The 288,358-nt window shown below is 39.3% G+C and overlaps 1 protein-coding gene across 2 annotated transcripts; it reads right to left on the bottom strand.

The window, feature by feature from the left end:
- Window positions 1-77,619: 77,619 nt before the first annotated feature.
- LOC126295244 (zinc finger protein 664-like) lies at window positions 77,620-257,347 on the bottom strand. Of its 2 annotated transcripts, XM_049987599.1 has the most exons (8): window positions 257,039-257,347; window positions 255,468-255,557; window positions 250,544-250,606; window positions 201,945-201,986; window positions 173,991-174,083; window positions 166,040-166,102; window positions 126,479-126,516; window positions 77,620-80,474 (listed from the first exon to the last, which is right to left on the bottom strand). In XM_049987599.1, exons 2-8 carry the CDS (start codon window positions 255,537-255,539, stop codon window positions 79,052-79,054), a joined length of 1,794 nt encoding a protein of 597 aa, XP_049843556.1. In that variant the 5' UTR covers window positions 255,540-255,557; window positions 257,039-257,347; the 3' UTR covers window positions 77,620-79,051. The 2 variants fall into 2 exon arrangements, with proteins under 2 accessions (XP_049843556.1, XP_049843557.1); XM_049987600.1 differs by lacking the exons at window positions 201,945-201,986; window positions 250,544-250,606; window positions 255,468-255,557; window positions 257,039-257,347 and having other exon boundaries at window positions 77,626-80,474; window positions 166,045-166,102; window positions 173,991-174,014.
- Between the last annotated feature and the right edge of the window lie 31,011 nt (window positions 257,348-288,358).

The following is a 288,358-nucleotide window of genomic DNA, read 5'->3' as shown; positions in this document are numbered from 1 at the left end:
AGCAAAGTTAAACTGTGAGAAAGGGAATAAGAAGGTGGTCCTAGAAACGCAAAGCCTGAGCATCACAAGTGTGGGAGTGTTTTTGTCGTAGTATGAAAAGGGGAGAAGGCCAAGCAAAGGGGAAAACTGTATGGAAATGGTGACAGAAAAGTCATTATCTCTTTTGAACCCTTCCACAGCCTCAGAAACGGGCGCGCTAGTTAAACCCTGAGGTCCAGTCCATTGTTATCGGCATACATTGGCCATACACTGACGTATAGACCATCCTAGTCCTCGATTTATTTATGATGCAACTATTTGTGCCATCCCCAGACTGTGAAGCAGTAACTGCCACCTGACTGCCTGAGCCTAAGGCTTGGAGACGACGTAGTCCTCTGTACTTGCTGGGGTCTGCTCTACAGGGTTTTTTTATACAACGCATGTATAGTCCATTGAAATGGTTTCAGTTCTCCATATTCCTGTTAACAGCGCGTAAACTCTTCTTGTGAGGTTATCTCATCCTATCTTTAACATTTCTGCAGTTGTGCCATACTCTCCTGGTGCCTCACTTTTGAGTGATTTGGTTTTATATCTCACATTTTTCGTAAAATCGGTGTGAGAACCTGGGATCGATAGGGCCCTACAGGTTTTAAAAAAGGCAGTTTTTCCAGTATCATGCAGTTTCCTTTCAGCTTGGAATGTTCGTTATAGGTTACTCTAGTATTTCCCAAATATCTTTTACACCCTTAGCATTTTTCTTGCAAGCAGTGTCAGTGGGAGCATGGGCATTTATCAAGCATATACTTCGTTGCTTGATTTCACTGTGATGACTAAGAGTCTTTCACATGGGGATGTAGTATCCTCTTGAAGGCATTTACAAATATTTTGATTTAATTTGTCATTTTCTGTGATAGTCCTATTACTGTTATCATCATCTTCCATGTATATCTATTATTGTCTGAATAAGTACCAGCGTTGAATAATTGCTCCTTTCATCAGTCCATGTAACCCTCATCTTCTATTACACTGAACTTCTTGCTTAATGTAAAGCAAAATTCATAACTCTCATTAAATTAATTTTCAAACTCTACATTTCTAAATTCCTCTCTGGAGACAGATTCTTTCTGGCTTTGTACACACTATGTCACAAAACTCACTTATAAAATCTTCATGTCAGATAGTACATAACAAACAAAAATTTGTGTTGTCAGTTACATTTGGCAGCTCTATCTTCCACTAACAACACATAATTCCAATCTTCTATTAGTTTTCAGACAAGAAGGGAGGGGCACACCCTCACAGTTGATTCCAAGGTAAAGCAGATTAGTTGCAGAACGAATTATGACATCACAGCACAGTGTAAACAGAAAACTGTCTTACTGAAGGAGTAATTCGATACAAAATAAAATAAAATTTTTAAAAACTGGTTAATACTCTGAACAGTTCGTGATATAGGTAAAGTGACCCATACTACAATAGGATTGTGCTCCTTTCAGTAGGATAAAAGAAAATTGAGTTGATTAGCTGGAAAAGAAACTAGGTATCTACGTATCTACACCACTGAGAAGTTTGTCAAAAAAAGAGAAAACTATAAACAATTTAAAAAAAAGAAAGCATGTGCTAATTTTCAAGGTTAATCCAATTTTAAAGACTGTGATGCAAAAAAAGACTATTCCATAATTAATGAGAAAGCTGCACGAATAAAATATCTGTCTGCAGCTCGTGGTCGTGCGGTAGCATTCTCGCTTCCCACGCCCGGGTTCCCGGGTTCGATTCCTGGCAGGGTCAAGGATTTTCTCTGCCTTGTGATGACTGGGTATTGTGTGATGTCCTTAGGTTAGTTAGGTTTAAGTAGTTCTAAGTTCTAGGGGACTGATGACCATAGATGTTAAGTCCTATAGTACTCAGAGCCATTTGAATCATTTGAATAAAATATCTCATTTAGTTAACACGATAGTTTGAGACTGAATGAGGAAACAATATGTTTAACACAGACTTTAGTCAATAAATTATGGAGATAAACTCTAATTCTAATAAATGTAGTCAGTCGGAAGTAGATTAAGACAATTTACCTCTTTGAAGAGCCTTGATGACTACTTCTGACTACTTTCATCCGTAACTGCTAGTAATTCTCACACTCATCCATTCATTTCCCCCACTAACGTTAGTCTCCACTTGTCCAGCAAGCCTGAAAGCATAAACAAAGATACCACACTGCACAGCTGCTGGATCTAGGTACCAAATTATATGAACCCCTATGGTAACAGGTTTTCAATTTAATAATAATTTCAATTTAGGAATAGTCCCCCATTCGGATCTCCAGGAGGGGACTGCCAAGGGGGAGGTGACCATGAGAAAAAGATTGAATAGTTAACAACAGGATAACGTTCTATGAGTCCAGGCATGAAATGTCGGAAGCTTGAATGCGGTAGGGAAGCTAGAAAATCTGAAAAGGGTAATGCAAAGACTCAATCTAGATATAGTAGGGGTCAGTGAAGTGAAACGGAAAGAAGACAAGGAGTTCTGGTCAGATGAGTATAGGCTAATATCAGCAGCAACAGAAAATAGTATAATGGGAAGGTAGGGCAGAGAGAGTTATTGTGAACAGTTCAGTGACACGGTTATTCTTATCAGAATCAACAGTAAACAAACACAGACAGCGATAGTTCAGATATAAACGCCAATGTTGAAAGCTGAAGATTAAGACATAGAGAAAGTAAATGAGGATATTCAGAGGGTAATACAACACACAATGGAGATGGAGGGTTGTAATGCAGTTGTAGGGGAAGGAGTAGAAGGAAAAGTTACAGGAGAATACGGACTTGGGTAAGAAATGAGAGAGAAGAAAGACTAACTGAGTTCGGCAATAGATTTCAAATTGGTTGGTTAGTTGGTTTAATAGGGGGAAAGGGACCAAAATGCGAGGTCATCGGTCCCCTGTTCCCAGCAGAACAATTACCCAAGGGAAAGAAGAAAACAAAGAAGGTGGAAGACACAATAACAGAAGTAAGGAAGAACCAGAAGAACGACAGAAGCACAACAAACACTACAGTGGACAAAACAGGACAAGAAAACCACAGTTAGATGAAAGAAACAGGGAGAAGAAACTAAAAACAAGAAAGCAGGTTACCATGGTTGGCTGACCATGAGAATAAAAGAGGAGAATGTAGCTACTCTGTAGTACATTAAAACCTCCACCCTAAAAGCCCTAGGTTGGACGACATAGAGGGACAAATAACATGCACTAAAACTCAGATCAAATGATAAAACACACGCTCACAAATAAAACGTAAAACTAAAGCGGCTAAAAGTGGGCAGTCCAGCAAGAAATGAACGATTGTCATTTGGGAGCCACAGTAACAGTGAGGTGGGTCCTTTAATGCTCAGCCGACAAACGACAACTGATTCCCTGTGAGAAGCCTGCAGGGAAGACTTCCACACATTCGCAGTCTCCTTAATTAAATGCATTTTGTTGGGCATACTGTTATGGCACTCCACCTCCCAAAGCCGAAAAACCTAGCGGTGTAAGACAGAACGCACGTCACTTTCAGAGATGCCTTTCTCCAGTAGTGGTTTCTGTGTAGCCTTGTTGGCCAGCCGGTCGGCAAGTTCGTTGCCTGGGATTCCGACATGTCCTGGGGTCCACACAAACACTACTGAAGGACTGGACCATTCAAGGGCAGAGATGGAACCCTGGATGTTCCCTACAAAAGGATGGCGAGGGTAGCACTGGTCGATAGCTTGTAAACTGCTCAGCGAGTCAGAACAGAGAAGAATCGTCTCACCAGAACAGGAAGGGATGTACCAAAGTGCACAAGATATGACCACAAGCTCTGCAGTGAATACACTGCAGCCAGCGGGCGAGGAATGCTGTTAAATATGGCTTCTGTGGACATAGGCGAAGCCAACATTAACATCAGCCATTGAGCCATCGGCATAAACAACTTCAGAGCCTTGGAACACGTCAAGAATCGAGAGGAAGTGACAGTGGAGATGGCGGGGTTAATAGAGTCCTTAGGGCCACGTAAAAGGTCCAGATGCAGCTTCGACCAAGGAGCACACCATGGAGGTGTACGTGAATGAACCTCATGTAGTGGTGGTAAAGGGAGGGACTCCAGTTCCGAGAGAAGGGATCGCATGCAAACCACAGTTGTCAGCCCTGACCTGGGCGACCAATGCAGGAGATGAACTGCCAAAGGTGGGAAAAGGAGTCGGTAATTCGGATGCTCAGAAGAACTACAAATGTGTGCAACATAGCTGGTGAGCAGTTGAGCACATCCCATCTGCAATAGAGGGACTTCGGCTTCCTCCAGGACACTGGTCACCAGACTTGTTCTAAAAGCTCCCATCACTAGGCGAATGACACAGTGGTGCACTGGGTCAAGTAAACGCAACGCTGAGGGCGCCTCCTACCTGTAAACCACACTCCCTTAGTCAAGGTAGGATTGAACAAGGACTCTGTAGAGCTGCAGCAGCGTAGGACGATCTGCTCCCAAGTTGCTCAGGCAGGCGAGAGCATTGAGGTGATGTCAGCATTCCCTCTTAAGCTGTCGAAGGTGAGGTAGCCAAGTCAATCGGGCGTCAAAAACGCGTTCTAAGAATCGATACGTCTCCACTACACTGTCTGGATCATCACTAAGATAAATTTCAGGTTCCAGATGAACAGTACAACGCTGACAGAAATGCATTACACATGACTTCGTGGCTGAAAATTGGAAGCTGTGGGCTACAGCCCATGACTGCGCCTTGTTAATGGCTCCCTGTAGGCGCCGCTCAGCAACAACAGTACCGGCGGAGCAGTACAAAATGCAGATATCACCCGCATACAGAGAAGGGGAGACTGATGGCCCTACAGCTGCTGCTAGGCCGTTAATGGCCACTAAAAATAAACATTCAATACAGATCCCTGTGGAATGCCATTCTCCTGAATACTGGGGGAACTTTGGGAGGCAGCAACTTGGACCTGGAAAGTACAGAGCGACAGGAAGTTTCGGATAAAAATTGAGAGGGAGGCCCCAGAGACTCCACTCATACAATGTGGCATGGATGTGATGCCGCCAGGTCGTGTCGTATGACTTACGTAAGTCAAAAAAGATGACAACCAAGTTTTGGCGTCTTGCAAAGGCTGTTTAGATGGCAGACTCGAGGGACACAAGATTATCAGTGGTAGAGAGACCCTGGCGTAAGCCACACTGAGATGGAGTCAGTGGGCCACGAGACTCGAGGACCCGATCCAACTGTCGACACACCATGCTCTCCAGCAGCTTACAGAAAATGTTGGTGAAGGTGTTGGGCCGATAGCTATCCACATCAAGCGGCTTTTTACCAGGTTTTAGCACCGAAATGATAGTGCTCTCCTGCCAGCCGGAGTGGCCGTGTGGTTCTGGGCACTACAGTCTGGAACCGAACGACCATTACAGTCGCAGGTTCGAATCTTGTCTCGGGCATGGATGTGTGTAATGTCCTTAGGTTAGTTAGGTTTAATTAGTTCTAAGATCTAGGCGACTGATGACCTCAGAAGTTAAGTCGCATAGTTCTCAGAGCCATTTGATAGTGCTCTCTCACTATTGCGATGGAAAGACGCCATCACGCCAGATCCAGTTGAAGATGACGAGCAGATATCGCTTGTAGTCAGATGACAGATGTTTAATCATATGACTGTGGATCTGATCTGGCCCAACATCCATGTGGGGCAATGTGCACCGGTACTGAGGAACTCCCACTCTGTAAATGGGGCGTTATAGGATTCACTGTGGTGTGTAGTGAACGAGAGGACTTTCCTGTCCATCCATCGTTTGAGGGTGTGAAAGGCTGTAGGGTAGTTCTCCAACACAGAGGCTCTACCATAGTTCTCAGCAAGGTGCTCGGTAATTGCGTTTGCGTCGGTAGCGAGCACGCCACTGATGTTAACGCCAGGGACACCTATTGGGGTCTGGTACCCAAAAAGACGTCTGATCTTCGTCTAGACTTGGGAATGTGATGTATGGCACCCAATGGTCGACACGTACCTCTCCCAACGCTCCTGTTTCCGTCGTTTTATAAGCAGACAATCGTGGGCACAGAGCCGCTTAAAGGCTATTAGGTGCTCTACGGAAGGGTGCCGCTTATGTCGCTGCACAGCCCACCGACGCTCCTTAATTGTCTCAGCGACTTCCAGCGACCACCAAGGAACTGTCTTTCGCAGGTGAATGAGTTTTCAGCTGCAGAAATTATCGTTGTAGTGACCTGCTCAATCGCAACATCGATGGCAGCACGTGGGGGAGATTCAATGGTGGCAGCAGAGGTGAAGGCTACCCAGTCTGCCTTATTTAAAGCCCATTGGGATAGGTGTCCATGGGCATGACGCTGGGGGAGTGACAGGAAGATGGGGAACTGGTCGCTACTACACAGGTCGACATGTGCTCTCCAGTGGATTGATGGGAGAAGTCTTGGGCTGCAAATTCATACATCAATGGCCGAGTTACTACCATGAGCCACACTGAAATGTGTGTTGGCCCCAGGATTTAAGAGGCATAGGTCGAGTTGGGACAGTAAATTTTCGACATCACTGCCATGGGCAGTAAGCAAATCCACAAGCTGTTATAGGTGTTAAAATCTCCCAAAAGTAGGAAAGGTTTAGGGAACTGATCAATCAGTGCAGCCAATACATTCATGGGTACCGCACCTTCTGGAGGGAGATATATGTTGCAGATAGTTATTTCCTGCCTCGTCCATATCCTGACAGCCCCAGCTTCAAGAGGAGTTTGAAGGGACACAGGTTTACTACATACTGAGTTCAGGTCATAAACACAAACTCCACCCGAGACTCTATTATATTCGCTACAGTTCTTGTAATATCCCTTATAGCTCTGAAGGGGAGGGGTCCACAATGCCGGAAAGCAGGTTTCCTGGAGGGCAATGCAGAAAGCAGGTGTAAAGCTTAACAGCTGCCATAGCTCAGCGAGGTAGTGGAACAAACCGCCGCAATTCCACTGTAGAATGACGTAATCATGAGACTGGGAAGGCATGAAACAATGAGGCAGTCTACGCCTCAGTGTCAGTTGCTGCCACTGGGATCTAGGTCCTCAGCAGACACCAGAATCTTCACCTCATCCTCAGATGCAGAGCTTTTAGGCAATGGTGGCGTCGGTGCCACCGCAATTCCTTTGATCTTGGGACTCTTCTGTCTGGATTTCTCTTGCTGATCCTTGGGTTTCTCTGGCTGGGAGGGCTTCACTGATTCAGTCTGCAGGACTGAGGATGATCATGAAGCCCTACAACCAGCTACTTTTAGACACTTCAGCCACTGCTGGGTGCCATCTTTCCCCTATCAGAAACCAGGGAAGGGAATGATCCAAGGTACCCCTTCATAGCGAGAGGAGCCGAAGAAGACTTATGCATCTCTGGCTGAGAAGTGGAGACTGGTGTCCTCGATTGTTGGGGGGACAATACTACTGAGGTAGGTGCTGCCGGAGCAACATGGAGGGAAGTGCCCCTCACCATCAAGGGATCAGGTGTAGTCTTGCGCCTCTGAGAGCCAACTAGAACTCATGGAACTGATGGGCTACAACTGTTCTCATAGCGGCAGCGTAAGAGGAGGTCATAGCTACAGGATGTAGGCACTCAAATTCCCACTTGGACTCAGTTTAGGTCAGTCGGTCCAGGGTTTTGTATTCCATGATTTTTCTTTCTCACTGTAAAATCCTGCACTCTGTTGAACAAGGGGAATGATGCTCTCCACAGCTGACACATGGTAGGTGTGGCACATGGAGTATTGGGATGGGATGGAAGTCCACAATCTCGACATGTGATCTTGGAAGTACAGTGGGAAGACATATGGCCAAACTTCCAGCACTTAAAGCACCACATTTTGGGAGGGATATATGGTTTGACATCACAGCAGTAGACCATCACCTTGACCTTCTCAGGCAATGTGTCACCCTCAAAGGGCAAGATGAAGGCACCAGTGGTAACATGATTATCCCTTGGACCCTGATGGACGCGCTGTACGAAATGAACTCTTCATCACTCTTAAGTTGGCGCGCAGCTCGTTGTCAGACTGCAAAAGAAGGTCCCTGTGGAATGTAATATCCTGGACCATATTTAAGCTCTTATGAGGCGTGATGGTAATGGAAACATTCCCCAGCTTGTCACAAGTGAGTAATGCCCATGACTGGGCAGAGGATGCCGTTTTTATCAATATTGACCCTGCCTACATTTTGGACAAGCCCTCCACCTCCCCAAACTTATCCTCTAAATGCTCTACAAAAACTGAGGCTTCATCAAGACAAAGGAATCCCTATCAGCTCCCACATATATGAGATACTGGGGCAAATAAGGTTTGCTGCCATCCTTAGCCTGGTGTTCCTCCCATGGTGTGGCCAGGGAGGGGTACGATTTGGGATCATACTCCCTTGAATTGTACAGAGACTTGGAATGCTTAGAGAGTGCTGGTGTTTGATCACCACCAAGTAATGCCGTAGTATGCTTCATCGCATGTCATCTGCCCTGATGTCACCGACTCTGACCAGGGGCCCTCCCCACAGGCGCCAACCAGCAGCAGGGAAGGCCACCTGGCAAGATGGCCACTCCCAGGAGCCCCGATACCCAAGGGTGACGGGCATCGACTCCTTGGCATACATGGGGAGTTAACAGTGCAGGCATCATCAGAGCGATCCCTGTGTAGTCAGGGGACTACAACAACAGGGTACATGGCGGTCCCACAACAACAGTTTGGCTATTGTGCTGGATATGAGGTGCAAAGAATTCCATGGTCATCGTCGGCGCCGAAAATGACAGTGCATAGTGGGTGGAGGAAAACGCACCCCAGAAGGTGTCCTCGCCCTAGAGATGGAGTATGAGTGGGACTGAAACGCCACAGCGCGAAAGTGGGCTAAAGATGTCATTGCACGATGGAGACGATGCACCATGTAAGGCGCCCTTCTGCAATTGGCTCACTCTTCGGAAAAATTTTGAAAAATGGAGGTCAAACCCTACAGGGGATCATCACATAAAGGTGTGAGACTTCTTTTAGTTATCTGTTACAAGAGGCAGGAATACCTTGGGCCTATTCTAACCTCCAGTCCCACAGGGGCGGGGGGGCTACATTTTAGCTAGTAATAGCGAATACTCTGTTTAAGACTCACAAGAGGAATAGGTATATCTGGAACAGGCCAGATGATATGGGAAGATTTCAGTTAGATTACATCATGGTCTGACAGATATTACGAAATCAGATTCTGGAGTGTAAAGTGTACCAAGGAGGAGAAGGCTGTAGATACAGCAATGAAGAATAGTCCAATAAGCAGCACAGTTGAAAAGGGATGGACATGTCTAAAATGGCAACCACAGAACCTGGAAAGAGAAACATACGTTCAAAGAAGGTAACTGCAAAGAAACCGTGACTAATGGAACAAATATTTCAGTTGATCGATGAAAAAATGGTTCAGACGGCTCTAAGCACTATGGGAATTAACATCTGAGGTCATCAGTTCCCTAGACATAGAAATACTGAAACCTAACTAACCTAAGGACATCACACACATCCATACCCGAGGCAGGATTCGAATCTGCGACCGTAGCAGCGCCTAGAACCGCTCGGCCACCACAGCCAGCTGATGAACGAAAGAAGTACGAAAATATTCAGAGAAAGTCAGGAATACAGTCGTTTAGGAATGAAATCAATAGGAAGTGTAAGGAAGCTAAGACGAAATGGCTGCATAAAAAATGTGAAGCAATCGAAAAAGAAAAGGCTGTCAGAAGGGCTGGCTCAGCATATAGAAAAGTCAAAACAATCTTCGGTGAAATTAAAAAAGTTACCTAGCACCATGGCAGAAAGACGATGGAGGTCATCAATCAAACTTTTTTCTTTCACAGTTGGTGAAGTCGTTGGTACAATCTGCAAATATCCTCCCATAGCAGTGTAGTAAAAATTGTTAGGGGTTCCATGGCCACTTTTTTATAGCTGCGTGTTGGCTCCTGTCTCGAGTTCTTCGTCTGAAGTTAGTTTGACTATTTTTCTGATGTTCTGCCAGCACGAATATCTGTCATTGTCAAAGCTTTACCCTCCATTGCTGGTGGTACATGGCACGCCTATGTCCAAGGGCTTTTCTGTGGTCTCTTGCTACCTGCAACAGTCGTTTGTTGGAGCATGGGAATCCAGGATCCATTCACCTTGAGGCATTCTTCTTTCTTGTTGACGCTGTTCTCATGTTTGTGTATATCTATAGCTTCTCTGAACAAGCAGATGTGATAATTCTTCACGACAGCCAGAACTTCCGTGTTGGCAAATTTTACTACATGGCCAGCCTCACACAGTGCGTGATCTGCCATGACCGATTTCTCAACCTGCCCCAACCAGCAATCCGCTTTATGTTCTGTGATCCTGGTGCTGATTGATCATCCAATCATTCCAACATATATTTCGCATGTGATGCTGTGCAGCATATTCCCGGCATTGCAAGTGGGTTGCTTTCCTCATTTGCCGATCTGACACACTCTTTCATCTTTTTTGCCAGTTTATGAATATTCTTTACTGTGTGTTTGAGCAATACAGGTCGATTCTGTCCATCACTCTGGGAAATTATGGCAGGAAGGCCATACCCGATATTTTTTTCTACCGTTTGTCACTTCGGCAATGTTTTACTCTGTTACATTTCTCATATAACTGGTGGAGTGCCCATCAGTTCTCGAACGGTTTCCACGTGTTGCATTGGCATCTGAGGTTCTGTGGCTCAAATATTCCTCTTACTCACGTTATGAGCATATTAATCATACTTCTTTTCTAGCTCAGTTGGTAATTTTTTGCAGGTATTGGTCTGTGTGTGTCGGTTTTCAATACATCCTCTGTCCCAGATTTCCACTATCCTTGATGATCAGTACATCTAGACAGCGTAGCTGTTTGTCCTTTCCTACTTCCATGCTAAATTTTATGTTTGAATGGAGACTATTCAAATGTATTACGAAGTCACCAAGCTGTCCGTCACCATGGCTCCAGGCAACGAACGTATAATCGACGTATCTGTACCAAACTTTAGGCTTACAAAACACCACGTCCAGTGCCTGTACTTCAAAATATTCCATGAGGCCGTTGGCCACCAATGAACTAAGAGGACTACACATGGTGACGCCTTCCCTCTGTTCACAGAAGTTGCCATCCCACACTAAATAGGTCAGGGCGAGACATGTATGAAAGAGCTTGGTGATGTCTTGTGGGAAAACGGAACCAATGTGCTCCAGAGACTCCCTCTTACTTGCGTGGTGGTTAACCCCTTTATGGAATATTTGAAACGCAGGCACTGGACTTTGCACTCTGTAAACATAAGGTGTGGTACAGATACGTCGATGATACGTTCACTGTGTGGAGCTGCAGTGAGGAACAGCTTGAAGGGTGAATTCCTGAGACACCAGAACAGCCTCCACATCAACATAGAATTTAGCGTGGAAGTAGAAAAGGACAAACAGCAACAGTTTATAGATATGCTGGTCACAAGGGATGGTGAAAATCTGGAATACAGCTTGTATTGAAAACCGACACACACGGACCGACACCTGCACAAACTGTCATACCACCACCTGAGCTAGATAGGAGGTATGACTAACACGCTCGTAAGGTGAGCAAGACGAATATGTGAGACACAGCACCGCAGACGCGAGATGCAACACCTGGAAAGTGGTCTGAGGAGCAATGGGTACTCCATCTGTTATAAAAGGAGTGTAACAGAGGCAAACACTCACCAAAGCGAGAAATTTTGGGAATGGACTTTCTGCCATACATTCCCAGAGCGATGAACAGAATCGGCCTATAATGCACAAACATGGCATAAAAACTATTTGTAAACAAAAAATATCAAGATATGCCTCAGACTGGCAAAGGAGGAAAGAGACCCACTTGCAATGTCGGGAATATACTGCATGCCACGCACATGCGGAACTTATGTTGGAATGATTGGACGATCAATCAACACCAGGATCACGGAACATAAGCGGCACTGCACGTTGGGGCAGGTCGAGAAATCGGCCGTGGCGAAGCACACGCTGTGTGAGGCCAGCGTCATACACTCCTGGAAATGGAAAAAAGAACACATTGACACCGGTGTGTCAGACCCACCATACTTGCTCCGGACACTGCGAGAGGGCTGTACAAGCAATGAGCACACGCACGGCACAGTGGACTCACCAGGAACCGCGGTGCTGGTCGTCGAATGGCGCTAGCTGCGCAGAATTTGTGCACCGCCGCCGTCAGTGTCAGCCAGTTTGCCGTGGCATACGGAGCTCCATCGCAGTCTTTAACACTGGTAGCATGCCGCGACAGCGTGGACGTGAACCATATGTGCACTTGACGGACTTTGAGCGAGGGCGTATAGTGGGCATGTGGGAGGCCGGGTGGACGTACCGCCGAATTGCTCAACACGTGGGGCGTGAGGTCTCCACAGTACATCGATGTTGTCGCCAGTGGTCGGCGGAAGGTGCACGTGCCCGTCGACCTGGGACCGGACCGCAGAGACGCACGGATGCACGCCAAGACCGTAGGATCCTACGCAGTGCTGTAGGGGACCGCACCACCACTTCCCAGCAAATTAGGGACACTGTTGCTCCTGGGGTATCGGCGAGGACCATTCGCAACCGTCTCCATGAAGCTGGGCTACGGTCCCGCACACCGTTAGGCCGTCTTCCGCTCACGCCCCAACATCGTGCAGCCCGCCTCCAGTGGTGTCGCGACAGGCGTGAATGGAGGGACGAATGGAGACGTGTCGTCTTTAGCGATGAGAGTCGCCTGTGGTTCTGTCAGTGTGATCATGTGATGTATCTGACCCCAGGAATGTGTCAATAAAGTTTCCCCTTCCTGGGACAATGAATTCATGGTATTCTTATTTCAATTTCCAGGAGTGTAGTAAAATTCGCAAAGACGGAAGTTCTGGCTGCTAGAGCTATCATATCAGCTTTTTTAAAAAGCTACAGAAATGCACTAACATGAGAATAGCTTCAACGAGAAAGAAGAATGCCTCAAGGTGAAAGATTCATGGTTTCCCGAGCTGCAGCGAACGACCGTTGCAGGCAGTAAGGGGAGAACCGCAATCGAAATGATCACAGAAGAGCCCTGGGATGTTGGCGTGCCACGTACATATAATCTTCAACGAGATTTTTTTTCACTCTGCAGCGGAGTGTGCGCTGATATGAAACTTCCTGGCAGATTAAAACTGTGTGCCCGACTGAGACTCGAACTCGGGACCTTTTGCCTTTTGCGATGAAGTGCTCTGTCAACTGAGCTACCCAAGTACGACTCACGCCCCGTCCTCAAAGCTTTACTTCTGCCAGTGCCTCGCCTCCTACCTTCCAAACTTTACAGAAGCTCTCCTGCGAACCTTGCAGAACTATCTCCGCAATGTCCTTTCTTTCAGGAGTGCTAGTTCTGCAAGGTTCGCAGGAGAGCTTCTGTAAAGTTTGGAAGGTAGGAGACGAGGTACTGGAAAAAGTAAAGCTGTGAGGACGGGCGTGAGTCATGCTTGGGTAGCTCAGTTGGTAGAGCACTTGCCTGCGATAGGCAAAGGTCCCGAGTTCCAGTCTCGGTCCGACACACAGTTTCAATCTGCTAGGAAGTTTCATATCAGCGCACACTCCACTGCAGAGTGAAAATCTCATTCTAGCTTTACTTCTGCCAGTACCTCGCCTCCTACCTTCCAGACTTTACAGAATCTCTCCTGAGAACCTTTCAGAACTAGCACTCCTGAAAGAAAGGATATTGCGGAGACATGGCTTAGCCACAGCCTGGGGGATGTTTCCAGAATGAGATTTTCACTCTGCAGCGGAGTATGCGCTGATATGAAACTTCCTGGCATGTTAAAACTGTGTGCCGGACCGAGACTCGAACTCGGGACCTTTGCCTTTCGCGGGCAAGTGCTCTACCAACTGAGCTACCCAAGCACGACTCACTCCCCGTCCTCACAGCTTTACTTCTGCCAGTACCTCGCCTCCTACCTTCCAAACTTTACAGAAGCTCTCCTGCGAAGCTTGCAGAACTGGCACTCCTGAAAGAAAGGATATTGCAGAGACATGGCTTAGCCACAGCCTGGGGGGTGTTTCCAGCAATTAAGTGCGAAGCTTTGACAATGCCAGACACTCGTACTGACAAAACGTTAGAAAAGTCATCAGACAAACGTCGGCCGAAGAACCCAAGACGGAACCCAGCCATGAAAGCCAAAGAATTTTGTAAGTACAAGATTTGTCGCCACACAGTGACACAAGTTCGAACAGAACAGTTTCTGTTGATTTAAAAGATGAGGAGGAGATGAAAGCACTCTTTCAGTTCAAGGAAATTCAGAAAGATGTTAAACATCGCAATGGGAAGCGTTGGTGCATTGTTGGAGTGAATGCCACTAGACAGTGGTTCAATGAACAGTACTCGATTTTAAGAAACATTAATGAGCAAAGAAAACAGGCACAAAGAATAACAACAATTTCAGTAATTAACTGACATTCACTGCCGCAATCACGATGAGCCAGTATCACCTTCAGTGAATGTGGACTCAGTGGTAACAGTAGGACTAAATTATGACGTTCATGCAGGAGGATGAAATACAAAATCATTTCATCTCAGTTCAAACATATATACTGTTTCCGGACAGATGATATAGCCTCCATCACAAAATTTGGATTGTGCCTTTCCGCAAAGGGTTCCACAGATCCTGATGCGCAGATTGGAAAATTGACTTTATTTGCGCACACTTGCGCTAAGAAGCAGCCCGTCCAAGTCATCGTTTTGCCGAAGTGTAAAACTCGTGAGGAACATAAAGAGACATTTATGCACGAATTCTGGGCGAAGGAAAACAGGAACGTGTCAAATTAGACGTTTTAATGATGGAACCTTACGGCGACTCACAATTTCTAAATCCGTTCAGTGAAATGGTTATTAATAATCTATTTTTGGACAATCTTTTGAGGCCAAGGAGCTGATAGGGATCTGCCAAACGAAACTGCCAAAGCAGTTACCACGTTGTGGTATGGACAATACAAACGCAGTCTTGTTGTTGCTTAGTGAACTTGGTTACAATTGGGAAACAAATGTCGGGTAAGCAGTGCAGTTTGTGCAAATGCACTATGGTCCATCACAACATGGGGTACCGAAAGGGAACTGGTGTGAATGGAACCTACTCCGCAAAAACAGTAACAAGTGGAACAGAAATCTTTAGTGCAATTCGTGGGCGCAAGCATATCAAATAGACGATAGACGAAATCACAGACGACGTGATAATGAACGAGGAGAGGGTACAGAAATTGTTGAAGATTGAGGTCCAGATGCGCGAAGGAATCTATAAGTAAATGAAAAAGGAAGAAACACGAGGAAAACTGATTAAGGACCGAGATTTCACCTCAAAAATGGACTTCAGCTGTCAGGTTGCCATAATTGTCGATTTTGAAGAGTTGAAGAGGAAATTGTGAGAATGTTGTAACGTACCAGCTTAAATTTGCACGAAAAATCTATGAAAATTGTTCAGATAAAGTGTCACTACCAATTTTTCAAATATTGTTAAATATTTCAATGTTTTCTAGTGATATTAAATTTCTTTCACAATCTGTTAAAAGTAAGTGGAGTAACTAAATTGTTTAAGGGAAGCAAAAGCATAATAACGAATGGTTTTTAAAATTATTATGACTGTGATAGCCGGCCGCGGTGGTCTCGCGGTTCTAGGCGCTCAGTCCAGGACCGCGAGACTGCTACGGTCACAGGTTCGAATCCTGCCTCGGGCATGGATGTGTGTGATGTCCTTAGGTTAGTTAGGTTTAAGTAGTTCTAAGTTCTAGGGGACTGATGACCACAGATGTTAAGTCCCATAGTGCTCAGAGCCATTTGAACCACTTGACTGTGATACTCATGGTTTATTTGAGTATATATAATACTTTTGATAAAGCAAATAAGAAAGTTGGGAATCCACTCAGGGTTTTCAAGCCATAGTTCTACAGATGACCTTGGCGCCAAGCGGCGTGGAAAAGATGGAACGAAACCAAAAGACAGAAGTCACAGGCAAGGGAACCTGATGTGTGTGTGGAACTGTGTCACATACAGCCACATCAAAATTTTGTGAGTGCTAAAACTGTACACGATCAAGTGAAAGTTGGTACGTAGGTGGTATTTTTGACATAAGGTCGTCTCCAGAAAATGCGGTTTTTGGAAAGCAAGAATATCCAACGTTAATGTAAGACGGAATTTTGAGCTGATGCAGCTTGTAGGAAAATGACTACCACAAAGATTGTGGTAGTAATAAATTCATTCTATCTTACTGGAGACGTGAAGGGTCTGGTCAGTTATCAACCTGGAGTCTTCAGCTACAGCACCAGATAAACAAGGCAAGACTTTTTATTAAATCTAAGTAGTTAGAAGTGTAACGAATGCTACAGTCATAAATCTTATATCTTATTACTGAAAGTTTCAGTTAGTTAAAAGTGTTTATTAAAGTCATTACCCTAAAGTTACAAACTAAATCCTAAATTCCTTATCACTATCCATTTAAATAATTTTGAATAATCTAAGCAGTCAAATATGCATGGCGAATCCACTTAATGCTTCAAATTTTGGGATTACTTTCACTTGATCTTCTGTTACCCAATTTTCAAACTATGTAAGTGTTAATTTTCAAGATGGTAGCCACTGAGCTATGTCAGAATCTCGCAGCTTGCATCCATCTAAATTCCAAAGAGAACATTTAAAATTTTCTTAACATAAATTCATTTCAGAAACAGTTAACCAACATCTAAGCTGGCTACCATTAATCTTTGCAGAATTAGTATATTTTTAGAGTGTTTGTCATGTGGTATGATTATAGCTGTCTACGATCCGTTCGCTACTGCAGTGAGAATAGAACTGTAGGGTAGGCAGTGAAATGTTTATTGAGTGTGATATCCTTTATTGCGTGTCGAAATTTTTGCAGATTGAGTACTGTTACCTTCGTCGTGCTTCAGAGAGTGACCTAAGATTAAAATAGTTGCCCAAAATTAACAATATTTTGTTAGGTTACACATGGTTATTCTGCAACTGAATATTGTTAGAACCACTACAATAGCAACAAGTATATAGTGTAGATTAAATGCCAATGCTCTACTAAGCGAAAATAAGGTACTCGTCTTTTGGGAATAGAGAGAGGGAGAGAGAAAGAGAAAGAGAGAGAGAGAGAGAGAGAGAGAGAGAGAGAGAAGAGGGGCAAGTAAGACTATTTTTTGTGATGATACGCGAGGCAGCAGTTGGGTTATGTGCTGCCTGGCTGTAAAATGATACAGCAGCTCGTTTTCTTGTAGCTCCGTAGATGTCAAAGCATGTAATAACATTATTCTGTACCATATTGAATATCAAAACAATAGCTAAAAATCGTTAGGTTCCACTACTGAAGCATTAGAAAGTTACATTGCATGCGATTCTTAGACTTCAATTAAAAATGAATTGTTCACATTGCAGTTGGTGGGTTCGGTTACAGGATGTCACTAAGTTCGACAACAGAATGGAGGATTTTGCATATCCAATATTTGATTAGACATTAGGGGAAGTAACTGTATCGTGACATTGAGATACAGGAAGTCAAGTCTCGGTATTTGATAAGGACACATATGACGTGTGCAACAAGAATAAGAAATGGCCTATGTTTAGAATGCAAGGGAGGAGATTGTGGGGTGCAATACAGGAAACATGTACAGAAGTAAAGAAGCGACTCGGAACCGATTTCATGTGCCTGTCGCATATCTTAATTATAATAAACCTGTCTCTAAACGTGATTCATGGAAGAGACTTTCTCAGGTTCTACAAGGTAGTCTTGTCCTTGGAACAGAGGTATGCACTAACTTAATCTGACAGGAAATAATTTTGATTACATTTCGAGAATAATTAGAATGATTTGTGAAAGGAAAATTTTGAAATGCTAGGTATCATTTTAACTAATGAGGAAACACATTACTACAAAATGCAGGAATTCGGATAAAGGAAATAGGTGAAAATGAAATAGAGACAGAAGGCAGGGAGACTGCTTATGCAGGCCGTTCGTCACTACAAAGCAAAGGCACTAAATAAGTGGGATCACAGGATGAAAATTTAAGAGTGTAAGAAGAAGAGAGTGAACCACCTGTGTCAGCTGAAGTACAAAAAAAAAGGGAAGTGACCAGGGAAGTGACCACGGAAGTGGTCACAGAAAACAATAAATTAGTGGATGAAGGGTCCGATAAGAATTTTGACGAATTGGAAAGACGTTTGTTTCGTCTAGCGAGTCAGGGGACGACGATATCAATTATAAGTACTTAGGTTGCAATACACTAGCTGCGCCTGGAAAAAACGTTTACATTATTTCTCCTCACAAGAAAGGTATGGTGTGGGATTCCAACTTACGGAAGATAACAACACTCCAGTAGAGATGAGAATCAATGCCCAAACAGAGAACCTAAATTAAACAAAGAAAGGATCGTGTCATGGAACCAAGAGGTCTGACGCTTCTGTTAGTGAAAACACCGCAAAATACAATATAAGTTATAAGGAGCGATGACAAGGACGACCCATGTGGCACGTGGTTCAACACAGACGATGGGAATAGTCATTAAGTATTGGATGTACATAAAGGTTACATTAGGCTACGAGTAATTAATTAAATAGGGGAAGATATTTTGTGCACTGGAAGTGCGATAGGAGAATTTGTGAACATTGAAAAATAGGGATGTGGACTTGTGTTTATGTGCAGAAAGTGAATAGCTGCTTTGATGTGATGAGACAACATGAGAAGCCAGAAAGCATTTTGTGCACTGGGAGTGCAGTAAGAGAGATCACGAGATGTGAATCATTCATATTTGGACAGGCAGGTGTATGCAGAAAATAAATAACTATTTGATATGAGATGCCAGAAAATAACTGAAGAGCGCAATGTGATGGAAACAGTTTCTGAACAATGAATGGTTACAGAAAATGAGGAGGATGTAATGAAAAAAAAAACGACTTATCAGCATTTTTCTATATATACTGTGGGTCATACTGAGTCAAGATGTTTATTGATGAGCATGCTACGGAAATTGAGACTTGAAGGACACGAAAATCTAAAGGTAGACAATACGTTTCCCACCTCAAGAAATTCCTTCAGTAAATGAACACGTTTATAGCTGTGGGCGAGTGTGAGAAGAGGAGAGCAATAATGGTGTGGACGACCTTCTGGTGAGGTTCAAGCCGATGAGACAGTATTGAAAGAATTTTAGTAATTACTGCACTGGGCGAGAAGTCGGGTGTATTTACTCCATAAGGGAGCCTTGCGTGTTGTTATTGATAAGTAAAACCAGTTGGATGATGCACAGGGCGATTATTACTGGCAGAGAGATAGGACTTAAAAGGTGATGGTGGTTAGTGTTTAACGTCCCGTCGACAACGAGGTCATTAGAGACGGAGCGCAAGCTCGGGTTAGGGAAGGATGGGGAAGGAAATCGGCCGTGCCCTTTCAAAGGAACCATCCCGGCATTTGCCTGAAACGATTTAGGGAAATTACGGAAAACCTAAATCAGGATGGCTGGAGACAGGATTGAACCGTCGTCCTCCCGAATGCGAGTCCAGTGTGCTAACCACTGCGCCACCTCGTTCGGTAGGACTTAAGGTTTGTTGCCAAAGGTGATAGAGTGCTGTTTGCAGGGAATGTGAAGACTGTCTGGTATGACACCATTCATTAAACCATTTTATAGCAGTAATACCGCCAACGGAGGTTAAGTATTGGTAGGAGTAAGAATAGAGTTAATGTGGAAACCAATGCAGATATGGCCAGAAAGCAAATGTAAAAAGTTTTTGTAATTTTAATGAGTGGATTTAATAAAATTTTTGCTTTTTTGAAATTATTAAATGTATGTTTTGTTCTTCGTTATTGAATGATCCGAAACTGCCTTATGAAAACATTTTTTGATTAAAAAGGAGAGGAAAAGAGAGATGAAGACCTACCATGAAACTCAGGGAGTTTAATCACTTACATTACCATCACAGTAGTTGATTGTAGGACTTGATAATAACTGTGGCAAAGTGTATTTAACAATACAACTACACGCCATTCACCACCAATTGCATGTTTACTAACTGTGACTATGTCTGCTAATGAACGATTTCTTTTTAAGTGGACATCACAAATATTGATTTTGCTTTTAAATTTTATTTGATTTTATCATCTGGTGGACGAGAATGAATATGTAATAAAAAATTTTCCAGGCATGCAACCCTAGTCATGTATGTATATAATATGCATAAATTCATAAAACGTTTAATAGGCAGAGGGTCCCCAGTACTTGAGTTTTATTTGAAGGCCTAAGAGCCTCAGTTCCGATTATACTGTAAATTTTTTAGGCCACAGAGCCATCATTTGAACTGTGTTACTAAAAAATTATTCAGAATTAAAAGTTTTGTGAGGCCACATAAGCCAGAACCATGCTGTACATATTTTGTAAACTGGTAGACAGTTCATAGGGCATATAGCGGCAGTAACGTGAGAGTTTTATCACCGAGGTACTTCTTAATTATTAGATTTTAGTAGTTTTAAGGTCACCAAGTCGTAATAAGTACTGTTGGGCTATAATGTTGAATATAATATTGTCTTTTCTCACATACTTATTCAAATGTAAAGTTCATTGTAGGCCACAGAGCTGTCAGCACCACTGTTGCATAATTTCTCGTTAGGATTACCTTTTATGGTGTAGGCATAGTCATCCTGTGCAATGGTTTCCTGTAATATTTCTGTACTATAATCTAATGTTCAGTGCTAAAACCATTCAATGACAATTACAATGTAAGAGTTGTGACGACTAAAAAGTAATTTGAGGATGTCACCCGCTGTAGCTGATCATATGAGGACATCTGGCCTTGACCGAGGACAGGAAGGGGCGCCCCCCCCCCCCCCTATGTGGCCCTGGGTGAGCACACAACCGCTGTCAGAAGCTGTGGCTTCCAACAGGCGAAACCAATTTTCTGTCATCGCCAAGCAAGTCTTCAGGTACAAGGGCAACAACAACAATCTGTTTTTCTCTGTTCCAAGGAAAAGACCCTCAACAAGACCTTGAGTATGACAAAAATATTTTACGTCATGCTGACCCACTTATTGCTAATGTTGGCTCCAGTATCCTGCAGATAGTGAGACGAGACGACAAAGGTCATTTAACCTATGTCAACATAATGAACTAACACATAGACTTTAAGTTGACGTGATGCATGAACGAATGTGAGTAGAAGTCTATTCCAAGAAATTTCTATGAACATTCAGGCATCACAATGTCATGCAACAAATGTGGTTATCATAACACTTTCAAAGATCAACGAACTCTCTTTATGTACTGGCATCATGAGTCATGCCAGACAGATACAAGCAGAACACTGCTGTTAACATCGAAATCATTTTACTGTATGTTTGTGAGGGAATGATCATTCTTATGTGACACTCGCCCCACCACTTGTAAGTCATGAAGACTTCTGAGATTTTTCATGTAAGCTACTGAACACTGGTCAGTCGTTTGAGCTAGTTGCTACACACTGTGAGAGAGGTGGAGATAGATTTATTACCATAAAGAACAGACTATGGATATAAGTTCTATGCTAGTGAGCACATTGACTCTAATCAATGTTTGTTATGTGCACAAGTAACAAACTTTGGAAAAAGATTCACACTGCACATCCATAAGAAGATTTGGCTGGAACTATGAACACTTTATAATTGTATACTCGTCATAAGTGTCAGATGCTGTACAGAAAATATTCATATGATGAACAGTGTTGTAGTGCAGAACAGTGATGTGACATTTGATTTGCATTTTCTGTCTTTCTGTCATGTACATTTCAGGGCCAATTCGTATCACAGACTGGGTTTATAATCATTGTAAAGAACTAGCTTGTGCACCAACATACATTACTATCTCAGTTTTAAAGCATCCCACCATCAATGCAATATATTACTCACAGCGAATGTTCTATTTTCATGATTACTGCACTATTCAGGTAATATTTTGTCATACCTAATTAGCAGTGTCATAATTTCTTAGTTTTAAATCATTACTTTTGAGTAGCTATAATCATTTATTCCACTTTTTCTTGATACTGCTTTTGAATCTTATCATAAATACTAATTTACTGATTGTTGTTGTCGTTGTCCTAAGTCCTGAGACTGGTTTGATGCAGCTCTCCATTCTACTCTATCCTGTGCAAGCTTCTTCATATCCCAGTACTTACTGCAACCTACATCCTTCTGAATCTGCTTAGTGTATTCATCTCTTGGTCTCCCTCTACGATTTTTACCCTCCACGCTGCCCTCCAATGCTAAATTTGTGATCCCTTGATGCCTCAAAACATGTCCTACCAACCGATCCCTTCTTCTAGTCAAGTGGTGCCACAATCTTCTCTTCTCCCCAATCCTATTCAATACCTCCTCATTAGTTACATGATCTATCCACCTTATCTTCAGCATTCTTCTGTAGCACCACATTTCGAAAGCTTCTATTCTCTTCTTGTCCAAACTAGTTATCGTCCATGTTTCACTTCCATACATGGCTACACTCCAAACAAATACTTTCAGAAACGACTTCCTGATACATAAATCTATATTCGACGTTAACAAATTTCTCTTCTTCAGAAACGCTTTCCTTGCCATTGCCAGTCTACATTTTATATCCTCTCTACTTCGACCATCATCAGTTATTTTACTTCCTAAATAGCAAAACAACTTTACTACTTTAAGTGTCTCATTTCCTAATCTAATTCCCTCAACATCACTCGATTTAATTTGACTACATTCCATCATCCTCGATTTGCTTTTGTTGATGTTCATCTTATATCCTCCTTTCAAGACGCTGTCCATTCCGTTCACCTGCTCTTCCAAGTCCTTTGCCGTCTCTGACAGAATAACAATGTCATCGGCGAATCTCAAAGTTTTTACTTCTTCTCCATGAATTTTAATACATACTCCAAATTTTTCTTTTGTTTCCTTTACTGCTTGCTCAATATACAGATTGAATAACATCGGGGAGATACTACAACCCTGTCTCACTCCCCTCCCCAACCACTGCTTCCCTTTCATGCCCCTCGACTCTTATAACTGCCATCTGGTTTCTGTACAAATTGTAAATAGCCTTTTGCTCCCTGTATTTTACCCCTGACACCTTCAGAATTTGAAAGAGAGTATTCCAGTCAATATTGTCAAAAGATTTCTCTAAGTCTACATATGCTATAAACTTAGGTTTGCCTTTTCTTAATCTTTCTTCTGAGATAAGTCGTAAGGTCGGTATCGCCTCACGTGTTCCAACATTTCTACGGAATCGAAACTGATCCTCCCCGAGGTCTGCATCTACCAGTTTTTCCATTCGTCTGTAAAGAATTCGCGTTAGTATTTTGCAACTGTGACTTATTAAACTGATAGTTCGGTAATTTTCACATCTGACAGCACCTGCTTTCTTTGGGATTGGAATTATTATATTCTTCTTGAAGTCTGAGGGTATTTCGCCTGTCTCATGCATCTTGCTCACCAGCTGGTAGAGTTCTGTCATGACTGGCTCTCCTAAGGCCATCAGTAGTTGTAATGGAATGTTGTCTACTCCCAGGGCCTTGTTTCGACTCAGGTCTTTCAGTGCTCTGTCAAACTCTTCACGCAGTATCTTATCTACCATTTCGTCTTCATCTACATCCTCTTCCATTTCCCTAATATTGTCCTCAAGTACATCGCCCTTGTATTAACCTTCCCTTATTTGCTTAGAATTGGTTTGCCATCTGAGCTCTTGATATTCATACACGTGATTCTCTTCTCTCCAAAGGTCTCTTTAATTTTCCTGTAGGCAGTATCTATTTTACCCCTAGTCAGATAAGCTTCTACATCCTTACATTTGTCCTCCAGCCATCCCTGCTTAGCCATTTTGCACTTCCTGTTGATGTCGTTTTTGAGACGTATGTATTCATTTTTGCCTGCTTCATTTACTGTATTTTTATATTTTCTCCTTTCATCAATTAAATTCAATATTTCTTCTGTTACCCAAGGATTTCTAGCAGCCCTCGTCTTTTTACCTACTTTATCCTCTGCTACCTTCACTACTTCATCCCTCACAGCTACCCATTCTTCTTCTACTGTGTTTCTTTCCCCCAGTCCTGTCAATTGTTCCCTTATGCTCTCGTTGAAACTCTGTACAACCTCTGGTTCTTTCAGCTTATCCAGATCCCATGTACTTAAATTCCCACCTTTTTGCAGTTTCTTCAGTTTTAACCTATAGGTCATAACCAATAGATTGTGGTCAGAGTCCACATCTGCCCCTGGAAATGTCCTACATTTTAAAACCTGATTCCTAAATCTCTGTCTTACCATTATGTAATCTGTCTGATACCTTTTAGTATCTCCAGGATTCTTCCATGTATACAACCTTCTTTTATGATTCTTGAACCAAGTGTTAGCTATGATTAAGTTATGCTCTGTGCAAAATTCTACCAGACAGCTTCCTCTTTCATTTCTTAGCCCCAATCCATAATCACCTACTATGTTTCCTTCTCTCCCTTTTCCTAGTGACGAATTCCAGTCACCCATGACTATTAAATTTTCGTCTCCCTTCACTACCTGAATAACTTATTTTTTCTCATCATACATTTCATCAATTTCTTCATCATCTGCAGAGCTAGTTGGCATATAAACTTGTACTACTGTAGTAGGGATTGGGCTTTGTGTCTATCTTGGCCACAATAATGCATTCACTATGCTGTTTGTAGTAGCTTACCCGCACTCCATTATTAAACCTACTCCTGCATTACCCCTATTTGATTTTGTATTTATAATCCTGTATTCACCTGACCAAAAGTCTTGTTCCTCCTGCCACCGAACTTCACTAATTCCCACTATATCTAACTTCAACCTATCCATTTCCCTTTTTAAATTTTCTAACCTACCTGCCCGATTAAGGGATCTGACATTCCACGCTCTGAACCGTAGAACACCAGTTTACTTTCTCCTGATAACAATGTCCTCCTGAGTAGTCCTCGCCTGGAGATCCAAATGGGGGACTATTTTACCTCCGGAATATTTTACCCAAAGGACGCCATCATCATTTAATCATACAGTAAAGCTGCATGTCCTCGGGAAAAATTACAGCTGTAGTTTACCCTTGCTTTCAGCCGTTCGCAGTACCAGCACAGCAAGGCCGTTTAGGTGAATGTTGCAAGGCCAGATCAGCCAATCATCCAGACTGTTGCCCCTGCAACTACTGAAAAGGCTGCTACCCCTCTTCAGGAACCATTAACTGATGTCTATGTTAAATTATTCACACAGCAGCCTAAGTGTTGGTGATGAACAATTATTGAGAGTACTTCCAGGTCTTAGTATTAATACCCATCAACGCAATTTTTATTTGTGCCATGTTTAATTGATGTGTATTTTCTGATTTGTACTTATATACAATCATACAGCAATACAAGCATCATAAGAATAATTTTACTTGTATTTTAATTGTTTTGAAAATGTGTTCTGAAATTGTTTATTATTGTCTTTATGTATGGTTTACTGTTCATCTGATTCCAATCTGTTATATTTCTGTTTAGCTGTATGACACTATGTACTTCTGATTTAATATAACATGGTGCATGTTTTCCATACAAGTCAGAATTTACATATATTCTGTAATAGACAATGGTTTAGATTTAGTGATTGAGATAGAGGTCATATATTGAAAATTGAATTGAGTATGCATTAACACTAATAACAGGCCATCTCTGTGAATGTGTGTGTGTGTGTGTGTGTGTGTGTGTGTGTGTGTGTGTCTGTGTGTGTGTGTGTGTGTGTGTGTGTGTGTGGTTGCGTGTGGGTGTGTGAAACTCTAATGGCTCTGACATCAAACAAGGACATTATAGAAACAATGTGTTATGAATGTGCAGTATAGTAGTAGCTGGTGTTCTTTCTTACAATGTGTTCCCAGAAATAAAGTTCCCGTTACACCCATATGTACGACTAGGTGAGATGGTCTGCAGATGAGTAAACTAGAGGAACGTTTGGACGTCTCACTTGGCAACATGTTGAACTATCAACCATGGCAAATCTCTTGTCAGATCATGAGAGTGCAAAACAAAAACAAAACTAGAACCCAAACATGTCTCTCGTGAAATTTTGCCACAGGCGAATCCTAGGACAATTTCATCTGCAACAATTTTATTTAGTGACAAAGGTGTGATGTTATATTCCTATTTTTTTTCTCTGAAACTGTTTGCTAACATTTTTCAGAGGATGATATGCAAATTCCCTTCTTCAAGTAGTCATCCAAATACACTGCTTTGTAATAGCAGATGTTTATCAGTATCGGCAAGGGCTGTTTTCATTTCACCTTTTTTCTTCCCTTCTGTTCTCTCTGTAGTATGGTGGAGGCTTCCAGAAGCTCAGAGCAAAACCAGTTAGCGAAAGATGCAGTCTCACTTAAGAGGACATTGCAGAGATGTAAACTTGTTCAAAAGTATAGTGGGGTTCAGGAGTCAGCCAGAATGACATTCATATGGTGGCCCCAACCTCTGCAACATGCGTAATACCTGAGTCACTTCCTCCGAAAAACACAGCATTCTGGAAGGAGGTCGTTTATGGACAGACAGAAAGTTTCTACACAGATGTTGCTTCTACGACTCTGCATGGGAAATGCCACTGAGTCCACAGCCACGCCAGCTAATGTCTTCTCTAAAATTTTCAGTATACAGAACTTCTGTTGGTTTACTATCTCCTTCTCAAGATTTCACTCGCTTTTGACGTGGGGTCTATGTGCTGAGTTTTTCATTAGTCAGTTTCAGCATCATGCCATGGAATGGGACAAGTCTCCAAGCTCCCTTTGCACGCCTGTGAGCGATTGGCTTAAAAATAACGATATAGGGAAGAGTACGAGACTGTTTGATTCAGTTGCATATTTTTCATTTATAAGACCTTTCAATCTTTCCACTGAATAAGGAACAAGTTTCCACTCTGGCGGAAAGATAGCAAAGTTACACAGTGTTAACTTAGTTCGTTACTTCATTTTAGGCTTTGGCAGAGCAAACACTTCACATTAGGCTTTTGCAGAATACGGACTTCATGTTAAGCTTTTGCAGAATTTAGGAAGAGGTAGAGAGTACTAAAGAGAAGACTGATGAGACGAATCTTGCTGCCAGTAGAAGGAGCACTAAATAGAAAGAGTGGACTGAAGTAATATACTCCAGCTGTTGATGCCACCATCTTCTTTATTTACTCCGCACGTGTTTGGTAAAGTTGGGCCAATGTCACACCCACCAATGCCACTCAGACGCAAAGTTTATTCAATCCCTTCAAGAGCCAAGTATGCAGTTTTAAAGTCATGCAGACAACTGATTGTTCCCAGTGTGCATTTTGCCAGTCTTATGGTGTTCACTCCTATCTCTCTGTGTGCTTTCTACATTTAACAACTTACGCAGTTACTGTCCACGATTGCAAATTATTAATGTAGCTGTACTTCATCTACTGTTTCAAGGTTATGCTTCATAGTTGTAATCCCTTGCCTAGCTGTCACTGATTCTTCTCCAGTGAGTTATTTTCATTTCTAAAAGGAATAAATCTAATTGTTATAGTGACCATTTGTTTCCATTCACAGCTATAAGATCCCTCTTCCCATTAATATACCTATGTGGGTGGAGTAGAACCAATTTGTTTCATGCTCATTTGGGCCATCACTATTAATTTTCATTTAAGTAAGACATATCCATTGTACAACCCTTTTTAAAATATTTTGCATTATCATTAGGTATGATTCCTCCCTCTGCTAGTCACCAGGGTTTCGTACTCTGCATCATAGGGGTATGCTGCAATGATAGCTGACACTCCACAGTATACAAGCTTATCATTTACATGTCACATTATAAAAAGATGGGTCATAAAATTTAAAACCACATTTTAATATTTACACTTCTTATTTTGGTGCCCAAATACATGTATGGCGAAGAACTAACAGACATAATGTACTAACTTGGCTTGAATAATGCTGTACATAGGATAATATGAAGATCATAGCATTTTAAGGTACGCAGAATTAGTCAATTTTGAAGTACACAAATAAGAAGAAAGCAAAGTGGCAAGATAGGGTTGTGATGTATCAAAAATTACTTTGCAAATGTTGTTAAAATGTTAAAGAACCATTCGTGACTATAGTGCAACTGTTCATTAGTACTGAAAGAGGGTTATGTGACAGATGCATACAAATCTTGATCTCTTCCAGAACATCCAATCCATGCTCTTTAGGTTCAACAGATAGGCTATTCATTCCTCTGTCAATCAGAAGCATGGAATGCTTTTCTTGTAACAGGTGACAGCCTAGGGCAGTATTATTTTTGTATGTATGTTCCCTGAATCTGGAAGCCAAATTTCAACTTGTCTGTCTCCTATAAATAGTCACAAAATTCATATCTAGTCCTATAATCCCGAGACTTTTGGTACCTGTCTTATCTCTCCCTCCATGGAATTATGCCAAAGCAAACCGAGATTTTTATGTACAAATAAGTGTTCTGAGTGCCCAAAAAGCAAATGGAGGTGTAAATAGCCTTTTCATTTGCTACTGTGGGCTGACAGTTTTGTTTGCTATAAACTTTATTCCATAAATCACATATTTTTTTCACAGTAACCATTAGCTAATCCAAGGTGAACGATTGTATCTATTTCTCTGTTAGTATTCTCTTAACTTAGGTCCAGGTTAGCTAGTCTGGTGAACACTGACAGGAAATAGGCATGTTTATGTGCAAGTGGGTGACATGAATCATCACTAATCATAATGTCAGAAGTTACAGGTTTGCAAAAAATATGGATAAGTTTTAACCTTCCCCTTGTAGTTTTTAAATCAACAAAAGTGAGGTAACTGTCTTTCTCTAAATTGAATTTTACTGTGTACTTGTTTCAAAGCATGCAATTTTTTCATATCCTGATCACTTCCATGATATAGAATGGAGACCTAAACATTTTCTCTATAAATTTTTCTCATCAGCTGAAATGCCCAAGTTTGTTAAAGAGATGAAATTTCCTAGACAAACCTTCCAAAGTACAGAAAACTAAATGTTGGTGAAATTTATGAGCTAGTTGAGGTCATATACCATACCTTGGCCTTTAATTCTTTCATTTTCAATAATATGATCTTTCACCAAAAATATTAGCGTTCCATTTGATGTAGTATTTTGAGTATCCTTTCATAAATGACATTGAGAATAGTTTCTTTGCAAATAATGAATCAATTAATAATTTCATTGCCATCCAACACAGATACATAGATGGCATTTTCATTCTCTATCATACAAGCGATCAGGATATAAAATATGTTGTGCATACTCTTATCCAAGTACATAGAAAAATTCAGATTACAGTTGAGTTAGCAAAAGATTTCCTTAATTTTCTCGATTTTAAAATTATAAGGGAACGGTAAAGGCTTATCTCACACATTTTTCACGAACCTACAGCTTCTGACATTATAATTAGAGAAAACTTATCTCACCCACTTGTTCATGGATGTATCTATTTTCACATAAAGCTGACATCTGTACAGATATCATTGGTGATCTTGCAGCTCTAGAAGAATGAAATTGTAATGAAGTCTACACCTTTAGCTACTTACAGTCGTTCATAAATATCAACAGGGACAGTTGAAAAATGTGTACCCTGACGAGGACTAGAAGCTGAAGACCTCCTGCTTACATGGCAGACGCTCCATCTGGCTGAGCCACCGATGACACAAACGATAGTACAACTGCAGGGACCTATCTCTGACATGCTCTCCGTGAGACCCATACTTTCCAACTTTCTGTCCACAGACTACATTTGTCCCTGCAGTCGCACTATCAGAGATATTCATCTGCCCCCATTGATATTTATCAACGACTGTAAGCAGATAAAGGTCTATATTTGTTTATAATTTCATGTATCTATTTTCTGTCAATGTTTAACAGACTGGCTAAGTTCCATCGAAGTTGTGAGAATACGAACAGAGAAATAGATACAATCGTGCAAATTTGGATAACTATTCTCTGGAAAATTTGTGTGTGACTTATCAGAGACAGTTTTTAGCAGATAAGAAAACCTGAACCTGCCCTAGAAAACGAAAGGGATAAATTGCCTCAATTTCTTTTTTGGGCTCATATTATGTGAAAATTGCACACACCTCAATAAAGGCTAAGATGCAAATAGGCTTCTGCTTCCAAAAATCCTCTGGTCGCTTTTCTATAATCCCATGGATGGGGGCGATGGGCAAGTAGCAATGTCTGAAGTGTATAAGAGTGGATGTGGATCTTGTGATTGTATCTAATCGACAGACCAGAAGGGATATTGTTACCAGATCCAGGGAACACACATACAAAATAAGACAGCCTTTGACTGACAATTGTTACAAGAAGCGCATTCCACAACTCTGACTGACAAAGGAATGAACAACATATTTGCGTTCGTCGCATATTTGCGTTTCTCGCATAATTGCGTCATCGTATATTTGCGTCTGTCGCACATTTGCGTCATTCGCACATTGGCGTCTGTCGCACTTTTGCGTCTGTCCCACATTTGCGACTGCCCCACATTTCCAACTGTCCCACATTTGCGGCTGTACCACATTGTCGACTGACCCATATTAGCGTTTTACTCATGAACCCATCCTACCAACCGATTCCTTCTTTTAGTCAAGCTGTGCCGCAAAATTCTTCTCTCCCATATTTGCTTTTCTCCTAATGTGCATTTCCCCCATATTTGCGCTTCACCCATATTTGCGTTTCTCCAATATTTGCGTTTTTCCCATATTTGCATTCTTCCCATATTTCCGTTCTTCCCATATTTTCAATTTTCCCATATTTGCGTTTTTTCCATATTTGCGTTTTTCAAATATTTTCGTTTCTCCCATATTTGCATTTTTCCAAAATTGCGTTTGTCCCATTTTGCGTCAGTCCCATTTTTGCGTCTGTCCCACATTTGCATCTGTTGCATATTTGCATCACTCCCATATTTGCCTTTGTCCAATATTTGCCTCGGTCCCATAAATGTGTTGGTCCCATATTTGCGTCAGTCCCATATCTACGTCGGTCTCATATTTGTTTCGGTTCCATTTCTGTGTTGGTCCCATATTTGTGTCGGTCCCATATTTTCGTGGGTCCCATATTTGCATCGGTCCCATATTTGCGTCGGTCCCATATTTGTGTCGAACCCATATTTGCGTTTTTCACACATTTGCGTTTTTCCAATATTTTCATTTTTCCCATATTTACGTTTTCCCCATAATTGCGATTTTCCCATATTTATGTTTATTGCCTTACTCATGAACTCATCCTACCAACCGATTCCTTCTTCTAGTCATGTTGTGCCGCAAAATTCTTTCCTCCCATAATTGCGATTTCCCCTTATTTGCGTTTTCCCCATATTTGTGTTTTTCCCATACTTGCGTTTTTTTCCATTTTTACGTTTGTCGCATATTTGTGTTTGTCGAATATTTGCGTTCATCGCATATTTGTGTTTCTTGCATATTTTTGTCTGTCGCATATTTGCGTCTGTCGCACATTTGCGTCTGTAGCACATTTGCGACTTTCCCAAATTTCCGACTGTCCCACATTGGCGAATGTCCCACATTGGCGACTGTCCCATATTAGCGTTTTACTCATGAACCCATCCTACCAACCGATTCCTTCTTTTAGTCAAGTTGTCCTGCAAAATTCTCTTCTCTCATATTCGCTTTTCTCCCAATGTGCGTTTCCCCCATATTTGTGTTTCTCCCATATTTGTGTTTCTCCCATATTTGCAGTTTTTCCCATATTTGCGTTTTTACCATATTTACGTCCTTCCCATATTTGCGTTTTTCCCATATTGGCGAATTTCTCATATTTGTGATTTTCCCATATTTGAGATTTTCTCATATTTGTCTATTTCCCATATTAGCGATTTTCCCGTATTTATGCTTTTCCCGTATTTGCGTTGGTCCCATATATGCGTCGGTCCCATATTTGCGTCGGTCCCATATTTACGTCGGTCCCATATTTGTGTCGGTTCCATTTTTGCGTCTGTCCCATATATGTGTCGGTCCCATATTTGAGTCAGTCCCGTATTTGCATAGCTCCCATATTTGCGTCAGTCCCATATTTGCATTGGTCCCATTTTTCTGTCGGTCCTATATTTGCGTCGAAGCCATATTTCCGATTTTCTCATATTTGAGTTTGACCCGTATTTGAGTTGTTCCCATATTTGGATTTTTCACACAATTGCGTTTTTCTCATATTTGTGTTTTTCCCATATTTGCGTTTTCGCCATATTTGTGTTTTTCTCATATTTGCGTTTATTGCCTTACTCATGAACCTATCCTACCAACCAATTCCTTTTTCTTGTCAAGTTGTGCGCAAAATTCTTTCCTCCCGTGATTGCGTTTTTCCCATATTTGCGTTTTCCCCTTATTTGCGTTTTTCCCATATTTGTGTTATTCTCATATTTGCGTTTTTTCCATATTTGCCATTTTCCAATATTTGCTTTTTGCCCACATTTCGTGTTTTTCCCATATTTGCATTCTTCCCATATTTGTCTTCTTTCCATATTTGCGATTATCCCATATTTGCGATTTCCCATATTTGCGATTTTCCCCTATTTGCAATATTCCCACATTTTCGATATTCCTGTATTTCCGATTTTCCTGTATTTGCTTTTGTCCCGTATTTGCGTCTGTCCTGTACTTGCGTCTGTCCCGTATTCACGTATGTCCCGTATTTGCATCTGTCCCGTATTTGCGACAGTCGCATATTTGCAACTGTCGTGTATTTGCGACTGTCACGTATTTGCTACTGTCATGTATTTGCGACTGTCCCATATTTGTGTTTTCGGTTTACTCATGAACCTGTCCTACCAACCGATTCATTCTTCTAGTCAAGTTTTGCCATAAAATTCTTTTCTCCCATATTTGCGTTTTTCCCATATTTGCGTTTTTCCCATATTTGCGATTTTCCCATATTTGAGTTTTACCCATATCTGCGTTTTTCCCATATTTGAGCTTTTACGCATATTTGTGTATGTCACATATTTGTGGATGTCCCACGTTTGCGTTTGTCCCATATTTGTGTTTTTCCTGAATTTGCGATTTTCCTGTATTTGCGACTTTCTAGTATTTGCGATTTTCCCATATTTGCGATTTTGCCATATATACATTTTTCCCATATTTGCGTCTCACCCGTATTAGCGTCTGTCCTGTATTTGCGACTGTCGCATACTTGCAACTGTCGTGTATTTGCAACTGTCCCAAATTTGCAGTTTCGTATTACTCATGAACTCATCCTACCAAACGATTCCTTCTTCTAGTTAACTTGTGCCTCTAAATTCTTTACTCACATATTTGCATTTCTCCCATATTTGCTTTTATCCCATATTTGCGTTTCTCCCATATTTGCCTTTTTCCCATATTTGCTTTTTTCCTATCATTGCGTTATTCCCATATTTGCGTTTTACTCATATTTTCATTTTTCCCATATTTGCGTTCTTCGCATATTTGCGTTTTTGCCATAGTCGCGTTTTTCCTGTGTTTGCATTTTTCCCATATTTGTGTTTTTCCCATATTTGCGTTTGTTGCATTGCACATGAACCCATCCTACCAGTCGAAACTTTCTTCTTGTCAAGTTCTGCCGCAAAGTTCTTTCCTCCTATATTTGTGTTGCTCCCATATTTGCGTTTTTCCCATAATTGTGATTTTTCCCATATTTGCGTTTTACCCATATTTGCGTTTTTCCCATATCTGCGTTCTTCGCCTGTTTGCGTTTTCCCCTTATTGCGTTTTTCCCATATTTGCGTCTTTCCCATAGTTGCATTATTCCCATATTTGCATTCTTCGCATATTTGCGTTTTTGCCATATTCGCGGTTTCCTGTGTTTGCATTTTCCCCTATTTGTGTGATTCCAATATTTGCGTTTATTACATTGCACATGAACCCGTCCTACCAGTCGAAACTTTCTTCTTGTCAAGTTCTGCCGCAAAGTTGTTTCCTCCTATATTTGCGTTTCTCCCATATTTGCGATTTTCTCATATTTGCGTTTTTCCCATATCTGCGTTTTTCGAAAATTGTGTCTGTCCCATTTTGCGTCTGTCCCATTTTTGCGTCTGTCCCATATTTCCATCTGTCGCATATTTGCGTCGGTCTCATATTTGCTTCCGTCCCATATTTGCATCGGTCCCATATATGCGTCGGTCCCATATTTGTGTTGGTTCCATATTTACATCGGTCCCATATTTGTGTCAGTTTCCATTTTTGCGTCGGTCCCATATTTGTGTCGGTCCCATATCTGTGTCGAACCCATATTTGCGATTTTCTCATATTTGAGTTTTACCCATATTTGCGTTTGTCCCATATTTGCGTTTTTCACACATTTGCGTTTTTCCCATATTTGCGTTTTTCCCACATTTGCCTGTTCCCCATATTTACGTTTTTCCCATATTTGCGTTTATTGCCTTACTCATGAACCCATTCTACCAACAGATTCCCTCTTCTAGTCAACTTGCGCTGGTATATTCTTTACTCCCATATTTGCAATTCTCTCATATTTGCTTTTCTCCCACACTTGCGTTTCTCCCATATTTGCCTTTTTCACATATTTGCATTTTTCCGATATGTGCGTTTTTCCCGTATTTGCGTTTTTTTCCATATTTGCATTTTTCCCATAATTCCATTTATTCCCATATTTGCGTCAGTCCCATATTTGCGTCGGTCCCATATGTGTATTGAACCCATATTTGCGATTTACTCATATTTGAGTTTTACCCACATTTGCGTTTTTCCCATATTTGCGTTTTTCCCATATTTGCGTTTTTGCAATATTTGAATGTTGCTGTACTTGCGATTTTTCCCATATTTGCGTTTTTACCATATTTGCACTTCTCCCATATTTGCGTTTTCCCCATATTTGCGTTTATCCCATATTTGCGTTTATTGCCTTACTCATGAATCCATCCTACCAACCGATTCCTTCTTCCAGTTAAGTTGTGCCATAAAATTCTTTCCTCCCATAATTGCGTTTTTCCCATATTTGCGTTTGTCCCATATTTGAGTTCTTCCCATATTTATGTTCTTCACATAATTGCGATTTTCGCATATTTTCGATTTTCCCATAATTGTAGTTGTCCCATATTTGTGTATTTCCCATATTTGTGATTTTCCCATATTTATGCTTTTCCCGTATTTGCGACTGACACGTATTAGCGTTTTCGATTTACTCATGAATCCATCCTACCAAGCGATACCATCTTCTACTCAAGTTGTCCCATAAAATTAATTTCTCCCATATTTTCGTTTTTCCCATATTTGCATTTTTTCCATATTTGCGATTATTCCATATTTTCGTTTTTCAAAAATTTGCGTTTATCACATATTTGCATTTTTCCAAAATTGCGGCTGCCCCATTTTGGGGTCATCTCATTTTTGCTTCTGTCCCATATTTGTGTCAGTCCCTCATATGCATTGATCCCATATTTGCGTCGGTCCCGTATTTACGTTGGTCCCATATTTGCGTTGGTTCCTTTTTTTGCGTCGGTCCCATATCTGTGTCGGTCCCATATTTGCATCGGTCCCATATTTTTTCCCACATTTGCGATTATCCCATATTTGCGTTTTTCCCATATTTGGTGTTTTTCCCGTTATTGCATTCTTCCCATATTTGTCTTCTTTCCATATTTGCAACCGATGGAGGTGGCGCAGTGGTTTGCACACTGGACTCGCATTCGGGAGGACGACGGTTCACTCCCGTGTCCAGCCATCCTGATTTAGGTTTTCCGCGATTTCCCTAAATTTAGGTTTTCCTAAAATTCTTTTCTCCCATATTTGCGTTTTTCCATATTTGCTTTTTTCCCATATTTGAGTTTTACTTATATTTCGTTTTTACTATATTTGAGATTTTACCCATATTTGAGTTTTTAAACATATTAGAGTTTTTTGCATATTTGTGTATGTCCGATATTTGTGGTTGTCCCATATTTGCGATTTTTTTGTATTTGCGATTTTCATGTTCTCGCGATTTTGCCATTTATGCGTTTTTCCCATATTTGCGTCTGCCCCGTATTAGCGTCTGTCCTGTATTTGCGATTGATGCATATTTGCAACTATCACGTATTTTGACTGTCCCATATTTGCGGTTTCCCATTGCTCATGAACCCATCCTACCAATCCATTCCTTCTTCTAGTGAAGAATTCTTTAATCCCATATTTGCTTTCCTCCCATATTTGCGTTTCATCCATATTTGCCTTTATCCCGTATTTGCATTTATCCGATATTTACGTTTTTCTCGTATTTTTCGTTTTTCCCATATTTGCTTTTTTCCCATAATTGCGTTATTCCCAATATTTGCGTTTTTCCCATATTTGCGATTTTCCCATATTTGCGTTCTTCCCATATTTGCATTCATCCCATATTTGCAATGTTCGCATATTTGCTATTTTCCCATATTTGCGATATTCCCATATTTGCGAATTTCCCATATTTGCGTTTTTCCTGTGTTTGTGCTTTTCCCATATTTGCGTCTGTCCCGTATTTGCGTCTGTCTCGTATTTGCTTCTGTCCTGTATTTGCGACTGTCGTGTATTTGCGACTGTCCCATATTTGCATTTTCGCATTACTCATGAACCCATAATACCAACCGATTCCATCTTCTAGTCAAATTGTGTCGTAGAAGTAAATTCTCTCATATTTGCGTTTTTCCCATACTCACATTTTTCGTATATTGGCGTTTTCTCCTAATTTGCGTTTTCAAATATTTGCGTTTCTCCCATATTTGCGATTTTCTAAATTGCGACTGTCCCATTTTGCGTCTGTCCCATTTTTGTGTCGGTCCCATATTTGCGTCGGTCCCATATGTGCATCGGTCTCATATTTGCGTCGGTCCCATATTTGCCTCTGTCCCATATTTGCGTCGGTCCCATATCTGCATCGGTCCCATATTTTCGTTGGTCACATATTTGCCTCAAACCCATATTTGCGATTTTCACATATTTGAGTTTTATCCATATTTGCGATTTTCCCATATTTGCGTTTTTGCCATATTTTCGTTTTTGCAGTATTTGAATTTTGCTGTACTTGCGATTTTCCCATATTTGCGTTTTTCCCACATTAGCGCTTTTCCCATATTTGCGTTTCTCCCGTACTGGCGTTTTCCCCATATTTGCTTTTATTGCCTCACTCATGAACCCATTCTACCAACGGATTCCTTCTTCTAGTCAAGTTGTGCCGCAAAATACTTTCCTCCCATAATTGCGTTTTCCCTATATTTGTGTTTGTCCCATATTAGCGTTTATCCCATATTTGCATTTTTCCCATATTTTCGTTCTTCCCATATTTGCGTTTATAGCATTACTCATGAACCCATCCTATCAACCGCTTCCTCCTTCTAGTAAAGTTGAGCCCAAAATTCTTTTCTGCCATATTTGCCTGTTTCCCATATTTGCGTTTTTGCCATATTTGTGTTTTTCCCATGTTTGAAGTTTGCTGTATTTGCGTTTTTCCCTTAATTGCGTTCTTCCCATATTTGCGTTTTACACATATTTGTGTCTTTCCCATATTTGCGTTTGTCCCATATTTTCGTTTGTTGCCTATTTGCATTTGTCAAATATTTTCGTTTGTCATATATTTGCGTTTGTCGCATATTTGCGTTCGTCGAATATTTGCGTTTGTCGTATATTTGCGTTTGTCGCATATTTGTGTTTGTCACACATTTGCCTCTGTTTGGGTTCTTCCCATATTTGCATTTTTCCCATGTTTGCGTTTTCTCTATGTTTGCGTTTTTTTACATATTTGCGTTCGTCGAATATTTGCGTTTGTCGTATATTTGCGTTTGTCGCATATTTGTGTTTGTCACACATTTGCCTGTGTTTGGGTTTTTCCCATATTTGCGTTTTTCCCATGTTTGCGTTTTCTCTATGTTTGCGTTTTCTCTATGTTTGCGTTTTTTTACATATTTGCGTTTTCCGATATTCGCGTTTTTCCGATATTTGCGTTATTCCAATATTTGCCTTTTTGCCATATTTGCATTTTTGCAATATTTGAATTTTGCTGTACTTGAGTTATTCCCATATTTCCGTTTTTCCCACATTAGCGTTTTTCGCATATTTGCATTTTTCCCATATTTGCGTTTTCCCCTTTTTTACGTTTTTCCCATATTTGCGTTTATTGCCTTACTCATGAACCCATCCTACCCACCGATTCTTTCTTCTAGTGAAGATGTGCCGCAAAGTTATTTTCTCCCATATTTACTTTTCTCCCATATTTGCTTTTTTCTCATATTTGAGTTTCTCCCATATTTGAGTTTCTCCCATATTTGCCTTTTTCCAATATTTTCGTTTTTCGAATATTTGAGTCTTTCCCCCATTTGCGTTTTTGCCGTATTTGCGTTTTTCTCATATTTGCGTTTTGCCATATTTGCGTTTTTCCCATATTTGCGTTTGTTGCATTCTACATGAACCCAGCCAACCAACCGAATCCTTCTTCTAGTCAGGTTCTGCAACAAAATTCTTTCCTCCTATATTTGCGTTTTTCCCATATTTGCGTATTTCCTGTAATTGCGTTTTTCCCATAAATGCGTTTTTCCCATATTTGCGTCTTTGCCATTTTTGTGTTTTGCAATATTTTAATTTTGCTGTATTAGCGTTTTTCCCATTTTTGCGTCTTTCCCATATTTGCGTTTTTCCATTATTTGCGTTTTCCGATACTTGCGTTTTTCACATGTTTGCTTTTTTCCCATAATTGCGTTTTTCCCATATTTGCGTTTTCCCGATATTTGCGTTTTTCCCATATTTGCTTTTTTACTGTATTTGCGTTTTTCCTATATTTATGTGTTTCCCATATTTTCGTTTTTGCAATATTTGAATTTTGCTGTATTTTCGTTTTTCTCATATTTCCGTTTTTCCCATATTTGCATTTTTCCTTTATTTGCGTTTTTCCCATATTTGCATGTTTCCCATATTTGAGATATTACCCATATTTAAGTTTTTAATCATGTTTGAATTTTTAGCCATATGTGTGTATCTCACATATTTGTAGTTGTCCCATATTTGCGTTTATTCCATATTTGCGTTTTTCACACATTTGCGTTTTTCCCATATTTTCGTTTTTCCCATATTTGTGTTTTCCCCATAATTGAGATTTTCCCATATTTACGTTTATTGACTTACTCATGACCCCATCCTACCAACCGATTCCTTCTTCTAGTCAAGTTGTGCCGCAAAATTTTTTCCCCCATAATTGCGTTTTTCCCTTTTTTGCGTTTGCTCCATATTTGTGTTTTTCCCATATTTGCGTTTTTCGCATATTAGCGTTTTTCTCACATTTGCGATTATCCCATATTTGCATTTTTCTCATATTTGGTGTTTTTCCCATATTTGCATTCTTCCCATATTTGTCTTCTTTCCATATATGCGATTAGCCCATATTTGGGATTTCCTGTATTTGCAATTTTCCCGTATTTGCGATATTCCCATATCTGCAATATTCCTGTATTTCCGACTTCCCCGTAATTGTGTTTTTCCCGTATTTGCGTCTGTCCCGTACTTGCGTCTGTCCCGTATTTGCGTAAGTCCCGTATTTGCATCTGTCCCATATTTGCGTCTTCCACGTATTTGCTACTGTCCCGTATTTGCGACTTTTCCATATATGTGTTTTTGCATTACTCATGAACCCATCCTACCAACCGATTCCTTCTTCTAGTCAAGTTCTGCCGCTAAATTCTTTACTCCCATATTTTTGCCTTTTTCTCGTATTTGCATTTTTCCGATATTTGCGTTTTTCTCGCATTTGCGTTTTTCCCATATTTGCTTTTTTCCCATATTTGCGTTATTCCCATATTTGCGTTTTTCCCATATTTGCGATTTTCCCATATTTTCGTTCTTCGCATATTTGCGTCTTTCGCATATTCACGTTTTACCTGTATTTGCTAATTTCGCATATTTGTGTTTTTCCCATATTTGCATTTATTGCATTGCACATGAACCCATCCTATCAGCCGAAACTTTCTTCTAATCAAGTTCTGCCGCAAAGTTATTTTTTCCTATATTTGCGTTTCTCCCACATTTGCGTTTTTCCCATAATTGCGATTTTTCCCATATTTGCATTTTTTAAATATTTGCATCTCTGCAATAATTGAATTTTGCTGTATTTGCGTTTTCTCATTCTATGTATTTCCCATATTTGCGTTTTTCCCATATTTGCGTTTTCCCCATAATTCAGATTTTCCTATATTTACGTTTATTGACTTACTCATGAACCCATCCTACCTACCGATTCCTTCTTCTAGTCTAGTTGTGCCGCAAAATTTTTTCACATATTTGCGTCTTTGCCATATTTGCGTTTGTCCCATATTTTCGTTTGTCACATATTTGCATTTGTCGAATATTTGCGTTTGTCGTTTATTTGCGTTTGTCGCATATTTGCGTTTGTCGAATATTTGCGTTTATCGTATATTTGCGTTTGTCGCATATTTGCATTTGTCACATATTTGCCTGTGTTCGGGTTTTTCCGATATTTGCGTTTTTCCGATATTTGCGTTTTTCCGATATTTGCGTTTTTCCAATATTTGCGTTTTTGCCATATTTGCATTTTTGCAATATTTGAATTTTGCTGTACTTGCGTTTTTCCCTTATTTGCGTTTATTGCCTTACTCATGAACCCATCCTACCAACCTATTCCTTCTTCTAGTAAAGTTGTGCCGCAAAATTCTTTCCTCCCATAACTGCGTTTTTCTCATATTTGTGTATGTCCCAAATTTGCGTTTTTCGCATTTTTCTTTTTCCCATATTTGCGGTTTTCCCATATTTGCGTTTATCGTATATTTCAGTTTGTCACATATTTGCGTTTGTTGCATATATGCCTCTTTTGCATATTTGCGTTTGTCGCACATTTGCGTCTGTCGCATATTGGCGTCTGTCGCACATTGGTGGCTGTCGCACATTTGCGTCTGTCCCACATTTGCGACTATCCCTCATTTGCGACTGTCCCACATTTACGACGGTCCCACATTTGCGACGGTCACACATTTGCGACTGTCCCACACTTGTGACTGTCCCATGTTAGCGTTTTAGTCATTAACCCATCATACCTACCGATTCCTTCTTCTAGTGAAGATGTGCTGCAAAGTTATTTTCTCCCATATTTGCTTTTTTCTCATATTTGAGTTCCTCCCATATTTGCCTTTTTCCAATATTTTCGTTTTTCGAATATTTGCGTCTTTCCCACATTTGTGTATTTCCCGTATTTGCGTTTTTCCCATATTTGCGTTTTTCCCATATTTGCGTTTTTTCCGTATTTGCGTTTATTGCATTCCACATGAACCAATCCTACCAACCGAATCCTTCTTCTAGTCAAGTTCTGCAACAAAATTCTTTCCTCCTATATTTGCGTTTTTCCCATATTTGCGTATTTCCCATAATTGCGTTTTTCCCATAAATGCGTTTTTCCCACATTTGCGTCTTTGCCGTTTTTGTGATTTGCAATAATTTAATTTTACTGTATTAGCTTTTTTCCCATTTTTGCTTTTTTCCCATATTTCCGACTGTCTCATATTTGCAACTTTCGCCTATTTGCGACTGTCGCATATATGTGACTGTTGCGTATTTGCGAAAGTCCCATATTTGCGTTCATAGCATTACACATGAACCCATCCTACCAACCGATTCCATCTTCTAGTCAAGTTGAGCCGCAAAATACTTTTCTCCCATATCTGCGTTTTTCCCATATTTGCGTTTCTCCCAAATTTGCATTTTTCCTATATTTGCGTTTGTCCCATATTTGCGTTATTCCCATACTTGTGTTTCTCCCATATTTGCGTTTTTTTCCATAATTAATGTCTTTCCCCTATTTGCGTTTTCCCCTAAATGCGTTTCTTCCATATTTTCCTTTTCCCAAATTTGCATTTTCTGATATTTGCATTGTTCCCGTTTTTAAGTTTTTCCAGTATTTCCATTTTTCCCGTATTTGCTTTTTTCCCATATTTGCGTTTTTCTCATATTTGCATTTTTTGCATTGCACATGAACCCATCCTAGCAACCAAATCTTTCTCCTACTCAAGTTCTGCCGCAAAATTCTTTCCTCCTATATTTGCGTTGTTCCCTTAATTGCGTTTTCCCCATATTTGAGTTTTTCCCATATTTGCGTTTTTCCCATATTTGCGTTTATTGCAATGCGTTTGAACCCTATCAGCCGAAACCTTCTTCTAGTCAAGTTCTGTCGCAAAATTCTTTCCTCCTATTTATACGTTTCTCCCATATTTCCGTTTTTCCCATGTTTGCGTCTTTGCCATATTTGCGATTTTGCAATATTTGAATTTTGCTGTATTTGCGTTTTCCCATTTTACGTTTTTCCCATATTTGCGTTTTTCCCATATTTTTGATTTTTCCATATTTGTGATTTTCCCATATTTGCAAATTCCAATTATTTGCGATTTTCCCATATTAGTGCTTTTCCCATATCTGCGTCTGTCCCGTATTTGCGTCTGTCTCGTATTTCCATCTGTCCCGTATTTGTGACTGTCACGTATTTGCGACTGTCCCATATTTGCATTTTCGCATTAATCATGAACACATTCTACCAACCGATTCCATCTTCTAGTCAAGTTTTGCTGTATAACTGATTTCTCCCATATGTGCGTTTTTCCCATATTCGCATTTTTCCCATATTGCCGTTTTTTCATATTTGCGTTTTTGAAATTTTTGCGTTTTTCACATAATAGCGGTTTTCCAAAATTGCGTCTGTCCCATTCTGCTTCTGTCCCATTTTTGCGTCTGTCCCATATTTGCGTCACTCCCATATTTACGTCGGTCCCATATTTGCAACGGTTCCATTTTTGTGTTGGTCCCATAATTGTGTCTGTCTCAAATTTGCATCGGTCTCATATCTGTGTCGAATCCATATGTCCATCGGTCCCATATTTGCGTCGGTCCAATATTTGCGCCGGTCCCATTTTGTGTGGAACCCATATTTGCGATTTTTTCGTATTTGAGTTTTACCCATATTTGCGACTTTCCCATATTTTCGTTTTTCAAATATTTGCGTTTTTCCCATATTTGCGTTTTTCCAAAATTGCGTCCATCCCATTTTGGGTCTGTCCCATATTTGCGTTTTTCCCATATTTGCATTTTTCCCATATTTGCGTGCTTCCCATATTTGCGTTCTTCCCATATTTGCGTTTTTCCCATATTTGCGTTCTTTCACATATTTTCGTTTTTCCCATATTTGCGTTTTACCCATATTTGCATTTATTGCCTTACTCATGAACCCAACCTACCAACCGATTCCATCTTCTAGTCAAGTTGTGCCGCAAAATTCTTTCTTCCCATATTTGCGTTTTCCCATTTTTGCGTTTTTCAAATTTTTGCGGTTTTCTTATTACTCATGAACCCATCCTACCAACCGCTTTCTTCTTCTAGTCATGTTGAGCCACAAAAATCTTTTCTGCCATATTTGCGTTTTTCCCATATTTGCGTTTTTGCCATATTTGTGTTTTTCCCACATTTTCGTTTTTCCCATAAATGCGACTGCTGCATATTTGCAACCGTCGCTTATTTTCGACTGTCACGTATTTGCGACTGTCGCGTATTTGCGTCTGTCCCATATTTGCGTTTTCGCATTACTCATGAACCCATCCTATCAACCAATTCCATCCTCTAGTCATGTTGAGCTGCAAAATACTTTCCTCACATATTTGCGTTTTTCCCATATTTGCATTCTTCCAATATTTGCGTTTTTCCGATATTTGCGCTTATTGCATTACTCATGAATCCATCCTACCAACTGAATACTTCTTCTAATCAAGGTGTGCCGCAAATTTCCTTTCTCCCATATTTGTGTCTTTCCCATAATTAGTGTCTTTCCCCTATTTCCGTTTTCCCATATTTGCGTTTCATCCATATTTTTCTTTTCCCGGTTTTGCATTTTCGATATTTTCAATGTTCTCGTATTTGCGTTTTTCCCGTATATGCGTTTTTCCCATATTTGTTTTTTACCATATTTGCGTTTTTCTCATATTTGCGTTTATTGCATTGCACATGAACCCATCCTACCAACCGAATACTTCTTCTAGTCAAGTTCTGCCGCAAAATTCTTTCCTCCTATATTTGCGTTTTTCCGATATTTGCCTTTTTCCCATATTTGCGTTTTCCCCATATTTGCGTTTTACCCATATTTGCGTTTATTGCTTTACGTCTGTCGCACATTGGCGTCTTGCAGTCATTTCCTTCTGTCCCACATTTGCTACTGTCCCACATTTGCGACTGTCCCACATTTCCCTTTTCCCGGATTTGCGTTTCTCTGATATTTGTGTTGCTCCCATATTTGCGTTTTTCCCGTATTGCGTTTTTCCCACATTTGCATTTTTCCTGTATTTGCATTTTCCCCATATTTGCGATTTTCTCATTACGCATTGACCCATTGTACCAACGGATTCTTTCTTTTACTCAAGTTGTGCCACTAATTAATCATCCACCATATTTGCCTTTGTCCCATATTTGCGTTTGTTGCACATTGGCATCTGTCACACATTGGCATCTGTCGCACAGTTGCTACTGTCCCACATATGCGACTGTCCCACATTTCCCATTTCCTGCGTTTGCGTTTTTGTGATATTTGCGTTGTTACCATATTTGCGTTTTTCCCGTATTATCGTTTTTCCCATATTAGCTTTTTTCCGTATTTGATTTTTTCCCATATTTGCGGTTTTCTAATATTTGCGTTTTTCCCCGTATTTGCGTTTTGTCCATATTTGTGTTTTTCCCACATTCAAGTTATGCGCCTATTTGCGTTTTTCGCATATTTGCGTCTGTCCCATATTTACGTCGGTCCCATATTTGTGTCTGTCCCATATTTGCGTCTGTCGCATATTTGCGTCTGTCCCACATTTGCGTCTGTCGTACATTGGCGTCTGTCACACATTTGCGTCTGTCCCTCATTTGCTACTGTCCCACATTTTTGACTGTCCCACATTTCCCTTTTCCCGGGTTTGCGTTTCTCCAATATTTGCATTGCTCCCATATTTGCGTTTTTCCTGCATTTGCGTGTTTCCCGTATTTGCGTTTTTCCTGTATTGCGTTTTTCCCACATTTGCATTTTCCCGTATTTGCATTTTTCCCGAATTTGCGATTTTCTCATTACTCATTGACCCATTGTACCAACGGATTCTTTCTTTTACTCAAGTTTTGCCACTAATTCCTCTTCCCCCAAATTTGCATTTGTCCCATATTTGCGTTTGTCGCACATTGGCATCTGTGGCACATTGGCATCTGTCGCACATTTGCTACTGTCCCACATATGCGACTGTCCACACTTCCCATTTCCCGTGTTTGCGTTTTTGCGATATTTGCGTTGTTCCCATATTTGCGTTTTTCCTGTATTATCGTTTTTCCCGTATTTGCTTTTTTCCGTATTTGATTTTTTCCCATATTTGCGTTTTTCTCATATTTGCGTTTTTTCCATATTTGTGTCTTTCCCACATTCAAGTTATGCGCCTATTTTCATTTTTCCCGTATTTGATATTTTCTCATTACTCATTGACACATTGTACCAACGGATTTTTTCTTTTACTTAAGTTGTGCCACTAATTCCTCTTCCCCCATATTTGCGTTTGTCCGATATTTGCATTGTTGAATGTTTGTGTTTTTCACATATTTGCGTCTGTCGCACATTTGCGTCTGTCGCAAATTGGCGTCTGTCGCACATTTGCACCTGTCCCACATTTGCTACTGTCCCACATTTCCCATTTTCCGTATTTGCGTTTTTGCGATATTTGCGTAGTACCCATATTTGCGTTTTTCCCGTATTATCGTTTTTCCCATATTTGCTTTTTTTCCGTATTTGATTTTTCCCATATTTGCGTTTTTCCCATATTTCCATATTTCCAATATTTCTGTTTTTACCATATTTGCGCTTTTCCCACATTTGCGTTTTCCCCACATTTGCGTTTTCCCCATATTTGCGTTTTCCCCATATTTGCGCTTTCCCCATATTTGCGTTCTACCCATATTTGCGTTCTACCCATATTTGCGTTCTACCCATATTTGTGTTCCACCCATATTTGCGTTTTTCCCATATTTGCGTTTTTTCCCATATTTGCGTTTTTTTCCCATATTTGCGTTTTTTCCCATATTTGCGTTTTTGTATATTTGCGTTTTCCTTATATTTGCATTTTCTCCATATTTGCATTTTCTCCATATTTGCGTTTACCCATATTTGCGTTTACCCATATTTGCGTTTACCCATATTTGCGTTTTTCTGATTACTCATGAACCCATGCTACCAACCATTTCTTTCTTCTACTCAAGGAGTGCGACAAAATTCTCTTCTACTCTATTTGGGTTTTCTAATATTTCCGTTTGTCCCATATTTGGGTTTTCCCTAATTTGCGTGCTACCAACCGATTCCTGCTCGTCAAGTTGTGTTGCAAAATTATGTTTTCTCATAGTTTGAAACGTCCCCTTAGAAAAATTATACAAGACTGTGCTTAAACTGACACACAATATCTTTTGCGCAACGCAATCTGACTTTCAAAAATCCGTACAAAAAAATGGCCCTGACTAACATTAACCTATACGTTTCACAAATCGCTTACCTCACAAAAATCTTACTTACTCGAACTACTGCAATACAGCGAGTGCCACTATTGCCAGCTAAATAAAAGATACAAACCACGGAAGGCACTAACTACTGATAGGAACAATTAGCAAATGAAAGATTTTAATAGAGAACAAACAATGTATTTACCTTAATATCATCAAAAGTCATAATATAGCAGTTCATGACATCCAGTCTTACAAATTTCAAAACTCCGCCATTTCTCTCCCCACATCCACCGCTGCTGGCGTCTCACCTCCAACTGCGCTGTTAACAGACAACTGCCCAATGTTACAATTGCGAGTATTACAACAATGCCAACCAGCCACAGACTGCACACAGCACAGCCAGTGATTTTCATACAGAGCGCTACGTGGCAGCGGCGTTACCAATATAAGAGCCTACTTACAAGTTGCGTTTTTCGCATATTTGCACTTTCCCCATATTTGCGTTTTTTCCGTGTTCGCGTTTTTCCAATATTTGCATTTTTCCCATATTTGCGTTTTCCCCATATTGCGTTTTTCCCATATTTGCGTTTTTCCAGATTTGCGTTTTTGACATATTTGTGTTTTTCCCATATATACGTTTTCCCATATTTGGATTTAGCACATTACTCATGAACCCATCCTGCCAACCGATTTCTTCTTCTAGTCAATTTGTGCCATAAAATTATTTTCTCCCATATTCGGCTTTTTCCTATATTTGCGTTTATCCCATATTTGCGTTTTTCCCATATTTGCGTGTTTTTCACATTTGCGTTTTTCCCACATTTGCGTTTTTCCTACATTCGCATTTTTCCCACATTCGCATTCTTCCCACATCTGCGTGTTTTCCATATTTGTGTTTCTTCCATATTTGCGTTTTCCCCACATTTGCGTTTTTCCCATGTTAGTGTTTTTCCCATATTTGCGTAAATCCCATATTTGTGTTTGTCACATATTTGCGTTTTTCCCATATTTGATTTTCGTTGTATTTGCGTTTGCCCCACATCTGCATATGTCCACAGCTAGACGATTATATCATGACGCTACTAATGAGTGACAATTTACAATGTTGCTTTTGCGGTGTATCTGTTTTATATCTGCACAGTTTTTCTGAATTCTTCTGGAAAGGAAAACATGTTTTAGTAGTAACTTTTGTGGTATAGCTACAAGGAGACAGCCTTTTCCGTAGCACAACAATACGTTACAGCACAGTACTTTCTTCATCACGGCAATAAGCGTAATAACTAAGATATCTATACGCACAGCATTTCACTTTTGTTTATCATGAGGTAAGTACATTGACTTCTGCAGAACTTAGCTTTCGGAGGACGATAACTACGACGCTTCCACAGAGATTATCTTACAACAAGATGCACAGTTTAGAGCTACTGTACACGTATTTGAGTGATTAATTTTGCACTTAAAACATTTATTTTTAAAGATATTTGAAGTACAATGATACAAAGGTTTTCTGTGATACATTTCATTTCATTGCTGTAATTTGTAACTTCCGAGGGTATAATTACATTAATCCTCGGGGGGGGGGGGGGGGGGGGGTTACACGCCTACTTTGTGTACCATGTGTCTGGCAAGCACAAGGAGCCCTAGCTAATATGGTATTTGCTTATACAACTTTACACATAGGTACCATATTTCTCTAACACATAAATTACACAGCTATCTGATCATTTGACTGGAAGAGACAAACATTTATTTTACTACATCAGTGACAGATGTTTACGTAATTACACAGTTGAATAGCTTCACATTTATAAAACTGTATTTTGTCTGTACTTTGTGAACTGTTCATATTTTTTTGGAACCATTGTGGTACTACGAGAGCTTTGAATGATGTATTTGGTATGGGATCATGATTTTTAAAGTACGTTTGTAGTAGATGACACTTTTGACATGAGCAGAGAATTTTTTTAAGTTTTGAAATTATTGGAGGAAGCTACGACGATTTTGAGCTTTGGCTGAGGTTTTATGATGTTATGATGACGATGTGTATTACGCTGTTGCGGTATGTTTATGATCAATAAGCTGATGCTATATGAGGAATTTGATTATGCTACGTATTTGTTATGATGAAATATTGAAGAAGTGTCGACGAATGTGTATATGTGTAATAAGGTAAGGAATAATGAGTAGTGGTTAGGAACTCTGGTTTGTGAAAAAAGGTTGTTGGAAACTTAGACTCGTACTTTAAGAGTTATGAAATGTATGTTAACGCGTGAATGTATTACAATGCCGACGGAAATTTTTCTGGACACTGTTATATTGATACGAAATCTAAAGGTAAACAATACGTTTCCCACCTAAAGAAATTCCTTCAGTAAATGAGCACGTTTATAGCTGTGGGCGAGTGTGACAAGAAGAGAGCAATAATGGTGTGGACGACTTTCTGGTGAGGTTTAAGCCGATGAGACAGTATTGAAAGAATTTTAGTAATTGCGGCACTGGGCGAGAAGTCGGGTGTATTTACTCCATAAGGGGGCCTTGCATGTTGTTATTTATATGTAAAACCAGTTGGATGACGCACAGGGCGATTATTACTGGCAGAGAGATAGGACTGAAGGTTTGTTGCCAAAGGTGATAGAGTGCTGTTTGCACGGAATGTGAAGACTGTCTGGTATGACACCATTTATTAGACAATTTTATAGCAACAATACCGCCAACGAAGGTTACGTATTGGTAAGAGTAAGAATAAAGTTAATGTGAAAACCAATGCAGATATGGCCAGGAAGTAAGTGTAAAAAGTTTTTGTAATTTTAATCAGTGGATTTACTAAAATTTATGCATTGTGAAATTATTAAATGTATGTTTTGTTCTTCGTTATTGAATGATCAGAAACTGCCTTATGAAAACATTTTTTCATTAAAAAGGAGAGGAAAAGAGAGGTGAAGACCTACCATGAAACCCAGGGAGTATAATCACTTACATTACCATCACAGTAGTTGATTGTAGGACTTGATAATAACTGTGGCAAAGTGTCTTTAACAATACAACTACACTTCATTCACCACCAATTGCATGTTTACTAACTGTGACTATGCCTGCTAATGAACGACTTCTTTTCAGTGGACATCATAAATATTGATTTTGCTTCTAAATTTTATTTCATTGTATCATCTGGTCGACGAGATTGAATATGTTATAATATTTTTCCAGGCATGCAACCCTAGTCATATATATATATATATATATATATATATATATATATATATATATATATATATATATATATCCATAAAACGTTTAATAGGCAGAGGGTCCCCAGTACTTAAGTTTTATTTGAAGGCCTAAGAGCCTCAGTTTCGATTATGCTTTAAATTTTTTAGGCCACAGAGACGTCATTTGAACTGTGTCACTAAAAAATTATTCAGAATTGAAAGTTTTGTGAGGCCACATAAGCTAGAACTATGCTGTAAATATTTTGTAAACTGGTAGACAGTTCATAGGGCATGTAGCGGCAGTAACGTGAGAGTTTTATCACCGAGGTACTTCTTAATTATTAGATTTTAGTAATTTTAAGGTCACCAAGTCGTAATAAGTACTGTTGGGCTATAATGTCGAATATAATATTGTCTTTTCTCATATACTTATTCAAATGTAAAGTTCATTGTAGGCCACAGAGCTGTCAGCACCACTGTTGCATAATTTCTCGTTAGGATTACCTTTTGTGGTGTAGGCATGATCGTCCTGTGCAATGGTTTCCTGTAATATTTCTGTACTATAATCTAATGTTCAGTGCTAAAACCATTAAATGACAATTACAATGTAAGAGTTGTGACAACTAAAAAGTGAATTGAGGATGTCACCCGCTGTAGCTGACCATATGAGGACATCTGGCTTTGACTGAGGACAGGAAGGGGCGCCCTCCCCCCTATGCGGCCCTTGGTGAGCGCACAACCACTGTCAGAAGCTGTGGCTTCCAACAGGCGAAACTAATTTTCTGTCATCGCCAAGCAAGTCTTCAGGTACAAGGGCAACAACAACAATCTGTTTTTCTCTGTTCTAAGGAAAAGACCCTCAACAAGACCTTGAGTATGACAAAAATATTTTGCGTCATGCTGACCCACTTATTGCTAATGTTGGCTCCAGTATACTGCAGATAGTGAGACGAGACGACAAAGGTCATTTAACCTGTGTCAACATAATGAACTAACAGATAGACTTTAAGTTGAAGCATGAACGAATGTGAGTCAAAGTCTATCCCAAGAAATTTCTATGAACATTTAGGCATCACAATGTCATGCAACAAATGTGGTTATCACAACACTTTCAAAGAACAACGAACTCTCTTTATGTACTGGCATCATGAGTCATGCCAGACAGATACAAGCAGAACACTGCTGTTAACATCGAAATCATTTTACTGTATGTTTGTGAGGGAATGATCATTCTTATGTGACACTCGCCCCACCACTTGTAAGTCATGAAGACTTCTGAGATTTTTCATGTAAGCTACTGAACACTGGTCAGTCGTTTGAGCTAGTTGCTACACACTGTGAGAGAGGTGGAGATAGATTTATTACCATAAAGAACAGACTATGGATATAAGTTCTATGCTAGTGAGCACATTGACTCTAATCAATGTTTGTTATGTGCACAAGTAACAAACTTTGGAAAAAGATTCACACTGCACATTTATAAGAAGATTTGGCTGGAACTATGAACACTTTATAATTGGATACTCGTCATAAGTGTCAGATGCTGTACAGAAAATATTCATATGATGACCAGTGTTGTAGTGCAGAACAGTGATGTGACTTTTGATTTGCATTTTCTGTCTTTCAGTCACGTACATTTCAGGGCCAATTCGTATCACAGACTGGCTTTATAACCATTGCAAAGAACTAGCTTGTGCGCCAACATACATTACTATCTTAGTTTTAAAGCATTCCATCATCAACACAATATATTACTTACAGCGAATGTTCTATTTTCATGTTTACTGCACTATTCAGGTAATATTTTGTCATACCTCATTAGCAGTGTCATAACTTCTTAGCTTTAAATCATTATTTTTGAGTAGCTATAATCATTTATGCCAATTTTTCTTGATACTAGTTTTGAATCTTATCATAAATACTCATTTACTGATGTCTACGTCAATTATTCACACAGCAGCCTAAGTGTTGCTGATGAACAATAATTGAGAGTAATTCCAGGTATTAGTATGCAATTTTTATCTGTGCCATGTTTGATTGATGTGTATTTTCTGATTTGTACTTATATACAACCATATAGCAATACAACCATCATATGAATAACTTTACTTATATTTTAATTGTTTTGAACATGTGTTCTGAAATTGTTTATTATTATCTTTATCTATGGTTTACTATTCATCTGATTCCAACCTGTTATATTTCTGTTTAGCTGTATGACACTATGTACTTCTGATTTGATATAACATGGCGCATTTTTTCCCGACAAGTAAGAATTTACATATATTCTGTAGTAGAAAATGATTTAGATTTAGTGATTGAGATTGAGGTCATTTACTGAAAATTGTATTGAGTATGCATAAACACTAATAACAGGCCATCTCTGTGAATGTGTGTGTGTGTGTGTGTGTGTGTGTGTGTGTGTGTGTGTGTGTGAAACTCTAATGGCTCTGCCATCAAACAAGGACATTATAGAAACAATCGGTTATGAATGTGCCATATAGTAGTAGATGGTGTTCCTTTCTTACAATGTGTTCCCAGAAATAAAGTTCCCATTACACTCATATGTATGACTAGTGAAGATGGTCTGCAGATGATTATACTTGAGGAACGTTTGGACGTCTCACTTGGCAACATGTTGAATTACCAACCATGGCAAATCTCTTGTCAGATCATGAGTGTGCAAAACAAAAACTAAACTAGAACCCAAACATGTCTCTAATGAAATTTTTCAACAGGCGAATCCTAGGACAATTTCATCTGCAACCATTTTATTTAGTGACGAGGGTGTGATGTTATATTCCTTTTTTTCCCTCTGAAACTGCTAACATTTTTCAGAGGTTGATATGAAAATTCCCTTCTTCAAGTAGTCATCCAAATACACTGCTTTGTAATGACAGATGTTTATCAGTATCGGCAAGGGCTGTTTTCATTTCACCTTTTTTCTTCCCTTCTGTTCTCTCTGTAGTATGGTGGAGGCTTCCAGAAGCTCAGAGCAAAACCAGTTAGCGAAAGATGCAGTCTCACTTAAGAGAACATTGCAGAGATGTAAACTTGTTCAAAAGTATAGTGGGGTTCAGGAGTCAGCCAGAATGACATTCATAGGGTGGCCCCAACCTCTGCAACATGCGTAATACCTGAGTCACTTCCTCCAAAAAACACAGCATTCTGGAAGGAGGTCGTTTATGGACAGACAGAAAGTTTCTACACAGATGTTGCTTCTACGACTCTGCATGGGAAATGCCACTGAGTCCACAGCCACGCCAGCTAATGTCTTCTCTAAAATTTTCAGAATACAGAACTTCTGTTGGTTTACTATCTCCTTCTCAAGATTTCACTCGATTTTGACGTGGGGCCTATGTGCTGAGTTTTTCATTAGTCAGTTTCAGCATCATGCCATGGAATGGGACAAGTCTCCAAGCTCCCTTTGCACGCCTATGAGCGATTGGCTTAAAAATAATGATATAGGGAAGAGTAGGAGACTGTTTGATTCAGTTGCATATTTTTCATTTATCAGAACTTTTAATCTCTGCACTGAATAAGCAACAAGTTTCCACTCTGGCGGAAAGATAGCAAAGTTACACAGTGTTCACTTAGTTCGTTACTTCATTTTAGGCTTTGGCAGAGCAAAAACTTCACTTTAGGCTTTCGCAGAGCAAGGACTTCATGTTAAGATTTTGTAGAATTTAGGAAGAGGTAGAGAGTTCTAAAGAGAAGACTGATGAGACGAGTCTTGCTGCCAGTAGAAGGAGCACTAAACAGAAAGAGTGGACTGAAGTACTCCAGCCGTTGATGCCACCATCTTCTTTATTTACTCCGCACATGTTTGGTAAAGTTGGGCCATTGTCACACCCACCAATGCCACTCAGACGCAAAGTTTGTTCAATCCCTTCAAGGGCCAAGTATGCAGTTTTAAAGTCATGCAGTCAACTGATTGTTCCCAGTGTGCAGTTTGCCAGTCTTATGGTGTTCACTCCTATTTCTCTGTGTGCTTTCTACATTTAACAACTTACACTGTCCACGACTGCAAATTATTAATGTAGCTGTACTTCATCTACTGTTTCAAGGTTATGCTTCATAGTTGTACTCCCTTGCCTAGCTGTCACTGATTCTTCTTCAGTGAGTAATTTTCATGTCTAAAAGGAATAAATCTAATTGTTATAGTGACCATTTGTTTCCATTCACAGCTATAAGATCCCTCTTCCCATTAATATACCTATGTGGGTGGAGTAGAACCAATTTGTTTCATGCTCATTTGGGCCATCACTATTAATTTTCGTTTAAGTAAGACATATCCATTGTACAACACTTTTTAAATTATTTTGCATTATCATTAGGTATGATTCCTCCCTCTGCTGGTCACCAGGGTTTGGTACTCTGCATCATAGGGGTATGCTGCAATGATAGCTGACACTCCACAGTATACAAGCTTATCATTTACATGTCACATTATAAAAAGATGGGTCATAAAATTTAAAACCACATTTTAATATTTACACTTCTTATTTTGGTGCCCAAATACATGTATGGCGAAGAACTAACAGACATAATGTACTAACTTGGCTTGAATAATGCTGTACATAGGATAATATGAAGATCATAGCATTTTAAGGTACGCAGAATTAGTCAATTTTGAAGTACACAAATAAGAAGAAAGCAAAGTGGCAAGATAGGGTTGTGATGTATCAAAAATTACGTTGCAAATATGTTGTTAAAATGTTAAAGAACCATTCGTGACTATAGTGCAACTGTTCATTAGTACTGAAAGAGGGTTATGTGACAGATGCATACAAATCTCGATCTCTTCCAGAACATCCAATTCATGCTCTTTAGGTTCAACAGATAGGCTATTCATTCCTCTGTCAATCAGAAGCATGGAATGCTCTTCTTGTAACAGGTGACAGCCTAGGGCAGTATTATTTTTGTATGTATGTTCCCTGAATCTGGAAGCCAAATTTCAACTTGTCTGTCTCCTATAAATAGTCACAAAATTCATATCTAGTCCTATAATCCCGAGACTTTTGGTACCTGTCTTATCTCTCCCTCCATGGAATTATGCCAAAGCAAACCGAGATTTTTATGTACAAATAAGTGTTCTGAGTGCCCAAAAAGCAAATGGAGGTGTAAATAGCCTTTTCATTTGCTACTGTGGGCTGACAGTTTTGTTTGCTATAAACTTTATTCCATAAACCACATAATTTTTTCAGAGTAACCATTAGCTAATCTAAGGTGCACGATTTTATCTATTTCTCTGTTAGTATTCTCACAACTTAGGTCCAGGTTAGCTAGTCTGGTGAACACTACAGGAAATAGGCATGTTTATGTGCAAGTGGGTGACATGAATCATCACTAATCATAATGTCAGAAGTTACAGGTTTGCAAGAAATATGGATAAGTTTTAACCCTCCCCTTGTAATTTTTAAATCAACAAAAGTGAGGTAACTGTCTTTCTCTAAACTGAATTTTACTGTGTACTTGTTTCAAAGCATGCAAATGTTTCATATCCTGAACACTTCCATGATATAGAATGGAGACCTAAACATTTTCTCTATAAATTTTTCTCATCAGCTGAAATGCCCAAGTTTGTTAGAGAGATGAAATTTCCTAGAAAAACCTTCCACAGTACAGAAAACTAAATATTGGTGAAATTTACGAGCTAGTTGAGGTCATATGCCATACCTTGGCCTTCCATTGTTTCATTTTCAATAATATGATCTATCGCCAAAAATATTAGCGTTCCATATGATGTAGTCTTTTGAGTATCCTTTCATAAATGACCTTCAGAATAATTTCTTTGCATATAATGAAGCAATTAATAATTTCATTTCCATCCAACACAGATACATAGATGACATTTTCATTCTCTATCATACAAGTGATCAGGATATAAAATATGTTGTGCATACTCTTATCCAAGTACATAGAAAAATTCAGATTACAGTTGAGTTAGCAAAAGATTTCCTTAATTTTCTCGATTTTAAAATTATAAGGGAACGGTAAAGGCTTATCTCACACATTTCTCACGAACCTACAACTTCTGACATTATAATTAGAGAAAACGTATCTCACTCACTTGTTCATGGATGTATCTATTTTCACATAAAGCTGGTATCTGTACAGATATTATTGGTGATCTTGCAGCTCCAGAAGAATGAAATTGTAATGAAATCTACACCTTTAGCTGCTTACAGGCGTTGATAAATATCAACAGGGACAGTTGAAAAATGTGTACCCTGACGAGGACTAGAACCAAAGACCTCCTGCTTACATGGCAGACGCTCTATCTGGCTGAGCCACCGAGGACACAAACGATGGTAAACTGCAGGGACTTATCTCTGACACGCTCTCCATGAGACCCACACTTTCCAACTTTCTGTCCACACACTACATTTGTCCCTGCAGTCGCACTATCAGAGATATTCATCTGTCCCCATTGATATTTATCAACGACTGTAAGCAGATAAAGGTCTAGATTTCTTTATAATTTCATGTATCTATTTTCTGTCAATGTTTAACAGACTAGCTAAGTTCCACCGAATTTGTGAGAATATGAACAGAGAAATAGATACAATCGTGCAAATTTGAATAGCTATACTCTGGAAAATGTGTGTGTGACTTATCAGAGACAGTTTTTAGCAGATAAGAAAACCTGAACCTGCACTAGAAAACGAAAGGGATAAATTGCCTCAATTTCTTTTTTGGGCTCATATTATGTAAAAATTGCACACACCTTAATAAAGGCTAAGATGCAAATAGGCTTCTGCTTCCAAAAATCCTCTGGTCGCTTTTCTGTAATTCCATGGATTGGGGCGATGGGCAAGTAGCAATGTCTGAAGTGTATAAGAGTGGATGTGGATCTTGTGATTGTATTTAATCGGCAGACCAGAAGAGATATTGTTACCAGATCCAGGGAACACACATACAAAATAACACAGCCTTTGGCTGACAATTGTTACAAGAAGGGCATTTCACGACTCTGACTGACAAAGGAATGAACATCACTCATGTTTACCTAGAGTGTGAATTGGACATTTTGGAAGAGATAGAGATTTATATGCACCAGTCACAGATCCTATTTGCAATACTAAACGAACAGTTGCACTGCAATCACCTATGGTTTTTTGCTATTTTTAACAACATGTTGGCCACATAATGTTTGATACACCATGGCCCCTATCTAGCCAACTTCATTTCATCTTTTTCTTCTATTTTAAAATTTACTAGTTATGGATTCTTATGTACACAATCTTTTGATTGTAAAATGTACTTTTATTCTACAGATTTTAATATACCGTATCTGTCAATCTATGCACTGTGCACATATTAAGGGATAAAAATAAGAGGTGTAAATATTAAACTTTGGTTTGATTTATTTCATGCCATTTCTTGTTATAAAGTCGCATGCAAATTGTTACCTTTGTACACCGAAGAGTCAATGAAACTAGTAGACCTGTCTAATACTGTGCAGAGCACACAGAAGTGCCACAGCACGATGTGGCATGGACTCAATTAATGTCTGAAGTAGTGCTGGACTGAATTGACACCATGAACCCTGCACAGCTGTCCATAAATCCGTAAGAGTATGAGGGGTTGGAGTTCTCTTCTGAACAGCATGTTGCAAGGCTCTCTAGATATGCTCAATAATGTACATGTCTGGGGAGTTTGGTGGCCAGCAGAAGTGTTGAAACTCAGATGAGTGTTCCTGGAGCCAAACCATAGCAATTCTGGAAATCTGGGGTGTTGCATTGTCCTGCTGGAATTGCCCAAGTTCGTCGGAATGTACAATCGACACGAATGGATGCAAGTAATCCCACAGGATGCTTACGCACGTGTCTCCTGTCAGAGTCATATCTAGACATATCATGGGTCCCATATCACTCCAACTGCATGTGCTCCACACCATTTCTGAGCCTCCACCAGCTCTAACAGTCCCCTGGTGACATGCAGGGCCCAATGATCTATGAGATTGTCTCTATAGCCATACAGGTCCATCTGCTCGATACAATTTGAAGTGATACTCGTCCAACCAGGCAAAATGTTTCAAGTCATCAACAGTCCAATGTTGGCATTGAGGGGTCCAGGTGAGATGTGCAGTCATCAAGGATACACGTGTAGTTGTTCCCGTTCATGCAGGATCTTTTTCTGGCTGCAGAGATCTCAGAGATTTGAGGTTTTACTGGATTACTGATACGCATGTCACACTAGTGAAATGGTCACATGGGACAATCCCCACTTCATTGTTACCTGAGAGATGCTGTGTCCTTTACTCGTGTGCCGACTATAGCACCATATTTAAACTTAAATCTTGATCACCTCTCATTATCGTGGCAGTAACCAACCTAACAATTGCACCAGACACTTTTGTCTTGTATAAGCATTGCCGAACACAGTGCTGTATTCTACCTGTTTACGTAGATCTGTATTTGCCTATACCAGTTTGTTTGGCGTTTCAGTGTATATATATATATATATATATATATATATATATATATATATATATGTGTGTGTGTGTGTGTGTGTGTGTGTGTGTGTGTTTTAAAAAAGCAAATTTAATTATGTAAAATAAAATGATTCATGTTTGTTGTATTGGCGCTCTTAACACTAGAATTACTGGACTTTGCCACACATCTAATAGTACCATGTGGGTCATTCTTGACCCACAGTTGGAAACTCTTTTATTTGTATCTGGGTCGCGTTTTCAGTGTTGGCCATGATGACAATGTGTTCATGAAAACTCTAAAGTATAATGAAGGGATAATTTGGTGTCTGTCAAGCATAAACTTTCTGCATTAAACTTTTTTATTTTAAATTTTGAATAAGTAATTATGCAATCCTTCATCAATCATCTGTAACATTATTTTTCTTCATGAAAAGATTCAAACAGGGCCAAAATAAACTGTTTACATAAGTACTGATAGTCTTTTGTACTTTTGCAGATGAATAAGGTAAGTACTGAGTATTTGTGAAACATTCCAAAACACAGCAGGCGACTAAAATGTTATGCAAGTTTTCTTGCTTATTGCAACCAAGAAAGTAAAACATAAGAACAAAGAACTTCAGCCCATAATTATAAGTATTTGCAATTACTTAGGAATAAAGGTTTGACATAATTGTCACAGCTGGGCTGGGCCCACAGTTCAGACAGTCGACAAGAGTTTTTTTTTTCACTTGGCAGATTTTGCACACATACTTGTATTTGAGGCACAAGTTTTATGTTTTATTCCCCTTTTGTTATTTGCAGGAAATCTGAATGTGACAGTGCCTTCAGATTACATATCGGTCAGTGCCAGTATCGAGTGCTGCATGTGGAGATTGGCTCCTCTCTGCAAAATTTAGAGGGCAGTAAACTTATCTGCTACTCTGAAGATAAAAGTCTCAGCATGAAATCATCTTAGAGTTAAGTAACTTAAAATATGTGTGAAGGTTGATCACAGCAAGGTCAAGAACATTGTATGTCTTACACAGGCCATTGGTTGTTGCAAGCTCAGACACTCTAGTGTCTATCCATTTGGTCAACAGACTTATGGTCTGTATTCTCATTCATCTGATATCTGGCATGCACGTTACTAAGAATAACGACTTTTTTCTTCCTCTCTCCTTGGTATACCGAGAGGGGATTGTCGCCAGACTAGTAGAAGTGTGCTGCATACCATCTCCACTTCTTACTGCAAACTTGTTCCTTTTTGTTTCAGCTTATCCGCCAGTTCACAGAGGGGAGTAAGCTGTCAGTCGTGATATGACCGCAGATACGGAATATCTGTGTAAGCTTCAGACTAAGACCATTGCTTGGATAATATAAGGCATGGTAAGGGGATCCATTCCTGATGTTGTGCTTGTCATCATCACAAAAACCCAGTATTTTATCCCATACACATCAGATTTACTAGCAATGTACTGTACGAATGAGCACCTGCTCCTGCAAAATGCAGTTGTTCTTTGACAGTTATGTTCTCATCTGGCTTGTAGTAGGCAATGCAATTGGCAATGAATAGATTCCATATTTTCAAAGCAGGGCAAAGTTTATCATATCCGTTTCCTTACGCTGTCTTCATGATCACATAGAATCAAGCCAAAGATGACTGCATATTTCTGCAACTCTGTTCCTTGGCACGGTATTTTGAAAGAATGGAGGTCCCCACTTTCTGCTCCATAAGTCTTTGTAAGAAATAGCACAAGTACAATATGCTCCACGACCACAGAGTATTCCAGTGAAAGAATCCAGTTCTTCCACGCTTATTACTGATAACTGTTCTGTGAGCCTTTTCTTCAGTGTAATTTATCACTTTCAGGATCAGGTGGTTGACATATAGCAGACATATTGTTTGGCATGTCTCGTCCGCCCAGTATCTTCCGCAACATTCTGAGTGCTGAGCCTACCTGTTTTGTCCACTTGGTGCCACTGGAACTCTCCACTTTCTCCCAGGGAGTGGATGCCACACACTGCTTCCTCTTCCTCTTCCATGATGAACTGCCTCACCATATCAGGTACCCAATGTTCTGTGACCATGTCCGCCTCTCACCACTCCATCACCTGGACTGACCGCTGCACCTTCGTCGTCTTGTGAGTCAGCCAGAACACCTGGATCATCGTCACTTTCAGCTACAAATTGAATTGCATGTCAAAATTCTTTGTAACTGGTGAGAGATGGTGAATGATGCAAAAGATTGGACATGGTGCTGTTTGACTTAACGCATTTACATTAAATGACCAGTGATTTGCGTTCGTGTTTTGAATAAAGATTTATGTATTTCATATATTTTTCACGTAATTTGGGAAACCACTTTTCGAAATAATTGATTCAGAACGTTTTATAATAAGTGCTGCAGTGAACTTGATCTCTCTACATAACTTTCTTTTAGAGTAAAAAACGAAACTGTGTAAATGGGTTGAGAATGCCTTTTCTCGATAGGAGTAATTGATGCATATTCTATTTTTAAACTTCAAGGTTTCAGGGCTCACTTAGCTATTGTCTGGTTGAGCAGATATTTTACATGATCTGTTTTGTTGATTGACACAGGATCAGGGATGTAACCACCAAGATTTTAGCTTTCAGATAATTAACTACAGTCAGCCCTCTTGTTGAGCTAGTTTTAGTTATGCACGATACTCATAGCTGTGGAGTGCATACCATAATGAAAACAAATGGAAGGGGGTCATACATCACGATTTGGCTATATAAAAATTGAGAAGTCATCACTACTCACAAAATACATAACACAGTTATTGCTGTCAGGGCTATTACTTTACTTGCTACTGTCTTGTCTGAAAAGAAGTTATACAGGAAAGTATTTTTCTGTCTACCTGAAGTATGTTACACACGTTCATATAAATTCACTGTCAGAAATACAAAAGATAACTAGGCAGGTAAGAACCATTTACAGGAATCTACAGCAAGGAAAGAAATGAAAATCAAGTTGGTGAGGGGTTAAACAGTTTACTTCTGCTTACGAGTTGTCATGCTTTGTGGCTTCTCAGGTGCTTCTGATGAGATTATCAGTTTCCGGCCACCAGGGTTATCTGTGTGATGTTGACCAATTTAAACATACAGCAGCTTTTCTGCCCCACACCTCAGTAGCTTTTCATAGTTCTGGCAGCTACATAGTTTTCAGTTGCTTTATTTTTTGTAATATCGTTTTACTGTCTTTCACTTTGTTTCATATCTTACCATTCATCAGGATTGGCATAACAATGCGTTTATCATCAACTATTCTACTGGGAAAGAGATTGTAAAGATATGAAGGGTGAAAGTGAGAATGACTTATTCAATGTCAACATAAGTAATAATTAGTCCACAAATTCTGCAAGGAACACTATTAAGCACTTTTTGTCAGTAAGTGTAACATTACAGTCTTATAGCTTAAGTAGGAAATATAATAGGTAATTCATTCCACTAGAAGGGACAGTTGAACGCTTGGAGTGAAACCGCATTTAGAGAGAAATTTGATTATAGTTGGCTTCATCATGCATTTGATGATTCTTCTTTGGGATGCTAGTGTCAACCAAGGAATGTCATCCTTCATGTTGTTATTGACAGAATGTACTGTTCTAACAAAGAAACAGACTGGAGGTTTGAAGTGCTTTGATGTCTACTTCACATGTGAAAACAGAAAAACAATAAATGTGTCTGGTACACAAAAATAATAAATGTTTATCTGTTTAAGATATTGAAGTACACATCTATTATCATACACCTTGATTTACATTGCCTTGAATATTCGACTGTACAACTACACACAAACTGTACTTTTCACATGTTGCTATAAACTATTTAGGCCCATAAACAACTTGCCTTTTGCGGCTGTCTGTTTATTAAACGCACTGGAATGACAAATATTTCGTAATTTTACATCTGATTTCTAAAGTTACATAAAGCAAAAGAAATATTATGAAGTATGGGACACAAAATAATATCGTCCATTTCCAATAGCAAAAAGGTATCAGACATTTTAGAAACACATTTCCAAATATCCTAACAGAATTAAAGCTATTCTGCAAATGTACTAGTTACATGCTTAAACCTACTTACAGACTGCAGAGCGCAGATGGCCATGTCTATTCTAAAACCACTCTGAAGAGTGGTTATCAGCGTTCAGTTCAGTGACTGGTGGAGGTGGTGACAGGCTGGTAGGTCTCAGTGACATAAAGATGACAAAGAAATATTAACTACAGATACATGTCACTTCATTAGCAATGTGTGACAGAAAGGCCCCCTTCTGGTGATCCTCGCTGGTGAAGCCTCACAGGCACCTGTTTCTGCCCTTCAGAATGAGCCAGTGGAAAGTGTGAAGTCGTACACTCTAGACAGTGCAGACAATGTGCATGAGGAGTACATTGACGATAATATGCGTTTAACAAGTGAAAGTGATATTGAAACAGGTGTCAAGCCATGCAGATCATCATTCTTATGAGACAGAGAGCCACAAATCCTGTCTCCAGTGAAATGTAGCAAAGAACAATCATCGTCCAAGAGACATATACTAAACATAATAACGATCATGGAAGATGATCATCTGTAGGACAGGAAAAATAATTAATAATTATGAGCAGACTTCGAGTATGTTCTCAGCAATGTGACCATATAGCGCATAAGAAAAACTATGATCATTCAAGGTAGGAGAAGGTGCACTCGTTACACGAACTGGTTTCTGTGCATTTCAGGGATGCTCAGTACAATTTACAGGATGTATGTCACACACATTAAATTCTGCATGACATCAATGATTTCAAGGCAGGTAATAGATGATTGCATAACTTCAAACAGTGCTACAGAATTGGATGACGTAAGGTAACGGAATTTCAAACAAGGTATCAGCTTGGTTATTTACGGCAAAAAGCAGAAATGGTCTGGAAATTTGTAGGTAAGATAAACATACTTATTCCATCATTCAGTAAGGAATTTATTTTTAACTCTGACCAAAACGGATTTGAAGAGAAAATACAGGTGAAAGTAATCCTGGAAATCACAGGTACCAACAGAATTGTGTCAACATAAACTAACATCTATAGCTTAATGCATTCATATACAATTATGACAATCATTAATGTGGATGGTAAATTGGCTGGAAGGTTATTTATATCGATGTGAGAAATTGGATATGCTCTGCCCCCTACAATTCTTTCTTGTTTGTGTGATCTTGAAAAGGCGGCAGGGAACAATTAGCATGTGAAAACCACAACTATGGTATAATCACTGCTTTTGGTTAACAGCTGGTCAAAATAAATTTCGTTTGCTTGACTCTTGGTCTGCATATAAAAACCATGATCCTTTACAGCAAAATATACCTCCTAGAAAGAGTTCAACATTGTAGTTAATATCACCTAAAAGCACTGGAGAAATTTGGCCTCTGGACGATTGTTTTTTCTGTGCCTGTAAAACATATTGCTATAGGTATATAGGCCACCTTCAATGGCGACAATCTAGTAGGGGCGTGTACTTTTCAGTTATATGCAGCCACCACAAAAGATGAATACATGCCGAATTCATGTGGTGGGAGCCCATGCAATAGTTAAGCATTCTCCTAATCATCCGATGAACTGACTCCTCATTCTATTGAGGATGGAGTGAATAATTACTTAACTATTTAACTTTTAATAACCAACACAATTCCCCATTTGGCCTGATAGGAATGTAGTTCTCTGGTCCATTACTATTGTCTCTGGCACTTCAAACTTTGGTACCCATATATTAACCTACGTCTTCATGACTGTGACTGCCTGCTGGTTTGGCATTGGCATCATCTCAGTATAATGAGAAAAATTATCTAAGATGGTTAGTACAAAACAATTTCCTGCTGAAGTCTGACCAAATGGTCCTAACACATTCACCCCAAATAAAACTAAATGGTTCCACAGCTTTCAACAACCTCTGCAATAAGATTTGTTTCTGACCCAAATCCGAACATTGTAGACACTGCACATGATGCCTCATGTAGTGATTGACATTTTTCCTTCCTCTCTATCAGTACTTCTCTGCCACCCTCTGATTCGTCACTCTACATCATCCATGGCCAGATGTAATGAGATCATGCATTTCTCTCAGTACCTCTTCCCTAACTTCACTGGTACAACCACTCATGGTCCTTATTTCATCTCCCTATACAATATCCCATCACGTTTGGTGAGCTACTGCTGCTGCTTACCATACTGCTTACACTCTCTGTCAGTGCTCTGTGCTGTTCGGTACTTCACCAAGTCTTGACCTGTAATGATGCTACATATCTGCTTATAGCATCTGTATTAACTCCATTGTTTATAGATTACTTCATACTCAAATTCACTGAGTTTTAATGCCCATCTCATCAGTCTACTGGAGAGATCCTTCAAACATAGCAACCAATTCAAAGGAGCATGGTCAAATACTGTCATCAACTTCCTTCCACACAATACCACTGGAAGTAGTTTACTCTGAATAGCTGGCTAAGCATCTCTCTCTCCATTGTAGAATAATTCCTCTCAGCTACATTAAAATGTTTTGACACAGAAGAAATAGGATGTCCTCTCTATTGTCCTCATGGCTCAAGAAAAATCTGGGAACACTATCATTGGGCTCGACACTAATATTTCTCTTAACTTGGCAAATACTTTCAGACACTCCTCAACTATGTAAACTTGACCCTTTCTTTAATAACTGTATAAGTGGACATCCTAAATTTGTAAAGCCTTTCACCAGTTCTCCATAATAATTTGTCAGGCCCAGAAAAGACTCTTTCCTTGTTCCTTATACTGTAAAATCTTGCACCACTCTTATCAATCTTGGATTAGTAGTCATGCCTACCTTAATAATTACATGGCCCAAGAAATTTATGTTTTCAAATGCAAAATGATGTTTTTCAGTATTTACAATTAAATGAGCCGCATATTATCTCTTGAAGACTTCCCTTAAACTCTGCCTATGCTCCTGCATATCCTTTTTGAAAACAATTACATCATCCAGACATACTAATCACTCATGAGACTTCAGTCCTTTTAATACTCAGTGTAAGAAATGCTGTAATGTTGCTGGTGCATTGTTTAAACCAAAAGGCCTTCTTCTATACTGACAAAGTTCTCAAGGCGCTGAAAACGCAGTCTTAACTCTATACTTTGGAGTCACATCTAACTCATGGTGCCCACTCTTTACAAATTCATTGTTACAAACTACTGAACCTGCCCAACGTTATTAACCATCTCTGTCATGTCTGGAATTGGGTAAGCATCTGTTTATGTCTTACAGTTCAAATGATGGTAGTCGCAACAGAATCAATACTACCTCAAACCATATGTAGACTTCTTTGGTGCAATTACAATTCGAACTCCTCTTCCTTCTCCCTCCCACCCCCACCCCCCTCCACACACTCACAAACACACACAGGGCTACTACTCTCCTGCATTATGCCACTGACCAACTGTTGACTGATGAACTCTTCCAAAATAGGCTGCAGAGACCATGGTATTCTGTATGGGCTCTGATACATTGGCACTTCATTCTCTACTGGAATCATGTGTTGAATCACAGCTGTAGGCCATGATAGTTGTGAAAAGAACAAGTCCCCAAATTCTAACAACAGTTTCTCCATCTGTGTCCCCTATCTTGCACTCAAATGTTTCACCTTTCACGAAATGCAGTCTTAGTGGCACCCTTTGTCTTTACATAGCTTAGATCTCATGTGCAGCATCTTCCTGCTCTGGAATTTCTAACATTGTCACCAATGTTTCCTTTAGCAACTTAACTTCCTCATCTCAAAAATTATATCCATTGATGGTTATTGTCTTGCCACCATCCCTTTCCTCTATGTGTACAATACTTTGTCTTACTAAGCTACATGCTGCATCCAAAACCTCACTATCCTCCACTCACTCTCCTAAACACAACATACCAACTGGTAAGTCAAGCTCCACATTAACCCACATCAATTATCCGATGGCATCCGACAAACAGCCATGTTAATTAAGCCTTTGTGTTCTTGTGCACAGTTTAAATGTATTATCTTATACAACAGATGCTCCTTGCAACACATAAAACTTGATATCTTCCATAGTTGTAACGTTCTCTCACTAAACTGTACGACACATCATCAAAGATTAATTGTGGCATGATACTGATACAAAAATCTAACACTCGGATCACGCTATATCCCTCATTTACATGAGACACTCCTTCTACACATTGCTGAAGTCCGTTGCCTCTGCTTCACATAGGATGGCGCCTCTGCACGTAGAGGTGAAGCATTAGGGAGGCGTCGAGGGGATGAGGTCTGCCCATGCACTGTGGCAGGGAGTGGGAAAACGAAGTCCATGTTGACGAACTGCATTGATGCGGACAACAGTCATGTTCATTTGTTTCGGTACATCGTATTATATGTTCAAATCTATGAGGGAATAATACATTTTAAAACGAGTTCTATCATTCGTCTAGATGAGACAAATATTACTTGTGAATCTTAAGGCAGTTTCCACTGCTCTACAGCACTTGTCTGTGTGACGTCGGAATGCGAGAACAGTGGATACAGCTTTGTGAAGACGCCAAGAACAACTTTTCTCAAAACGACGATTGTCTAACGATAAGATCATCGAAATTATTTGTAATAATTGCCATTTTTTGCGATTTGGACTATATTATAAGTAAAAACGTAATAAATTACAAAATAACTCAGACCAAAATCACTATAGTTGTTTGACAGCTGTGTCTACTCCTTATAATTTTTTAAACGTGTATAATGCGCCATGTGGTTTTGTTTCACTGCTGTTCAATGTAAATCACCAGTATGTTATCATATTTTTCGGTATCAACAGGTGTTATGAGTTTAAACTAACTCTTTCGACATTGGAGTGAGACAACGCATTTATGATCAATTGGACACGCTAACAATTAACCATCTTTTGTGAATAAGTCAACAGAATGCTGACCGATAACGTCGAAAACCACCGATATCTCGACAGGTAACCCTCCCTTTCCTTTTAACACATTTTCCAATTCGTGCCATGAAAATGACAGGATTTGACGTATCAAAATACTGGAGTTTTTGATGAATTTATGCTGCCGCATTCTCGCAAGTAATACAACAGGCTGGGAAAAGCTTAACTTCTCCTTGGGAAATGTGTTGAACATTATAGTCTGAATGCTTCACAGGCTAGATATTCCTATCAACAAAAGCTAGGAAGTTCTCATGTATAGTGTATGCACTTGACATGTTGACAAAAACGTTTTTGAACCATGTGTCATTAAAACCAAGAAAGATCATTACTTTGTTTCAAAGTCTACATCATAATAGCATCTGCTATCTGAGTCCATGTCTGAACCATGTGATTGTAAATTTAGGATGTTACGTTTACGGGTTTAGTCCAGCTTCACCTCCCTGTGGACGTCATATTTTGGAAACTTTTCAGAGTGACACACACAGTGTACCTGCACTGATGGGGGATGCTATCTATTTGCTTCATACACAAGCCTTTCAGTGTCTATTAACGTGGCAGTGTCTGTGAACGTCATATTTTGGAAACTTTTCAGAGTGACACACTCAGTGTACCTGCACTGATCGGGGATGCTGTCTATTGCTTCATACACAAGCTTTTCAGTATCTGTTAACTTGAATTTTTTTTCTCCACACAGCTTGTAATCGGTGCGCAAATTAATTCTGTCACATTATACTGACACTAATGGATGGATATATGTAAAACTGTGTGACCACATTCACATGCAAGAAAGTCAAGTTTGTACATTCTGTCAGGTGACCTTTATAAATTAACAGCTGCACGAGTTTAGCACAGGGCTGGTTGATATCGTCCAGAATATTATTTTTCAGCCAGAGCACAGTATCCCCTTTTCTTGTGCTCGTACCTGGCCATTTCTCTGTAACTGTTGAACGATAATTGGCACAGTAATCACAATGACCGACTTTGAAGCCAGTATGGCAAGAATTGTTCAGTGAATCACGACTTGAAAGTTACAGCTTTGATTTCCGAAACTTTAAAACCGCCAGTACCATCAATAATTTTGCAGCAGGTACTCATGGAATGATTCTGATTCACCCACGTTTCATCAAGACAATACACTGCAGAACTACCTTCTCCACCAGTTTCATGCATCGTTATAACGAATATGCTTCATGCTACTTCTATGTCACTTCTTTCAATTAAAAACAGTTCTTAATATGTTTGAAACCAACGTATTTTAATTTTTTTACAGTAATGAAGCGCTACATTTGAAGCCAATTTGCTCAGGTATAAATGTAACACGTTTTTCTTCTGTTGGGTATTCCCTTTTTATATACATTTCAAGCACGGAGCACAATAAAACATCTTTGTCAAAACCATCCATCTGTGTTACAGGTTTCTTGCGATTTCAATCATTTTCAGGTGTCACGAAAACAAATTTTCCTGAGGTATCTACAACTTTGACACTTCTGTTTACTATTGTGTTCAGTTCCCTCGCCGACCAGTGCTTCTGCAGCTCATTCTTGAGTCTTCAAAATGTAAAAAATCGACGTATCTCTTTTAGATTCACATTTGAAGAAGTTATAGATGATGGACATAAACTACCTCGACTGCCTGTGAATCATCTACATCTATATAATTACTCTGTAATTCACAATTAAATGCCTGGCAGAGCGTTCATAGAACCACCTTCAAGCTATTTGTCTACTGTGTTCCTCTTGAACAGGGTGCATGAAACATGAACGCTTTTAACTTTGCTTGCGAGCTCTAATTTTATTATGGTGAATATTCTTCCCTATGTAGGTGGGCACAAACAAAGTATTTTTACACTGACGAGAAAGTTGGAGACTGAAATTTCATGAGAAAATCCTGACATAACGAAAAATTCCTTTTTTATGACTGGCGCCCCAATTTGCGTATTATCTGTGGCAGTCTCTCCCCTATTTCGCGAAAATACAAAACTAGCTGCCTTCTTTGAACTTTTTCGATCAATTCTACCTGCCGTGGATCCCAGAACTGACAGCAATACTCCAGAAGAGGGCGGAGAAACATAGTGTAAGTAGTCTCTTTAGTAGACCCGTTGCATTTTCTAAGTGTTCTACTATTAAACCGCGGTCTTTTGTTTGCTTCCCACACAACTTTATCGATGTGATAGTTGTATTTTAAGTTTTTCGTAATTGAAATCCCTAAGTATTTCGTTGAATTTACAGCCAACTTGCACTCGATATGCGTACTGGGTGGAGTCACTCCAGACATGGAATGAGTTCTCCCAGATGCCACGAAGAGCACAGGGTGCAGCCAACTACAGGTGGTGGCTCACATTGGTATCAAGATGTGTGTCACTTTGTATCGAAAGAGATTCTCTTTGGTTTCGAGCACCTAACAGAAGTGGGAAAGGCTGACAGTCTTGCTTGCACGATAAAAGCAGAGCTGACCACTTGCAACATAGTCAAAGGGACTGGTTTTTGACCTATGGTACAGAGCCAAGTGGAGGGTCTGAATCAGAGGCTCAGACAGTTCTGCGACCATGTAGGCTGCAGATTCCTCGACTTGCGCCACAAGGTGGTTGGGTCTCAGGTTCCGCTGCATAGGTCAGAAGTTCATTACATACAAGAAGTGGCTACATGGGTAGTAGAGGCTGTGTGACCTGGACTGGGCGGTTAGAGGGTTAGAAGGTTTCGGGAAAACACGAAAAGATCTTCAGTCACAAAGAGTGCAGACCGAGCACAGGAAGAATGTAGATACAGGAGCCATTGGTATAACAGTTGAAAACTGTCGTAGATGTGTTGGGAAAGTACCAGAGCTCCAAGCGCCAGTAGAAAGCACTGATGCTCAAATCGTCATAGGCACTGAAGCCAGAAGCCAGAGATAAGTTCAGCCGAAATTTTTGCGAAGAACTTAACTGTGTTCCGAAAGGATAGGCTAAACGCAGTTGAAGGTAGCGTGTTTGTTGTTGTAAGAAATAATTTATCTTGTCGCAAAATTGAAGTATATAGTGCCTGTGAGTTAGTATAGGCAGATCATTGTTGGCAACTGGAATAAAATAATAATTCGATTATTTTACCAACCTCCCAATTCAGATGATACAATTGCTGAGAGGTTCAAAGAAAACTTGAGTTTTGTTTTAAATACGTACACGAGTCATACAGTTATAGTAGGTGTTGACTTTAATTTACCCTTGATATGTTGGGGAATATACATATTTAATTCTGCAAGTATGCATAAAACATCATTCGAAATTGTGCTAAACGCATTCTCTGAAAATTATTTCGAGCATTTAATTCATGAACCCATGCAAATAGTAAACGGTTGTGAAAACACGCTTGATCTCTTAGCAACAAATACCCCTGAGTTAATAACGAGCATCAAAATGAATACAGCGATTAGTGAACACAGGGTTGACATAGTGAGACTGAATATTGCAACCCCCAAATCCTACAAATATAAACGAAAAATATATCTATTCAAAGAAGCAGATACAAATTCACTTGACGCCTTACTGAGAGACCATCTCCACTCCTCCCAAATTAACATTATAAGTGTAGACCAGATTTCCATTGAATTCAAAGAAATAGTATTGGCAGCAATTGAGAGATTTATACCAAATAAATTAGCAACGACGGATGTGAATCTCCTTGGAACACTAAATGGGTCTGAACACAGTTTCAGAGACAATGAAAAAACATGCCAAATTTAAACAAACGCAAAATCTTCAAGATTAGCGATATTTTACAGAAGCTCGAAATTTAGCGTGGACTTCAATGCGAGATGCTTATAAGTTTTCCAGAAACCTGGGGGAAAATCCAAAGATATTGTGGTCATATGCGACGTATGCTGGCGGAAAGACACAATCAATGCCTTCTCTGCACGATAGCAATGGAGATACTATCGAAGACAATGCTGCTAAAGCAGAGTTACTAAACACAGCCTTCCGAAATGCCTTCACAAAAGGAGACGAAGTAAATATTCCAGAATTTGAATCAAGAACAGCTGTCAAAGTGAGTAACGTAGAAGCAGATATCCTTGGAGGAGTAACTTAAATTACTTAATTAAAGTCTTCTGGTCCAGAATGTATACCAATTAGGTTCCCTTAGGATTATGCTGATTTAAAAGCTCCGTACCTAACAATCACATACAACAATTCACTTGACGAAAGATCCATACACAAAGCCTGGAAAGTTGCACAGGTCATACAAATATTCAAGAAAGGTAGTAGAAGTAATCCAATACAGTACAGGCCCTTACAATTAACGTCGACATGGAGCAGGATTTTTGAACATATATTATGTTAGAAACATGAAATACCTCCAAGAAAACGGTCTACTTACACACTCAACATCATTCTTGTGAAACACAACTGGACCTTTACTTGCACTAACTGCTGAGTGCTATTCACAAGGGATTTCAAATTGATTCCGTATTTCTGGAAGGCTTTTTACACTGTACCACACAACCGGATTGTACTGAGATTGCGTGCTTATGGAATATCATCTCAGTTATGTGAATGCATTTGTGATTTCCTGCCACAGAGGTCACTGTTTGTAGTTACTGACAAAAGTCATCGAGATAGAAGTGACTTCTGGCGCTCCCCAAGATAGTGTTATAGGCGCTTTGGTGTTCCTTACTGATGTAAATGATTTGGGTACAATCTGTGCAGCCGTGTTAGGTTGTTTGCAGCTGATGCTGTCGTTTATCAACTAGTAAAGTTATCAGAAGATCAAAACAAATTGCAAATCTATTTAGAAAAGATATCTGTATGGTGCGAAAATTGGCAATCGGCCCTAACAACGAAAAATGTGAGGTCATCCACATGATTGTTAAAAGGGATCTGTTAAACTTTAGTTACATGATAAAAAAGTCAAATTTACGGGCCGTAAATTGAATTAAATACCTAGGAATTACAGTTACCTGTATCTCAAATTGGAAGGAACACAAAGAAAATGTAGTGGCGAAAACTAACCAAAGACTGCGTTTTATTGGCAGGACACTTAGAAAATGCAACAGATCTACTAAGGAGAGTGCCTACACTATAATTGTCTGTCCTCTTTTAGAATACTGCTACACAGAGTCGGGTCCTTACCAGATAGGACTGATGGAGTACATCGAAAAAAGAAGGGCAATACGTCTTGTATTATCGCGAAATAAGCGAGACAGTGTCTCTGAAATTATATAGGATATGGAATGGACATCATTAAAACAAAGGAGTTTTTTTGTTGTGGAGGACTCTTTTTCACGAAATTCCATACACTAACCTTCTCCTCCGAATGTAAAAATATTTTGTTGACGCTGAACTTAATAGGGAGAAACGATCACCATGATAAAATAAAGGGAATCAGACCACACACTGAAAGATATAGGTGTTTGTTCTTTCCGCACACTATACGAGATTGGAATAAAAGAGAATTGTTAAGGTTGTTCAATGAACCATCTGCTACGCACTTAAATGTGATTTTCAGAGTATCCATGTAGATGTACAACCCTTAAGATAGTGTTTTTTATTCTGTAAACCGAATTTAGTGGATTTCTTTCATACTCGTGGATGATTTCAGACTTTTCATTATTTAGTGTCTATTGTTACTTTTTTCACCACACAGATATCTTGGCTAAGTAGTTTTCTAATTTTTTAAAATATCTGATGACTTTATAAGACGGTAAATCATAGCATCATCTGCAAACAGTGTAAGATGGCTTCTCAGATTCTCTCCTAAGTCGTTTATTAGATCAGACAGAGAGGAGCGCCTGTAACACTTCCTTGCAAACGCCAGATATCACGTGTAGCACCTCTGTTTTACTCCATGATTTTCCGTCGATTATTACATAGAGTGATCTTTCTGACAGGAAACCACAAAACCAGGTGCATGACTACGACTCCATAGGCATACAATTTAATTAAGGTTACATGTGAGGAACTTCATGTTTATTGCAATCACATACATTTTCATTTGGAGATCACACTAAAACATTTCCAGGTACACACTCAAAGCTATACTGCTACAAGAAAGTAACATCAACATCTGAGTGAATAGTTCGGTCGCTCTGTGAGTGAAACAGCAGTCGCAAAATACGACAACAGCGTAGCATGTGGGAGAGAGATCCTCACAGTGCAGTTTGTAACTCACAGCTATCTGCTCGAAAAGAGAATGAATCTTATTGGCTACTAGCAGTAGGGGACGCACAGAATGGCTAAAAATGGGGCCGCCTTCCTACATGACATGAGCTATAGCTGAAAATTCACCATTTGAAAATTCACCATTATCAACCTCAGTGGCCATTTATCACTATCACCCACCCACACAAATTATAAGACAGTGGATTTCATTCTCTCTTACCCACAGTACCTCTCGAGATCACACATATGTGCATCTCTGTGCCCACTCATTACCCTCTATTACACCCACTATGGTACATTCCGCCCCACTTTCATATTCACAGCCATTGGTTTTACTGTACCCTTCTTTTGGCAGGTATGGGATTCCAATGTAAGTTCAGTGGGTGCTTGTTACCACTCTCACTAAACTGCTGCTAGTTCAGTCCACCCCTTATGTTATGTGGCTGGCGCAACTGCCTTAGCACAAGCCCCATCTCCCCACAATTAAAACATATTTATTGTACACATCCCAACAACCTCTTGCTCCTATCACAGCTGCAGTCTACTCCAAGATTCGTAGGCAGTCCAGTTTGTACCATCCCAGACATTTCTGGTGTAGTACTCTCACAAAACCATGAGTTGCCCTTTGCTCAGCTTCCTTGTTTGCCTTCTCACTTCTAGCCAACTCATGTGTACACATTAAGCTTTCCAGTTCTATCAAAACAATTTCCTATGGCTTCATTATGCGTCCTGGAAATATGACTCCATTGTTTGCAGAGAAATGGTACACTATTTTGCTTCCTATACCTCTGTACCAATCCCTTCCTGAGTTACTCGAAAGTTTCTATCGTGTCCAGTGCTTCTGGGCATGACAGAAAGTATTCTGCTTCGCCTGACAGGTGCACTCTTCTTATTAACAACTGCTTGTGCTATCAGCTGAATGCATGGTTTCCTCAACAAATGGCAACACACCCCCAGACAACCTACTGGAAAAGGAAGTAACAAGTAACAAGTGACTCCTAGACTCTGTGATTTCAACAACCTGCACTCTTCATCCCCCTCTGCTAGCTTATAACTCATGAATGTTTTCTCTGTCCTTAATTGCACCAGCTGATTAACTAACGATTGTATAGATTCCTCACCAGTGAATGTTGTGTTTCCGATTTCGCCATTGCATCATCCTTGGGCACTTTTACTGACACAGCCGCACCAACAGTAACACAGATATAGTACTCCTCAGCTACCCAGATTACTACACTCATTTGTTCCATCTAGAGCCTGCAAGATAAGTGATTGGTATCGACAGTGCAGGCAGGCTGATGGTGATGTTGCCAAACGTGGCTTATGGCACTCCATGTCCAGTCACTACTATTCATGTTCTCTCACAGCTGAACAAAAGTGTTGACAATGTGTTGGTCATATTTGTACATATTGATTTATTTATAGTTGCTATCTGCCACATATGAGCTCAAAAAATTGTATAGAGCTAATTAGTATCCCGTATACTAAACTATCAAAGTTACTTGTAGTAGCTTCACAATACAAATGAAAACTAGTTTCACAAATCATTGAACATTCCCATCTTTTGTTTCCATTGTTAAATATTAGCCTTATTAATTAGTTCTACTGTGAGTGACTCAACAATTTTTCATTATTGTTAACAGTTAACAAAGAGCCTTGCCACAGTGGTAACACCCATTCCTGTCAGATCAACAAAGTTGAGCACTGTCATGTCAGACTTGGTTAGCACTTGGATGGTTGACCCTCCAAGTCCAACAAGTATCATTGGCAAGTGGGGTGCACTCAGCCCTTGTGAGGCCAACTGAGGAGCTATTTGATTGAGTAGTAGTGGCTGTGGTCATGAAAGCTGACAAAAGCTGGATATTAACTGTTATAGTCCGAAGAAAGAACTCACAATATGACGACAGATAGATGCCATGCCCCCTCACTACATACTTGGGAGTGTTGTACTTTAAAGGGAAAATATCATTCATATGACTGTCAGAATCTGATTTAGTCTTCTTCAGCACTGCCTGAACCACACTGCTCTCTTCAAGATGGCTAAGTACATTTCCGGTGCATTCTTCCACACCTTCAGTTTGGGGTTTCACTCTGATGACAGTGATGTTCACAATTTTCGTCGATCTTTCCCTTGTCACTTGACTGACAGTTGCTACAAGGAGATTTTCCAACTCAAAGATGTTGAATTTTTTTATTGTTGGCGACAACATAATGTCTCATTTGCACCCATATCCTGTGAAAGGCAGTGAATGAGAGCACTGAAGAGGAAGCTGAAGAACTTCATACGCCATCCCATTTAACAATCTCATCAGTTATGTATGTTGGAAATTGTGGTTTCCTTTGTGTCATAATTTCGAGCACTTCATCCTTCCTTTAATCTCCTCTGAAATCCAATATTCGACGTATCAGCCACAGTATAATAGTGTTTTTTGCTGTCAAAGTTGGTTTCTTACCATAAGCCATGGAATGATATGGGCATTACCCATAACAATCAATGCGGACTTCTAAGATTTGTTATAAGCAATTTCTTCAATTATTTTTGAAAAATTACACCGTTAATATCGTCATTGTAATCACGTCTATTTTCGAACGAAACATTAATAGGTAGTCTAGCACAAAATATTCCAATGTACCTGCATGTAAAATAATAATTTCCCATCGTTTTCGAACAGGAACTCTCATAGGCCTTCAGGCAATCCATCACACCAGCCTCCATGTAATGATTGGCTGGCATTAATCCAAGTTTAATCTATCCCACTATATTTTCGAATAGCACACCCATTATCCCCTGCAGAAATACACACTACAAAGCAACAATCTATGTCCTTTCCATTAATATTTTGTGTCTATAAGAGACAGAATGATTGAATCCTGTATTTTTCAGCACTCTACACAATGAAAATTTGCTTCCTTTAAAGATAGTTTTTCTGAAGTGACATGATTAATTTAGATGGAGTGGGATATTCTGTTTTATTATAATTGACAAAATCATCTTTCTCAAAATTGTCCAAAGCTTCCATTTGTTTCTTTCTTGGGTGCTTCTTCTGTGGTGTGTGCGCTTGTGCCACTCTCATCACAAACTATACTGTACAGTTCTCTATCATTACAACAGTGTTCTTGTTTATTTTCAATGCTGTTGTAGTCCTCTTAACAACCTGACCCACAGGAAATAGGGACTCACCTTTTCCTGTCCTTTTCTTAAGTATTCCTCACTGAACACAGAAATCCACAAGCCTGATTGTACAGAACTCTTCCTCTGTTTCCATTTGCATGTTGGGCTGTCGCAACTCCCTGAACTTGATGTTGTTTAAAATGAAACAGAAGCAAACACACACGAAAAACAACGAAACGAAATGAACTGTGAATTAAACTATCTACAGAAATGACGAAACAACAGCATTAGTTGCACATACGACACTCACTGGTACCTTTCAAACAAGTGCAAATAATGGTTGCAGAGTGGCAATGGGCTCATGCAACTTGCTCCAGTGGAATTCATCATCTGATGACTACCTATGCTTGCAAGGCAATAAAATGACGCTGCTGCGCTGCTGGCAGTATTACAAACTCATCTTCCCATCTATAATTATGAGCCAACTGGACTCCCTACACTGCCTAGCTGTATGTCCAGACCCTACACTGCCTAGCTGCGACACCTGAAACAAACAGCTGCCACAGATCCAGTATAAAGGGCTAAATTACCAAGTAAATTGCACTGCATGCAACACACCATCTCTAAGCATTGATCTATAAATAACTCTTAAGCTAAGGGATATCTACCAGATTTTCCAGCCTTGCAAAGAAAAACAGTTATCATGAACCTTAACTCTTGCCCCTTGATTATCACCAGAACATAATGAATAGTCTCAATATAATGAAGATACCACAGGCTGTGGTTTGAATGTCATGCTGCAGTGGATGGTACACCTTCCACTATTCACTGATGGTGATGACAGCTGTCCTGGCTTTGCTCTGTAGAGTGCATGCATGTCCAAAGGAACTTCCCTTCATAATTCAGACTATCACAAGCACTACAATATTGCATTTATAGGCAGACTTTCAAGTAAAATATATCCCATTTATAAGAATATACATAATGACAGTACAAGCACAGGATTTAGATGCATGGTTGATGAAGTGTGGTAGTTCATGTCTGGATGTGAATTGTGCTCAAATAGCCGAATGGTAACTGCTAATGATAAATGGTAAATTCAGTTTCAAGTCGTGGTCTGGCACAAATTTTCATTGTCGTCATTCCATTATACAGATGATGGTAGTCCATATTTGCAGTTCTGAAGTGCAATTTTCAGCACTCTGTACACAGACATGCCCCAGTCTGGTGAAAGCTTGCATGTGGCTGCTTGTACTCTAAGATGCTGGTGTCAAGCTGAGTGTGGACAGCCTACAATGGGCTATGGTCTTGGCATCTGTGGCACACTCCATGTTTTACTGCACCTGCATTTTGCAGTTGTGAACACCTGAACTCAGGTGAGGTTTGCATCCACCACAGGGTTAAGGGAAGATTATCATGCAACCCACTGCACTCTGGCACATGTTAGACAGCAGGTTTGCAGGACTGTGGCATCAAGACATGCAAGGAGACGCAGTGCAGGCCTGATCCAGTCTCAAATCACTGGCTGTAGCTATCAGTGACGAGTTGTCTCATCGTCTAGCATCATGGTGGTGTTGCTGGACTCTGAAGCATTCCCTGTCAAAGCCCTATTAATATCTCTCTGCAGCACATTTGCTGCACTAAAACAGCACACACAGTCATGCAGCAGGCAACAAGAGTCTTGCCCTGGTATTATGGCACTGGCCGATCCACTACAGTTCTCACTGCTGCGCACTGAAGTTTTCTGCTGAATATGGCTAGCCTGTCATGCAATTCTTCTATGTAAATGTTAGTCTGACCCATGTGTCACCACATCGATTTTACTGACTAGCAGCTACTACTACAATACTCCATGGTGACCTCTTCATTGTTGTTATACTAAAACTAGAGAGTGATACAATATATGCACATGCATATGTATTACATAAATAATATACTTCTAACATGTGGGTAATGTGCACTCAGCCATCGATTAAGCACTCAGTCTCACAAATTATTTATGTGAAGCTAGCAAATAAATCTCATGACATCCAAACAATGATGTTGAAAAGCTTTTGATGTAGTTCATAATGAATGCCAATATGAGATTTTTAGAAAAATGCCTCCAATCATAACATATGATAGTTGCCAATAGAAGTGAAACTGTTCTACTTGGAAGCAAAATATGGCACACTAGCAATATTCAAGGTGTACTTTGCTCAAACGTAATTCACAGGGGACATTAAGAATTATGCAATAGAGAAATTAACATATGTAAAAATTATTTCTTCCATGAAGGCTTTCTTATATGGGGCTACTTTCTGTCAGATTTAACACACGGCACATTTTGATAACTCTGGTTACAAATTTTCTTTTTCAATTTGTGGTATATATTTCCACACATGAGATTATACTTGCACATCTATTACAACTTCTTCCATACACTGTGATCCAAGACTTGCAGATAGTAAAATGTATTTTGTAACAACGAGTTGTATGATCCACCAACACAAATCAGAGACACACTGCCAAACGATTAACTAGTCTCACCAAAGGATTTGCTCTCATAATTACAGTGTTTAATTTTCTCATATATATGCTCATATAGAAGCCTAGTAACATCTGTGAGAAATCTAACACTATAGCTAATAACCATACTTCTGTCTTCTGCGTCCAGCACACATTACTGAACATCTAGTAAGGTAGTTCATGGTGGCCAGTAATATAAATTAGGAGATTTTTCTCCTGAATGAACGAAAGTGTTTTGAGTTAATCGATTATCATCTCTATGACTGGATTCGTGTAGGTAGACCAATATGTGTTGCAGCATGAGTCTTGAGACCACTAGACTGAGTATATGATTTCCCGCAGACATCACATTTGTAGGGTCTCTCACCAGAGTGTATAAGTGCATGTGCCTTTAGATTACCAGCCTGTGTAAAAGATTTCCCACAGACAACACATTTGTGTGGTCTCTTACCAGTATGTATTAGTGAGTGCATCTTAAGATTATTGGAGCGAGTAAATGCTTTACCGCAAACGTCACATTTGTGTAATATACGGCCACTATGTATTAATGTATGTGCCTTCAGACTACCAGAATCCGCAAAGCATTTCCCACAAACGTTACATTTATGCGGTCTCTCGCCAGTATGTGTTAATGTATGTCTCTTGAGATGCCGTGACAGAGTAAAAGCTTTCCCACACGTGGAACATTTGTGTATCCTCTCGCCAGTATGTATTATAGAATGAGTTTTAAGATGACCAGACTGACTGAAGGATTCACCACATACGTCACATTTGTATGGTCTTTCTCCAGTGTGTATTAAGATATGTTTCTTGAGTGTACCAGACTCTGTGAATGATTTTCCGCAGACTAGACATTTGTGTGGTTTTTCGCCAGTATGTGTTAAAACATGCCTCCTAAGATGACCTGAGTCTGTATACGATTTCCCACACACGTCACATCTATGTGGTCTCTCGCCAGTATGCAGAAACGAGTGCAGCTTGAGGTGATACGCCATAGTGAACGATTTTCCGCACACGCCACATTCGTGGGGTCTCTCACCAGTATGTAGAAATGCATGTCTTCTTAGATCGCCAGCCTGAGAGAAGGCTTTCCCACATACCTCACACTTGTGTCGTCTTACGCTAGCACATACATTTGAGTAACTCTTCAGACCACCAGAATGACTAAATGATTCCACACAAACACCAGATCTGTCTGGTCTGAGACTATCAGCAGTAATAAAGGATCTGTTAGAATTATCACACTCGATAGCACTCTTGCCAGAACACATTATTTTGCAGGGGTGGAAACTAGCACATTCATTAGAAAGTGTAGTACAGTGATTATATTCTCCTTGACTAATTTCTCTCTGCGCCATTGAATGCTCGCTAAGGCTCTCATGGGTGAGAAATACATCACCACACCTCATACAGATATGTGCAGGCGGCTGAACATCATCAATGTGAATGAACACATGCATTATGAGATTGTATTTTGATGAAAAAGTTTCGTTGCATGAACTGCATGTGAAGTCTTGAATTTCTTTTTCCTTTAAGCAGTTACTACTTCTATTGGATAATGCACTGTTCTGCAAAATTGATGATTTCTCTGCAGCGAAGTCCACCTTATCACCAGTCATTCCCTGCAGATGCGTTTCTTCAAATGCAATGCTACCAGTCTCAGCAGTCGTCTTAATCATCCTGAAACATGATGAGAAGGGTAGTAAATATAAAATTTGCTAGACTCAGAGAAATATAATTCCATCACCCAACAAATTATTAATTACAATGGGAAAAATCTTTGAAAAATATGTATACAAACATTCACATGCTCTTATTGTTTATAGGCTCAGTATATTTCGTTTGTAGCCTGATCCTCCACAGTTATTTCAAAGCTTGTGCTGTTTAGAACTGCATTGCATTTCGGCTCGTTATACAAAAGCTGCTTTATGAAAATCTCAATGAAAGTAAGGCAAGCTAACTGTAATATGTGTTATAACATTCTGTACATGAATTGCATTTCTATGTTGTGCAGGAGTTAGTGGCAGCGAGTCCATGCTATACAGTCATGTATTTAGTGTTTTATGTTGAAATTGGCACAATATGCCCATGGGTAGAGTATGTACTAATTCAAAGTATAATTGTTCTACTATTCAGTACTAGTCTTATGGTGTTCTTTGAGTGTTACTCATAATATCCCACTGCACTCAATTACTGTGCTACAGTCTAACATGTATGGTTTGTGTCATTAAATGATGGTATGTTGCTCCATTGATACTTTGGTCACATCTTAGTTTTGTTGCTCATGATAACTGAGAAACATTGACTTGTGGTAATTTTGTAAAAATTATTTGAGACATTAAAATTGGGATGTTTAACCATGTGCTGCTGAATGCAATTTAATATATCCATACAAAACAATGACAGTGCAAGGGAATAGATGAGGGGAATGGCCTTCAAGCCTTCCCAGATGTGCTTACATGATTTCAAGGTATCTGGAGATAATGCCTCGGAAGTTGGACAGCACTGATCAGCTCAAAACAAGAAAGACTGGAGGAAACCGTAATCAAAGCTTTGAATGAACTGTAGCAGAATTTAAGAAGCAAGTTCAAATTCGAGAAAAGTGGAAATGAAACATAACCAAGCAGTACTCACACAGATTCATGTGAGCCCTATTTTTTGGGACATATTTATAAAATCCCTTCCCAAATACTGGCAACTTGTCAACAGCTGACAAGCATTGTGGTTTACACAAACAATGAGCTGGTTTTTGTTGGAGCAGTTTCCAGAGCACAGATAGGAAACAATATGGTGCAGTGCCAGTGCTTTTGCGACAAGCTGCATGTGGGAGTCAATCGAAAACTTGCATACACTTGAAAGGAAAACTGTATAATACATACACAATGACTATCACACTAAACCACATGTAATAAAAAACCCGGAAATAATTTGTGCAAGATTGCCAGTATTGCCACAGTTTAGTAAATAACACAATCTGACACAGTGAGACAGTAACATGTTGATATCCTGACGACTTTAGTCTCACTTGGAGCCAGTGTCTGGGCACATAAACAAAGACAAAGAGAGCCAGTAACAATCTTAGGAAGAATACAGAGGGGAATACCCCTCTGACTCAGAGGTGCATACAGAAAAACGCCAATGGAGTTTCTACTGCTAATTCTATGAATATGCCATATAGATCTGCAGATTCTAAGGCTGAAAAGAGGACATACTGAAAACATGGAGTGAATAACTAAAGATATTCGAGCCAGTAAATGTGCAGTACAGATATGTGTAAACAAGTATTATCAGTTACACTGAAGGGCCAAAGAAACTGGTACACCTGCCTAATATGTAAACGCTGCCTCAAGCTAGCAGAAGTGGTGCAATACAATGTGGCATGGACTTGACTAACGTCCGAAATAGCGCTGGAGGGAACTAACACCATGAATTCTGCATGACTGTCTACAAAACCACACGAGTATGAGGTGATGGAGATCTCTTCTGTACAACACATTGCAAGGCATCCCAGGTATGCTCAGTAGTGTTCATGTCTGGGGAGTTTGGTGGGCAGTGGACGTGTTTAAACTCAGAAGAGTGTTCTAGGAGCCACTCTGTAGATATTCTGGATGTTTGGTGTATTGCATTGTCCTGTTGCAATTGCCCACATCTGCCTGAATGCACAACGGACATGAACGGATTCAGGTGATCAGACATAATGCTTCCGTATGTGTCACCTGTAATAGTCACAGCTAGACATCAGGGGATCCATATCACTCCAACTGCACACAGTCCACACTATTACAGAGCCTCCACCAGCTTGAACATTCCCCTGCTGACACTCAGGGTCCATTGGTTCATGAGGCTGTCTCCATATCTGTAAATGTCCATTCGCTTGATACAATTTGAAACGAGACTTGTCTCACTAGGTAACATCCAGTCGTCAAAAGCCTAATGTCGGTATTGACAGGCCCAGGCGAGGCAAGGCGAAAAGCTTTTGTATCATGTAGTCATCGAGGATACACCATAGGGGCATTTGGCTACGAAAGCCCATATTGACGTTTCGTTGAATGATTTACATGCTGACACTTTTGGGGGCCCAGCATTGAAATCTGCAGCAGTTTGCAGAAGGATTGCACTTCTGTCACGCTGAATGATTCTCTTCAGTCGATGTTGGTCTCGTTCTTTCAGGATAATTCAATGGCTGCAGTGATGTCAAAGATTTGATGTATTAATAGATTCCTGATATCCACAATACATTTCTGAAATGGTAACATGGGAAAATCCCCACTTCATTGCTACCTCGGATATGCTGAGCCCCATTGCTCATGCACTGACTATAACACCACTTTCAAACTCAATTAAATCTTCATAACCTGCCACTGTAGCAGCAGTCTGCAATATATCAACTCTACCAGACCCTTCTTGTCTTATACAGGCATTGCTGACTGCAGTGTCATATTCTGCCTGTTTGAATATCTCTGTATTTGAATAAGCATGTGTATACCTGTTTCTTTGGTGCATCAGTGTACATACACAAATGAGAGTGTTGGTTATAGGTTTTGTTGATTTCTGCCAAATATTAAAGAGTGACATAGACTGAATCACTTCCTTCCTTTAAATGGTTCTGTCCATTTTCCCATAACCCTTTAACTATACAGGTTCAAGTGCAAAGAAATTTAAAACTGTGTGTTGTTAGACTGTAGCAGTGTTTCATCATTCTTCCTTGTGGGAGCTCAGATCACTACTCTGAATGACACAGATTTGAATAAAATTCCGCAATCCAGAGAGGAATATGACACATACCAGTATTTTTCAGAATTCACTCTTAAAAAGAACTATATGTATATATCACTCAACTGGTCACAACCTAACAATCCAAGAACAACAACATGCAACAACACAGGGAGTTCGAATGCTTGCCACAGCAAGGGCTAAACAAATCTTGCGAGAGCAGCTATAATACAGCTCTCTCATATCAGGGCTGCCACAAGTTTCCCCAAGTGAAATTCCCTGATATATCCCTGATGTCCAGGCAAGTTTTAGCATTTTCCCCTGGCAAATTTTGTGATCTCAAGAGTAAGTAAAGACATAAGTTGACAAAAATGTAAGGATTTCTATATTATTAAACGTGTGAGCAACAATCTTAAGTACTAACAAGGACATTTTTTGTAAAGGACTGTTTTTAGATGGACGTGTAGCGCCAAATGGTATACATGTATGATTAAGACCACTGATGTTCAATAAAACGAAACACATTTGGTGACAGACATATGCATTTCGTTGGAACTGTAATACAGATTTGAAATGCCTTCACTGATTTCAAAAATAACCTCAGAAAAAAATAGGCTCTTTGAAAGAAGTGTAGAAGACTAGGAAGAGTTGTGTAAAACACCACTATAGGTGACTGTCAATAAAATGTCAGTTCTACTATGTTCATTATTGTCAGTTATTACCCATTGTGTTATGTCTATTATTTTACAGGTATTGTCTGGTTTTTCTTTCAAGAAACACACAAGTACATAGCATACAAACTGCCAGCGACTAACACATTTTTTTCTTCTTATCGTACTCACTTTCTAATATATAAACTGCTTTTGAAGTGCCAAAACGTAATAGAATAAATAAAATGTCTATAAAACGCCACACTGTACAACATACATGTGGTGAGACAGTTACAATTCCTGAAATCCATGATTTCCTGCTGAGGAACGCTGGAGTCCTGAGTCCAAGGATAAACCACAAAAATCCACAGCATTATGCCCCACACAAACAGATCTAGCCTGCGGGCAGATCAGTGAGACTGTATTTGACAGACGGTGGTTGATAGATGAGAGATACAAAAATGACGGGCTTCAGATTGGCAGAGCCAATCCAGTAGACATACCCACAGAAATGGCTAACGTTTTGGCCCATCATGGAACTCCACACAAGTGCCCAGATATTCACATTTCACAGACACCATGTTGATGAAATGAGACTGTGGTAATCAGCAACAGATAACTTGTTCAAATACTCTGAGAATCAATATTAATGAGAATAAGTAGCAACTCACTGTGAAGATGATTGCAGAGCCTTAAACAGGCACATAGAAAAGACGATCACACTCTCACAACTAAATTTATGGCCATAGCCTTTGTTGGCAAGTAAGAGCACACACACATTCACACAACCACTCAGACACAACTCATGCACACATGACCTCTGTCCATGACTGTTGCATCAACAGTCTCTGAGAATCATATCCAAACAAACGACTTCTCACATCCCCTGCCTCTCATCAACAGCTACTAAGCTAGTGGCATGAAGTGGTGGCAGCACTGACTGCAAGCTGAAGGGAGTGGTATAAAGAGAATAAGCACAAAGAATGAGGGAGTAGGGAAGCAGCGCACATACTTAGCTGCACCCAGCCTGTGATGATGCATGACATCTCAGTAAACAAACGATTTCGCCTACCAACACAAAAATTTGATTTTCGCAGTATATTTTCAAATTTTCCTCATAATTCACTGACACATTTGAAATACCCTGATTTCTAGAACTTGTGACAATCCCGTATAAGTAGATCATTAAGAGAAAAGCAAAAGATGGTCTTTCTGCCCCTCTCAGCTACCAACCACTGACAATTGTGGTGGTCTATTAAGAGATAATTTTGAAAGTTCTGCATCAATGTCCGAGACACAGTGACATGGCCCCAAGTGGAGATAATCTGCGTTGAGTGTGGGTGGAGTTTCTTTGTTTTGTGCCAGATGTATGTATTATCATATGATTGCCTGACAGTGCAATACAACTGTACACCACAAATCAACTCCAGTGGCTAGAAACTGCATGTCATCAGGTCGGTGGCTGAAACTGAGAAGTATAATAACAACAGCATATCTTTTCACAACCCTCATGTACACAACATCTAGTCAACTACAGACATTTGACGCAACAGCACTAGAAAATAAATGGTTAATAATTAATTATCAGTTAACATATGACACATGTAGACTTGGAGTGGTGCACAGCCAACATTGACAAATTCAGTGTAATTAGATGTCTGTATTCAATATGACACCCTCTTTCCTGAGGTGAAGTTAAATAGGCTTTGTTCTTTTTTACTTTCAGGGTGCAGCACTTGCTTACAGTTGTATAAAGTCTCTTTTTTTCAGTTCCATAGTGAAACTACTCTATGCTATTGTGAGAGAGTGATTTAAGCAGTAAAGATACTGGCACTGGCCGTTTTAAGAGATAGAACATGAACCGTACAGTGACAATAAATCATCTAATATAACAAGAAAAAGGGAAAATTCGAAATTCACATATCTAAGTAGATTTAAAATAAATGGTTATAGCTCCATCATCAGTTGCATTGAAAAGTATCTTCTTTATGTCTTGATGGTTATTTGTTTCGGACACCTCAGCCCATTTTCAAACCATCCAGTCCTGAGACTGGTTTGATGCAGCTCTCCATGCAACTCTATCCTGTGCAAGCTTCTTCATCTCCCAGTACCTACTGTAACCTACATCCTTCTGAATCTGCTTAGTGTAGTCATCTCTTGGTCTCCCTCTACGATTTTTACCCTCCACGCTGCCCTCCAATACTAAATTGGTGATCCCGTGATGCCTCAGAACATGTCCTACCAACCGATCTCTTCTTCTGGTCAAGTTGTGCCACAAACTTCTCTTCTCCCCAATCCTATTCAATACTTCCTCATTAGTTATGTGATCTACCCATCTAATCTTCAGCATTCTTCTGTAGCACCACATATCGAAACCTTCTATTCTCTTCTTGTCCAAACTATTTATTGTCCATGGTTCACTTCCATACATGGCTACACTCCATACAGATACTTTCAGAAATGACTTCCTGACACTTAAATCTATACTCGATGTTAACAAATTTCTCTTCCTCAGAAACGCTTTCCTTGCCATTGCCAGTCTACATTTCATATCCTCTCTACTTTGACCATCATCAGTTATTTTGCTCCCCAAATAGCAAAACTTCTTTACTACTTTAAGAGTCTCATTTCCTAATGTAATTCCCTCAGCACCACCCGACTTAACTCGACTACATTCCATTATCCTCGTTTTGCTTTTGTTGATGTTCATCTTATATCCTCCTTTCAAGACACTATCCATACAGTTCAACTGCTCTTCCAAGTCCTTTGCTGTCTCTGACAGAATTACGATGCCATCGGCGAACCTCAACATTTTTATTTCTTCTCCATGGATTTTAATGCCTATTCCAAATTTTTCTTTTGTTTCCTTCACTGCTTGCTCAATATACAGATTGAATAACATTGGGGAGAGACTACAATCCATTCTCACTACCTTCCCAACCACTGCTTCCCTTTCATGTCCCTAGACTCTTATAACTGTCATCTGGTTTCTGCACAAATTGTAAATAGCCTTTCGCTGCCTGTATTTTACCCCTGCCACCTTCTGAATTTGAGAGTATTCCAATCAACATTGTCAAAAGCTTTCTCTAAGTCTACAAATGGTAGAAACGTAGGTTTGCCTTTCCTTAATCTTTCTAGTAAGATAAGTCGTAAGGTCAGTATTGCCTCACGTGTTCCAGTATTTCTACGGAACCCAAACTGATCTTCCCCGAGGTCGGCTTCTACTAGTTTTTCCATTTGTCTGTAAAGAATGGGCGTTACTATTTTGCAGCTGTGGGTTATTAAACTGATAGTTCGGTAATTTTCACATTTGTCAACACCTGCGTTCTTTGGTATTGGAATTATTATATTCTTCTTGAAGTCTGAGGGTATTTCGCCTGTCTCATACATCCTGCTCACCAGATGGTAGAGTTTTGTCAGGACTGACTCTCCCAAGGCCATCAGAAGTTCCAATGGAATGTTGTGTACTCTGGGAGCCTTGTTTCGACTCAGGTCTTTCACTGCTCTGTCTAACTCTTCACGCAGTATCATATCTCCCATTCCATCTTCATCTACATCCTCTTCCATTGCCATAATATTGTCCTCAAGTACATCGCCCTTGTATAGACCCTCTATATACTCCTTCCACCTTTCTGCTTTCCCTTCTTTGCTTAGAACTGGGTTTCCATCTGAGTTCTTGATGTTCATATAAGTGGTTCTCGTATCTCCAAAGGTCTCTCTAATTTTCCTGTAGGCCGTATCTACCTTACCCCTAGTGAGATAAGCGTCTACATCCTTATATTTGTCCTCCAGCGATCCCTGATTAGCCATTGTGCACTTCCTGTCGATCTCATTTTTGAGACGCCTGTATTCCTTTTTGCCTGCTTCATTTACTGCATTTTTATATTTCCTCCTTTCATTAATTAAATTCAGTATTTCTTCTGTTACCCAAGGATTTCTACTAGCCCTCGTCTTTTTACCTACTCGATCCTCTGCTGCCTTCACTACATCTCTCAAAGCTACCCATTCTTCTTCCACCGTATTTCTTTCCCCCACTCCTGTCAATTGCTCCCTTATGCTCTCCCTGAAACTCTGTACAACCTCTGGTTCTTTTAGTTTATCCAGGTCCCATCTCCTTAAATTACCACCTTTTTGCAGTTTCTTTAGTTTTAATCTACAGGTCGTAACCAATAGATTGTGGTCAGAGTCCGCATCTGCCCCTGGAAATGTCTTACAATTTAAAACCTGGTTCCTAAATCTCTGTCTTACCATTAAATAATCTATCTGAAACCTGTATCTCCAGGCTTCTTCCATGTATACAACCTTCTTTTGTGATTCTTGAACCAAGTGTTAGGTATGATTAAATTGTGCTCTGTGCAAAATTCTACCAGGCGGCTTCCTCTTTCATTTCTTTGCCCCAGTCCATATTCACCTACTACGATTCCTTCTCTCCCTTTTCCTACTACCGAATTCCAGTGACCATGTCTATTAAACTTTCGTCACCCTTCACTATCTGAATAATTTCTTTTATTTGATCATACATTTCTTCAATTTCTTCGTCATCTGCAGAGCTAGTTGGCATATAAACTTGTACTACTTTAGTAGGTGTGGGCTTCGTATCTATCTTGGCCACAATCATGCGTTCACTATGCTGTTTAAGCCATGACTCATCGCCCATGACGATCCTATCGAGAAATGTCGTTTCTTTGGGACCTGTCTGGGTCACAATTTGTTGAACAGCAGTAATAAATACCTGTGATAGCCTATGTACGAGACGTATCCAGAAAGTAAGTTTCCCGATTTTGTTTTCTTTAGAATAGATGTATTAGCGTCACAAATGCTCATGAGTAACAGATCTATGACGTGACAAGCAAATGCTGTCTGTACATCTCCCACCTGGTGTCAATGCAGCGCCAGCAGTGCCCAGAAATTGCGTCTTTTATTCGTTCTCCCACCGCCTGTGATGTTCAGTCAGTGATAAGGATCCTTAATGCACAAAACATAGCACCGGTCGAAATTCATCGTCAGGTCTATGGGAAAAACATCATGAGGAAACATATGGAGCCTTGATGATGTTGGCTTTATGCCAAAGGCCGTCATAGTGTCCAAGATGAAAAGCAGAGTGGGCTAATGTCCCTCATCAATTATTACCTAGATGAGCTAATTCAGCAGGGCATCCTGCAGAATCGTCGCTACACTATATGGAGCTCAGCAACTATTTTCGCTGACATTGCGATCCTTGTTAGAAAAAATTGTCAGTAAGCACCTGATGTTCAACAAATTGTGACCCAGACAGGTGCCAAAGAAATGACATTCGAGCACAAAACGAAATGTTCTGGAGCAGCACTGACATTTCTGCAGTGATATTATGATGGTGGTGACGAGTTTCTCGATAGGATCATCATGGGCGATGAGTCATGGATTTCCCACTTGACCCCAAAACCAAGCAGCAGTCAATGCATTGGCAAGACGATGGAACTCTGGTCAATATGTATCTGTGCAGAAAGAGATATGCACTGTGTTGCGGACCAGGAAGGTCATTCTGCTCACTGACTTCCTGCCCAGAGGTGAAACAGGAAATGCTGACTATTACTGGGAGACAATGTGGAAATTGTGACATGCCATTCAGAACAGGACGCATGGAATGCTTACTGCAGGTGTTTTGCTGATCCATGACAATACTCGTTCCCATATGGCTTGATGCACAGCAACTGTTTTGCAGAAGTTTGGTTGGGAGCTGTTTGATCATCTAGCATACATTCCTGGTCTTGCTCCCTGCGAATTTCATCTTTTCTTGCACCTCAAGAAATTCCTGTCCTCTGGCCAGCATTTTGACAATGAAGAGTTGATAATGACTGTCACATGTTGGTTCCATTCACAGGCGGCAAATTTCTACAACAGAAGAATATAAAATTGGTCCCACTACGTGAAAACTGTCAATTCTTTTGGTGACTAAATCAAAAATAGCTAATATTTCTGTACCTGTTGCCAATACAGTTTTCCATGTAACTATATTGTCTTTGGTTTAAAAGAAAAGGGAAACTTAGTTTCTGGTCGGGCCTCGCACAAAAACTGCCCCTGCACTGATGAACAAAGCGCCACTATGGCCGCCTAAACAACAGCAAATACACCACACATTTACTGTAGTTGAGCCAGCCATAGTGCCACTTTGATCATCACTGCAAGGGGCATTTTTGTACATAGGCTATTACCTGTAGTTGTTAAAGTTACAGATGATTTGAAAATGGACACACTTGTCCAAAACTAGTCACCGTCAAGAAACAGAACAGATACTTCTCAATGCAACTTATGACGAAGCTACTACCATTTGTTTCAATTATAAGACATGTTGTGGACTAGTTTTCACTTGCAGCATTATGCAAGTTCTTAACTGAGTACATATGTTAATTACGTAAGGTGAGTCAGGTATGACTTTACAATATTGGAACAATATAGAAATTGAGCGAGATAACACAGAATCTGTAGATGTGCCAGTTAGTAGCAAACAACCTCGAGTGATTCACATAGTCCATCAATACCCTACTGCGCCACCAGGTGCGTCAGCGTAGTGCATAGTTGTGTCGACTACTTTCGCTAGTGTGGAGTGTGCTCACTGTGGGTTTTGGTTTCATGAAAGTAACTCTGCAACAACTTGCCGGCGTAAATTTCGCACCAAATACGCCAAAGAGCCTCCAAAAGTAGGCCTAAAATTTACTCTTGCCACAAAACTATGTTGAAACGGGTTGTTTATTGTGGTATGATAAATAATGTTAATGATTATGTCGAACAGTTTAGGGAGAGCTTTGCCTCCAGTCCACAAAAATGAATGCGACATGCATCTTGTGTGACTGTCATTCCACAAAAGACTGTTTGGCGAGTACTGCCTACACACACTTGAAACCATACAGATTCACAATAGCACAGCACATTAGTGATATAGATAAGGTTGCTCGTCAGGAATTCTGTGTTGAAAATGCAATGGACAGAGGACGATAAGAAATTCCTGAATACAATAATCTTCAGCGATTAGTCAACATTTCAGATCAGTGGTATTGTGCAAACGTACAACTGCAGAATATGGGGCAATGAAACTCCACATGCAAACGCAGAGCACATCCCTGATACCCCTATAGTTAATGTGTTCTGTGCCCTTACCCAACAGAAAGCGTATGCTGCATCACGTCAGAGAAGTTCGAGATTTTCTCGATAATCGATTCACAGGTCGTTGCATTGGTTGTGAAGGGGCAATCCCATAGCCACTTAGATTTCCAGACTTGAGACCACTGGATATCTTTGGGGTTTCATTAAGGACCTTGTGTATGTTCCCCTCCTACAAAGTAAATTAGCCAACCTGAAAAATCGAATCTACGCTGCCTTTGCAAAAGTTACTCGCAAACGTACTGCAATGAATGTGGAAAGAAATTGATTGTTGGTGGGATGTCTGCTGCATCACAAATGGTAGTGACATCGAATCAAAATGACACTTGACACTTCTATGTGAAACTTGAAATTGTTTGCTACAAAATGACATACCTAATAATTCTGTAATTTATATCAGCACATTTCTATATCATTCCAAAGTCGTAAAGTCCTTTTTGACTCACCGTGTACAAGGTTCAGAAAATAGATTAAGAAACACAACTAAAGCTAGCCCAATTTTAAATACTTGTTGGGTTTTACAATAGATTTCGTTATGCAACTACACTTTAACTTTATTCAGATACTTTCACCTCCAGTCGGAATATTGCTTTGATGCAGTTCTCCATGCTACTCTATCTTGTGCAAACTTCTTTATCTTCGACTAACTACTGCCACCTACATTCATTTAAATGTGTTGCTGTATTCATCTCTTGGTCTCCCTCTACTATTTTTACCCCAGACACTTGCCTCCAATATTAAATTGATGATACCTTGCTGTCTCATAATGTGTGCTACCAACTGATCATCTCTTTTACTCCCATTGTGTCATAAATTCCTTTTCCCCCTAATTTTATTCAGCACTAACTCATTACTTAGGTGATCTATTCATCGAATCTTCAACATCCTACTGTTGCATATCATGGCAACACACTAAACAAATACCTTCAAAAAGACTTCCTAACAGTTAAATCTATATTCGATGTTAACACATTTCTCTTCTTCAGAAATATTTTGCTTCCCATTGCCAGTTTACATTCTATATCCTCTCCGGCCATCGTCAGTTATTGGTTATTTTGCTGCTCAAATGGCAAAATTCATCTACTACTTTAAGTGCCTCAGAATCCCTCAGCATCACCTTATTAATTTCGTCTACATTCCGTTATCCTTGTTTTCTTTCGTTAATGTTCATCTTATCCCTCATTTCAAGGAACTGTCCATTCCGTTCAGATGTTGTCCCAAGCCTTCTGCTGTCTCTAACAGTTACAATGTCGTCATCAAACATCAAAGTTTTTAATTCTTCTCCCTAAACCACGCTCTTCCAAACTGTGCCCCTGGGGTGCTAGCGCTCGCAATCGCCAGAGACGAGCACCCCAGGTGGATTCGTATGTTGTTGCAGCGGCCAAGCCGTGTCACTTAGCTGATCATGTGGTTTGCCCGCTGCGCCTCGCCATGCCACTGCACGCGCTCTTCGTACGGAAGACAGTCCACTGTGCCAGCAGCTGTCAAAAGCATTGATACGACACAAAACCATTAGTCAACGACGTAAGGCTACAGTGGATCTAGATGGATGATCAACAGCACCAGACAAAAAAAGTGGCGAGTCCGCACTATTTAAACCCAAATGGGTAATTAATTTCTTTTGTACTGCTGTCGAAAATCGTGCCAAGTCCCGAATGAGATTTTCACTCTGCAGCGGAGTGTGCGCTGAAATGAAACTTCCTGGCAGATTAAAACTGTGTGCCCGACCGAGACTCGAACTCGGGACCTTTGCCTTTCGTGGGCAAGTGCTCTACTATCTGAGCTACCGAAGCACGACTCACGCCCGGTACTCACAGCTTTACTTCTGCCAGTATCTCGTGTCCTACCTTCCAAACTTTACAGAAGCTCTCCTGCGAACCTTGCAGGACAAGCACTCCTGAAAGAAAGGATATTGCGGAGACATGGCTTAGCCACAGCCTGGGGGATGTTTCCAGAATGAGATTTTCACTCTGCAGCGGAGTGTGCGCTGAAATTAAACTTCCTGGCAGATTAAAACTGTGTGCCCGACCGAGACTCGAACTCGAGACCTTTGCCTTTCGCGGGCAAATGCTCTACCATCTGAGCTACCGAAGCACGACTCACGCCCAGTACTCACAGCTTTACTTCTGCCAGTATCTCGTCTCCTACCTTCCAAACTTTACAGAAGCACTCGCAGGAGCTACCGAAGCAGGAGCTTCTGTAAAGTTTGTAAGGTAGGAGACGAGATACTGGCAGAAGTAAAGCTGTGAGTACCGGGCGTGAGTCGTGCTTCGGTAGCTCAGATGGTAGAGCACTTGCCCGCGAAAGGCAAAGGTCCCGAGTTCGAGTCTCGGTCGGGCACACAGTTTTAATCTGCCAGGAAGTTTGATCATGCCAAATGTTTGTCATCGGAACCTCACGTATTTAAAAAAGAGTACTAAATTGAACAGCACTGTCATACCTGTCACAAAGATCTGTTCGAAAACTTGTGGCAAGAGGAATGCCAGTTAAAAGTTTGAAGAACTGAAAGATAATTTCAAGCAGCACTACAGTGAAGCACGCGTTTCCTATCGTATGACTCTTCATTATTTATGAAGATGATAAGTAAAACTATATTTTATAATCTGATATGTCAGTTAGCAACTTGCCAGTTATCAACTGTCAGATTGTCAGCAACACGGAACATTTCTTTTCGATTAATTTTTATATTTGGATTGCATTAAATCACGTCACACAGACATAAGAAAAAGTTTCACGCGCGTTATTTTTTGCCACTTGTTGAAAAGCCGCCACGAACGCTATCTCGGACATCAAAGTGTCATTAATAATCATTCTTTGTTTTAGTGTATTTGTTTTGATGCATGCGAAAACATATGTTGTTGTTTGATCTATGTTTTCAATTAATTAAAACGCAAATATTCCAATAGATAAAAACTTATTTTGCGACCAGATATCGCTGTACTTGCTGGCGTCTATGACCGCTTTTCAGAGGAACTGGGGGAAAACGCACCTAAAACCAATCCTTTTTTTGTTAATCTTTTATGTAGATTTCAATGAATGAAACAATTAATTGTTAAAAAAATAATAAATGTTTTAAAAACAGGATTGTACACAATTAATTGTAAGGTTTTTTTGCAATGGTAGGAACAGGAAACAGATGGACAAAGTTTGTGAGCAATTTACAAATGCTCGCTGAGAATTGCGAACATGGGGAAACTCTTTGCTGCTGCGAATCTCATTAGGGAATGCCTGGTCGACTCGGCGGCTTGTATTTGTCCAGCAGACCCACGGAAAACTTTGAAAAAATAGCTCTTTCTCCTCAGACTGTTGCTCGCCGAGTCGAAGATATGGCCTCAGATATGGAGCAACAATTAATGGAACGAGCGGCAAACTTCGTTTCATTTCCTATCCCTCCTGACGAGTCAACAGATACTGCGGACGTATCTCAGCTCGTCATATTCATTCAGGGTGTCGGCGACAGTCTGCATGTCACCGAAGAATTTCTCGACCTTAAACCATTAAAAGACACAGCCAAAAGTTTGGATATTTTTCTAGCCATGGGTTTAAATTGAGAACGCCTGACCAGTGTAACAATGGATGGAGTCCCTGCGGTACAAGGAATACGCACTGAATTCCTGAGTTATGTCAGGTCAAAAATGTCTGAAGTCGGCTGTTCCTTATTCGCGGCAGTCCATTGTCTGATACACCAGGAGGCACTTTGTGAGAAGACTGTCAATAAAAAAGAAGTTATGGACACAGTTGTTCGAACAGTTAATTATCTTTGCTCGCATCTCAAACATCGCCAATTTAAAGAATTTCTGGCTAATCTCGAAGCAGAATATAAAGGGAACCCCTACCACTCCTAAGTAAGAGGGAAGGTGCTTCATCGGTTTTCCGCCTTGAGGGACGAAATCAATACCTTCTTGGAAATAGCAGGATGTCCAGAAGGATTACTTGTGATCCTAATTGGGTGGCGAGTTAGGCTTTTTTCAGTGATTTAACTGGTCATTTAAATACTTCGAACATTTCACTCCAAGGCGAAAGTCACTCTGTTGTTGATTTAGTGCAGATTGAAGCATTTAAAAAAAACTTATTTTGTGGGAAAAGCAGTTGCACGAAGAGAATTGTGGACACTTACCTACATTAGACAGCATTAAAGAAGATGTGGATTTTTTAGATTATGTTCAAGACATTTGCGAATTACAAGAAGAGTTTGAACAGATTTTTGGAGATAAGTGAGTTTCAACCAGCCTTAGATATATTTGTTCGCCCATTTTCCCGTTGGGCAGAGGTCGTGACATATTTGTTTCAACTAGAGCTGATTGAACAGCAGTGCGGTATCTGCCTGAAGGACCACTTTCTTATGTGTAAAACTTTGGTTGACTTTTACTCCTGTTTTCACGACAGAAGTATCCTCTTCTGCACAAGCATGCGGACAAAGTTCTCTCAATGTTTGGTTCCACGTATATTTGTGAGCGCTTTCTCTCCCTTTTAAAGCTTGCTACAACTAAGAACGGTTCATTTAGCAATAAAAATTTGACTAATTCTTTGAGGTTAGCAGTCTCCCGCAATACTGTACCAAGTGTAGACAAAATCACTTCCTCGAAAAAGAAAAACGTGTAAAATGTTGTTTTCTTTAACAATGTTGACTGTAAGGATTAAATCTCCTTATAATCTTAATTTTTTTAATAAGTCTTCAAACTTCGCCAATTAAAATACAAAAAACTGTTACACGAAGTACAACAAAAAATATTTACTTCTAACTACTAACAGTAAGAATGAGGCCCTACCTCCCTTACGTAAAATTATCACTGAAATAGTATATTTATGACACTAGTTCATTTAAGAAATTGATACATCTTTCAGAAGACGCCTACTGTACCTGTGACAAGTGTGCATGTGCAATACTATAGAATCAGTCTGTGGGTCAGAAAAGTACTAAGTTGGTCATCGATTCTTGTTTTGGATATTTTTTTCTAAAGCTCTGCGTAGTTATTCTTACACAAGAAAACTACTTGTTACCTAAACAGTAGATAGTTCGCTTGTTTTAGCGCCCGTTGACCACTTTTACAGAGCTGCGCTTCCTCTGTAATTTGGTTACGTTGGATTTGACCGCGGGATGGTCCAGCACAGAGCAGTGCTGTACAGTCTTGCTAGCTCCAGAGCAATCTCTCTAGCTCCTAAGTCGACACTAGCGACACACGGTCACGTATGGGGTGCTGAACTACACTTCATTGGATGTGCATGCTCTGAGCATTGATTCCTTCCCCCCCCCCCCCCCCCCTCCCAATTTTCTTAGGTTTCCTTTACTGTTTAGTCAATTTACAGACCGACTAGCATCAAGGACAGGCTTCAACCTTGTCTCAATCCCTTTTCAACCACTCCTTCCCTTTCATGTCCCTTGGGTCTTGGGAACTGCCATCTGGTTTCTGTAGAAGTTGTAAATAGCCTTTTCTCCATGTATTCTACCCATGTTACCTTCAGAATTCCCAAGACAGCATTCCAGGATAATCGTTAGTTAAACGTAGGTTTGGCATTCCTTGACCAAACTTCTACGAGAAGTTGTGAGATCAGTATTTCCTCACATCTTGCTGTATTTCTCCAGAAAGCAAACTGATCGGAGGCGTGTAAACATTGGACGATTGAACAATGGGTAAACATTGTGTGGAGTGACAAATCACGGTACACAATGCAGTGATCCAGTGGCAGCATGTGCATAAGGTGGATGCCCAGTGAACATAATCTGCCACCATGTGTAGTGCCAACAGCAAAATTCAGAGGCGGTGGTGTTATGGTGTGATAGTTTTTTTTTTTTTCATGGAGGGGGCTTGTGCCCCTTGTTTTGCATGGCACTATCACTGCACAGGCCTACATTAATGTTTTAAGCAGCTTCTTGCTTCCCACTGTTGAAGAGCAATTCGGGGATGGCGATTGCATCTTTCAACATGATCGAGCAGTTGTTCATAATGCACGGTCTGTGGCAGAGTGGTTACATGATAATAACATCCCTGTTATGGACTGGTCAGCACATAGCCCTCAACTGAATCCTATAGAATGCCTTTGGGATGTTTTGGAACACCAACTTCATGGCAGGCCTCACTGACCGACATTGATACCTCTGCTCGGTGTAGTACTCCATGAAGAATGGGCTGCCATTCCCAAAGATACCTTCCAGTACCTGACTGAACGTATGCCTGTGAGAGTGGAAGCTGTCACAAGGGTAAGGGTGGGCCAACACCATATTGAATTCCAGCATTACTGATGGAGGGCGCCATGAACTTTTAAGTCTTTTTCAGGCCGGAATCTGGATACTTTTGATCACATAGTGTAGGTTAGAGAACTTAAAAAGAGAAATATACAGGTTGAAGTTAGATACTGTGGGATTAGTGAACTGCTGTGGCAAGAAGAGCAGAACTGTGGGTCAAGTAAGCACATGCTTACAAATGCAGAATCAAATAGGATAGTCCAGAAATAGATCTAATAATGAATGATAATGACAGCAATGCAAATAAGCTCCTATGATCATTATAATGAAAGCAGCATCATAAACACAATAAGACACAAATTCAGCATCCACAGCAACAGTACAAGTTTAAATGCTAAATAGCTCTGTAGAAGATAACAAGACTGAAAAACAATGAGAAAAAGAAATTATCTGGGTAGTTAAGTGAGAGGAAAACTGAATTATGATATAAGAGTAGGATTCAATACTACGAAAATAAAGCAAAGGGGAAATAGGATAATATGGACTGGGGGAAAGAAGTGAAAGAGGAATCTACCTGATAGAATTTCACACAGAGCATAATTTAATCGTTGTTAACACTTGAGTTAAAAATCATGTAAGAAAGCTGCAATGTGGAAGAGCTTTGGAGACACTGCAAGGTTTCAGATTATACAATGCCAATACAGAACTTTAAACTGCAGGACATCTACAAGGGATTGCAAAGAGGTAGGCTATGGGATGGGGGTAAGAATTAACTGAAAGGAAGCACTGGGCTACATTTGACTAAAACAGTGAAAGAAGAATGGGTAACTTAGGGAAATGAAATAGTGAAGGCAACTTATGAGCAAATATGTCTAACTGAAACCCTTGGATGGCACAGGAGATAATGAATTTAACTTACAAAAAGAGAAAATATAAAAATTCAGCGACAAAGTAGGGGAAAAGCATTAGGAGTGTCTAAAAATTAGATTAACAGAAAGTGTGAATTGGATGCACATGAATAGCTCGAGGACAAATGCAAGGCTGTAGAAGTTTATATAACTAGGGGAGAGATATATACTGCCTACAGAAAAATTACAGAGCTATTTGGAGAAAAATTACTCAATTGTACAAATACCAAGAATTCAGACAGAAAGGCGTTCCAAAACAAATAATGGAAACCTGAGATATGGAAGGAATATATAGAGGTAGTTTGTGTGGAAAACTAACTTGAAGAAAATGTTATAAAAAGATAACAGAATGCAGATGAAGATGTGATGGGAGATGCAATACTGATCAAAACAAGGCTGGAGCAGATATATTCCATCAGAATTACTGAGGATCAACTCACGAGAAACCTATTCCACTTGGTCAGCAAGATGGATGAAACACACAATATGCCCTCAGACTTCAACAAGAATACAATAATTCCAATTTCAAAGAAAGTAGGTGCTTCTAGGTGTAAATATTACTGAATTATCAGTTATACAGACTGGCTACAATATGGATAGAATTTCTAAATAAGAGGAATTTTTTAATGTTGACAAAAAGTTAAGTGTTGTGCAATCTTTCCTGAATGTATTTGTTTGGAGTGTAGCTTCATATCAGAGTTAATTGTTGACAATAAGCAGTTCAGGCATGAAGAAATTAGAAGATTTTAAAATGTGGTGCTATAGAAGAATGATGAAGATAGGAGGGGTAGATTCTGTAACTAGTGATGAGGTACTGAATCATATTGGGGAGAAATGAAATTTATTACACGAATGGCTAAAACAAGAGATCAGTTGATAGGACACATTCTCAGGCATCAAGAAATTGTCATTTTGTATTGGAGGGAAATGTGGGGGTAAAAATAGTAGACTGAGGCAAAGGGATGAAAATAATAAACATGTTAATATGTATGTAGCTTGCAGCAGTTATTCAAAGAAGAAGAGGCTTGCAAAGTATAAACTAGAATAGACAACTGTGTCATAGAATAATAAGAACTGCTACTACTACTACTACTACTACTACTACTACTACTGCTACTATTACTACACACCTTTACTTCCCGTCTGAAGCATTTATCATTACACTAACCTGACTAGTGGTGGTACTTTAGCTGTTAAATCCCTTCCACTCTGGGTGTCTTCAAATAAATAATTGAAAAGCACATTGTATCCACAAATAGCAGAGGACAAATAGTCTACACACCAGAGCTCAGAATCCCTCACCAAATCTAATTCAATCAACCTGAGACTGATGCCTCAAATGCTCCTAACTACCAGTAATACTTATTAGCAAGTGTTTTGCTTCAATACTCATTCTTATTATTCCACCTAAAGCTCACTATGATACCACTTGTTTACAGACATCCTATTAGCCCTATGAACCAGGCAGTAGATCAAATACATTCATTTTCACAAAGACACTATACATTCTATTACAACATCTTAGAAGACTATGGAAGCAAGCACTAATCTTCCTGTAAAAAGAATATGTGTTATTGACTGCAGATCTCTTGTCCAAAGTCAACTGTAAAACTTGAATCTGGACCTTCAGCTATGCTATGATATTTATGCTAGTGACTTCTTATATGTACACCCAATGATTTAATAGCTGAAGACAGATCTCTGATCACTGAAAACCATAAGTGGTTACCAGTGTAGCTGGGAAGTGGGAAAGAGCAGGCAATGAATTTAAGTCCACTGAAAAAGAATCTGATCAGAATGTGGAACATGTTTGACATATTAAACAAGTAAGGGTACCACCTGACTTGTCTGCAAAAAAATAAATAAATAAATAAATAAATAAAATAAAATAAAATAAAAGGATGAAAACCTGACAAAAGCCTCATTTTATCAGCTATGTATTGCCTCAGTAATAGTTAGGAAATCTGAACAATCTGCAATAAATCAAATAGTGCAGCTTCATCTACATCTACATCTACATCCGTACTCCGCAAGCCACCTGACGGTGTGTGGCGGAGGGTACCCTGAGTACCTCTATCGGTTCTCCCTTCTATTCCAGTCTCGTATTGTACGTGGAAAGAAGGACTGTCGGTATGCTTCTGTGTGGGCTCTAATCTCTCTGATTTTATCCTCATGGTCTCTTCGCGAGATATACGTAGGAGGGAGCAATATACTGCTTGACTCTTCGGTGAAGGTATGTTCTCGAAACTTCAACAAAAGCCCGTACCGAGCTACTGAGCGTCTCTCCTGCAGAGTCTTCCACTGGAGTTTATCTATCATCTCCGTAACGCTTTCGCAATTACTAAATGATCCTGTAACGAAGCGCGCTGCTCTCCGTTGGATCTTCTCTATCTCTTCTATCAACCCTACCTGGTGCGGATCCCACACTGCTGAGCAGTATTCAAGCATTGGGCGAACAAGCGTACTGTAACCTACTTCCTTTGTTGTCGGATTGCATTTCCTTAGGATTCTTCCAATGAATCTCAGTCTGGCATCTGCTTTACCGACGATCAACTTTATATGATCATTCCATTTTAAATCACTCCTAATGCGTACTCCCAGATAGTTTATGGAATTAACTGCTTCCAGTTGCTGACCTGCTATTTTGTAGCTAAATGATAAGGGACCTATCTTTCTATGTATTCGCATCACATTACACTTCGCTACATTGAGATTCAATTGCCATTCCGTGCACCATGCGTCAATTCGCTGCAGATCCTCCTGCATTTCAGTACAATTTTCCATTGTTGCAACCTCTCGATACACCACAGCATCATCTGCAAAAAGCCTCAGTGAACTTCCGATGTCATCCACCAGGTCATTTATGTATATTGTGAATAGCAACGGTCCTATGACACTCCCCTGCGGCACACCTGAAATCACTCTTACTTCGGAAGACTTCTCTCCATTGAGAATGACGTGCTGCGTTCTGTTATCTAGGAACTCCTCAATCCAATCACACAATTGATCTGATAGTCCGTATGCTCTTACTTTGTTCATTAAACGACTATGGGGAACTGTGTCAAACGCCTTGCGGAAGTCAAGAAACACGGCATCTACCTGTGAACCCGTGTCTAAGGCCCTCTGAGTCTCGTGGACGAATAGCGCGAGCTGGGTTTCACACGATCGTCTTTTTCGAAACCCATGCTGATTCCTACAGAGTAGATTTCTAGTCTCCAGAAAAGACATTATACTCGAACATAATACGTGTTCCAAAATTCTACAACTGATCGACGTTAGAGATATAGGTCTATAGTTCTGCACATCTGTTCGACGTCCCTTCTTGAGAACGGGGATGACCTGTGCCCTTTTCCAATCCTTTGGAACGCTTCGCTCTTCTAGAGACCTACGGTACACCGCTGCAAGAAGGGGGGCAAGTTCCTTCGCGTACTCTGTGTAAAATCGAACTGGTATCCCATCAGGACCAGCGGCCTTTCCTCTTTTGAGCGATTTGAATTGTTTCTCTATCCCTCTGTCGTCTACTTCGATATCTACCATTTTGTCAACTGTGCGACAATCTAGAGAAGGAAGCACAGTGCAGTCTTCCTCTGTGAAACAGCTTTGGAAGAAGACATTTAGTAATTCGGCCTTTAGTCTGTCATCCTCTGTTTCAGTACCATTTTGGTCACAGAGTGTCTGGACATTTTGTTTTGATCCACCTACCGCTTTGACATAGGACCAAAATTTCTTAGGATTTTCTGCCAAGTCAGTACATAGAACGTTACTTTCGAATTCATTGAAAGCCTCTCGCATAGCCCTCCTCACACTACATTTCGCTTCGCGTAATTTTTGTTTGTCTGCAAGGCTTTGGCTATGTTTATGTTTGCTGTGAAGTTCCCTTTGCTTCCACAGCAGTTTTCTAACTCGGTTGTTGTACCACGGTGGCTCTTTTCCATCTCTTACGATCTTGCTTGGCACATACTCATCTAACGCATATTGTACCATGGTTTTGAACTTTGTCCACTGATCCTCAACACTATCTGCACTTGAGACAAAACTTTTGTGTTGAGCCGTCAGGTACTCTGTAATCTGCTTTTTGTCACTTTTGCTAAACAGAAAAATCTTCCTACCTTTTTTAATATTTCTATTTACGGCTGAAATCATCGACGCAGTAACCGCTTTATGATCGCTGATTCCCTGTTCTGCATTAACTGATTCAAATAGTTCGGGTCTGTTTGTCACCAGAAGGTCTAATATATTATCGCCACGAGTCGGTTTTCTGTTTAACTGCTCAAGGTAGTTTTCAGATAAAGCACTTAAAAATATTTCACTGGATTCTTTGTCCCTGCCACCCGTTATGAACGTTTGAGTCTCCCAGTCTATATCCGGCAAATTAAAATCTCCACCCAGAACTATAACATGGTGGGGAAATCTACTCGAAATATTTTCCAAATTATTCTTCAGGTGCTGAGCCACAACAGCTGCTGAGCCCGGGGGCCTATAGAGACATCCAATTACCATGTCTGAGCCTGCTTTAACCGTGACCTTCACCCAAATCATTTCACAATTCGAATCTCCGTCAATTTCCTTCGATACTATTGCACTTCTTATCGCTATAAACACGCCTCCCCCTTCACTGTCCAGCCTATCTCTGCGGTATACATACCAATCAGAGTTTAGGATTTCATTACTGTTTACGTCTGGTTTCAGCCAACTTTCTGTTCCTAGTACTATATGGGCGTTGTGACCGTTTATTAATGAGAGCAGTTCTGGGACCTTTCTATAGACGCTTCTGCAGTTTACTATTAGCACATTAATATTGTTATTCCTTGTTGCATTTTGCCTACTCCTGCCTTGCCGCGTCTCAGGAGGCGTCTTGTCGGGCCTAGGGAGGGAATTCTCTAACCTAAAAAAACCCCATGTGCACTCCACACGTACTCCGCTACCCTCGTAGCCGCTTCCGGCGTGTAGTGCACGCCTGACCTATTCAGGGGGACCCTACATTTCTCCACCCGATAGCGGAAGTGGAAGACAAGAAGCATGAAAAACAAACACATTTTAAAAGCTCTGTCTCAAAATTTCTTGGAAGACACAGCTTGGAAAATCACCCATAATAGTTCCATGTTACTTTTGCTGGTGACATACAGACCTGATGCATTTCAGGACGATGACATAGACTCTTAGATCAACAAACATCATATTTATTTGACAACTGATATCATCAACCTACAAGACCTAGAAGGATTTATACATTCAATAAAATGGGCATATAAGCAATCGTGTAGTTTTCCAAAACTAAACTAGGTCACTTTGTCAATTGCATGACAGAAAAACAGTGGCTTCAGTCAAGTTAATGATTACTCAAGCTCTAAAATAATATGATAATATGTAACTATCTGAGTAGTCAAACATGGAGACAATTTCTTCTCTTTTGATGTAAAGATGGTATCACGGAGTTTCTTAAGTCACAGTATACACTGTATATTAAATACAAAGAACACTAAAACAATATACAGGGATAATACCAAAAGTGAGGTCTCCAGAATTAGTGCAACTGCTGGTCACACTATTGCATTTGCAACATTTTCTCACCTGCCTCAACTATACATATATATAAGCTATCACTATGCCTGGATCTTGTACATGAAAGATATTCAATCTAGCAAAGTTAATTCTGAACCAATTCCTAAACTATGCAGATTCATACTTGGATGACAAAAGCAATTGCAACTGATATGGAAGTTTTACTGTCAGTCACAGTAGTGATTTGAATTAATGACAGACAGAAATGAAAGAGTGTTAATTACTGATGAGACAGTCTCAGGGGATGAAGAATTCTACATCATGGTCAGATGACCACCCGATGTTCTAATTTCTCCAAGCACTGTTTGTAACATTTTAACTGAAAGTTTTGGCATTAGGCAAACAAAAAGAACAAGTTTTAGGACTTAACTGTCACAAGGAACAAGATCTCGGTATTTCAGTTCAACCCTGAAATCAAACACCAGTCACAGCTCTGGCAGCATTCCTTTCTGCCCAAATTACAAGCACTGAAACAACATCTCACAGTGCAGTCAGGGTACCTCTGTTTTCAAGAGAGAAGAGGGTATTTTTGTTAAATTTCATGGCCATATTTAGTTGGGTGATTCAGGACCGGAGACAAGAAACACAGAGTTCAGGCCTTCTCTCTGGTACAATTTGCCTGCTCTCCTGTCAAACTATCACTATCCTGCAATAATTTCAATGACACATAATGATCTACACAGTCTTCGTCATGGATTGGAGACCACTGAATGCCATTCACTCAATTTATAATTTCAGACAATTTCTCTGGAAGACATTACAGTGCTGAAAATGATACGACAGATGAGATTCAGGTCCCACATTTCCTGAATGACAAATCGGCACATTCGGGTAATTTGGGTACCCAGAATTACTTCCACCAACCACAAAACTGCACTGGTTGAAATGATGATAATTTGTAGAAACAGATAAATATTCAAACTATAACACGATGAATTAAATAATCAAATTAAATGTTTCTTTCCATTAGGAATTGGAAAAGTACCTCCAAGTTCACCCCATAGAATCAAATCTTCATAAAAACATGTGTTCCATACCAGAATATAAATGAAATATTAGGAAAGTATAGAAAAATTTAATCAGAGAACTACTTTCAAGATGCTATTAACCCTTAACTACTATCGACCGTCTCTAAGACCACTACTAATTTTTGTGTCGAGATATTTCTCACACCCCTGCAAAGCCAAATGGTCTCTTCCATGATTAGATTAGATTAGATTAATACTTGTTCCATAGATCATGAATACGACACTTTGTAATGATGTGGAACATGTCAGGTTAATGAAAGATGTCTGTACAAGATATTACATTACACAAAATATTGCATGACACTAATCCTTAAGTTAGTTTCTTCCCCTCCCTTAATTTATATCTAAAAATTCAGCCAATGAGTAGAAGGACTTGTCATCTAGAAATTCTTTTAATTTATTTTTAAATGTTGGTTGACTATCTGTCAGGCTTTTGATGCTGTTTGGTAGTTGACCAAAGACTTTTGTGGCAGCCTAATTTACCCCCTTCTGTGCCAAAGTCAGATTTAACCCTGCATAATGAAGATCATCCTTTCTCCTGTTGTTATAGCTATGCACACTGCTATTACTTTTGAACTGGGCTGGATTATTAACAACAAATTTCACAAGTGAATATATATACTGTGAAGTTACTGTGAGGATCCCTAGATCCTTAAATAGATGTCTGCAAGATGACCGTGGGTGGGCTCCAGCAATTATTTTGATTACACATTTTTGAGCAATGAATACTTTTCTACTCAATGATGAATTACCCCAGAATATGATACCATACAAAAGCAGTGAATGAAAGTAGGCATAGTAAGCTAATTTACTGAGATTCTTATCACCAAAATTTGGAATAACCCTAATAGCATACATAGCCGAACTCAGATGTTTCAGCAGACCATCAATGTGTTGCTTCCAGTTTAACCTCTCATCAATGGACACACCTAAAAATTTTGAAAATTCTACCTTAGCTACAGACTTCTGTTCAAAGTCTATATTTATTACTGGAGTTGTGCCATTTGCTGTACGGAACTGTATATACTGTGTTTTATCAAAATTTAAAGAGAGTCCGTTTGCTGAGAACCACTTAATAATTTTGTGAAAAACATCATTTACAATTACATCACTTAGTTCTTCGTTTTTGGATGTTATTACTATACTTGTATCATCAGCAAAAAGAACTAACTTTGCATCTTCATCAATATGGAATGGTAAGTCATTAATGTATATCAAGAACAGTAAAGGACGTAAGACTGAACCCTGTGGGACCCCGTGCTTGATAGCCCCCCAGTTTGAGGAATCAGCTGTTGTATTAACATTACATGAACCACTTATTTCAACTTTCTGCATTCTTACAGTTAAGTATGAATTAAACCATTTGTGCACTGCCCCCCTCAAACCATAATGATTTAGCTTATCTAAAAGAATTCCATGATTAGCTTATCTAAAAGAATTCCATGATTTACACAGTCAAAGGCCTTTGACAGATCACAAAAAATACCAATGGGTGATGTCCGGTTATTCAGAGCATTTAATATTTGATCAGTGAAAGCGTATATAGCATTTTCTGTTGAAAAGCCTTTCTGAAAACCAAACTGACATTTTGTCAGTACTTTATTTTTATATATATGGGAGGCTACTCTTGAATACATGACTTTCTCAAAAAATTTTGATAGAGCCGTCAGAAGAGAGATTGGGCGATAGTTGTTGACATCCGACGTATCCCCCTTTTTATGCAATGGTTTTACAATGGCACATTTCAGTCTATCGGGGAAAACACCCTGCTCCAAATAGGTATTATATACGTGGCTGAGAATCCTACTTATCTGTGGGGAACAAGCTTTAAGTATCGTGCTGGAAATGCCATCAATTCCGTAAGAGCTTTTACTTTTCAGTGAGTTTATTATTTTACTGATTTCAGAGGGAGAGGTTCGAGGAAATGCAGTTGTTTCAAACTGCACAGGTATGGCCTCTTCTATTAGAAGCCTTGCCTTTTCTAGTGAAGATCTAGATCCTACTTTCTCCACAACATTTAAAAAATGATTATTGAAAATTTTCCAATTTCAGATTCTTTGTAAGTACACTTGTCATTCACTTTATGGCACTAAAGTCTTCCTGTGCTCTTGGTTGCCCTGTTTCCCTTTCAGTAATATTCCAAATTGCTTTAATTTTATTATCAGAGTTACTGATCTCAGACATGATACACATGCTTCTGGATTTTTTAATAACTTTTCTTATTACCGCACAATAGTTTTTATAATATTGAACCATTTCGGGGTCAGTACTCCCTCTTGCTGTTAGATACAGTTCTCTTTTACGGTTGCAAGATATTCTTATTCCTTTAGTTAGCCAAGTTTTTTTATATGTTTTCTTGGAATTATGTTTCACTGTTTTCTTGGGAAAACAATTTTCAAATACCCTTAAAAATGTATCGTGAAGTAAGTTATATTTCAAGTTTGCATCGGGTTCCATATACACTTCATCCCAGTCTAGCTCCTTTAGTCTTTCCCTAAAGTTTGCAGTATTCATATTGTTAGCTGAACGGACTGCTTTGAAATTCTGATTTGATATACTGCATGGAGCTATGCCATGTACTGTAACTAGCTGTGCACCATGATCTGAAAGACCATTCTCAACAGGATAAGCATTTATGTCCTTAAACTTATCTTGGTCTATAAAAAAAGTTATCTATCAATGTCCTGCTGTTCTTTGTTATCCGAGTAGGAAAATCAATGACGGAACTCAAATTGAAGAAATGAGTAATACTACAAGGTCATTCTTCCTATCACACTCTTTCAGGGAATCAACATTGAAATCCCCACAAATGATAATTTGCTTCCCCCTGTCTGACAGATAGCACAACAAAGCATCCAAGTTTTCTAGGATTAGCTGGAAATTCCCTGGGGGGGGGGACCTATACACTGTTACAATTATGAAAGTGCCATCATTTAGCTTTAGTTCAGTGGCACATGCTTCCATATGTTGCTCTACATAAAATTTTTTTTAGTTTCTAAATGTTTTGCGCTGTGGAAGCTTTTGACATATATGGCAACTCTTCCTCTCATCATATTATCTCTACCTCCCTATTGGGTGTGGAGATACACGTGCCAGCATTCTTGCATTGTTGCTGCTCTTAGTTTCGTAATTATTAGCCTTGAGAGGTCTCACAGACATACCATAGTGTTTGCATGCCGTGTTTTTATTGCATGCTACTGTTTCTCCATGGCGGGGAAAGCTGGGCCTTCTGTGCAACGTGTGTTATGTGAGACATGTCTTCACTTGCAAGATGAGCCTCAGACACTGAAATCAAAAACCGTGCACCTTTTGCCCTCCTTGTCTGAAGAGGAAAACAAGGTATACATGTCAACAGCATGGTGTTTCGATTTGTTTGGAGGGTTCCAGGAAGGTCTGCGTGAAGTGTTTGAAGGTGGAAATTGACTAAAGTATAATTCAGTGGCACATGAGAACAAGTATTTAGTTTTTACATGTAATTTTAGAAGTAAAATGGTGGCAAAGTTTCTCCATTCATATACTTATGGACTGAAATATTCGCTCTACATTGCAAAGTGAGTCGTAAACTGAAAGCTGACTTCGCACACAATTTATCATAAGACATGTCGGTTTTTTCCACCTAGTGATATTGCCAATTTGTAATATAATCCCTCTGATGAAAATCTGTGTGTGAGTAGAGAGCTAACTACTTGCTGTTATTTTTGTAGCTCATAAAATAAAAATATACTCCAGGTTTATCTTTGTTTTATTTGTAGAAATGTTTAAAATACCACAGTGTTTAAGAAAATCCAATTTCTACAAAAGCCACCGCTAAGAAGTGTAATGAATGACTGGAAGTCAAGAAACTATATATATTCAGCAAAATTCCGGTTTGATACACAAAATAGAAAAATGTGGTCTGTAAGACTCCTCCATAGTAATTGTGTTCCTGTGAATGACCATAGTAGTTAAGGGTTATGTTATAGTCACATGTTAAGGAGGCCAATTACAAAAATATCGATATCCAGAGCTAAGTAGATAAAACACTTTTGAAACTGTTACAAATTTACGAATACTGATCATAACAAACTATTACTGAAGTATCTGCTTACTGATCTTGACCTACTTGTGGCAGCAAGATGGGTGTGCAGAACACAACAGTAGTAACAGTCCTATGGGACTTAACTGCTAAGGTCATCAGACCCTAAGCTTACACACTACTTAACCTAAATTATCCCAAGGACACACACACACACACACACACACACACACACACACACACACACACACACACACACACACACACACACACACACACAAACACACACACACACACACACACACACACACACACAACACACACACACACACACACACACACACACACACACACACACACACACACACACACACACACACACACACACACACACTCTGAGGGAGGACTCGAACCTCCGCCGGGACTAGCTGCTCAGTCCATGACTGCAGCGCGTTAGACCACTCAGCTAATCCTGCGCAGCTGCATGGCAAAGCTATATTTACTAGCACAGGAATGTGAAAACAGCCATCAGAGTATGGTGTTGGCAGCAAGAAATGTTGGTATCAACATTTGCAACAATTAATTAAAGCCAAAAAGTTTTGCAATGCAATTCAAGTCAAGCAACTAGTAAAGCAATGGCTAAATTCAAATCACTGTTGTTGCGAGAGTGGATTAGGTGGCCGGGAATCTTTTTTTTGTACAATGAACATTATTACCATGTTGTTTAGAACTACAATTCATTAACTTTGCTGAAAATTGGAGCAAAAAGATTAAGTGTAGTGTATGGACTATGTTTCACTATCACAAATGCTCAGAAGAAATTATAATTGTTGACATTCAAAGGTTGACGTAAACAAGTTTTATATAAGCTCATGTTGCAACTGGCTTACTGTGATGTGACATCTGCTGTAAAAACAAAACATTTAATCTGCAGAGGCAGGAACATTCCGTAAGCTTAAGTCATGAAGTGATACCATAAATCAAGAAAGAAGATTACAGTGGCCAACCTCTGGACGTAAAGTTGAGGTACCACAACACAGCCAGCAGGAGAGCGTGAGCACAATGACATCTGTAAATGTCCCAAGTTACCACCTGTGTAGTTAGAATACCTGCTGTTATGGTCTTCAGTCCTGAGACTGGTTTCATGCAGCTCTCCATGCTACTCTTCCCTGTGCAAGCTTATTCACCTCCCAGTACCTACTGCAACCTACATCCCTCTGAATCTGCTAAGAGTATTGATCTCTTGGTCTCCCTTTACAATTTTTACCCTCCACGCTGCCCTCCAGTACTGAATTGGCGATCTCTTGATGCCTCTGAACATGTCCTACCAACCGATCCCTTCTTCTGGTCAAGTTGTGCCACAAACTTCTCTTCTCCCCAATCCTATTCAATACTTCCTCATCAGTTATGTGATCTACCCATCTAATCTTCAGCATTTTTCTGTAGCACCACATTTCGAAAGCTTCTATTCTCTTCTTGTCCAAACTATTTATCGTCCATGGTTCACTTCCATACATGGCTACACTCCATACAAATACTTTCAGAAATGACTTCCTGACACTTAAATCTATACTCGATGTTAACAAATTTCTCTTCCTCAGAAACGCTTTCCTTGCCATTGCCAGTCTACATTTCATATCCTCTCTACTTTGACCATCATCAGTTATTTTGCTCCCCAAATAGCAAAACTTCTTTACTACTTTAAGAGTCTCATTTCCTAATCTAATTCCCTCAGCATCACCCGACTTAATTCGACTACATTCCATTATACTCGTTTTGATTTTGTTGATGTTCATCTTATATACTCCTTTCAAGATGCTATCTATTCCATTCAACTGCTCTTCCAAGTCATTTGCTGCCTCTGACAGAGTTACAATGTCATTGGCGAACCTAAAAGTTTTCATTTCTTCTCCATGGATTTTAATATGTACTTCAAATTTTTCTTTTGTTTCCTTTACTGCTTGCTCAATATACAGATTGAATAACATCGGGGAGAGGCTACAACCCTCTCTTACTGCCTTCCAAACAACTGCTTCCCTTTCATGTCCCTCGACTCTTATAACTGCCATCTGGTTTCTGTACAAATTGTAAATAGCCTTTCGCTCCCTGTATTTTACCCCTGCCACCTTTAGCATTTGAAAGAGAGTATTCCAATCAACATTGTCAAAAGCTTTCTCTAAGTCTACAAATAGTAGAAACGTAGGGTTGCCTTTCCTTAATCTTTCTAGTAAGATAAGTCGTAAGGTCAGAATTGCCTCACGTGTTCCAGTATTTCTACGGAATCCGAACTGATCTTCCCCGAGGTCGGCTTCTACTAGTTTTTCCATTTGTCTGTAAAGAATGGGCGTTACTATTTTGCAGCTGTGACTTATTAAACTGATAGTTTGGTAATTTTCACATTTGTCAACACCTGCTTTCTTTGGGATTGGAATTATTATATTCTTCTTGAAGTCTGATGGTATTTCGCCTGTTTCATACATAACGCTCACCAGATGGTAGAGTTTTGTCAGGACTGGCTCTCCCAAGGCCCTCAGTAGTTCCAATGGAATGTTGTCTACTCCGGGGACCTTGTTTCGACTCAGGTCTTTCACGCTCTGTTAAACTCTTCATGTAGTATCGTATCTCCCATTTCATCTTCATCTACATCCTCTTCCATTTCTATAATATTGTCCTCAAGTGCATCGCCCTTGTGTAGACCCTCTATATACTCCTTCCACCTTTATGCTTTCCCTTCTTTGCTTAGAACTGGGTTTCCATCTGAGCTCTTGATGTTCATAAAAGTGGTTCTCTTATCTCCAAAGGTCTCTCTAATTTTCCTATAGGCAATATCTATCTTACCCCTAGTGAGATAAGCCTCTACATCCTTACATTTGTCCTCTAACCATCCCTGCTTAGCATTTTTGCACTTCCTGTCGATCTCATTTTTGAGATGTTCGTTATTCCTTTTTGCCTGCTTCATTTACTGAATTTTTATATTTTCTCCTTAGAATACCTACAACAGGTGAAATACGTGTTATCTTACTTATGAGTGAATTCCATCTGTTGATAAATCAGAGAGGATTCTGTTGTTATACATACAGTATTAACAAAGTAGTATGAAAGACCATATACAACTACATAATCTTGAGGGCATTCAGGATGTTAGAATAGAGGCAGAGATTTATTTGGAATTCAAAGCTTCATGATTTGAAGATTAAAGTAATGGGGAAATACTCATTTTGAGCCAAAAGGTGCAATCTGTGGCAACAGCTGTTAGAAGATGAACTTCCTTGCAAGTCACTAATAACAACTTTTACATATGATAACCAGTTTTTTAATTGACTGGTATATTTGAAACGGCAATACAAACTAAACGAGAAGTGATAGAAATACATCGTTTGTTGCAATATGCTTGGGACAACAGTACATTTTCAGGCAGACAAACTTTCGAAATTACAGTAGTTACAATTGTCACCAACAGATGGCGCTGTGGTCTGGGAAACTCTAGAGTACGATATTTTCCACATATCCACCATGCGTAGCAATAATATGGCGTAGTCTCTGAATGAAATTACCCGAAACCTTTGACAACGTGTCTGGCGGAATGGCTTCACATGCAGATGAGACGTACTGCTTCAGCTGTTCAATTGTTTCTGGATTCTGGCGGTACACCTGGTGTTTCAAGTTTCCCCACAGAAAAAAGTCACAGTGGTTCATGTCTGGCGAATAGGGAGGCAAATCCACACCGCCTCCTGTATGTTTCGGATAGCCCAAAGCAATCACACTATCATCGAAATATTCATTCAGGAAATTAAAGACGTCGGCCGTGCGATGTGGCCGGGCACCATCTTGCATAAACCACGAGGTGTTTGCAGTGTCGTCTAAGGCAGTTTGTACCGCCAAAAATTCACGAAGAATGTCCAGATAGTGTGATGCAGTAATCGTTTCGGGTCTGAAAAATGGGCCAATGATTCCTTTGGAAGAAATGGCAGCCCAGACCAGTACTTTTTGAGGATGCAGGGACGATGGGACTGCAACATGGGGCTTTTTGGTTCCCCATATGTGCAAGTTCTGTCTATTGACGAAGCCGTCCAGGTAAAAATAAGCTTCATCAGTAAACCAAATGCTGCCCACATGCATATTGCCGTCATCAATCCTGTGCACTATATCGTTAGCGAGTGTCTTTCGTGCAGCAATGGTAGCGGCACTGAGGGGTTGCCGCGTTTGAATTTTGTATGGATAGAGGTGTAAACTCTGGTGCATGAGACGATACGTGGACGTTGGCGTTATTTGGACCGCAGCTGCAACACAGCGAACGGAAACCCGAGGCCGCTGTTGGATCACCTGCTGCACTAGCTGCGCGTTGCCCTCTGTGGTTGCCGTACATGGTCGCCCTACCTTTCCAGCATGTTCATCTGTCACGTTCCCAGTCCGTTGAAATTTTTCCACTTTTCGGTCCTTTGGTTACATTAAACCTCCATTGAAAACTTCATGTTGTTGCAACAACACTGTGTTCTAGGCACTGGAATTTCAACACCAGAAAAATCCTCTGTTCTAAGGAATAAACCATGTTGTCAACAGCACACTTGCACGTTGTGAAAAGCACACGCTTACAGCAGAAAGACGACGTACAGAATGGCGCACCCACAGACTGCGTTGTCTTCTATATCTTTCACATCACTTGCAGCGCCATCTGTTGTTGAAATTGTAACTACTGTAATTTCGAAAGTTTGTCCGCCTGAAAATGTACTGTTGTCCCAAGCATATTGCAACAAACGGTGTATTTCTATCGCTGCTCGTTTAGTTTTTATTGCCGTTTCAAATATACCGGTCATTTTTGAAACACCCTGTATATATATATTAATGGTAGTCCATTGATTGTGACCAGGCCAAATCTCTCATGAAATAAGCATCAAATAAAAAAACTTCAAAGAACAAAACTTGTCTAGCTTCAAGGGGGAAACCACATGGTGCTATGGTTGGCCTGCTACATGGCGCTGCCATAGGTCAAATGGATATAAACTGTTTTTTTTATATCTGAACCCCAATTTTTTTATAACATATTCATGTAGTACGTCAAGAAATATGAATGTTTTAGTTGGACCACTTATTTTGCTTGTGGTATATGGCGCTGTAATAGTCACAAACATATGGCTCACAATTTTAGACATACAGGTAGGTTTTTTAAATTAAAATACAGAACGTAGGTACATTTGAACATTTTATTTTGGTTGTTCCAATGTGATAAATGTACCTTTGTGAACTTATCATTTCTGAGAATGCATGCTGTTACAGCGTGTGTACCTGTAAATACCATATTAATCCACAAATGATCAAAATGATGTCCGTCAACCTCAATGCATTTGGCAATACGTGTAATGACATTCCTCTCAACAGTGAGTAGTTTGCCTTCCATAATGTTCACACATGCATTGACAGTGTGCTGATGCATGTTGTCAGGCACTGCCGGTGGATCACAATAGCAAATATCCTTCAACTTTCCCCACAGAAAAAATCTGGAGACGTCAGATCCAGTGAACGTGTGAGCCATGGTATGGTGCTTCAATGACCAATCCACCTGGCATGAAATATGCTATTCAATACCTCTTCAACTGCACAACTGCCAGACACCCATCATGTTGGAAGTACATCACCATTCTGTCTTGCAGTAAAACATCTTGTAGTAACATTGGTAGAACATTACATAGGAAATCAGCATACACTGCACGATTTAGATTGCCATCAATAAAATGGTGGCCAACTATACTTCCCCCAAAATGGCGCACCATACATTAACCTGCCAAGGTCGCTGATGTTCCACCTGTCACAGCCATCGTCGATTTTCCGTCGCCCAGTAGTGCATATTATGCCAGTTTCCGTTACCACTATTAGTGAATGACACTTCATTGCTAAATAGAATGCATACGAAAAATCTGTCATTGTCACGTAATTTCTCCTGTGCCCAGTGGCAGAACTGTACACGATGTTCAAAGTCGTCACCATCCAATTCCTGATTAGATTAGATTAGATTAATACTTGTTCCATAGATCATGAATACGACACTTCGTAATGATGTGGAACGTGTCAGGTTAATAAAAGATGTCTGTACAAGAAATTACATTACACAAAATATTGCATGACACTAATGATTAAGTTTTTTTTTTTTTTTTTTTTACTTACTTTATATCTAAAAATTCAGCCAATGAGTAGAAGGAGTTGTCATCTAGAAATTCTTTTAATTTATTTTTAAATGTTAGTTGGCTATCTGTCAGGCTTTTGATGCTGTTTGGTAGGTGCCCAAAGACTTTTGTGGCAGCATAATTTACCCCTTTCTGTGCCAAAGTCAGATTTAACCCTGCATAGTGAAGATCATCCTTTCTCCTGGTGTTATAGGTATGCACACTGCTATTACTTTTGAATTGGGTTGGATTATTATCAACAAATTTCATAAGGGAATATATATACTGTGAGGTTACTGTGAGGATCCCTAGATCCTTAAATAGATGTCTGCAGGATGACCGTGGGTGGGCTCCAGCAATTATTCTGATTACACGTTTTTGTGCAATGAATACTTTTCTACTCAACGATGAATTACCCCAGAATATGATGCCATACGAAAGCAGTGAATGAAAGTAGGCATAGTAAGCTAATTTACTGAGATTCTTATCACCAAAATTTGCAATAACCCTAATAGCATACGTAGCTGAACTCAGACGTTTCAGCAGACCATCAATGTGTTGCTTCCAGTTTAACCTCTCATCAATGGACACACCTAAAAATTTTGAAAATTCTACCTTAGCTACAGACTTCTGTTCAAATTCTATATTTATTACTGGAGTTTTGCCATTTACTGTACGGAACTGTATATACTGTGTTTTATCAAAATTTAAAGAGAGTCCGTTTGCTGAGAACCACTTAATAATTTTGTGAAAAACATCATTTACAATTACATCACTTAGTTCTTGGTTTTTGGATGTTATTACTATACTTGTATCATCAGCAAAAAGAACTAACTTTGCATCTTCATCAATGTGGAATGGTAAGTCATTAATGTATATCAAGAACAGTAAAGGACCTAAGACCGAACCCTGTGGGACCCCGTGCTTGATAGCACCCCAGTTTGAGGAATCAGCTGTTTTAACATTACACGAACCACTTATTTCAACTTTCTGCATTCTTCCAGTTAAGTATGAATTAAACCATTTGTGCACTGCCCCACTCAAACCATAATGATTTAGCTTATCTAAAAGAATTCCATGATTTACACAATCAAAGGCCTTTGAGAGATCACAAAAAATACCAATGGGTGATGTCCGGTTATTCAGAGCATTTAATATTTGATCAGTGAAAGCATATATAGCATTTTCTGTTGAAAAGCCTTTCTGAAAACCAAACTGACATTTTGTTAGTACTTTATTTTTACAAATATGGGAGGCTACTCTTGAATACATTACTTTCTCAAAAATTTTTGATAGAGCTGTCAGAAGAGAGATTGGGCGGTAGTTGTTGACATCCGACATATCCCCCTTTTTATGCAATGGTTTTACAATGGCATATTTCAGTCTATCAGGGAAAACACCCTGCTCCAAAGAGCTATTACATACGTGGCTGAGAATTCTACTTATCTGTGGGGAACAAGCTTTAAGTACTTTGCTGGAAATGCCATCAATTCCGTAAGAGCTTTTACTTTTCAGTGAGTTTATTATTTTACTGATTTCAGAGGGAGAGGTTGGTGGAATTACAGCTGTTTCAAACTGTGCAGGTATGGCCTCTTCTATTAATAGCCTTGCCTCTTCTAGTGAAGATCTAGATCCTATTTTCTCCACAACATTTAAAAAATGATTATTCAAAATATTTTCAATTTCTGATTGTTTGTTAGTGCACTTGTCATTCAATTTTATTGCACTAAAGTCTTCCTGTGCTCTTGGTTGCCCTGTTTCCCTTTCAATAATATTCCAAATTGCTTTAATTTTATTATCAGAGTTACTGATCTCAGACATGATACACATGCTTCTGGACTTTTTAATAACTTTTCTTAGTACCGCACAATAGTTTTTATAATATTGAACAATTTCGGGGTCATAGAAATATGGTACAGGAGCAATTGATGTTTCTGTAGCATTCTCAACATTGACATTTTTGAGATTCCTGATTCTCGCACAATTTGTCTGCTACTGATGTGCGGATTAATCATGACAGCAGCTAAAACACCTACTTGGGCATCATCGTTTGTTGCAGGTCATGGTTGATGTTTCACATGTGGCTGAACACTTCCTGTTTCCTTAAATAACGTACTATCCAGCGAATGGTCTGGACAACTCAATGATGTCATCCAAGATACCATGCAGCATACATAGCACACGTCAGTTGGGCATTTTGATCACAATAGCCATACATCAACACGATATTAACCTTTTCCAAAATTGGTAAATGGTCCATTTTAATACAGGTAATGTATCACAAAGCAAATACCGTCCGCACTGGTGGAACGTTAAGTGATACCATGTACTTATACATTTGTGACTATTACAGCATCATCCATCACAAAGTGAAAAATGTGGTCCAATCAAAACATTCATATTTCTTTATATACTACACAAATATGTAATAAAAAATGGGTGTTCCTATTTAAAAAAAACGCCATTTATATCCATTAGACCTATGCCAGCACCATGTAACAGGCCAACCATAGCACCATCTGGTTTCCCCCTTCAACCTAGACGAGTTTCATTCTTTGCAGTTCTTTTGTTTGATGCTTATTTTGTGAGATATTTGGCTCAGTCGCTATCAATGGACCACCCTGCATACCAAGCCATTTTAATATACAGAATTAGCTAGAATATAAAAGAAAAACCAGGAATACAACATACCTCAACAAACAGCTTATTGCATATTTTTGAAAATAGCAGTAAAACTACTCTTTCTCATGAATTGTCAGGAATGTAATAGACTAGAAGACTGATGCACTGGCATGTCATAATTGAAACAACTACACACACACTTATTCACCACATACATCTGCCTTATACCACTCACAACAGAGCACATAGTTGCACCAAAGGCAATGCATATTTTCTCTTAAGACAATTTATGTAATTCATTACAGTATGCTAGACAAAATTTGGATGGAAATACATCCAAACACATGTTTACAAAATTACTGGTAATACTGAAAGCAGAATGTTCTAATAAGCTAGCATAATACCACATACACATAGACCTCAAACTACACAGTACCCTACACACAATATTCCTGATTTCTCTTCTGTCCTGTTGAATAAAAATATACATTTTGTGCACTGAACAATAATACTGTATATGATATTCTTAATGTAACATAGTAATCAAGCATTACATGAGGTCTCATCTCTTAATAAATGACTATTTTCTACTACCTAGAGATGTGAAGCATGTGTCAGTGTTGTCATTCACTGATTAATCTCATGATTTAATTATCATGTTAATTTTATTTTTACATAGTATATCTACAGAAATACTTTGTAAGCATAGACCATGAATCTGATATGGGCCATCACATTACCTAACTACTGCTACCATATTAAATTAATTATGCTACCATTGCGATTGTAGTTTCTATTTATGTGATGTCCACAGCAAAGATTGCTACCTAAATGACTTGGATTAAGCCGGATTGTACTTTTAAAATACACAGTTTAACATTTTTTTATTATTCATTTTACTATGTGATTACATAGGATTGTCTCAGACTGTAACCGCACTGTAGCTTGCTGCTCAAATGACTTTTTGACTGTTCAGTATGTAATATACCCTCTGCAATTTTCAGAATATAAAAAAAATTTCTCAATTTTTTAATAGGTTACTGATGGTGAAAATGTGTGTGTGTGTGTGTGTGTGTGTGTGTGTGTGTGTGTGTGTGTGTGTGTGTAACATCTCTTAAGTAATCAATTGTATATAAGCTCTAGTAATTGTATTAAATGTGGACTCCAGCTGCTATATAGGTACATTATGTAATGAGCATTAAAAGACAAGATTTTTACCTTCTGCTAACAATAATTACTTGTCAATAGTTTTCTTGAAATATGCATTTAAAGTTCTTCCACAACATTAGCATTCACACTGTAATGTAGTTACACTGTATGGATAAAACGTGTGTGTGAAGTAGGTGAGCACATTGTCAATCTACTACTGCCATGATGAACTAAGTGTGTCGCCACTATTGCTGTAATTATTTCTGTTTTTGCTCACTTGGCTTTCACTCCAGTATTTTTGCAGCATGGGTGGTTACCAAAAAACATATGTAAGCCATGCTTGTAATATACCTCTGCATCTTTAAAAATTAAATGATTTTTAAATTTTTGTTTTTATCCCAATTTTACTATGGTACTATACTAATGTTATTATTTTGGGCATAATCATAGCTTGCACTGCTACTTAAATGACATGGTAGAAGCACAGATTAGCCAAATGACTTTGTGTAAGTCCTGCTAATAATTACATTTCTGAATTTTACCAAAAAATATGTCTGTGTTTCATTGGGTACACTGTTGTTAATTTGCATGTAACCACAATTTACACTACTATTGTAATGATAGTGTAAAAGGCCAGATTGTAATTTGAACTTCCACTTTTTTACGATCTGTATAATTTTTAATATTTTAAAAAAATATTTTAATGGCTTTGTACATGTATTTGTGGTTCTTGCAAACTATTATCCTGTGTTAAGTAATCTATTTTATACCAGTTTGTAGCAACTGTACCAAATATCCTTTCTTAATTAAATATTGCCAATAACTTTGTAAATATGTTTAGATTTATTTTCAACCACATTTTGGCTACCACACTGTAATGTAGTCACATAAATTAATTTAAGAAAGAATGTAGAAATTATACCAGCAAAACCTGTCAGTCCATTTGTCAATATCTATTCTTTACTGATTACGCCTGCCAGTCTAGCAGTACCCTGACTGCAATCATGTGCTCTGTTGTGAATGACGTAACACAGATGTATGTGGTGCATAACTCTGTACACAGTAGTTTTAATTCTGACAAGCTGATGCATCAGTCTTCTGGTCTTTTATGTACCAGTCAATTCATGAGAGAGACTACTTTTACTGTCCAGGTATGAAGCAATTATATTATATAGCAATTAAATCATTACCAAAAGTGATTATCAAAAATAAAGATTATTATCAGTGATCCTGGTAAAGACATTTAGTATCTCTAATCTAGTACAGAATTAGTTTTACAGCATAGCTCCATGGGAATTAGAACAGTGACAATATTTATGTCTCAATCAGAGAGGCAGAAAGGAGCATTGTAAAAGCAACTGACTGAAAAACAAAGATTATAAGGTTTCAAAAATATCAAACAAGAAAGTATAGTAAGCCTGCTTGAGAAGATGCCAAAGGTTTCTGTAGAATAAATTCATGAAAGACAAAATAGAACATACAATGTTCAAAATGCAGTTTAGATTCTAAAAATTTCAGGAAAAGTTAGCCATATGGAACTAAAAGCCATTCAAGATAAAATGTTGGATGTCTTGAGATACAGTTCCATACCAAAATAAACTATGTGCCAGAAAGAAGGAAAAAATGAAAGAACTAAAGCCTTTTAAGAAATCAAGAAACCAAATTCAAGAGGAACAAGGAAAGAACCACACAATTAGGTTAAAAATTAGGCTGGAATATTATGATCACAAGGAAAACTGAATATGTAAAAAGATATTGGAGTGCAGCACTTTATTGAAGCAGAAGAGAGAGTGGACACCACACATCATATCACACACTGCATATAGCAGAATATCAAGGAATGTGTAGAAAAAAGTTCTGAGAAAATTGTTAGGATCCATACCCTGCTGAAAATTCAATAAATTCTGCACAGGACAGAAACTGCTCCTCATTTCTCCTGTAAGGAATGAAAATGGATTGCTTCCATAAACAAGGAATGAAAACACAAACATTGATTATGTCACTGATTCATGAAGAATTCTAAAAATGGAGAACCCGGTTGGAAAAGGAATCTTTGAAATTCACAGAGTTTGAAATTATAATCTTGACAAATATATGTTGAAAAGTAAAGTGGATAACAGCCTAAATTCTATCCTAATGGACCAAATACTCAGGGTATGACAAATCATACAATAAGATGTCGAAAAAGGAACTCAAAATGAACTACTGCTCAGCGGTACCACATGACGCAAAAAAGACAGTATGCCAAGATTTACTGTGCCTGTCACATGAACTGTATGGCCACTTAACAGAAGTCATAATTCAGTGGGTGGAAATATGTGTCTAGGATTCACAATGGTAGAATGCGAGGAAGGGTAATCAAAGAACGATGATGACAAATACAAGATTTACTGCCAGAAACAGAAAATAATCAATGTAATGGACACCAGCCCAGTGGAGATGGACATGGGAATCAGTGCAGAAATATGACATGTGCAGGCAGGACAGAGTGTGAGACTGATTCAGACAATTAAAGATATGAGAAGTGATGGCCAAGAGCACAAAATGATCAGCCAAACAATAAGAAACTAGAAAACACCCACTAGATCCATAAGGGGTCCATGCTGGGATGAATCTTGTAGGGTGATGGAAAATAACAAAGCCAAAATATGTACATTTGATTTAGAGAGAGAATGTAAACAAACAACAAGGAGAACTAGAAAAGAGAAGTGAAATAATGAAGGCTAAAGTAGTGATCATACCAGTGACTGAAGTTAAACTGAAGAAGATTTAAGCATTGTTACACTTGGCTAGGCACCTTTGTGTAACAGCAAGAGTTTAGACAGTGACAAATGAAGTTGTTTGGACAGTACCAAAAAACATTAGTAGTATCTGTAAATAATTAAGTACTAATTACAATGCCATTAGCAGACATACAGCATGAGATCATTAACTGCATACAAAACTGTACAAAAACTAAAAAAATAAGAAGTCAGCAGGACTAGATGAAGTACAAACCTGTGGATTAAAACAAAGTGCAGAGAGCATACTAGAATTCTTTACAAAGATATTAAATGACTGAGTTGCACCTGGAAACTTTTGCCAATAAATAAAATATGCAAGACTGATGCCACTCCCAAAGAAAGTTACTGCAGATGAAATAAACTGTAGTGCCAAATATCATCCTGGACCACTGCAAGCACACACAAGTGCTGCAACATAAGGCATGAGCTCGACTAATGTCTGAAGGAGTGCTGGAGGGAACTGACACCATGAATCCTGCTGGGCTGTCCACAAATCTGTAAGAGTAATAGGGGGGTGGACATCTCTTCTGAACAGCATGTTGCAAGGGATCTCAGATATGATCAATAATGTTCATGTCTGGGGAGTTTGGTGGCCAGCAGAAATGTTTAAACTCAGAGGACTGTTCCTGCATCCACTCTGTAGCAATTCTGGACATGTGGGGTGTTGCAACATCCTGCTGGAATTGTCCAAATGCATCAGAATGCACAATGGTTGTGAATGGATGCAAGTGATCAGACAGGATCCTTATATATGTGTCATCTGCCAGAGCCATATCTAGACATGTTAGAAGTCCCATGTCAATTCAACTGATCACTCCCCACACCATTACAGAGCCTCCACCAGCTTGAACAATGCCCTGCTGAGATGCAGGGTCTGTGGATTCATGAGGTTGTCTCCATACCTGTACACATCTATCTGATCGATACAATTTGAAACAAGACTTTCCATTCATCAACAGTCCAATGTCAGTGTCGATGCACCCAGATGACATGTAATGCTTTGTGTCATGCAGTAATCAAGGGTTCACAAATGGGCCTTCAGCACCAAAAAGCCCATATTGATGATGATTTGTTGAATGGTTCACACACTGACACTTATTGATAGCCCAGCATTGAAATCTGCAGCAATTCACAGAAGGGTCACATTTCGGTCATGTTGAGCAATTCTCTTTAGTTGTTGTTGGTCCAATTGTTGCAGGATCTTTTTCCAGCTGCAGTGATATCATAGATTTGATGTTTTACTGGATTCCTGTGTGCATCACAGGCAACTTTGTAGAGCTGCCTATTGCTGTTGATAATAATGCTACTAAACCAGGTGGAATCATCACAAATATGTAGTTGTGAGGGTAAAAGGGCACTTTATGAAATAAATAAGAGTTGGTAGGCATTAGTACTACCAACAGCTTTTATAATTGAGCAAGCATGACCAATTAAAGTTAGGATTCATCAAAAAGGAAGTTCGAGTTTATTACTCAAAATAGTAGAATGATTCTGGTTTCAGTTTGTCACATTTTTTATGTTTGAGGAACTTCTGTGCCATTGTTTAGGAAGTCTATATGCATCCATCTTTACCAGCCTTTCCTTGTCGTCTGCAGTGCCATGAATCATACTGTGGAGTCCCTTCTACAGAAGTGCCATCATTTGGACTTCCCAACAATAATCAATATGGCTTTGATGTACAGCCCAAAATATGAGACAGTCTACATAGAGAGGCTGTACAAAGCTACCATACTGCACAGTCCAACAAAGTACTGTTAACAAGTTACTCTATAGATAATAAATGTTCAGCATTTGACCTTGCACTTCGTAAACAAACCTGTATTCTACGAAGACTTGAACTAAGAATGGTCAAAATTAATTAGGAACAACTGTGCTAAAGGTAAGGCATTACCAGACAGCAGTAATGACATCTGTATAGCACTAAATTATTTTGTGCCATCATCATCACATCAAATAGTAAATAGTGTTGTTATTTACAAAGAATTTCGAGGGTATTTTCACTGAATGCAATTTAATTACCACAAAATATGAGTGATTTGAGCTTGATAACATCTATAAATAAGTGGTTACCTGGTAAGTCAAGAAAAGTAGGCAAGCCGTCACAATATTACATGGTAATTACAATACGTCAGGGTGATTATTTGATATTAAATGCCTAAATTTCATTCAATGGTTGCAAAAAATAGACATTTAATTCCAACAAAGCAGTTTTCCACTATGACATCAAAATTTATTTTGATTAAGATGATTTAGTAACTTTGGGTACATCTGTCTGCCAGCAAGTACCTCACCTACAGCTGGCAATGTTCCCAAGTTCTATGACTACACACCACAATGCTGTGTGGCAGCACCCAACGCTGCATGCTGAGACAGTGTCCTCAGCAGAAGTAGCAACCAGAATAATTTGCATAAGGCTATCTGATGCGTTAATTACATTGCATTGTGTATAACAGTGTGTAACACAATGCTTTGTGTTATTTGACAAGCTACATCTTTAGTAGAAATTTGATTATGAAAGCACGCACAACTCATAACATATACTGGCTACAAGTTAGTATAAATACAATAAGTGATGCGAAATTACTCAGCAAAAATGCCTTTCATAAATGAAATTATATTAGAGGGATTCAACAAGAAGTATTTGAGCAATATTCACAAATAAATAATGAATTCACAAATTTAGAAGAGCAAATGAATAACATTTTCAAAAATGTGATACAATGTGTCTGATTTCAAATCTCAAAAGAAGGCAGAATGGCTCAATTAGGGAAAGAGATTAGACATGGAATTTAAACATGTAGAAGAGACAGATTTATGACCGCAAAAGTAGAGGAAAAGACAGATAGCAAAGGAAGTTAGTACATACACATATACACAATGTAAAACAGGTACATACAATATTGCAATGAACAGAACACTAAAAACTTTATAGTGCAGTATTGTGCAAAGAAACATGGACAACACCACAAACACTACAAGAGGTGACGTAGCACTAACACAGACAAGTGAGAACAACTGTTACCTGTAAACAACAATACAGTAAACAACAATGGTGTCATGTGTAGTGAGTCACCATCACGAGTTGCGCAAGTTCGGCACAAGATGGTAGAGCAACCAGACTGGCAGACCAGCCGAGGGCAGACAAGAAGGGTTTTACTGCAGATGAATTTAACATGTACATTAATTTTGAAATCGAATTTAAATCAAAATACTAGGAAAGAAAGACAACATGAGAGAGAGTGAGAGAGGAGATAGTAGCACAGGGATATACTGCAAATCAATGGGATATAAAGGAGACATCGGGAGAGAGACATTTATAGATATTGATAGTGAGTGGGGAGATGCTGTGTGTGATGTCTTAACTAAAATGAGAGACTGTGTAAAAGAATTTAGAACATTCTGTGTTAAAAGAGCACAAATATGCTCACATATAAAAATCTTTTGCGAGTAAGGTGTTGGCAGCTGGTTCCCCATTTCTCTCTCAGAGTCTTTTAAAGAGTAACACATTTGCCCTTTTTTGTGCTCCAAGAGAACCCGTTTTCCAGTGGTTGATAATATGTTTGGAATCTGCTCTTTGACTGAAAAGCAGACAAGAGTAACTTGTGCTAGGTAGCCGGCATATAGCAATTGGGGCTTAAATACATTGCAGAATGTAGAGATTCATACTGCTATAATTATTGAAAGTGGAGATACAAAATCTGAGCACAACATGACCCAAAATTTCTACAAGTAGTACTTCTGTTCTACATAAACACTCTCATGAAAACGTAATTCTTGTGAATGAATTTATATTAGTGTTTCAGGTAGCAGAAAGTTCTGAAATGTTATCACACTTGTAGCCAAGAAGCATCATATTTTCCCTTCATTTTCACTTGACTACAAAAAACAAATATACAGGCATCATGACAAAGTATACAAGTATTCTGGTAAATGTAAATTTCGATATAAAGATTCAATTGATTTCCAACACATATCATTATACCCATCACTATGAAGTTACGAAATAATAGATATGAGACATTTATATGAAACACAGAAAGATTAGACACATATGAATGATGAGAAAAGGAAGAGTGTGAGTTTCTTATACAGAAATCTTTCTCAAATCTGTCTGGAATGGTACATATTACCATACATCTCTTCATGTAGGATTTAATTAGGATATGATATTTTGCACTAAAATTCAAATGTTTTCAAACATGTTTAATTTTGTGTGACAAATTATAAATGGAAGATATTGATGTCTGTTGACACTGCATTCAGTTTCAAATTAACAGTCCACTTTATTTACTTTCTGTAACTGAAAGCTTTTTCATTGTGCTTATTCATTGATTGAGAGTTTCATAAATCTGTTACAATAAAAACTTTGCCCACTGAATTCTATAAAATGCTGCTCACAACTTGAAAGGAAGAATAACTACAGCAATGAAAACTTTATAAGTTTGAATAAGTTTGATTTTATTGGTGTTCCATACTAAAAATATTCCTATTTCGTACTGAGGATGCACCTTGTCACTTTGTTATTTTATCAGTTTTGTTTTACTGCTGATTTGCGGAATAGGTAAAAGTATAAAACTATGACATTCTTCCCTGGTGCAAAGAAATAACCAAATTCACATAGAAATGTATTTTGGATCACATTATCTTACATCATTACTGCCTATTGATGCAAAAACACAGGAAATTAATAAGCAATATGTTGCATGCAGTTTTCCAATGAGCTAACAAGAATCAGTACTTTTTAAAAATAATTCAATGAATAATGAAAACTTTACCATTGGCTGTGTGGTGCACATCTTTTTGAGGCTGGCTCCTGAAACATTAGACAAATTCAAATAATTAAAAAAGTAAAAGAAATACAAACAAAGCACTACTATTCAGATACAACTGATATTCCATACTGGTAATCCACAGGAAAAATAACTTACAATGTATACTATGGGTGAAGCTGCTGGAAAATCATTCTGGAGTGTAATTAGCAATCTTCGAAAGGGAGGTAAGAAGGAAATGACAAGTATTTTGGACAGGTCAGGAAAACTGCTGGTGAATCCTGTGGATGCCTTGGGCAGATGGAGGGAATATTTTGAACAGTTGCTCAATGTAGGTGAAAATATGATCAGTAATGTTACAGATTTCGAGGTACAATGGGATAGGAATGATGATGGAAATAGGATCACATTTGAGGAAGTGGAGAAAATGGTCAATAGATTGCAGTGCAATAAAGCAGCTGGGGTGGATGAAATTAAGTCGGAACTCATTAAATACAGTGGAATGTCAGGTCGTAAATGGCCTGAGAGTCAGGACAGGTTTCATCAGACTGGACAAAAGCAGTAATCACACCAATCTTTAAACATGGAAACAGGAAAGATTGTAACAACTACAGAGGTATCTCTTTAATCAGCATTGTGGGTAAAATCTTCTCTGCTATTGTTGAAAGGAAAGTGCGAGTATTAGTTGAGGACCAATTGGATGAAAATCAGTGTGGGTTTAGGCCTCTTAGAGGTTGTCAGGACCAGATCTTTAGCTTACGACAAATACATCTACATCTACATCTACATCCGTACTCCGCAAGCCACCTGACGGTGTGTGGCGGAGGGTACCCTGAGTACCTCTATCGGTTCTCCCTTCTATTCCAGTCTCGTATTGTACGTGGAAAGAAGGATTGTCGGTATGCTTCTGTGTGGGCTCTAATCTCTCTGATTTTATCCTCATGGTCTCTTCGCGAGATATACGTAGGAGGGAGCAATATACTGCTTGACTCTTCGGTGAAGGTATGTTCTCGAAACTTCAACAAAAGCCCGTACCGAGCTACTGAGCGTCTCTCCTGCAGAGTCTTCCACTGGAGTTTATCTATCATCTCCGTAACGCTTTCGCAATTACTAAATGATCCTGTAACGAAGCGCGCTGCTCTCCGTTGGATCTTCTCTATCTCTTCTATCAACCCTACCTGGTGCGGATCCCACACTGCTGAGCAGTATTCAAGCATTGGGCGAACAAGCGTACTGTAACCTACTTCCTTTGTTGTCGGATTGCATTTCCTTAGGATTCTTCCAATGAATCTCAGTCTGGCATCTGCTTTACCGACGATCAACTTTATATGATCATTCCATTTTAAATCACTCCTAATGCGTACTCCCAGATAATTTATGGAATTAACTGCTTCCAGTTGCTGACCTGCTATTTTGTAGCTAAATGATAAGGGACCTATCTTTCTATGTATTCGCATCACATTACACTTCGCTACATTGAGATTCAATTGCCATTCCGTGCACCATGCGTCAATTCGCTGCAGATCCTCCTGCATTTCAGTACAATTTTCCATTGTTGCAACCTCTCGATACACCACAGCATCATCTGCAAAAAGCCTCAGTGAACTTCCGATGTCATCCACCAGGTCATTTATGTATATTGTGAATAGCAACGGTCCTATGACACTCCCCTGCGGCACACCTGAAATCACTCTTACTTCGGAAGACTTCTCTCCATTGAGAATGACGTGCTGCGTTCTGTTATCTAGGAACTCCTCAATCCAATCACACAATTGATCTGATAGTCCGTATGCTCTTACTTTGTTCATTAAACGACTATGGGGAACTGTGTCAAACGCCTTGCGGAAGTCAAGAAACACGGCATCTACCTGTGAACCCGTGTCTAAGGCCCTCTGAGTCTCGTGGACGAATAGCGCGAGCTGGGTTTCACACGATCGTCTTTTTCGAAACCCATGCTGATTCCTACAGAGTAGATTTCTAGTCTCCAGAAAAGACATTATACTCGAACATAATACGTGTTCCAAAATTCTACAACTGATCGACGTTAGAGATATAGGTCTATAGTTCTGCACATCTGTTCGACGTCCCTTCTTGAGAACGGGGATGACCTGTGCCCTTTTCCAATCCTTTGGAACGCTTCGCTCTTCTAGAGACCTACGGTACACCGCTGCAAGAAGGGGGGCAAGTTCCTTCGCGTACTCTGTGTAAAATCGAACTGGTATCCCATCAGGACCAGCGGCCTTTCCTCTTTTGAGCGATTTTAATTGTTTCTCTATCCCTCTGTCGTCTACTTCGATATCTACCATTTTGTCAACTGTGCGACAATCTAGAGAAGGAAGCACAGTGCAGTCTTCCTCTGTGAAACAGCTTTGGAAGAAGACATTTAGTAATTCGGCCTTTACTCTGTCATCCTCTGTTTCAGTACCATTTTGGTCACAGAGTGTCTGGACATTTTGTTTTGATCCACCTACCGCTTTGACATAGGACCAAAATTTCTTAGGATTTTCTGCCAAGTCAGTACATAGAACGTTACTTTCGAATTCATTGAAAGCCTCTCGCATAGCCCTCCTCACACTACATTTCGCTTCGCGTAATTTTTGTTTGACTGCAAGGCTTTGGCTATGTTTATGTTTGCTGTGAAGTTCCCTTTGCTTCCGCAGCAGTTTTCTAACTCGGTTGTTGTACCACGGTGGCTCTTTTCCATCTCTTACGATCTTGCTTGGCACATACTCATCTAACGCATATTGTACCATGGTTTTGAACTTTGTCCACTGATCCTCAACACTATCTGCACTTGAGACAAAACTTTTGTGTTGAGCCGTCAGGTACTCTGTAATCTGCTTTTTGTCACTTTTGCTAAACAGAAAAATCTTCCTACCTTTTTTAATATTTCTATTTACGGCTGAAATCATCGACGCAGTAACCGCTTTATGATCGCTGATTCCCTGTTCTGCATTAACTGATTCAAATAGTTCGGGTCTGTTTGTCACCAGAAGGTCTAATATATTATCGCCACGAGTCGGTTTTCTGTTTAACTGCTCAAGGTAGTTTTCAGATAAAGCACTTAAAAATATTTCACTGGATTCTTTGTCCCTGCCACCCGTTATGAACGTTTGAGTCTCCCAGTCTATATCCGGCAAATTAAAATCTCCACCCAGAACTATAACATGGTGGGGAAATCTACTCGAAATATTTTCCAAATTATTCTTCAGGTGCTGAGCCACAACAGCTGCTGAGCCCGGGGGCCTATAGAGACATCCAATTACCATGTCTGAGCCTGCTTTAACCGTGACCTTCACCCAAATCATTTCACAATTCGAATCTCCGTCAATTTCCTTCGATACTATTGCACTTCTTATCGCTATAAAATAATGGAGAAATGTTATGAGTGGAACAGGGAATTGTATCTGGGCTTTATAGATCTAGAAAAGGCATACGACCAGGTTCCTAGGAAGAAGTTATTGTCTGTTCTACAAGATTATGGAATAGGAGGCAAACTTTTGCAAGCAATTAAAGATCTTTACATGGATAGTCAGGCAGCAGTTAGAGTTGACGGTAAATTGAGTTCATGGTTCAGAGTAGTTTCAGGGGTAAGACAAGGCTGCAACCTGTCACCACTGTTGTTCATATTATTTATGGATCATATGTTGAAAACAATAGACTGGCTGGGTGAGATTAAGAATATGAACACAAAATAAGCAGTCTCACATATGCGGATGACTTAGTTGCGATGGCAGATTCGATTGAAAGTTTGCAAAGTAATATTTCAGAGCTAGATCAGAAATGTAAGGACTGAGGTATGAAGATTAGCATCACCAAAACGAAAGTAATGTCAGTGGGAAAGAAATATAAATGGATTGAGTGCCAAATAGGAGGAACAAAGTTAGAACAGGTGGACGGTTTCAAGTACTTAGGATGCATATTCTCATAGGATGGCAACATAGTGAAAGAACTGGAAACGAGGTGTAGCAAAGCTCATGCAGTGAGCGCTCAGCTACGATCTACTCTCTTCCGCAAGAAGGAAGTCAGTACCAAGACTAAGTTGGCTGTACACCGTTCAATCTTTCGACCAACTTTGTTGTATGGGAGCGAAAGCTGGGTGGATTCAGGTTACCTTATCAACAAGGTTGAGGTTACGGATATGAAAGTAGCTAGGATGATTACAGGTACTAGTAGATGGGAACAATGGCAGGAGGGTGTCCACAATGAGGAAATCAAAGACAAACTATAGATGTAGCAGTCAGGGCGAACAGGCTTAGATGGTGGGGTCATGTTACACGCCTGGGAGAAGCAAGGTTACCCAAGAGACTCATGGGTTCAGCAGTAGAGGGTAGGAGGAATCGGGGCAGACGAAGGAGAAGGTACCTGGATTCGGTTATGAATGATTTTGAAGTAATAGGTTTAACATCAAAAGAGGCACCAATGTTAGCACTGAATAGGGGATCGTGGAGGAATTTTATGAGGGGGCTTTGCTCCAGACTGAATGCTGAAAGGCATAATCAGTCTTAAATGATGATGATGATGATGATGATGATGATGATGTATACAGAAAAGGCTGCAGCACACATATAACATCCAGGTACACACCAGAAAAGCAGTTAAGTGAGAAACAGAAAACTGTCTGAATGGATCCAGAGAAAAATGTAGTCGCACTGGATGTGAGATGTGCATTCGCATATGCCTGGAGATAAATTTCATCTGATGGTCAGCAATACTTCGAATGAGTTCAAGCATCACATATGGCAATTTAGCAAGGAGTACAGGAGTACCAGACAACCACATGGTTTCCAGAATGAATCTTTCACTCTGCAGCAGTGTGTCCACTGTTCTGAAACTCCTTGATGTATGTTTCAAGATTACAGTCCAAGTCCAGTACACAGTTTTAATCTCCCAGGAACTAACTTTCAACCTTATTGTAGCTTAGCTGGCTGGAAGTAAAAAAATTATTTAAAATTTGATTTATATCCATTCACTTGCCAGAAGCACAATCAATAAAGACATACACATGATTCTGCAGCCACAACTGTATCCAAAATATTAGGATAATGTTCAATTACAGACAAAAAAATATCAATATGGTTCAACACATTCATATGTTCCATTTTCAAAGCTACTTTCTTACTTTGTATATAATGTGAAACCACTGAAGGATGGCATACACTTAATCATAAACCGACATTTTTTCCAATTGAAGCAAATTGGGCGAGTTCATTTTTAATACTAATGTTTTGATTGCTACATCATTATAATCACACAGCCAAAATGTACTTTAAAGGTTATATTATACTAAATACAACCATTATACACAACAAGTAATAATCCATGGATGAGGCATTTCCAAGGCACAGTATAGAATAGGAAGTCATAAAAGGTGTGCAAATATACATTTCAAATGATGCAGATAATATGAGCATTGAGCAAGAAATCCTAGAAGTCCAGAAAAACTGAAACTCTGTGCTTTTCAGCTGACCTCTGACCATCTATAGCTTATTAATTGGTTAGTGTGTGTGTAGATGTAGCTATGAGGTAATTCATGAACATCACCAGCTGCAGCAGCAGTAGTAGCAGCAGCCACAGCCATTTGACTTGTCCTGCCGAACCAAAACTTTAAAGAGACATTTTCATGAATTACATTCTTCAAGTATACACATACACTCCCCCTTCCATCTAATTTTCATTAGAGTAATAACTGTCTCTTCAGCACTAGTCTATTTTCAAATTCATTTCTACATTTTACTGACTCAAGTTGTTCTCAGTATTCATCTCTTTTTCGCCTGTTGAGAAACCCTTTTGAGCAGTTTTCATATTAAAAGTAATGCTTCACTGAAAAGTCTAAATTAACAATAAATTGTAGGTTACACTCTCTCATATTTCATGATTTACATGAGGTTTGGCACAAGAGTGCTGTAAAGACTGCACCTGGTGTGGAGGTGGCCTGTGTAAGGGTTGGGGGAGGGATGGGTTTTGAGCATCAGATGGGAAGCCACTTTGAAATGATAAGAAATAATTGAAGGAAGCTCATAGTATATTCTGCAATTATAGAATTCAGAAAAGGTTTGCACTATGGAGAATGTGAAGTTTGCCTGCCAGACTAGGAGCTGGGGGCCTAAATAAAAACAAATGGGGAATTCAGGAGATGGCAGTTCATACCTACATAGCTGCTGGACAATCCAAGGGGCAGGAAGTCAGACTTATCACTGAATTACATCGAATAAACCAAAACTGGCTAAGACCCCTGTAGAGTAGAATTCTAGGAAAGGTAATAGACCTTTTATTCTACTCTAGGAATATTCCTCCCACCCGCCCGCCTATACACACACACACACCTGCCTTAATACTTCTGAAATCTTACATTACAAGGAAGTAGGTTAAAAAATTTAAAAAGGGAAATAGATAGATTAAAATTAGATATAGTGGGAATTAGTGAAGTTCAGTGGCAGGAAGACCAAGACTTTTTGATCAGATGAATACAGGGCTATAAATACAAAGCCAAATAGGGGTAATGCAGGAGTAGGTTTAATAATGAATAAAAAAAAAAGGAGTGCAGGTAAGCTACTACAAACAGCATAGTGAACAGATTAATGTGGCCAAGACAGACACGAAGCCCACGCCTACAACAGTACTACAAGTTTATATGCCAACTAGCTCTGCACATGATGAAGAAATTTATGACGAGATAAGAGAAATTAATCAAATAGTGAAGGGATATGAAAATTTAATAGTCATGGGTGACTCGAATTCAGTAGTAGGAAAAGGAAGAGAAGGAAACGCAATAGTTGATTATGGATTGGGGAAAAGAAATGAAAGTGGAAGCCGTCTAGTAGAACTTTGCACAGATCATAACATAATCATAGCTAACACCTGGTTCAAGAATCACAAAAGAAGGTTATATACATGGAAGAAGAATGGAGATACTGACTGGTTTCAGATAGATTATATAATGGTAAGACAGAGATTTAGGAACCAGGTTTTAAATTGTAAGACATTTCCAGGGGCAATGTGGACTCTGATCACAATCTATTGGTTATGAACTGTAGATTAAAACTGAAGAAACTCCCAAAACTTGGGAATTTAAGGAGATCGGACCTGAATAAACTGCTAGAACCAGAAGTTGTACAGAGTTTCAGGGAGAGTATAATGGAAAAATTGATAGGAATGGGGGAAAGAAATACAGTAGAAGAAGAATGGGTAGCTTTGAGGGATGAAGTAGTGAAGGCAGCAGAGGATCAAGTAGGTAAAAAGAGGAGGGCTAGTAGGAATCCTTGGGTAACAGAAGAAATATTGAATTTTATTGATGAAATGAGAAAATATAAAAATGCAATAAATGAAGTAGGCAAAAAGGAATACAAAAATCTCAAAAATAAGATCGACAGGAAGTGCACAATGGCTAAGCAGGGATGGCTAGAGAAAAAATGTAAGGATGTAGAGGCTTAACTTACTAGGGTAAGATAGATACTGCCTACAGGAAAATTAAAGAGACCTTTGGAGATAAGAGAGCCACCTGCATGAATATCAAGAGTTCAGGTGGAAACTGAGTTCTAAACAAAGAAGGGAAAGCAGAAAGGTGGAAGGTGGAAGGAGTATATAGAGGGTCTATACAAGGGTGATGTACCTGAGAACATAATTATGGAAATGGAAGAGGATGTAGATGAAGATGAAATGGGAGATATGATACTGCATGAAGAGTTTGACAGAGCACTGAAAGACCTGAGTCAAAACAAGGCCCTGGGTGTAGACAACATTCCATTAGAACTACTGACAGCCCTCGGAGAGCCAGTCCTGAGAAAACTCTACCATCTGGTGAGCAAGATGTATGAGACTGGCAAAATACCATTAGACTTCCAGAAGAATATAATAATTTCAATCCCAAAGAAAGCAGGTGTTGACAGATGCAAAAATTACCGAACTATCAGTTTAATAAGCCACAGCTGCAAAATAGTAACGCCCATTCTTTACAGACAAATGAAAAAAACTGGTAGAAGCTGACATCAGGGAAGATCAGTTTGGATTCCGCAGAAATATTACAACACATGAGGCAATACTGACCTTACGACTCACCTTAGAAGAAAGATTAAGGAAAGGCAAACCTACGTTCCTAGCATTTGTAGACTTAGTGAAAGCTTTTGACAATGTTGACTGGAATACTCTCTTTCAAATTCTAAAGGTGGCAGGGGTAAAAAACAGGGAGCGAAAGGCTATTTACAATCTGTACATTAACCAGATGCTAGTTATAAGAGTCAAGAGGCATGAAAGGGAAGCAGTGGTTGGGAAGGGAGTGAGATAGGGTTGTAGCCTCTCCCCGATGTTATTCAATCTGTATAATGAGCAAGCAGTAAAGGAAACAAAAGATAAATTCGAACTAGGTATTAAAAACCATGGGGAAGAAATAAAAACTTTGAGGTTCACCAATGATATTATAATTCTGTCAGAGACAGCAAAGGACATTCGGACAGTGTTTTGAAAGAAGGATATAAGATGAACATCAACAAAAGTAAAACGAGGATGATGGAATGTAGTCGAATTAAGTCTGGTGATGCTGAGGGAATTAGATTAGGAAATGAGACACTTCAAGTAGTAAAGGAGTTTTGCTATTTGGGGAGCAAAATAACTGATGATGGTCGAAGAAGAGAGGATATAAAATGTAGACCGGCAATGGCAAGGAAAGTGTTTCTGAAGAAGAGGAGTTTGTTAACACTGAGTACAGATTTAAGTGTCAGGAAGTTGTTTCTGAAAGTATTTGTATGGAGTGTAGCCATGTATGGAAGTGAAACATGGACGATAAACAGTTTGGACAAGAAGAGAGTAGAGGTTTCGAAATGTGGTGCAACAGAAGAATGCTGAAGACTAGGTGGGTAGATCATATAACTAATGAGGACGTATTGAATAGGATTGGGGAGAAGAGGAGTTTGTGGCACAACTTGACTAGAAGAAGGGATTGGTTTGTAGGACATGTTCTGAGGCATCAATGGATCATAAAATTAGTACTGGAGGGCAGCATGTAAGGTAAAAATCGTAGAGGGAGACCAAGAGATGAATACACTAAGCAGATTCAGAAGTATGTAGGTTGGAGTAGGTACTGGAAGATGAAAAAACTTGCACAGGATAGAGTAGCATGGAAAGCTGCATCAAACCAGTCTTGGGACTGAAGACCAGTACAAGAACAAAGGAAGTACACAAAATACTAATAAGTAAACCCGCTGTTCAGAATACGATAATTTTGAACTAACTCTTGGAAGAACAGAAATATTTTGTTCTAACTTAGTGCTGGTCCAACAGACAGATCCAAAAGAAAGATTGGAAATATCTATTTTACTTTATTAGGTCTTGCCTCACATTGTGCGTTTGTTTGTTGGCAAACCATTTCTGTGTACATAGGATGAGTCCTTACCATATGAAATCACTACACGTGAGTGAAAGTATTCAATTTTTTAACCAATTTGGGGATGCAAAAACCTTTTCCCAGACATCTGAGAACAGTGTTGGTAATATGTAATCTCATTGTCTGACTACTCTTGCAATAGCATTCTCTCATGACTGTGATTAAGCGTAACGTAAGTATGGGACTGCACACCTATTCCACAATAAACTAACATAGGTTGAATCAATGGCTTTTTTATGCAAGAGCTATTAGTACAGATTTAGCTGACATGGAATCCAGTGCTATTTGGAGGTGTATGATTACCAAAGTGTTTATTCACACTTACTGTTATGTAATTTTGTTCATGATCTAAACATGGGATACTGTGTACATCCACAGCCAAAGTTGTTTTTTTGTTGTTGTTTTTTTTTTCGAATCATTGATCTTCTGATTGGTTTGATGTAGCTCACCACGAATTCCTCTCCTGTGCCAGCCTTCTTATCTCAGAGTAGCAATTGCAACTTACATCCTCAATTTTTTGCTGGATGTACTCCAATCTCTGTCTTCCTCTAAGTTTTTTAGCCTCTAAATCTTCCTTTAGTACCATGGAAAGTTATTCCCTGATGTCTTAACTGTTATTCTATGGTTCTACTCCTTCTCCTCATTGGTGTTTTTCATTCATTCCTTTCCTTGCCAACTCGAGGAGAACCTAGTCATTCCTTCCACATCAGTCCACAAATTTTCAATATTCTTCTGTAGAATTACAGCTCAAATATTTGAGTTATCTTCTGTTCTGATCTTCCCACAGTCAACATTTCAGTACCATAGATTGCTGTGCTCTAAATGTGCATTATCAGAAATTTCTTTGTAAAATTAAGGTCTATCTTTGATTTAGTAGACTTCCCTTTGCAAGAAATGCCCATTTTGCCGCTGCTAGCCTTCATTTTATGTCCTCCCTGCCCTGCCCATCATTGTTATTTTGATACCCAGAGAGCGAACGAAATTGCTTAACTTCGTCTACTTTGAGATCCCCAATTCCAATGCTAAGTTTCGCGCTGTGTTAATTTCTGCTACTTATTGTTACTTTTGTGCTTCTTCTATTTACTCTCAATTCACATTCTGCACACATCATGATGTTCAACACCTCTTTTTCACTTTCACTGAGGATGCCAATGTCATCAGAAAATCTTATCGCTGATATCATTACATCACAAATTTTAATCTCACTCTTCCATTTATTTTCCTGGCTGCTTCTTCAATGCACAGATTGAATGCTAGGGGTAATAGATTACATCCCTGACTTATACTCTTTCTAATCTGAGCACTTCATTCTTTAACTTCCAGTCTTTCTATCCTCTTGGTTCTTGTACATACTGTATACTATGTGACTTTCCCTATGGCTTATCCCTATCTTCTTGAACACTTTTTCTATGTCAACAAATCCTATGATGGTATCTTGCTTTTTCTTCTGGTCTTGTTTTCATTATCAACTGCAATGTTAGAACAGCTTCATTGGTGCTTTTGCCTTTCCTAAAGCCAAACTGATCTTCATGTAACAGATTCTCAATTTTATTTTCCATTCTTCTGTATATTATTCTTGTCAGAAACATGGATGTATTAAGTGTTAAGTTGATTGTGTGATATTTCTCACACTTGGCAGCTCTTGCTGTCTTCATAATTTTATGGACGATGTTTTCCCAAAAATCTGATGGTCTCATACATTCTACACAATACCATGAAAAGTCATTCTGTCGACACTTCTCCCAACAACTTTGGAAATTCCAATGGAATGGTATTGATCCATTCTGTCTTACATGAGCCTAAGTCTCCCACAGCTCTTTTAAATTATGATTTTAATACTGGTTCCCCTATCTCTTCCCTGTCAACTCCTCTTTATTCTTCTATTGCATCATAAGACAAATCCTCCCCTCAAAGAAGCCTTCAATGTACTCTTGTCACCTATCTGCTCTCCCCCCTGTATTTACATGTGGAATTACCATTCCACTCTTAACGTTGCTTTTAAGATCACTAAAGCCTACTATGGTTTTTCTATGTGCTAAGTAAGTCCCTGAGAGAACATTCCCCCCCCCCCCCCCCCCCTGATGTCTTCACATTTTTTGCAGTTACATTCCTGATACCTATGATTTTCTTTCCACCTCTTGTGATTGCCCTTTTTAGAGACGTCCATTATTATTCAGCTGAACTACCTACTGAGCGATTATCATCACAATGCCTATAGCCACACAAAACTCTGTGTGTATTCCTCAATACTTCCGTATCCCACTTCTTTGCACATTGATTCTTCCTGACTAGTCTCTTAAACTTACACATAACCTTTGTAACTACTAAATTTTGATCTGAGTCCACACATGGGTATGCCTTACAATCCAATATCTGATCGTGGGATCTCTGTCTGACCATGATGTAAACTATTGGAAATCTCCCCATATTTCTTAGCCTTTTCCAAGTATACCTCCTCTTCTTGTGAACCCTGAACAATTTATTTGCTATTACGAATTGAAATTTATAGCAGAATTAAATTAGTTTTTCTCCTCTATTATTCCTACTACCAAGCCTGTAACCCTTTATTTTACTTCTTTCCCTACACCTGCATTCCAGTCCTCCTTGATTATTAGATTTTCATCTTCCTTAACATACTGAATTACCTGTTCACTAGCCTCATACGCTTTGTCTATTTCTCCATCCTCTGCTTGTGACATCAGCATTTATACCTGAACTATAGTTGTCAGTGTTGGTTTCCTGCCAATTCTGATGAGAATGCCCCTATCACTGGGCTGTTCATAGTAACTATCTCTCTTCACTATCTTTCTACTCATAACCAATCTTACTCCCACTATACCATTTTCTACTGCTGTCTACTCATCTGACCAGGAGTCCTTGCTTTCTTTCTATTTCACTTCACTGACCCCCACTACATTTAGACTAAATCTTCCCATTTCCCTTTTCAGATTTTCTATCGGCCCTACCATGTTTAAACTTCCAACATTCCACTAACTAACTCACAGAAAAATACCCTTTCATTGGTTATTGAATCTTTTTCTCACAGTCACCACCCCTTGGCAGCCCCTCCCAGAGATCTAAATGGGGACTAGCCCAAAATTTATTGCCAATGGTGTGATCACAACAACACTTTTTCAATTACAGGCATGTATTGTGGATATACATTGTGTGTCTTTGATGCAGTAGTTTTTATTGCCTTCTGCATCCTCATGCCCCAGATAATTGCTGACTCTTCTGCCTTTTTAGAACCAGTTTCCTGCCCCAAAAGCAATCAAGTGCCCTAAACCTCTGCTCACTCATCCCCCTTCTTTGACAAGGCCATTGGCAGGTGAAGGGTGAGTTCTTATACCAGAAGTCTCTGGCTCCATTGTTGATTATTTTCATTCAAAATTTAAGAAGTGACGAGGTTCGAACCTGGACTAAGGACATTTTGATTAGTAGTCAAAGATCCTACCACTAGACCATGGTTTACCTGATCAAAATCTAAAGATTATTCAATATGGCTGCTCCTAATTTTACTGGCAGGAGAAATTTATTTTATACAATGGCCATTCTTAGATGTTATCTTTTTCTGATTGAAATGTTAGTTGAAGTAGCTTACTGTCATATTTTTGGTTTATTTTGCAGTTTCTTGATGTCACATTTGAAATAATATGCTAATTATTTTATGTATTAAACATAATGCATTAGGCTTTTTTACATTATTGAAAATATCATTCATATTAAATCTGTTAAGACTAGGTAACTGAACAGAAAGTACACATTTATTCATTCAAATGCTGTTAAAAGTTTCTCTAATACAAACACTGTTTTCCTTTACACATTATCATTGAAAGATTATGCAACAGAGCCATGGACATCTCACTATAGTGGTGAAGTAGGCACACTACTCAGCTTCAATCAGAAAGCTGTACTGCCATCAGTGCCATAAGAGAATATTTGAGTTTATCAATCTGTCACCTAAAAATTCTCCAATGTCGCTAATTACTGGTAGAATCAAGAGTTAATTCATTACTAACTGAGACTGCACACAAACCTTTCGGATCTGTTACCATAAGTGCTGTCAGACTAATTTGAAAGTTCACTTTTACCTTTGGCTGTTTCATCGCCAAAATTTTCTTTAGCCATAAGAGTAAATACATCATCAAAGTACTTCTGATTTCTTACAAAAAATAAAAGCAGTAACCAGTAATTTTAATAATGCCATTTATTAAGAACAATCAGAGCCATTATTAGTTTTGAATCAATAGGCTGATAATTAGATAGTTGTTCAAATTTAGAATTTTATTTAGCTAGTGCTAAGCAAGAGACACTGGCTGGTTTTTGTTGGAGGGGAAGATCCTTGAGATGGTGGTGCCAAACAGCAAAAATGTCAAAAAAGGACTGCTACACTTTAACAAGACTTAACAATGAACTAAAACAATGTAAACAACTTTCAGAGACAACAGAGAGTTAGTTTTGTGTTCCTTACATACTTAATCCTGTGCCATTGTTGGCTGTTCATTAAGAAGTTCATATTTTACAAAATGATAAGTAAGATTCAACATTTTTTGGAACTTGTGAGATACAGAGTGTCTACAGCCTGCAACTGCCCCCCTCTCCCCCCCCCCCCCCCCACACACACACAACTATTATGGCTATAACAACTTGCTGGTGGCATTTCTGTAATTATTGTGTTCTCTATAATATACAATAATGACATACAACTACACACACATAAATACAAGGGTAATTCGAATGCAGACCTTAAAAGTACCATAAAATTTTGAAAAGTTGTGTGATGGAGTTGGTTGTGAGCAGCAGTACTCATTGAGGTTCTGATGGTGACTGACAGGTAGCAGCATTTAGTGGAGGTGTCAAAACCAACCAAAATTCAAAACCATTTTGACTATTTTTTGACCATGACTGTCTCAAGAATTATGTAAAGCTTTTTTTAAAAAAATTACTGCTACCAGTCACTAACTTTGTAAACTATTGTATTACTTATTTATTTAGCAACATTTTTCAAGAGAATACCTCATCTTCCGGCTAAATGGCATTACAAAAACAACTTTATAACAACGTCAGACTGATGTTACATAGTCTTTTCATTAATGCTGAGGTCGCCTTTGTGCTACTGGCATGGCAGTCTTGTTGTGATGTGCTGAGATGTTCCCATTTCCATGGCTCTCTTGGTCTCTGTTCACAAATTGTCAAAAAAATTGCAGTAACTTGGAAACATGATCACAAACAGTTCTGTAATCACTACAAAACTGTTTGTGATTGTGTTTCCAAGTTACTGCTATGTTAGTGACAATTTGTGAACAGTGACCAAGAAAGCCACAGAAATGGAAACACCTCAATGCATCACAATGAGCCTGCCATGCCAGAAGAACAAAGATGACCACAGCATTTACAAAAAGACTATGTAACATCAGTATGACCTTATTGCAAAGTTGTTTTTGTAATGCCATTTAGCGTGAAAATGAAGTATTCCCTCTAAACATGACGCTAAATAAATAAGTAATACAATAGTTGACAAAGTTCGTGACTGGTAGCAGTAACTTAAAAAAAATCCTTACCACCAAAATTCATCATAGAATGCCAGCACAGTTCAGTGATTGAGTTTATCACTGCAGCAAGTATCGAGTGGTGTAGGAAGTTTACAAGTGATGTAACTTCTGTGGAGGATGTCTCAAGATGAGGCCAGGCACAAGCATTGTGGCGGATGAGAACATTGTGTTATTGGAACAGATTGTAAAAGAAAACAGACATGTAATTCTGAATGAAATGGCCACAAGTTTGAAGATTAGTATTGGTTCCGTGCAAAATATTGTTCACAATGTACTGCACGTCAGTAATATGTCTGCAAGATAGGTGCACTGTCAGTTGACTGCCAAGTTGAAAGACCATTGCACCTTCCATGTCAAAGGTGATGTATTCCTGGGAAAAATTGTTACGGGCGATGGGACTTGGATCCAATTCCATCAACAACATACGAAAATGTCTAGCAAAGAATGGTGCCATAGTTCACTGCCAACACCAAAAAACTTTCCCACTCAAACATCTGCCAGAAAAGTCATGCTCACTCACTTCTGGAACGCAAACAAAGTATTTGTGGAGCATTAAATGGGTAGGGGAGCAATGGTAACCAGTGTAACTTATTCAGGCACTCCAAAAAATCTACTTTGCCCTCTGGTTGGCAGTAAATGATGAGAACATTTGAAAGAAAAAAAAGTGTGAAATCTTATGGGACTTAACTGCTAAGGTCATCAGTCCGAAAGCTTACACACTACTTAACCTAAATTATCCTAAGGACAAACACACACACCAATGCCCGAGGGAGGACTCGAACCTCCACTGGGACCAGCTGCACAGTCCATGACTGCAGCGCCTTAGACTGCTCGGCTAACCCCGTGCGTTTGACTTTAGGAGTATTATTATATCATGACAATGCCAAACCACATACAGCCTATAATGCAGTTGAGACTATTCTGGAAATTAAATCTGAATGTCTTATGCACACTTCTTATTAACCAGACCTCACTCCTAGTGACTTTTATCTGCTGAATGCACTCAAAGAAGCAATGGAAGACAGATATTTCAGAAGTGATGAAGAAGTGAAAACTGTGGTGCATGACTGACTACACACACAAGAATTCTTTCATCATGGTATCTATGCACTTCTGAAGCGTTGAAATATGTGCATTCAGTGTCAGGGAGACTAAGTCTAAAAAGACATGCAAGTTTCTTTCATTGCTTCAATTAAAAATTTTATAGCACTTTAAAGGTTTTCATTTGAATCAGCCTCATGTTATGATGATAAGTATTAAATTAGCATTGTTGACAGAATAAGATAACTGCAAGATTACAAGAAATAGGTTGCTGCAATTAACTGGCTATTCTTTTTTAGTGTGGTACTTAATGGTAGACTGGTGCCTGAATGTGTAGCTTGTTAAGGTGAATACTGTAATTTTATATTTTAATGTAGAAAGAAGGTAGGTACAGTTCTGTTGAAAGCCTGAAATGACTAACATCATCTGTTAACTGACAAGATGAGATGGCGATATTAATTTATAATGTGTATTTGAATTTCTCAACAAAATTATGAGATTATTTTTCATTGTGTGATATTTGGAGTTGGTTTTCAATGTTTTCACCCAACATCTATTTGATATATTATTGAGACATATGATATCAGAGTGTTCTTTAAATTGAGGCTCACTGACAAAACTTAGGAGGTTGTTCAGGGAGATTTCCTGACAAGATTGGTATAAAAGACTTTTGTTCTTCAGTGGTTTGTAACAGAATAGCCCCAATTTTTTTTTCTATGAAAATACTATCACAACCATGAAGTAGTAGCTCATATGCAATCACCAAAATGTAAAATGCAAAATGCCTATGTACAGATTTGAAAGTACTGTGATGTGGTGGACACTGCTGTTGGAACAACTGACACCATGTCATGGTGCACCAGTGAACTACATATGAGTTGAATATCAGCCAACCCTTCATTAGTAGCCTATCCATAATGTTGTGTTGTCGTGAACAACAAGCATCGATGTTGCTGTAGGGTAGTGAAAGAGTGAGTGGTATGTATAGAATGTGAGTTGGAATTTCATTTGGGTGACTGTAGTTGGGAACTGAATGGACAACTGAATGAGGCTCTCCCTCAGAGTTGTAGGCTCAGCACGAATGACAAGAGAACTGCTGAACTGATGGGAAAGATTTGTGCCCCTCACGATGGATTAGAACTAGAAGAATTTGAACTCAATAGGTCCAAAGGGTCATAAGATCATGGTAACTCATTAAAGTTAGCTCTTCAACTTAATTTGCATCTGAGCTTACAGTATCAAATCAATTTGACTTGCTATCTGAAGTATGAGGGAAGAGCCTGATCCAGCTTTAGGTGACAGAGGGCGCAGTAAACTGCTACCAAAGAAACTCAATGTAGTCAGCACTAAAAGAGAGCAGGAAGGAAGGAAACTTGCAGCTAGGTAGTAGCGATGAGAGAGGTATAGGCCAGACGTTACAGGAAAAAATAGGAACAAGGCACCAGTTTGCAAGTATTGTCATTCCAACTGCTAGTCTTGACGAGGTGATGAAAGACACAGGGAATTTATGTAAATATTCTGGCAAAGAGAATCAAGTTGTTGTGGCAGGTGGAGCAGGGAACAGCCTTCTAAGGACAGTTTAAGCACAGCATTAGGGGTGATCTGGATGAAACAGGAGTAGCAACTACAGGCACAAATGTTTTGAGGAGGTCCTACAGCACCATACCCAGCCCTGGATCAACACTGGTGTTAGCTATGTGAACAATGAGCCAAGAAGGCTACTGCTAACTGAAATGAAATCTCATGTGAATGCTGCGCTGTTGCTACATTTCGGAGATGTAGATGTACTATACATGCCCTACTCTACAATAGGAGAAGGAAAGATATGTTTGCTCAGTTTCTTGCACAAAATATATTTAGGAGGGGGAGCACCATCACAAAAAGCAAGATCCCTGTGGTTGCTGGCATCAGAGAGATACTTTTTTTAGGTTAGAATTGGGATTCATGCACCCTGTTTTGAAAGAAGTCAAAATACCAGAAGAGCCCCACAAAATGATACTAATGGTCAGACAAGTAAAGTCAGCTTATTTCATCAAAATGTTACAGGACTGAGTAATAACATAGAATAGCTTCTTATCTGAAATTTAGAGAGCTGAGAAAAGATAGAATTCCTGTGCCTACTTGAGCACCAAATAACCACAGGCTTAGGTAAGTTACATATAAATGATTATACTCTAGGAGCTTACTCATGCAGAATTGATATGGGTAATTAGGAGTTGTTACAGACATTACGACAGGACACACATTCGAAAAAGTTGAAACAAGTAGATTTTGTAGTGAGCAGCACGCAGAATTGTGTGCTGTGAATTAATAATGAAAACAAGTTCACTTTCAATTGTAACTGTATCTAGACCCCCACTGGGAAATTTTGAACTGTTATGAGGAATATGGATTTCTTACTATGGTATCTTTCAGGCAGTAGCAAGAAGTTATTTGACTGTGGTGACTTCAATGACAATTTTATAATGGATTCCGACAGGGAAAATAATGGTTTACCCAGCAACAAATTCTATCTCTGATCATTATGCGCAGTTAGTCAGGATAAATAACATAGTGCCCTACAGTAGACAGAATAATTAATGACTCCAGGATAAATGTCTCTAAGAATAGTGTACTAAAGATGACATGGGATGACATTTACAATGAATCAAATGTTAACACAAAATTTAATCAAATCTATGATAAATTCGTATTACTCTTTGAAAATAGCTTTTCAAAACAGATAATCATAAACTATATTATACAGTTATGTAAAAAAAACCATTGATCACTGGATGTTTTAGAATATCTTGTGACTGGAATAGGAAAAGGCATTGATTGACAAGAACAAGTCGAGATCCTGCAGTACTTTCACACAGCAAAAATTACTCCAAATTACTAAGAAAATTTGTTACAAATCGACACACATGTCAGAATCAGTAATTCTGACAACAAACTTAGGGCTATATGGAATTTAGTGAAACAGGAGACAGGACAGCCAGCCCAAGAAGAGGATGTCGCTAGTGAACTGACTGGAAGATCTCTAAATGATGAGTCAATTGGTTCAAATGGCTCTGAGCACTATGGGACTTAACTTCTGAGGTCATCAGTCCCCTAGAACTTAGAACTACTTAAACCTAACCAACCTAAGGACATCATACACATCCATGCCCGAGGCAGGATTCAAACCTGCGGCCGCAGTAGTCGCGTGGTTACAGACTGTAGTGCCTAGAACTGCTCAGCCACTCCGGCAGGCAAATGATGAGTCACAGTAGCAAATATCTATAACAATAATTTTTTTTTTCAAAAACAGTAGAAAGTATAGGGGCAAACACTTCAATTCCAGCTGTATGTTGAAAAAGCAACTCTCATAAAATTCAATCATGTGAACGTATCTCCAACTTCTCCGTCTGAAATTAAGAAAATTTAACATCCTCTAGAAAATATGAGCTCATCTGGTTCTGATGGTATTTCCAACAAAGTACAACAGATTTGTGCTCATATAATAATCCCAGTATTATTTCAAATACAGTGTATTTAAAAATTAGTTAAACAAACGTAACTTTTAATTGTGACACAGGTAAGTATCTTACAGAAATGTTTGTTTCAGCACTGACTGCAGTATATCTTCGAGTTTTATTCCCACCTAACACAGTTAGTTCCCAACATTCTCATTAGGTGAAACTCGTGGAATGAATTAGCATGGAATCATACAATGGACCTGAGAGTGTGCAGTGCTGTTTAGGGTTTCATGAATCCCAAATCAGCTACTACCGTTCAGAGACAATTCAGGAATAAGAGCTGCAAGTCTCCTGAAAGACCAACTGCTATTAATTCATGCAACTGTTTCACCAAACTGGCTCTGTGTCACATACAGCGCTGACTCAGGGTTGGCCAGCAGCCTCTGAAGCAGCAACTGAACAAGTCTAGCAGTCTTACATTTATAGTCCACATAAATCAGAGAGATGAGCACACTTAGAATATAATTTTCATCCATTCGAACCTCACCAACCAGAACTGTTCCAAGCTTTAAAAGAAAGTGGCAAAGAAAAATGAGCTGCGTTTTGTGTACAAATGTTCAAGAAAATGCAGATTGAAGATAAATTTCTTAATAAAATTGTGTTCAGTTATGAGTCCATCCCTCCAAACCTGCAGTACAGTGAATTGGCATAACGTTCAAATATGAGGTAACAGAGACCATATCATGAAATCAAATGTGTATGGGACTCACCTATGGTAAAGATATTTTCCATGGTAAGCTGTAAGAAGATTTACAGTGCTTTCTTTTTTGCAGAGTGAACTGTAAGTCATCTATCATACCTAGACATGCCTGAAGATTATCTAATGCCTCAATTGCAAGGGCACAAAATTTATTTTCCAGCCAGATGGCATGCCACATCATTATCAATTACTTGCCGTGTATCTCTGAAGGAATGTCCCTGGATTGGACATAGTGGAACCATATCCTGGCTACCACAATCTCATGATTTAATCCAATGAACTTCTGTACATGGGGTTACATTAAAGACAGAGTGATCAAGCGAGATGTGGCAGTGGTTAGCACTCTGGACTCACATTCGTCAGGACGACAGTTCAAACCTACGTCTGGCCACACTGGTTTAGGTTTTCTGTCATTTCCCTACATTGCTTCAGAAAATTGCTGAGACGGATCCTTTGAAAGGGCACAGCTGACTTCCTTCCCCATCCTTTCATAATTCGATGAGACCAATGACCTCACATTTGATACACTCCCCCAACCAACCAACCAACCAAAGACAATACGTTTCTTTTTCTGCTTCTTGGAAATGATGATGAACTTCAACAACAGATAACACAAGCAATTGCCATAATATATCAAGACCGGCTTCAAAGGATTTGGCAGAAAACTGATTACAGATGGAAAATTTGTTTTGTTACAAAATGTAGCTACACTGAAAATCTGTAAATAAAGCTTGAAGATTTACTGCTTTCACTGCTACATCAAACATTTCGGTAAATTATGTTCATTTTTCACAATTAGACGTTGCTTTTCTGTAACTAATGTATAAACATTCTTGGAGTTGTTGCTGTGTCAGTTCATTGTAAAACCTTGAGCTTTCAATGATTATCTCCATTGCCTTCGCTGTGAGCAAATGTCAGTAAATAAGCTGCTGCCATGGCCGTAATAGAACATTGATGGCTACTGATTAGTCAATAATTACATAATGCTGTTGCAGATGGTGTCAATGTCACTGCTCCTGTATTAGTGTAAACATTGTGAAAAATATATTGTCACAGAAGAATCTGAGTAGCACCGTGGAGTATTGGTTATGATACTGAACTGTAGCATGGAGGGTCGTGAGTTCCAATCTCACCTGGACTGTACAATTTTAATTTCTACATTCAGTTTGAGTACATTCTAGAATTATCCACAAATGTCAAGAATCACTGTACTGGAGTGTTCTGCACCTGTATATATACTGTCTGTGTTCAGGCGGGAGACAGTTTGCTTCATGCTCTTGTATGTGCAAGTGCTGAGTACACCTTCGTTAAGTGAAGTTAGTGTTTGTCATTCGGCCAATTACACCTTCTTCTATGTGACATTATTCTCGTGGAGGCGACAGGTATTGGAACTTGTGATAGCACACATTATCAACAACACAGTGGCTCCCATCAGGCCATGATAGAGCCGCCATTTATGTGGCGAGAAACCCGAGTTCGAGCCATATTCAACAGATCGCAATCCACCAGAAACAGAAGTAGAAGAGGACATTACGATGACAGCAACTGTGTGCCACCACATGAGACACCCTTCCAAGTTCCCTGGCGACAATGGCCAAGATCCAAACAAGTGGATGAAGGTATATGAGCATAGAGCCAAATTTAACAAATGGGATGACACTGTATGTTTGGCTAACATATTTTTCTACTTGGAGGGCACCGCCAAGCAATAGTACGAGAACAAAAAGGATAAGTTGACAAGCTGGGAAGTATTCCAGGCGGAACTGCTCAAGTATTTTTGCGACACACAATGACAGAAGTGTAAGTCTGAAGATAAAATAAAGTGCAGGACACAGTGTCCAGGAGAAACTACAGCATCCTACATTCAAGATATCTTGGAGCTGTGTAAAATGGTGGATCCTAGAATGAAGGAGGAAGATAAGGTTGCACATCTCAGGAAGGGTGTTGCTGAAAACATGTATCAAGCCCTAGTCCTGGGGGACGTTCTGACAGCACACGACTTCATAAAATGGTGCCAGTATATAGAAACAATGAATCAAAAAAGAACTGCACGTAAGAAGTTTGAACAGTTTCCAAATGTCATATCAATGTCTATGATGAAGGAAGCGACTGATTTCACAAGTGTTCTTCGTCTGATAGTGAGGGAGTAAGTTCAGAAGCCACATGGTCTGCACGGTGAGCAAAAAACCCAGAAACTTCAAGAGGTCATAAGGGAGGAAGTGGAACAGACATTGAAACCAATCGCTAGTCCTTCACTTCCCTTTAAAATGATGAAATAGTCGAGACCCAGGCAGAGTTACACTCCAACATTGCCACACGAGCAACCTGTTTGGGCACCAAGGAAGACTGATGTCTGGAGGACCCAGGATAACCAACCAAAACGTTTCCACTGCGGACGACCGGGACATGTGGTGCTCTATTGTTGAGAAGGCTGCATATATTTGATGATGTCCACACCAGAAGATAGCAGGCCGATCTTAGCTGATGCCAACTACGGGATAACGAAGATGAACAAAAATATGTGGGTGCAGGATGACGTAGGTCACCATCACTGCAAGGTAGCCACTGGAGAGGATGCTCCCCAACACACTGATCAAGGTCTCCATTGCCGTTTAGAAGCTCCAGCCCATCACCTAGCCACCACAATCTGGGAAATAAAGGGTGCGACCTTTCTTGGAGGTGAGGCAGCTGAAGAGAAAAGTCCTATGCAGTTGATCACTACAAAAACGATAAGAAACTACATTGATATCCTTACATATGGCCAACCAACCCAAGCTATGGTGGACTCTGGAGCATCATATAACGTCACTTCATAGAAGTACCGTCGCCTGTTGCAGAAAACCATATCATTTGACAGCAAAACATCTTTGCTGAAGGTGGCTAATGGGAAACATGTAAAACCTATAGGAAGGTGTACCATTTGTGTGGTTATAAGTGACCATACACACCCCTCCTCCCCATGAACCATGGACCTTGCCGTTGGTGGGGAGGCTTGCATGCCTCAACAACACAGATAGCCATACCATAGATGCAACTACAACGGAGGGGTATCTGTTGAGAGGTCAGACGAACCTGTTGTTCCTGAAGAGAGGCAGCAGCCTTTCCAGTAGTTGCAGGGGCAACAGTCTGGATGATTGACTGATCTGGCCCTGTAGCACTAACCAAAATGGCCTTGCTGTTGTGGAACTGTGAACGGCTGAAAGCAAGGGGAAACTACAGCCATAATTTTTCCCAAGGGCATGCAGCTTTACTGTATGAATAAATGATGATGGCGTCCTCTTGGGAAAGATATTCCGGAGGTAAAATAGTCCCCCATTCGGATCTCCAGGCGGGGACTACTCAGGAGGACATCGTTATCAGGAGAAAGAAAACGGGCGTTCTACGGATCAGAGTGTGGAATGTCAGATCCCTTAATCGGGCAGGTAGGTTAGAAAATTTAAAAAGGAAAATGGATAGGTTAAAGTTAGATATAGTGGGAATTAGTGAAGTTCGGTGGCAGGAGGAACAAGACTTTTGGTCAGGTGAATACAGGGTTATAAATACAAAATCAAGTAGGGGTAATGCAGGAGTAGGTTTAATAATGAATAAAACAATAGGAGTGCAGGTAGGCTACTACAAACAGCATAGTGAACGGATTAATGTAGCCAAGATAGACACGAAGCCCACGCCTACTACAGTGTTACAAGTTTATATGCCAACTAGCTCTGTACATGACGAAGAAATTGAAGAAATGTATGACAAGATAAGAGAAATTAATCAAATAGTGAAGGGAGATGAAAATTTAATAGTCATGGGTGACTCGAATTCAGTAGTAGGAAAAGGAAGAGAAGGAAACGAGTAGGTGATTATGGATTGGGGAAAAGAAATGAAAGAGGAAGCCGTCTGGTAGAATTTTGCACAGAGCATAACTTAATCATAGCTAACACCTGGTTCAAGAATCACAAAAGAAGGTTGTATACATGGAAGAAGCCTGGAGATACTGACAGGTTTCAGATAGATTATATAATGGTAAGACAGAGATTTAGGAACCAGGTTTTAAATTGTAAGACATTTCCAGGGGCAGATGTGGACTCTGACCACAATTAATTGGTTATGAACTGTAGATTAAAACTGAAGAAACTCCAAAAAGGTGGGAATTTAAGGAGATGGGACCTGGATAAACTGACTAAACCAGAGTTTGTACAGAAACTCAGGGAGAGCATTAGGGAACAATTGACAGGAAAGGGAAAAAGAAATACAGTAGAAGAGGAATGGGAAGCTTTCAGGAATGAAATAGTGAAGGCAGCAGAGGATCAAGTAGGTAAAAAGATGAGGACTAGTAGAAATCCTTGGGTAACAGAAGAGATACTGAATTTTCTTGATAAAAGGAGAAAATACAAAAATACAGTAAGTGAAGCAGGCAAAAAGGAATACAAACGTCTCAAAAATAAGATCGACAGGAAGTGCAAAATGGCTAAGCAGGGATGGTTAGAGGACAAATGTAAGTATGTAGAGACCTATCTCATGAGAGGTAAGATAGATACTGCCTACAGGAAAATTAAAGAGACCTTTGGAGATAAGAGAACCACTTGTATGAACATCAAGAGCTCAGATGGAAACTCAGTTGTAAGCAAACAAGGGAAAGCAGAAAGTTGGAAGGAGTATATAGAGGGTCTATACAGGGGCAATGTTCTTGAGGACAATATTTTGGAAATGGAAGAGGATGTAGATGAAGATGAAATGGGAGACATAATACTGTGTGAAGAGTTTGACAGAAATCTGAAAGACCTAAGTCGAAACAATGCCCCAGACATAGACAACATTCCATTAGAACTAGTGACAGCCTTGGGAGAGCCAGTCCTGACTAAACTCTACCATCTTGTGAGCAAGATATATGAGACAGACAAAATACCCTCAGACTTCAAGAAGAATATAATAACTACAATTCCAAAGAAAGCAGGTGTTGACAGATGTGCAAATTACCAAACTGTCAGTTTAATAAGTCACAGCTGCAAATACTAATGCATCTTTACAGATAAATGGAAAAGCTGGTAGAAGCTGACCTTGGGGAAGATCAGTTTGGATTGCATAGAAATGTTGGAACACGTGAGGCAATACTGGCCCTACGACTTATCTTAGAAGAAAGATTAAGGAAAGCCAAACCTACGTTCCTAGCATTTGTAGACTTAGAGAAAGCTTTTGACAATGTTGACTGGAATACTCTCTTTCAAATTCTGAAGGTGGCAGTGGTAAAATACAGGGAGCAACAGGCTATTTACAATTTGTACGGAAAGCACATGGCAGTTATAAGAGTCAAGGGACTTGAAAGGGAAGCTGTGGTTGGGAAGGGAGGGAGACAAGGTTGTAGCCTCTCCCTGATGCTACTCAATCTGTATATTGAGCAAGCAGTAAAGGAAACAAAAGAAAAGTTCAGAGTAGGTATTAAAATCCATGGTAACGAAATAAAAACTTTGAGGTTTGCCGATGACATTGTAATTCTGTCAGAGACAGCAAAGGACTTGGAAGAGCAGTGGAATGGAATGGACCGTGTCTTGAAAGGAGGGTATAAGATGAACATCAACAAAATCAAAACAAGGGTAATGGAATGTAGTCGAATTAAGTTGGGTGATGCTGAGGATTAGGAAATGAGACACTTAAAGTAGTAAAGGAGTTTTGCAATTTGGGGAGCAAAATAACTGATGATGTTCAAAGTAAAAATGGTTCAAATGGCTCTGAGCACTATGGGTCTTAACATCTGTAGTCATCAGTCCCCTAGAACTTAGACCTACTTGAACCTAACTAACCTAAGGACATCACACACATCCATGCCCGAGACAGGATTTGAACCTGCGACCGTAGCAGTTACGCGGTTCCAGACTGAGCGCCTTAACCGCGAGACCACCGCGACCGGCGATGGTCGAAGTAGAGAGGATATAAAATGTAGACTGGCAATGGCAAGGAAAGCGTTTCTGAAGAAGAGAAATTTCTTGACATAGCGTACAGATTTAAGTTTCAGGAAATCATTTCTGCAAGTATTTGTATGGAGTGTAGTCATGTATGGAAGTGAAGCATGGACAATAAATTGTTTGGACAAGAAAAGAATAGAAGCTTTTGAAATGTGGTGCTACAGAATAATGCTGATGATTAGATGGGTTGATCACATAACTAATGAGGAGGTACTGAATAGAATTGGGGAGGAGTTTGTGGCACAACTTGACAAGAAGAAGGGACCGGTTGATAGGACATGTTCTGAGGCATCAAGGGATCACCAATTTAGTACTGGAGGGCAATGTGGATGCTAAAAATTGTAGAGGGAGACCAATAGATGAATACACTACGCAGATTCAGAAGGATGAAGGCTGCAGTAGGTACTGGGAGATGAAGCAGCTTGCACAGGATAGAGTAGCATGGATAGCTGCATCAAACCAGTCTCAGGACTGAAGACCACAACAACAACACAGCGCTTAAAATTTGTCATCTTACAAGAATGTAGTCTTGACATCAATCTCGGATGGGACTTTTTGAAAGCTTCTCAGACAATTATAGATTGTGGTCGATTGAAGATTATGCTAGACGAGATGAGATACTGTGGACAGGAAGATGTGCATCCAAGTGTGTGGACATTGTGTGTGGTGGATGAAGTGACTATTCCTCTGGTCAGCACTAGAAAGGTAACTGTCATGTGTCGTGCCATGCATCAACCCATGGAATTGTAGTGGAATGTAAATGAAGCATACCACTGGAGAATAACTTCATCATCCCAATCTCTGTTGTCTAGTTTAAGAACGGATTCATTGAATTGTGGATAGTTAACTGTCGCCAAGAACTGCAGATCCTTCCAAGACGCATGTGCATAGCAAACGCTGAGCCATTAATTGCAGAACAGCTGATCATCATAGAAACCTCCCATGCCAAGTCTGTTGGTGAAATTAGCACTGCCACTATGAGTCAAGATCTTCTAGCTTGACTATCACCAAACCTCACTAAGGAACAACAGAAGAAGCTACTTTCCATTCTCCAAGAGTTCTTTGACAATACACTAGACTGTCTGAAGGAGGCTCAGTTTTTTTAACGATGGACATGTATTCAGGATACTGGCAAATCGAAGTAGATGAGGCTGATCGCGAGAAAACTGCATTCATCACCCCTGAGGGGCTGTATGAGTTTAAGGTAATGCCATTTGGTTTGTGTAATGCACCAGCAACATATGAATGGATGATGGATCATTTTCTACGTCACCTGAAGTGGACAATGTGTCTTTGTTATTTAGATGACATTATAGAGACATTTGAAGAACATATAAAAAGAGTGAGGGCTGTTCTTAATTGTATCCAACACGGCAGACTGAAACTTAATCCAAGAAAGTGTCTTTTTGGAGAAAAAGAAATCAAAATACTTGGACACCTTGTGTCAAATGAAGCTGTGTGGCCAGACCCAGAAAAGGTGAGAGTTATAACGGAATTTCCTATTCCTAATAGTATTAGAGAAGTGCGAAGCTTCCTCAGATTATGTTCTTATTACCATCATTTTATTAAAGACTTTTTTATCAAATCCAGGCCACTCCAAGAGTTGTTAAAAGTTATGCTAAATTTACCTGGGGTGGTGCTCAACAAGATTCTTTCGATGTGCTGTGAAAAGCTCTTACAACTGACCCTGTACTTTGTCTATATGATGAGAGAGCAGTTTGTTCTGTGCTCTTGTATGTGCAAGTGCTGAATAAACCTTCATTAAGTGAAGCTAGTGTTCATCATTCAGGTAATTACACCTTCTATGTGACAATATATACATCTTCTCTACCTCCTAAGCTTGCATTAATGGAATGCTAACATCACATAAGCTACCACAATTCCAGTTCTTCTTGCACATTCTTATTTCTGCAGCCTCTTTAATTACGAAATCCCAGTATTTAAGAGCCTGGGACAAAGCTTTAAATAATCAGTGACCAACCAGAAACCATCTACGTGTTATGTAAGGCCACCACAGCAGCAATTCCGACAATCACTTGCTTGTGATGAAGACAATGTCAAAAGGTCAACGTTTTTTTCTGTCAAAAGGTCAAGGTTTCATCCTTTGGCAAAAGTCTGAGAATGTTTCATACAACAGCAGTGTCACAAACGACTTATTTTCACACAGCTTTCCTCTCTGTGGGGTTATTGCATGACAGGTTTTTTGAACTGGAAAAGCCATGTATGAAATATGCACAGCTGCGAATTTGTCAGGATAAGATCACATTAAACATCACATAAGGCCAGCAGGAGTGAATAATGTTTCACAAAGACCAAGATCATGTTAAAGGTCACATAAGGTTGGCATGGGTAAATAAAATTTTACAAAGACCAGCCTGGCAATCATCAAACAAAGGATACAACACAGAAAGTATGAATTGGATACTAACGCAACCTTTTATCATAAAACTGTCATCTCTTTCCATCTACAGCTTTCTCAACAGCTAAACAAAGAAATCTGAGTGACTTGCAAAAAGGCAAAGATTAATGTCACCTCATGGAACAGCATGCACTGTCATCAATATATTGGACCAGAATATGGATGAAGGAGGCAATTCAGCTCTTAATAAAGGACTGAATTCATTCCCACACCACATAATTCACCTATCATGTGGAGTGGTATAGGCAGTATGGCATTTCTCACAAGATGAGGCCAACAAGGTAACACCCTGCATTGCAGAAAGACGAAGACTTGTGGTACTTCTGCCTGACAAGGGAAATGCCATGCCTGTTCTTAAGACCACTGAATATCACAGCAAAAACGGATCACTGTTGAAAGATAGTACACAAATGCCTGAAATGGGACCCTACTCTTTCATAAATTAGAAAAACAGAGGTGCTCCTGAAGAATTCATGTCTGCCAGATGATGTCATAAAAAAACTTAGAGCATGAGCTCCTAGATCTCCCTGGTTGTACCGATTACCTGAGCTCCATAAGGGAAATATTTCTTTGAGGCCAATTGTTGGCACAACTAGTCCTTGTACTTACAGACTGACCAAATATTTAATTAGCTGACGACTCAAATAGCTGGCCACTGTGAATTTCACATCAAAACTCTCGCTGAGAAAATTAAACAGATTAGAATTTGCTCAGAAGTCAGCCTGACTGTTGTCTCACTATTTAAGAAACTTTCCCTGGAGGACATAATGAAATTGTTTGCAGAGCATTTTCCTACTGAAAAGGTAAAGTTGTTTTGACATGTTATGATAACCACCTACTTCGTATATGGTGGTAAATTTTATGAAATGATGGACATAACAGCTATGGGTTCTCTGTTGTCTCATGCAATGACCAATTTTTTATTGGCCATTTTGAGGAACATGTATTAAATTTATCTCCCCTTCATGCACCTTCATTTTATCATTATGCTGATGATGCATTTATGGTCTTTCCACATAACATAGAAACTCTTGAGCACTTCATTGAACATATAAACAGTATGCACCCCAACATCCAGTTCACTGTCAAGACAGTGAAAGAAGTAAGGCTGATATTTGTAGATGTTTTCATACAGTAAAAGTAAGAGGGCCACCTTGGCCGCTGAGTGTACTGAAAGCCAGCACATACTGATTTATATCTTAGAGTCCAAAGTTTTCAGCATGCAGTCAAGAAGACAGCAGTTTAAAAAAAATTGGTACACAGAACAAGAACTGTTTCCCACGAGGACCACTTGAATTCGAAAATTAATCATTTGAAGTATGTGTTCCGAAACAATGGCTGTGGTTCATGTTATATGAAGGCAGTGCTCTCCAAGAAATGGGATTTGAAAATGTTGAACATTCACATGGTAAACAACCAGTCATATTCCTTCCTTTCTGTGGTGCTACATCCAGCGAAAAGGCAGAATCTTGGAAAGATGAGATATAAGACCTATTTCTGTTTCCCAGTCTCCTACAAAGATAAAGGAGATGCCATGGCCTGTTAAACACAGTCTCAGGATCTCTGACATTTATAACACCCCTCCTGAGTGCAGGAGCAATTACATCGGTCAGTCTATCCCAAACCTTTTCTGACTCCTGTGGAGAACATCAACAGAATATTAAAAATTGAGAACTGGAGAAACCTGCAGTTGCTGAGCACAGCTCCACAAGCCAACACAAAGAAGTGTTTGACAATATAAAAGTTTTGACTGAAGCACATACACACTGGGATTCTGTAATTGAAAAGGCTGTAGAAATAAGAATGTGAGAGGAGAACTTCAATCATGACAGCAGAGATAATCTTAGCAGTGCATGGAAGCAAGTCCACAATCCAAAGCATTAGTAGAGATATTTGTCGCAATATTGATGCTACTATGGGAGCAGTGATACCCCCAGAGCAGACACTGACAGCAATAGCATTATGTAATTACCAACCAAACAGACATCGTCTATGGACTTGATAAGGCCATTGTAGCAGCAGTTTTGACAGTCAGTCTGTAACAAAGACAATGGAGGCAATCATCAAAAGCTTGAGGTTTAACCTAGAACTGATGTCGTAAGAGGTCTGGAAGCCTTCATTCTCACAGATAATAAACACCCTGTATGAAATGCATCACTAATGCATCGCATATGTCTTAGTCAAACACCTATTTAAGAAAGGTGACAAGAGATGTCAATAACTACTGACCTGGTTCACAGCTGACATCATTTTTCAAAAACTCAGAGTTGGTGTATTCTACAATACTACGTCACCTGAGCACCAATAATATCCTTAAAAAGCCACATTTGGATTTAGAAACAGTTGCTCAACTGAGAATGCCATTTACATGTTCACTCCAAAAATTTAACAAGCATCAAACAAAAAAACAGCACTGGTTAGTATTTTCTGTACCTATCTAAAGCAAACTGTGTGAACCATAGTATTCTCCTAGATAAATTGAAATTTTACAGGATTGATGGTCTAGCCAACAAATGGATGTCATATCTAACCAACAGATTGCAAGCAGGAAGTTTTACTTAGTACTTAAATCAATATACTCTGAGGAAAATAATTCTAACTTGGCAGAAATCATGTATGGGAAGCCCCAAGGCTTATATCCACTATCTTGCATCTAATACACTCCTGGAAATGGAAAAAAGAACACACTGACACCGGTGTGTCAGACCCACCATACTTGCTCTGGACACTGCGAGAGGGCTGTACAAGCAATGATCACACGCACGGCACAGCGGACACACCAGGAACCGCGGTGTTGGCCGTCGAATGGCGCTAGCTGCGCAGCATTTGTGCACCACCACCGTCAGTGTCAGCCAGTTTGCCGTGGCATACGGAGCTCCATCGCAGTCTTTAACACTGGTATCATTCCGCGACAGCATGGACGTGAACCGTATGTGCAGTTGACGGACTTTGAGCGAGGGCGTATAGTGGGCATGCGGGAGGCCGGGTGGACGAATTGCTCAACACGTGTGGCGTGAGGTCTCCACAGTACATCAATGTTGTCGCCAGTGTCGGCGGAAGGTGCACATGCCCGTCGACCTGGGACCGGACCGCAGCGACGCATGGATGCACGGCAAGACCGTAGGATCCTACGCAGTGCCGTAGGGGACCACACCGCCACTTCCCAGCAAATTAGGGACACTGTTGCTCCTGGGGTATCGGCGAGGACCATTCGCAACTGTCTCCATGAAGCTGGGCTACGGTCCCGCACACCGTTAGGCCGTCTTCCGCTCACGCCCCAACATCGTGCAGCACGCCTCCAGTGGTGTCGCGACAGGCGTGAATGGAGGGACGATGGAGACGTGTCGTCTTCAGAGATGGGAGTCGCTTCTGCCTTGGTGCCAATGATGGTCGTATGCATGTTTGGTGCCATGCAGGTGAGCGCCACAATCAGGACTGCATACGACCGAGGCACACAGGGCCAACACCCGGCATCATGGTGTGGGGAGCGATCTCCTACACTGGCCGTACACCTCTGGTGATCGTCGAGGGGATACTGAATAGTGCACGGTACATCCAAACCATCATCGAACCCATTGTTCTACCATTCCTAGACTGGCAAAGGAACTTGCTGTTCCAACAGGACAATGCACGTCCACATGTATCCGGTGCCACCCAATGTGCTCTAGAAGGTGTAAGTCAACTACCCTGGACAGCAAGATCTCCGGATCAGTCCCCCATTGAGCATGTTTGGGACTGGATGAAGCGTTGTCTCACGCGGTCTGCACGTCCAGCACGAACGCTGGTCCAACTGAGGCGCCAGGTGGAAATGCCATGGCAAGCTGTTCCACAGGACTACATCCAGCATCTCTGCGATCGTCTCCATGGGAGAATAGCAGCCTGCATTGCTGCGAAAGGTGGATATACACTGAACTACTGCCGACATTGTGCATGCTCTGTAGCCTGTGTCTATGTGCCTGTGGTTCTGTCAGTGTGATCATGTGATGTATCTGACCCCAGGAATGTGTCAATAAAGTTTCCCCTTCCTGGGACAATGAATTCACGGTGTTCTTATTTTAATTTCCAGGAGTGTATAAAACAAGCAGAATTAATTTTTTTTGCAGGTGACACTAATAATCAGTCCATGCATACATCTGTAAACAGGACATGCTGAACAATGTTCCTCAAAGTGTCACTGATTAAATTTCTGCTAATGGTATCAGAACAAAAAATAAAAAAATAAAAATAATTTCAGTTCTAGGGCTACTACAGCACTGACATGTGTAACGCATGGTGGGGACATAATAAACAGGGTCGTTATATTAATGAGAATTTAAACTGGAAAACTGAAAAAGTTTCTCCTTGACAACTCCTATTCTCTAGAAGCACTTTTATTACTGTTATGTGTAAAAGGGGAAGGGCAGCAATCACCAACTCACATCTGAATATTTAAAAAATCTTTTTAATGTTGAGCATGCAGCCATTTTTACAAATTAATTTGTAATGTGAAAATAAAATGACTCATTTCACATCGTCACAATGTACTGCGCAAAATGATCAATGGAACATGAAACTAACCATCTATCTACTTCATGGTTAAAGTACACTGACACTGCCAGAAAAACAAACCTGAGACAAAGCAAAATGCAAGGTTGTGGGAGAAGACTGGATTACCAGCAAAACATCGGGCACGAGTTAATGAGAGTGGAAAGCTAGGAGCATTATATGTGATAAAGGTGGGAGGAGATGGCATAAAATAGCCAGGTCAGAAATGAAACATATAGAAAACTAAAAGAGGATGAAAAAAGGAACAGTTACTGTGAAGAAATGCTGAGACCAAAGAAATTAGCATAAATTAAGGGTCGATGGATGGTGATAACCGAGGACATGTTGTGGCACCAGTTCCCACATGCAGAATTCTGAGAAACTGGTGTATGGGGGTAGAATCTAGATGGCACATGTTGTGAAACAGAAACCAAGGTCATAACTATCATGTTGCAGAGCATGTTCTGCAACAGGATATTGTGTGATGTCAGTATACACCCTCTGTATATGCCTATTCATCCTAACTGAAACTTCATGGTAGTCATGCCACTGTAAAACGCTGAACAGTGTTTATATAGCAGCTGGAATACAGCCTTGTCAACATGGCTATGACTGCCTTAAATCATGCCCTGAAATAAGATCCAACATTTTCCCCTCCCTAGCTAGAATAGATTTTCGTTACCCTCCCAGTCTCCTCAGTATCCTTGACAGACTCTATGCTCCAGCTGCACCCATATCTCTACCCTACAGCTCCTACCCCTGCAACTGTTCATGCTGTAAGACTTGCCCTATGCAACTTCCTGCCACCACCTATACCAGCTTTGTGTCTGGGGAAACAAACTATCAAAAAGATAGCCCCTTGTGAAATGACACATGTTGTATACCAGCTGTTGACAGCCCCCTGTGAAATGACACATGTTGTACTCCAGCTGTTATGTAAACACTGTTTGGCCTTTTACATTGATATGACTACCACCAAGTTATCAGTTAAGATAAATAGGCATAAGTGGAGAGCGTATACCGGCAACATACAACATTCTGTTGCAGAGATTGCTCTACAACATGGCAGTCATGACCTTAGTTCCTGTTTCACCATACATGCCATCTGGATTCTTCCCCTGGAGACTAATTCTAAGAACTCTATAAGTAGAAACTAACACCATAACATGTCCTTGGTTTTCACTACCCACCTGACCTTAATTTACATTAATTTCTTTGGTCTCAGCATTTCTTCACAGTAACTATTCCTTTCTTGAATCATTTTTAATTTTCTTTATCTTTCATTTTCTGACTTGTCTGTATTTTGCCGACCCCCTCCATCTCTGTCACATACAATGCACTTAGCTTTCTGCTCTCATTAGCTCATGCACAATGTGTTGGCAGTAATTTCCATCTTGCATATGACACCATTTACCACCTTTAAGCTCTCAGGTTGTCAAATTTCCTCTGGTGCAGTCCCTAACAACCAGTATTTCTTTCTCATCCAATCCATAAGTCTCCCCTGCCTGGGAGAGGAGTGTGGAGGAGAATTGGAGGAGGGATGACTTCTGAGCAACTATTTTGAGCTCTACCCCTTTTCCTAAACCTCACCAGTCCTTTTCCTTCACCCATCTTCCTTCCCCTTCAACCCTCTTGCCACAAGGAGTCACTGGCTCTGAAAGCTTGCAAGCTGTAATACCTTTATGCATGTGCAATGCCACAGCCACTTAGTGAGTAGATTTTTTATCTATACAATTACATAGTATTTTCAAAATAAATGTTATGATGGTTTTGATATTAAATCTCATAAAATACTACATCTCATCAATGCAGTTGCGGTGTGGCTGGCAGCAATGTGAGTAAAATACTTCATTACTTTAGAGAGATGTACTGGCATGTTGGTTGAAGAAATCCTTTTCAAACACAGTGCCATTTGACTGTTTTATTGTTTATTAATGTACAGCCCAGATTTTGGCCTTTTATGCCATCTTCATGTGTTTGATTTTACGAGTATGTCTTTTTTTTTTTTCAGGACACTTAACATGTCAGACTTCAAGTTGGCCATAATTTAAGCTTTGAAGCTTTGAACTTGACATGTTAAGTGTTCTCCAATATATGTTAAAGACAAAATCAGATGCTTGAAAATGGCAGAAGAGTATGCAACCTGGGTTGTACTTAAATAAACAACAAAACAGTCAAACGGCAGTGTGTTCCTTTAAAAAGTATTGTATGATTGTTGCTTAGTAACATTAAAAACTTGCCAAAATTGTTACTGTGTGGTTATGCCAGCAGGCCATTGAAGCTGCATTAATTCTGCAGTCTAAATTTGCAGTGTATCATTTATGTTAATAATCATTACATTTGTTGTTGTTGTTGTTGTGGTCTTCAGTCCTGAGACTGGTTTGATGCAGCTCTCCATGCTACTCTATCCTGTGCAAGCTGCTTCATCTCCCAGTACCTACTGCAACCTACATCCTTCTGAATCTGCTTACTGTATTCATCTCTTGGTCTCCCTCTACGATTTTTACCCTCCACGCTGCTCTCCAATACTAAATTGGTGATCCCTCATTACATTAACTGAACTATTTATGAGTATAAAGCTTTTTAAATCAACAGAACATCCCTTCCAAAAATGCATTCAGTATCATCTTCCAATACAATATATTTTTTATTTTTTTTTTTGTCCTGGATATCTCCATGTTATCTACATCTGATACTCTGCAAACCACATGGTAGTGTATGGCAGAGGATATGTCCCATTGTACCAGTTATTACAATTTCTTCTGTTCTCTTCATGTATGGAGCATTGGTGGAATGAGTGTTTGAATGCATTTGTGCATGCAGTAATTATTCTATTATCCTCATGATACCTGTTTGACCAAGCTGATTCTTGGAACTTTGTTGATAAGACTTTCTCAAGGCAATTTATGTCTGTCTTCAAGAGGCTGCCACTTCAGTTCCTTCAGTATCTCTGTAAGACTCTTCCATGGATTAAACAAACCTGTGACCATTCATGCTGCCCTGCTCTGTACACATTCAATAGCCCAGGTTAGCCCTAATTGGTAAGGGTCCCACACAGTTAAGCAATATTCTAGGATGGATCGCACATGATTTGTAAACAATCTCTTTTGTAGACTGATTGCACTTCCCCAGTATTCTAGCAATAAACCAGTCTATAATTTGCTTTACTGATGACTGAACCTATGTTATCATTCAATTTCATATCCCTAGAAAGTGTTACAACCAGGTATTTGTGTGAGTTGGCTGATTCCAACAGTGACTCACTGATATTATAGTTATAGGGTACTACTTTTTCATTTTGTGACGTGCACAATTTTACATTTCTGAGCATTTGGAGCAAGTTGCCAATCTCTGGACCATGTCAAAATCTTATCTAGATCTGACTGAATATTTATGCAGCTTCTCTCCAAATGGTACTTCATTATAAATAACTGCACCATCTACAAAAAACCTGATTTTGCTAGAAATATTGTCTGCAAGGTTGTTAATATACAACATGAATAGCAAGGGTCCCAACCCACCGCCCTCAGTCTCAGCTGAAGTTACTTCTACATCTGACGATGACTCTCCGGCCAAGATAACATTCCTGTGTCCTCCCTACTAGAAAGTACTCAATACAGTCACAAATTTCACTTGATACCCATAAGATTATACCACTGACAACAAGAGACTGAAGAGCACTCAGAGTGTCAGTACAGGCAAGGAATTTAGCAGACATGACACATCTCATTTGCTCCATCACAATCGAGAGTACATATTTCGAATTAAATTTTCGCTCTGCAGCAGAGTGTGTGCCGATACGAAACTTCCTGGCAGATTAGAACTGTGTGCTGGACCAAGACTCGAACTCGGGACTGCCTTCTTTGGGCAAGTGCTCTATCAACTGAGCTACCTAAGCATGATTCACAATCTGTCCTTACAGCTTCACTTCTGCCAGTACCTGGTCTGCTACCTTCCAAACTTCACAGAAGTTCTCCTGCGAAACTTGCAGAACTAGCACTCCTGGAAGAAAGGATATTGTGGAGACATGGCTTTGCCACAGCGTGGGGGAAGTTTCCAGAATGATATTTTCACTCTGTAGCAGAGTGTGCACTGATATAAAAGTTCCTGGTAGATTAGAACTGTGTGCCAGACCAAGACTCGAAATCGGGACCTTTGCCTTTCATGGGCAAGTGCTCTACTATCTGAGCTACCCAAGCATGACTCATGACCCACCCTCACAACTTCACTTCTGCCAGTACCTCGTCCCCTACCTTCCAAACTCCACAGACGTTTTACACTGTGCACTTGTAGTCCAGCTGCAATTGAATGAAAGCATTATAAACCTGGAGCACACACGCCCTGTCCTGTTAGGATCCTTTCCCTTCAAGTCCTTCAAGTGTGGTAACCATGAAAGCATGGAGGCAAAAATGACACCCAAAAACTAAAGTTTTTAAAAGGGACGATGGTGTTCGACACATGCAATTCAAGTAAATTAAAAATATGATGAGAACAATTGAAATGAACACACATAACTTCTCTGCAGAAAACATAAAACCAGTCTTTACAGCCCTCTCCTCCAGCATGTAGCAAGTGTGCACAAACATACGAGATCCTCTATGCTCGGAATATAAGGAGGTTTTAAAAAAAAAATCTAAACATACCATCAAGCACAATATGGCTTTCTTAAACTATAGCATTTGCAAGATTTTAAAATGTTATACAACACCTGGATGTGCATGTACATCTGAGACAGCAACAGTCTCCTGAGGTATGCCTTGCTACTCTGTATTCCATCTATTCATCATAGAACATCCAAGACACATATTACTTCAGAGCTCATTAACATGCTAAAAATATAGCACCTTCTAAATTCTGTTACGTGAATATACAACCTCATCAGACATAATTTTCCATCACTTTGATATACCCAACAGAAAAGTGAATATACTGCTGGGAAAAAAATAGTACACTAGAGGTTTCCAGTTTACTCATGACTTATTGTTGCAACAGTGCATATGGATTACATGAAATTGTTGCATTTACAGATCAATAGCACAAACGGTTCTGAGGTATCATGTATAGACGCATCCTAAGACACCCATATTGGTATGTAGTGTAGCCTCCACAGGCAACAATACAGGTGTTAACTTTGAAATCTAGTCAGTCATACAGATGGTGAATACTCTCCTGCAATATATTATGCCATATCCACATGGCCTGTTCACATAATTATGTGTGAGTTGCTGGTTGATGAGTCACAAGTCTCATTTCTTATTCCACTGTATCCCACATGTGCTAATCTGGATACAAGCCCAGAGATAACACTGGCCAGGGAAGTTGCAACATGTCTTGCAGAGCATGTTGACTTTCACAGGGAGTATATTGGTGAGCATTACCATTTTGCAAAAACATATCACATCCCCATTGCAAGAATGGCAAAAGAACAGGTCTAACAACATTCTGCATGTAATGAGCACTGATTAGCTTTCCCTCCAGAAACATAGAAAGCGAACAAGAGTTGTAGCTTGTCCCTTCCCAGGCCATGAGGCTTGGGGTGGGGATAGTGTGTCTGGGATGAATGCACTCTACAGCACAGCGATTACAAGGTCTACGTCGTACACTTGTGTGGAGGTAGAAATCGTCTTCACTGCTGAAGACCGTGGCATGCCATTCAATCTGCCAAGTGATCCTCCAATGGCACCAGTCGATCCACGCACATTGATGCTGTTGTGTGAGTGACGTGTGTGTCCATAGCCCCACTGATAATAATCAGTTCACAACAGTATGTCTGGGCTTGCAAGCTGTCTTATCCGTATTGCCATAGCTGAACAATCTGCCATTGTTTCCCTTACAACAAAACAATACTGGCAGGTGCCAGTGGCATGTTGATGTCCAGAATGTTGTCTAAGGGTGTGAGACTGTCATGCGACTTCTGATACCAACACTGTTGCTCAACAGATACAGCACATCCAATATGTGTGGCAGTTCTCTGACAGGACCACCCTCCAATGGGAAGGCCCCCAAACTGATCCCTCTCAGGATAACAGAGTCGGCTGTAGGAAGCATGAATGCATCTCTGTGGCATGGTTGCCTGCTTTCTTCACTCACCTGCACCACACTGAGCATTCTGTGAGCATACCATATTAAAGGGTAAACACAGGTGTCCCACATGATGAAAACATTTTCAATGTATCTACTATCCCCCATGCAGCATACGCTATCATCACATCAAAACTGACATCATCTTTCCAAGTAGAACTTTAATTCATGTTACAAGAATATTTCCAAAGTTATTTACTCAAACATTCATACAGAATCAGTCAGTCAACAGCTCATAAGGACTTTGGCTCTTTATCAACTGTGTCAGTGTACACAGCACCAGAATATTTTAAATTGTCATGATTTTAAAGAATGTCACATAAAGCTCTCAATACATGTTTCATCTTTCTCCTCTTAAATATAATTTTATTTGCTAGTAAAAAAGCATGTGGCAGCAAAAAGTAATAAGAAAAATGTATGGCTTACCTCACCATCTGTTACACTCAATGGATCACACTCATCAGGATGATCATTCTCTGATGCCAAGACCTGCAGAAATGGAAGAGAATCAATACAAAAATAAAAATGTATTTAATTGACAACATAGTATCAAAGCTTTCTCTTTCCTTTTATGTTGTATATTAAACTAGTCTCACTATTATTTGCTTTTAAATATCTTATTTTGTAGTTATTATGCATGGGAAGTCAAAGATAAAATACAAACAGTTGCTCTATGACGCATCTCATCCTACTGTAGACACAAAGTTACTGACATAATTATATTGCCACAAGCATGTATTGATGTAGTCTAGCCAAATAAATGACAGTAAGTGACATTAGTCCCATAAATCAGCTACATAGTTTAAATAATCTGACATAAGATACTTATTAATGACACCGTGCTCCTGAATTAGGTCATAGGAAACTTTTAATCAGTCATGTTTTCGGCGCAGCCAGACTTTACATAGTTGTAGGCTGCAACCTTTTCCACATACGTTCATTATGTGAAAATGCATTGCCATACATGTGTAAGGTAAATACAAAGTGAAAAAATTGAAACATGCAGTTTTTGGCACATATCAGAACCTAGAAATATGTATTTGTTGGTTGTTACTGAAAAATCGTTCCCTGCTGACTATAACAGTCTAGATTCACAATTTAAGCGAGGAAGATAAGGTTTAATGTCCCATCTACATTGAGGTCATTAAACATGGAGCACAAACTCTGATTTTGTCAAGGACAGGGGAAGGAAATCCCCTGTGCACTTTGAAAGGAACCATCCCAGCATTTTGCCTGGAGCAATTCAGAGAAATCGTGGAAAACCTAAATCTGAATGGCCAGATGCACATTTGAACTGTCATCCTCCTGAATGTGGGTCCAGTATGCAAACCACTGCACAAACTTGCTTAGTTTCACGGGTGAGCTGTCATGACAGAAAACTTAGTCAAAAGTTTGTGGAAAGTTTAATGCTGATTTCTTAGAAAATTCAAACTGGGAAAATAATGAGCCTGAAACATTATTCTGCTCTTACAATCTGACTGAAGTATACACTTTCTGAAGTATATGCAGCAAGATCAGATCCAATCCAATAGATGTAATTTTTACAGACAGAGCTCAGCTGAAAAAACTTAAAATTTGCCTCACTGTTGATGTTCTACACAGAGACCATGATTGATACAAAGCAAAAATGTGTGACCCACTGTCCAAGTGACTAAATGGCAGACTACAAACCCTCAATCAGTAATTAAGATTTTTATTCTGTCACTTGCCCACTTTTGTGGTCTTGCGGTAGTGTTCTCTCTGCCAGAGCATGGGGTGCTGGGTTCGATTCCCGATGGGGTCAGGGATTTTTACCTACCCTGAGGTGACTGGGTATTGTGGTGTGGCCCTCATCATCATAATTCATCCCCATTATGGTTGGTGGATGGCAACGGCAAATCACCTCCATTAAGACCTTGCGTAGTACGGAGGTGCAGGTCTGCATTATTCCCCTATGCTCTGTCAAAAAGCATGGGACTTCTTCTGTCACTTACGACTTCTATCATTACTGGAAAGTATAGATTAGATTAGACTAATACTCATTCCATAGATTATAAATGCAACACATTTCAATAGTGTGGAAGATATCCGTTTAACAAAAGTATTCTTTACATAACATAATTCAATTTTTTAAATAATGGGTAAATTAGTAATTTATATCTAATAATTCATCTACTGAGCAGAAGAGGCTGTCATTCAGAAATCTTTTTGTTTTAAATGCAGGTTGGCTATCTGTCAGACTTTTGATGCTATTTGCTCAATGACCAAACATGTACTAAAGCTATTGTGGGTATATCTAGTTCCTTAAATAAATGTCACCAAGATGATTTTGGGTGGACTTCAGCAATTATCCTGATCACATGGTTTTGTGCAATAAACACTTTTACCTTAATGATGAATTACCCCAAAATATGACTTCACATTAAAGCAGTGAATGAAAACAGACATAGTAAGCGAATTTACTGATACATTTATCACCAAAATTTGCAATCAGCCAATCATCAATGTGTTTCTTCCAATTTAATATCTAGTTAATGTGTGCACCCAAAAGTTTTCAGTGTTCTGCCTCAGCTACATACTTCTATTCAAAGTTGGTATTTATTACTGGTGTTATGCCCTTTACTGTACAATAGTGTATATACTTTGTTTTATCAGAACTTAATGAGAATCCAATCTGCAGACAACCACTTAATAATATTCTGAAAAACATTATTTTTACAATTTACTCATGTAATTCTTGTTTGTTGGGTGCAATTACCATACCTGTATCATCAGCATAAAAGAACTATGTAGCTTTGCATATTAGTCAATATAAAGTGGCAAGTCAATAATATGCATTTTTTAGAACAATAATGGACCTAATATTGAACCATGTGGGATCCCATTCTTGATACCTCCCAAGTCTGAATAATCAGCTGATTTTTGTGCATTATGTGAATTGGTCATTTCAACCATCTGCACCCTTCCAGTTAAATAAGAATTAAATTATATCTGCACTGTCCCACTCATACCTTAATGCATCCGCTGATCTAGAAAAATTCCACCATTTACACAGTCAAAAGCCTTTGAGAGATCACAAAAAATCCCCAAGAGTGACGTTTGGTTATTCACAGCATTTAATGTGTGTTCAGTGAAGACATACTCGTATACCCCTTTTCTGCTCGAAATCCTTTCTGAAAACCAAACTGACAGTTTGTTATAAATGTGTGAAACTACTCTTGAATACATTACTTTTTCAAGAATTTAGGATGAAACTTTTAGAAGTGATATTGGGTAGCAGAAGTTGGCATCAGACCTACCCCCATTTTTATTATTAGGTAACATGAAAAATGCGAAGCAGCTAGCTTTAGAATCCATATTAAAGTATAGAGCGACTTTTAAGTGACTGAGTAAGTCATTCAGACGTTGCAGAAGGGCGTGAGAGTACTCTCTTGGTAAGTCAAAACTCGTTATGATAACATTTTTGAGACTCGAGGCTGAAATACAGATATTTTTAAAAAATGTATGATCACTGAATTTCTTTAAGGCATAATACCCAGTCTGTTTAAGTGGACTGATAAGCCAGAACATTATGACCACTGATCTACTATCAATATAAACCTGTTCTAGCAACAATAGTGTCATCCGAGGAGGAAAAACCACTGGTCACACACAAACAGTACAGGTTGTATCAGTGAGCATGCTGTCCATGTGTAGTATGAGGAACAAGTGCCATCTATCTGAGTTTGACCGAGGGCAGATTGTGATGGCTCAGAAGCTCACCACCACCATTTTCGAAATGCACACCTTGTTGGATGTTCCAACGTGTGGTGAAACCAAGCTGAAACATGTCCAGAAGTAATGGGGTTTTGCAGCCATCCATCATTGCAGATGTTGGATGTTACAGGCTGGGCATACTGGTAGAACGGGACATGTGGCGAACTGTGACAGAACTACCATCAAACTATCATGCTGGGCAGTTAGAAGTATCTGTGAACACGCAGTGCACTGAACACTCCTAAAAATGTGCCTCTGCAGCTGACAGCCCATGCATATGCCAATATTAACACCACAACATTGGCAACCATGACTAAAATAGGCACATGACCATCAGCAATGGATGTAGGCACAGTGGCAGAGCATTGCTTGGTCTGATGTACCCTGATATCTTCTTCATCATGCTAATGGGAGGGCACAAATACTTCATATTCCAGCAGAAAAGCTCCTTGACACCTGTACTGTGGAATGGAGACAAGCTGCGATGGCTTCATTATGCTTTGCGGAACATTCATGTGGGAATCTGTGGGCATCTGTGGGTCTTGTGGAGCTCTTGCAAGGCACCAACATGGTCTACGAATATAGTACACTGGCTGCAGAGGTAAACCCCTTCATGACAATTGTGATTCCAACTGGCAGTTGTGTTTCCCAACAAAATTATGTGCCATGTCACAAGACCAGGAGTGTGATGGAGTTGTACAGGGTGCACAGTGATGAGTTCATATTGCTGTGCTGGTCCCCAAACTCATCAGGTCAGAACCCAACTGAACATATCTAGGATGTGATTGAACATGACATCAAAGGTCATCATCCCCCTGCCCGGAATTTACGCGAATTAGGTAACCTGTGTGTCCAGATGTGATGTCATCTCCCTCTGGCAACCTACCAAGGCCTCAATGCTTCCATGCCATGACACATACCTGCTGTTATCCATGCCAAAGGTGGACATACTGGCTATTAGTTATTTCTGAGTCATCAGTCTTCTGACATGTTTCATGCAACCCACAACAAATTCCTTTCCTGCGACTCTCAGAGTAGCAACTGCAACCTACAATCTCAATTACTTGCTGGATGTACTCCAGTCTCTGTCTTCTACAGTTTTTGCCATCTACAGTTGTAGTAACATGGAAGTCATTTTTTGATGTCTTAACAGATGTCCTATCATCTTGTCCCCTCTTCAATTCTATGCAGAACCTTCTACTTCCTTACCTTGTCAGTCTACCAAATTTTCAACATTCGGCAGTAGTACCACATCTCAAACGCTTCAAATGTCTTCTGTTCTGGTTTTCCCACAGTCAATGTTTCATTACCATACAATGCTATTCTCCAAACATATGTTCTCAGAAATTTCTTCCACAAATTTGATACTAGTAGATTTCTCTTGGCTAGGAAAGCCCTTTTAGCCAGTGCTAATCTGCTTTTGATGTCCTCCTTGCTCCGTCCATCATTGGTTGTTTTACTGCCTAGGTAGTATAATTCCTTACCTGCATCTACTTTGTGACCATCAAGCCTAAGGTTAAGCTTCTCGCTGTTCTCATTTCTGCTGCTTCACATTAAGTCGTTCTTCAATTTACTCTCAATTCATATTCATACTTATTAGAATGTTCATTCCATTCAGCAGATCATTTAATTCTTCCTTGCTTTCACTTAGGATACCAATGTCATCAGTGAATCATGTCATTGATACCCTTTCACCTTGGGTGTTAATTCCACTCTCGAACCTTTCTTTTATTTCAATTACTGCTTCTTCAATGTACAGATTGAGCAGTAAGGGCGAAAATCTAAATCCCTGTCTTCCACCCTTTTTAATTGAAGCACTTCGTTCTTGGCTATCCACTCTTATTATTCTCTCTTGGCTCTTGGGCATACTGTATATCACCCATCTATATAGAATTTCGAACATCTTCCATCATTTTTTCTGGGTCAACAAATCCTAAGAACATGTCTTGATTTTTCTTTAGTCTTGCTTTCCTTATCAACGGCAACATCAGAACTGCTTCTTGGTGCCGTTACCTTTCCTAATGCCAAACTGATCATCATCCAACACATCCTCAATTTTCTTTTCCATTCTTCTATATATTACTCGTCAGCAACTTGGATGCATGAGCTGTCAAGCTGATTGTACGATAATTCTTGCAGTCTTCGGAATTGTGTGGGTGATATTTTTCCTGCATCAGGTGGTGTGTCGCCAGACACGTACATTTTACACACCAATGTGAATTAGTCCTTTTGTTGCCACTTCACCCAATTATTTTAGAAATCCTGATGGAATGTTAACTATCCCTTCTGCCTTATCTGGTCTCAAGACCTCCAAATCTCTCTTAAACTCTGATTCTAACACTGGATGCCCTCTCTCTTCTAAATTGAGTCCTCTCTCTCTCTTCTACTATCACATCAGACAAATCTTTGTCAGTAGTACCTGCCCCACAGAGGTCTTCAATGTACCCTTTCCACCTACTCACTCTCTCCCCTGCATTTACCAGTCGAATTCCCATTCCACTCTTACTGTTACCACCCTTGCTTTTAATTTCACCGAATGTTAGTTTGACTTTCCTATATTCTGAATGTAAATGTCGTGTGACTGGGGCCTCCCATCGGGTAGACCGTTTGCCGGGTGCACGTCTATCGATTTGACGCCACTTTGGTGACTTGTGCATCAGTTCCTATATGCTGAGCCAGTCCTTTTGATAATCACTTGTTTTTCGATTTCTTCAGATCTCTCATTCTGTCATTTCATGTTAGCTTCCCTGCACTTCCCATTTTTTTCATTTCTCAGCTACTTTCATTTCTGTATTTCTGAATTTCCCTGTTCATTTTTGTACTTCCTCCTGATGTAGTATTCTGTTACCCATCGTTTCTTTGCAGTTACCTTCTTTGTACCTATGTTTTCATTCCAACTCCTGTGACAGTTACCTTCTTTTTACCTATGTTTTCATTCCAACTCCTGTGACTGCCCTTTTTAGAGATGTACATTCCTCTTCACGTGTACTGCCTACTGTGCTATTACTTATTGCTGTATCTATAGCCTTAGGGAACTTGAAGTGTACCTCGTCTTTCCTTATCACTTCCGTGTCCCACTTCTTTGGTTACTGATTCTTCCTCATTAATTTCTTAAACTTCAGCCTACTCTTCATCACTACTGGATTGTGATCTGAGTCTCTACCTGCTTGTGTGTATGCCTTATAATCCAGTATCTGATTTCAGAATCTCTGTCTGACCATGATGTAAACTGGAATCTACCCATATCACCCAGCCTTTACTGAGTATATCTCCTCCTCTTGTGATTCTTGAAAAGATTATTCGCTATAACTAGGTGAAGTCTATTACAGAACTCAATTAGTCTTTCTCCTCCCTCATTCTTTGCCCAAGCCCATATTCTCCTGTAACCGTTTCTTGTACTTCTTCCCTAGAACTGCATTCCAGTCCCCCATGACTATTAGATTTTGATCTCCATTTATGTACCGTATTGCCCTTTCAATACCCTCACACACTCTTTGCATCTCTTCACCTTCAGCTTACGACATCAACATGTGTAAGTGAACTATCATTGTCGGTGTAGGTTTCCTGTTGATTCTGGTAAGAACAACCATATCACAGTAAGACAGTCTCTGCACTACCTTCCTATTCACAATGAGTCCTCCTCCCATTATACCATTTTTTGCTGCTGTTAATATTAGCCTTTATTCATCTGACTAGAGAACTTTGTACTCTTTTCATTTCACTTCACTGACCCCTACTATGTCTAGATTGAGTCTTTGCATTTCCCTTTCTGAGATTTTCTAGTTTAAAAGGCTTCTGACATTCCACACCTCAACTCATAGAACTTTATCCTTTTGTTGATTATGCAATCTCTTCCTCACTGTCACCTCCACTTTGGCTGTCCCCTTCTGGAGATTCAACTTGGGACCGTTCTGCAACCTTTTGCCAGTGGACAGATCAACATGACACTTTTTTCAATTACAGGCTTCATATCCTGGGGATACACATCATGTGTATTTAATGCCATAGCTTCCATTGCCTTCTGCATCCTCATGCTGTTACTCATTGCTCATTCTTCTGTCTTTGAGGGCAGTTGCCCACCCCAAAGGACAAGAGAGTGCCTTGAACCTCTGTCTGCTCCTCCACCCTCTTTGACAAGGCCATTGACAGAATGAAGCTATTAATAATGTTCTGGGTGATCAGTGTATGATCACATTTAATAACTTTTCCACTCTGGAAAATATGACACAATCATATATATATATAAAACTGATTCATTGGAAATACAAGATAAACCAATGTATTCATCTGCAATGCACTAATGATAGTTATTGTGGGTCAGACTCTTTGATAACCCAAGCATACTTCAAGATGTTACATCTGTACTAAATGTGAATTTAAGGCATCCACCACAAAAAAGTAACACACAAAGTAACTACTATCAAGAAGGATGACTAAAAACATGATTGTTCCAAGCTCTGTATATATTCCAGCCCTGACAGTTTGCAAATAAGTTAACCAAAGTGCAATAATACAAGAATGCTGGAAAATTGCTAACAGCTAATCTATGCTTAACTCACTGTGAGGCATCATTTATGTTACATAATTGGCTAATGACATATTTTTACTCCACATGCAATGCATCTATAAAGTGAATGCTTACAAAGTCCTCAGTTTCTTCTGCTTCCAAATTTAGTTCCAGATACTCCCCGACAGACTCAGTGGACCCTGACCTTACCAATGGATCTTCGAGATCCTGAAAAAAGAAAACAAAATTGAAATGAAAAATGTTTATACACTTACATGTACATATAACATGGTGTTCAATAACACACACACACATATACACTCCTGGAAATGGAAAAAAGAACACATTGACAACGGTGTGTCAGACCCACCATACTTGCTCCGGACACTGCGAGAGGGCTGTACAAGCAATGATCACACGCACGACACAGCGGACACACCAGGAACCGCGGTGTTGGCCGTCGAATGGCGCTAGCTGCGCAGCATTTGTGCAACGCCGCCGTCAGTGTCAGCCAGTTTCCCGTGGCATAAGGAGCTCCATCGCAGTCTTTAACACTGGTAGCATGCTGCGACAGCATGGACGTGAACCGTATGTGCAGTTGACGGACTTAGAGCGAGGGCGTATAGTGGGCATGCGGGAGGCCGGGTGGACGAATTGCTCAACACGTGGGGCGTGAGGTCTCCACAGTACATCAATGTTGTCGCCAGTGTCGGCGGAAGGTGCACATGCCCGTCGACCTGGGACCGACCGCAGCGACGCACGGATGCACGCCAAGACGGTAGGATCCTACGCAGTGCCATAGGGGACCGCACCGCCACTTCCCAGCAAATTAGGGACAGTATTGCTCCTGGGGTATCGGCGAGGACCATTCGCAACCGTCTCCATGAAGCTGGGCTACGGTCCCGCACACCATTAGGCCATCTTCTGCTCACGCCCCAACATCGTGCAGCCCGCCTCCAGTGGTGTCGCGACAGGCGTGAATGGAGGGACGAATGGAGACGTGTCGTCTTCAGCGATGAGAGTCGCTTCTGCCTTGGTGCCAATGATGGTCATATGCGTGTTTGGCGCCGTGCAGGTGAGTGCCACAATCAGGACTGCATACGACCGAGGCACACAGGGCCAACACCCGGCATCATGGTGTGGGGAGCGATCTCCTACACTGGCCATACACCTCTGGTGATCGTCGAGGGGACACTGAATAGTGCACGGTACATCCAAACTGTCATCGAACCCATCGTTCTACCATTCCTAGACCGGCAAGGGAACTTGCTGTTCCAACGTCCGCATGTATCTCGTGCCACCCAACGTGCTCTAGAAGGTGTAAGTCAACTGCCCTGGCCAGCAAGATCTCCGGATCAGTCCCCCATTGAGCATGTTTGGGACTGGATGAAGCGTCGTCTCACGCGGTCTGCACGTCCAGCACGAACGCTGGTCCAACTGAGGCGCCAGGTGGAAATGCCATGGCAAGCCGTTCCACAGGACTACATCCAGCATCTCTACGATCGTCTCCATGGGAGAATAGCAGCCTGCATTGCTTCGAAAGGTGGATATACACTGTACTAGTGCCGACAATGTGCATGCTCTGTTGCCTGTGTCTATGTGCCTGTGGTTCTGACAGTGTGATCATGTAATGTATCTGACCCCAGGAATGTGTCAATAAAGTTTCCCCTTCCTGGGACAATGAATTCACGGTGTTCTTATTTCAATTTCCAGGAGTGTATATATAATACCGTTTCAGAGATTCTCATCTACAATTCACAAGGAAACTTAATTAAGTCAATTTGTTCCCCAACTATTTACTATCATATATCTACATGACATGACCCACATATTACACATGGGTCTTTGCTGAGAAGCAGTTGTTTTACTTACTTAACTTACTTCATGGCATTTTCATGTCCTTCGCTTTATATTCTGGTGCATATCCTGCCTTCAGTAACAGTGTTATCAATGTTCCATCTGGTCATTTTTCTGTAAAGACTTCATTCAAGCGTTACTTCTAGAGGTCCTCTATGTGCATTTCCTTGGGCATTCTCGTTCTTAGGAGTTTTGGTTTGACTTTGTTCAGACATGCATATCAGTTTCCCAACCCACTTAAGTCTCTTATACTTAATTACTGTAGAACAATATGTTTTCATGGCATTTCTCGCAATTTGTGGTAATTGGTTCTTCTTTCACATTGCTCAATATTTATTTTCCAAAGGTCATCATCAAGATTCTATGTTGGCGAGGTAACAGTCCTCATCACCTGCCTTGGCCATACAGAAACTTTCAGCTGCATGTATCACCACTCAAATCATAACTGTATCATTATCTAGATTTTAAGGTTTTTAGAGATAGTGTGCAAAATTCCTATCTTTTTATAACAAATTATACTAGTGGTTGATCAAAAATGACCTCTTTTATATTCATGTAGAAGCTGGGGTTTTCAGTCGTGCTACTTTTACATCTAATACGTAATTTCTCCCCCTTAATACCTTGACTGCTACACGCAAGACTTAACAGCTACCCCTTGGATGCTTTAATATCACTTGTCTAGCTGTAGGATGACTGCTGAATCCTGGCAATGAATTCACAATTAGTTACTTGCTGTCTGTGAATGTCATAATTATTAACAGTAGCTGTTTTATCACTACAACAAATGTGGCATAGCAACACACAGTTTTGCATGAACAGTAGTTCAGCCTTTGCAGATGCCCAGGTGGCTGGTTATTGCACAAAGCAATGCATCATCTGGCATAATGAAGCATGCACAAATATAGCATGAAGCTGAACCACACATCAGACTGTGATTCCACTTTCTTTCGTTTAGTTGTGAATTCACCATACAAAATTAAACAGCTTTGAAAATATGAGTGGAGTCCGTTGGAAGTGTTCAGGAAGTATGAATCTTAAATTTGGCAATGATCAAGAATGCCTGAGAGTGTGAAATAATGTCATGCAATAATGGTGGATGTAATGTATCAGGAAATTAATGAAAAGGTGTGTAAACACCTGGTAATTACATTGGAGAAGGAATACCATTATACTGGTCCAAGAAACAAAGAATGGTATAATGATTAGAAGTTCATCTGGAAACATTTTGCCATTTTGACATAAATTCCATTTGCAAGATATGATTTACCTATTAGCGAGATTTCTTAAATTCACTGACAGAAAAAGAACAATGCCAAGAAGGAGATGTGTGATATAAACGAAAGTTGGTAGGGATGTTTCTATATCTGAAAGATGATGTCTATTCCAATTTTGCTACAGTCACAGATGAGTGGTGCAAGTGTCACCACTATAGGGATACAAACCACGTTTGCTTTAAATACACATTGTAATGGTCATGAGCGTCAGTTACCTTTCAGACTGGATGCGATGAGTTGATGGAAGTAAAGGATACCTTTAAGGCAACAGGGACGGCATTATCAACATGACACAGAGTTTGAATGAGGTTATGTAATAGGGCTATGAGAAGCTGGATGTTCCTTCTGCAATACTGTAGAAAGACTTGACATTGTAAATGATTGCTGGCAGTGGTGGTCAGAGGAACATACAGTTGAAAGAAGACCAGTCTCTGGATGGTCTCATGGCATTACCGAGAGATGAGGCCATCATGTTTGGCATATGGATCTGGCACATTATACTGCTTCTGCAGCAGCAATTTTAACAGCAGTTAGCACCATAGTGATACAATGAACTGTTACAAATTGGTTACTTCAAGGACAGTTCTGAGCCAGAAACAATACAGCATGCAGTCCACTGACCCTGAACTACCACCATTTGTGACTTCAGTGGTGTGAATCGAGAGCTCATTTGAGGACAGGGTGGAGTCCTGTTGTGTTTTCCGATGAAACATAGTTCTGCCTCAGTGCCAGTGATGGCCATGTGTTGGTTAGGAGGACAGTCGAGGGACTGAAACCATGATGTCTGTATGCTAGACACACTGCACCTACACCTGTAGTTATAGTCTGAAATGTAATTTCGTTTGACAGCACAAGCACTCTCGTCGTCGTCCCATGCACCCTGATTGCAAATCTGTATGTCAGTCTGGTGATTTCATCTGTTGTGCTTCCATTCGTCAAAAGCATTCCAGTGGGTGTTTACCAACACAATATCACTGACCCAAATATCGCTATTGTAGCCCAACATGTTCTACAAAATATCAACATGTGGCTTGGGCCTTCTTGATCATCAGATCTGTTTCCAATCAAGCACATACGGAATGTTATAGACAACACCAGCATCATCCACAAACAGCATTATCCATCCCTCTACTGACTGACCAAGTGCAACAAGCATGGCACATCACACCACAAACTGCCATCCAGCACATGTACAATACAGTGGGCCCACATTTTCATCCTTTTATTGAACCTGTGGCAGTTACACTGTTTAATAATATATCAAGCATTTCACATTTACAATGGCTCATCTCACATTTACATTAAGATGTTATCTTCTAATGGTTCAAAAATGATTCAAATGGCTCTGAGCACTATGGGACTTAACAGCTATGGTCATCAGTCCCCTAGAACTTAGAACTACTTAAACCTAACTAACCTAAGGACATCACACAACACCCAGCCATGACGAGGCAGAGTAAATCTCTGACCCCGCCTGGAATCGAACCTGGGAACCCGGGCAGGGGAAGCGAGAACGCTACCGCACAACCACGAGATGTGGGCTCTTCTAATGTTAATGAGTTAAATATGTTACCTACATCAATGTGTTCCCAAAATGCCATTAATCTACATTAGTTATTTTTTAATCTTGCAATATTTTCCCCATCAGCATATATGAGAATAAATAAAGCTCTCAGTGGCCATCAACAGAATCAGTCAGAGCAGCACAAGCTCCCATGTTCTGGAGCAACATTTCTCAATAATCGTGTCACAACATAACTGCTATGTCATGAATACATGTCAGTTATGTCACGAGATTTTCACTATCTTATAACCTTCCACAGATATATCCTAAATATAGAAAATAGACCGCCATACCATTTCTTGAAGCAGACCAATTTACAAGAAATCACCCATCATTACATATGTACCATATTATACACATTGAACTTTAAAATGAACTAGCCCACATTACATGAATAATCTTTGCCAAAAGCCCAATTTATTGTGGCAAGTGGCATCCTTTGGTCCTTTGTCAGTGTGGCCACCTTACCTTCGACTCTTTGTTGGTTTCACCAGTAAAAAATTTTGGTGGATATTCAAAGGAGACTTCTGGGAATTCTGGATTATTCCTCTTTCAGTAGATCTACTCTGCCAAAATCGCCAGGGCAAGTACCTCACCAGATTTACATTTTACGTATGTTTAGTTTTGTGTTCCTGCTTAAAGAGTCGTAAGTTTATTTTATATTGTTCTGTTCTTATTCAAGAGTCTTACGCAAGGAATTCGTAAAACTTGTATCTCATAGTCATTCCATAACAAAAAAAGTATGCATTGTGTGTGCATTTGCTTTTTCCACCTATGAAACATAATCACATATAGGGTTGTCACGAAAGTTTGAAATGTACTTGGGTGTGCCTCCAAGAAAAGAAAAGAAAAGAAAAGAAAAGAAAAGAAAAGAAAAGAAAAGAAAAGAAAAGACTGGTTCTGGCCCAAGAAGGTGTATTGTGAAGGCTGCATGAGGGGAGTCATAATTGACTCACCCGTGTGTAGTGTTGTGTTTGGCAAGACTCCGATAGTTTTGTGAAAATGTTGCTGAAGTGCATTCTGATGAGTAAATAAGATCACAGACACTTGAAGCATCAGGGTTATGATATCCTATTTTAATGGCAGTTCATTAATTTTTATATACCAGTGAAGTGAAACTTCATTTACTACATGTTTCAAGTTACTGAGTTGTATTACACAGAAGTTGCTTATAGTCTAAGAAACTATACATACGGATTAATAGTGAGTGTAACAACATATTGAACACAGAATCATATTAAAACAGTTTAAGTACTGATTATATCAGAATTCAGTGACAATGTTTTATGCAACTATAGACTGATAGTCTGAAATCATACGTGAGATCAGACTTGAACTTTAAGTAGAAATGTTTTCACTATGGACTAGAAATTTGTAGACAGATTAGTCCATGGCTGTACTGCTGGTTCATTGTGTCCAACAAGCACAATTTGTGAGTGATCAGACATGTCAGCATCGTCACATGAATGACACACTGACCTCCTGGAAGCATACGGCTGACATATCCACCCTTCCCCATGAGCCATGCTCTGCACTGTTCATGCCAGTGGACATGCATTGGTGCAGCTGCACAACCAATTGAGTTGCTGTTTGTTACTGGTGGAACCTGGCATGATACCCTGGTTGCTGTAGCATGGGTATAGTTACTCAACCCACCCTAGCAGCCAGAATGTAGCAGCATTACACCCATGGACTTTTGGGCAAATACATAACAAGAAACTGATAACATTAGGAAAAGGACAGATGCTACTCACTATATAGTGGAAATGCTGAGTGGCAGACAGGTACAACAAAAGGACTGTGAAACATAGTTTTTGGCCAAACAGGCCTTCATCAGAATTACACACACACACACACACACACACACACACACACACACACACACACAGTCTCTGGCTCCCAAGGGCAGTCTGGTCATGTGTGTGTGTGTGTGTGTGTGTGTGTGTGTGTGTGTGTGTGTGTGTGTGTACGTGTGTGTGTGTGTGTTGTCCGATTCTGATGAAGGCCTGTTTGGACAAAAGCTTTGTTTGACAGTCTTTTTGTGGAGCCTATCTGCACTATTTGGTGAGTAGCAATTATGCTTTTCATGACATTGTCATTCTTCCATCCTGCAGTTTCCATTGTCAGAAGAACTGTAGAATCCTATAAAACAGAAATTTATAGTTGGCAGTTGGGGACTTGGAAGTAGTTTTCTGATTCTGTTATTCTGAGAATAGACGAAATATATTGTTAAAAACACTTATTTTATGTAGCAGAAAATCAAACCATAAAATGAACTTTCAGCCTTTAAACTATTTAAAATTATGGTGTAGTCTAGGGACATGTGCAATGTTGCCAGATTTTTTACACCTTTTCTTAGTTAAGTAACATTGTGTGCCAACCTGTGTCAGGGAATGGAATGTGTGAAGGCTACAAAGGTGAGTAAATCACTCTCACAGTATTACAACCATGAAAGACAGTGTTTTCAATGTATCATGCTGCTGCATACATGGCAGTAGATTTTGCAGTGGGTCAACAGAAATGTTACTTGTCAATGAACACAAAAGTAAACAACCTGGTCTGCTCACACCCCTTTTGAGATCTTACTGCACATGCCACTGTCTCTGCTATGCTGACGTGCTCCACACCTGATTCTACATGTTGTAAAAATCGCGAGGTGATGAAATCTCCCAATCACTTCCAAAGATCTTGTAATAGTGCCTGATTCACTTTTAGTTATGTTGGCTTATTTTACTTATTTTGTTGTGTTGTAAAAGTGATATTTTTGTAATAAATGTAACTTAATTTTAGCTTGTGTTGCATATTGTGGCTACAGAAATCTTAGGAATGAGGTGTCACAAAGTTTATGCACAAGTCAGAATGCCCATATCAGTAGTTAAGTCATGAAGTAAATTGTTCTCAAAGTTTAGAACTGCAGTAGAAGCAACCAGGGCAGCAGTGGTAAAGGCTACTAGATTAGCAGCTGAAACAACAGCCACAGCAAGACCAACAGATACACTCCTTCTGAGAGAGCAACAACCATTGCTAAAATGCAGCCCAAACATCAACACAATTCTCAATGTTGGACAGAAACCACATGGACCATAGTATGTATAAATCCACCATATAATTACCTTGCACTGAGAAAAAGTGACACAGGCCATTGTTGCAAGTATTTCCTGGAATGGAGTTGTCCTAACAAACCTTTTCCTGTGAACAGGAACTTGCAGCCCCTACTTCAAAGAGCTACTGGCCACAATAGTTCAGGAGTGACTCTAAGTGAAAGTGGTTGCGAAAACATACTTGACCTCTTAGTAACAAATAATCCTGACTACATAAGGAGAACAATGACAGGTACAGGAATTAGTGACCACGAGGTTTTGTACCTAGACTGAATACCTTAACCACGAAACCCACACCTACTTAAAAATCGGATATATATTTGCTTGACACCTTCCTACAAGCCAGTATTAACTCCTTCCAATCTGACCACAAAAGACAGACTGCATGTGGTTTAAATTCGAATAAATAGAATCGACACCAACTGATAGATATATATCAAATGAATTAAAAAGAAATGGTACTGGTCCGACATGGCACACAAAACAGATCAGAACACTATTGCAGAAGGAACAAAAAAAACATGTAACATTTAAAACAACACAAAATCCTCAAGATTGACAATTTTACAGAGGCTCAAAATTTAGTGAGAACTGCAACAGTAGATGCCTTTAACAGTTTCCACAGCAAAACCCTGTCTCAAATCTGGCAGAAAACCCAAAGAGATTCTGGTCATATGTAAAGTACACCAGTGGCAAGACAGTCAGTGTCTTGACAGTGCAATTATGAATGTGATGTTATTGATGCTAGTGCCACTACAGCAGAGTTACTAAACGTGGTTTTCTGAAATTCCTTCCCAAAAGACAATGAAGTAAACACTCCAGAATTTGAATCAAGAATGACTCTTAACATAACTCACATAGAAGTAGATATCCTTGGTGTAGAGAAGCAGCTTCAAACACTTAAAGAAAGGAAAGACTTCCAGTCCAGATTGTGTACCAGTCAGATTGCTTTCATAGTATACTGATAGCTTCATATATAGCAGTCATACACAAATGCCCACTCATAGGAACAACCATACCTAGAGACTGGAAAGGTGCACAAGTCGCACCAGTACTTAAGAATAAAAGTAATCCACTGAATTACACACCCGTACCACCAGAGAGGCAATTCAAATGTTGTGGCTGATAATGGATGCAAATACCTAAAAAAAAATTCAAGACATGTTCACAGGATTTGTCGACCTGGAAAAAGCATTCAACAATGTAAAATGTTGCAAGATATTTGAAATATTTCAGATTAAAAAGGGTGTAAGACACGCAGGTAGTGTTTGGCCCCTACTGTTCAATCAATATATCGAAAAAGAAATGATGGAAATAAAAGAAAGGTTCAGGAGTGAAAGGATATCAATGATACAATTTGCTGATGGCATTGCTATACTCAGTGAAAGCAAGAAAGAGTTACATGATCTGCTCAATGGAATGGACAGTCTAATGAGAACAGAATATGGTTTGAGAGTAAATGGAAGAAAGACGAAAGCAATGAGAAGTACCAGAAGTGAGAAGTGAGAAACTTAACATCAGGCTTGATGGTCACGAAGTAGATGAAGTTAAGGAATTCTACTACTGAGGCATCAATATAACCAACGACTAATGGCGCAGGGAGGACATCAAAAGCAGACTAGCACTAGCAAAAAGGACATTCCTGGCCAACAAAAGTCTACTAGTATGAAATATGGGCCTTAATTTGTGGAAGAAATTTCTGAGTAAGTATGTTTGGAGCATAGCATTGTATGGTAGTGAAACATGGACTCTGAGAAAACTGGAACAAAAGAGAATTGAAAAATCTGAAATGTGGTGCTACAGACGAATGCTGAAAATTTGGTGGAGTGATAGGGTAAGGAATGAGGAGATTCTGTGCAGAATCGTAAAGGAAAAACGCTGACGAGGAAAGGGGACAGTACAATAGGACATCTGTTGAGACATCAGGGAATGACTTCCATGGTACTGGAGGGAGCTGCAGAGGGCAAAATTGTAGGAATTATAATTAGCAGTAACTTATATTGAATGATCACATAGATAATGTTGTAGGGAAAGCAAACCAAAGATTGTGATTAATTTTAAACAATGCTTAAAAATGTAGCAGGTTTACTAAACAGACTGCATACACTTCTGCTTGTCTGCTCTCTTCCAGAGTATCACTCTGAGGTGTGGGATGCACATTAGATAGAATTGACAAAGGACACTGAAACTGTTCAAAGAAGGGCAGCTTGTTTTGTATCATCAGGAAATAGGAGAGAGGGTGCCACAGTATGATACCCAAACTGGGTGTGGGCTTCAGTAAAACAAAGGCATTTCTTGCTGTGGTAGAACCAATTTTCTCCTCACAGAATGAAAATATTTTGTTGGCACCCACCTACATGAGGATAAATTATCATCATAATAAAATACAAGAAATCAGAGCACGCATAGAAAGATCTGAGTGTCCATTTTTTCCATGCCCTGTTCAAGAGTGGAATGGTAGAGAAGTAGCCTAAAGGTGGTTCAATGAACCCTCTGCCATGCACTTAATTTTGAAGTACAGAGGAATCATGCAGATGTAGAAGCAGATGAAAATGAGCAGTTGCTACAACCAACGGGAGCATGTGGTATCTGAAATATTATAAGAGCATGTGGCATCTGAAAGGCTGCTCTTTTTCTACTATGTATACTGACCAAGCCAGTCTTACTTGCAGTGGGCCATATGGCTCCAAAGTATCAGTTGGCATTTTAAATTTCAGTATACAGCAGATCACTCCTGAGAATCTTATGCTGATGTGCTCGTTAAAGACTGACTAGTACAAGAAGCAACATGAAGAACGACTTATGGGTAGAACACTATAGGTATCTCATCGCAGTTGAAAACTGTACTAGCCATAGCACATATCTTCAACCAGCACTAGACTCTAAGGCTAGAGATCCATACCACAGAGACAGTAATGCTAACAACAACTCATCAATAACACAGGCTAACCCACATCACCAAAAGCTTCCCCTTTGCCCAAACAATCCCGCCATCATTCCCACAGTATGTGTGCATACACTGTGTGTACATGTCCATCGCCAAGCTCCCTTAATGACTTGCTGCAGTTGAGCTACCTTGTATTTGCAGCAGACTATGCAAATAGATACTGTTGACACTATAAAAAACAGTGTCGGGCAAGAGTGTTTGCAGATACACCTACAGATCACCGGAAAGACAGTTCATTCCAAATCCACATTGCGTTCACAGAAACCTTTCTATCAGCAAAATTCTACACTCCATTAGGCCCTCCACTACTACACTGTTCCACACCTCTAGTGGCAAGAACTAAACTGCCAAACAGCCTGAGGTTGCATTACATCACATTTCATCACATCACTGGGCTTTGCTGATGGTTATAGCTCACAAACAAGATGGCTCACACTGAATCTGTGATGATATCAAGATTACTATAGGTGATGAAGCCACAGCTGACATATAACCATTTCCAAAACTGCATTATCAATTTTCATTTCTAGCAAGAGGTGACAGCTATTCCAACAGAGATTTGTCAAAAGTGTATAAGCTTCTAGATCAGCACTCACTGGAGATCACAGTCATCAACAGACCACCCGATCCGTGTTTAAAAGATTTATTCACAAGTTGGGATGAAATGGGGTATGTCAGTATATGTCCAGAGATTTAATGAGTTCCTGCTGGGATCTACTTTTAAACTTGTCACCAACCACAAACCACCTCTGCCAATTGTTTGCCTGAATGACTTAACACTCAACAAACAGTACAGCATCTGAAGCAATGTGCTCTATTACTAAGCATTTACCACTATGAGGGTTTTTTTCTTCATTGTGAGTACCACACTGTTGATGCAAATGCACTCTCGTGGCCTCCAGAAGGTCGATAGGAGGGATTTAGCAGACCGGTGCAAGTATGCTGTCGATCTTAAGATCAGCCTTCCGTAGCTCTCGAACTCCCACTGACAGTGACACAGGTGGCAGATCCTCTGGTGCACTCTCAATGGCTGTCCTCCCAGATTTCAATTCATTTGACTACAACAAAGAAACCACATCTCCATCTGCCACCAACTACGGATGAAACAAGTACTCCTATTCTTGCCATCAGTAAATGATGGTGACGGTATGGTTACGGATCAGCTTCTCTGACTGGATGTCCTACCTTTATTACAAAAAGGTCAATGTAGTATAACCAGAATGAAGCAGCTAGCATGTGATTATAAGTATTGACTCGGCATCAAATAACACAATCAACACCAACCAGTATAGTGCAGTGTGCACAAAATCACAACTAGCACCCTTGCAATGAGTTACAGCACATGGATAGGTGCATATGGACTTCACAGGACATTCCAGAGACGTATGTGGATGGTTGTAATAGTCTCAATGTCCTACTCTCATTATGCCATCCACACATCATCCAAATCAGCACAGACTTTCCGTCTGAGCCCTAAAAAACTTACTGTTATTCAAAGCTTACCAAAGATAATTGTTTGGGATAAATATTTTCATATTTCATCATCTGGGTTCTAGAAAATCAATAGAATTAACGGCATCCAACACATACCAGTGGCAGCACTCCATCCAACTTCCGCTGGGCATGTATAATGTCTGACCCATACATGAACTACATACTGCAAGAAGAAAACCCAGCAGGCACCTCACTATTTTTCAATCACATACCACACAAGTCCCATCAATAGAAAGAGCACTGCAGAACTACTGCACAGATTACAGCCATGGACACTGATCCACATCCTGAAGCAAGGCAGCTAACAATCAAGATTAAGGACTTGTTAAGCATTCCATGCAGGGGATTTGGGCACCAGTCCTGTAGAGTCCCTAGAAACTACTATCAACCTAACAAGTACCCATGGCAATTATCAATACCCAGGCTAAAACTGTATCGGATCACATGAAACAGGTATGTTTCCAATGATCCTCTGAAGTTCTAGCACCACAGGTACTGTCAGCAGCAACATATGAGCCATCAGTAGCTCTGCAACTAGTGCCAGACCTCAACACCAAAACCCTACTTCCAGCAGAAGAAGATTTAAGAATGCAGAGTCAATATTCTGCACCATACAGTAACCCCTACACCACTGGAGTCCAAAACAATGATAGCAGTGCCACAAGTAGAAGACCAGTCTCCAGAAGACAAGCCAGCACTATTTTAAATGCTGTACAGGAGCCAGTGAACTTACAGGCATACTTGACATCAATGAGGAAGAGGAATTTTGTATCCTTTCCATCTATGGATGTTGACATTATAGATAGGGCAAGATCCACTACCTCATCACTGGTGGTAGTAAATTTTGCGGTAGGTAAACAGTCATGCCACTCACCCACAAGGAGAATCAACAAAAATCGATACAAGCAGCTACTGACCCAGTCACTGGGAATACAGAATGCTCCCCAAATTCAATACATTACTGCGAATTACACAGACCAGTCAGTTCACCATGGACTCAGCAGTCTCTGCTGCAAGTAAACAGCCCAAGACACTGACACATTATGTAGTTCTGACTGTTTCTGCTGCTGACTCTGTGAGGCCAACATGCTCCACACCTCACCAGTTCTGACACTGGTCTCTGCCTCTCCTTATAAACTACACTCAGAAGCCAATCTTCAAATTTCAGGTAATTTAGAATCCTGTGACTACGAAATTACCTAGTAATCTGTTCAGTTCCACTATAAGTCATTGATTAAATTTCTGTTAAGTTTTAACTATGCAAAGTAATACTCTTTTTTGGTTACATTAGGTTGAAAAGTGAGTTTTGTTAGCAGAAGTATTTAATATTTATCTCATGTTACTTGTTGGTGCAGATACAGCAATTTTTATTCCAGGATTTGGACTAGAATTGGTACAATGAGGAGTATTTTATATGAGACATACTATTTACGGCAAACTATAGAACAGTAGTCTCACAGGATATGACAAAATTGCAAATCAACAAAAAAAAAATTGCTCTGAGCACTATGGGACTTACCATCTGAGGTCATCAGTCCCTTAGATCTTAGAACTACTTAAACCTAACTAACCTAAGGACATCACACACGTCCATGCCCAAGGCAGGATTCGAATCTGCGACCATAGCAGGCGCGCGATTCCAGACTGTAGCACCTAGAACCGCTCGGCCACTGCAGTCGGCTGTGAATCAACAAGATGTACATTGCACTTACAGCAAACTATGAAGTTTTTATGTTGGACCTCAAAACGTCAAGTGTACCTCATATTCCACCACTGTTAAATGTGCAACAATTTGCAAGTCTCTTTTTATAATTTTTACTCTATGTTAATGAGTGAGCATCTACACTCACATATAAAGAATCCAGATGGCATGAATAAAAATGCGTATACCAGTTTCTCTGAGGAAACTAATCCCGGGATAATACAATTATGCTGTGAATGAACAAAAAAATAATACCTGACGGACAGTGTCTTAGTGAAGACTTACAGTTAAGACTGTTGTAATGTAAAGAAAAGATCACTCTCCTGTATAAAATAATGTTCTGTTTTGAAGCCAAAACCAGCAGTAAAATAGCTTATAATTCATTAGTTACATGATCACAGTCATAAATTCTGTAAACAGTAGCACTAATATGCTATTACAATAATACAGTAGAGGGGCATTATATGGAACCTCCCTGACCAGACACTATATTTATTCAGGGTCTAGCAGCATTAATTTATATTCATATTATAACAAGAGGGGAATAAATTAAAAGGGAGGGTAGAGAACACACACTGAAAAACATAAATTGTAATTTGTGACAAAACTGTGCTGAAATGGACCCAAGAACAGTAGCAGTATGTGATGCATGGACTGGGGAATTACAGAATGGTAAATGAGGGTGAGGAACCCTACTAGGTGATACCAGACAGAAATGCAGCTACATAACTACACTGCCAAAGTAGTTCATGGAAATATGGCTAACAAAGAAATGACTAACATTGCAATAAGTGAGTATTCTTGTGGGAGATGCAAAACATTGGGCTCTGAATTTGATTATAGACAGGAAAACTTTCAATAATTTCAAACAGTGGTTTTTAATGAGTACTGGTCTGAAGCAAATTATGACTAGCACTTATGATGTCCAGGGAAGACAGACTATGAAAATTTTGTGAAAATTTGTACCAAAAACTAGCACATCTTGGAAGTAGGCTCTCAGAATCTCAAATTGTCTGGGAACTTCAGAAAAATTCCCACAATATTCCAATAAACACAGAGACAAAAGGTTTGTGTCATTTTGGAACATGTGAACCGAAAAGATAACTAGCATAAAAATCATGATTTCCATCAGAATAATAAACAGAATAAAAATGATAGATTCTGAGTCAACATTATAAATAGAGGTAGTGGAAATGGCAGATATAATATTACAACGTATGGGAGAGGATAAGGCCATGTAATTGCAGTGAATATGACGAACACTACAGACCACATACAATATCAGTCATAAAAACATCAAAAGACTTTCTCGGACCACAAATAAGAGACATAGTTATGACAGACAGAAAATATTGTGTTAAAAATCACAACAATGAAACATTGCAAGGTTGTTGCTATTAAGCCAGATATAGATATCAAGCTGGTGCCAGCAAATTATCAGAAACATGTCACTACAATAGCTGTGCCCGTGAACAGTGGAATGAGTGGTGGAAAGTGACCAACTGTACGTGAGATCAAAGCAGCTATAGCAACAATGGGTTTGCTTTACAGAAACCAGATATGAACAAATATACAAAGTAATTAAAGAGATAATGTGCTATAACAATGGTGTATCTCACTTCAGGATAAAGGACACTAATCACAATGATCTGTCAGGAATCAGGATAGGTTAGAACAAATTAATAACCTACACAGGGGTTTAAGGCTGCGTGACAAGGAGGATATGAAGAGGGAAGTGATGGAGAAATTAAGAGATGCAACAAGAAAGGGAAGGGTGTTTATAATATAAAGCAACTCAATACAAAGGAGGAGTTACCCAGAGCAACAAAAAGTGCTGCACAAAGTCCATGAGCAGCTGGTGAAAATAAAACTTAATAATGACACATCACAAAATATAAGCAAACTGTTAATGATGGTATTAGAATTGCAAATGAGGTATTCCTAAATACTGAAGCAAGTTTAAAGGAACAAAGAACAGAAAGGCTGGAATATGTGGCTGAAAACAACTGGATACACATAATAGAGACTAATGAGCACCATACAGGGTGACAATGACTGAAATGTATGAAAGAAACATAAATTAGTTACAAACTACAGTGTGCACACACTTTATTCAACGTGTACATATCACTACAGATATTAGCATTTAGGTTATAATATGTTTGATATGCTTGCCATCATTGGCGATTATGTGGCACAGACAAACAGCAAAATTCTGCATGATCCACTGAAGTATTGCAGCATCAATGCTGTCGATGACCTCCTAAATGGCTTTTTCCAGCTCAGAAATTGTTTTGGGGTTATTGCTGTAGACCTTGTCTTTAATATAGCACCCAAGAAGTTGCATGTAGTTAGATCCGGAGAATATGATGGCCAATCAAGGCCCATGCCAGCGGCCTCTGGGTATTCCAGAGCAAGAATACAGTCTGCAAAGTGCTCCTGCAGGACATCAAACACACTCCTGCTTCGATGGGGTCGAGCTCCATCTTCCATGAGCCACATCTAGTCGAAATCTGGGTCACTTTGTATAATGGGGAAGAAATCACTTTCCAAAGCCTTTGTGTAGCATTCAGTAGTCACTGAGCCACCAAGGAATATCTCACTGATTATTCCATGACTGGATACTGCACACCACACAGCAACCCATTAGGGTCAAGAGACTTCTTTATCATGAAATGTGGATTCTCAGTCCCCAAAATGCGCCAATTTTGCTTATCGACCAACCAATCCAAACGAAAGTGGGCTTCATTGATAAACCAAGATAACAATACACATACTTATTCCCATCACACCCCATGCTCAACCACGCAGTCTGAACAACCTAACACAAGCTGTACAGAAGTTATGATGACTTTATTTCACATAGTTCAGTAATTGTCACCCCATAAAAAGTATGACTTCAGAGTTGACATCCTAAGTGAAGATTGATGAAAACACTCCTCAAGGGACTGATATAATAAGAAATTATAAGTTTTAAGCCACCAAAGTTGCTGTCAGTTCAAAAAAATGAAACTGTAACTGATCCAAAGGGAAAGAAACCATGGGCAAAACTGCACTTAACACAATACTAAACATAGGCCACAGATGATATTGTGATAGGAAAAACCAAACAAACTTTCAGACAAAATCAAACTGAGACAGAAAAAAAATCCTAGGATGATTTATCTCTGAATTAAGATTTGTTTCAGGAGGTTCTTGAAAGCATACAAACAAACAACATCTTCGGATTAGTAGCCTTTAAGTAGCCACACCTAAAGCAGTAGTCAATTTTTACATGTATACTGATGGTTTACGAGGTGTTTCTCAATTTGTTGAACAGTATCTTCTAAGAAAAGTGAAACTGAAAGCAACATTTGGTGAAATGATTTATTATTTTAAAAATGGGGAAACCAAATTTTATGATACACTGGACACCAATTCATAATAAAATTATGGAAAGAAGGGATGGAAAAGAATGGCACAAAAATTATTAACATTTCTGCATAGCACCTGGTGATCAATCCTACTGAACACCACGTGCATGAGTCAGGTGGACTGTGAAGAACATAGTCACCATAATCACGATACATGGAGTAAATTTAGAGCAGATTCTGAGACCATATGAATTCTCAAATGCATGAATCACTCGATTTTAGATCTGACAAAAATTTTTTGGGAATAAAATCTAGAAGTTTAGGTGGAGACATTCTAGGTTTTGCACCTAATAAAGCGGTTGAATTAGACAAAAAAGAGTTGTTAAGAGTACAAATGAGTAAACAAATGGAATTCAGGATCAAATCAAACGATAAAAATCTTATAACTGCAAAATTTAAAATAGGAGGCCTTGTCTTATAGAAAAAAACATAAAGAATCTAGTGAAATCTACTGTGAAATTTCAAAGTTCAAATATGTGTGCAGTGGACCTTTTAAAATTCAAGGAACTCCCCATATTAACATTAACTACCTGATTCATTCAAACTCTGGAAAACGTAGGTATTAGAAATACTGTTGACCCAGAAATCTCCCTGCCAAATGTAGAATAAAAATGTCTAGTTAAATTTGTATGGATCTGATTAAATTCCAAAGAGTGCTGCCTAAAATATAGAGAGACTTATGAGAAATATGACTTCTCTTTTCTGTATTTCTCACTGCTTGTAAATATACATCAATTTGTCTTCACATGATTACTAAAATTTTCCATGTAAATAATGGTAAAATGCCTAAATTACCTGCAGCTTCACTGGAAATAAGACTTAGATAGATGCATAACCAGCTTACTGCAGGGTGAATTATTTGTGTTCTATGATGTTTGGATGTGGAAAGAGAAATTATATTAGTGAAAGTTTTATAATGAATTAAACATTTGCAATACTAGCCCATGCCATCACCACTGCAGCTCAAAGTATCATCACATCTGGAGGGAGGGAGGTGGTTCAGTTGTTCCAGTCCAGGGTGACACTGTATGATGAAGGGGGCACTCCTTTGAAGCTGGTTCTTGTGGATTGAATGAGGACTAGGAGTGTGTGGGTAAACAGCAAGGGAGATCTATTTGTGGAATAGGTATGGGGGTAGTGCCTGTATGTGATGACCTTAGTGAGACCGTCAGTATGCTGGGAATGGAGCTCTTGTCACTGCAGATACATCGCCCCCATGTGACACCCATATAGCCTAGCCACCCAGGGTCAATTTGTCTGCACTGACAAGAAATCCCTTTCCACTATGCTAAAGGTTTTGCCCTGGCCTTTACCATCGCTATCCCCCACACCTAGTTCACAGACAGATCTCCCCTGAAATTTTCCCACCAATCCTCTCTCCAGCCCCAAGAGCCAGATAAAAAGGAGTGCCCCTTTCGTCATGCAATACCAGCCCAGACTGGAACAACTGAACCACATCCTTAGTCAGGGCTTTGACTATCTACCAACAGGTCATAAAATTATAGACATCCTACACAATATTCTTCCCACCTCTCCTAATGTGATGTTCCATGAGCCAACCTCTACAACATCCTATTCCATCCCCATGCCACTTCCAAAACAATCCTTGTCACAGGGATCATATCCTCGTGGAACTCCTAGATGCAAGACTTACCCAATCCACCCACCCAGCACTTCCTCCAGTCCTGTCACAGGCTTAGCCTACCCTTAGCCTCCTGCTGGATGGCGCATATCAATACAACAAAGTGGTCTCCGTGAGAATCACTGGTGTTGCTTAACACCTAACTTTGCTGGCATACAATCTAGATTGTTTTATCACATATTGGCGAAATACTGTTTACAGTAGTTACTTTAAATTATTATATGTATCTATTTCTTCATTTGTTATTAGCTTTCATGTAACTATTCTGTGTATACTTTAATGTGTACTTTTACATCTTGTATGCTTCGTTACCTATCATTGATGTAATTCGGTATGCAGCTGGTGGAGCATCCCATATGTAAGCAACATCATTGCTCTCCTTAGCTGTTCATGGATTTATATCACCTGCTCCATTCACTGCTACCACCTGCTATCATGTGTATAATTTCTTCTTTTAATATTTGTCGTATATGATGTATCTTATATATTTCTGTTAGTACCAAACATCCCTCTCAATCCCTTCTATGTCATATTTCAGTTTGATGCTCTGAGCATGGTTAAATATCGGCCAAAACCAGTTACCAGTTTCAGTTTGATGCTCTGGGCATGGTTAAACATCAGCCAAACCCAGTTACCACTAAAATAAATGTTTTGCAGTTTGAACTGTTTTTAAAATTCTTTTAGCCAGATCAATACTTCTCCACAAGAAATGTTCTTGAAAATTATCTGAGAAGTGTTATTTTATTCATTCCGAAGTTACATAACAACTGAGAACTGCCAACTTTTCTATTATGTCTCACATATCACATACAATTTTTCCATCAAATATCTGCATATGTTTCCTTTGTTTTTATTGTTATGTGTTTCTCTCAATAGATCAAAAATGTAATTATAATTGTTATATGTTTCTCTCGATAGAACATAAAGGTAATTACGCTAGTATGCCTAAATTCTTGGCATGTTTTGTCATTCTACTCATCATGACAACAATTTTGATTTCAATGGTACAAAAACATGGCTGTATACAGTCATCAGTACTCCCATATCATTGTTGTCATCATCATCATCATCATCATCATCATCATCATCATAATTGTCATTAAGTTTTCTACCAACTGGTAGGTTTCTGACACCATTGTTATCTTCATCTGATTCTGTTTCAGGCCAACTGTTTTTCAGTATCTCTATTTTCTTATATCCTTTCACTGTACCTCCAATAGCTGCTGTTAGAATCCCTTTTGCACACGGTATAGATTCCAACCACTCTGCTTTCATTTTCTTAACCAGGATTATGATAGCTCTTTTTTTCTTTACTGTGTCCAGTACTTAAATTTTCTTCTTTACTGACCCATTTTAATCTCTCTATTCTCTTCCAAACCAACATCTTGAATACTTAAATTTTGGTTCTTTTTCTCTTCTTCAGTGTTACATCCTCACAGCCATATAGATAAGCACCACAAAGCATTTAACCAATATTTTTCTTAACTCCAATCACATTTCTTTTTCTAGAAAACTTGATTTGCCTTTGAATTATTGATTTCATGTTTTTCTTTTTTTCCCCAACTGTCCAGTTGTCAAAATCCCCCAAATATCTATCCTGTGCAACCTATTCAATTTGGCCTCCTGCTGTCCTGACTTTCACATGTTCTTTCACAGAACTCTCATCAACTTCTTCCACTGAGGTGACAAAAGTCACATGATACCCCCTAATCTGTTAGACATCCTTTTGCCTGGCTTAGTGCAGGAACTCAGTGTGTCATAGGCTCTACAAGTCACTGGAAGAAGAAATAATGAGCCATTCTCAAGTGCGAAAATGTTGCTGGTGCAGGATTCTGTGCATGAACTGACCTCTCACTTACGTCCGTGAATTTTTGACGGGGTTCATGTCAGGTGATCTTGGTAGCCAAATAATTTGCTCACCTTGTCCAGAATGTTCTCCAAACAATTTGCAAAAGATTTTGGCCTGGTGACTTGCACACTGTCATCTACTCTGAACCACCAAAGAAACTGATATAGGCATGCATATTTAAATAAAGAGGAATAAAGCAATATGTAAACAGGCAGGATATGGTGCTGCAGTCAGCAACACCTATATAAGATGACAAGTGTCTGATGCAGTTGTTAGATTGGTTACTGTTGTTACAATGCAGGTTTAAGTGAGTTTGAACATGGTGTTGTAGTCGGCGCATGGGCCATGGGATATGGTGATGAAGTGGGGATGTTCCTGTACAACCATTTCATGAGTGTGCCATGAATATAAGGAGTCTGGTAAAACATTAAATCTCTGACATTGCTATAGTCGGAAAGAGATCCTGGAAGAAAAGGACCGATGATGGCTGAAGATAATCATTCAACATAACAGAAGTGAAACCCTTCCACAAATTACTGCAGATTTCAATGCTGGACCATCAACAAATGTCAGTGTGAGAACCATTCAATGAAACATAATTGATATGGCCTTTTGGAGACGAAGACCAACTCGTGTACCCTTGATGACTGCACAACACAAAGTGCTATGCCTTGCCTGGGCCAGTAAACAGCAACATTCGACTGTTGATGACTGGAAACATGTTGCATAGTCAGAACAGTTTCATTTCAAATTGTATTGAGTGGAACGACGTGTATAGATATGGAGACAACCTCTTGAATCCATGGACCCTGCATGTAAAAGGGGGGGGGGGGGGGAGACTGTTCAAGCCAGTGGAGACTCTGTAAGGTGCGGGGTGTGTGCAGTGGGAGTGATATGAGACCCCTGATACATCTACAAGGTGGAGAAAACTTGTGTCAGGAAATTTTAACCCTGGATAGCTGATGCGAGTAGGAACCAAAATTATTAACATTGTGTTAGTTGACAACACACAATTTGTAAACTCCGGAAACTTGACACCACACACTCCAATTGGCAACAGAATTGCCCTGTTGTTGGATTCTCTGGACAACACATGACCACAAATGCTTTGCCTGCTGAAGATGACAATGTATACAAGGGGGCCTGCACGGTCAGTGGTAGTGCAACAGCTCTCCACTGAGGGGTGAATCCACCAGGGTCATGAACATTCATTGTAGTTTCATGATAAGACATACTGGGAAGAAACCCATCACCAGCTGTTAGTTCGCAAACAGAAAGACAGAAAGTATTTTACAAATTGTGTCAGCCCTGAAAAGGGCCTTTATTGTAGCTAGAAGATTGTTTACTCAAAGCAGGTGCTCAAACTGGCAACCCTCTGACACAGCACAAGTTTAGTAGCATCAAACAGTGTTTTACTGAACTCTTTCAAAGATTCTGCCATTGTCCTGATGTGATTGATGGCATGCTGAAGGCCGTCTGTTAATTTCTCTTCATTTATGGGTGGTTTGTGTCTGGGTGGGTGAACTAGAACCTTGAAGAATCCCCACAGGAAAAAGTCTGGTGACATGATGTCTGTTGATCGTGGGGCCATGTCCTACAAGCACCTCCACAAATTACCTGGCCACTGAAGAGTTCATTTAAATATCCGTGCATAGCACAACTTACGTGTGGGCATCCCACTGTGCTGCAAACACATGAATAGCTGTATGTCCAGGGGAGCACCTTCCCGCAGACAGGGTAAAGTTTCTTGCAAACTGTGAAGGTTATTTGACCCAGTAAGCTGAAGAGGTAGACAGACCAGCCCATCCCATTGGTCACCCACAATGCCTGCCCAAATATTGACCAAAAATTGTTCCTCATGTCCATGAACGTACGTTATGTGAGGATTTCCCCTTGCCCAGTAATGGATGTCTTGAATGTTGTAAAGGCCATCCCGATGGAAGGCGCACTCTTCAGTAAACAACACAATGGCAGGGAAGATGGGATCTCATGCAACACATTGGAGAAACCACTGGCAAAACCCTAGCCTGTGTTCATAGTCCACTACAGGATTTAGGTCCTGAACAGGGTGGAAACATAACGGATGCTGGCCGTCATCCCTCAAAACCTCCCAGACTAACAGATGAGTGACCCCATGTCATGTCCAACAGCTCAAGTACTTGTCATAGGTGCCTCCTCGAAGTGCTCAACAACAGGCTCTTCAAATGCAGCATCCCATTGTGTTCAAGTTCTTCCAACATCACCATGATATCCCGCTAACGAGCCTGTTTCGCAAAGTTTCTGGTGAATTGCTGTAAACATTTGCGGGTATGGGGGGTATGGGTGGCATCTTGCTGGGTACCATTCCTCATACAACCATCGAGCTTCCTGCGCATTACCATCACCTAGTCCATAAACAAAAACCATACCTAGTTTTTCTTCAAATGAATACTGTGTCCTCATGCTTACGGTATGAGTGAATCACAGGTGATTGTGTGTGTGTGTGTGTGTGTGTGTGTGTGTGTGTGTGTGTGTGTGTGTGTGTGCTCCAAAGTGAAGCTTATGTGTGAATGCCTCTGACATGAGGTGGAGATAAACAGCAAGACCTATTGGACTTGTGTGTGTATCACGTCAGGGCACCTATGGGGCATGGGACATTTGTGTGTGTGAACCAAAAACCATAGCCTGCAACCGACGAACTGCAAAAGGGCAATCCCATGAGCAATTGGAGAGTTTGGGGTGAAGTTAAGTTTTTGTAGTTTTAAAAAAGTGCGTTGTCGACCTACACAACATGAGTAATTTTGGTTCCTGCTGGCATAAACTATCCAGGGTTAAAGTTTCGTCATACAATTTTTCTCCACCCTGTAGATATGACTCTGACTGGTGACACATTTGTAAGCATCCTGCCTGATCACCTTTATCCATTCATGTCCATTGTGCATTTGACGGACTTGGGAAATTCCAGGAGGACAATGTGACACACCACACATCAAGAATTGCTACAGAGTAGCTCCAGGAACACTATTCTGTGTTTAAACAATTCCATTAGCCACCAAACTTCCCAGACATGAACATTACTGAGCATATCTGGGATGCCTTGCAATGTGCTGTTCAGAACAGATCACCATCCCCTCATACTCTAAGGATTTATGGACAGCCCTGCAGGATTCATGGTGTCTATTTCCTCCAGCATTACTTTAGACATTAGTCAAGTCCATGACACTTCAGGCTGCGGCACTTCTGTGTGGCCGAGGGGGTCCTACACAATATTAGGCAGGTGTATCAATATCAGTCCATGAATGACTGCAAATTGTCTCCAAATAGCCAAACATAACCATTTCCAGTCAATTATTGGTTCAGCTGGACCAGAGGACAGAGTTCATTCCACATAAACATTAAGGAAACATCACCAGCTTATATAGCACCTTGTTGACAACTTGCATCCATGGATTAGTGGGGTCTGTGCCACACTCAAACCCTACCATCAGCACTTACCAAATGAAATCAAGCATCTTCTGATCAGGCCATGGTTTAGCAGTCATCTAAGGACCAACTCATACTGTCACAAATGCGGGAGAGGCACTGCAAGTGATGGGCTGTTTAGGAAAAGCACTTGTGTTTGATACCTGCTGTGTGACCATGTACAGCAAATTTCACCACAATGTCCTAATGGACACATTCATCATAGGTCCCACATGGCTTCCTATGGTTATTTCATGCAGTGTTGCTTGGCTGTTAGCACTGACAACTCTATGCAAAAGCTGCTGCTATTCATTATGTGAAGGCTGTAAGCCACTGCATTGTCCATGTTTAGAGGTAATGCCTGAAATTTGGTATCCACTTGACACTGTGGATGTTGGAGCATTGAATTCCCTAACAATTTCTGAAATGGAATGTCCCATACATTCCACATCCAAAGTTTATTAATCTTCATTCTGTGACAATAGTCACATCTGAAAGCTTTTCACATGAATCATCTGCATACAAATGACAGCTCAACAAATGCACTGACTTTTTATATCTTGTGTATGTGATACTATTGCCATGTATATACACCATATCACCATCCCATGAGTTTTGTCAGCTCACTGTGTAATTGTATTCTAATGATTACTGATTCAAATATGATCTTCATAGACACTTGCTCACTATACAGATGTTTGATTTGATTAGCGTGCAAACACCACTGTGTGCTCATTCTGCAATTATTCTATTTGTACCATGTGTTATATCATTTAGTAGTAGGAAGATCTGAAAATCTTGATTCCTGTACTGCAGTACATACTGTGTGATAGTTTGTAATTAATTGTTGAATTTCTCCAAGTGGCAACAATAGCCATGGAAATTCTATTATAAAATCACTGAAAAGGTGCCAGTGTGATCAGCATTTATAAATGTGACACATGCTGATCTACTGACTTTTCCTATGTGCATTTGGCGTAGTGTCCATAGAGTCTGCTGTCAACTTTCAGTTCCATTAGGCCTACGAATTAGTTTATTTTGTTGTTTTCTTTTGTTTTACCTTCTGCTTCTCATTTTGCTGTTTTCCTTCAGGTAATTTTTCAGGGTGTAGATCTGAATAAGATGCCAACCAGACATTTCCTTGGCCCAATGTCTTGGTCTCTCTTAGTAATTGACTACTACTTGGCTGTACACCAGCAATATTTTGGCAGGAAGGAACCATTGAGAGGTCCTTCCTCTTTTGTTAAGTTGAGGGGATCTCCTGTCATATCCACCAGGAGGCTCCTGCTGGATCTGAAAGACTGATAGTCACAGGGAACTGTCCCCCTCTTGCATTTAATTTTTCGTTTTGGTCACGTTTTTGGCTTATAGCAGGTGGTGAATTTGGTTTTAAAAAATCTGAAGTAGGCAGGGTGACAGTTGTGTCTTCTGAATAATTTGCATATTGACTGGAGGCATGCGTTCTTACTTTTTGCTTGGATCAGTATATGGCAGGCAGTCCATTATTTTATATTCTTGTGCTTTTTTCATTTTTAATAACAGGCCAACCGATGAATGTGGTGGATAGTGTTCCATAACATTTATGCATAAAAGGCAGTTGTTTGTAAGGACAAGCTTGGTGAAGTGATCTTCCACAAAGTCTGCAATTATGGTCTGCTGTGCAGTGGGACGACATGTTCACACTGTAAGCATCAACAGATAATGGGCAGTGGAAGGTAAAGTTTGATGTCACACATAACACCATATATTTATTTTTTTCTGGGAGGATATTTCCTTCAAAATCTAAGATGGAAATACATTTATCTATTTGGTTATCTTTTTGACCTTTTTGGACCTGTTGGATAAAATGTCCACAGCAATGCTCTAAATTAGTTCATACCTCCTATTCTGCCTGGAGTAGAAGGTCTCTTTGAAAGAGAACCCTATTCAGAGTTTTATATGGAATAACAGTCAGAGGTATGCAGCCAGGTTTTCAATGTTCGATGTGCCTGAGATGGTAAAGCAAATGAGGCTTCAATCAATAGTAACCCATTTCACATTTTTTCAAATGTGCTACTACTCAAAATTTACCTTCTATATGTTCCATGAAAAACAATGGCTTTTTACTGAAAATGTATCTCCAACTGTTCTAATACATATCAGGTATTGAATAAACTGTTTTGTTCCCAGACTTCTAGCCTGTCTCTCTTCTCATGGAACAGGCTGTATACGGAAAACAATTGGATTGTAACTGTCCACACTGAAATATCTACACCCATCTCTTGAGGCAGCAAGATCAGTATGGCCACTGTGTTGCTTTAACTGAATGTGGTTATGTGTAAAACATCCATCCTGATGCCATCTACTCCGATAATGGGCTCTTGCTGCAGACACCATTCAGCCACAGTGAATATCATCTGCCACAATGTATGTTGCTAAGAGGCTTCATTCCCCAAGATGATGTTCATCAACTCCATGGCATGTATGGGGATATAGCTCAGGTTCCAGAGGTGTGTTCACTGTGTTTTCGAGGGGCACGACTGGAATGGTATGTAACAATTCATTGTCCTTCTGTCAGCAAAATATTTTTCAGTTAATAACTGCCTATCTGGATTATTTGTTTTGTTCTGTACCTACTGTGAATTAGGTATTGCTTCCTCAAAATCACTCCAATTTGTGTGTGTGTGTGTGTGTGTGTGTGTGTGTGTGTGTGTGTGTGTGTGTGTGTTTCAAGAATCTCACTTTCAGCCTCAGTTGTAAAACTTTTAAAGTTGTTACTTTCCCCAACCAACACAGTTGAAATCTCGTACAACTGTGGTTGACTGACTTGGATACACATATACACATGTACTGGAGACCCCAAATTTTGGCTGAGGTTGTCATTTACTTCAGCAGCTGAGTCTGGTGGCTGACAGAATGGTTCAACTATAGCCTTTACCATATTTGTGATATCGATTCATGCCCAATCCATTCTGCATGCAGTTGATGTAAGATCCTTGCCTACTGTTACAAATACACTACATTTCATTAAATGTCATTCTAGTAAACACTTAGCCCTGCCCCAAGGGAGTTGCTACTGTCCATTTATGCCTTCAGCCCACTAACAGTGGCGCTCTCTGCGATTTTTAACACCGCTTCAAAATTGACAACAGATATACAAAGCATATATTGTATATCAGTCTTGTGAATGATATACGGAACATGGAACTACCTCACATCTGGCACTTCCCAATTGGATGAGAAACATCCAAAACTGTACCAGAATCCACACTCCATGTTAAATTCAACTTGAAGGTTGGTTTGAACACTACTGTTTTACAAGTAATGGTCCTGCTGGAGTGACTCTTGTCATCCTCTGGCCTTTGAATTTTCTTACTCAGCCAGTTATAAGGGAATCAGAGTGGAGTGCAGACTCAACAAAATACTGGAACTTGTCATCTGTCACATATTGGGAGAGACATTGGAGATACTACCTTGAACCTTTGAATTTGTAATCTGACACTCATCCACTACACAACATGCCTTACATTGACTGAATAGCTCAGTTCAGAACCTCTTTCTACTTGACATACTTAGGTGTAATTGGATACACACTACAAGACTACATTCAGTGAACATCAAGGTGCAGTGTTTTACTTGGGTACAACTATTTCAAATACCAAGAATTCTTTGTTGTCCTGAAGATTTTGTACAAAATACTGTAGAAATAAAGCAGTGTAATCTATCACCAAACTTACACCAAGTTTACTCTGCAGAATAGGATTCCCACAGTAACAGTGGAGGAAGAGAAAATATTAATCATCAGCAAAGTGTATTAGTAACTCACCTCCTCCTTAATTACATGATGTTCAAATTCAGGAGGACATAACTGCAACAAAAAATAAACACCGGCAAATAAAATAACATTTGAAGAAATGAAGTTCACTAATTTCATTAATATTACCGTACAGACAGTATATACACTGATACAGTAAATGAGAAAATACTTAAATGAAGTATCAATGGACAGTAATTATCTACTACAGACAGAGCAGAATGAACTAATGTCATGCACCACATTAAAACAGGACTCAAGGCAACACATTTTCCTCAAAGTACAAGTTTCATATTTTTTTTAATTGTCATTTATGCACTTCTTCATTCCAATATAAGGTGACAGGAAGGAAAGCTTTCAGGGATGAGTAACACATGAAGATCTACATTAACAGCTCAAAGAATTTGCTGCAGGCAACTTCTGTAATGTATGCCAACATAAAATTATTACTAGTGCTAATGCGCTGCCACTGATAATTATGGGCACTACTTTTGGATTACTTTAAATGTAAACTGGGAGAGAAGCTACATTTATATAAAATACACTGCTCTTCTTATACAACTAACCTGCTGTCTGTATTCATCACCTCAAACTACAAATTTATGTAATGCTACTAGCAAAGCCAAAACCTGTTTAATAGGAAAATTATGTGTCAAGCAGAATTTAAATCACTCAATGCAATCACTTGTTAAAATTAAAGAAATGACTAAAAAGGTGTTCTATTCCTGCCTCGTGTTCATTTGCAACCTGTTGTAGACTTTTGCACCAGAATATCAAACTCTACTCTGAATCCTGCACAGGGATGAATGGTTTGAATTGATATTATTTTACTTCAACTACTGTGGTTGTGGTAATATGCCGAACACTAATTATTAAAACCAAGAAGTTCAGTTATTAACATTACATAATATTTTAACTTAACCTCTAGTAGAATAAATATTTTTTTGACCTTACTCACACTGCCTCTGAAGATTATGCCATAGGACAGTACAGGATGAAAGTACTACAGTATCTAGCAATCCTTTATGCTGGTTGACACAATGAGAGAGATTTATAATTGCAAAGCAGGCAGAACCAAACATTTTCTTTTTGTCAACTTATCCATATCCTGGTGACATTTCAACTTATTACCTACAAGGGTGCCTAGGATCATCATGCATATAGCCTCGTCTAGTGTGTGTCCACTGATCTTTATTTCTTGCATTTTTAAGTTATTTTTATTTGTTTTAAACTGAGATATTGTAGGTTAAGATGCTTCTTATGAACCAGTTGTAAGGTTGTTCTTATTTATCCTCCTAGCTTTGTGGTATATATGAGTTTGGGCCCTTTGTTAGTATACTAATGTTATTAGTAAACATCCCACTTTCTGAAGAGTGCTCCAATAATCCTGGCTAAATCATTTAGAGAGATAAAGACTAAGAGGGAACCAAGCACCAAATCTTGAATGACACAATATATTAACATTTTGTCAATCTACATTTAGTATTATTCTTGTTGTATCATTTATTTATGTTAAAGTCTGCTCTCCACTGCCAACATAATACTCCATCCATCCAAAACAAATGCCTTGACAGCATATCATTTTTGTTTTCAGAGTATAATTTTCAGATCTAAACAATTGACACCATCCTCACAAACTGTGGACTATGTTGCATTGGAGTATCTTGCATGCTTCAACAGCAGTACCATAGATGCAAGCACATTCAAAAGGTATCTGTGGAGAGGCTAGTTAGGTAGGTAGTTTCACATTCCATGGATCATTTGTACAATTAATAGAAATGATGTGAAGTGAAACATTTTACATTCATGTGTAAATAGGGTACATACTGACCATCTACAAGACTTTCTTCTTTTAATACATATATGTGTTAGTAATTCCTATCCACCCCTTTTTACACAACACAAAAATAGAAATTATTCTATGAAATAAAGGCAGTTGTCAAGGAGAAACTTTGTCAGTCTGTTTTCAAATTTTACTGTACTGTCTGTCGGACATTTATATCTTTGGTAGATGATAAAAAAAAAAAAAATTGGTGTCAGCACTGTAAATCACTTTTTATGCTTAAGACAATTTTAATGTAGAGTAACGAATGTCAATTTTTCTTTCTGGTATTGTAATTTTGTACACCATTGTTCCTTTCAAATTACAGTTCACTATTTACAACAATACCAAATGGTTATTGAAGAGGCGCTGGTGATTTTTCAGTAGTTACAGGGGCCAGTCTGGATGACTGATGACTCATGCATTGCAACATTAGCCAAGATGACATTTAACAAATGAAAGATATGTTAAACTATAACTGTTATATTTCCTGAGTGCAGCATCAAACCAGAAAAGCCTGTAATTAGAGGTCATTTACCTATTTGCATTTTAATCAATAGCTGTTACTTCTGAGTATTTCAGATTTGGGGACAAAGGGGTGGGTGCTACCAGTTCAAGATTTTACTACTTTGGCTGACATACCATCAAAACTGGCAGAGTTTTGAATTCTTTTCTATAATGCACGATTTTTGTCTTTTTCCTGACAATTTGAAGTATTTTTAACACTGTTTGTAGATCACCTTTCAATCTTCGTTTAGAAATAATTCTCTGCATCAAATAAAGCTCTCTCTTCCTGGCACAAATTAGATTAATCTCAACTCCCACAGTGAGAAACATGTTGCAACTACAGCAGCATATACCAGTATATGTATGTCATGATTCTGTCAGTACTTGACTGCTCTGTTATCTTGTGTGTGGGAACTTTGTGATGAGATCCACATGCATGTATACAAAAGGCAAGTGTTAATAGCATTCACATACACAGTTACAGCAGTTGCTTGTAAGATGGCAGTGAGGGAAGATGTAAGGAATGGCATGGGCCAGTTACCAAGACTACCACTTCTAACACTGGCACTTTCTTAAAAGATGCTATGAACAGTTAGCATAAAAGCATTAAAGTGTTTGAAAAACAGGGTGGTAGGAAAGAGTCTGAAAAGTTTGTACAGATGTTGAAGAGTCTGCACCATTTCCGATTAATTAGCACTGGCGTTAGCCAATGATGCCACTACACAGGCAAATTCAAGCAGCTTGCCAGATACAATTAGTGTCAGTTGTTCCTATAGCATAGATGGTAGTACTTAAGACCACTCAGCCTTTGCCTTGAATTCATATCTTGCTACCATCCCATGTCCTATTTTTGTATTGCTTTCCTGTTCAGTTTTAGGAACACCTTTGGTGACACTATACCTGGTGGGTTATCTGAATTTGTGCATGCAATGGCCTGATTAGCTAACTTCCGTGCTAATTAATTTGGAAATGGCACAATACATTAAATTTTTATCTTACCAATTATTTCTCAGCACAAACTACCCTACAACACCATTACAAGCTTTTCAAGTTCTGAAGTTCTGACAACTCTGTATATTTTATGGAAACAGGTGTGAAGCTCTTTCAGGTATCAGGAGTCTTCACTCCCTCGACTTGTAACCTAAATGAATGCATGTTCCATTGAACTACTGGGGTTGTTTCAATGCTGAAATATTTTTTATTTATTTCCTATCTTTGTACAAATTTTGGTACTTCGTGCTGCCTTCAATGTGCAGCTTGATGATAGTTTCATGTTTGCTATGTAGCTTGCAAAATCTGCAGTAAGGTCATCAGGCTTATTTGAAAAGAACTGGTTTCTATGATCTGGTAACAATGGGCACACTTATTTAAACATTTTTGTTTTAAACTACCCGTTGTAGTAGTAGTAGTGGACATTTTACAACTAATGAAACATGATTTTCTCAGGTGTATCAACAGGTCTGCACCAAAACCTTATTTCCTGCTTTAGTCAGCATTACTCTGCAGGCAAGACATGCCACTGATGTGGAGCAGAATTTGCAGTATTTGGTGACTTCTTAGAACAAGCTATATAAATAGATACTGCCTCGTGAAGAGTCCTGCATGCCTGGGGAGGCAACCTGTTGTTGAAATGATGCCTGAAATGTTTATGTTCCACTGTCACACCTAATGGTAGTATTCAGTTGTACAAAATACAGAGTTTGTGATAGTGGAGGACTGTTCACCATACCCTGCCATCAACAGGGGGACCAAACCCAAATGTGACCAGTAATCAGTGGATTTCAAAGATGTTTATTATGGTAGCCTGAATCAAGGGTTCCTTTGCAGATAATGGAATGTTTTAGAAGAAATGAGCATTATTAAAAAACAATACAAATTTATTAACTTTATTATCTACATTGATACACTGAGCAACAAATTTGTACCAAAAATTTGAAATTACTGGCGTTTGTACATTCATTTAGATATAATACGATTAAAAACAGCAATTAAAAAAATATTTAGCTTTAGCTTCAGAAATGTGTCCCATATTAAACCATCAATATACATATACAAGTAATAACATACCTTAGATGTGTTTCAGGTATGAAATTTTGTTAATAATCATATATCCTTGACATGAAGAATTTGTCAAATAATATGAAACACTTGCATTATAGGACACATCAACACACAAAATTATTAAACCAAACATTACTGAAGAATCTTTCCATGTTTTTATAGCTTCTTTTAGAAATTATCAAATATCCTCAAACAATTGGTACAATGAATAAAAAAAATAATGGTACATACTCCTAGAGCCGATAACATTCAGTATGATAAATTCAGTGGTTTTCTTGCATATTGCCAAAACTTTAATGCCATTAGCTATCAATAGTAATTAATAATTGTGAATCAAAGAAGTATTGTTCGATTTCAGTGATCAAACTGAACCTGTTTCAGTCAGAGTTCGGCTTATGGTGTATTTGTAGCACGCCTATAAAGTGGGTTCTATGATTCATAGTAAAAGTTGCCAAAAGCGTTCCCTGAGGCACAGGATAATGGCCATGAATGTATTGGATGTATTTGATATTTGAGGTAAGAAGTGAGTAGAATTTTGTGGATATTGAATTATTTTATCGTCAAACAGACTTCTCTATTTTTGAAGAGCTCTGAAGATAATTACTGGAACACACAGACCAGAGTGTTTTTTAATTGATAAAGTTTATTCTGCTCAGAGTTGTGATAGTAGCAGTTCATGTTGATCCAGGCCATAGCTGAACTGCACTCACATGGAATTCCACTGCGACTGTTATTCAAGTAGATTATAGTGACAACTGGCATTTTCATTGAGGTTTTGTTAGAGGGACTGCAGATTTCTAACACCTGAAGTGGAGGATAATTTTGTAATTTGTGTTTTAAATTGAATTAAAAAGTGGTGGTAGCTCCAAGGATTTTTGTTTGATTTCTTTATTACTTCTTATCATTTAGAGTAGTGATTCAGTTTTGTTTGTCACCCAATCATTCATGGATGTTTGTTTCTGTATCTAGTCTCTGTAAACATAAGGAAATAAACAGTTATTTTGTTTAAAGTCAAAACCTAGTCACCAAATCTAGTTTGGCCCAAAGTGACTAAATAATTGCTATTTGATAGAAAACATTCATTATGACTGAATCAATCAGTATCTGAAACTGTGGAATATTAGCACGTAAAGGAGGGCTGCAAAAGGCAGAGGGTCATGAGACACAAAATAACGCAACGTAGGATGGTTGGTTGGTTGGTTGGTGGATTTTGGGGAGGGGATTAAACAGCAAGGCCATCAGTCCCATCAGATTAGGAAAGAATAGGGAAAGAAGTCGCCCATCCCCTTTCAAAGGAACCATCCTGGTATTTGCCTGAAGTGATTTAGGGAAATCACGGAAAACCTAAATCGGAATGGCCAGACACGGACTCGAAATGCCATCCGCCTGAATGCAAGTCCAATGACTTAACCACTGCAAGACAGGCAACCCAAAGTACTTATAAGTTAAAAAAATTTCACTTCAAGATCATTTAATTGATAAAATCACAGTCAAATAATCAGAGTTATAAGTTGTGTTTAAAAGGCTATAAGTGTGAGTGATATATTTAAAAGCACAGAAAATACAAAGGACTAGTTTATTTTTGTTCTCAAGTTGAAAGTTTATAAGTGCAGTCATTGCCATAACTACAAGACAGATTGCTGACTGTATCTGTCAAAATTCATCCATTTGCAAACTTTTCGATTTTTGCTGGAGGTAGTATGCTCAAGTAAGCAGGTAGCAAAATATATCAACCTTTACTGTGATTTGGCTAAAAGCTCAATACAGAAGTGAGTTTGCTTAAGGTCTGTGACTTACATGAAAGAGTGGTCTGATGCGAGTATTGCTAGTAGTGATTCTTGGCTACACTAAAAGGTTAGGAGTAAGAAAATCAAATTATTTCTGTTATAGGAAGAGCTCTGAATGTGTTACATATGTGTTTAGACAAAATAATTTCAGACTAACTTTAATAAATTTACAGTACTTAATCTTTGGTATTACTGGACAGAGCACCACATGCAATTGCGTTTTTCCGTTAGTGTGTTGACATCAATTAAAGATCACTGCTACTGACCTTAACATAATAATTACACACAACAGAAAGGTATTTTTTAAAAACTATGTCAATAACAATCTACACAAACAGATGCCATTTGTGTGCTCACTTGCACTTCCTCAGAACCTGAGCTCCTGTGTAGTGAGAGTATTACAGCTGCATTCCTTCACATTGAAAATTTTAATTCTTAAGACAATTAAAAAAAATCACAATTTCTCCTCTTATTGGGGCTAGGTTGTGTCTGCTAGCAGCAGGGCTAGTTATGTGAGGTTATAGTTGGCAGCTCCAGCACAGTGCATGGTCCCTCTCCCCACATTTCCCTATGAACACTTCTTTGACATCCCTGCTCTACGCACTTCTCTCAAGAGTGTTATCAAAATCCTGTTTCATACATTAATTAATTTATTCAGTTCTGTGAACCCCACATGGAGAAAAAGCATTTCCATATGTAACAATAATGAGACAGATTAACAAAAGATAAGCAACTAGTATAAATAAAGTCTGTAAATGGTTAACAAAAGCGAACCACCACTGCACAGAATTTTCCAATTGTGCTCACATGCGTAACACTTTATATATTAAAATCAGATCCAAAGCCACTCTTTTGCGAAGAGATGCCACCTCATTCCGTATCTTACATAACTATCGGCCTACATTGATATGACCAAATTCAAATTTAACACAGAGAATAGTTAATACATTTATTAAAACAATATCTGTTTATCATAACCACTGTTCTTTGTATTGGAACTAACTGTATTTCCTAATCACTGGATCTAGATAACCCAATAATTTGTAGTAGTCAATTGGCATTTTTGTTGTTGCTCTAGTTGTGGTTATTCCTTTTTTTATGTCTGTCAGCAGTTTCTTGAAGACGGCAGCACCAGAAAACAGAAACAAACACTGAAACTAAAACTAGCAGGCATCATCATCTTGCCATAGATGCTTTACTGGGCACAGTTTAACTGAGTGTGTGTTTGTGGTTTAGGGGCAATCAGTATCAACGTTATCAGTGCTCATATGAAGAAACGAATGTTTCATAAAAAATGCAATAAAAGAAATGAAAGACAATGTGAGATTAAGTCACACTCACTCTCTCCCAGTCTCACCTATGATCACCTACCAAAATTTAACTGGTCTTTTATTCCTACTAAATATAAATTAAAGGAGTAAACTTCTACAAATTTCCATGTGGTGTCTACTGTATATGTGGTTATCTTCTTTCATAATTCTCTTGCTGCTTGCTTTCACTAAATAAATATTTTCATTACTTCATCCATAGTGTCCTATAAGGTGATTCTACAAAACGCAATGAAAGTGCGCTGCATAAGATACTACACATTTTAAGCCAATACAATGAAGGAGGCTTCAAAATGTAAAACAGATTTAACTTGATTAATTAACCTGTGCCATGACTATATTTTAGCTTAAAATTGACCTGAACCCCAGACCACTTTACTCATACTGTTGCAATTATTATATAAAGATCAGTAACTGTTTCTGGTACGAAAATGTCATTTTTGCTTGTTCACAATGGGCATAATATTAGTCTTGAGAGATTAAGATATAGTTGCTCAGCTGTGAACCAGCTTCACTCTTATTCAACTATAATTTGAGCTGTCTATAGTATGATAGTTTGAGCTCTTGACCAGTACACTTGAATAATCACCAAACCTTTCAGTGTCTAAAAAATTCTTTGCTCATTGAATTAGATGATTCTCTCTCTGAATTTTCAGTTGTGGTTCTTTTCCATTCCTCATCAATTTGGTGTGTGCTGCTCTAAGCATTCAGTATGTATGTAATAATTAATGGATATGATTACTTTATATTACACCTTTTATTCCAGTTATGGATCCAGTAAAGATCAGTGGTTAGTTGACTAGTCTATTTTTTTAATTGATTATGACTGATGAACATTCCTGTTAGTTGTACTTTTTAAAGCTTTGAAGTTGGTTATTTCTTCATTTTATTTCACAACTTTGGTTTTACACAGTTAACAAATGTCTATTCGTTCATATTAATGCCATGTGTTCTGGTCCTCATAATTACAATAATTAATACAGATTAAAGGATCTTTTGACTTTATGAAATATTCTGCCCATTATATCTAATTTTCAGCTGTGAGTTAGAGTCACCGTGATACCTTTCTATGGAAGTAGTACTTGCATGTTATTCATGTATTTGTACATGATGAGCTTTATTACTAAACACATCACACTTGCTGCTTCATGTATTTCATTATTATATGGCTCTCATCTTGAAGATGATTTTTTGACATGACGTGATTTATCACTAAATACTGCAAGCCTGTCACCTCATGTAGTTCATAACACATCACACTTGTTGCTTCATGTATTTCATTATTACATGGCTCTCATCTTTAAGATGATTTTTTTGACTTGATGTGGTTTATCACTGAATACTGCAAGGCTGTTACCTCATGTAGTTCATTACTGTATGGCTCTCATCTGTGTTTTGGGCTTAGAATGTCCACTACTTTTAAGTGTACATGATGATGTGCTCTAACATGGCCCTGATACAGTGAACTAACCCACACGTTTTGTGCATTTGAAGTATTGACATAATATGCAATGCCTTTTGATCTGTTCATTTATCTCACGGTTTCTCTTATTTAGTAACGTACACATTGCTGTTGCACTCAACAGCTGATAGATACCATTTAGAGCAGAAGTGGACTATGTGTCATAGTCCATTTGTGCCCTGTGTTGTCCATCCACTGCCACTGTATGTGATGTCAGCGAACGAAGGGCTTGTGTATTCAATGTGGAACAACGTATTGGACCAGAGATAACGTGGCAGTGAATGTCAGTTGTGCAGCATGGAAGCCCTACCAAAAAGCATGGAGGAACAATTACAAGGTTAGTTGTGTGTTCATTTCTTTTGTCTGCAGATAATATTGTTGAATGTACACTAATGTGTTCATATTGAAAGATGTCCAAAGGAACTCGAATGGTGACTTTGTTCACAAAATGCAAGTTGTTTTCCATACAAAAACACAATGAAATACACACAATACTTTATTTATTGCTATATTGTGTAATCTAGTAATGATCAATTATAATGTTATGTGTACAACAATGTTTTTCCCACCCGCCAAGTAATGTTGTACAATTGCTTCGCTTGTGTATACCAATGCCCACGTTCACCATTTCTGTCATGTAGTTAATATTACATTGAAGAATGGATATTTTTATCACAGAGATATTTGCATCTGATGGGAAAATATGAGAAGTGAGAGTGAGCATGGCCGCAGCAACAACTTTTCCTGAGGACATGCCAGAGACAAACAACGATGCCATGATATGGAGCCAAGGAAAGGAGCACCTTAGAAATGAAGATAAATGGCTTCGTAATGTTAGGAAAGAACAGAGAGCTCTAGATCAAGAGTATGTCAATCATAAGTGTAACCTTGTACCTCAAAAGGAACTGCATACAAATCAAAGAGTGTTCGTACCAGTATGAGTTCCACAAAAACATCACCGAAGAATGGAAGGAACAAGTATTCAATGAGTTTTATAATTTAGGCAGCCATGATCTGCAGTCGGCTTTCCTGTTTATCATGATTAAAGTTGTTGATAAAGCACAGCAACATTCACACAACGAGAACACAAAATTGTATTACTTGCTCAATTGAAATGGATCTGAAATTAGGGTGTGCAAAAGATTCTTTCAGAACACTTTAGCCATATCTGCTGGAAGAATTGATAATGTAGTCAAGAATAAAGAGGGAAAAGCAACTCCTCCTCGTGATGGTAAAGGTAAAGGTAAACCCGGTAATAAAACACTTCCCCACAAAGTTGATGAAATAAAATGTTTCATAGAAAAATTTCCACCTTATGAAAGCCATTATGTGTATCATAAAAATAATGGTAGAAATTATTTAGGACCAGATTTAAATTTATCAATCATGTATTCATTGTACTGTACAGAGGAGCAAATGCTGGTTTCTCATTTTATTTTCCACGACTTTTTTTTTTTTTTTCGAAAACTGCAATTTGTCATTTCATCCACCAGTGTCCAACTCTTGTCAAACATGTGATGCTTTGCAAGTAAAAATAACAGCTGCTGATAATGATAATGAGAGAACAGAGTTAATTGCAGAATGTGAATTCCATCAGCAAAAAGCTGAGTATGTGCGGGCACATTTACAGAGTGATACTTTACTTAGCAAATCAGATGGTAGCTTTACAGTGATAACATTTGATTTGATGAAAAATTTGTCTACACCATTCATCTCAACTGGAGTTTGCTATTACAAAAGTCAGTTGTGGACATATTGCTTTGGCATCCACAATATGCAGAGTGATGACACATACATGTTTCTGTTAAGTAAATTTATTGCCTTAAGAGGGTCACAAGAAATTGGTTCTTGTTTGCTGCACTTCATAAGCAATTTTGTCAGGACTGGAAAACTAATTATGTACTCTGATCAATTTGGAGGCCAGAATAGAAACATAAAAGTCAATGTACTGTGCCAATACACTGTAAGCAGCTCAGCATTCTCTGTGACAGAAATAGACCATCAATTTTTAGTTAGCGGACACTCATACCTGCCCTGTGGCCAGGATTTTGGCTTGGTTCAGAAACAAAAGAAGTATTTTCCTAATATTTACCTCCTGAACACAAGAATGATGTGGTAGTGAGTACAAAAAAAAAAAAGGTATTCGTTCAAGGTTATCAATATGAATGAGGAATGTTTCTCTTCAACAAAACAGCTCAAAAGAAACATCCTGAATCAAAAAAATGTCTACAATGGTTGAACATACAGTGGCTGCGATTTGAAGCAATCAACGGATTCAAAATATGGTATAAATACTCAAACCAAAGCAAAGAGCCATTTCAGGAAATTGATGTAGCCAAACAAACATCCACAGGCAACAACAATCTTGAACTGCTTTATCCTAATGGACATGTCATTAAAGAGGCAAAAATGAAGGATCTGCTCAGTTTGTTCTGTATATACCCCCACTTCATCATGATTTCTACAAAAATGTCTTCAAATGCTGTAGAAACATTGCTGGTGGATGATTTCGAAACACAACATAGTGCTTAAAATTATGGTCCAAATGGCTCTGAGCACCATGGGACTTAACATCTATGGTCATCAGTCCCCTAGAACTTAGAACTACTTACACCTAACTAACCTAAGGACAACACACAACACCCAGCCATCATGAGCCAGAGAAAATCCCTGACCCCGCGGGGAACTGAACCCGGGAGCGGGAAGTGAGAACGCTACCGCACGAGCACGAGATGCCGGCTTAAAATTATAGAAACCAATGTAAAATGTTACATGTAATCTGTACAATGTATAATAATAATGTATATTATTGTCACATGCAACCTATTATGGACTTTGTGCAATGAACAGCACTAATAATCAGTGTACCTTGTCACTGAGAATGTTCAACCACTCAGAGTGAAAATGGACTAACTCACAGCAAAACTGCTAATATTCTGCTACATAATTAATGTTTATAATGTATCTATGTCAGAATATTGTTCAGTAAAACCACAGTTACGTCGTATGCATGTTAAAAAGCTGCACTGCATCACAGAAAAGCGTTGTTTGTGAGCCTTTATAATTAGGCCTGTGACTTCCCCAGGGTTAGTCCACTTGTGCTCTCAGTGCCTCATATTCTCAAGGTTACACATAACTTCTTAGGTGTATTAGGCTGGCTCAAATGGCTCTGAGCACTATGGCACTTAACATGTGAGGTCAACAGTCCCCTAGAACTAATTAAACCTAACTAACCTAAGGACATCACACACATCCATGCCCGAGACACGATTAGAACCTGTGACTGTAGCAGTCACGCGGTTCCCGACTAAAGTGCCTAGAACCGCTCGGCCACCACGGCCGGCAGTATTACACTGCTAAAGTGTTTATACAACAATGATACCAATGTCTGTTCTGTTTATATATAACCTGACAGAGTTCATTTTACTTAGCTTATCTTTTTAAATAGTTAGATTTTACCATGTTGTTCAGTATAGATGTAATTTATATTTTATTGTCCACAACTTCCAGTGACATGATATGTTTCTATATTTGCAGTTTATGAATGGTTACAGACAGCATGTCAAAAGCACCACTATTTTATATCCTTCACATTTAATGAGGATGTCTATGAGGTGTTTGGTTCTGTATTCTTACCACATCAAGTCACAGGTTTCTTTGACTTACTGGCCTGTGTTGATGTGGCAACTAGTTTTTCTATATTCTTTATTATCTTCCAAGAACTTATTACTGTTAACTGTACACATTCCACTTTGTTTTTTGTATTTTACTGCCTCATGGACCTTGCCATTGGTGGGGAGGCTTGCGTGCCTCAGCGATACAGATAGCCGTACCGTAGGTGCAACCACAATGGAGGGGTGGCAGTTGAGAGGACAGGCAAACGTGTGGTTCCTGAAGAGGCGCAGCAGCCTTTCCAGTAGTTGCAGGAGCAACAGTCTGGATGATTGACTGATCTGGCCTTGTAACAACAGCCAAAACAGCCTTGCTGTGCTGGTCCTGCGTACAGCTGAAAGCAAGGGGAAACGACAGCCATCATTTTTCCTGAGGGCATGCAGCTTTACTGTATGGTTAAATGATGATGGCGTCTTCTTGGGTAAAATATTCTGCAGGTAAAATAGTCCCCTGTTCAGATCTCCAGCCGGGGACTACTCAGGAGGAAATTGTTATCAGAAGAAAGAAAACTGGCATTCTACGAATTGGAGCGTGGAATGTCAGATCCCTTAATCAAGCAGGTAGATTAGAAAATTTAAAAAGGGAAATGGATAGGTTAAAGTTAGATATAGTGGGAATTAGTGATGTTTGGTGGCAGGAAGAACAAAACTTCTGGTTAGGTGACTACAGAGTTATAAATACAAAATGAAGGAGTAGGTTTAATAACAAATAAAAAAATAGGAGTGTGGGTAAGCTACTACAAACAGCATAGCGAACATGTTATTGTGGCCAAGATATACATGAAGCCCATGCCTACTAGAGTAGTACAAGTTTATATGCCAAGCAGTTCTGCAGATGACAAAGAGATTGATGAAATGTATGATGAGATAAAAGAAATTATTCATATAGTGAAGGGAGAAGAAAATTTAATAGCCATGGGTGACTGGAATTTGGTAGTAGGAAAAGGGGGAGAAGGAAAAGTAGTAGGTGATTATGGATTGGGGGGGTAAGAAATGAAAGAGGAAGCCTCCTGGTAGAATTTTGCACAGACTGCAACTTAATCATAGGTAACACTTTGTTCAAGAATCATAAAACAAGGTTGTATACATGGAAGAAGCTTGGAGATACTAGAAGGTATCAGATTGCTTATGTAATGGTAGGAGAGAGATTTAGGAACCAGGTTTTAAATTGTAAGACATTTTCAGGGGCAGATGTGGACTCTGACCACAATCTATTGGTTATGAACTGTAGATTAAAACTGAAGAAACTGCAAGAAGGTGGGAATTTGAGAAGATGGGATCTGGATAAACCGAAAGAATCAGAGCTTGTAGAGAACTTCAGGGAGACAATTAGGGAACGACTGACAAGAATGGGAGGAAAGAAATACAGTAGAAGAAGAATGGGTAGCTTCGAGAGAGAAAATAGTGAAGGTAGCAGAGGATCAAGTAAGTAAAAACACGAGGGCAAATAGAAATTCTTGGGTAACAGAAGCGAGACTGAATTTAACTGATGAAAGGAAAAAATATAAAAATGCAGTACATGAAGCAGGCAAAAAGGAATACAAATATCTCAAAAATGAGATCGACAGGAAGTGCAAAGTGGCTAATCAGGGATGGCTAGAGGACAAATCTAAGGGTATAGAGGCGAATATCACCAGGGGAAGATAGATACTTCCTACAGGAACATTAAAGAGATCTTTGGAGAAAAGAGAACCACTTGCATGAACATCAAGAGCTCTGATGGAAACCCAGTTCTAAGCAAAGAAGGGAAAGCAGAAAGGTGGAAGGAGTATGTAGATGATCTTGAGGACAATATTATAGAAATGGAAGAGAATGTAGATGAAGATTACATAGGAGATATGATACTGTGTGATGAGTTTGACAGAGCACTGAAAGACCTAAGTCGAAACAAGGCCCCAGGAATAGAAATCATTCCATTGGAGCTACTGACAGCTTTGGGAGAGCCAGGTCTAACAAAACTCTACCATCTAGTGAGCAAGATGTATGGGACAGGTAAAATACCCTCAGACTTCAAGACGAATATAATAATTCCAATCCCAAAGAAAGCAGGTGTTGACAGATGTGAAAATTACCTAACTATCAGTTTAATAAGCCACAGCTGCAAAATACTAACGCGATTTCTTTACAGACGAATGGAAAAACTGGTAGAAGCTGACCTCAGGGAAGATCAGCTTGGATTCCGTAGAAATATCGGAACACGTGAGGCAATACTGACTCTACAACTTATCTTAGAAAATAGATTAAGGCAAGATAAACCTACGTTTCTAGCATTTGTGGACTTGGAGAAAGCTTTTGACAATGTTGACTGGAGTACTGTCTTTCAAATTCCAAAGGTGGCAGCGATAAAATACAGAGAGCGAAAGGCTATTTACAATTTGTACAGAAACCAGATGGCAGTTACAGTGTCGAGGGGCATGGAAAGGAAACAGCTGTTGGGAAGGGAGTGAGACAGGTGTGTACCCTCTCCCCAATGTTATTCAATCTGTATATTGAGCAAGCAGTAAAGGAAACAAAAGAAAAATTCGGAGTAGGCATTAAAATCCATGGAGAAGAAATAAAAACTCTGAGGTTCAATGATGACATTGTAATTCTGTCAGAGACAGCAAAGGACCTGGAAGAGCAGCTGAACGGAATGGACAGAAAGGATGATATAAGATGAACATCAACAAAAGCAAAATGAGGATAATGGAATGTAGTTGAATTAAATCAGGTGATGCTCCGAGAATTAGATTAGGAAATGAGATGCTTAAAGTAGTAAATGAGTTTTGCTATTTGGGGAGCAAAATAACTGATGATGGTCGAAGTAGAGAGGATACAAAACATAGACTCGCAATTGCAAAGAAAGCGTTTCTGAAGAAGAGAAATTTGTTAACATCGAGTATTGATTTAAGTGTCAGGAAGACATTTCTGAAAGTATTTGTATGGAGTGTAGCCATATATGGAAGTGAAACATGAACGATAAATAGTTTAGACAAGAAGAGAACAGAAGCTTTCGAAATGTGGTGCTACAAAAGAATGCTGAAGATTAGATTGGTAGATCACATAACTAATGAGGAGGTATTGAATAGAATTGGAGAGGAGAGAAATTTGTGGCACAACTTGACTAGAAGAAGTGATCGGTTGGTAGGGAATATTCTGAGGCATCAAGGGATCACCAATTTAGTACTGGAGGGCAGCGTGGAGGGTAAAAATCGTAGGAGGAGACCAAGAGATGAATACACTAAACCGATTCAGAAGGGTGTAGGTTGCAGTAGGTACTGGGAGATGACGACACTTGCACAGGGTAGAGTAGCATGGAGAGATGCATCAAACCAGTCTCTGGACTGAAGACAACAACAACATGGTTCTTAGACCCTGGCATATAATTTCTTTATTGACATTATGACAAAGCTGTACACTGACTTTTCAATGATTTTCCTCATTTTTACAATGACATACTATAAACTATATTAAAGCTGTCTATTTACTGTATTTCTCTATTGCAATGTGAAATACCAGACCATATGTAGTTTGTCAGTGTGTGATAAAGCTTAGAACACTCATCCATGTGTAGGCAAATCTTGCTCTCTTCAAACTCAAAGCAGGATTCTACATGCTGTTTTCTGTCTGAACAAACCTTACATTATCTAGACAATACTGTTTTTTTTTTTTTTTTGTCAGTTGGAGGTTTTTTTGTGGGAATATGTCCCCATTACCTTCCTTGGAGACTTAATGGACTTTTTGCTTGGTCTGGTCATCCACAAATCCCATAATCAGAAAGTCTAATGCCTTTCAGAGCTTGTTCTGCTAGGTCGACATAAACATCTGTGAACCTCAGTCTTCTTTTACTGGATTTCATCATATAGTGTACTACACTCACATTGAGAATTACCAAGTCTTACATGTAAAAACATATTTTTTACATCTCATCACATATCTTCTCATAAAAGGATTGCTGCAAACTGTTGGTTGTGCACAATGACTTCACCCATTCCATTATTATTATCAGTTTAGTCTTCTGATTTGTTTGCTGTTCTTCATAGTCAGGTCGATTATGAACAGTTGTCAGGATGTGCACTGGTTTTCTGTCAATCAATTTCACAGTGAGAACTTTAGTTGCTGATGTAAATGTCAGCTCACCTTTTTTCAGCACTTATTTGTTGATCTATGGTGGTATGTTTTGCCCTGTTTGGTCTTTAAGTTCCAACAATGTAGGTTTTCCTCCCCAATGTCTTTTGAAACAAAGTGGGAGAACTGTACCAATTACCCATGTCTATTGTTCTCCATTCATCCAGTACAGTCTCATACAAATCCAAAACAACATTCTCACTTGCTAGGGTGCTGAATACTTTTTCTGCCTCAAGACCTGTATCAATTTTAAAAGTGTAACAATATCCATTGTCAGATGAGCAGACATATTCAAGCCAAATCTTGGGCCCTTTGAAGGGTTGTATTGCACATATGACAATCTGCACCTCAACTTCTTCAGACTCTCACTGACACAAAAGATTTTTCCAGGATTGTGCAGCATCTGAAATCTGTCAATTAGAAGAGTAATAACTGGTCTGACCTTTCTCGGTTTGTCATGATGTGTGTCTGCAGAATCAATAGCAAAATAAAGATACTTTGAGGTGGCTTTGAATCTCCTAAAAGTCATGGGTTTACCAAAAATAGGAGCCTGTATTATTTTTCTCTTTGACCAATTACTTTGTACAGGCGGCTTCTTTCTTTGGGATATAAGTATGCAGAGTGCAAAATGGACAATCTCGTCTACTGTCATAAGAAAAACCAGTGTGCTTTGTCAACCATTTTTGTCTGTTCCGCACGTACAGTTGTTTCTGTGTGTACTTTAGCTGGAAATATGTAAATTTGTTTCCTTGACCACCAACTTCAGGAACTGTGGTGTCAAAAACTGGTCAGTTACATGCAACTCTCATGGGAATGGCCTAGGGATCTGCAAATTTTAATATCTATCTCCCCTTCAATGCTGCTTCTGGTAATGTAAGGATTACTTTGAATATTAGTTCAGTTTCACTCACCAGTAATTGTTGATGTACCTGTTACTGTCTCCACTATGGCATCTCAATTGTTAAGGGAAAAAATCTTCTTTGTGGACACAACCACTGTCATCACTTGACTCTGATTATGTGCTTTCCCTGATTTCAGAATATATTTCACTGTCAGTATCACTGAAATCACGTTTTTCAAGGAATGTGTGTATTATTTTGGCTCAGATTTCATACAGACCAGCCATGATAATATTTAGCTGCAGTTGAGCATTTCTGGTCAATGGTCACAGCTGCTGCCATTTATTAACATGCTGCCTGAACTAAAAATAGCAACATTGGTAGTGGAATATACACATGAGCACTGCATAAGGCTACTGAACAGTGATGGCTGTACCTGTCATCATGCATAATGAACACGAGTGTGGTGATAGGTATACACATCACAGTATGCCAATATATTAATCATAACCTGTACATGAGCTATATGTGATTTTTATATTTTCACTAAAAATTACATGCTGAAGATCATTTGTCATTGCAGTGCCTTGAAACTGTACAGTCTGTTTGCCTTTCCAACATTTTTAGATATTTCAATTTTGTAACATGTCAGTGTGTTATATAACAAACCATGTATCTACGTATTTACACCCTGTCTGACCCACGAATATATCAATTGCATAAAGGTTGTTGTCATGGGTTAGTAGCCATCTGACATAAGATGTTTCACTTTAAGGATGGCACTACTATTGTTATTACTTAATCTTGCATCATGGATATGGTTTATGTATTTGTTATTTTTAACATATCTGGCTTCACTGTGATGTGAGCATCAGTTTTATTTTGTTACAGTGAACAATATAATATTCAGTGTCACTGTTTTCCTTCTTTACTATTCTCTAACATCTTTGGTAAAGATATTATGTCCTTCGCTTTGCTAAAGATGTAAAAGTTCCTTGTTATGTTGGCAACCTATTACAAATGGAGTCTTTGATGTTACTCTGCAAATGTAGAACTTCGTCAATGTAATGTTCATCTTTTTCTTCTTTGGTACATTGTCTGTCTGACTTGAAGCATTGTGACCTATGGTAGTAATATCTCAAGGACAGATTATGAGAGTTGTTTGGATGGTTTCACTCTGACAACCTTGATGCTGTATCAGCCTAAAAGGAAAATAGGATATGTTTTTAAGTGATCTGTTTTATCTTCTAAGTATAGATATGTAATTCTGCAACATATTTTTGTCAATCATGTCATTTTTATGTACATTATGTTTTTTCAATTTTTTTTTCATTTTTGATGTTTACAGGCATCCTGCAATAATAGTCTATGACCAAAATGGGTAGATGATATATAGGTTACATAGAACAGTAGATGGTTAAAATGAATTTTCTAATGCCAAGATTATAGCTGAACTGATGTGCAAGTAATTCAATGTAAACATTTTAACAGACATGACGACTCATATCATACATTTTCATACTACAATCTGCACGATTTCAAAATATGTAGTGTTGTTGGAACATTAATATAAACAGCACATGTACAATTGTTTTGGAGTCCACTAGTACACGTACCTAAAATGGATTTAGTGAAGAAATTCAATGTTGCACATTTTACTCTCAGAAGTTCTGCTGCTTATCTTTAGGTGAACTGACAGCACCAGTTATTTTTGCATACTCACTCCTTGTTGTTTTATTCACCTCATTTCTGGCAAATGCAACCAAAACAACAAAGTTATTCATCTGTTGGAAGCAACTACTAAAAATACTATTCAAAGCATATAACCACATATTGTGTGCAAGACTTTTAAAATGTTATTACGGAAAGTATTTGTTCATTTGGTAATGGTAAACAGCAGAGAGAGTTCTAACATCGTACACAATTAGCTGTTTTTTTTTTTTGTCATGTTCAAGTGGTAAAACAGACACATGACCATACAAAAAAATATATTTTGTTAAAAAATAAATTATAAACATCTTATTGATCAATACTGCAAATTATCTGATTATCTATGCTGAAGATTACAGGGAGTCATATGATAACTTGCAACTACCACAAAAAGGACAATTTGACTTCAATATCCCATCCCATCATTAGATGCCTTTTCCAGATTGTGGGAAGGATAAGGAACAGAATCGACAACGTTCTTTAGATAGAAACTCTTCCACCATTTCTCTTTAGTGAATAAGGAAACCACAAAAACCTAAAGCTAGATGCAACATGGGGATTCGTACTGACCCACTTCTAAATCTAAGTCCAGTGTGCATGTCACTACATCATCTCACTCAGTGGACATTGTTCCTGTAACCCATTCATCATAAAGAATAAACCTCATATAAACAAACACAAATGCTATGATTGGTCAAACGCTATAGCACATGTACACTAGTGTTATTACACTCTGGGAAGTAGGTCCCACTTATGTATTAGATATCTTATTACTAAGTTATGTTAAATGAAACTTTAAGATATTCAAAAGTAATAACATTGATCTATGTTTTTCCTAATTACACTTTAGCTACATAGATGTTATTTCAAAAATCGTGTACAGTCATAGTCTCTCTACTATTGTGCTCTGACTGTCACGCTGTTACTGCACAGTACAGAAGTGGCTGATGCTGCTTTCTGTCCCACAATGGAACACAGTTAAAAAAGTACCGAGGACTAGGCTGTTCTTAATGGGTTTTTTTATAATTTTATGGAGATAATCAGCATTGAAGTTTTCCCAGTGATGTAAATACCACTATGACGATTTTCCTGTGTTGTATGTACTGCAGTTGATAGACGAACATGCACTGAACATGTAGCACAGTTGGTAATGGAATGTGAACCAAATGCAGTTATTTTATGTCTTGGTTCAAATCTCCCCAGTGTCATTTTTTCTCGTTCAATTTGAAGTACCTACATCTTGTAATTATAAAGCTCATCATTTTTATGAATAATGCACATCTTCTTGCTACTAATTGCATATTGTACATGAAATTCTTGTTTCCATTTCAAATACAAATTCTTAATTATCAATGTTTTATGAAAGACTATTAATAAAGTTGTTTGAATTAAGAATACATAATAATTTAATTTTTAGGGCAAAAATGAAAACTTAACCCTCTTTCTTTGAATTATTTCCATCATTTTATACCACAGACATAGATAAGTATCATAGAAACATGAAAAACAATCAATCATTTCCACAGCATCGAGCACATCATACAAATGTATTTTTAGATTTGCTACTGTACCATTACAATATGAACCCAACAGAACTGATCTGCAGCCAAGCTATGGGATTTGGCCCGAGATGTAACAAGACTGTCAAGCTGCCAGACATAGTAGAACTAAAGCACACAGCTTTTTCATAAGCCACTGCAGATCGCTGGCGGGATATAGAGTGACTCATCATAAAAGAAGAAGAAAAAATGCTGTGCCTGGTTGGCTCTGTGATTTCTGTTCTTGACAGTCTCATTATCAACACAGCACGTGACAGTTCCAGAACTGAAATTTATTTCTTGGATTCAGATAAGGAAGGAGCTAAGAGATTACCAGATGACTAACTGTATGTAATACCTTCAGTGGCTTCAATAATTAACTATATGGTGAAATCCTTCAATACTCTCTTCCACTACACACAGCTTATGTAGAAAAATTGCCCTTTGGTTAAATCAGGAATTTTCATCATTCTTGTTTTTAATTACAATAGTACATTACCTAAAAACGATAATGTGTTGCGGTTTTCGTCTAGTCGTCTAAGGAGCATATTGTGGGAGACTAGTAGTGTATTATTTCATTCTGCTTAAAAATTGAATGGCATTTGAAGCTGTATTTCTCCTCTGCTCGTCTATTTTTATGTGTGAACTGCAGCTGGCCAAGTCACTGATGACTAGCTATACCAGCTAACCGGCCAATACTGTCCAAGTTAAATGCACCGGTAAAGCTGTTGTCCCTTATTATCACTAAGTTGATGTGTGCCTAATGCACAGCACAAAATGTACCCTTATTATCGTACTTGACAGTATTTGAGACAGCTTGGCTGCAGTCCTACATGAAACAGAAATCTAATGAGGTTCCAGCAAATGCGAAAGAATACATAGTGCAAAGTTTACATCAGTTTTATTCATATGATGAATGAATTATAGCAGTTGGTCCTATATTATTATGGCATACAGGCAACTGTTGTCCTATGATAAACATCAATGACATCAACAATGGCTACTGAATGTAACTGAAGAAGTAACAGCTTTTCTCAATGTAGCTTCATTCCTGTACATTTTATTATGTTAAATTTACCTCAAGCACAGACAAATAACTCATGAAAGATTAACATAGTTGTCATGGTCACCACCAGTCCAAAAATTATGTAATAAAATAAAACACCTGCTGCCACCATTTTGATGTTATTTTATTATATTCCAGCCAGTTTCAGTGACTCAATACGCCATCTTCAGGCTGTAACTGATGCTGGGAGGATAAACTTCAATTGTATATACAATCCCATCAGTGGCCAACATCTATGAACTGGCTTCTGTAGAACGGTTGCAGACACAACACCACTGTTACAAAATTCTACGGAAGCCAGTTCACAGAATTTGGCCACTAATGGGATTGTGTACATGATTGGAGTTCACCCCTCACTGTAGTGTCTTTTCTTTATTTAAGATGATAAATTGTACAATCACCATTAAATTTAACGTATTCTGCTCTACATTTACTTTTAATCCATATACACTCCTGGAAATTGAAATAAGAACACCGTGAATACATTGTCCCAGGAAGGGGAAACTTTATTGACACATTCCTGGGGTCAGATACGTCACATGATCACACTGACAGAACCACAGGGACATAGACACAGGCAACAGAGCATGCACAATGTCGGCACTAGTACAGTGTATATCCACCTTTCGCAGCAATGCAGGCTACTATTCTCCCATGGAGACGATAGTAGAGATGCTGGATGTAGTCCTGTGGAATGGCTTGCCATGCCATTTCCACCTGGCGCCTCAGTTGGACCAGCGTTCGTGCTGGACGTGCAGACCGCGTGAGACGACGCTTCATCCAGTCCCAAACACGCTCAATGGGGGACAGATCCGGAGATCTTGCTGGCCAGGATAGTTGACTTACACCTTCTAGAGCACGTTGGGTGGCACGGGATACATGCGGACGTGCAGTGTCCTGTTGGAACAGCAAGTTCCCTTGCCGGTCTAGGAATGGTAGAACGATGGGTTCGATGACGGTTTGGATGTACCGTGCACTATTCAGTGTCCCCTCGACGATCACCAGAGGTGTACGGCCAGTGTAGGAGATCGCTCCCCACACCATGATGCCAGGTGTTGGCCCTGAACACGCATACAACCATCATTGGCGCCAAGGCAGAAGCGACTCTCATCACTGAAGACGACACGTCTCCATTCGTCCCTCCATTCACGCCTGTCGCGCGACTACTGGAGGCGCGCTGCACGATGCTGGGGCGTAAGCGGAAGACGGCCTAACAGTGTGCGGGACCGTAGCCCAGATGCGTGGAGACGGTTGCGAATGGTCCTCGCCGATACCCCAGGAGCAACAGTGTCCCTAATTTGCTGGGAAGTGGCGGTGCGGTCCCCTACGGCACTGCGTAGGATCCTACGGTCTTGGTGTGCATCCATGCGTCGCTGCGGTCCGGTCCCAGGTCGACAGGCACGTGCACCTTCCGCCGACCACTGGCGACAACATCGATGTACTGTGGAGACCTCACGCCCCACGTGTTGAGCAATTCGGCGGTACGTCCACCCGGCCTCCCGCATGCCCCCTATACGCCCTCGCTCGAAGTCCATCAACTGCACATATGGTTCACGTCCACGCTGTCGCGGCATGCTACCAGTGTTAAAGACTGCGATGGAGCTCCGTATGCCACGGCAAACTGGCTGACACTGGCGGCGGCGGTGCACAAATGCTGCGCAGCTAGCGACATTCGACGGCCAACACCGCGGTTCCTGGTGTGTCCGCTGTGCCGTGCGTGTGATCATTGCTTGTACAGCCCTCTCACAGTGTCCGGAGCAAGTATGGTGGGTCTGACACACCGGTGTCAATGTGTTCTTTTTTCCATTTCCATAAGTGTATGTACACTTTCATCTACATTAATCTTATGTTTATTTCATGCATACAGTATGAAGGGAGACAGAGAGGTATAATACGAATTTCCAAAATCTCTATCAGCTCGCTCACAAATATGAAGTATGGTATGAAATAATATCACGATTGCTAAAACTCTCCAGGTCAGCAACACTGCCAACATTACTTCAACCTTGTATAACTGCAACAATTAACTAGCCGTTATCATGCTGAAAGGTATCGTTATTTTCCACGATGAAATTAAGCATTAGTCCCATAAATACTGCAGATCTATTCAGTAATGCTTTGGCAACAACAGTTCTCAGTGTTGTTTTCTTTTTGTCTCCAGTGGCTGTTGCCACTTGTATGTCTTCTACTGATTCATACATTACATGTCTTGTATGTTGTCTGTATCGCCTAGTGTGTGTGTGTGTGTGTGTGTGTGTGTGTGTGTGTGTGTGTGTATAACTTGCCAAAAGCAAGAAGCAATTTCTTATTAGTGTTTTAGCCCTCTGGGGTGCCCTGGGAATACTCTGTGGGGCTCCCACAGGGTTTCCTCAGTGGCTCCGTGTGCCTCGATTGCAGTTACACAACACAGAGCTGGCACTGCACAAGGCCTGGAGATGGTGCATTGAGTCACCAAAATTGGTTGCAATATAACAAAATAACATTAAAATTTATAGGACTAATGCTTAATTTCATCCTGGAAAATAGCTGCAGCTGTTTACCTAATTATGTAAGTGAAAAGCCAGTGTCCTACAATCCATAAATCAGAAGGATGGAGATATATAAAAAGGTTCAAACATTGGTTTGAAGAAGCTCTTCTCCCTATTCTATACAGTGCAGTTCTGTTTACTTCAGCATAACTATTGAAAACCTCATCCAGTGGAGCCTGCTTACTGTACTCATACTTTTGTCTCCCTCTATAATTTTTAACCCACCAAACTTCCAGCCATTACCAAACTGACTACCCTTCCATGTCTCACGGTATGTCCAATCAACCAGTATCTTCTTGCAGCCAATTTGTGGCACACATCTCTTTATAGCCAAAAAATATTCTGTTTGGCCTGTTTAGGTACTTGATCTATCCATTTTGTCTGCAGCATTTCAGGAAGCTTGTGAGCTTGTCTTGGCTGTATTGTTTACAACCCACATTAAATTTACAGACAGGGATCAAGCCTAAAAAAGTGTCTCTGTTGAAACTTTGTAACACTTAAATATATATTAGATGTTTAAATATTCTCTTGTTCAGAAAAGCTTTTTTCGTTGTTGTGCCTGACTTTATATCCTCCCTACTTTGGCAATAGCAGCTATTTCACTGATCAAAAGGCAAACCACAATATTACTATTTTACTGTCTAAATCCCTGACATCTTTGGATTTAATTCCACTACATTTCACTAACGCTGTTTTATTTTTGGCGATATTCACTTCCTAACCTGTTTTCAGCAAATCTCAAAGCTATAAATTTGCCTCCTAAGGTATTCCTTTCTCCTGTTTTAGTCAATAGCTGCCGAATGCTCCACTGACACACACAACAACCTCCAATTCTTGCAATTTATAGAAGTTGCACCTACCAAATTTCCTAAATTTCTGCAGTTTTTTTCAGTTTCAATATGTATTTAATAAAAATAAATTATAATCAGAATCCACATCTTTTTCTGGAAACATTGTGTTGTTTGAAATCTGAGTTCAAATGTCTCTCTTATCAGTATATACATTCCTGTTTTTTTTACATAATTCTACCAGACAGTTTCCCTTTTTTTTCTTCCCCCTTGTTCTGCTCTTTTATTATTTTATCAAATTCCAACCCCCTTCTTAAATTTTCATCTCCCTAAACAATCTGAAAAAATTCTTTTATCTCATCATACATTCTCTCCATCTTCATCATGTGTGTGGCCAGTAGGCATATTTCTGCCACTGTGGTAGGTCTTGGTTTTGGGTCTATCTTGGATACATTTATATGTTCACTATTATTTCTTGATCTACTCCTGCATTATGTCCATTTGTGTTCATAATGCTCTATACACCTGATCAAAAACCATGCTTTTTTCCTACCACCACAGAGGAAAGTCCACTGGACCTGATGGGATACCAATTTGATTCTACACAGAGTACGCAAAAAAACTTTCCCCCCTTCTAACAGCCGTGTACCGCAAGTCTCTAGAGGAACGGAGGGTTCCAAATGATTGGAAAAGAGCACAAGTAGTCCCAGTCTTCAAGAAGGGTCGTCGAGCTGATGCGCAAAACTATAGACCTATATCTCTGACGTTGATCTATTGTAGAAATTTAGAACATGTTGTTTGCTCGAGTATCATGTCGTTTTCGGAAACCCAGAATCTACTCTGTAGGAATCAACATGGATTCCGGAAACAGCGACTGTGTGAGACCCAACTCACTTTATTTGTTCATGAGACCCAGAAAATATTAGATACCGGCTTCCAGGTAGATGCTATTTTTCTTGACTTCCGGAAGGCATTCAATACAGTTCTGCACTGTCGCCTGATAAATAAAGTAAGAGCCTACGCAATATCAGACCAGCTGTGTGGCTGGATTTAAGTTTTTAGCAAACAGAACACAGCATGTAGTTATCAATGGAGAGACGTCTACAGACGTTAAAGTAACCTCTGGCGTGCCACAGGGGAGTGTTATGGGACCATTGCTTTTCACAATATATATAAATGACCTAGTAGAAAGTATCGGAAGTTCCATGCGGCTTTTCGCGAATGATGCTGTAGTATACAGAGAAGTTGCAGCATTAGAAAATTGTAGCGAAATGCAGGAAGATCTGCAGTGGATAGGCACTTGGTGCAGGGAGTGGCAACTGACCCTTAACATAGACAAATGTAATGTATTGCGAATACATAGAAAGAAGGATCCTTTATTGTATGATTATGTGATAGCGGAACAAACACTGGCAGCAGTACTTCTGTAAAATATCTCGGAGTATGCGTGCGGAACGATTTGAAGTGGAAAGATCATATAGAATTAATTGTTGGTAAGGCGGGTACCACATTGAGATTCATTGGAAGAGTCCTTAGAAAATGGAGTCTATCAACAAATGAGGTGGCTTACAAAACACTTGTTCGACCTATACTTGAGTATTGCTCATCAGTGTGGGATCCGTACCAGGCCGGGTTGACGGAGGAAATAGAGAAGATCGAAAGAAGAGCAGCGCATTTCGTCACAGGGTTATTTGGTAACCGTGATAGTGTTACGGAGATGTTTAACAAACTCAAGTGGTAGACTCTGCAAGAGAGGCACTCTGCATCGTGGTGTAGCTTGCTCGCCAGGTTTCGAGAGGGTGCGTTTCTGGATGAGGTATCGAATATATTGCTTGACCCTACTTATACCCCCCAAGGAGATCATGAATGTAAAATTAGAGAGATTAAAGCGTGCACGGAGGCTGTCAGACAGTCGTTCTTCCCGCGAGCCATACGCGACTGGAACAGGAAAGGGAGGTAATGACAGTGGCACGTAAAGTGCCCTCCACAAACACCGTTGGGTGGCTTGCGGAGTATAAATGTAGATGTAGATGTACATGTTACTAATTACCACTATAACTTAAAACATATCCATTTTTCTTTTCATATTCTCTTGAGTTTACCCAATGGGGTGATTGAGCAGTGCATCCTCTGACCTGCAGAATGTCAGAGATCTGAATGAGGGATACCTTGTTGTTGTTGTTCTTGTCACTGTTGTTGTTGTCCTCAATCGTGAGACTGGTTTGATGCAGCTCTCCATACTACTCTATCCTGTGCAAGCTTCTTCATCTCTCAGTACCTACTGCAGCCTACATCCTTCTGAATCTTCTTAGTGTACTCATCTCTTGGTCTCCCTCTGCGATTTTTACCCTCCACGCAGGCCTCCAGTACTGAATTGGTGATCCCTTGATGCCTCAGAACATGTCCTACCAACTGATCCCTTCTTCTAGTCAAGTTGTGCCACAAACCTGCCTTCTCCCCAATTCTATTCAATACCTCCTCATTAGTTATGTGATCTACCCATCTAATTTTCAGCATTCTTTTGTAGCACCACATTTCGAAAGCTTCGATTTTCTTCTTGTCCTAACTATTTATCGTCCATGTTCCACTTCCATACATGGCTACTCTCCATACAAATACTTCCAGAAACAACTTCCTGACACTTAATTCAAAACTCGATGTTAACAAATTTTTCTTCTTCAGAAATGCTTTCCTTGCCTTTGCCAGTCTACATTTTGTATCCTCTCTACTTCGACCATAATCAGTTATTTTGCTCCCCCAAATAGCAAAACTCCCTTACTACTTTAAGTGTCTCACTTCCTAATCTAATTCCCTCAGCATCACACAACTTAATTCGACTACATTCCATTATCGTTGTTATAATTTTGTTGGGGTTCATCTTATACCCTCCTTTCAAGACACTGTCCATTCCATTCAACTGCTCTTCCAAGTTCTTTGCTGTCTTTGACAGTGTAAGGGATACCTTACATGTGGCATATTTTATCTACGAGGATTCCATCATTATGATGTCTGTTTTTTGCTCCGTGAACATTTTCTTCTAAAGTGTAAATTGTGGCAAAATTATAAATATGTTAATGCAAAATCAGGTGGGAATTAACATTGTGAAATGTGGAAATTTGATGGGAGTGATAAAAACATGTTGTAAAAGTGGGAAAATGTTAATTTGAGGAAAAAGTAGGATTAAACTGTCTAACTTTCTCACCTCTATTGCATTCTGATAAAACATACTAACTTTAAATTTTTGAGAACTGTAGAATATTTTGTCTTCTGGTTTCGTTCTTGCTTTGAAGACTGGTTGTAATCTGTTCTCAAGCTAAAATTTTGCCTTTCAAAGCTCAATAATCACAGAATTTAGCCTGCTCAGTCAGCTTACCCTTCCACATACTGCTAGAAGCCCATCTTATCTATCAGGATTCATTAGCCCATATTGTCTTTATAAATATTGTTTTAATGACATTTCAATAAACTCAAATTTAATTTTATTCAAACAATTAGCAAAGATGACAAGACAGAAAGGAGGAAGGGATATAAAGAACTGCTACAGAAAGGAAAGGAATTTTAAGACCACATAATGATGTTTAAAATGGTAGTGAAGTGTATAAAATGCTGAAAAAGTCTTCATGTTCTATTCTTGTATTCAGGATTGTCTGTCTGTAGTGTGTCCCTGACCTAAAAAAATGGTTTTGTTAGGTTCAATTATCACAGGAATATGCTACTGTGAGAAGACATTCTGCTCTGAGCTGCTGGACAAGGCACTTGTGTGCATTATGTGTGCTTGTTTGTATGAATGAATGTGTGGGGGGTCTCTTTGTCTGAAGAAGGCTTTGGGCGAAAGATAAGGTGTAACTGTCTTTTCATTGTGCCTGTCTGTAACTCAACATGTCATTTTTATATGAGCCGCAATCTATCTTTTTTCTTATATTGTTGATAGTGTGAGAAGAATCTGACAGAACATTCAAGCACTTAAATCTTTTTTTCAGGTAGCAGCTTTCTTATTAACATACCCATTACATTAAGATGGTGTAACTGTGAAAATCATTACACAGTTTAGTGTTAGCTTATTATTAATAGAGTATACAGATTAAGTTTTTATAATGTCCTTGTCTCGTGTTGATGTAACCCATCACTCCCACCACATCCCTGAAGGCTCTCCTCATTAATGTGATCTACACAAAACAAATTAATGTATGAATTAAACAGAGCACCTGGAGTAATCAACATTTCTAGAAAATTATTAGGTTCTTTGAGAGACAAGAAAAAAATAAAATTGTACTACCTGGTACAAAAGAAAAATGTGACGGGAGAAATACCTTCAGATTTCCAGAAAAAAATGTAATAACCCAAATTCCAGAGGACTCAGGTACTACTGTTCGCATCATGTAAGAAGGCACCCCAATTTTCAGAGGTTCTGCGCATCCCCCTCCACTAGCCACTGACAGCCAATAATATTCATTCTCTTTCTGAGAAGCTAGTAGCGAGTTAACAGTTAAACAGTGAGAATCTGGCTCCTACATGCTGCACTGTTGCCATACTTCATGACAACCAAATTATTCATTCAACTGTCAATTTTTTCTGGTTTTTTGTTGTTGAGCAGTATAGCTGTGAATGTATATCTGTAATTGTTTAAGTGCGATTAAAAAAAAAGGCATGTGACTGCAACAAATGTGAAGTGCTTCGCAAACAGGCAAGGCAGATTATTTACCACATTTATAACTTTTTTAAACATGAATTTTATAGCAGGTCTCCTACTATTGGCATCTGAACACACAATAACAGACTTAAGAACCATGTGGTGTCCCCAAGAGAACTGCAATAAACAAAGTTGTCAGAGCTATAGGAACCATAGAAACAGTTGGTTTCATGTTGCCTGGAAAGCATTGAAATCACAAGATACCTATAACACAAATGGATGGTTTTCACAACGATGTTTTAAAATGCTCCATGTGAATGATTAATGCCCAAAATCACAAAAACGTGTTACAGTTATGCAGGCTTCAAACGTTAAGCACTTCGTCAATGTAAAGAATTTTAAAAGATGTTGTTCCAAATACGTTTGAAGAGATTTTTTATTTCAAAGATGTGACATACGTGCAGTGCAATACAAGAGTAGGAGGTAGTTCAACAGTGTATAACCTTGATGAAATATGGGTCAAGTACAATAACTCCAAGAAGATCTGCCTGAAAATAAGTGATGGTACAGGCAGTTTTAAAGTTCTCATAGGAACAGGTTCTCGAATAATTATTCTGCATGCTGACTCTTCTTCTGGCTTTGTTTCTGAGAATAAACTTGCATTTACATGTAAGAAAAACTGTAGTGATTACCATTCGGAAATGAGCACTGTCAGTTTTGTGACGCGATTCACAATTCTTGTCATACCTCACTACGAAATCAGTCATTGTCAGTTATAATTCAAGTCTTATAGAGAAAATGCCAAAAACAAACACGAGAAAAGTGGACATTTTTCCCCAGCTTAAAAATAAAAATATTAAGCACTGTATAAACCAGACTTGTGCTGATCTCCTGCAGCTCATTAATTGATACAAATCATGTGACAAGTTGTCTTCCATGCACGTGACTGGAGCCACACTGTTTCGAATTTACCCATGTGTCAATGTCAGTGAAGCCCCATTGAATTAATTTGGGCAAAGGGTTTTAAGGCTATGTGGGAGAAAAAAAAAAACATTCAAGATAACATAGTCAATCGCTTGTGTGCGAGGCAATAGACAATGGAGCATTAGACAATATCCCACCTGTAGCGTGGGCACAGTGTGCGACATGCTGAAAAGCTTCCGAAAGAAGTATTTGACAGGGAAGTGATAATGTGTATAAGCCTTGAACATATCATCATAAATTTATAATCAGATGGTTTGGAAACAGATTCATATAGATGTGTTGACGGTATTACAATGTAGACTTTGGAACAAAGTAATATTATTTCTTGGATTTAAAGACTCTTGGTATAGAAAATGTGTTTGCCAGCATCTCAGTTGCATATGTAATAATGAAAACTTCTTAGCCTTTTTGATTAGGACTTTGTATCCTTTTAATTAAGCAGACTATAATGTTCAACATTGTGCCCAAGGAGAAGTTAAGCTTCTCCCATGTTGTATGCTCTAATAATTCGCGAGAATGGAGCTGGGTAAATTCATCAGAAGTCCAATAATTCCACATGTAAACCTCTTATTTTCAAGGCACAACCTGGATAAGGCCCTAAAATGACAGTAACTTACTTGTTGAGATATCGACAGTTTTCGTTGTTACCAGTCAATATTCCCTGGAATTATCAGCAGATGATGGTTAACTGTTTGCTTGTTGAATGTTATAAATGTGGTCCCTCACTGTAATATTAAAAGTGTTACTTTACACTCATAATGCCCGTTAACAGCGATAAATATGGCAACTTACAGACTACTTTTACAATAGTCTTTTACATTAGTCTTTTCTACTACTAACTCTTTTTTTACACACAACGCTGTACTCTCATGTAGAGTAAGTCTGTGGAGCAGTGGATGCTATGACATCAAGACGTGAATTAATATTTCTCTCATGACGAGTGATGAAAATTGGTTTTAATATTTATTATTCCCCTCATAGATTTGAATGTATAATACAATATACCATATGCAAACGAGCCTGACTGATGTCCGCAGCAACGCAATTTGGCAATATGGACTTTGCTGTCCCACTCTCTGCCGCTGCACATGAGCAGTTCTCATCCTCCCACGCTTCCTTTCTGCTCCGCCTCTATGCGCAGAAGTGCTGTCATAGGTGACAGGGGCTTTAACGGGCACAAGTATTTCTCAACCATCAGTTTGATGGTTGTAAAATACTAGCTCAAATTATCTAGAGAAAAGTGGAATGACTTCTAAATGCCAATCTGGGGGCACATTGGATTTTGAAGAAATGTAGGAACATGAAAAGCAATACTTTAGGAAATATGTTGAATAACCAACAAAATACATTTATAATGTTTGTACATACAGAAAAAGCTTTTGACCATGTTAACTCAAACATACTTCTTGGAATTCTTACGTTTTCAGGGATACACTAAAGAGACGATTAATCCTCATCTTGTACAGAAACTAGACTGCAGTATAAAGAGTATAATGACATGGAAAAGTAGGAAATATTCATGAAAGGAGTTATAAGCTCTTGTAGCCTATCCCCATACTGTTGAATCTGTATTATGTTCTGTATCAAGTTGTCATTTGAAGTAACATCTCATGGTAATGATGGGAGTACATTGTGATGTATGTAAAATGTTTACAACCAATGTGAATACTGGATGCAAATCATGGGTTAAAGTGCATATATAAACGCTTCAACATGTATTGGCAACTGGCTGAGGAGGGACAAATTAAAAAAAAAGTACAGAAAAGAGGTTTAACTCATTTTACTGCACTCCTCTTGCGGAACTTATTATGCACTGTGGAGACACTCTGCTGCAATCTGTTTATGGCAGACTTCTTCACCATGCCACACAAAGAATAATGCCCACATGTAAGTCTGATTCAAGGAAAGCAGCTGTACTGCTCAAAGAACATTCCATATGTATGAAGTGCAAAAAATAAAAACCACATTATTTTGGATTCACATGTTTTTTGGTAGGCAATTGATCTAAAACAACTGCAAGGGAACTATAGTTAAAATATTTCATTATTTCAAATTTTAAGTCTCACATCACATCCTGCTGATGTGGTTATCTTTTTGTTATTGGTCATATCTATTATAATACTTCAAAGTCAAGTAATTCATTGCCCAGTGTTCAAAGAATTTGCTGTGAATTAAGAGTGTGAATGGCGATTGGTAATTGGAGGAAAGCAGAAATTGGCAGTCTAAATCTATCATCTATTTCAAAATGCATCCCTCAACCATCAGTAAAAGTATTTGAAATCTTGTGCATTCATCAGTAAAAAATTTCTGTATTCCACTCAAGAACATCATGCCCATCTTTATGATCTTTAAAAGGCCTAAATCCCTTTCTAATTCATTTGCCAATCTTCTTTGTAATTTGAAAGTGTCCAAATTAATATCTTTCATCCCATCCCACAGAGAATTTTATTTGCAATTGTATTTTACTCAAAGAAAGTAGGAAACTTAAAGTTGAGTAATTTGTTACACTACTGCAAATCTTTCTTTACATAAATGAGGTAAAGCTGCATCCAATACTGTGCTTTACTCTGTGCATAAATAATTGAAAACTGCAGGTTTTGGACTTACACATTTTTCATCACGCAGTTGTTCTGAAACAATTGAAATAAACTCACTTTGGTAACTTTCCTGTGTCTAACCAGTCAAGAAATTGGGAAAGGGGAGCTGCAGTATGTTGGAATCAAACCATATTTTGTTTCTTCCAACTCACCACCTCACTGAGAGGTGAATGCTAGGTTAAAGGGCACACTGAAGAAAGTGACACATTTTTTGTTCCTTTTTGCCCACTTCCCTGCCCGACAACCTCCTGACACTGTGCCTATTGCCAATCAGGTCCTTGCATACACCACCACACAGCATTTGTCTCTCTCCCCAACAGTACCCTACTATTCCTTCCCCTTCCCCTCCAGATTGCTGCTTGCATTCCACATGATAGTGCATTCTGGCCTCAGATGCTGGAATTGGCATATGCATGATATGTACTTGCTTTTGTGTGTGTGTGTGTGTGTGTGTGTGTGTGTGTGTGTGTGTGTGTGCACGCGCGCGCGCATGCGCTACTGATTAAGGCTGTGGCTTAAAGCTATGTAAGTGTCCTATAACTGTATCTGTCTGCAACTTGACGTGTCTTCTTTACGGTAAGTAGCAATCGGTCTTTTTCCTGCATTGTTAACTAACTGTTAGCCATCCAATAATTGGTTTCAACACCACAGTTACCCACCAGGCATGGTCTTCTTTGAGGTTTTATACCCTTGCTTTCCTCAGTTGTTCAAACAGAATTGGTATCCAGATACAGGGTGACAATTCGTGAACTATATTAAATAAAATAGTCATAACTTCTAAACGGTTTGTGTTAGGATGTTCAAACAGCATGGCTGACTGCAGAGCATGATGGGAATTAGTATGCACTGTATGGTTTGGTTTAGTGATGAAGCTCACTTTCATTTGGATTGGTTTGTCAGTAAGTAAAATTGGCGCATTTCAGGAACTGAGAATCTGTATTTCACGATTGAGAAGTCCCGTCACTCTCAATAGGTGACTGCAGTGTGCACTGTCCTGTTATGGAATAATTGGTGTGATATTCCTTGACAACACAGTGACTACCAAATGTTACTTGAAGGTTTTGGAAGATGGTTTCATCCACATTATCCAAAGTAACCCTGATTTCGTGCAAGAAGAGACCCGACCCCATCAAAGCAGGAGTGTGTTTGATGTCCTGGAGTAGCACTTTGGGGACCGTATTCTGGCTCTGGGGTACCCAGAGGCCACCGGCATGGGCCTCAATTGACCACCATATCCTCCGGATCTCAACACATGCATCTTCTTTTTGTGATGACAATGACGACGATGATGATTTGAGATGAGGAACACTTGACATCATGGTCATCAGCACCCTGACGAAAAATCAGCATGCTAATCTCATGTGTGGGAACGAAGGCTGCTCCGACACGCAGAGCAGTTTATAATGTATTAAGTCTGCCTCCTTTCTCCACCAATTCAGGGATGAGGCCTATCATTTCACAAAATTTCACCATCCTTGTAACACTGGAATCACTATCTGTGAGGATGGTGGAAAAATCTTCATTGAGACTCATGGCTGCCCCAATATCAGTGTACAGGACACAAATAACCAAAATATGCTGAACTGAAAGTGGAAGCCACAAACTTCACAGGGTGGTGGATCCTCCTACTGTAGGAGGAAGCCATGTGTTAAAGGGCTATGCTCTATGCACAGTCTAGTAAGCAGAATCTCCTTCTGGCAGTTACACTGACATGAAGTGCAACATGGATTTGTGGTCGATTTGGATGACCGAAGTTTGTTGCCTGTCACCTGCAACCATTCAGTCTCCCACTGACGCATGATGCACCTGTCAGAAACTGAGATGATAGCATGCAATGGAATGGGATACTGAAGGACAGCACCATCCCAACATGCTTGCTTGGTAACTTTGTCGGCCATGTTGTTGCCCTGTGTCCCAATGTGGCTAGGTACCCAGCAAAAGATCACCTCCTTGCCACAGTGTTGGAGCCGCTGGAAGAAGTCATGGATGAGCTGAATCAGCTGGTCTACTGGATACATTTGGTGTAATGGTTGCTGTGCATTAAGCATGTCAGAACAGACAAGAAACCCTCTCCATTGCCATCAGAATGCCAATAATTCCACATCATAATTTGTAAAGTATTTTGGCAGACACACTTTAGAAAACCTACCAGGGAATGCAGCAGAATAACTGAAAACATACTCTTGCTGGGATCCATCTGTACAAGTCATGTTAAACAGATATGAACTTAAAATGGACAAAATCAAAGTTATAAAAACAAAATCTGGAGTACAAGTTTTCCATCAAGCTTAAAAGCAATTTGGGCCTCTGAAGGTGCCAAAGTGTCAATACATTCCATCACTGATTTTGATACCCGATAGATCCAGATCCTTGAAACAGTCTGCAGCATACAACTCAAATGGCTTGGTTGCATGGGGCCAATTCCTGAAGAGTCGTTCAAAGCTGGGTTGGACCACTGAACTAAATATCGATGATTCAGGTGACAGATTTCCAGCACCTTTCAAACCAAAAGGATACACTGCCAAATCCAGAGTGGTGGTTCACCAGCCTCTGCACACAGTCTCTGAACTGGTCTGGTCCAAAAGGCTCTAGATACTTTTCGAATGCCCTCATGGTATGCAGCATCTGCTCAGGTGACTTCGGGATTCAAGCAGCCAGACGAGGCGATGGTTGACCATGCGTTCAAGGGTCTTACCCATACAACTTCATAAGGGTTACACTCCAATAACTGTTATGGGTGCTACAGTCAGTGTCTGGTTTCCAGAATGGAATTAATTTGCCTTCTTCCAAGTTGTGGGGTACTGTCCACCAAATCAGATCTGATTTAAACAAGAGAGGAACTGTCCTTTCACTTCAGAGCACAGATGATGAAGCATGGCATAATGGATCTCATCAGGTACTGGAGCAGTGTCTCTGGCTGCAGACAACATTGATTCCTGTTTCCACGTAGACAATTGAGGCGGTAGAATTCCTCACTATGCGAGAAAAAAACTGAGCTTCCGCATTTCCGCAGTCCCACAGAACACCTGAAAAGCAGGACTGGATAACGTAGTAACAGCCCATTACTTGACAAGGCTGTAAGAGTACATGTACTATCCTTGCCTGAACTCTTACTGATACCCAAACTTACACAGTGGAGGTGGACCGATTAACAGAAGTCATGAATTCCCTCCAGGAAGCCCTCTTCCATTCTTTTATCACTCGCCTTGCAAATGCTCTCTAAGATCTGAGGGCATGAAGATTTTCTGTAGCTGAACAGTGTATGAAATTCCGCAATGCTGTTTGTCTGGCCTCAATTGCCAGTCGACAGTGTCATTCCACCAAGGCACATGCCGTTGTCTGAGGTGGTTACCAGGCCAGGGGATGGGTTCTGTGGCTGCCCATTGGATCTCACAAGTGATGTGGGCACTGTCTCCTGTGTGCAATCCTTTTGTTCAGAAATAGCTTGTCGACTATACTGCAACCAATTTGCCCTTTGTAACATCCATCTTTGTGGTCTCCTGTCAGCCACCATCCTAGTCAGCAGACAGATCCACACTGGGAAGGGGTCACTAAAACGTAAATCTGTGGTTACTTCCCACTGAACTGAGTTGGCAATAGCTGGAGAACAAAAACAAAGGCAAATGGCTGAAAAAGACTCCATAGCTGCGAAAAAGTGGGTTATCTGACCCGCATTCATAAGGCAGATATTCTCAGAATGGACAAGTTGCTCAATCATCCAAGCCCTGGAGCAAGTGATAGCTCAACCCCACAGCATATTGTGTGCCTTGAAGTCTCCCCCCCCCCCACACACAAGGAGAAAGTATCTGTCATCATGGAAACAACTACTCTACCTTTAACCCTGTCTCCACTAGTATTGTCCTTCCTGTAAAGGTGGTAACCCCATAATACAGGTGTGTTGGTGACTAAGATTTGTTTCTTGTAAGCAGATGCACAACTCTCTCTACTGGTCCAGGAGCTGTAGTCCTTCCAAATGTAAGTGATAACCATTCAAATTTCACTGCAACAAAGAAGACTCTGTGGAAGCCCTGGTTTGGTGATGGTTGTCCTTTTCTTTCTCGGAAGCAGTGATTTATTTGGGAGGTCAGGGGGAATGTTAGCCAGTTCCCTGCTCTCCAGTTCCTCTGACTGGAAGTCCATATTCTCAAGAGCATAGTCCCTATCACACAGGGAGAGTGCTTGCCAATCCAAAGGTTTAACTACAGCTTTCTTGGACTTGGAACTACTTTTCAAAGGACGTTTTTCTTTACTGATGGGAGGAGCTAGTCACCTGAGTTGCAGGGCTAGCTTAGTTGGCTCCTGATGTTTTGTAGTGGTATGTGGCTTAGGTGGTAAGACCATTGCTGATGGCTTCTGAATGACTTCAGTTTCAAGTGGAGCATTTCCCCTGCATGTACACTGACAAGTGCATGTGCTTGTACTTGAATCTGTGGTCCGAGTGTGTGGAGGAATCACACTTGGAGATAGGCGTCTTAAGAGCAGACAAGAAAGAAGTTGCCAAAACCTGTGGTTGCAGAGTTTTGAGAGGTTTTTTAAGTTCACCACAGGGTGTGCATCTCTTGACTTTCAACTCCTGAATTTTCCTTCCCTTCTTAACTTCACACTTTCTGCTCCACTCTGGGTGATCCCCAGAGCAGTTTACACATTTCGGAGCAAGTGTACAAGAATTGACTGATTCATGAGCCGAGTCTCCTCAATTGCCACACACAGCCCTCCCATTACACCTCATAGTGGTATGGTCAAATCTTAGGCATTTGTAGCAGCACACTGGGTTAGGAGCAAATGGGCAAACCTTGAGACAGATATAGCCTACAAGGATATGTTCAGGTAATTCGAGAGTACTAAATGTTAGAATAAGTGCTGCCAATTTTTCCAATTTGCCATTAACTCTCCTCATATAGTTCTGCAATTCTGTGTTACATATATTTTTCCATTCTTCATGTAACTCTGCTGGGTCCACCTCCATTACACTGGAGCAGGTAACCACCCCCTTACTAAAGTTAATGGTGAGATGCAACTCAGACTCTACCGGGTAGTCACCTAAGGCCATACATCCCAAGAGCTTAGATATTTGAGTTGAATTATCATTTTCAACTACATGTGTTCCATTACAAAGTAGTTTGACACTTTTTAGAGACCCAGCAATACCTCTCAACAACTTGCTAATATATAAAGAGGATACTTCTCAAAGGTTCCCCTGTTCACCTGATTACAATGAAAGTGTTATGGCACCCTAATACCCTGTTACCATGATTCCGAGATTTCTTTTTGGGAGGACTGACCAACCAAGCTCTTTCTGATGAGTGGGTGTAGGTACTACCTGACAGTACACCCATCCCATCAGTAGTAGTAGCAGCTAGATGAGACCATTCCATAGGGATCCCACAAGATGCTAGAGAAACTACCGTCAACCCAGGCACAGCCCTGCATGCCTGAGCAAGCCTTATACAATTGGCGGCAGCAGGTACCCCAAAGATTGCCCACTAGAGACTGTTTTACCTCAACAGCCATTCACCTCAGCAGCATGTAGTAGTTTTTTTTTTTTTTTTTTTTTTTTTTTTTACATTGGTGTGTACTTCCTTATGCTCCAGGCAGTGAAGCCATGAACCGCGATCTCCAAAACGTACAACATTCCACTGATGCGCACATGGTTGTCACAGAAGCATGCCCAGAGCTTATGGTGACACAGGGCTGGCATAACTTACAAATCCCCAGCCACACACCCTGAGGGCACCAAGCCTGTACTCAGCAAACAAATTCTGTGCCCCCGAGGGGACTCCTTTTTGTGGGGCTATATTAAAGATGGGGTGTACAGCAATACCCCAAAAACTTTGCTGAGCTGTAAACAGCCTTTCAGAAGGTCATCGACAGCCATGGTGTTCTGACACTTCAGTGGGTCATGCAGAACTTTGCGATTCACCTGGACATCATCGCCAAGGATTTTAGGCATATCGAGCATGTCATAACCGAAATCCAAATATCTATAGTGACATTTACATGTTAAATAAATGTCTGTGCACAATGTAGTTTGTAACTAATTTACATTTTTTTCATATTTTTCAATAACTGTCATGCTGTATATGACAACCTATAGTGTAATGTGGATTCCAACTATGGCGAAACTCAGCATTTTGTACATACTACATTAGCAGAAAGTGGTAAGTGCGAAAAAACTAGAACCCTAAGTAGTCCAACATGTAGCCACTGAGACAACTTAGCCTCCATTTTGTTACTTTAGTAACAGACTACTCTGTGCTCACTATTTCTATTCATCAGTAGTGCTTAAGCACATGTGCACAATCAGTAGTCAAATTATCGCCTTCTTGCAACCAATGACTTATGTTATTTAACACTAGAGAATGTTTCTGCAAAGTATGTTCAATTATTGTCTGCTGCAGAACTCAGTAAACTTACTATTCACATCAAATAGTTCAAAATTCCCTTTTTTTAATCTGAGATTGAGTGCTTCTGAAATGCCTTAAGACTTACTCACAGTAACTGTAAGTTGTGCAAAAGCATTTCCCAAGGAAAGTGCTGTTATCAGCACTCTTTACTCACATCACACCTATGGACCCCACATCCCCTCCCCATGCGCGCGCACACGCACACGCAAAGCTGGGGGGGGGGGGGGAGGAATGGGAGTGGCAGGAAGAAGAGCTTCTGACAACTGGGAGGGGGGGTAGTTGCACCTGCTGCCTCTCCCTCAAGCATTCCTATCTTTTATATCTTGCGCTTCCCTCCAAGACGTCAGCCGTTCTTCCGTAACCCACCCTCTGGCTCTTTTTCTCTCAGCACCCACTCCCACTCCACCTGGCACAACCCCTCAGCGCAGTCAACTTCCAGAACTGCACTTCTGGAATTCTAAATTCAGCCAATGCAGCTGCACACACATACACTTTCCGGCATAAAACTTAGCCTCTGTCTAGCTGCTGCTGAATATAAATCTGCAATGATTATGATATGCGACAATTAACCTGGCCATGCCCTATGTCCAGTTATCTGCACAATCTGGCAACACTGTAGATTTGGCAGTTCCTGTAGCAAGTCTTACTTCCTGTTCAACATGTTATGATACATGTAGACCCATGGTGTAGCAGTAAACAATGTGTCATCTAAATGTGACATTTCACATTTGAAACTGCTCCTTATACAAATTTTTTCATCGCTTTTCATCTGAATGTTAAAAGTCTTTAGGGTAATGATAACACAGCTACAATATATTTTCTCCTTTCTGACACACTGCTGATAATAGTTCCAAGCAATAACATTTTTGTGAAAGATTTCTTGGCAGACTGCCTGCCTCTAAACACTGCATTCATCACAGATCTCCAGGGTCCACTTGCGGCATCTGGTAGTGACTGTCGCGGGGCTCCATCGCACTTTGTTGAAAGTATTAGATACCACTCACTGCTCTGGAAAGCATAAAATGCTTTACTGTTGTTCAGAAATGCCCCACCTAAAAGTCTACAATTTGCATTTCAAACTCAATATCAATGGACTAATACAGCAAAAACAATTTTTACAAAGTAATGTAAGTGGATAGACAAAGTCTACTCATGAAGCAGTGGCAGAACACACACGTAACCTCCTCCTATGTGTGTGTTCTGCCGCCACTCAGTAGCAATGGAGGCAGATGGCCTGCTTTTATATGATGAGTATTGTATTACACTAATATGCAAGACATGGGTATGACTCAAAATTAATTTATAGTTAGTGATCCAATCAGACTACAGCACTATGTTGTTTAATGTTAGTCTTTAATACTTTATATCCAGTTTCTTTCCCATTACAAGTGATTCTTCATGCTATAATGATTATTACTGCCATGGTTTTATTTCTTATGGTAAATGTGTGTCATAAACTATGTGGCCACCTTGTGGTGCATGAACTATAGCAATACAGGCTCCCTACACATTGTATGTGCACATACAAATTCATGGAGAACTTAAAGCTGATCAAAAGTGATATTTAAGGTATTCAGTTAAGATTCAGACCAACAGAGATATCTATTTTTTGGAGTTCCACAGAGTGGAAGGAAATTGCTAATGTTAGAGTGAGTAAACATCTACAGGGATGCCTAAATCCTATTTAACAGATTTAGCACAGAGGAACTATATTCACTTCACAACTACTCCCCTGACATATACTTCCTACGTGAAGAACGGAACTCAAATTTATATTTGTCAGCATCAACAAAATTCACCAACAGCAGTATACTTTAACGTATTATTTTATTTTATTCTTAAAGCAACCAGTTTTGGCATTTCATTATTCCATCTTCAGGCCCATGCATAATAAGAGAGTATACATGTAGTATATAAAGGTGAACACAGCTTAAAAATAAAATTAGTGGGGTTAAACCAAATCTTTGTGTACGACTACAACATGTGAACATATTTATTAGTCATAAAACTATTTCACACCACATATTTACAATGGAAAATGTAAATACATTAAAAAGATCAGCACTAGACAGTATAAAATCAAAGGTGCCATTGAAACAACTCTTTTTGCCTTTTGGTTTATACAAAGTGTTACAAAAAGGCACGGCCAAACTTTCAGGAAACATTCCTCACACAGAAATAAAAATGTTATGTGGACATGTGTCCGGAAACGCTGAGGTGTACAATATGTCACCTTCATATGAGCTCATACATCCTGTCTTCTACAACTCTTTGTATCCACTTCAGAGCAGTTTACTCCCTTGGCAGACAACAAATTTTTATTAGCGACCATCATGTTTTCAGTTTCTTGGTATCTTATATGCTATTTCTATACTTACGACAACAAAGCGTTTCACTGCTTCCTTAAAATGAAATATGGTGTTATCTGTTGTCAGCTACCACCTTTCAGCCAGTTGCATTTTTAGACCCACATTCCCTAGTTCACTTGTGGGAATTCAGTATGTCTTGACTACACCTTACGAGTATGATTAGGACCTGGTTAGTTTATCAGCAGGTCAGTGTTGTCCTTACTTCCCCATGCAACTTAGGGGAATTGTTGTTATTGTGGTCCTCAGTCCTGAGACTGGTTTGATGCAGCTCTCCATGCAACTCTATCCTGTGCAAGCTTCTTCATCTCCCAGTACCTACTGCAACCTACATCCTTCTGAATCTACTTGGTGTATTCGTCTCTTGGTCTCCCTCTACAATTTTTACCCTCCAATACTAAATTGGTGATCCCTTGATCCTTCTTCTAGTCAAGTTGTGTCACAAAAATTCTGTTCTCCCCAACCCTATTCAATACCTCCTCATTAGTTATATGATCTACCCATCTAATCTTCAGCATTCTTCTGTAGCACCACATTTCAAAAGCTTCCATTCTCGTCTTGTCCAAACTATGTTGTGATGCCATTACTATAGCCAAGATTTGGTGTTAATGGTGTTAGATGATGTTACTCATGTTATGTGCTTCAACTTTTATGATATGGTGGTTTTCACACATTCATTTACCTTTTACTTTTTCCATACTCATGTTCCCTATAGTGACTTGCTATGAATTTTTATTTAGATGGTTTTTCTTCTATAGACAGGTCGTTAAGGTAGTGACAGTGAAACTGTGTGATGTTGTTGGATGAGAACTTAGAAGAGTCGCCATACTTAAGTATGATTTGAGATCCTTGTTGGTTTGTTTCACTGTGGTAATGCCAACCTGTTAAGGGATATAAAGGAAACCAAATCATATATATTCAATTTGTTGTATGACCTAGGCCACAAGGTAATTGTGAATATTCTTAGTGTCACACTGCATGCTATTTTCTCTTGATAAGTCGACTACCATTGGGTTTTGCATTGTTTCTGCTGTGACAACTAGTTGTAACATTCTCTGTGATAGTGCTTAGGATGGTAATATGCATACTATTGTACTTCATAGTTTACTGTATAATATTTTACTTTAAATGTAGATTGGTCCTCACATATACTAGGCACTTCCTCATCTATAACAAAAGGAAAAAAAGAATTAAAAAATGACCTTGGTTTCAACAGTGCCCTTGATTGTGTACCGTCTAATGCTGATCTTTTTAATGTATTTACATGTTCCCTTGTAAATCTGTGGTGTGAAATTGTTTTATGACCCACAAATATGCACATGTTTTGGTCTACTGTGCTGGATGTACACGAAGATTTAATTTAATGCCACTACTTGCATTTTTAAGCTTAAGCAGTATTATGATTGATTATCCGTCACTTTCTATAAGCTTTCTTTGCACAGCCTTACATGCTACATGTATTCTCTTATTATGCAGGGGCCTGAAGATGGTATAATGAAATGCCAAAGCTGGTTTCTTTCACAATAAAACAAAAATAATACCTTAAAAGTATACAGCTGTTGGTGAATTCTATTAATATTTCAATTACATACCAGCCAACTCCCCTGGCCATGATGGACCAACAGAGATCAAATTTGTATGGTCAATGGTCGAGTCAAAGTTCTTTAGAGACATTTGTGTAATGAAGCAGCTTGGTTTCACAAAGCAGCCATCTATGACCATTAACACAGCTTAGCAAGTCAAGCTTTTAAGGAGATGTAATGCGTAAAGGTTTTCTTCAATTTTGTTAAAAGAGTCTTTTCTAGCAATTTCCAGCTGAATTAAGTGAAACAGAAAATAATAACCTAGACCACACATGTCTGCACTCAATTAGAACTGAGGACTTGCACCACCATTGGATTACAACAGAGGTTGGGAACAACTAAGCTAACAATACACTGCTGGAAGCAGATCTCCCTCAACACAATATTGGCCGCTGAGCCTCATGACAATGTTAAAGGTAAGACCTGTTGTTCCTTATGTGAAGCTTGGCTTTTCAGTAGCTCAAAATTAAAAATTAAATTTTCTAAATGATTAATGGAAAATCTCATATAAAGATGTGAAACAAATGCTAACAAAGAGATACAGGGGCTGGCCAGTACTTACAAAACTAGAATATCAGGAATTCCACCAAGATGTTATGGCTATAAGGCCAACATGTCGAAGCCACAGAGTAATAAATCAAATTGTGGAGTAACAGGGAAAAACTGGGTGTATGGCAATTGAAGCAGAACCATACAGGCAAATGTGCAGCTGTATACTTTCATACATTTTTTCACCCCCACATCTACCATAGATAACACATACTAACAAGCTCATTCATTGCTTCCATGATTTATCCCCATCTTGTTTAATCCCAATATGATGAACAATATATAGATTTGTGTTGTCAACAGTTGCTTCAAATCTTTTCAGAGACTTTCTCTTGTTTCATTGATCATGTAATATGGTACTTGTAATGTAGATTACTATGGCTACTACAAAGTTACCAGGAGATATATGACAGGAATTATTAAGATTCATCACTTAACTTGGGGCAGTTAGCAGCTAATTTACAGTAGTAGTGAACGGAAGTCACAAGATATTGCTTTTGTAGGAAAACTGAAAATGATTTCAAAAGCAGTGATTGTTTCAGAAAGGGAGCACATGCTGCTCTTTTGTCATTAGATGTGAAGTCATAGAACTACCTGAACACTGTAAGTTTATTTTAGATAATGTGGGACACTATACTGCCATATTTATCTCTTATGTTTATCTGCTAAGTTTAATAAACTAACGAAAAACTGCTACTTAGTTTGCACTGTACTAATAAACATGTATTACAGCTTATCACGATAATGCTATGAAGACAGTCTCTTTCAGTATTACAAAGTATCCCAAATTTTACACATTACCAGGATAATGCATACTTTAAGCTTCAAAACAGTCTGTCTACATTTGGTCCACAGTCATACTGAAGTAGCATTACAGGACTACCATGAAAATATGCAAATGTAGCAATAGGGGTAGATACATAATGAAATCCAGTTAAATCGTTCAGTGCCACAATGCCAATACATCTGACAGAAGTAGAAAAAGCAGACACTAACAAGAGTGCAATTCAGCAAAATTATTCATATTTAGATCTACAGGGTACAGAATCTAGGTAGTCACACACTTATGGTAGAGTATTTCTTTAGCAATTATTGATGTGCATGCCAGTGACTCGTTCACAGAAAATGTAAAAAAAAATTGTCTCCAACTAGATTAATACAGAAAACTAACACACTATTCCACTTTAAGAGCAAACACTTAACCATAAAGCTAGCATATGACTACGTCAAACAATGGCTCCCTTACTGTCCCAATGACGACCTAGACAAAATTCCCATTTTAAATAGCAAAGGAAGTTGTCGTTTCTGTTGAAATGACCTTCCTGGACTGAAAACCATATATTTTCTACCACTATGTCATTGCTTACAAGAGAATAATTCAGAACATTTCATCTAAATGACAAAAAAAAAAATCTAGTGAATATATCAGGGTAATTGTGAAACAAATCAGGAAATAAATCGACCATCAAATAGCTATTAGACCAGCAACAGGCTGAATACAGCTGCTCAGCTGATGTATATCTTGAGCTGGCTGACTCCTTGGAAGCTCACTTTTTGAAGACACAGTGTTGCTGCCTACGACGGCAATAAATGGGAGCAGAAACGCCAAATAGGTCACTGTGTTTTATTCGCAGTTCTGTAACTCTGAGTTGGGTCTAAAGCATAGTTATGAATAATATCCAGATGCATTGACTGGAATTCATAAATAAAGAGCATGGAAAACTTTTCCGCAGTTCTCCTCTTCTGTATCTGTCACACACAATTTTGGCATTCTGCATTAAGCAAACTGAAAATCTCATTAACTGGAAGCAATTTGCTTAGGTATCACCAGACACTATTAACATTATGAGCAAACAACATTCATTTTAATATTATGTTCTTGAAAACAGTTTTGCTCATGCAAAACTGTCATTCATTCCACAAAAACCAAAGAGGCGAAAAGTATTGTCTATTCTGAACAATTTCAATATAACACCTGATGGTACTTTGTCAATAACAGTAAAAAACACCCGATGAATGAGCTTTTCAATTGTCAGACAGTGTACAACACAGAGGAACCAAATTAACAAGATGATGTTACCTAAGGTGAGCACAGATTGGAACTTCTATGTAATATCTTGCAGTTGGCACATTAATTTATTTCTTGATTATTTCACACTGATGACACCTCTAGGCTATCACACCATTCATACATGAATTAACAAGGAGTAATTTTTAAAAAAACGCTATTGTAAATATTACGGCACTATTGGCTGGATCTGACTCAGTGGACGGTGCTACTTTAATTTCATTTCATGTTGGAGACTATTGGAAATGCTTAATGCTTTCAAGATACTCACTGCCCACAACTCCTGAGACAATTCTTCAATCAGCTATTGCTTAACTAAAAAGCTGACTCACATAAATGGGGTAAAACCAGAAGAACAAACAGGTATGGAAACAAGACACCTGGCACATTACATCAACATGGAATAATGAGAAAGTTGAGCATTGGTAAGGCAACAAATTTAGATGAAATAAATTAAAACATTTTGAGATGAAACCTAAATCATTTCTTCCATATGTATGTCCATTTTGAAAATGTTTCTACACAGCTCACAAACACCAAGTATGCATAATTGAAGATTTATTCGATTCATTTTTAGCGCTCTGGTAATTTGAGGTGTAAGTGGCAAGTGTCTGCCACTTGACACTCATCATCCCAGTACCAGTGTGATGCAATCTGGAAGAGTCAGGAAGAGGGAATAAAAAAGTCCACAATTGCAGGAAATGAAACCTGTCGGTTTCCATGGTTTAATCTTACTTTCACATGCCTAAGTCACGCACAGCAGTCCTCAGGGATGCAGGATGTTGTGACTAATCTCTATTGTATGTTAGTTTCTCAAGACTGATGTTTGGGGCCCATGGGCATTGATGTGGAAATACTCTAAGAACTCCATGTTCTATGTGTGGGTATGTAGTTACGTCAGCAATTTCCTGAAACTACACCTTACACGGAGGAGCCACAATAGGTTGCACTCTCACACAGTCAAAAATTCGTATGGTGAAAGAAGCATAAAGTACACGGACATTATTTTGTCTTAGGTGTCAACAATCAACAGCTTTGAAGAAAATGACTGGCATAGTTTCTTTGTTACCGTGTCAGTTTGCACACATGGTGTTATACCTAGTGAACTAGTAGCATAGTGGCTGATAACAAGGGTTTAACTTTTTGCACTCCATGTCAAATCTTTTCATATGACTTTTTCCTTTTGTTGTCACAGAAGTATGTTCAATTTTATTTTTATACTACAAAAGTACCAGTGCATTCCCCAGGGTTGTATCTGTCACAAAAACAGTCAAAGCATGAAGAACTGAAACACCACCAGCAACACGCTAAGCAGTATATACCACAGACACATTCTTTGATGTATGATTAGGAAAAATAACTTCACTAACATTCTAAACATCTGACGATCTGGTGATAATTACATGGAAAACCAAGCATATCAAAGTAATTTCTCAAAAGCTATTCTTGCTTTCCTCCCCTCCTCTTCCCTACACCACACTCATATACTTAAGATTCCAAAGATATATGTATCCACCTGCATCATCTATGTAAAAAATATATTTATAGCGACAAAAAATTATTTCAAATACCAGAAGTTCACCACATTGTCAAAAAGATTTCAATAAGGATATAAGAAACATAAGGTAGAAATTAACAGATATAACAACAATTTATGACTGTAAGTAGAAATTTACTTCTGCCACAACAGAAACAAGTACTTGGATTTCCCAAAACAAACTCGGAATTCCAGTTTTTTTTTTATCAACATTCTCATCCACCATCACGCACTACAACCACAAGAATGAGATTCTAACACAACCCAGGATGCATGCTTGGACAGCCTCATCATTCCAGCAAAGTCTCAAAAGCAAGAAATCTTGATTCCAGTTCTGGTTACAGCAGTGATTTTCACGATTTGCTTTATATGTACACCAAACCAGTCACATTGAATTCCTATCTATATTCACACATGTCAGAAATAATTCTGCAAATATATATTCTACAACTGTTCCACTAATACTTCAGCCCATACATTCTGAATTTTGCCTAGTTTTCCTCATTGTCCACAGGGGTCTAATTTGTTACTGAGAGTCTGGCACCATTTACCATCATAACCATTACAATGAAAACCTGAATGCCAATGGACAGCTACAATTGTTATCAATTATATTATATCCACAATAACTGTCATATAAATGTACTTAATTATATACTCATTTAAATCCTAGAATTACCTCTTGATTCACACACTCCTGCAATTCTTCTTTTACATTTATGGTGGATGGGTAAGTCTGGACCTGTGATAAGAGTAAAAATCTTTAATTGGTGGCTTAAGACGTCATGGTTTTCAAATGTTTTATGAACTTTAAGTTTAACTACAGAACTATTAAGAAAAATTGTTACTACACAGTTTAACAAGAATAATCATTTTATCACTACATCTCCTTCCGAGAGAGAAATTCCGGGTGACATGAACTCCGTAAGATTTATTTCAAAGTGAAAAACTTATGATAACACTCATAATAATGTATTTTAGCAGTTTTTAGGAAATTGCACTTCACGCTTTTCCCTTTGCTACTATTTCATGTTTGTCAATATAAAGCCATCACCATACACCTTACCATTAAAGGTTGGAATAGCAATTACACTGGCATAAAACACACATTTTATTAAATGGAAAAAACATTCTGCTTTGCAACAAAAGTAGTACGCATGTCAATGGTAGCATATAATCCCCCATTTCTATGGTTACTCCAAATAATAGTATTAACATACTAGAGGCAGGTGCGATCCATCAAGGAACATATGTCTTTTTTTCCAACTGCTTATTTTCTGGTGCCTAGGGTAGACACACAAAACTATTCAAAAAATGAAAGTCCTAAATATGGGAAAAACAATTCTCGCAATGAAGTAACATAAATGTAATGAGATATTCAAGGTTCAAAGGATCAAAGTGGAGAGGTACTCATCACTGCCCTGGTTTTCGTAGGCTGGGCTGACAGTGAATGTCCAGTCCACTTCAATTAGACACTGACTTATCCAGTTAAATTGTCAATATGCCCAGGTATATTCTTGCAAGCTAACATTCTCATGCAAGTTCCGGCATTGGAGCTGGCACTCCTACAGAAACTTACAAGACAAGTGAAATGAAGAAAGTAATAGATATTTCACAAAGACAGAAAAATCTGTCTCAATTTGCCATTAAATCTCACAAGTATCACAGGCTTGAAACCAACATTTTGCTAGATTTTAAAGAAAACAAACAAAAATTAAGATCCCTCATTAATTTCAAACACTGTAATTTACTGGAAGTTAATAGTGAAACCAACCACGCTAGCTGTTAAAATAGTTTCATTAAAAAGTTGTGACCAGTTTTCACATCAGTAGAGATGTATGTTCATGTGATCTGTACAAGAAATAAATTACAATGGGTTTAGAAATAGATGTGTCCTACCATGAAAGGCCATATATCAACGAGAGCTGGGTTCTGATACATTTCTTCAATTTTTAAAAAAAAAAAAAAAAGCCAGTGTGCAGCGAAGTAAATGGTAAGAGCAAAGTCCATTGTTCATTCTCAAGATTAAACTGACTGGAATCATGTTGCATCTATAAGAGAAAGGAAACCAGATAAAACAGTTAAGACTTCTGACTTAAAAAGCAATTATGGGAACTAACTAAAATCACCACATTAACGTGTCTTAACTTTGGAAGAGAAGAATAATAGAGCCTCAAACATCTTACCATGCTGTAGAAGTGTGTACAGCGTCATTGTTACCAATACTAATGGGTCAGTAGAATGAGCCACATGTGAGATGGCACTAGTTCGAGTCTTTGATTGAATTGATGCCTACGACAAGAAACATGGGGACTGGCTTTACATTTTAAATGGTTCTTCTCAGGATTGCAGTGATTCTCTGGGGGAGTTTAATAAAATGTGTGATAATATCCAACTCACCATGTAGGAGAGTGGTGATGTGGCTCTTTCCTTTTTGTATCTGTCCGTCAGGATTGGTGATAATACAGCCAGCTATGATATATACACTATTTCACACCTAGTAATTCAAAGCTCCTCTAACCACACACCGTGGTATATAAGAAGGTGGCCTCCTGGGCATTTCTTCACAGACCACAGTGTCCCTTTGCCATCTGAAGCTCATGGCGGAATTTATGATAATCCAGTTTATGGCATATTCAAATAGCTACAATGCAGACTTCATCCACTGTATTAATAGAAATGTGTTGCAGAAAATGAATATAGGGTATAATAATGTGAGCTGCTCTGCATCATCTAGTACATCAATTATGCTCACCCCAATATGTAACAGGGATTATAGTGATGGTAAATAGCATAGGATATCTTGATATTACTTCTAGTAAGGTTGCTAAATAGCCGGTCTCTAAGAACATATTTCTGGCCTGTTTTGTCCCAAAGATTAGTGGCCTAAAATTTAGGCATAGGTAGGAGACAATGCGGGATAACTTTAAATCATATGATATGCATTGCATCAAGTGTGAAAATTATGATTCTAATACATAGACCAAACAGGAAAAAGCTTTGATGTATGTTTTAAAGAACATAGTAACAGTGCAGGTTCAAGGTCAGCTTTAAGCATCCATTTACATGAAACAGACCATTCAATTACTAGCCTCCACTCAAATTTGTAGGTGCTGCACTATGAAAATCAGGGTACTGCACTCTACAACCACTTTTAGCATGTTATTGATATAACATACGATGAACAGTAAGACTTGGCTCTTAGCATTTACTAAGCCACATCATGACTGTTTAAAAAAGTAAAAAAAAAACTTGAGTAATCAGCTCACATTGATATATGGCATTTGATGTTAGGACATCTATTTTTAGAGCTATTGTAATTCTTTAATGCTTCAATTTCTTGTACAGATCACCCGAAGATTTATCTCCACTGATGCAAAACTGGTCATGGCTTTTAAAGCAAAGTATATCAACAACCATTGCTGAAAATTTATACACCATGTGCAATTTCAGTTGCAGCTGAGCTACTTCTAATATGATACATTAAAGTCTGATTAAAATATTAGCAGCACATCACATGATTAAATTTTGTGTGTATATTAAAAACAAATAATAAATTAGTATGACAACAACAAATCTGGACTGGGAATGTAAATATGTGTGTGCTAAGAACCACAGAAAACTTTTGATAATGATTAATGTAACACTCTGTAATTGAATACTTTCAACACAGCCATGGTATCATTCCTGTGGGTGTAAATGTAGCATGATGTTGACACATTACAAATACCAAATAATATTTTGTTTGAAGTAAAAGCAGGTGATATAATTTAAAATAAAAAATAAAGAAATCTTATTCTTCTGCAAGTTAATGAAAGCCATTCATTTTCACTTACACTGGTGGAAACGGGACTATGATAGAGCTACTTTTTTTGGCTTTCACTCTGCATAATTTAAGAAATGGTTATCTACTTGGAGACTACTTGATGACATACATTTCTGGGAAACAATGTATCGGATAGAAAATACATTGATAGTCTGTTTCAGGAATGAGAACTGCCACATATGCATTTGGTGTGACGATTTACAATAAGATATTGGTCCGAGGAATAGGAATCACTGCTTCATAGTGGGGAGGTTAGTCAAATGCATCTGTTTATGATACAAAACATACATAGACTAAAAATTAAGTTTTATTTGCTTTTGAAATTTAGGTGTCTTTTAGTTAATATAATGTGCTAAATGTGTTCTCAAGGGCCACAGAAAATGTTCAGTCCACCCACTGAAGCATCACAAGTTGTGAGAGAAACTTCCGTGTGGTATTTCAATAATTTCTGAGGTTCCAATCCACAGTTAACCAGTGTTCAAATTGGCATAATTGGTATTCATAAATTCTACAGCTTTCGATTAATCTTATAAGACTATTATTTTAAGCTAGGGTTTGTTTCACTTATCAAATTGTAATGAGGTTAATTTTAATATATATTTAGTACAAAATGTGAACCTGAAAATGTCATCAGCCTGAACGGACCCACATCATTACCAAAATTGTAAAAACAAACCACTCAAAAAAATGCAATAGGCATAAAGTTAATATTGTAACAAGGATTCAGCTATTCTCGGGAAATAATATTTGTTGGCTTTGGCTCTCAAAACCAAACTGTCACAGCATAATCCCAAACACGTACCATACTATACTACAGACCAGTTTGTCACCACATCATCTATTCCAAAACATAATATATTAGCAAAATAAATATTGCCAGTGTTGCATTATATCTCTGTACACACATGCCATATAATTCCACCAAGGATTAGAGTCAGAGCCTGTTACCAGTAGGTTCAACCCACACTATTACTGAAATTGTAATCTACCAGTGTGCACGCAAACAGTGCTGTCAACCATTCATTAAGCTCCAGTAAGAAATTTGTCTGAAATGTAAATTTACTGACATCCAGTTTACATATTCACAGAGAAATGCTAAAAAAATGGTTCAAATGGCTCTGAGCACTATAGGGCTTAACATCTGCGGTCATCAGTCCCCTAGAACTTAGAACTACTTAAACCTAACTAACCTAAAGACATCACACACATCCATGCCTGAGGCAGGATTCGAACCCGCAATCATAGCGTTGCGCGGTTCCAGACTGAAGCACCTAGAACCGCTCTGCCACTCTGGTCGGCCATAGAAATGGAAATTTACAGATTAATATGAGACTTACTTATCAGAACAGTGACCACAGTGAACAGCTCTTCAAACTTACTTACAAAAATGTTTTATGTGAGCAGTAATCATGTAATGTTGATAAAGAAATCACAAAAACATTTCAACTTAAATTCTCAATTATTTGAAGTAAGCATACAGAATAAAAGCACACTCCAAGTTTATGTGTGTGTATTATCAATGTCACTGAACAGTGCATTTAGAAGTTCTCTAAATTCTAGTAAACATTTGATCTACTCTATTCCTTTTAATCCAGTGAAATTCAATGCAAATCATAGTTTATGCAATCTTGTGAATTGTTATTTATGACAAAAATATTATCTGGAATACACCACATTATACATACTTCCAGACATATGACAATAATGTTTATTTGCTCCAAATAACGCACAGACAACTTAAAGAAACACTGCTAAGACAAACAAGGATACCACTTACTGTGGAGTCTGGCAAGGTTGACACCTCATCTGTTATCTCTGTTTTTATCCAGATAATGTTTTTCTGATCCATTGCTGCAGTCCCAAGGCCCTAAAACCAAGGAGCCAAATAAAAACAATGGTATTCAATATCCATTGTCACTATGAGATCAATCTCAGAAACAGCATTTTTTTACTCCTACCACAGCATGAGTCATTGCACAGGAAATAAATTGAAAAAAAAAAAAAACAACAACCACACAGAAATAGCATTAAGAATGCATCTCTCATGTTATGAAGGGTCAGAACATGCTATCACAAAATGTCAACAGAAAAATCACATGCAAACAAAGATTTATTGATTGTTACTGTTTCTTTGTGACAGTGATTCATTGTATACTGCAGCTACAGTACTATATGCAGTATGGGAGATTAATTTTGTAGCTCTCTATCTGAATTGTAACCTCAGCAATATGACGATGCAAACCAACTAACACATGTAACGTGAACTTTGTAAATAAGACAGTTTACTACATCGAAAATATATTTTACAATAACGAGAAAGTTGAAAATGAAGTTTGCAGGCATACACACTTAGATTGTTCTCATGTTGTACAACCATCTTTTATCACTGTAATTTTTGTCCACAGTGTAGCTCTTCCTGGACCAATTATTGTTGTAATGTCCTTATACAGAACTTCATAGCAGCTCACTCTGAACAGCCACGCAAATAAGAGCTAGAATGTCTTCTATTGGATCCTCTTTCACCCCCATATAAACAATACTTCTACATAAACAGTAACTGCGGGCATTTATGTCGTAAGTATTCAAGCATACAATTTCAAACGCTACTATCTGTGTGAGCAGTACTCCATATCACAGCATCGCTCTTTCTATCCCTTAACCAACATCATTGTATCATAGGTGATATAAACATACTAATATAGTAAATGTGCGAAATTCACTGTCTGCCTTCCTTCACCCATCACAAAATGTTTAACATTGTTTCCCACTTTCACTGGAAACCACAACTCAAGGAAACTGTTGCAAAAGTTGCGGGAATAATTTCCTTTACGAATTGAAGAAGGATAAATGTAGAGATCTAGCAGGCACTTTACATGATGCTATAGACCTAACGACACATCGACCAAATATTCTCCGTAACTGACGTACAAAATATATTCTTGATGTACACCAGAATAAGAAATGAAACACTATCTTCTACGCTGAAATTACAAAACATACATTTCACGGAAAGAAGCACAGAGGTTATTTCAAAATAAACATAACCTAAGAAATTACATACGAAATCACACGCTGTCCATAACCATAATCAAAGTCGCAAATGGTTATCCAATGACAGAAATTCAATACGGAATAAAGTTGCTTTCGGGCATTCAGGTTGTATCACATTAAATTAAAACAATATTGACAATTCACCAGTTCCTCGGAGAATATTCGCACCTTGTTTCACAAGTCCTATCCATTTACCATAATAATAACAACAAAAATGCTGTAACACTCGTGTTCCAAAATAAATTTTCGTATTTTCTTCCCTCATGTTAGTAATTTTTTTATTTATTTATTTATTACCTGAAGGACGCAATTTACAAATTTCTGCAATACACATTACACAAGATGGCTGCTACTAAGCACCTCACTTCAAAGATATTTTGACCTGAACCCTCGTCCAGAAAACGATCTGTCTGCGCAAATCACATTTGAGCAAACAGTTCGTTGCGTGCCAACAGAAGATTTGCGCAGAAATGCGTACGGAAACTTCGAACTTGGAGGTTAGAGCGAAACTGCTCAAATCTGTTCCTACAAAGCACATCTGGGCAGACAAGTTGGATCATGTGGGCAGCTGATCGCTGCAAATAATCAAATATGATACGAAGTAGTGGTGGGCAGGAAATCGCGTATCAGTTAGAAATCACACTGATTGAGCAGTCACAGAAATCACATAACAACTTTACAAAATCTAACTGCGATTTCAGTCACAGTTAGCAGCCCAAGTAGCATTCCACAATAAACGCCGTGAGCCATCTGTTGGCCAAATTACATACTGCTTTCTGCGATTTCAGTGACAAATCGCAACTAAGAGTCGCAAGTAGCAACTAAAACGCGCAGTTAACAGTGCCATCTGTTGGCCACAGTTTGTACTACGCTCATCTCTGCAACACGCTATCGAGTCTAACTGCGATTTCTGTGACAAGTCGCAACTAAGAGTCGCAAGTAGCAACTAAAAAGCGCAGTTAGCAGTGCCATTTGTTGAGGAAAGCTCATACTATGCTATTCGCTACCGACTCAAACTGAGATTTCCGTGACAAATCGCAACTAAGAGTGACAAGTAGCAATTAAAAAGCGCAGTTAACATTCTTTTCCTAGTGTCATCTGTTGAACGACGTACGTACTTCGTTGTAAGAGCCTTGTGCCTCACGAGATCGGTGTGCTGTGTGTGCGTATGAAGGACATTAGTGGTAGAAGTCCATTTTTGTTCATTTTGAGATACGGAGTCGTAAAGTTAAATGAGCGCTGAAAAATCTGCAGTTGAGATACCAGAAATATTCAAGCACATGGCTTCTTACTAGAAATGAACGCTTATTAATGTTTGTTTGGATCATTAATTTCAGAAGCACTATAGACAGAAATGTGGAGGTAATGGACTTGTACCACTATTGAAATAAGTTCTTCACATTATATGACGACTTGCACATTCAGCATCAGTTATGATTGGTCAAACACAGCTGTGACTCTGAATGTATTATATTAATAAGAAGCAACATTGCCTTTTTCTCCTGAAAATATCAAGTAATGTAACAAATGTGGTTATGCTTCCAATATGACAATTTTGGTTAATACTCCACATGTCTACAGGACTTTGCAATGTTAACACAGCAGAACTCAGACATCTGTATAAGTGTAGTGAAATGAAAACAGCATTATTGAGTCATATGAATGCCTCATTTTTATTCCGGCACAGTTCAAGACTCAGGATAAAAGTTTTGCCCCTGGTGTTCTACATGGCAACTTCACACACACGAACTTTTTGCCGACACTACAACCACCTACATAAGTAAACTTTTCCTTTGTTACTTTCAAGTACTGCACTTAAGCTATTCCTGATTTAACTGGAAGATCTGTACTTCCCACTTTCATATCAACAGCCTCAAAATGCATATTCTATACCTCGGACTATGTTACAGGTCAGTGTCAAACCAAGTTTGTGAAGAAGGGGGGGGGGGGGGCGGCATCTCACTCTTCAACTAGTGTTTACCAGTAAATATGTGGCGGAAAATTACGGGTATAGGACGGCTTAAACATGTGGAAAATGAGATTTTCATTATTCAATCACTGTATTTAACATTTATTATTCCTTTAAAATCGCATAACAACTTCAATAAAACACAGTTTAATCACTCATCTGCACACTTATTTCGCAATTATGTCACTTTTAAACTGCAAATCCTCTAAGAGCTGTCTCAATAGCCTTGATGTGGATAGATACGTACAGCAACCAGTAATCAAGAGTCAGAACTGTGTCTGCAATATCACAAGGATTATTAAACAATATTTGTTGTCACTAATTACAAGCAATATAATTGATGGAGTAGATTGCTAATATTTGCTGTAATGAAAGCCACTCAATGCGGTGTATTTCACATTTGCAAGAACGATCTCACTGAAGTAAATCCTCTAAGAGCTGTCTCAATAGCCTTGATGTGGATAGATACGTACAGCAACCAGTAATCAAGAGTCAGAACTGTGTCTGCAATATCACAAGGATTATTAAACAATATTTGTTGTCACTAATTACAAGCAATATAATTGATGGAGTAGATTGCTAATATTTGCTGTAATGAAAGCCACTCAATGCGGTGTATTTCACATTTGCAAGAACGATCTCACTGAAGTAATTAAGTCCATCGAAACACTTAGAAACTAACCTTTCGTCTGACGAAAACGCAGGTTCGAATCCTGCCTCAGGCATGGATGTGTGTGATGTCCTTAGGTTAGTTAGGTTTAAGTAGTTCTAAGTCCAGGGGACTGATGACCTCAGATGTTAAGTCCCATACTGCTCAGAGCCATTTTTGAACAGGTAGTCGTCTGGTAATTTCTGAACAACTTCCACATTGCATATATCGGACTCCGAAGAAAGCGGTACATTACAGTACTGCTGAGCAGATAACGAGGCGATCAACAACAGAATCCGAAGCTACCAAAGAGTCCACCTTTCCTCCTCCTCCTCCTCCTCTTTTATGACCTGTCCTGCATTTCGCCATCGTTTGGCAGTGATGTGGCACAAAGCTTCGTGCATTAGTTCCAGTAAGTTTGGCAGCTTAAATGTCTCGTTATTTCTCGAGACAAATCCCTTAACTTTGCTCCAGATCAATTCTATTGGCTTCAGATAGCAGTTGTATGATGACACCTGTAAAAATGCAGCATTTGTACAGTGCACTCAAAGACGTGAAAATTGTTTTCTGTGTTTCTACGACGCTTATCGCTCTGGATCGTGTTAGAGCACATCCGTTCTATAAAACAGTGGGCATGTTCAAACAAAGATTATTTCATTGTTCATTTCTCTCCCAAGAATTTAATTGTGTAATGTTTTCTTAATTTCAAAATCTGTGCCAATCTTTTACAATATATCGATAATTAAGAATGTGTATTTGCAATGAAAACCAGAATTCTGTGTGTGGTATGTAATTAGAAACCAGAAGACATGATTTTTTCTTGAAAAATAATTATTAAGTATGAGTTAACTACCATATGTTGATAAATTTTGTATTTAAATGCTTATGATATTGAAACAAAACAAAAAACTTAGTGATTAATATGGGTTTCGAACCACGGCCAACAAGCCCGCACGATTATTAAGAAGCTAGGCTACTTATTACGCCACGATTAAAATCAAAATGACATATTTTGTATTTAGTACATCATGCTACTCAACAAACGTAAAAGCTCATTTTTCTCTGTAACGTTGTGAAAAACATGAAGAATAACTTTTTTCTACCCATTAACGGTATCCCGCGCGCGTGTTTTACTACGAAACAGGAAGCAGTGTCATTCAGTTTCGTGGTATATCTGAACAGTGAAACTATCAGAGCGCAAATAGCGCTTACGGAGACACTAACTGTACACGATTTTTTAAATAAAAATTACGTAGCTAAAGTATGATTAAGAGAAACTTTGATGGCTGTTAATACATCAGAATGTCTTAAAGTTTCATTCACAGTGACATGGATATAAAATGTCTGATACAGAAGTTGGACCTACTTCCAAGAGTGGTACAACACCAGTGTACTAGAGCTACGGCTTCTGACCAATTGTTGCGTTTGTGTTTGTTTTCATCCGGTTTATTCTAATGATTGGCGAAGTTTATCGACTGTGCGTGCTACAGAATAGAAATATCAATACTCTGTATTTCTATTCTGTCGTCTGTGCTTAGTGAATTAAAATGGTAGATAAATGCCAGTGCTCTAGAGGATTCATTACTGAGGTTATCGAATTGTGTAGGGGCCATACATGTTTATTGAAAGTTGAATGCAAGGAGTACAGCGACAGTGATACAAAGGCAGCGGCTCACATTTTGCTGATATGGAAGTTATGTGCTGTTGACACTACAGCGAACACAGAAATTATTAATTAAAAAATAAATTCGTTGCGAACTATTTACCATAAAGAACTGAGTAAATTCACAAGATCTATTAAATCTGGTTGCGAGTGTGACGAAGAATGGGACAAGTTTGTAATACTTTGACCAACTACATTTTCTGAACGATCAAGAAGTACTGAAACCCAACAGGAACCCATTTGAGGATGAGATTGGAGAGACTGTGCCACAGGAAATGGAACATGAGGCAATGTAAAATAATATATTTCACATACATCAGCAGAACTCTATGCAGAGTCTTACATGTGTGTGCATATACGATTTAATAAGTTAAAACAGGTTGTATGAAATTAAGTGCTGTGATAAAAAGAACATAATAATAGCTTTTCATATTTTACACATAGATTTAGAAAACAAAATTAATAGGACACAGATCTTTCCTGCCAGCTCCAACAACACTAAAATACTGTTTACCTTTATTTGGAACAGTTCCTGCCCTGCCAAAAATTTGTCCACCCTTTCCACGCTGAAGGGCATGCATAATTTCTTCGTCACGCCTTTCACCCAGTTCAACGGAACATTCGTTGACATTTTCGCGATCAATAGACTGTGTGAAATTGAGAGTTTCTTCCACACAAAAAGTAGTGCAAAACACTGTAAGTTAATACAACAATTCCAATACTCTCCAACTTGAAACTGATGGTTTTATGGAAAACATGTAAACTTGACCTCAATATTCCAAATGTATTTTCAACAATGTGGTGTGCTCTTGACAGGCAGTAATTAAAGATTTTTCGTAACAATATTGCTTTATTAAATGTTTGCAAGTTAAAAGATGCCACCACCAATAAAAACATACGCCAGAATATCGTGTGAATTTGCAATTCGTTGAGGTTGTGGAATATTTGAAGTATTATTAACAAGTAGTTCACAAAACTTTGCGTTCTGTAGAGCGCCATCAGAAACTCTGCATTTGTTCTTACATCACACCACACAGATTCACAGTTAACATTACCTACAGCCATTAACACAATTCTATTACATTCGATAAGAATGGCAGCTGAGACAATGAATTGAAATTTATGCCACTGCTGGGACTTGAATCCAGGCCTCCTGTCTGCTAGGTAGTTATGCTAACTGTTACACTATTGTAGCCTTATGGCTAGCAGCGCTGCACATACTGCCTATGTCCAATACCCTCTGCAACACAAACTTCAGTTCAAATTTTCACCCCGCTTTCCCCTTCTCACATCATCACTATTTCTGAGGCTCTCCTACCTTGGAACATCACCCCAAGCTTTGTATATATTGGGGAAATCCTACCTGTACCCCAAACATAGGTGATCTAATGATCTGTTGGAATAACATTTTTCTGGAAACATATGACTCTCAACTTTATTTTCTGTAAGGATGGAAACTGAAGGAATGAATAATAATTTTGAGTCACAGATGGGACTTGAACCTGGGCCTCCTGCTTACTACATCGACATGCTAGCCAAGTCCTACCAAGGGCACAAATTTTAGTTCATTGCTTCAGCTTCCATTCTTAACAAAAGCAAAGTTGAGACATATGTGTCCAGAAATATGTTATTTCATTGGACAAATAGATCACCTAGGCCTCTGGTACAGGCAAGATTTCCCCATTACATACAAAGCTGGGGTGCTATTCCAGTGTCATAGAGCCTCAACAGTCGTGACGATGTGAGAAGGGGTAAATGGGCTAAAGATCTGAATTGATGTTTGTGTTAGGGAGGGCACTGGAGTTAGGTGGTCCATGCAGCTGCGGTAGTCACAAAGCTACAGTGATGTAGTAAATAGTGCATTTGCCTAGTAAGCATAGTATTGCTATGGCCATATGCAGTCGTGATGGAGCAATCTTTTGCATGTGTTTGGCGACGCTTGCAGCTGTTTGGACTGTAAATACAAGATGATTAGCGACAAGGAAAATGAATTATGGCGTTATACATTGCATTTTGGTTTCCCATATGGGTTTCATCTACCATATGTTCATGGATCAATAGACTGAGTGTACAACAAATTGGGACTTTAGAATGAACAAGTTCTTGGACTTTTATAAGATTTTCTTCCATATGCCATCTATGTAAAACTGTTTAGTGATTAACCTTGCATATGTGCTATGACCAAAAGGTATGGCAGATTTTTTGTATTCTAGGATTTAAATTTGTAAAGTAGCTGTCAGTCATGCTGGTCTAGGACTGCACATGGACAGTGTCTTCAATTTTTCTTTTGAAATTATCTTACTCCTAGAACTAACCCTACAAGCTCTGTCACAATATGGAAAGATTCACGCTGAGAAGTGGACTGGCAAGAACCATTTAAATGCGGTTAACGAGGTCAGGAATGCAAAAATTGACCTACAAAAGCATATACCATCCAACACCCCAGGTGAAAGGATTTAGGGCTCTCGTGATGTACAAAGGGCAACCACGAACTTGCACTCTGTCTGACTCTACTGAACACTTAAAATCTGAATGTCCTTGTTTAAAACTGATTCAGGATGTAAACAGACTTACAAATGCACAGATGCTAATGGAATGACCTGCGACAAGTGTGGCCCCAGAAGTTATCATGGCTAATGTAAACAAGGCTGTGGCAACCCAATTATGCTCTGTTAGTTTGGAGACAGCGATACCCTCAACCTCGCCACAAGCATACAGGTTTCCATGAGCGATAGCCACTGTGACGAACATCCATCTTTCAACATGAAACCTCCACGCAAATTCAAGAACTATTGGATGATAGTGACAAGTCGTGGGCTTTTTGCCCATCTGAAATACCATCTCATGTATACATACCTTCTGGTGAAGAGCAATCCGAGAAGGGATCCACAGACATCGTCATCATGGATAACAAAATCTACCCTGATGGAGATGCATTCAGCAAAGAACAGAGAAATTGAAGTAAACAACATGTAAGCAGAGTGAGGGGAAAATCTGCACCCTGTAAAAGAAACTCCAGCGCCAATAAAGCAGATCTTAAAACATGAAAGTGATAAAACCAACACAGATAAAGTGAACCAGGTCTCACGGCATGCAGGGGAGGCTGATTCGAGAATGACTGTCAATCGTCAGGGACCTGAACCAAAGGATACCAGCCACCAGCATACATGACACATGATGATATTTGGGCAGAGCACACTGAGTGAAATGGGCCCTTTCTATGCCCACCATGCAAGTTTATAAAATAACAACTGTTAATTTAAATCGAACTAAATTGGTATCAAAACAAAATGCTTGATAGACTATTTGTATGCTGCTGACATCGATGTATTATTACTTAAGTGAGTTATGTCATTGAAGATAGGCAAACAACAGGGTATACTGCCATAATGAATGTTGGTAATGAGGTTGGCCTGCAGTTTTGTTCAAAGCAGTCATCAATTGTAAACCCACAGTGATTCTGGAAATGGAATGGTGCCTTGCCATGCAATTACAGGATTACATTCTGCTGAGCATCTACACCCCAACAGGGTCCACTGGAAGAAGAGACAGAAGGAATTTTCTTAGGAATGAAATAGTCCATTTATTAACAAACATGCATTTAAAGATGATAATGGGTGCAGATTTTAATTGAGTGCTACACATAGGAGACCAGAGCTACAAAATTTAACTGATGGATAGGATCCAAAAGATAGATGGTTCTACCTTTACCCAGACATACTAGGATATATGTACATTAGTGCCATTTCTGCAAGCCACCTGGATAGGGTTTACACATCTAAAGATACTGTAAGCAGTCTTCATAATTGTGAAATATTGTCACTTAGTTTTAGTGGCCATATGACATATCATAAATCTATTAGGCATATGCACTATAAAACATTCTTGGGGTACAGTGTAACACAGCTGAATGTGTCACTGCTGGATGGTGCCACACTAAAGCGGATGTCGCAACAATGCCTCCAACAGCAAACAAGATACAAAGACTGTCTTGTTTGGTATACCAAGCTTGTGAAATTCCAAATTAAGAAATGTATTTGTCAGTTTGCCAGAGCCAAAGCTTACTGGAGAAAACCAACTTTAGAGTTTTGTTTCACCAGTCTACACCAACTGTATAGCAATCTTTCTGCATTGGCATACAATCTGATCCACATCAAATGAACCAAAGCAAAAATCACAGCTTTTGGTCTATGAACCACTTGCTGGTACAATAGTATGGGTAAGCACCTTGAATGATATCTCCCAAGAATCCATGTTGTTGTTTCATGACATACGAGGATACTTTTGGCAAATTAAAAATTACTGATCAAATTAAGGATGATGGCGGAAAAGTGTGTAATGAACAAGCTACAACCAAGATATTTCATAGATCATTTTAGACGAATTTACTCTGTGACAGAAGTAGACTTACTGGCTAGAGATGATTTTTTATACCACATTAAAGCAACGCTGTATAAGGATGATAACGTGGTTCTCTTGGCACAAAAAACTAACTCATAAGTGAGGACAGTTATCATATGTGCTGTGACGAAGAAAGATGCAGGGCTAGGCAGCTTACTAGCTGAATTTTACACATAATACTGGGATACGATCGGAGAATAACTGACCAAAGTGTATAAAGAATTGTTATCAAAAGATTTTTTTCCATCACCTTTCACAGAAGGCACCACTGCTACTTAAACGTCACAAATAGATACATTAAATGGCTTCCAGCCTATTAACCTGCTCAACGCAAATTTTAAGATCATGAGCAGAATTATTAATGCTAGACTTAAAGCAGTTTTTCGTAAAATATTTGGACCTTACCACACAAGTGCACTCACTGCTTGATAGATACTGAATGTCCTGTGTGAATAATGTGATTTAAAATGTTTTATTTGAAGTTGTAAAATCAAATTGACTTTCTTAGTCTTCGATTTTCATAAGGCCTTTGACAGAATTAATCAGGTATTTTTATTAAGGAGAATGGTCAAAGTGGGGTTTAATGGGCGTCATAGACAACTTATAAGGAACTGATTTTTCAATTTCCCCCGGCGTATTTGTTGCTCGAACAATCCACGGGTATACTGCTGGTTCATAGTGTCCAACGGGCACAATATTTCGGCAATCAGACATGTCGCCATCTTCAGGTGCGCTGACGATCTGAGCTCCACAGACGGGCGGCCAATTTCAATCCCCTCCCCCGCGGGCCTCTCTCTTCGCCATCAGCGCGCGCGCGCCGGCGGTCGCGAAGACGTGGGTGTCGGAATCTGCCGTAGCGTCGATGTGCTTCCTACGTCCGCCCTGGTCGCCAGTTTGTACTTCTTGCTGAGAGTCTTCCTAATTACATTCAATGCCGGGTCCCAAGCCTTGCTGAGATTGTAGCCGCAATTTCGGTTGATAAGATCTTCCCTGGTGCGAATTTCGATAGCCTCCCTTATAACACTGTCCCAATATTTAGAGGTCTGGGCCAGGGTCTTGGTACGCTCATTATCTATCTCGTGTTTCTCGGACAAACAGTGCTCTACTACCGCCGACTTATTTGGATATTTCAGTCGAGTGAGCCTCTGATGTTCTCGGCAACGATCTTCGATGGTGCGTACTGTTTGTCCGATATAAGTCTTCCCACACTCACAGGGAATTCGATATACGCCGGCCTTCCTCAAACTGAGGTCATCTTTCACGCCTCCCAGTAATGCCCGTGTTTTATTGGGCGGGCAAAAGACGCTTTTAACTCTTTAATATTCGGCCGATTTCCCCCGATAGTGCGCCATTGTACGGAATAAAGGCAGTGGCTACCTCTTCTTTCGTGTCTTCATTCGTCTCCACAGGTTGTGCTGTGGTGGTGGGACGGAGAGCGCATCTAATCTGCCATTCCGAGTACCCGTCGGCGGTAGCAGATAACTGTTTGTCCGAGAAACAAGAGATGGATTATGAGTGTACCAAGACCCTGGCCCAGACCTCTAAATATTGGGACAGCGTTATAAGGGAGGCTATCGAAATTCGTACCAGGGAAGATCTTATAAACCGAGATTGCGGCTACAATCTCAGCAAGGCTTGGGACCCGGCATTGAATGTAATTAAGAAGACTCTCAGTAAGAAGTACAAACTGGCGACCAGGGCGGACGTAGGAAGCACATCGACGCTACGACAGATTCTGACACCCACGTCTTCGCGACAGCCGGCGCGCGTGCGCGGATGGCAAAGTGAGCGGCCCGCTGGGGGAGGGGATTGAAATTGGCCGCCCGTCTGAGGAGCTCAGAACGTCAGCGCACCTGACGATGGCGGCATGTCTGATCGCCGAAATATTGTGCCCGTTGGACACTATGAACCGGCAGTATACCCGTGGACTGTTCGAGCAACTTGCGACATTACAGCCTTTATCACTGCGATTTTTAACATGTAAAAGTTTCTCTTTCTGTATTCGCGTCAGTATGTGAGAACTTTTAACATATACCAATGAATGTTGTAACCAGATATCTTTGCCGCGCTCCTGAAAAGCGCAGAATATCACGATAGCTATAAACTGTTATACGCTGCTATCGATCAGTAAAAAAAACGACGCACCTATGTTTCAAAAAATAACAATTGCCAATTTTTGCTACTGCAGGGAGCCGCGCCGTTCTCTAGCTGTTCATCTGTGAATGTGTTGCGAGTCGGACGCAAAAGTATTGTGCTCCATACAGATATAATCATTTTATTGTAACTTTAAGGGTTTAAGTGATTAAAAATATATGTAGCCACAAACAAGCGAGAATGTGTATCATGAAAATTCGCCCCACCGCCACAATGGGTGGCCATGTTAATGTAAGTTTCCGTTTCATAATACAAACTTGAAGCCTTGAAGTTTATTTAATTTCAAAGAAAATCTTTCAACCTTATTTTCATTAATTATACTTGTGATAATCTTTTCTGTTTAAAAGATTTATGCAGCTTATGATCCAGCGTGGGTTCTGTCGGAACAGGAGGCTGTCGTGACGACATCGTTATAGTATTTATTCCAAGTTCTTTCAGTTCCGTTTATATGTTCGTACAAATCCAATTAGTTGGTCCCTTAGGTTTCTTTCATGTAACTTCTGTCTGTTTTCTCCGCGCGATCTTCCTCCGAAAAAATTTCTGTTCATTTTTTAGTAATTTTCGATATCGCGAATGAGAAAGGACAGCCGCCTCCTGCTCCGAACGGAACACCACGACTTTTCTAATGTCGGAGAGTACCGCACGAATTTTCCGCTAAAAGGTAATAGTATTTCTTAAAGCTGGATCAATTACACATGTTGCTGCTGTTCTCCGACAAATCTGGTGTGATTAATAGTAATTTATTCTGTCACGACAAAAAGAACCAATTTTACTTTTACCAAAGCAACAAAGCTTTCAATTAAATTACTAAAAAAAATCATACCAGTAACTTATAAGGAAGTTCGGTTATAGAACATTCTCTCACCTTATGATTAATGGCCAGTTGACTGCCCCTGCGCTAATAGAACAACCCATGTTACAATTGTGCCCATTCTCAATGACTCACTTTACCATCGCAATAGAGTCACTACTCAAGAAGTTCCACATCACCTTAAATGGTCTACAAACACTGAACACCAAAACCGCCTGCCACACTTATGCTGATGATGTCAGCATCATTATCAGCAATAATGAAGAATTAGTTATAGTGAGAAGGCTCATGCGACAGTACACCAGTGCTTGCAGTGCAAGACCTAGTGAGTAAAATTCTAAAGTCATGCTCTTAGGTTCGCATGTTAACTACACAGACATATGGTTCAAATGGCTCTGAGCATTATGGAACTTTACATATGAAGTTATCAGTCCCCTAGAAATTAGAACTACTTAAACCTAACTAACCTAAGGATATCACACACATTCATGCCCAAGGCAGGATTCGAACCTGCGACTGTAGCGGTCGCGCGGTTTCAGAACCGCCTAGAACCGCTCGGCCACACCAGATGGCTTAACTACATAGACACTGCTTGGTTTGGGGTAACCATTGTGTTGAAGATCCTTGGGTTGATTATTACACCGAATCCCCAAGAAATGATCAAAGAGAACTGGGAACTACCGGTCAGTGTCCTGTGTGTTTTAATAAGAGACCACAACATGTGGTCCTTGGACAGAATCTAGAGAGCACTCTCTATAAATAGCTACGTTCTCAGAAAGATCTACCATATTTCTGCTGTTTTATCCATCCCTTCCCACATAGCGAATAAAAATTTAGCTCTTAAATGCTGGTACATCTGGCAGACAACATGAACACCCATAAGAATTGAACACAATGGCAGTCTATAGCGAACTTACAAAATACCTGCCGCTCAACCCCATTAAACAGGAATATGTAGGCAGGAATTGGAGACATATTTGGATGAACATAAGAAATCCTAGGATTATTTCAGCACAATGAGGTGTTCCAACAAGAAAAAAGCTCCATTAGTTAAAACTTCTGGGCTGAGAGGCCGTGGTCGATCTGTAGAATTTCTTCTTCCTGACGTTTCGTTGCCAACTATGGGCAAAATCTTCCGAGGTGAGTCAATGACTACCGGCCATGAAAGCCTAAGCGTTATGATGAGGAGAAAAGCTGTTCAAATTAACTTATGACCAACTCCATATTGTGATGAATGTAGTCTCATACAGCTGTTATCACATATTTTGCACTATATGGATCTAATTTAGCGCTGGAATTGGACAAAACAGAAACCTACTGTTATTAGAAGTATATCAGACATTTCCATATGACTTCAAGATTTTCTCCATTTGGACTGGCAGCTATATCTACAATCAAAGAATAATAACTATATCTAGTTAGTGTACCAATGCATGTATTATATGCTCAGAAATAAAACGCCAATGCTATATGAGGTGGGGCAAGAAACTGAACTCACGTTCTAACTGTCGATTAAACCACATGAAAATTAAAATATATGCACATGCTGGAGGTTGAACCCTTAACTTTCATGCTTTAGAGCGTAGGTATTATTGTGAAATAGTTCATGATGATATCATTTTCACTTGGGCACTCTTATCCCACTTGTGCTATTAAACTTCATAAAACGTATCGACAGTGGACAATTACCTAAAAGTGAAACTGAATCTGAGTAATTAGGATGTGTCCTTGGCGAGCAACCCAATTATCGAAGTCCCTCTACTCATATGCTCCACGTGATTCAGCGACCTGGACTATATTCTGAAGTTTATGACCAATGTCCACCACGTGTAGGGTGTGGACAATGTTGTTGCAGACTATCTCTCATTCATCTATGCTATCCCCACACAAATCGACAATGATAAGTTTGTGGAGACTCAGCTGATGAACTATAAGAACTCTCAATGACCCAAATAATAACTTTAAACTTGAACTTTGTCCAATACCAGATATGACTAGACATATCATGCACAATGCGTCACAAAGCCAAATTGGCCCCTTACCTCTTGGCAAATTTGGAATATCATTTCCAACCAGCTGCACAGCCTGTCGCATCTTATCGTCTGCCAAGTGACATGTCCTGTCACAGATCATTTCATGTGGCCGAACTTTATGGAAGATTGCAGAGAGTGTATACACACATGTATGCGATGTCAAGGAGTACATTGAAGATGGTACACATCATCCCAAGTTCGATTGCTATCGAAGTACTCCTTCAGTCGTAACGATAGTGGGCAGAGGCTATACCTCTCAGAAACATGGGAGATTCAGCAGCCAGAGCTTTCATTGGACCCTGTATGACAACTTATCACCGATAATGCACCGTTTCCGTCATACCAGCCAGCCCAATATGCTGGGAGACCTAGCGGCACACACTGATGATGTCAAAGTATGCCTTATTGTCAAAAACTTCCTGCCCAACTACATGAGTGACTAGTTATTAACAACTTTCTCGTCACCGAGTGACAACACCCAGAATGGCACACTGATGATGGCTTCACAACCCATCACTTCACACTGATCTGTAACCTCCCAAATTATGTGGACTTGGTTGCTATTACGCTGTTGCTATCACCAGGTAGCTTCTTCGCTAGCACTGCTCCCAGAAATCGCAATCACTCAACGCCTATTCCGAGGAACCTGACACTTACATCCTGTATGTTGATACTGTGTGCTCTGCTCTGACGATCGACGCCTACAACCTATCCCACTAAGGCTAGACTTGGCGACTTCCAGTACATTTTAGGGACTATGACCTCTATGTAACACAGGAACTGCTCCCACGTACAGACATTCCAGTTGGCACAAACACTGCTTTGACCAACATCTGCAATGACTCGGACCTCACCGTAACCTCTCCTGCCGGATGGGTGTCATACTATTTCAATGCCATTGGATCACTGCGGTCATCTCCCTCGCCCCAGTGTTACACATTGGGAGCTGGGGGTGGGGCTCTGTGGTGACGTCATGATATATGACGTAATAACTTTCCTGACTGTTGACTGAGGTCTCATGCAGCTGATATTTGGATCTGTGTATGTGTGAGTGTGCTTTAGTTTGTTCAATGGCATTCTCTTGCATGGACATGCTCTTGTATTGCGGCTATTTGTGTAATAAAGAAGGAACTATATCTTTTCAGAACGTGTTATCTCTTGCCGTGATTTCATCCCAGGATATGTTTAAACACATGATTAACTGCAAATCATCAAACACAGGGAGGTTGCAGTTTCAGAACATTCTTCATATGTCAGCTCTTCACGAAATATATAGCAATATTTTAATTTGGATAATCCTTTCATTAGTTTAGGGAATAAGAGAAGAGACTGACTTTCCATTGATAATAAACCACCCAAAACAGGGAACTTTTTCTATGGCACAATGTTATAATTAATCTATTAAAATGCTGCTGTTTTTGTATTTTTTATTTCAAAGACTGCTTCGAGCCAGCTCTCCAGTTTAGTCTATCCTCCGCTTGTCTCTTCACCTCTGAATAACTGGCGCATTCTATGCCCATGTGAACCTATTTACGATAGTCAGATGTCTGTCTCCCTCTAAAACTGTTTCCATTGCTCTTTCAGTTACTGAACTAACTATTGCGTCATGCCTCATGCAATATCCTCTCAGTCTGTCCCTTTCTTTGGTCAAGTTGTTCCATACTGATGGCACAACAGAAGTGAGCCACCAGTCTCAATTAGCGACGCACCAACAGAGTATTATGTCAAATATTTAGCTTTTTCTGTTTTTTTTTCACAGTTTAATCAGTCAAGAAAATAAAAAAGGTCAGTTTTCGGTTTATTTTTCATTCATTAGTAACAATACCTTCCTGAAGTTTCATACTCGAAATCGCTTCTTAAGTGGCATAAGGAACTAAATACCCATATATCCTGCCACATCCTCTGCTTGAGGAGACTCTTCATTATTAATTTTCGTATTTCTTATACAGGGTGACTCACTAACTACCGCAACCAAGAATAACTCCGAAAGTACTATAGTAGCTGAAAAGTTTGTTGGACAAAAGTTGCATGGGACAATGGGGGCCATAATAGGACGTTGGTTTTTTGTTGCTAGGTGGGGTCGCTTCAGAGATATGAAGGTGAACACTTTTTTTAATGGGATTCTATAATTTGGTACTTATTTTCTGACGGTGACTATCGAGACGAATCCAATGATGTGTAACAGTAAGGTCTTTGAAGGTCAACGAAGGTCACAAAGGTGGCATGAACGTCCATTTACAGAAGATGTTGGAAGTGATGACGATTGGTATCAATTCAGTGCTGCAATCTTCTTACCATGGACTGAGTGGTATTCCTTATCCCATCGGCACTTATCAAAGCATATGCTCTGAAAATCCTCTCTCGCATATTTTCAGGTGTAGTTGGAACATCTCTATAAACAATGTCTTTTACGAATCCCCACACAAAAAAAAAAAACAGTCTGGCGAACGATCTGGCAGCGACACATTTCCTCCTCATCCAATCCAACGATTTGGGAATTGTCTCTGCAACTCATTTCTAGCCATCAGCGAAAAATTTATGGGACACCAATCATGTTGATACCACATTGTATTCCTTGTTCCTAAAGGTATTTCTTCCAATAACAGACCTAATGTTTCTTGCAGGAATATGGTGTACTTCCTACCACTAAGATTTCCTTCGATGAAATAGGGGCCTATAATTCTGTCCTCCAGAATCCCACACCACACATTCACCATCCACAGTTTCTTAATGCAACTTGCCACAGCCCGCATGGATTTTCAGTTGCCAAATAATGCCTGTTATGAAAATTAACATTTCCATGGTTTGTACATTGAGGATATGTTTCAGCGTATAAGTCTCTAGCTCTCACTGAATTTTGTTGGCATTCTCCATAAAAGAGAAGCATATCAACTTGTTTTTCGAAGGAACACGTCATTCACATTTGCTTGATTCGCCGATACTAGTCTTACAGTTCCTATTAGTGTTGTATTGCGAAACTGTCGAATGGTGTTTACATGTCAATGGCACGTTAGATGGATACGCCATATTCGGCGAATATTTACTATTTGCACGGTATTCGAGAGAGAATTATCAGAGCATGTGATTAGGCAAGTGCCAAAGTTATAAGGAATACTACTCAATCCATAATAATAAGATTACAGCACTGCACTGATACCAAGGGTCATCACTTCGAACACCTTCTGTAAATGGACTTTAATGCCACCTTTGTGAGCTTCATTTAGCTTCAAATGCCTTATTCTTACACATCATTGGACCCGTCTCGATAGCCGCTATCAGAAAATAAGTACCAAATTATAGCATCTCACTAATAAAAAAAACACACACACACACAAAGTTGTCCTTCATGTCACTGACACGAGCCCACCTAGCAACAAAACACCAAAACACCAATGTCATATTATGGCCCCGTTGTCCCATGCATCTTTTGTCTGACAAACCTTTCAGCTACTATCATACTTTCGGAGTTATACTAGGTGGCAACTGTTAGTGACTCATTTTATAATCATAGTTTCTGAGTACTTCGTTCAAACAAACAAGCAAGTGTCAGATAGTTTCCTTGGAAACAAGAGGCGATCGCAATCTTTGGTTACAAAGTGTCGCTACTTGTATTTGCTTGGGTCATTTGAATAACTTTATCATTGCATTTTGTTCTGTTCTCTAATCGTGCCATTACAAAGAAAAGGTTTTACAAAGATGTGCAAGAAGTATGTGTATGCTTCATTAAATTGGAAGGCATCTTAATAATGCTGGTAATGGAAACGAAATTCTGTCTGATGACACCACATGTTTTGAACATGTGAACTCATCATCCAGCACCTCAAGACAAAAGACTACAAGTGTAAATATTAATGATAATATCATTAACATAATATATACAGTCCTGGAAATTGAAAAATGAACACATTGACACCGGTGTGTCAGACCCACCATACTTGCTCCGGACACTGCGAGAGGGCTGTACAATCAATGATCACACGCACAGCACAGCGGACACACCGGGAACCGCGGTGTTGGCCGTCGAATGGCGCTAGCTGCGCAGCATTTGCACACCGCCGCCGTCAGTGTCAGCCAGTTTGCCGTGGCATACGGAGCTCCATCGCAGTCTTTAACACTGGTAGCATGCCGCGACAGCGTGGACGTGAACCGTATGTGCAGTTGACGGACATTGAGCATGTTTGGGACTGGATGAAGCGTCGTCTCACGCGGTCTGCACGTCCAGCACGAACGCTGGTCCAACTGAGGCGCCAGGTGGAAATGGCATGGCAAGCCGTTCCACAGGACTACATCCAGCATTTCTACAATCGTCTCCATGGGAGAATAGCAGCCTGCATTGCTGCGAAAGGTGGATATACACTGTACTAGTGCCGACATTGTGCATGCTCTGTTGCCTGTGTCTATGTGCCTGTGGTTCTGTCAGTGTGATCATGTGATGTATCTGACCCCAGGAATGTGTCAATAAAGTTTCCCCTTCCTGGGACAATGAATTCACGGTGTTCTTATTTCAATTTCCAGGAGTGTATATGTAGATAATTTTCTTTCTCCTATTTCAGTACAGCTCCTCTTGATTAGTTATGCTGTTTACCCATCTTAAATACTGTTCCTCTTCATTAGTCATGTGACACCCATCTTATCTTCACGATTCTGCTCTGGCATCACATTTCAAAAGCTTCTCTTCTCTTTTTGTCAGAACTGATCATTGTCCACTTTTGACTTCCATACCTTCAGAAAGCATTTCTTAACATCTAAATTTGTATTACTCATTAACAGTTTTCCCTGTTTCTGAAACGCTTTCCTTGCAATTGCCAGTCTGTATGTTATATCCTTTCTACTTCGCCGAACATTAACTGTGTTGCTGCCCAAACAGCAAACCTCATCTACCACATTTAGTGTCCTGTTTCCTAATCTAATTCCCTCAGCATTTCCTGATTCAATTTAAATATCCTTTCATTCAGGAGTGCTAGTTCTGCAAGGTTCGCAGAAGAGCTTGTGTAAAGTTTGGAAGGTAGGAGACGGATACTGGCAGAAGTAAAGCTGTGAGTACCGAACGTGAGTCGTGCTTCGGTAGCTCAGTTGGTAGAGCAATTGCCCGCGAAAGGCAAAGGTCCCGAGTTGGAGTCTCGGTCGGGCACACAGTTTTAATCTGCAAGGAAGTTTCATATCAGCGCACACTCCGCTGCAGACTGAAAATCTCACTCTTTAAACATCCCCCAGGTTGTGGCTTAGCCATATCTCCGCAGTATCCTTTCTTTCAGGAGTGCTAGTTCTGCAAGGTTCGCAGAAGAGCTTCTGTAAAGTTTGGAAGGTAGGAGACGGATACTGGCAGAAGTAGAGCTGTGAGTACCGGACGTGCGTCGTGCTTCGGTAGCTCGGTTGGTAGAGCACTTGCCCGCGAAAGGCAAAGGTCCCGAGTTCGAGTCTCGGTCGGGCACACAGTTTTAGTCTGCCAGGAAGTTTCATATCAGCGCACACTCCGGTGCAGAGTGAAAATCTCATTCTGGAGTAATGTTATAACCTCTTTTCAGTGCAATAGACATTCGCTCCAACTAATCTTTTTAAGCCTTTTGCCGTCCTTGACAGATATACATTCACATCAGCAAACCTTCAGTTCATCAATTTATCTTCTTTTTCCTTAATTCTCTGTCGAATTTTTCTTCCTTTCCTATACTAATTGTGCAATATCTATACTGGGCAACATGGGGGGTAGGCTACAACAGTTCTTACTTTTTTTTTACTACATTCCTAGTCTTTTGACTCTCAGAACTGCAGTCTAATGTGTGTACAAATTATAGACAAACATTCACTCCCTTCAATGTATCTCTGATAGGAACATCAAAGAACATGTGACACTTAGGTATCAAAATATTTCTCTGTATTTACAAATTCTGTAAATGTGGGTTGACAGTTCTTAAACATACAGCTGTTCTTTAACATATTTTCTAAGATAAGCCTTAAGCTTCTGGTATTCGTGTATTCCTTCAAAATTGAAACTGATCTTGCCCAAACTAACTTTAATAGATAAGGTCATCTCTTTGTAAATAAGTCAAATTAGTATTTGACAACCACAATTCATTACGCTGATGGTTCATAAATACACGCATCTGTCGGTACCTAACTTCTTTGGAACTGGCATTATTACACTGCTCCTGAAATGTAGGAGTATTTCACCTCTCTAATATATCTTTCATATCAGGTGGAATAATTCTGTCGTATAATTTTCTCCCAAAGAACTTAAAAATTCTGAGGAAATGTCAAGTAATCCAAGTGATATACTGCATTCATTCGTATATTTTTCTCATCAAGATGGAAAACCATCATGGATGTGAAGGAGTGATGGTGTACATCAACATGAGACAGAGACATCGAAGGAACTTAATGTTTCTAATAAATTAACAATAATCTATCACTATAGTCCATAAAGCTATTCAGATTTACGCTACCTAAGTTTAGTTGAGGAAATTAGTAAGAATGCTACTGCTCTGAAAGAGTTTTCGGTGTTTGAGTGCACTGTCAGATTCTTCTTGCAATAGGTTTCGGTGATTGTGAGCGCTGTGATATTCTTCTTACAATTTTACATTCCTCTGACTATTGGACTTAAAAGGCTGAAATTTTTAGGCTGGAGGAAGGTTACATGAAAGCGATGTTGAAAGCAAGAACAGAACAGGATGACAACATGGTATGCTGTGCACTCACTATGCCACATTTTGTGAACTTACTGCTTGTAGTGCATCTATTAAGCAATTGACAGAATGTTTATATGTTCATCATTTCTAGATTTATCTTTTGACATTATGTAAGACACGTATACCTCTTAAACCATGATGCTGGTACAGTTAGGCGACTGGATGATTTTCTAATGAACAAAATCAGTCATGGCACAAAAATGCATCTCCGAACAGCTGTCATGGTTCTTATTAGTATTAGTGTGAATTAACTGTGGACCTCAAAACAATAAAGATTATTTCATTTGAATGAGACAACAAGAAATGACAGCATGCAAAATAACCCAACACTCTTGGTTTCACTTCAACATAACAATAGATAGTTCTGAGACCAAAAATGCTACACTAAACATCATTATTAACCAGCTATGACGTAACTAAATTTTGGGCATATGTTCTGATGGATCCCAAAATAATCGTAATGTGGTGTTTGAATTAATTTATGAACAATAGTATACATTTTGGAATTCAGATAATTTCTACTATGTGAAACTATGTGACATAAATCTTTGTGTCTGTTAACTGTTTGCTGTGAATCGGTTGGTGATCACCTGAGCTGCCTGTGCCATCTGATATGATCAAATTTTTACCTTTGACAGGTATGCTAGAATCAACAGTAAACTAAAACAAAACTAAACTCCGCCCAAGCAGGCCACAAAGGCCCAACAGTGCCGACTGGCCAATGTGTCATCCTCAGCCCACTGGCATCACAGGATGTGGATATCAATGGGCATGTGGTCAGCACACTATTCTCCTGCCCGTATGTCAGCTTCCAAGACTGAAGCCACTACTTTTCAAAAAAGTAGCTTCTCACTTTGCCGTACAAAGAACTAAGTGCACCCTGCTTGCCAACGGCACTGAGCAGACTGGATGGTCATCCATACAAGTGCTAGCACAGCCTGACAGTGCTTGACTTTGGTGATCTGATGGGAATTGGTGTCACTACTGTGGAAAGGTCATTAGCTAGAATCAACAGTAAACATTACAGAAATTGAACAGCAATCGAAAGTCATTGAAGATCGCTCATGTGTAGTAAGAATATGAGTACACACAATACAAATAGTCGGACGACTGCACATTTTATTTTGCCCTACTCTGGCACAAGACAGTTGCCAATAATACCACGACATTTTTATTTCCAATAGAATTTTAAGGTCCATACCATCATCTGGATAGTTTCTGTTGTTCAAATCTGCTAGAATTTCATTTTTGAGGTAGTGTTCACCTTCCTGCCTGCAGAATTTTGTTATATAAAGCAAATTGAGACGTTAGCAAGTTCTGTTGCGAAATAGGACTTATTGTTTCAGTGTAGGCCATTTCCTCACTAGTCTCTCAAAAGACTGTAAGGACTGAGACAGTTCTATTTATAAGACATAACATGTTTATTAAATTTTTGTAGTTGAATTTTTCAAAAAGAATCTCTGTATACATGGACCAACGACAAATACTATTCAAAGGTAGTTGTATAAAGTAAATTTAAGATTTAAATACTGTAATAGAGGCACATAAAATTCCCTTGGTTCATGAACTAATAGATATGGCTCAAGTGCTGTTTTATATGTAAGATTCGAACACATTCCACAAGACACCCCCGTATTCTGGTAATTTAAGCACAGCAGTATAACTGACGTTAAGTTGTTTGATTTAGATAGAGAAGATATTAACAGATAATCTAGCTGTGCTGCACCAAATAGTGATTTGAATATCTTACAGAGCTCACAGAAGAGATGAACAAGTCAAAATGACAGCTGTGATATTGATATGTAAAATAGTTTTCAGGAAAATGCACTACTGAAGAATGGTTTATTGAGGAAAGTGAAGAAATTTTGCCAACTAGAATGAAAGCGGGGCACAGTTATATGCGCTGTCAGTAAAGAGGGTAAAAGCAAAACCGTTATGATGAAAATCTGCTTACGGTTAGAATGCAGGGTAATAGATTGTAAGATTACATTTGTAGAGGGACATTGCTGCTGTGTATAGCACAATAAGGCTGTTGGAGAAACTGAAACAATTTATTAACTTAACATACCATTCTTATTGCTCAGACTGCATTACACTGCCACAATAGTTGAAGCTCACTGTGCCCTGGGTCGAGTATTACGGCAACTTAATGCAGCTCACCTCTGATGTGGTTCACACACTATAGCTGGTTTGATACATGTGCTTGAGTATCATTTAGCTGTGGCAGAATACAAGATCCATTTGACTGCAGCTATACTGTCCGACTTTCAGCAAACTTTTACGTTTACTCTGAAGCCAACAGGTGCTATCTTAATGTACAGTAAACGATTTCACTGACAGTTCAATGTCAGTACTTTCTATAAAATTTAGTTCTGCTGACAGATGATGCTTCAATATATATCACACAGTTTCTTTCAGTTCTACACATTCACATTTTACTGTGAGGCTGGAGTATTGCAGTGAACAGGGTATATATCTGTACTGCAAATAATTGTACCTAGCTCTCCAAGTGCCAGTCCGAAGTCTGGTACATAAAACAAAGATGAGAAACAAAGAAATCCGTATGATTCAGCATAGTGAGAGGCCTCAAAATGCAACACTCATGATGTGGCCACAAAGTTTTGTTCACAGCAGCCAGTACATTAATGGCGCAAAATCGCCAGATTTAAAAGTTGTGTTGGTAATACCCTAAGGGAGTATCAAAAATTCTCTCTTAGTACCAGAAGCAGACATTAACTGTTACACACTAAATGAAACAGTATACGTAACATGGACTGGGTCTGAGGTGGATAATAATCTAAAACAGAGTCAGCATATGTGTAAATTAATCAAGCAGCACAGTTAAACATGTTTTGCATTTAGAAGGATTCTTCATTGAATTGACATGAAAATACGTGATATCTATCACCAGTTCATTCTCAGTTCCATAGAATTACCTACAAATAAATAAAAAAAGATTTAGCAAAATCAACCAGCATGACAGCTGTCTGAAGCAGGTAGTCACACATACAGAAGAAGCCTCATACAATTTTTTTTAAAAGCTTACAGTCAATTGTCAAGAAATTTACTCCTGTGCAAAGTGGTCCTGGCTTTCGAGGACTTTAAAATCCTTTTACCTACTGCAAGCTGCTCTTTCTAGAAGTGGCGCTGTTTTAGACGTGGAGTGTGCCAGACATGATGTCCTTCCTCTCGTGATGCTGAATAGCAGCAGTTTGTGCCTCCTCTAGTGGTTGTGGTAATGGGTGTCTTTCTCCTTGAATCGCTGAGGTAAGAAGTGGCTTATGTAGATGTTGACGTGACAGGTTCCCATCATAATGTCATATGCAAGAGAATGGGGTAACAGATTATTCAGTATTTTCCTCAAAGCGGTAATATTTTGAGTCCTTTTCTTAATCATTTGATGGTGTGGTTAATCACTTGTGAACTCTGCATGAGTCAGAAAGTGTCAGGTAGAGTAAGTCACTTTCTATCAGCTAGGTTTTAGAATCTGTTTCCTGCTGTATGGACCACCAAGTTTCTTTCCACATGCCGTTGCAGGGAGTCAGCAAGTATGTGTGTTCACAGCCAGTCGTGCATCATACCTTGGAAATTGGTTCTGCCATACTTCTGCGGTTACATCACTGATGTGTGGTAGATGATTTGATCCATTTACGTTTTTCTTTCTTTCTCATATGTGAAATGCGTGGGGTATCAGTTGGCTATATTTTTTATGCTTTGTACTATCAATTAGTTATTGAGAACTTCGAATTTATGGAATATGATTAAAAATTAAAATCTCGTACTGATTCCCTATATCAGTGACTGTTTGAGTCGCTCAGTGAGTTTATTGATGGAGAATGAGTTCTTGAAGTCGTCTGATATGGAGCAGTCAGAATCGCTTGTCACACTGATTAAAGTGTTAAGAAACTGTAGTTAAATGTGGTTGTCGTAATTACGCCCAGCTTCGCCACTTGTTTAAGTAGCCACTCAATCAGTAGTGTTCCTGTTTGGATTGTATGACACGTGGAGTACAGAATTTGAGCAAGCATTGACATTTTACTGACTACATTTTATGAACTTCTTTCATCTTGTTACTTGTGTTTCTTATACTGGTTTTGATTTTATACATGCGTGACTGTCTAATTGAACTGGTTGGTTTGCGTTGATCTGTGTGTCATTTGAGCACTGACATCATGTCATTTGGCATTACAGGCCGATTGTGCCAGACATGTGTTGAATATTGGTTGTAAGTAACAATATATGTTAGTTATCACAATTCATCCACTTTGCTCACTGGGCATCTTGTGATATTGACCATAAAATCCAACAGCTAGAGCTGTTCTGATTATACAAGCAGTAAAACAGTGACAGTGTGCTGACTATTATCATACGCTTGTATTCTATTGTCATTACTGACTAGACTAAAACACATGTGGTTACAAAGGGATCATTTCCCTGGAGTATTCTGGAAATGTGGATAAGTTACAGCTACTACCATCTTAGGATCGGATGGTTTTGACCAGTAGTTCTTAATGATGTCAAATGAAAAACAGCTACTGCCTTAATTGTAAATAATGCTGTCTTCATTAACGCTAATAAATGTCAAGTGGCCACTCTAAGTTAAGAGTCAGCTTTGGTGTAGATTATTGATCGATGTCTGATATGTCCACTAATTTATAGTAACCACTGCACTGGTAATGGTAATACCTGTGTTAAGTTATGTAATTAACTGTGCTATTGATGTTGCTTGTTAACTGTAACCTGTGGTGACCATTTAACCTGTGCATTATACAGTACCACTAGGTGTTTGTTGTTCTGTGAGACATCATATACTGATTACGTGTATAATAATTACCAGCTGTATGATAATGACTTGAACTGCATGTCTGCTGCAACATGGCAGAATTTGGCTTTCTTACTTTGTTTCAGATCTGATGGTGTAGGAGAATCCATTATTGAGTACATTCTCTCCGTAGCTAGTGTTAGCCCTTCCAATGAAACAGTGTGCCCCAAAAACTGCATTGATTGACATGTAACCATAAATCGAAATGAGCATTGGGCGTCATTGGCCAGGAGGCCCCTTACGGGAAGTCTGGCCACCTTGGTGCAGGTCATATTACATTTGACGCAACATTGGGGAGACCTGCGAGCCGAATGGAGATGAAATGATGATTAGGACAACACAACACCCAGTCCCTGGGTGGAGAAAATCCCCGACCCAGCAGGGAATCGAACCAGGGTCCAATAGGACTGCAGTCCGTCATGCTGACCATTCAGCTATCGTGGCCAACACAGGTAAATATAGCACTTTTGGGAGTAGTCAGTAACCCACCTTCCTGGAGTCTTTCAAACACTTCATCTTCATGTTTCAAATGTTCTTAGATAGATAAAAACTGTGTGCCGGACCGAGACTCGAACTCAGAACCTTTGCCTTTCACAGGCAAGTGCTCTAACAAGTGAGCTACCCAAGCACGATTCACGCCCTGTCATCACAGCTTCACTTCTGCCAGTACCAGGTCTCCTACCTTCCAAACTTTACAGAAGCTCTCCTTTCTTTCAGGAGTGCTAGTTCTACAGGGTTTCGCAGGAGAGCTTCTGTAAAGTAGGTTTCACATCAGCGCACACTCTGCTGCAGAGTTAAAATCTCATTCTGTTCTTAGATAGATTTACTATAGCACACTACAACACAAAATCAAACTTAACACCATCAATGATCTTATCCAATAGGTGAGACAGTGCAGCACCGCTGGCGGACAAGACAGAGAATTCTATTAAATTCAAAGGCATTACAGCAATTTCTGGAAGTATTTAACGATTTAGATACGAGATGTAAAGATATCTTGCTTCAAGTTTGGAGTTGTAAAAACAGCGGCACATTTGAACTAAGAAAAACTTGAGTGGACATCAAGAAACAAGAACTGATTGCAAAATAATCTTTTTATTGAGTTTGCAGTAACCAACAACCGGTTGAACTTCGCATTTTGGCCTATCAACAGTAAAGATCCGGGCTTAATATGGTGACAATGATGGATGAATTGCAGTCGTCTTTTTACCACGTGATTTGACTGCTTTAATGTGTGGTGCAGAGAAACTGCTGATATAGAATTCGTTACTTTATTCCTGTAATTAATCAGATGTATAAGGCCTAATTCCTTGGCTCTCTCATTATGAAACTCATCACAAAGCATCTGAAGCTTCACTCGGTCTTTAGTTGAAAAAGTTTGCTAATTTTGACTCATATTTGAATTACTGTGCTGATTTGGCATTAAAACTTGATTTTTACTCACTTTGACTTTTCTACCTGACATTGACTGCTGCAGACGAAACTGAATTCAAAATAACTATCAGACCAATTTCGAAGTAATCCTATCTTAGCAGTATTATCTGTTCAGATAACAACCTCTGTCACAAGATTCTCGATTATGCTAAGCCAAATCTTCCACATAAAATCAGTAATTCTCAGTACAACAACCACTGTGCTTAACATGTTGACCAGCGAGTTATTTGCTGCAAAGTGCTGATTCTGAGCGGTCTGCTGTGGTGGATATGTGCAATGTCACCGATGCAAAAGTAACCATTGAAAGCTAAAAGCGAAAATGGGCTGCCCAAATCTGAAAGCGCATATACCAGCTTATTATTAATATGACAGCAGACAAGAGGTGATTTACCTACAGACATGTATGTGACTCCTAACCTTTGTGGAATCAAGTTACTCGACTTATCCCTTGGTTCATTGTCACCTATCATGAATTATTCTGGGCAGATGTGGTTAATGTGGCCCATCTTCCCACTCTCAAAGATTTCAGACCTGATTTTAATGGTGTATCCAGTTGAAGTCCTTCCTTTTCGCTGGGAGTTGCACGACAATTAACATCTTGTGTTTGGTCAAAAACACAACACCTCAGATGTGTCAGACCAATCCGTGTAGCTCTACAAAGACGATTGGCACTGGAGACAAAATTATACTTCATCTATCATTTGGACTTAAACCTTCAGTAATATGCTTAACCACTTGCTGTTGACTACGACATTTCGTTTAACGTGGCGAAGAGCGTCTCCAACCATTTCGGTCAACTTCATTCTTTACCATAAGGAGAATGTACTAATGTTTGAAAGACCCATCCTAGAATCATATCTGTAGTAAATTGAAGTAAGCCATATCAATTAAAGATAACAGTTTCTGATACTGAAGTTCCAGAACCTCACCTTTATCCTAAATATCCGTCAACACATATAAAAGTTTAAAAATACTCATGATTGAATTGTCACAAAAAGAGTCTGCATTTTTAAGAAAATCCTGGAGGACGTCGGTGACTTTAGGAAAGATCTTTACTTTATAATTCATCTAAAATGGGTGATAAACACTTAAATTTTGTTTACATCTTTCAATTCACTTGTTCCTGCCCTCATATATCCATTTACTGACTCAGTTAATTAGTCAAATTGCCGTTACAGTTATTTACTTTGGGTTACTAGTTTTTGTCCTCTACTAGCTTCGACTAAACCCTGTAATATATATTAATAATCTTTTAATTTAGCTTTGAGCTTAAGCTGTTGCGCTGATGATGAGGATAATCTGTCAAATAACTCTTTACAGACTTGGATCACTTTAACTGCAACCCGAAAAGTCAGCAGACCTTCACTCATGCCTTTCGTCAACTCCTTTTGAACTATGATTGGTATGTCCATCATTTGTTTTCATAATGGGAGTTATTCAACCATGGCAGCATCACTTCTGCCTGCTCTAACATGTAGCTCATAGGACAGCCCATGTCTCCTCACCAACGAGAGGGGGGGGGGGGGGGGGGGGGACATATAGGTCGAGCACAAACGCTGTAATGGAAAGACTGATCTTAGAAAGAGTTTCTAAACAATCTCTGTGTCCAACCCACCGCAGTCTCCCAGTACTACCAACCACACTTTACTACCTCTGGTAGCGCCACACAATACAACTGATGGCTAGAGCACTCGATTTGTGTGACAGAGTTGGTTGAGCTTAAACAATCATTTTTATTCAGTTCTTCAATTTCTAATCTCACAAGCAACTAATGTTTCTGTCTTTGGAGTCTGATAAGAAATTCAACCATACAATATCTACAGAGTGCACTCTGCACTAGATATCAGAAATTGATCCACCTCATCCACTGCAGAGTCAAAAAACAGCAACAGTGCAGACCTTGGAATTTCTGAGTGTGGGAGACTAACAAAACGTACAAGTCAGATTGTTCTGTAAAAGGGATATTAATTACTAATGTGACCCATTAAAAATTATTACTTCCATTTCACTCTGACCAACAACACAAAAGATTGGCAACATTTACATTTAAAGCACACAAAATAAAACATGCAATTGATGAACAATTTAAGTTTTTCATCATTAACAATAATTCACTTACAGAACAAAACTTTTTCTGGAAATTTATCCCTCAGTTCATTCAAAAGAGGGCCGCTCTTAATTTACTGAGGAGGAAGGATGGAAAGTTCGAGTGAATGGATAAGAAGGAAGTGGCTTTTGTAGGTCTGAATGAAACATTGACCTCAGTTTCAGAATTTCAAACAACATTTATTGATCAAATCTATGTGTCACAACCTGGAGTACGTGAGGTATTGCTTCGAGAACTTGAGTATGTGTGACAGCCAGTTTCAGCTCCTCCTTAATCTTTAAATCACTTAGAACAAAAGTATTTCATTTCTGAAAAGGAGGCGTTAGCCATGTTATTTATGTTTGAGAAATTTAAGGAATATCTTAAACAGATGCTTTTTTAACTGGGCACTTATAGCTACGCCCTTGATTAGGTATCAGGGTGGTGGCAACAAATAAATAGTATAACTAAATTGGCAAACCATAAATTAGCCTTCAAATTCCAAGTAAGAGACATCAAGGATTTCCATGGTACCATAGCCAATACATTTAGTCAGATGTTCGAACCTCAAAGTCAGCACAAACAAGAGTCATTAGCCATAGATACGTATATACAGATAAATAAGGTCCAAGCTCAGTTGTCAGAATTCCCCATGGATTTTGATGGAACAGAAAAGTGTCAAGAACAGTGTTCTAGGATAATGAGATTTTATCATCAAGCTACATATGATGGTACATCCAAGTTGGTTGTTCTAACTAGGAAAGTCTCTTACAGTAATTTCACTTGTCACCAGTAGGTCAGAGAGCACTTTCGCCTGGGATCTGCATTGATGTTAAGAGCTTCATAAGAAGTTGTTAAACTTTTGTAATGCATAAACTAGCTCAGAATACTGAGGTGGTATATTTGGCCTCTAAATGAGATGAGAAATCCATGAATAAGCTGTAGAGGGATTTTGCAGGTCCCTTGTCATGATCAAGGGCTGGACACCAGTGTGTATTCATTGATGGGGATGCCCTCTCTAGATTCATGTGACTTTTCCCAAAAAGAGCAGTCACAGTTGTAAATTCCTTAAACATTTTATTCAGTACAATTGGTGCACATTGGGTAATCGTTTCAGATATTGCCACAGCATTTACTTCCAAACTGTTTAAGCAGTTTTGGTTCAGGATAGGAGTGAGTCACTGTGGTCTGTCAGGCCTGCTCATAACTTCTGACTTTGCTGTGACACCAGAGAAGCCAATTTAACAATTAGCTTTCTATCAAAATTGTAGTGCCTTACATCTGTTCCTCTAGTGAAAACTCTTTTGTAACTCTCTCTGAGGTTCTTATAAAATAAGAGAGCATAAAATTATAAGAAGCCTGTGGGTCAACTATTGTTATGTTATGATAAAGCTTGACAGTAAGATAGCTCTGAAATACACTCTCTTCATATCCACCTCAGTTTCTTCCAAAAAAAAGTTGCAGAGATGTTTCTGATGAGCATGATTGGTGTGTTCGTCAGGGCATTGCAATCATGGAGATGAGATTGCAGGGAGGTAACATCCTACTATTTCGACAGACTACTGTTCCAAACTTGTTATGGGTGCTCCAGATGTAACTTATCAATTATAAGTGACAACACGAAGCTGGTTTTGTAGTTTGATCAAAAATTCCGCTCTAGTCAGGTACAAAATGAATATTAGTATAAAAACATATGTATTGTACTGGATAAAATGTGTTCTAGTGGTGCCTGTCATTACTTTTTTTCATTTTAAATTGACAGACTGTTTGTGTATTTGATAATTTGTATAACAAACTGTCAAAAAGATTGAGCATTCATCAGTTTCTATTACTTATTTTAGTAATTTAATGAGCTGATGTTTACTGAATATTATCAACAATGTATTTCATATTATCTGACTGATTCTTCACAACACAATTATTAACAACATTTTCCTTACTAAATATTTCTAGGTTAAATAAATATAAATATTTATGGGATAAACTAGGACACATATTTCCAAAGTTGGAGTCATGTATGTCTTTAATGCTATTTTCCATCATGCTGGGTCTAAATAAATGTGCAAATGTCAGCACTAAATATAAATAATGTGTAAATCTTCAATAAAAATCTGTTGAATAGTTTTATCGATTGCATATGTAGTTAATACATTTACGCTGTGTTTGTCTGAAGTAATGCTCATTTCATCTGAAGCATCTGCATAGTTCTCCCTGATGCATGCTACATGGCAAACATCTGTGAAGGCTCAGTGAATAATAGTGTTAGTTGGATTTCACCCACTTGCTGTGGCAGGTTGTGATCAACAGTTCAGTATAACAAAAGGAATTAAAATATTAAGAAGATGTCACCCATGTGCAACCCACCATTCCTTCCCTCTTCTTGTGATTACTTTCAATAGCTGTCCTGATTGAATATTTCTTTAAATGAGACTCATTATCTGATAACTTGTACTGAAGACATTATATTCAGATTCCGTTACGCATTACAGATTAATCATTGCGCCAAATTCATTTAAAGTCACTTATCTTCTACAGATGACACTGCACTCAATGCACCTTGTAAATACAGAGCCACTGCCTACTCAAGATGAGAAGCATAGTGTCTTCAACAAGTTCATAGCATATGGCAAAAAGATGGACCATATTTTATTAAAATCCAATTTTATAATCAGTCAGTAATCAGATGACAGATAGCATCAATGTGTAAAGTAAATATTAAACAAAAAAAAGTAACAGGCATCTTCTCCATGCTGATGCCTATCGAGGTTTTCTTGATATCATGGAACTTTTGATAAGTTGACAAATTTAGTGAAGTGCCCAATATGAACAATTTCTCTTGCAAAAACGCCTCCAAATTCTATAGCATCTAAAACAGCGTCGAGACATGGTGTTGTACTACAGCGTTGATTGTT

This window comes from Schistocerca gregaria, chromosome 11, assembly GCF_023897955.1.
Source record: "Schistocerca gregaria isolate iqSchGreg1 chromosome 11, iqSchGreg1.2, whole genome shotgun sequence".
Lineage (NCBI taxonomy): Eukaryota > Metazoa > Arthropoda > Insecta > Orthoptera > Acrididae > Schistocerca > Schistocerca gregaria.
Note: the sequence above shows the minus strand (reverse complement) of the source record. Positions and strands in the feature narration are given on the sequence as shown.

Excerpts from the sequence above, each read along its gene's own strand:
- LOC126295244 (XM_049987599.1), bottom strand. The coding sequence starts at position 255,539 with ATGGATCAGAAAAACATTATCTGGATAAAAACAGAGATAACAGATGAG. Across the intron at positions 166,103-173,990 it reads CAGAAGAAACTGAGGACTTT|GTCTTGGCATCAGAGAATGA; the intron begins GTAAGCATTCAC and ends CCATTTCTGCAG. Across the intron at positions 126,517-166,039 it reads TGAGTGTAACAGATGGTGAG|GAGCCAGCCTCAAAAAGATG; the intron begins GTAAGCCATACA and ends CTAATGTTTCAG.